The sequence below is a fragment of the Periplaneta americana genome, chromosome 14, assembly GCF_040183065.1.
Source record: "Periplaneta americana isolate PAMFEO1 chromosome 14, P.americana_PAMFEO1_priV1, whole genome shotgun sequence".
Taxonomy (NCBI): domain Eukaryota; kingdom Metazoa; phylum Arthropoda; class Insecta; order Blattodea; family Blattidae; genus Periplaneta; species Periplaneta americana.
Window position 1 is genome coordinate 119,652,075 of NC_091130.1, and position 243,793 is coordinate 119,895,867.

At 35.9% G+C, this 243,793-nt stretch overlaps 2 protein-coding genes across 2 annotated transcripts; one reads left to right on the forward strand and one right to left on the reverse strand.

The window, feature by feature from the left end:
* The first annotated feature begins 4,199 nt into the window (after positions 1 to 4,199).
* On the forward strand, positions 4,200 to 240,169 carry nonC (serine/threonine-protein kinase Smg1). The gene is made up of 54 exons (XM_069846010.1): positions 4,200 to 4,795; positions 4,893 to 4,999; positions 15,924 to 16,090; positions 18,711 to 18,840; positions 23,026 to 23,151; positions 25,788 to 26,053; positions 28,374 to 28,531; positions 30,197 to 30,348; positions 32,305 to 32,483; positions 38,055 to 38,206; positions 38,475 to 38,631; positions 44,240 to 44,411; positions 46,997 to 47,212; positions 47,376 to 47,531; positions 49,502 to 49,650; positions 50,494 to 50,717; positions 54,102 to 54,337; positions 55,810 to 55,974; positions 57,855 to 58,009; positions 58,878 to 59,067; positions 59,476 to 59,583; positions 64,484 to 64,737; positions 65,977 to 66,154; positions 68,405 to 68,808; positions 70,850 to 71,109; positions 72,739 to 73,049; positions 74,752 to 74,943; positions 77,301 to 77,625; positions 79,981 to 80,156; positions 84,417 to 84,644; positions 85,123 to 85,207; positions 87,231 to 87,546; positions 89,183 to 89,469; positions 90,601 to 90,769; positions 92,467 to 92,620; positions 92,779 to 92,898; positions 132,661 to 132,796; positions 137,487 to 137,619; positions 138,980 to 139,262; positions 140,746 to 140,889; positions 142,493 to 142,683; positions 146,870 to 147,204; positions 150,316 to 150,521; positions 152,961 to 153,146; positions 155,596 to 155,901; positions 218,698 to 218,959; positions 220,788 to 221,096; positions 223,991 to 224,313; positions 226,027 to 226,174; positions 227,802 to 227,962; positions 230,105 to 230,267; positions 232,229 to 232,492; positions 236,087 to 236,193; positions 239,328 to 240,169. The coding sequence occupies exons 1-54, from the start codon at positions 4,342 to 4,344 to the stop codon at positions 239,403 to 239,405; spliced, it is 11,013 nt and encodes a 3,670-aa protein (XP_069702111.1). The 5' UTR covers positions 4,200 to 4,341; the 3' UTR covers positions 239,406 to 240,169.
* Positions 99,027 to 128,137, reverse strand: LOC138713708 (histamine H2 receptor-like). The gene is made up of 4 exons (XM_069846009.1): positions 127,871 to 128,137; positions 112,096 to 112,749; positions 104,690 to 104,972; positions 99,027 to 102,615 (listed from the first exon to the last, which is right to left on the reverse strand). The coding sequence occupies exons 2-4, from the start codon at positions 112,494 to 112,496 to the stop codon at positions 102,289 to 102,291; spliced, it is 1,011 nt and encodes a 336-aa protein (XP_069702110.1). The 5' UTR covers positions 112,497 to 112,749; positions 127,871 to 128,137; the 3' UTR covers positions 99,027 to 102,288.
* Positions 240,170 to 243,793: the final 3,624 nt, after the last annotated feature.

Genomic DNA, 243,793 nt, shown 5'->3' on the forward strand with positions numbered 1-243,793 from the left:
AGACTGTTTCGATACTATTTCGCATTGTCTGTGATGAGGCGATAGTAACGATCCTAGTGGTTAGCAACTAACTATGGATGTATATTCCCTACGTATTGAGCTTCGTGACTGTGTGTCTAGACTGTGGTATTATGTTCTATAAAACACTTATTGCCTGTCAGTTACCTATTCGTATATCAGAAAAAAAACGTATAATCGGTGTAATATTATTTTTAAAGTTATACAAGTTATTTGCCTTTAGGCCTACTTGTTCACTTTACATCTTGTATTTCTTTTTATTTCAGGGGTAGAAAATACTGATAGTTTTTACAGGGGGTTAGATTTAATAATAATAATAATAATAATAATAATATTTATTAATACTATACACTTGAGCTACATTAGGCATTGCAGCCCGAAAGAGCAGAAGCTCGTGCTCGGGCGCAGTTCAGATCAGTTATACAAAATATATCACAAAATTACGAGAGTTCATTGAGCACAATCACATTAATAAATGGTAAAATACATACAGCATGTAATAACAGGGTCTATATATAAATAGAAAATACAGAAGTACATGAATATTAGAGTAACAATTTTAACTCAATTAGCTTAAACAATTAAATAATTAATCTGATTTGTTTCTTAAATCTATGTGTGTTAAATGTACTTAGCTCAGGGTAAGCTCTAATTAATGTATTATATATTTTGGGTCCAAAATGTCTGCAAGTTTCGATTATTTTTATTTGTAGGCCTACAATAATATCACTTTGTGTTCAATTCATTTTGAAGAGTGTAAGCCTATGTTAATGGATGCTGAAAGCAAGAAAATTCTGTGGAATGTTACACTTGGCATCCCATTACTGAGTGTATAAGTCTTGTAGGTTTCTAAAATAAAATTAATAAGCACCATATTATACAGTTACTGTATGGCATAAAAATATCAAATAAACTACATAGTATCATTTCTCTGCTGTTATATATACAGACCGATTATTTAGTCCTAACAGCTCAGCGACGCGAAAGAGGGGGAAGTAATAGGAGTAGTGGGATGAGATCCGGAGTAGAGATAAGAGCAAGCGGTCAGTAAAGAAATGCAGTACAGTTTAACTGTACTGGAAACACAACGCTATACCCCTTGCGTGACATCCGATCGCTCTGACTGCAAGCGACAGACTAACCTGAACACCCCTCGGCGTAATTTAATGGACTCTCCTGACCCAGGCACACATTGTCGGCAACTGTCAAATCTAAATAATCGTACTGTACTCTCTACATACATTTACTGTAACTTGCCTGCCGCTGGAGCGCTACTGTCGCTCCAGTTGTCAAAGCATATTTTATACTATGAGTTGCGCGACTTTATGTATGCATCACATGGTACTGTACTGTACATTGACATTCAAAGATATCTGACTCTATTAATCGATAGTCATCGATAATTTGTTGGTGTAAATGTGCGTTATAACATGAAACAGCAAGTCATACAGCATAGTATCCACTCTGTGTTGAGTCTTTGACGGTTGTCAACCCACTTGAGGTATGTGGACATAAAGGGAAGAATTGGACATTGACTGTGTGTCATTCCTGGATAGGTCAGTGGTAGAGTGTTGGCACGCTTAGCCAAAGTTCCCGGGTTCGATACTCGGTTCCCGAACAATTTATTTTTCCTTGTAATATTATCCAAGTTTAAAATATATTTCTAGAGATCTCAAACATAATTATATATGTATAAATCGCAGAAATGGCCAAATGGACTGAAGGAATTTTGGGATCACATTCTTCAATTTTTTATTCACTAATAAATATTATTTTGTTATGAAATTGTTATTATTAGCGATTTTGCCTGCTATAAAATCACTTAGTTGAAAAAGGATAACATTCCATTCTTACTAATAATAAACCAGTGAACATTGTTATTTGATACTTTGGGATTGAATACTGATTTACTTATTCCACTCACCCGCTGATTTGTGTCTTTATTTTAATTTGCTATTTTCAATTTTGATTGTGTATTGTAAATTATAATTTTGCTCTTTTAGTTTATTTTCTTTTAAGATACATTTTAAATAATTTGTACTGTGCGATTCACATTTTAAATTGCACGTAATAGACTTGTAAGTCTATCTTGTAATTACGTAGTCTTTTGCGTTGATAATAATAATAGTGCACACATAGGCGGAGAGAAAACCGTTTCCTTGAAAGGACAAAGCAAAACCATACAATCCCCATACAACGGGGTTATAAGGGACATCATTTACCTTCTCCAACCGTTATAGCTTGACCGTGGTACAGTATATCGAAATATGATCATTTAATAAAGATATTTTCGAGGGCATGTTTCTTACAGTGTTACATACATATCTTCGATGTTTCGGACCGAGTCGAATAGGGTTTGAATTGTAGGTCTACTACAAATTATAATAGAGTATAACTTAAAACAATCTCCCTCTTTTTCTCTTTCGTACAGAAACCATGCATACATCAATAAAACAATGTAATAATGCTAACAGAAATTTTTATTTGAAGTTTATCTTCCTGAAGATATCATAATATGAAACGCAAACTTTAATAATTATTTTATTTAATCCCTCTTTAAGTATGGGCAGGACTTGTAGCACGTATGGGCGTATCCAGAATTGCATATAGAGTGTTAGTTGGGAGGCCGGAGGGAAAAAGACCTTTGGGGAGGCCGAGACGTAGGTGGGAAGATAATATTAAAATGGATTTGAGGGAGGTGGGATATGATGGTAGAGACTGGATTAATCTTGCTCAGGATAGGGACCAATGGCGGACTTATGTAAGGGCGGCAATGAACCTCCGGGTTTCTTAAAAGCCAATAAGTAAGTAAGTAAGTAAGTAAGTAATCTCTCTTTAAGTTTACACATTATACCGAGATCACGTTTCTTTTTTCTGCATTGTTGTGAAGTACTATTCATATTTCTCTAGGTGGCGACCTGAACGCTGCAGACTTTTAACACACGAGTAGGCCTACATGTTACAAAAGAAACATTACAGTGCTTCCATTCCTCAAACGAGGTATAGCAATTCTTATACATTCAGAAATTTAAAATACAAGACACATGATCTGAAGACGTCATCAATTAAAGCGTAGAAACTTGATAAACAAAAGCAAAAAACATCTTTTGAATTCACTATTTTCTAACATTAAAATAGAAAAAAAAAATAGTTGAGATACGTTTGGAGGGGGCAGTGGCCCCCCACAACTCCGTCTATGAAGGCACAATGTACAACAGTTAAGGTCCACCTACAGGGTTCAATTTTTCTTTTAACTTTACGCATTCAAGGAATGTTTGTAAGATTGATATTTAATTTTAATATATATATATATATATATATATATATATATATATATATATACGTAGTGAAGATGAAATTCTAACGGCGCACCAAAATCTTCATGCATCTTAACTGAATTTGCGTTTTAATCTTGATTATTTCAATATTCATCCCAGATTACATGCATACGTGCATGTAAAATTGAATCGTGTAGATGCAGCTATAAGATGCATCTACACGGTTCAACTTTTCTTTCAACTTTACGCATTCAAGCAGTGTATGCAAGATTGATACTTAATATTAATTAATATGTATATAGTGAAGATGATGTTCAAAACGACGCACCTGAAGAGACAAAATCTTCATGCACCTTAATTTAATGTGCGTGTTAAGCTTGATTCTTTCAATATTCTTCTCAGATTGCGTGAGTACGCGCATGGAAAATTGAACCGCGTAGATTGCCGCAGATTGTGTAGATTTTGTTCTTATTTATACCACTTGCTTTGATGACGTCACAGACTGAGGGAAATTTTTCTCTTGTATCTGAAAGCAAAGGTTCGAAACCTTTGAACGAATCATCGAATTCTCTGGCTACTTGGAGCTCTGTAGTCGCAAAAGATATAAGAAATTGTGGGAGTTTCATATCTGTTTGTAGTAGACTATGGTTAAAGTACAGAGCTGTCCTGTCCTTTTTTCTTTGATTTAGTATATAATTGCCATTCTCCCAATTTATCGGCACACACAAAATTCTTACATGGCCTACATTGATATTTCTTCAATCTTTGTTTGACAGATTCAAACAACAGGTTAGCAGAGTGCTCTATAGTTGTTTATACATACTACTGCAAGAACCAATCAAATTACAAGGAGGTTATGCGTATACACTATGGTTATCCATCCCCTCCAGATCTATGTGATTATTTCATGCAATGGTGGATAGTGTGAACAAAATCTGTGGTGGTTAGCGGCGTAATTTCGAAATCTGTGGCAATGAATGTTTGTTTCATGAGGTGATCACGAAGCAGAATATGTGACTTTCTTTCGTAATGTAAGGCATAGGTAATGATAACCAATAGTTCCGCTAACAAGCTCAAAGCTTCTAAAAGCTCAAGGGACTTGGAGGACATAAGGGAAGGCGAAGGGGATACCAAGTCCAACTTGTCTGATAAATGTGAAGGAGAAAAGGATAAAGTATCTAACATATCCGGTGACAGCGCAAGTATTCGAAATCCTTTGCCTACAATTGTGATTTGTCAACGAGAGAGGCCTGACAACAGGCTAAAGTCACGCCCTCGTGTAAGAGATGAATTTCGAATGGCTCGAGGAGGTCCAATGGATAGGAGAGGTACTAGTGTTCGGAGCAGAGGTGGTGTATCGAGAAAAGTGGAAAGAGAGGGAGATTCAGGTTTACTACCACGTGGAAAATTTCAAGAATCGTTGAACAAGGGCAACTCTGACAGCGCTATTGCATCTTCCAAGTATTACAGTGATACCGAACGTAACAAGAGCAGATTGGGTATGTTTACTTATTCTTTTGTATTATTCTAGGTGTTTGATTTGTAAGTAGTTGTATGCTGATAAGTAGCTACTACCTGATTTTTTTCTTTTTGCAGAGTTTGGTTATATGGTTCCTGAAGATTCAAGGATATCTAAGCTATTGCGTCGCTTATGTAGAGAAGATGATGCAGAGAAATTCTTAGTTCTTTGCAAGCAGTTACAGGTAGGGATACCTATATTTATGCCTAGGATAGGAAAGCAAAACTGTAGTTGTTTTGATAAAATAATTTTTGTATGGATATCTTATTGATACATTATATTTTGAGACATGGGACTAGGCTATTTACTCTACCATGTAATCTCTTCTAATCCAAGTTAGGTGTTATTTTTATACATCATATGATAAATGACGATTAAATGAATTTATTATATGTTTCTTCTTGAGTTTCTTCAATTTAGCTTGCCAACATATTCAGTACCGCTTGAGCTTTTTTTTTTTATTTGTAATATAGGCCTGTATATGCGTCAGCAAAGTTGACAATATGAGTTTAATGTATTACATCCAGATGTGCTAATTCATTGTTGATAGCGGTATTACTAACGAGTGGCAATGACATTCACAATTGGCCTACGCAGTATACAGAACATTTCATTGTACTTTAGACATCTTCATTTTAAGCGTGTATTATAGTTACATGGAAGCCAATTGGGTGAAACTAGCATTGAGGTAGTTCCAGTGGTTTCAGAAGTGAAAATCGTTGAATCCATAAGGGATTTTTTTTGTGGAGATCCAGTTGATCATATAAGCAAGGCAAAACAAGAGCCTAGACTAACCAAACCTAACCTGTCACAGATTTGTATATGCAAGGTGTATAAGCGGAGTACGAAGGGAGCTACCTCAGCGCTAGTTTAGCCCGCACTTAGATTTATAAGTAGTATATTTTTTAAATAGTAGATTAGGCCTAATGATGCCTTTCGGTTTTGTAATTATTTGAAAAACATGGTAAATCTTTACAATAGTGTTACCAAAGGAAGATGGATAGCAAAAACTCCCACCAAAGATAATACAGGATAGATGGAAGATTGAGGTTTGGGTGGGGTAGTGACGTTCTTAGACAATAAATGAGTACATGCAAGACATACCAAAAGCCTAAACTAACCTAACCTCACTGATTCGACTTTACTCTGTGATCAGTAAGAAAGCGCACGGAAATGAGATGTGTGTGCTGCCCCTTCCTGCTGCCTATCCCTTCCACCTCGATGTAACATCTCACCTCTCCGCCAACACCCTCCTCACCACTTTCACAACAAATTTCCTCTCTTATTTCGGTGCGAATTTGGTATCGGCACTCAATTTTTCTTTTGTTTTCGGTACGTATTACTCGACTAGAAGCCAAGTATGTAAATATTCTTACCTTAATTTGGTAACGCAATTTTTCTTTTGTTTTCGGTACTTATTACTCGACTAGAAGCCAAGTATGTAAATATTTTTACCTTAATTTGGTAATGCAGTTGCAAAGAAATCTACCCAAAATTGAATGCAGTTAACGGAAAAACAATTAAATGCAAATTCCAGGATAATTTGTCTACAGGGAAATATTTCTAGTAGATTTCCAACAGGTCTCCTGAACATGTTGTTTTATATTCTAGACATAGAATATTATGAAATAGGCCTACTGTCATTTTTTAGAGCACCAAAATCTTATGTGTGTTATGTGTATTACTTTTCCTTCAAAGTAGCGATTAAAAAGAATACATTTCTTTGACTTTAAGAATGCAGACATAGATAAAATGATAATGTTGGTACACATACGTGGTACCTCTAAAATGTTTTTGTACCAACTTGCATCTTGTAAATTTGGCATTATTCTAACAACATTTCATTTATTCACATAATGCACACTGTATGTACAGTGATATTGATATTAAAGTTGCATCTGATTATGTATTTCATATAACTTATCTATTTCATCTGTAAAGAATTGCGTGTACACGTACCGGTAGCTGAAATTCATGACAAGAAAAAAAAAATTAACTTATTGAGAATACGTCATTGAGTTCGTAAATCATGGTAATAATCAATAGTTGAAAAACTGCATAATTTGCGAGCCTACTGTTTTATTAGATGAGCAGTAACTTACAGTAGTATAATTGTTGGTTCATTTGGACTTGCTGTTCACTTTATTTTCCAAAGCGTAGGTGCCATATTTGTGGAAAATTATGAAAATAACACCATTTATTTAAATACAATACAAAACTGTCTTGAGAATAATCCTCATATGTTCATTTGGCATATCATTGTTTCATGAAAACTAAGTTCTTTGGTGGAATGAGGTCATGGAATAGATTCACAAATATTAAAAAAGATTTACGATTTGAATTATTATTTATTTATTTGTCTGGTAGAATTAAGCCCTTCAGGCCTTACTTCCTCTCAAGCAGAACTAAAGCCTTGATTATTCTGAATTGACCCATGCGAGCACACCTCGGTGTTATAGAAACCACTCACTATCTCTCGTGTAGTCCGGATTTGTGCAAGACGGGCCTCGCACCTCACATCTGTCAGTTCAAAAAAATCAAGACTTTACTATAACAATATAAAATAGGTATAATATAATAACCTAAAATAGTTAGGCCTACAGTAAAATGATTTTACCAACAGTAATGACATGAAAAGATTCAAGTAAGCCTAATGCTTTTAACCTACAAATATAAGCTACACTAAGAAGTAGGCTAAATGATAGTATTGTACATTAAGTAGTAGTTACACACAGATAGTAAAATTAAGAGAGAGAGAGAGAGAGAGAGAGAGATATAAACGTATGAGTAGATAAATCATATTTTAAATTTCTTTTTGGCGGCAATCTGTGATAGGAAAGGGGAGGGAATTCCAAGCTTTAGTAAGGGACACTGAAAGATAAAGAGTAACCGGCATGACTCAGACGATAGTGCGTTTGTCTGCTGATTTGGAGTTGCACTTGGGCGTGGGTTCGATTCCCACTTGGCCTGATTAACTGATTGGGGTTTTCCGAGGTTTTCCCCAACTGTAAGGCAAATGTCAGGTACTTTATGGCAAATCCTCAGCCTCATCTCGCTAAATACCATCGCTATCACAATTCCATCAACACTAAATAACTTAGTAGTTGACAGGCGTTGTTAAATAACCATGTAAAAAAATAATAATAATAAAATTAGTGAGTACAGTGTAGTATTGTGTGGAGGAATTGTTAAGATAGGACATTGCTGGGAGTAGGTGTGAAAGTTGTGAAAATCAGAAAACCAGCTGAAATGATTTGATGAATATCTTGATGTATATGCAATATATTAAACAGGAGGGACAAGGAATGAAAGGTTTTTCGGTTCAGTTGAAGCCATGATAACATTTTCAGGGGCAGAGTTACATGATCAGAGTGACAAATGTTGCAGATAAAACATACACATTATGAACACTCTGGAGTCTGTAAGTGGGATTAACACTTAAGTCGTTAAATAGAGAGTTACAGTAATGCGAATGGGGCATAATTGAAGCCATTTCGGGAAGAAGAGCACATAAGACAATAGCTTTAATATCAAACCAGACAAACTTTCAATTTAGTGACATCTGTATGGAGAAAATATTTTCAAATATCTTTCCTTAGGATTTAATGTTGCCTTCCGATTCTGTGTACTGATTTCTTGGACATAACATTGGCTTAAAAATCAATTCTGTAATTCCTTACCTTGATCACTATAGAACATTCCAAAAAGCTCTTCTTGCTTACTGATAGGTATCATGAGATAGCACTGTTCTTGACAACATGTTGATACTGCTGAAAATGTTTTTTCTTTATGACAATTCCACCAATTGAAATGTAGGTCTAACTGATCTCCCATTTTCTCTTCTTTTCTTCTTTCTTGTTATTAGAATTTATCGTAAGATAAGTCTTTTTCTGCCCATTAATAGGGTAGGAATAAAACAGCTATTGCACTAACAACTACAGCCTGAACCTATTGTACTCTCGCTGTATTAGCAATGAATCTGAACAGCTGTACGCATGCAAAAAAAATGCTCTCCTGACTTCTAGCGTTGAGATAATGAAACAAAAGTTTGGTGGAATAATCTGACTAATATAGTGGTTACATTTAAACAATTTCCCGGAAAGGAGCTTATAGGACTATAGGCCCATCTTCCGGAAATCACCTCAATTAGTGTTTGCGCTAGTAGTTTGTTTTTTTAATGTAGATGGTAAGAAATTTGTTGACATGGATTGAACTGTGTAACTACACCTGATCATTATCCTTTACCCAGTATTCAGAATTTTTCCCATGTACTCCATGCAGCTATCGTATTTTCTATGCTCAATCTGAACCATGCATACCATCACGTTCCAGTTGAGGATGTGAAATCCTTAAAACTGCTTTTACAGCTTCGTTTGAATTTCTTAGGATGCCTTTTGGTCTGTGCAATGCAGTGGAAACCATGCAACACTTATGAGTGAGGTGTGAGGTTTTGTATACATCAGTGATATTCTTACTGCTTCCAAAAGTTTACAAGAACCTTGGCTATGTCTCGAAGTTTTACAACATCTGCAGAAGTAGGCTATGGCATAACAATCAACCTAACAAAATTTTGGAAAATCAAGTCTCTGGGACATTCCATATCACAGCAAGGGATGCAACCCATCCAAAAACGTAAACTTATCAAGTTAGATATAGTACCTTCGACCATACAAGAACTTCGCAAGCTTCTTGGAATAATAAATTTCTGTCGCTGTTTCTTGCCTCTTGCTGCACGTACACTGTGTTCTTTTTCGTGGCTGTACAGTTCTAGGAAATATCGTGTCAGCATATTACCACCCGCTCACCACCAGCCATAAATATCTGTCTCGACCACTGTTAGATAGTGAATTAAAAGAGCATAAATTTAAAAGGTTCCCAAAACGCGTCCTCACAAAGGGTTTGGAGCTGAAAGAAACTGAATATATGAGCTCCAAGCCTGTTGGCCACTTGTCCTACTCTGGATTACGCTGCTCCACTGAAGGAGCTCTAGAAAATTTTGAAGAGGAAAAGCCGAAAATGGACATAACCTTTTAGGTACCACATACGCTGTTTATAATCAAAGAGTATTTATAAACAATACATTTACTGAAGGATTTGCCATTAGGTTACCTGATGGATCCACCACAGAGAAATATTGGAGAGCAAGAACGCTAATGGCTTCGTTGCCAAAGCCTGGCATTAGATAACAACAACAACAACAACAACAACAATACATTTACTAAATATTCATGTTGGAGAAGTTACTGCTGAAATTTCGCGCTGGGGAACAACACTTTGAGAACTGCATGAACACGAAACTTGCATGAATTTCACCAGCAAGAGAACGTACCTTGGTGCATACCATTCTCTTGCAAACAGTGGAGAGCTGTACAGATCACTGTCTTTAGACCCGGTAATAACATCTCTCAAAAACACAAAATATTAAAAGAAATATCATGTGGACATGTTCAACAGTATTGGTTTTCTCATCTATACTGTGCAAACAATCCTCTGATAGAAGTTCTGGCTGATATGTACATCTATTATCAGGCAGTACATCTCACTTGATAATATGTGTCAGAGGAAAAACAATTGTTTGTATGCATCTGAAGTCTGACTAGTACAATATGTAGCTAGTCGGCGATGTATGCAATGGAGGGGGAAATTAACTGGCCACCCTACCCCATTATATCCTGGCCTAGTTGCCTCATAAGCAGTGCCTTCATGGTTTCACTTGCGAGGTTCAGGCCTGTCTTTGGACAGTTGACTAAACAACTGTGCAAACTGCTGATTGCTGTTGATGCATCAGACGAAGCTGTAGGAGCAGTTTTACAACAATTCTCAGAGAATCAGTGGCCACCATTAGGATTATTTGTATCGAAAAATAACATCTACAGAACAAAACTTCAGTACATATGTCGTGACTTCACCATGTTTATAGATTATTGTCCCCTTCTGTGTGCCTTTCAAAAGAAATGTGATAATTGTTTTTCTAGAGCAAGTACAACATCTTGATTATATAGCACAGTTTTCTACTGATATCAAACACATAACTGAACAGGATAATGTAGTGGCTGATGTGCCGTCTAGAATTGAAACTGAATGAAGGGGAATTATGACGTCGTCCTCAGTCCACTTCCAACTGACAAGCAAGATAGTAGTACAACAGTGTCAATGCATGTTTGGTGTTATGCTTCGAACAGAAGCGACAGGTTACCAATATAAAGTGTACACTCAGTCATTAGCCAAATACTGTACTCACTCACTATTGCTGTCATTTGAATACCATACTGTTTAACTTTAAATGAACGAGCTAAAAAGAAGGGAACACATTATTTATAAAAAAAAGTGTAAACAATAAAAGAATACATATTCTATATACATAGTTTTCAATGCTGTTTTGTCAGACGGTTCCAGGAATCCTGGCATCTTCTGTTTTGTACTAATTTGTCTGTATTAGATTGAATTGTATTGTTGATAAGACGCAATACAGACACAAGATGGTTGTCACTAATTGTTGAGTGTCTTAATTGTTTGTTTGGTTCATTGTGGAAAAGAACTATTCACATCTGTATATTGAACCAATTCTGTGTTCTGCAAAACTTTTTAAGTTAGGATAGATCATGCAATATATGAGCCATTCAGAGCAGAAGTGGTACTAGTCAAGAATGGGTAATGAGGGTTAAAATAAACATTCTGTAAAATACAGCGTAAAGTAGTAATTAATATTCAATTTATTTAAAGTATTAGTAGTCAGTGGATAGCAAGAAAGACATATTAATTGCTACTTTGCGCTCTATTTTACAGAATTTTTACTTTAAACCTCATTACCCAATTTGACTTACACCACTTTTGCTCTGAACGGCTCTCATTCTCCCTTAATAGTGTGCAGTGAAATTCCAAAATCAGTCCCAGCTCACAACAAATGTTTCACCATGTTCACTCAATGTACCCTCATGCTCAGAAGTGGCCGGAAATTGTAAACAGATCACTTGTGCTCAAAACCTAATGTTTGAGATAGAACACGCCCGTTTTTATGCTCATAAGTAAACATGACATATCCAGTGGCAGACAGTAAGCTAGTCTTTGCGTAATACCTCTTCTGTAAGACAATACATTTAATTAAAGCCATACAAAAAACAAATTAATCAAATTGAGAGACATGGAGTAATCAGTCCAGTGGCAGATACAAGTACTATTCAGCAAGATGATGGATATTAATTGTAAAAATGGCTCCAAATCTCTCACTAATTAATAGAGAACGCATTTTAAGTAAGTGGGAGGCTTATATATAGATTTGCGCACACCCTGCAAGGTTGAAGCCATATTTTAATTGATATGATATATTTATTCATCTATCATATCTGTAAGACAAACCTGTTACAATTCTGTATTACCCCAGATCTGCCTTACTTTACAATTTTAATCGCCTATGCCAAGTCTCACAACTAAAAAAAAAAAATAATAATAAAATAAACAAGAACAAAACAAAAAAAAAAACACACACACATACACACTACAAGATCAATTTAATACACCATTACTTTTAACTTTCTCTTTCCATTCCATCTTCACTATCATTAGAAATTTGCTCAATTTATTTAACTCTCTTATATTATGTAATATAATATAATTTTTATTTAGTATTCAGTCTAAATGACATCATGGTTTAAAAAACATAAACAACACTTACAAATGTAAATATTCGTTGAATGTTATAGACAACTAAAGTGCTAACGTTTTCGCCCTCAGGCATCTTTAGGCATTTGGCTCAACAATATCTTATACAAAATTTTACCATATGATGGCTGTGAAATATATATCAAACAGTTTACATCTAATATATTTACAAGTCATGTGTACAGTTCTCTTATATTAGTTATATTACATATTTTCTTATATGCTACATATCTATTCATATTCAAAAATGTATTATTTATCCACTTTTTCCTTGTATTGTCTGTTACTTGACATTCTAATAATATATGGAACGCGTCTTCTCCCATGCCGCAAAGGGGGCAGATATTCTTCTCTATGGTAGCCTCCAGTTTTTCAATTTCCATATTCCTAGTCTCCACCAAGCTAAGCACATCCTCATTTTCCTATTATTTACTCTAACATATTCTTCTTACTCAAACCAAGAAATGGATTTGGAACACCTCAAAATCTGTGCTTCATTGGCTGGTCATGATAATATCTTTGAAAAATATTGGAGTGCAAGAGGTCAAATGATATTTTGTCAAATGCCTGGCATTAGAAAACAACAACATATTCTTCTTGTTCCCATGACATTTTAATGCCCTTATAGTTACTTAATGTTCTTAATTCGTTGAAATTTCAATATAATTCCTGTGTCGTAGTTTCATTACACCTCTCTTTTGCGATTTTACAAATTACATTTAAATTCATTACTCCAATTTCATCCCTTAACCATCTTAGACCTAATCTACTCATCTTGTTCTTTAAATCTTCTAGCCAATTGGATTTCAAATTCGTGTCCTGAAGAAACTGCAAACACTTCTTTTCAATGGCGTTATCCTCCTCCTCCATAATATGACTTAAGAATTTTATTTTCCTTACTAGTATCGTTCCCATAATACTATCTACCCCCATTTCGAATCTAGCAGCTAGGTTAGAAGCATTCCACAGGATTCCTAGAAATTTCTTACAAAGTTTCTGAAGGTGGGGCAGCCATATTACAAGATCTTAGTAGAAATCATCACATAGTTATTCTAAGTATAAATCCCATTAAACCCTTCAATAAACTGACTAAGTAAATCATTACCCCAAATTTCTATATATTTTAATTGATTAATGCATGGCAAGAACAAGGCGAAGATCAGCTGAAAGACCACAGGAAACAGAATTGCAGACCAAAAACTACGACTTGTTAACAAGATGCCATGTTTGAGAAGAGCTTTAACGTCATTCTGACTTTTTCGAATAGTTAATTAATTTATTGTCACGTGACTTGAGACCTGTGACAGATTGCAATGGTCACAGGATTATTTATTAAATAGGCTACTTTATGTGTGGGCGCATTGAGAAATTAAATTACTGTTTAGTATCACATTAAATTGAAGTGCCAGGAATAAAATCTCTCTGTTGTGTTCATTTATTTTTTATCTGTGGCTTTAAAGAGGCATTCGTTCAGTTTTATTTGTTTACTTAACACACTTATCACAACATCTTTATCAGTAATAGTAGTCGTATAAATACAGTATATCTACATATGAAACTGAAATTTGATGAATTTATTATTTGTATGGTTTAAATTTTATGGTCGTACAGAAGATGTAATAAGCAAAGACTAACTCCTTTCCTACTGTCTGCCACTGGGACTTCACCGCTGTGGTTCACTCTGAAACAGTAGGCTTGGAGCACAAGTGATCTGTTTACATTTTCCGTTCAGTTCTGAGCATAAAGATACAAGGGTGTCTGAACTCGGAATTACAAATCAAATGAGTGGTTGCACAGTTCTGTAGCTGCTCTCGATGCAGAGATATTACTGACAGAGAAACTGTGTGGCATGCCTAATTTTATACATAACTTCGATGCCCTCATGTTCATAGCAAGAGGAGATGGTGTCATTGGGCGTGGTTACACAGGTTACGTTGGTTTATGACCTGACTACTAATAAGATTAGTATTCGGCTGTGACTTGTAGTGTTAGTGTACACAATCAATGATCAAGAACAGTAGCTGAGCAGCAAGCAAGTAGCAGTGGGAACAGTATGTGCAACTTTATATGAATGTGTGAAATAACTGCTCAAATCATTATCTGGATTCTAGATTTTACCCAGACAGATAAACGAATAGTGAATATATGATAAATAGGAACTAATAGACACACGTGATACATAATAAAGTTAGAAGTTCTTCTTCTTCTTCTTCTTCTGATTTCATGACTGCTGTTGTCTTCCGAAAACCAAATGCCAATCCTCCTTATCTATCCACAGCTCTGGTGTCAAATTCCTGGAAGTCATGGCAGTCTGTACCCCTTCTATCATCGTCTTTGCTGGACAACCTCTTTTCCTTCTTTCTGTCAGTATCCATTCCATGATTTGTCATGGTAGTCATTCCTTTGTCATTCTCTTTATGTCCATACCATTGTAGTCTATTCTTCTCTATAACGTCAATAATGTCTGGTTCTTCCTCTACTTTCGTAATTTCTTTTATCTGTCTATTTTTTACTCTTTCTTTTCTTGATTTCCCTGCTCATCATCTTAAAACATCCATTTCTGTAGCCATAATTTTATTTTGTTCCCTTGTAGAAATTTGCCATACATCTGCGCTATAGGTAAGAATACTTTGAATTACTGTTTTATAAATTTGCAGTTTCCTGTTTCTTGTTATATGTTTGTTCCACCAAAGAGAATTTAGAGCATTAATTGCTTTCTTTGTTTCGGAAATTCTATGTTCAATTTCTGTAAATTGAGTGCATATATTCCAAAAATTGTTAGTTTATATCCCCATATTTCCATGTCTAATTTGAAAAGTCTTTCATCAATGGCATCCCAATTTCGAATCGACTTTTTCCATTTCTTGTTTATCAAAATTGATACTCCTCTTTTCGCTCGTTCATGCTTTTCTACCCCACTATAAATGTGAATATAGTTTTCTTATGTTTCGTTTCCTTTCCCTTTCTTCTTAGGTTCTGTCAGTACAATCAAGTCCATTGCCATTATTTCTGTTTTTTTAATTATTTCTTCCATTTTATTTCTACATCCTTATATGTTCCTAGCTTCGAATCTTAAAATCCTTTTCCGTCGCGTATGCCATATCTTAATATCGGGTCTTCTGAGGCTTTGTGTTTGGTTTTTTAGCATTTTTTTTGTTTTAATGGTGAACGAGGAGGTGGTCCGATGCACCAACCCCCAACATGGAGGGCCAGGTGATTTTTAATCTAGGTTTTCTTCCTCTAACCTTTGATAAGCCAATATCAAACTACAAGGTAGTAGTGCTAGTTTTGGTCCACCTCGGGTATTTTATTTCCTTGGCACCCACCATATCTGATGAGCATTCCCCTATCCACCACCTGGGGAGGTGCCCAATGGAAGACTAGCAACTCCACACAGGAGTTAGAAGTTAATTTTAATATTCATAATATTTTTTGCTTCTTTGTTTTAGGAGTCTCTGATGGTTCCTGAAAATGGACGCTATATTCGACGATCCTTAGATCTGATTGCAGAGTCCTTGTTAGATACATTACACAGTGGACCAGGTTCAGATGCCAAATGTCAAGCAGCAAAGTGTTTAGGACGAGTTGGATATGTTTTAGAGCAAGATTTTAAAAGGTAAATGGTTTATACATAAAAACATATTAGCTTTAGATAGTGGTAAAGAAATACAGTAAAACCTCTATCATCTGTGGTAATGGAACAATTAATCGAAAAAATCGGATAATCCATACTATAAACGCTTTTAAAAAATTTAGGGCATCATACAGTTTCGTAACTTCCTTCTTGGCCTTTTGTTTCAACAAGCTAGGTAGTGGATCAGAAGTTAACTAATTTAAGTCTGGTTTTCACCGATGGGTTTTTAATGGCCAAGGAAACTCCTTATGATGGCTGTCTGTGGAAATATAAGAATAGTACAGATCTCATGTTTAGATTTACATATCTTATATATTTTATATTTGTTTTCATTAAATTTCGCACAGTTGTAATTCCTGTCTCATATTTTGATACGAGATGAACCACAGTTTACCTTTTCCAAAAATCACTCAATTACTTGCACTTCTTTTCGTAGCACAACACATTTTCTTTTGACACCTGTGGAAGACCTTTGCATAGAAGGTAGACAGTATGACCACTCGAAGAGTAGACCATACTGTGCAAGAGTAAAGGTTTAAAAAAAAGAAACAGTAAAAAAATTCGTACTAATATGATGTACAGTACTTCATATTTTTTTTTTGCAGCAAAAATAAAAAATAGCAATAGAGTGAAAGACGGTCGGATGATCCACAAATCAGTTAATAGGGTGATGGAAAATCGGGGTTCTACTGCATGATAATAATATATACAGTGCAGTCTTGTTAGTATGTTCCTAAAGGTACGGTCACACGTCGCTACTTTTGCTGCACAAATTTTGTACTGCAACTGCAAAAGTTGCGTGTCGTGTTCACATGTAAGCCAAAAGAAGCACGCTGCTTTTCTTGCTGTGCAATCCTAGTGCTGCAAAAGTTGCAACTGGAAGTTGCGAGTCTGTTCACACACATGGCGCTACTTTTGCAGCTGCAGTCTAACTGCAGGTTTCCATCTCCGTGTTGACTTTTCAATATACATTTTGTGGTTATGTTCGCATTATTATGAAAGTCATGCGGTAGCTTACTTATCTATTTGCTTTTCTCTCCTAACTAATATTCAGAAATTGGCATTTTTTTTATATAAAGCTATTAAAAACACCTATGTACTTAAATAATAACCAGCAGCATATTCACGTAATCAATGTTAACAACCCTCCTGTTTGAAACTATGCTACGGAAAAATTAAAAAATGAATTATATCATCAGAAAATATACTCAGACTGTGTTGTAGTAACTGTTACAAATCATTTATTTTCATCACATCTAACATTAAAATATATCCAAACAATAAAAGTATCATTGGCACATGTGTGGCAACACTGGTGGTCGCAACCGCTGCAAAAGTTTCAACAAAACCAATAACAAAAATGCTGTGGCTGCAATCCTGAGAACCCTATTCACACGTTGCTAATTATAAGCTGCGCGCAGGATGAAAAATAGCAGGTAGCAGATTTGGCAGCTGCTACTTTTTGGGTTGCACTGTTGTTCACACGTAGCAGTACGAGAGTTGCGCAATTTTTTTGTACTGCAGCACTGCTAAAGTAGCGATGTGTGACCACACCTATATTACCACGTTTTCCTGTATAGGAAATGTATTTATGGAAGTCCCAGCTCCATTAAATATATGTGCTAAAACTTTACTAGGTTTTCCCGTTTAGCTATAGTCCTTTGGTCCCTAGAAAAACATCTTAATGGATTTGCACTTTAATGTATAATTTAATAATATGCCATGTAATTTAATAATGTGATTTAGTTTGTATAATTTATGGTATTTGTACTAAATTCTTGTGTTAATGTAATCCTTCATGAATTATTATATTCGGAATGATTTGAGTGCTCTCTTCCACTGGAAGAAAATCTACTCCAAGCAATATACATGAAATGAAATGTAAAGGCAACTCACACGTTATCATGTAAACATTATAGTGAAATATTTAGACAATAATATGTTTATCTTGCGTACAAAGTGCATAGATTTTTGTCCTTACAGTGAAGATAATGAGATTTGAAGTGGTATAGAAGTAGAAGCAGTTTTAAACAAAATAAAAGATTAGGTGACTGACGAAAAGTCAAGTACCCACCATTAATAAAAAACAATTAAATAAAAGATTACAACATAACATTGTAAATTAAAACAACTTTGATATAGATTGAAAACAGAAATATGAACAATGTTCATGAAGTGTGTTATGTTGAATTTATATTCAACACCACTCTGATTAGTGTAATATATTAACTAGTCAGCGATGTATGCAATGGAGAGAGAAAGGAACTGATTATCTACTTCATTATCTTCTGGCTTAGTTGCCTAATGAGTGAGCCTTATTGGTATCACTTACTATTTTCAAACCTGTCCTCAGTTGACTGAACAACTACCAGAACTAAAACAATGTATGGAACTGTTTGCTATGCATAATGGAAAATATAAAACAAATACTTATTACTACATATTTCACATCAATATTAATATTATCTTTGTTTGTTGACTTTACGAAGTTCGTTATTTGGCGATTTTGTAACTTGCTGGATTGGATATTTTTAATTTCAGGAAGTACTTGATTCACATTTTATTGATATTTTGGATTAATCTTTCACATATTCAATTACAGATATATGGATTGGATTTTCTCTAAATATGCTTGTGAGAGAAATGATGAAGTAAGGCTTCTTCTAATGAAGGCAATGGCAGAAACTTTGAGGTTAGAAACAGAGATGCCAAAGCTGAAGGACTTTTCAGTTGTGAGTATTTGATGACTTCGTGTTGTTATTAAGGCTCGTCTCCACTATTAAACATTTAACAACATGTTAAATTTAACATGTATGTGGACATTTCAAGTCTCAATTGACTTAACATGTTGACTGAGTATGTTGAAGTTAACACTTTTAACATGTTGGCGTGTTTTCCAGCAGCAATGGAAAACGTGTCAAGTCAATTCATTTGCTTGTGCAGTGTTGGTACAGTTCAGCAAAGTTCATACAGTTTGCATAGCAACAACTAACTTTCGATTTTGTGGCGCGTATCTTGATCATTTTTATACTATCATTGGTCCTTGGTGTTGGCTGCAAGTTGTTCGAAGTAATGGAGTGGACAAAAGAAAATACGTTAGAATAAAATTAATGCACTGATGGAAAGATCTTGTTTGTAGGATGTGTCTGCAAAAGAATACAGAGACAAAACAAAGAAGACCAAATGTTTTAGAGACCTAGAATTATTATTTAACTGTTCTCTAGAATACAATAGAGAGTTTTCGCACTCTCGTCATACGCAAAACGTTAATACTTTGTTGACATCAGTAATGGTCGTATTTGATGATATATATTATCATTCATAAAACTTCAGAAAGAATAATTATACGATATTACCCACTCCTTTAACATCTATCATGTCATATGTCCTATGATAGTCAATCAATCACGCTGTAATTTTTTTAATTGAGGTGAAGTGGCTGCTCTTAAATTGTGTCTTTCTTTGATGTAACAGTAAGTATTTTTGCAGCACTATATTAAAATCATGTTCTGACATTCTCAAAGGTCTTGAATCTAAATCGATCTTCAACTTTAAGCTCGTTTAGAATGTCTTCTGCATAGTGTCTTTTACTAAGATATTGCTGCACCCACATCCTCATTTTCTTCCTTTTCAAGGCCTTGTAACAAGCAATAGAGGCAATTACAAAAGCCAAATCATCATCTGAGTCCATTGTCCAAGGTTTGAAAATAAGACACTACCTACATTAAAATCACATAGACTGTTTATGGTGGACTACATTTAACATGTTGTTAAATGTTTAATAGTGGAGACGAGCCTTTAGACCTATTTTGAAGCAAACATTGATAAACAAAGCACTTCATAGAAAGAATTAACCCTATATCACCACTGCATGCTCTTTTGCCTTCCTGTACTATCAGCAGGGTAGAGATAATATGCTATGGGCTATGGCAGTGGGGAATGTTCTAATTTTGATCACTAGACATTTATATTATAGTTTTTACATTTTACTCTGGTAGACTGTTTGCTGAACATCTGGAATGTTAGCAACTTTCCACGCTGCTAACCTGCATTCGAAACCAAGCGGATCCAAATGGAATTTGTGGTGGATAAAGTCTGTGGTTGGTGGTATCTTTTTTGGGGTACTCCTCTTTCCCTACTGACATCCATCATTTCTCCATGATCATGCAGTTCACCTCCCATTGTGCACTGAGGGTAACACCTATGGTGGTTAAGTTAGTGATACTCTATAAGAAAATTGATGTCTGGAAGATGATTCATGTTCACACCTGTGGAGTAATGCTCAGCGCGTCTGGCCGCAAAACCAGGTGGCCCAGGTTTGATTCCTGGTCGGGGCAAGTTACCTGTTGAGGTTTTTTCCGGGGTTTTCCCTCAACCCAATATGAGCAATTGCTGGATAACTATCAGTGCTGGATCCCGGACTCATTTCACCGGCATTATCACCTTCATCTAATTCAGACACTAAATAACCTAAGATGTTGATAAAGTGTCGTAAGATAATCTATTAAAAAAAAAGATTCATAGTTTCTCACTTTGTGTTTTGTAACAATCTAGCTTCTTTTGTATATTGCCAGTTATAATCCTTTTTGTACAGAGTTTGGCAGAAACAATAGCTGAACAGTTTTAAAATGAAAAAAAAAAAAGAAGAAGCTTCTAGTACATATTTATAATTTTGTCACATTCTTTTAAACTATAGTTCTTGGAATTTCAGAAAACTTCTTTTACTTTTGAACACAACACATTGTGCTACTATTAGCCTACTTCTTTTATTGCCTGTGGTTGCTCCCCATTTATTTTCTCTTAAATTTACTCCTTTTACTCCAAGTTTCGTGAAAATATGCTGTCTTAGACTTTCTCCTTGAGATAATACAAAGTCAGGGACTGTAAGATCTGGTGGACGAGGCAGCCATGGCATGTCTCTGAAGCAGGAAATTAGATGCCCTGGAAACATGTTCTACAGAGCTGTCGTGCAGATTCTTGCAGTGTTCATAGTCGCACTATCTTAACTGGAACCATAGATTGCCATAATCTTGAATTTCACACATATTTGGCACAAGGAAAGTTTCAACCATATTCCTGAAGCACTTGGAATTTATAGTAACGGCTACTCCAACTTAATTCTCGAAGAAATATGTCCTGATTATTTTGGTAGCTGATACAACATAATACACTGTTAATTTGGGATGATGAAGACTATGTAGACGGAGTTTGCAGGAATTGTTAGCAGTTCAGTTCCTCACATTCTGTTTATTTAGTTTCACTGAGGTTGATAGTGTGCTTGTCATTCATGAGAAGTTTGTTTATCAGTGTTAGATATTGAGTAATTAAGTACGTTAACTGGTGACAGAATTTCTGGTTGAACCACAGGTCCCGGGTTCAATGCCCTGCCTTGGAACAATTTTTCCTTTGAAATTATTGAAGTCTGCTCACAGGGAGCTTTACCTGAAAACTAGATTTGCATAATATATACGTAACTGTAGGTATGTTAAAGAAAACCACAATTCCAACTCACACAGAGTTGTATGCACTCAATGTGGGTCTCTAGCATCTCGTCAGCCCACTCTAGTTGTGTGGTTATAAGGGAAAAATTGAGACAGTGTTGGGTGGAGTTCCTGGGTAGCTCAGTCGGTAGAGTGCTGGTATGTTCAACCAGAGGTTCCGGGATCAATACCTGGCCCTGAAATAATTTTTCCTTTGCAATTATTCAAGTCTGCTTCACAGGAGCTAAGAGGGATGAAGTTACAGGAGAATGGAGAAAGTTACACAACACAGAATTGCACGCATTGTATTCTTCACCTGATATAATTAGGAACATTAAATCCAGACATTTGAGATGGGCAGGGCATGTAGCACGTATGGGCGAATCCAGAAATGCATATAAAGTGTTAGTTGGGAGGCTGGAAGGAAAAAGACCTTTGGGGAGGCCGAGATGTAGATGGGAAGATAATATTAAAATGGATTTGAGGAAGGTGGGATATGATGGTAGAGACTGGATTAATCTTGCTCAGGTTATAGGCACCAATGGCGGGCTTATGAGAGAGTGGCAATGAACCTCCGGGTTCCTTAAAAGCCAGTAAGTAAGTAATCTATCATATTTGTAAATCAATAAATCAAGTATAGTTTTGAATAATTTCAAGGGAAAAATTGTTCTGGGGCCGGGTATCGATACTGGAACCTCTGGTTGAACATACCAGCGCTCTGCCGGCTGAGATACCCAGGAACTCCACCCGACACTGTCTCAATTTTTCCCTTATATCCACACAACTCGAGTGGGCTGACAAGATGCCAGTAACCCACATCAAGTGCACACAACTCTGTGTGTCTTGGAATCGTGGTTTTCTGATAACATACCTACAGTTATATATACAGTAAATTTATGCAAATCTAGTTTTCAGGTACATCTACATCTCGGCCTCCCCAAAAATCTTTTTCCTTCCGGCCTCCCAACTAACACTGTACATGCATTTCTGGATTTGCCCATACGTGCTACATGCCCTGCCCATCTCAAACATCTGGATTTAATGTTCCTTGTTGATAGTTGTGTCTAATGTTTCAGAGATTAAATTTGAAATGGTTTTAAATTTAATTATGTTAGTTTTATTAATAGTTAATGCTAGTTTATTGGTTGTAAACCAGTCATAAATTTTAAGGAGATTTTTGCAATCATGTCATATGTCATGTACTTTAACACTAGTCCCTTCATGTGTATGTTAGCTGATGAGATGAGCTATGAAAGGGACGTGTGGAGTGTTTCAGAAACTTGGAGATCATCATTAAGATATTAAACTGACACCTCAACAGTGTTTGGTAAAATAATGAACGTAACTTAAGCTTATACGAAAATCAATATTTTCTTCTTTGGAAGTGGAGAGTTTTGTGTTTGCTATTCGTTAATGCTACTCATTGATTGTTTACAGGTGCTAATGGCTCAATTACAGACTGCATTAGAAAATACAGATCTACCAGAACTTCTTATGGGGACAGTGGACGTTATAATTTTGCTGACAGAAATTTATCCATCAACATTTACGAAGCATTTCAGGGTAAGAATATTTTCTATAATATTGATGGACATTGACTGTAATAAAGGGAAAGAAGAAACAAGCTTAAGTTGTGAAATTTTTTAGTTGATGTGTTGACAGAATTTTTTTATGCAAACAATATTGAAGTTTTATGTTTTGTGCTGTATTTGATTCCAAGTATAAGATTTTTTTTCTGGCACATATGATGTAGAGGGAAAGGAACTGCAACACATGATATAATATGTTAGACAAAAAGATTGTCCAGCTAGAATATTTCTAAGTAGAATTAAACATTTTGCATGCACAGCATTAAAAGTGCTCTTTCACAACATACATTTTCAGAATTTTAAGTAATTTTTATTCTGTTGTTAGCTGATGTGCAATTTCATGTGAACACACGTAGGACTTAATAATTCCAATGCAGGCAATCTTTTTTGCCCATCTTGGTATATTACATATTATACAGTAGTATATTTTGAACTTTACTTACACGAACTATTGTTAATAATGAATTAACTTAAGGTACAGTCACACGTCGCTACTTTTGCAATGCTGCAGTACAAAAAACTGCGCAACTCTTGTACTGCGACGTGTGAACAACGGTGCAACCCGAAAAGTAGCGACGTGTGAACAGGGTTCTCAGGGTTGCAGCCGCAGCATTTTTGATATCGGTTTTGTTGAAACTTTTGCTGCTGTTGCAACCAGTGTTACCACCCAAATGTGCCAATGATACTTTTATTGTTTGGATATATTTTAATGTTAAATGTGATGAAAATAAATTATTTGTAACAGTTATTAAATACACAACACAGTCTGAGCATAATTGCTGACGATATTCATTTTTTAAATTTTCCGTAGCGCAGTTCCAAACAGGAGGGTTGCCAACATTGATTACGTGAATATACTGTTGATTATCATTTAAGTATATAGGCGTTTTTAAAAGCTTTATAGTAAAAATAATGTCAATTTCTGAATATTAGATACGACAGAAAAGCAAATAATAGGTAAGGAAGCTTTCGCATGAGTTTCTTAATAATGCGAACATAACCACAAAATGTATATTGAGAAGTCAACACAGAGATGGAAACCTGCAGCATGACTGCGGCTGCAAAGGTAGCGCCTTGCGTGTGAACAGACTCGCAACCTCCAGTTGCAACTTTTGCAGCACTCGGGTTGCGCAGCACGAAAAGTAGCGTGCAGCGCGCTGCTTTTGGCTTACGTGTGAACACGACACGCAACTTTTGCAGCTGCAGTATAAAAGTAGCGCTGCAAAAGTAGCGACGTGTGACCTTACCTTAAGTCATAAAATATCATTACTGTCTTTACTTGCCGGTTCTTTTCTGCAGGATTAAGTGGTGTGCACGCTTTCACATGAGAGAGAAGGAGGGGGAGGGACGGAGAGAGGGAGGACCGGATAGAGAGAGGGATAGAGGGGAGGGGAAGGGACAGAGGGGGAGAAGGAGGGAGGCAGGATGGGAGCAAAAGAGATAGAGGAGGATAGGGGGAGGGGAAGAGAGAGGGAGACAGAGAAAGGGACAGAGGAGGAGGGGGAGAGGGATATAGATAGAGAAAGCGAGGGGGAGGGAGTGAGAGGTATAGAGGGGAAGGGAGATAGAGAGGGGAGGGACGGAGAGGAGGGAGAGAGAAAGTGGGTAGAGGGGGAGGGGAGGCAGGGAGAGAGAGAAATCGGGATAGGGGATGGACGGAGACAGAAAGGGGGATAGAGGGGAGGGACAAGGAGAGTTGGATAGAGGGGAGGGGAAGGGAAAGGGGGATAGGGGAGGGAGAGAGAAAGGGGGATAGAGGGGGAGAGGAAGGAGAGAGAAGGGGGATAGAGGGGAGGGGAGGGACGGGGAGAGGTCGATAGAGGGGGAGGGACGGGGAGGTTATAGAGGGGGTGGGGAGAGGGGGATAGAGTAGGATGGGCTGGGAGAGGGGAGGGACGGGGAGAGAGAGATAGATGAGGAGGGAAGAGAGAAAATAAGGGGGAGAGAGGGAGATAGGTAGGTAGATAGACAGACAAATGACATGCAGTGCCTGCATATAGGATGAGTTTAAAATATGTTCTGTTCCAGGGCAAAATTTATTTAGGCTATTTATTTATTGTTAACTGACTGTATTTGTGTTTAATTGTTTTTAATTTGCCATGAATACTTTTGTTGAAAGTTTTCTTTTTGAGCCTTTCAAAAGTGGGATGCATGGCTTATTCGAGAAAATACGGTACTTTAATAAAATTCAAATCCAAAATGAGCATTGAGACTACTTTTTCAGGTATTGTGTTAATAGAAATTAAATTGCGTTCAACATCACTAATTGAGTAAAAAATTGAACATAAATATATATAGCTTTGTATTTGAAATTTATAATATATTATTATCGACAAACACAATTGGATGTTCTAAAGTGATAAATTTGTGTTTAAAATTGTTTTATTTGGATGATGACACATTTCAGTATTACATTTTTTTACGAACTGTGTATGTGCAAAATGCACTGTTTTCGTGCAAAAGATTAATTTTTTCAAGTTATATTGGTCTGTAATTTGTAGAAAAACTAAATACATATAGTTAAATATGAAAAACAGTAAAATTCTGGATTTATATGTTAACAAAATATATTTTGTAACTTTTGTTCATGGTTTTAAATTATATTTACAGGACACAGTGGATATTTTGGTTGGATGGCATATTGACGGAAGCCAGGCCATTACAGTCACACAGTATGCATCAAACAGTTTGCAGAAGCTAACCAGGTATTGGGTTGCTGACCTACAGTTTTCACTGACACTTCTGGGTCAGTTCCTTGAAGACATGGAGGCATATGGAGAAGATCTTGTTCTTCCAACCTCTGGGCGCTCATCTCCTGCTGAGGATCCTCCTCCAACACCAGAAGACTGCATTTTGCGAATAACTTCTCTCATAAGGTGAATAGAATAAGGCAATTTACCTCCTGACATAAACGAATTGTGATTGTTGTAGAGGTGCTAGTTTAAAGGAAAATGAGTGGAACATACGTAATAATTTTTTTTAACAAGTTTACTTGTAAGAATTTTTAATTTTAATAAAACCTACAGATGACAAAATAAAAATAAATTCTAGATATTCTGGTTATAAGTTTATACCTACACAAGAAAAACACACACACACAGGTGCACGCGCACACACACACACACACACACACACACAGAATATATATAGCTCATTTTTATTATTGTAATATGTTCATTCATTTAGTGTTCTGTCCAAGGGCAGGTCTTTCACTGCAAACCCAGCTTTCTCCAGTCTTTCTTATGTCCTGCCTTCCTCTTTGTTTCCTCATACTTACTGGCTTTTAAGGAACCCTGAGCTTCGTTGCCGCCCTCACATAAGCCCACCATAGGTCCCTATCCTGAGCAAGATCAATCCAGTCTCCATCATCATATCCCACCTCCCTCAAATCCATTTTAATATTATCTTTCCATCTATGTCTCGGCCTCCCCAAAGGTCTTTTTTCCCCTCTGGCCTCCCAACTAACACTCTATATGCATTTCTGGATTCGCCCATACATGCTACATGCCCTGCCCATCTCAAATGTCTGGATTTAATGTTCCTAATTATGTCAGGTGAAGAATACATTGCGTGCAGTTCTGTGTTGTGTAACTTCTTCCATTCTCCTGTACCTTTATCCCTCTTAGCCCCAAATATTTTCCTAAGAACCTTATTCTCAAACACCCTTAACCTATGTTCCTCTCTCAAAGTGAGAGTCCAAGTTTCACAGCCATACAGAACAACCGGTAATATAACTGTTTTATAAATTCTAACTTTCAGTTTTTTTGACAGCAGACTAGATGACAAAAGCTTCTCAACCGAATAATAACAGGCATTTCCCATATTTATTCTGTGTTTAATTTCCTCCAGAGTGTCATTTATATTTGTTACTGTTGCTCCCAGGTATTTGAATTTTTCCACCTCTTCAAAAGATAAATTTCCAATTTTTATATTACTATTTCGTACAATATTCTCGTCATGAAACATAATCATATACTTAGTCTTTTCGGGATTTACTTCCAAACCTATCTCTTTAATTACTTCAAGTAAAATTCCCATGTTTCCTCATATGATCCATATATCTTAATGTCGTCTATCATTTGATATCTTCTTCTACCCGAACTCTTCTCCCATTCACCATTCCTTCCAGTGCGTCCTTCAGTAGGCAGTTTCTTCTCAACCAGTGACCCAACCAATTCCTTTTCCTCTTCCTGCTCAGTTTCAGCATCATTCTTTCTTCACCCACTCTTTTCAACACAGCTTCATTTCCTATTCTGTCTGTCCACTTCACATGTTCCATTCTTCTCCATATCCACATTTCAAATCCTTCATGCACGATTTTTGAAAGGATTATGTCTTGTTTTACAAATTCATATTTACTTCGTTTATTTGATCTTAAGCTACTGATGAATTAGAAAACATTTTTGTATTATATAGTAAAACTTCATTTATACGTTTAATGGAGGGTTTGAAGAAAAAAAACGCATAAGTGAGAAACGTACACTGAAATGACATTTGGTAGCATGTAACATGATTATTTAGAAAGAGTGAATTATTTTGGACTGCTTGCTTCTAAGGAATAAACTGTTCTCTCAGATTGTGATAATTGTTCCATAATTTGTTCATTTACATCATGGTAGCCTATGTTGCAAAATATTTCACTGTTTCTAAAATAATAACAGTGTTATTAAAAGACACAAGATTGGTGGAGGAAAGTATGGACAGCTTCAAATTTCCACGAATTTCAAAGTGGGCTGCATCTTAACAGTGAACACGTACTGTATTTTTTCTGTTCTTACATTTTCATGACAAACATAATTTCTATCAAAATTGATTTAAAACATAATGGCGTTTCGTATTTCCTAGGATTTAAAATACGATCGTACAAGTGTAAAAATGTGTTACCAAAGTAAATTAACAAGGAAGTACTGGAATTTTACCGGGACATAATGGCGTTTCGTATTTCCTAGGATTTAAAATACGATCGTACAAGTGTAAAAATGTGTTACCAAAGTAAATTAACAAGGACGTACTGGAATTTTACCGGGACTTCAGAAAAAACAACATTCAAGTATGATATGTATGAAAGAAGTTTTACTATATTAATTATATTTAGAAGACTACTAATGGGTTCAAAGGGATGATTTAGTTAGTTTACAATATAGTATTGTATATATTGGATTGTGGTTACTGATACAGATATATTTTTTTCAATAGGGTTTTCAACACAGTTACGAAAAGTCTAGGTCAACATTTAAATCCAACTGTGTCACCAACTGTTGCATGGTCCTTCATAACAGACTGCTTTTCCAAGATGCTATGTACGGTTACCAAGGCCCTAGATATTTGCATGGACGAGGATTTAATAGTAACAGGTACGTGTTAAGTTCACAATACGTCCCTTCTAATGACAACATCCAAACAGCCTGCTACTTCTGCCTTTACCATATATCAGAACGTACATCAGAAAATAATTTATACTTCATTTTGAAAAGTACGTTGTAATAAAAAAGTAAGTTTTATCCAAACAAGTTGTTTTGATTCTACATTAGATGTGCGGAGCTATTAGCCTTACATATCGTCCCTCCTCCGGCAAACTAGCGAAAGTGAAAAATAAGCGACCCTGCACTTAAGGTCAATATTGTACTAAATAATAGTGCAATATTGACCTTAAGTGCAGGGTCGCTAATTTGTCACTTTCCCTAGTTTTTCAGAGGAGGGACGACATCTTACCTTTCATTCACTGGAGATGTGTTTAGAGTCTATGTAAGATTCAACTAATTTAAGAAACCCACTATGCCTTTCTAAAACTGCAAATAATATACATATCACGTCAATTAAAAAATTTCCCTATAACACAAATTATTTAAATAAAAAAAAAAAAGTTATCTACAACAAGAACAGGGTGTTCTAGAAAAAGGTTCCAATATTTAGAGAGGAGGTAGTATTCATCAAAACAAGAAATAAAATTCCTATAAACGTGGGTCATAAAATTAATATTTTCTGAGAAATGAGCAAATGTTTACCACTACTGTAAGGGCAGCATCTGTTTCACTGTGAGTTCTTTGGCAACAAACAAATGAGGAAACAGAATGCAACCATTTGTTAGTACATTTTACGCATCATACCATTGTTTGTGTTTGTATCAAGAGGATACTAAAGTAGACGGCAGTACGTTAGAGTACTAATGTAATAGTATTACTGTACCAGTCACACTCCTGCGGTGCTGAGTGGTCAGACCTCCAGCCTGTCACACGTGTGGCCCAGGCTCAAGTCCGGGTCAGATAAATCCATAGTGACACTTATGGCAGACAAGGTTGCAGGTTGGGTTTTTCTTGGGATTCTCCCGTTTTTCCCCATGTTAGACATCTACATTATTCTGTCACCGTTTCTCCATTTCATCATCATTCCATAGCATTGCTTGGCCTAGGGACGAGGGAGGTTGCCTGCTCGAAATCTGGGTACAGACACGCTACCTCCAGACTAGCTGGCCCGTGTTCGATTCCTGGCGGAGTCAGAGATTTTCATGTAAAATATCTACCTTGGGACTAGGAGAGATGGCGGTGCGCAATTTCTAATCCCTAGATTGTGCACCAATATGCCTGGATTAAATTGAGAATTCAAATTTTGTAGTATTAATTGAAGCGTCGGCTGGAACAATGTTATAAGTTACATTTGGTAAAATTTACAGGAGCTGCAAAACTGTGTACACATACAACATTGTTCTTATAGGATAGCAAACTTTTGAGTGGACAAATTTCACGTACTGCATTGATGGACAGTTGCAAGCGAAAGAGTGTAGCAAGGTAACATGACATACAACATTATTACACGGAAACACGCCGAATGGAAATATTGTAACTTACAATGTTGTTCCAGCTGACGCTTCAATTATTGTTGAGGTTCTTTATTAAGAAAAGTATGCAGTATGGTTATTGAATTCGTAATATTAATAAAAATATTTCTTATTGTGGTTTTCACAAAGGTGTGTGAAATATATTGTGCATTATGCCTATGTAAAAATGTGTTTTTTCCGACAGCTAATGAGTGCACATGCTTGCTGCTGACACACTTGCAGTCAAAAACATCATCGGCCAATGAAATGTTATATGGACTAATAAATACACAGCTTTCACTTGTGCCACAGCTTGCAGACTTCACAATCATCTCCACGCTCAAGATGATAGCAAAGGTTGGTCTAGTAATAAGAGTAAATTACGTGTTTTAACTTTGACCTTTCACCAGTGACTTGTAACATTTGATTTTGGAGAAGCAGATACAGTAAAAAATTAGATTCTGAAATTGAAATTCTTGTTCTTCTTTCCTGATGCTGCAGTCCTCTGGAGAACCTTGACCTCTTCAATGATTTTCCACCATGCTGATCTGTCCTGTGCTATTGTCCTCCATTTGTGATATGCCATCGTCCTCAGATCCTCTTCTATACTGCCCATCTAGTTTTGGGTCTCCCTCTGCTTCTATATCCTCTAGGGTTACACTTGCCAACAGCCATTTTGCACCAGACATAAAACTAACAAATTCTTACTAATTTTGACCATCTGAATTAAAAAATAACAAGCAAAATGTTCCTTCAGTTCGGGTTTTCGAGATGCACAATATAATTCATTTTATATGCATTCTATTTTAAAAATTCACTGTTTTTCGTGTGTAACTACTTTGTTTTACAAATGTGACTATCCATTATGTGAAAACAATATTAGTATAAGTAGGCCACCATGTTAGAAGCACTTGTAGAAATGGAAATTATTTTATTCTCCTTTTACGAGTCTATTTGGAGGGGGGAAAACAGGTTCGCAGTATAAATCTGCTCGAGTTTACCTGATTTTACTTGAGATGTGCATTTCTTTCACTGTGAACTTTAATGACTGTAGTTTATATTTTGCAATAGACCACCTTGTTAAAACGATTTCTAGAAGCGGAAATTGTTTTATTTCCCTTTTCAGTTCCACTTGTAGGGAAAGAAACAGATTCGCTATATGAAATCGCTTCAGTTTACCAGGAGATTTCTGTGGTGTTAGTATTCTGTGTAAGACGTGTATTTCTTTAAAGTGTGCTTTAATGATAATATTCAAATTACGAATGGTTTATATATGCGGATTTGAAGGTTGTAGCATTATTTCTTCAAATGCAATTAGGCTACACAAAATTTTTCTGCTTTGTGTGTGAATGGGACAGTCATGCTCGAGATAAGCATTATAAAATAAAACGACAATCACTAGAGTCAGGGAAGAAAAATATTATACATCAACCCCTTGTACTTCAAAGTAAAGTAATTTCACCCCCTTCACACATTAAGTTAGGGTTAATAAAGAATTTTGTTAAAGGGATGAATCATAAAACTGAAGCATTTAAACATATCCAGGAAAAATTTCCTGCTATTAGTGACTCGAAAATAAAAGAGGGAGTTTTCAATGGACCACAAATTAGAGAAGTAATGAAGGACAATCATTTCGAATCTTTGTTGGAAGGAAAAGAGAAAGCCACCTGGATTGCATTCAAGGAGGTTGTATTAAATTTTCTGGGTAACCGTAGAAGTGAGAACTATGAAGCACTAGTGCAAAATTTATTGTATATGAAACTATGGGTTGTAACATGCACTTGAAAATTTGCTTTCTTCACTTCCATCTTGACTTTTTCCTCGAGAATTGTGACGATTTCAGAGATGAGCATGGTGAATGCTTTCATCAAGAAATTTCAACTATGGAAAAAAGATACCAAGGACATTGGAGTACCAATATGCTAGCAGACTATTGTTGAACTTTATCTCATGATTTACCTAATGCCCAGTATAGAAGAAAATGCAGAAAAAGAAAGCTGTAATCTTCTGAACAGTGAATATTTAACCTTATTGTCATTATATAAAGCAGTATTTTGAATAGATACAAATTTGAAAATTTCTCAAAAACTGAAACAAAAAACTGTTTTTTATTGCCATATTCATATTCAGGAGGCTCAAATTATATAGAAAACATGTATCACATGCCCGGTGCAAAAAAAAAAAAAAAAAAAAAAAGGTTAAAATTTTTTACACAGCGTTATCATTCATTCATTCACGTGAAATTGTCATTACATATCTGTCATGTATTTGTGATAAAGCAGTTTGTTAATGTTATGATTTTTTACTTTGCAGACAGTACGTGAGGTGAGTGCTAATCTGCCTCTGGAACTTGTACAGAAGCTCCTGGGATCTGACTCGCCTATACGAGATTTACGTTTTTCACCCTCCTTGAATATTCAGGCTGAAGTCCTCGCTGTTTACCACAGTCTTCTTAACCTAAAAAATATCCCATTATTGCAGGAAGCATACAGGTATGTTTGATCAGCTGTGGGTTCTCAATTGTTGGAAGTAATACATCAGGTGTTCAAATAAAGATTAAGGTTATTGATGTAATTTTTAATGCAATGACAGGTGCTTGACTTCATGCATTCACCCAGGATTTTTCATGTAGGAGTGACATACCGAAGCTTTAGATCTTTTTGCCACTATAGACATAGCCCTCAGTCCACCATGAGTGGCGAACTATATAACATTACGTGATGATGATCATGATTAATAAAGCAATCGTGGAATGTTGGTAGTGGAAATAGGAGTACCCTGCAAATACCTATCACTAAACATTATCTTTGTGCACTGTTAATTTAATGTTACATGTCTGATAATTGGGATTCTATGTTGTAGTGTAACCATAAGAAGTAATGCTGTTTTCATCTTTATGGTAAAAACAGTTTTTACTTAATAATTCGCCTTTATTATATATTTCAGTGCATGTTGATAATATGAAGTCAGTCAACTTTGAATGTATGGGGTGGAAGTGATGATACTATGCAGATTGGAGGGGGAAGTATGTATGTATGTATTTATTCACACTGCAAATGGGTATATACCCAGTGGCAGTGTTAACTAATTACACTCAATAATGACAGTTAATAATAAACACAACTAATAAAAGAAAACAATAATTAATAATAATAATAACAAGGAGCATCCTAAATTAAATTAAGCATGATCACTTAAAATAACGTTTAAAGTAAATCTAATTTGTATCTTAACCCTAAGTTCGAACTAAGACCTACGAGTGTGACAGGTTCATACCTGCACAAGTACCTTTCAGCACTACACTTATTTCGCTGTCAACTCACTCACTGCACTGATTCTATCCTGATTTCACTAACACTTCTAACCATTTCACTGTTCAAATACTTTGCACAGCCAATTCACTGACACAAACACACTTCACTTACACAATAGACTTCACTGACACTACACACTTCACTGACACAATACACTTCCTCACTGATAGAACACTTCAAATAACAAGATATCAATTACACCCTTTAAATAGTGTGTATAATATACTACCGTCTCTTAGTTAAATCCTTAAGTCTATTTTTAAATACATTTTTGGTTATTGGTAAAGCCTTTAGTAAGTCTGCAGGTAAAGCATTCCAGTCCCTGATAGTATGATTGAGAAAAGAAAACTTTCCAGTGTCTGTCCTCTGTGTTCTTTCCCTCAATTTATATGAGTGGTCGTTCCTTGAAGAGTAATTTGGCTGCTGCAACCTATTTTTTATTTCTCTCCAGGCAGGCCTACATTAAAATAGATAGAAAAACATTCTGTATGTGTTTTGTAATTAAGTGCATGGTTTGGCAGCAGCGTATCACTGTCTCACTTAAGGTACGGTCACATGTCGCTACTTTTGCTGCACAACTTTTGTACTGCAGCTGCAAAAGTTGTGTGTCATGTTCACACGTAAGCCAAAAGTAGCGTGCTGCACACTACTTTTTGTGCTGCACAACCCGAGCGCTGAAAAAGTTGCAACTGGAGGTTGCGAGTCTGTTCACACACAAGGCGCTACTTTTGCAGCCGCAGTCTAGCTGCAGGTTGACTTTTCAATATACATTTTGTGGTAATGTTCGCATTATTATGAAACTCTTGCCATAGCTTACTTATCTACTACTTGCTTTTCTGTCCTAACTAGTATTCAGAAATTGGCATTATTTTTACTATAAAGCTATTAAAAACGCCTATATACTTAAATGATAACCAACAGCATATTCATGTAATCAATGTTGGCAACCCTCCTGTTTGAAACTATGTTACGAAAAATTAAAAAAAGTAATATCATCAGCAAATATACTCTGACTGTGTTGTACAATTAATAACTGTTACAAATAATTTATTTTCATCACATCTAACATTAAAATATATCCAAACAAAAGTATTATTGGCACATTTGGGTGGCAACACTGGTTGCAACCACTGCAAAAGTTTCAACAAAATCGATATCAAACGGCTGCAACCCTGAGAACCCTATTCATGTATCGCTACTTATAAGCTGTGCGCAGCATGAAAAAGTAGCGGGCTGCAGGTTCGGAGCTGCTACTTTTCGGGTTGCACTGTTGTTCACACGTCGCAGTATGAGAGTTGCGCAGTTTTTTGTACTGCAGCATTGCAAAAGTAGCGACGTGTGACCGTACCTTTACGAATACACACAAACTCAGGTCTGAATACCAGCATTCCATCCTTTTGTCACTGCAGCAGGGTTGTCAGACTTTGCATTGGCAGAAAATAGCAATATGTATTAATTTTTTTGTTTGATTTGCAAGAAACTCATCTGTTTGATTGAAAAACTGCAAAGGGATAAACCATTCCTTATCAGTTCCATTAATGATGAGTACAAATCAGAATTGTATTGATAGTAGTTATCGAGAAAAACAGTGTTAACATTAATTTCTTTCTGAGAAAAGTATTCATTTGGGACTAATATGGTATTAGAGTTATTTGTTGTACTCTGTCCAAGGAATAAACTGTTACAATCTGCATAGTTCTATTACTTCCACCCTGTATAACAAATGTTTTAATATCAGGAATTGAAATGCAATGCTTAAAACTGTTATTAAAAAAGTGAGCATGTTATGTGTAATTTGACGTGGTTTGTACAGGACCCTTAATACATATGGCTGCCATAGCTTGGGATCTGTCTCCTGAGCGACAGGTCGAGCAACAGCTGGTAAAATGCTGCCTACAATGGCAGAAGCAGAAATGAATTATGAAACAAACCTTCCTTACAGTAAATGTTGAAAGTTTCGTCTTTCTGCTAGTATACAAACTTGCTATCACAAGAATGTGTTGCCTTTTATTTGTCTGAGCACATCAGCTGAAATTATTCTTGTTTTGTACTCAATATTAGTCTGGGGTTCCGTTAATGTGTTCGGATTTGTGCAAAGTACTTGTCTTTCAAACTACCCCATAAATACAGAAATTAAGAAATGAACAAAGAAAGTAAAAATGAAAGAAGAAATAGGGCAATCAGGAAATGGAGAAAGAAAGCAAAAATTAAAAAAAAGAAGAACTGGAGAAGGAAAGAAAACACGAAAAGAAAAGCTGGAATAGAAAAATGAAGAAATTAAAAAAGAAAGGAAAACTGAAAAGAGAAAAAAAGGAATAGAGCAGTCAAATCTAGAAAGGAAACATCAAAAAAGAGAAGAACAAATAGAGAAATCAAGAAATGGAGCAAAAAAGAAAAGAAGAAATCAAGAAATGTTGATAGGAGACATAAAAGAGAATAGAAAAAATGGAGAAAGAAAGAAAACGCCAAAATAAGGAATGAAATAGTGGAATAAAGAAATGGAGGAAGAACTCAAGGGGAATAGACTAGGGAAGAATGTGTAATGTGACTATGGGCCAGTGCAGTGTCATTTCCCCCAGGATGCATATGCCATATATGCGGCAGCTGTGTATTTTAATGAGACTGTATATCTGTTCAGCATCATCAGCCATGTAAACACACTGCTGTAGGTTATATTTACTTCTTTAGGCTAATTGAAATTTGAATATTTGAGTGCTGTATGAATTGCTTGCATAGGCCTATATAAATTTTCTCCACATTTATGAGAACACTGCTGTGAGTAAATTAGTATTAACAGTTTAGTGCGCCATCTATCTTCAGATTCTTGCATTACTATTATGACATTGGGGATACTGAAGCCTTTTAGTATGAATTTTTTGGGAGTATAACTGAGCCATCCTTTCACCAGTGGCAGTAAATACAGAGACATCAATTGGAGTAATAAAAATAATAATAGTAATAGTAATTATAATGATGATGATAGTATTACTATAATAATAATAATAATAATAATAATAATAATAATAATAATCCATGTGCTACTGTCCAGCAAGGGCCTAGTGCTAGTCTCACATTCCATGCTTTAACAGAGGTGAACGATCATCCAACCATATTTGAGGTAACATGTGGTTAGCATGGTGGGCACTGGTTCTATACCCTGACCTAAATTTTATGGAAAATTTCTTTCCGAGGAAGACTAAAACCAGCACTCATTCTATAATGCTAATCCAAGGCATGACACCTTAGAACATGATGCTATGGCACAGGTCATAAAGGAATATTAGTTCAGAAATTTCAGTTAAGAATATCGATGGAGAAAGAAATGTCTGGAACAAATTAATTGGGAAAGCTAAAATCCACAACATGTTGTAATGTTGAAGAAAGAAGAAATGTGTCATCTAACACAGTATAGATTATTGGTGTTCATATATATCACTGAAATTTTCTACATTTGAAATTAAATTTTTGATCATGTAGAACTCTAAGTAGAATTAATTACCTACTATATCTTCAAAATGTTACCTACAAAATTATGTGTAGTATTTTGGTGTAAGGTATGTCGTTTAACTATATCAGATGTTACCATAATCCTCAGTTTAAAAACCTTTCAGGAGAGCTGAAAAACTAATTATGTATTTTATTCTAGTTACTTATTTATCAGTAAGCCATAGGCCTATATTACACTATCAAATTTCTGTGTTAAAGAATATGATAAAATTTTTTATCAAGTATATAATGATCAAATGTAAGATTTTGAGTATGTTACACATGTCAAAGTTTTTATAATATATTTCATCACAGTTCTAATAACAGATTCACAACAGATTTGCATATTGTAACTGTAAATGCAATAATGGTTATTGCATTAATACTGAAGAAGAAATCAAAAGAAGAAACGTATTTGGTTAGAGATTCGGGTAGGGAGAAAAGATACAAAAGGAATCCACTGATAGAACTTCAGTGTGAAGATGTGAAATCCTATTTAAGAATGCATGGTGAAACATTTCATGTGACTTATAATGTGATATTAAAAGTTTTGTGGTTTTCACAGATTTTATCAAAGATATGATGATGACCATGACTTTTATCACAGAACTATGTCACAGCTAGATGTGATTAAAGATGCTATATTACACTGTAAAAGATTTTATCATATATATTTTATCAAACTTCAATGACACAGAAATTGTCATTATTAACAAAAGTCAAGATTCGGTAAAATGCTAACTCAGTATCGAGAGGGATACAGCGTTTTATCAGGGTTGAAGTGGTTCAAAGAACATACTTGTCAAGGATGAACTTGATCAAAGAATGCCCAACAATTCTAATAAGAACCAGGTTCCTCATGGTATTAACCGGCAGGAATGATCCTAGTGGAGAGACAATGAATTTGAGTTGGGAGAGTCTCACAATAATAGTGGCAGCGTGAAATTTGAACATTTCTTGGTTCCGTGATGAAAATTATAGTGAAAAGGTATCAAAATGGTGTTCCAGCACATTCCACCAGAAAAAAAAGGCATAACTCTTCAGTATACTGTCATTGTTTCTTTCCTTCTTAGAGCAGTATTAAGAATTTGAAATTTCTTAGTATAACAAATAGGAAAAACGAGGACAAGCAGTGTTGATTATGGATGTTACTTTTTTTTTCTGGTAAAAATATTAAATACCTATTTCGAAAAGCTGATGTTTTAAAATTTTGTATCCTGTACTTTTTAAAATACTGTTTTATGATGTTATAATCTTTTGCAGATATGTTCTTGGTGATTTGGAGATAGCTTATAAGATGTATGTGCCATCTATAGGTGAATTGTGCCAACAGAATCCTCATACAGATATTGTATATTCAGTGAACAATGTGGAAACAGTAATTATATTTCACCTTCGTGCTCTTGCAGACCTAGGTAAAAACTTTAGTTTCTTTCGTTTTTCATCTCGATATTGTAGTAAGAAATTTATGTATATTTATTCTTATTTTTTGTTTTTGTAGCTATTTCTTCGATATAGAGAAGGGTAGAAAATTTGTATTGTTTGCTTTGCTCTGAACAACCTTGTGTGTAATTTAATCAATTGTTCCATTTCTTTCTATATTTGTGGGCTACTCATTTCAATATGTTAATATTTCTAAACTATATTGCACTTACAGTAATACTTCTTGTTAATCATTTGCAGCTAATGCAAGTAATTCCATCATTGGAATGTGGGCATTGAAGCCAAGCATTCTAGAGTTACTGGCAGTGAAATTGCTGCCATATGATAGTGGTCTAGCACAACATTCTCCAGCTCTGCAGTATGCTGTTCTATACCTTCTTTATAGTCATTGCTCAAGGTATGCAAACATAAATATGACTTACTTTTCTTCCATGTCCGTTATTTATCTGGGCATTTACAATACAGAATGGAATGCTGAGTTTCTGACTGGAAATTTTCAAACTTTTCTTTCTCTGCTTTTACTCTCACTGTAGTTTAAAAATCTTATTAGACGTAAAATATTATATTGTAACTAATAAGGCAGAGACGAACAGTAAAGAAAGGTCAGAATTTGCGACAGTTGAGGATTTAGCAGAGATATTGGATATGTGTAAAAAAAAAAGTAGGGTTATAATCAAAAAGTGCAAGTATAGTGAAACTGGAAAAGATCGAGAAGTATAGGGGAGAGAGAAAGTGTATAAGCAGATGTGTAAAATGAAATGTAAGTATTTATAGGAAGTGAGAATAGTGACAATAGATTAGGTGTAAGCAGAATAGTTTGAAAGTGAAAGTGAGCGAAAATAGAAATGAGTGAAAATAGTGAGAAAGGGTTTAGAGAAATGAACAAGTGTCAGCATAAAATTAGTACTAACATTTGAATGTTGGAACAGTAATTGAATAAAAGGTCAAAGAACAAATAGGCAAATAATTCAATATGATAAATTATAGAGAAAAATTGAAATTGATATTTTAGTGAATAGTAGTTAGAGGAAAAGGGGGGTGTGAAAGGAGTATATAATATTAGATATATTAGGATTAATGAACAAATAGAGAATAGCAAATGAAATGTAGGGAAATACTGAAGAGGAGATTGACCAAGTAATGAAAAAAGGTACATAGCGGAATTGGGAGTATGTGTGTAGACGTGTACTGCAAATAATGTGTTATTGTAATAATATGTTAATGATGGCACTGGATACAGAAATGTGAGGTACACCGTTACATGTAAAGAAGTGCTGTGAAGAAATATATATCATATCATATCATATTGTAACTTTCTTGTTGCGTCTTCATAATTAAAACCATTTAAATAAATGTATAATATTAAAAATAAAACCAAAACAATAAATTCCTATTTTATATAAATTAATTATTATAATATAAATAACCCTATAGATGCAAAATGAGAAAGCAAAATCACAGACAAAAAGACCTGAGTTTAAGGGGGACAACAGGTGAAGTTTTGGTCATTTTCATTCAAAAATCGCATTTTAATATTCTTGTGAAAAATGAATCAGCAATCTCTTATTTATATGAGCAAGTTTCAATGTTCTCCAGCGCTCGAAAGCATAAAAATTACGCAATATATAAATGGCTGCACTCTTGAATTTTAATTCCATGCAAATTTTACAAGCTGTTTCCTCACACTTTTTTTCAGCACATTTCATCATGTTCGAAGTGTAAAGGCTCTTATAATGTTGATGCTAGGAACATGAAATTTTTACTGCATGTTCTATATACTGTGGTTAACAAAATAGTGCATGGATTTTGTGATCAAATGAATACTTTTTGAAATACAAAATGAAGTATAATTATAGTGGTAATGGAAAATTTTTATTTTTAGGTATGGTCTATTCCATATGAAATCGATCAGTAAAAAAACCTCGCATTTTTTTAATACTCTAATTTTTACCCTATTTATTCAAGATGCTGAGGAGAGTGCATTTTCAAAAATATACTATCGAAAGTCAAACGGTTTTTCGTACTGTTGAGCGACAAATTTAGCGTATTTTATAAAAACAAGCCTCTTTCAGCGCTCAGAACTCTGGAACCATTTACTGCAGAACATTGAACGGGAGCTCATTTTGAAGCTGACATTTGGTAGATTATGTTAAGAAGTAATCCTTATTTTTATTGTACACAGAGAGACAGATAATCTGATTTTACTTACTTTTAGGCTTTTTGCCCATTTGTAAAAATGTAAAAATATTGAGAAAAAACCTTGCATTATTAAGAGGGATTCGGCATTGTTTGCTTAGTGGTACGGCAATAAGTTTCGAGGGTACTAAATAAATTATATTCACACGCCTGGACTTGAACGGTGCAGTACCGCATGAACTGGCTGAGAGATGAAGATAAGCAAGCATTGGGCGTCATTTTACTCCTGTGTTATGAAAACTTGTGATAAAGCTAGTCCAGCTATGCTCTACTAGACGAAACATCACGTGTTTATGTCTTCTGTCCTTGCTTGCCTAGGCTAGCTCCCGTCTCACAGTCAGCTGGTTAGTTCACGCGCATACTATTTATTTTCTTTATTTGATATTTTCAATACTTTATCAACTGTGCACCAGTAAAAAATATGTGTTTATTTGTACTTTCAATGCGGAATCTAACCATATATTTTAAAAATATTTTTTCATGGGCAAAGGCGTCTTAATGAAGAAAAATCTAAATTTCTCCATTTCCATAAAAAGTACGAAAAATAACTTCTCAGCATCAAAATAAACCATGATTTTGATCACTGGGTGAAAGGGTTTTAGAGCCACAACAGTTTAAAGTTTCTAATTTTATGAAAATGCGATAAATTTAAATATTTTTAATTTAAATACTATGAAGTTCTGATGCCTCAAACATTGCACAAAGCATTATATCACAGTTGTCAACGGACAGAAAAAGTTTCATTGTATTTAAAAATTGCAAGGTCAATTTTCTCTATATTTCGTTCGATTTGAGATCGAATAGCCCGTCTGCAGTGGTTAGAAAAAATTGTTCTCCCTTTTGTAGTAAAGATACAGGAAAACTAATACCTAATGTTTTTTCTAAATATGCCTCTTGTCTTGCAAAAAAAATCCGAACATTTTACTGAAAAATTGAGCTACACATTTCAATTTGAAATTTGCAAATTTTTCAAAATATTTTTGTTAATAACTCAGAAACTAATTCACTCACAAAAATGAAACTTCACCACATCATTATCTATTACACCGTGATTATGTGTACAAAAAATCAGGGACATAGCTTGAAAAATGTATAAAATAGAAATTTCACCCATTGGCCATCACCCGTTATTTCTGATTGAGATTCTGCCTGATTGTACATCTATTATCAGGAAGTACATCTCACTTGACGATATGTGTCAGAGGAAAAACAATTGTTTGTATACATCTGAAGTCTGATTAGTGTAATATGTAGCTAATCGGCAATATATGCAATGGAGGGGGAAAAGAACTGACCACCTTACCCCATTATATACTGGTCTAGTTATCTCATAAGTGGTGTCATGTTGATTTATCACTTGTGAGGTTCAGACCTGTCTTCGGACAATTGACTAAACAACAAACACCTCCCTTAATGACGAGATTATTATTGATAGTTACGTTATAAATGCCTTTGATATCCACTATCTCACAGGGGAAGAGGCAAATGAGGAAAGGGCCATGGGACATTACAAAAGTGGGTGTTTATTCTGCATTTTGGTGTGAAGGAGGCAAGAAAATCTGCTGAGATAGGATCAAAAGGTGCAGGATAAATGTCAAGTTGGATGTTGTTATTTAGGATGGTTGATTACAGAAGATAGGAAAAAAGCATCTTCTAATATTGACTATGAAGCTGGGACTTCTGTCCATAATGATTGGCCACAGAGAGAGAAACAAGATATATTAATTAAGAATTCAGGAAACTTCAGCTAATATGAAGGAAACCCTTGAAACTTCACTCTCAATGAGAAACACATTTTAGGCATAAATAAATACAAAAGTTTCATCCATTCTCCAAATCCTTGTATTGGTAACAATTTTTTTTTTACTATATAACTCTTTAATTACAAAATACAGTACCTCGTAGACTATACTAAAGCCGTTTTTGTTAATCCAAAACTTCTTGGAAATCTGAAGTCTTTGCAGCTCAGTTTGTAACCTTTCATTTCAATTTACTGAAAAAACTACGAATAGCACTACTATTTGGTAGAGAGTCATTTAATCGGTGTTACCATTTAGTATATGTATGCTACCTTCTAAGTGTGTATTTCATCAAGCTGCAACAGTTAAGATTGTTTGTGTACTTTTACTGATAGGTAAAAATGCATCATCACCCTCTAATATTAATGATCAAACCTACCAGTCCAATAGCAATGAAGATGATTTGGATTAAAGCTTCGAAAAAGAATTGTATTTTCTTCCCAAACATTACGAAGTTCTTGTAGTATCAATCCACATGATATAAATGATTAAGAAACCAGTCTTTATGGTTGAAATATCTGTAATAAGAAAGTAGATTGTCAAAGAAATTTGATTAATCAAAATGACTCAAGCAGAAAAGTATGTTAAAAGAATAATGAGTCTGTGATTAGGGTGGCCAGATGTCCTCTTTTGTCCGGACATGTCCTCCTTTTTAGGCCTTTGTCCATGGTCCAGGCAGATTTTTAAAAAATCAAGAAATGTCCTCCTTTTCGTAACTTTTCTGCCTGATATTTTGAAATTATCTGATTTGACGCCTTTTTCAAGTAATTTGCCTGTAGGTGGCAGCAGCATCGACGAAATATACTCTTTGCCAACAGTCATAACTGAAAGTAATGCTTACAAAGTAATATTAAATTCACATTTTGTGTGGTCTTTTTATGTATTTCAATAGTCATTTATAGTTCACTTGGCTTTCATATGTAGTTAACTGTGAAATCATTTTATATTATTAAGTTTTATTATAAGTATCCTGTAATAGGATATATATTGACATAATTTTAAATATAATAGGCTATAGGCCTAAGCCTAAATCTAAATATATATTTTTTGTCCTCTATTATAGTTCCCTTGGCTTTCATATGTAGCTAACTATAAAACCATTATTATTAAATTTTACCATAATTATTTTGAAATATGAACATACTTTTGAGTATGATATAAGCTTAAATCTGTACTGTAAAAAAAATTAAAATTATGGTTTATTTAATGATGCTCACAACAATGAAGTTATATCAGCGTCACTGGTGTGCTGGAATTTTGTCCCTCAGGAGTTCTTTTACATGCCAGTAAATCTACCGACATCAGCCTGTCGCATTTAAACACACTTAAATGTCATCGACTTAGGCCGAGATCGAACCCTCTACCTCGAGCACAGAAGGCCAGCGCTATACCGACTACATTACCCAGACAGACTGTACTGTAATATTTTGTAAGAAAATAGATATTGCCGTAATTTATACTATAATATAGGCCTAAGCCTAAATCTGAATACATATTTTCTGTCCTCTTTTTTTCGAACAATGTCCTCCTTTTTGAAGCTTTGTGTTCTCTTTTCTATCAGTGTGAATCTGGTCACCCTATCTGTAATGAACATAGAAATGCCAGAAACATGAAACCATTGTGTGATTAAAAAAAATCTGTGAGTTTAGTTCTCTAAAAGCCAAGAAATACCTTCTTGAAATTTTGTAACCTTCTCACTTAAAGTGAACATGTGTTTATAGTCTTCATGGTTGGATATGAGCCTAGGACCTAGGAAGTGAGACAGGCTCTTAGGTTCTTATCACTAATAGAAATGAAAAGGAATGGGCTTACTAATTTTTTTTTAGTCTAAAATACACACTTGATATAGAGGATGGTCACTTTTTTATCTTTATTTTTTCTTTCTTTCAATATATAAGAGTGAAGCCCCTGGCACGAGGTAATTTTACCATTATCTTAAAATGGCATTACAATGAAGAATTATATTTTCAATATAACTATTTTATCTTTGATCTTTTGCTGCTTTTACAGGTACAACCATTTTGTCTCCAGTAGTGGTTTGGTGAGTTCCGTACATGGTAGATCAAACGTCCATGACATTCTTGGCTTACCAGCCACTCTTGGCCCCGAAGTTCCCACAACTTCTCCCACAAGTGGCCATCTCTCCATTATACTTGGATTACTGTCCAATATGCTGTTGCAGGTTTGTTATTTAAATGCTATAATATATTTGTCTTTTTTTCCCGAGCATTATTCTTAATCTTGCCGATGTTATCAATGTGATTCATCTGTTTTATCTGAGGCTTATATTGAGACTTGAAACTAATATTCCAAAATCTATCCAACGGGTTCTGCAGCATTTCCTCCACATGTGATATTTCAATTATAACACTGATACATTGCAGTAGAGTTCCTAATGCCATTCTTCGTTACATTTAAATTGGGAAAAGATCTCTGAGCTGTCTGAAGAAGCATTGGACTGGGAATTCAGCATTGGAGTCCAGTTGGGATGCTGAATCTCCCGTTTTTCATGGAAGGAACTGAATGTGTACCAGTAATTCTTAAATTCCTGCCTTTCTCCAGAAATGAAATTTAGTTACATGTTGAGGATGTGTTGTGCATGTGTTTTGGTATGTCACCAAATCATTAGCAATACAAGAGTTAAAAGTGTGTAATGAAGATGTAAATTTATCATTGGTTATACTCTAAATTAAAGCAGTCAAACTTTGTGTTTCAACATTTTTATTTTTTTCAAGATATAGAAAATTTCTACTTATTTTTAAAAGGTTCTGAATCAAAACAAAAGATAGTTGTATTTGAGTGTGTAGTCTTTGGAGATTAACATTTTTTTTAATGTTCGAAATTTAAAAAACGACGTTTTGAAGTAATTTTCAGACTAGATTTATAAAATATGAAAAAGCTTTAAAACTTCAAAGTGTTAAAATAGTTTATAAATACCTTAAATATGCCTGACTGCCATTTTGAAGTTTTTATTCCTCATTGTTAGTGATATTATTAATGTGTATGGTCTTATATATTCAGCGACACTGTCTTCTATGGTTGGGGGTATATGGGTGTAGTGATGGGGATGTCATTGTGTTGTTTATCAGGATGTCAAAGTGTGTGTATGAATTGAAATGTAATTGTGTATTAAGTATGTGTTGTTTGTGTGTTCTTGTATGTTTGTGTGTTTTGTATTGTTCTAGTACATTTGATTATTAACTTTTGGGTGCTATGTGTAATATTTTCGTGTCCATTTATTTTTTATCGTAATTAAACAGAAACATATACTGTATAACCTAACAGGCATATGTAATAACTGCTCCGATTTCTATACTGTATATGACAAACGGGCAAATTTCCAATGAGATATAGCGAACATTTTAAAGTAATATAACAATCATACAGTAAATCAAATTATGTAGAACACATCACCAACACCAACCATAATTACAGTAACATAGAAACAGAGATTGAAATATTACATATAGCACCCAAAGTCAACAATTAAACGTACTAGAACAATACGAAATGTACAGACATACAGGAACACATGCTTAATACTCAGTTAAATTTCAGTTCACACATACTCTTTGATAACATAATAAACAACATAGTGTTACCCACAACCTCCCACACCACACCCATATACTTCCCATTCATAAGAAACTTACCGAAGATAAAGGCCACTGACTATTAACCACAACTACTTCAGAACTTTCATTCAGCATATTTCAGATACATTACCTTTTTAAGTTTCAAAGTTCTATCATATCTTATATTAATGAGTTTTATATATATATATATATAAAGCGAAATGTATCACCATGGCATGGTGCATCCTCAGGTTGCGGATAGAGGAGACTATCTCCAGATATGGAGGGTAGCTGCGAATATATTGAATAAGCAGTTGTGGAAGCCGATAAGGGGTGGTCCTTCAGCTTGAGGGTTGGGCGAAGGGCTATAGACATCCAACAAGGAAAACTCAGTGTGCAGAAACCAGCAGGTGTGATGTCTCGCGCAGATGACTTATGCTCCCATTCCCAGCATGCTGTCACGCCTGCTGCATGGGGGGTAAGAGGGGTATAGCATGTGCGCCACGAGGAGTTCAAGCTGAGTTTTGCTTGTGGGATACCTGTAACAACCCATCATCGTAAAAAACAGCTTGTTACGAAACCATACAATAAGCCTCAGAATGGTACTGATTCTCTGGCACGACCATAGCAAAAGAATAAGGTTATGAGATTTGGCACTTGGAGCGTAACTAATCTTTATAGAACAGGAGGGGTAACATTAGTAGCAAGACGTAGACGGAAGGATAATATTAAAATGAATTTGAGAGAGGTGGGATATGATAATAGAGACTGGATTAATTCTGCACAGGATAGGGACCAATAGCGGGCTTATGTTATGGTGGCAATGAACCTGCAGGTTTCTTAACAGTCATTTCGAAGTAAGTATAAAGTGAAATGTAATCAAATAATGAAAAACTAGATTTGTCTAACATTTCATTCTCCTTGCCATCGCAAATGCTCTGAAAGAAATATTTTTTGTTATATGTAAATTATTTCCACTTATTTGTAAATTTTCATAACCTTCCATTTGTATTTCTTTCTTCTAATTTATAATGCTAATATTCTGTCTCCGGTAAAGTAGGGTTACATGTATTCTTGGAGTGTCAATAAATAATTATATTTTAATTTGCAACATGCATGTGTCACTTGCTTTATTGTGTATTTTATATATTAAATGCGAAAGTAAATTTATAAAAGTTTTTATGTTCAACAGGAGACCTCAAGAGAAACCAGACTGTTAGTTCTATTGTGGACACGTGAATTGCTTTTACAAGCTCAGCCATATTTGACAGTTCTTCACCATACTGCTGAATTTGAGAAGATCTTATTTGCAATAGTTGATGCTGGATTTCATCACAGTTCAGCCATTGTGTTGGGAGTTGCAGGAAATATAGAACAGTTGCTGATGGCCAAAGAGGTGCCTTGGAAAGTAAGATAATTTTGTTTTTGTACTTCCTTTCGATAGTTATAATTTTAAATTGTTTTACTAACTTTCTTGTTCACATGCTGAAAGTTTTAATGAAAGTTTGAATATATTCTTTCATTAATGTTTTATCAAATTTAAAATAAATATGTTTTGTATATGTTTAAAGGATAAACTTCTGTTCGAGATTCTAGAGCTGTGTGTTTTACATCTGAACTCTACCAATAACAGAGTTCGAGCAAAATTCAGTTATTTGCTGTCATTAATGCCGTGGTATGTTACCGTCTCAAGACTTACAAAGGCGAGTCATGCCATGGAATTGAAGGTCTGTATACACATTGTTTTACATAACTACTGTAGATTGCTTTTAGTTGTAAATATTGGTTTATATTTATGGAGGTGTGAAGATTTGTGGAAGTTGTTAATATTTTAATTGTATACAAAATTCATTAAAAAAACTTACGTTGGTTGTTAATGTTGAAGTTCTTGGAATTCTTTCACGCATTTTTTGCATCACGACTCTATTTTTTTTTGTGTGTTTACATTTTATATATTGTATCATCCTCATTATGGACCACTGCAGTGTAGGGTTACCAGATGGAATACCTGTGGCCAAGGACATCCGAGACTGAAAACTAGGACACCAAGATTAAATAATAATGTGACCAATAAGAATTGTCATAATGCATAATAAAACTATTTAATATTACTAACATATTGTTCACGTGTAATAATAGTTATAATATAAACAATGCAATTAACTTCCCAGCTCTATCCTCCAAGCTGCAAAATGAAATTGGGGTATTTACTTTTCAGTTCATTGGTGAAGCTACATTTCCGCTTCAACATCTTTAAATGTAAATACAAATAAAATTTACAGTTTAGTTAGTAGGTCTAATTCGCATATATTCCATTGTGCCGATAAGTTTGTAATTATAAAAAATAAAAATAATTACCTCCTTGCCTTTAACATGGATCAATGTTGGCTATACTATAATGAATATGCGTTCTCCACCGCATGCTGCATTACTTACAAAACAAAGGAATGTCATGCAGCGAGACTCCAGAAATCAATCAATAGCTCGTTTCGATATTTTAAACTCGCGAGATACTAGAGATCATTGCAAACATTTTGGTCTTTCAGTAACACCAACTTCTCGATCCGTAAAAAAAAACACAATTTTATCCTAGTTAAGATTATAACGATTCTTGGATGTGAGTACATTTTATAAATATGCAGTTTTAATAGATACTACGGCAATTTTGAAAGTCCTCCTGGATGTCCCCGGATATATTAAAAACTAGGACATCTGGTAACTCTACTGCAGTACTACCACTAGGAAAGAGTAAACATTTATCTCGTGTAAACAGGTAGTTTAAGAATAATGTCAGATAGAGCCTAAAAAGGAGATTAGTGCAACCAATTTATTTATTGTTCAGTTCAATTGCTTACACCTATATTGGTAGTCAGTTAATAAGCTTTTCCTCTATTTTATATGAAATAATTTTGCTGAGGTTATCTCTTTGTATAGACTTTGTCTTACTAATAAAAAAACTCTTATAGAGGTGTTTAAGTGCCTCATACTTATACATTGAATAGCTCGTTTATAAATCGTGTTAAATTCCTGATTGATAATCACTATATACGTCGTGTATAACAGTACGATTGTTATACAGTTTCGTCATAGTTTCGTCATTATTTTATTACAAAAGCCAACAGAATAATTGAGATTCTTTATTGCATCCGATAATGTGTGCTTGTGTGTTGCACTCAGTATTGCTAGTACAACTGGGCTTGATCGATTACCATGCTATATTTTGATCAAAGAGTACAGCTATATTATTCTAGTTATTCTGTGCTCTTTGATTTGTTGTTCTGTGGTTACAAGGCAACTATCATCATAAAATGACAGTCGGTATGAACAACTGTTCAAGAGACAGATATTTTTTTCTCTGTGTATAACACTTAAACACGGGAGTTTCGTATGTGTAACTACAGCTAAGGAATTCCCACATTACACACTGCTTATACATGGCTTATCGGTAATGTTTTCTGTCCCAACCCTGCATAAGTCTCTTATAAAAATTATACACAGTTTATTAGTAAGACCGTTTGTATTTACCTGTACTTTACAATGTGGCTGAATCCAAAGTAACATTTGCCTGATGTAGTTCTGTGTCTTTTAATCTAAATCAAATTGAGTTAGTGTAGGCCCTATTAATTTTTAATAAAACATAGTGTCATTACTGTATGAAATGACGTGACTACATTGCTGTGTATTCTTTATATTACAGGATAAATCACTACATGAACTCTCTGGATTCACACTGAATGTTTTACATGCTGCACAAAGACATCATTTATCAAGAGGTACTTGTGGCGATATACAACCTCAACACTTTCGCAAGTTCATGGGCTATTTATTGCAAGGTATTCAGCATAGGTGAGTGCATATGAACGTGTGAATATTTATTTTAGAGATCCATTTCATACATTGTAGTTCATTTAGCATTGTTATAGCAGTTATAGGTCTCTTAAACATAAAATGTCATAAACTCTTATTCTTTTTGCATCTTTATAACTAGAATTGGCATTTCAATTTTTCTCTTTGAATTCAATGCTAAATCAGTCATAAATTTTTCTCATTGAAATGTAAGTACATGATTTTTTGTGAGGAATCAAATTATTGTTAATAGTAAATTATAAAGTTTGAATGCAAAAGATTATATTCTGGACAATGTTAGATTATTTGCATATAAAGTTGAGTTCAGAATTATTTACTTTTTATAAGTATTGTATTTCAAAATAAATACAGTAGAGCATCGATTATCCAATCCAAAACAATTGGGGATAACCGATCATTTACGAAAATAAATTGTACCGGTGTCATAGGAGTAATATGAAACAAACACTGACATTAAACAGAAAACTTTACATCATAAAGTAGGCCTAAAGAAGAAGGGTTTTTTTTTTTTTTCTGAGATTCTTTTTTTACCACCAAATCTCTCAAACAGTGCTACCAGAAATTTGAATTTGCCGACTTGAACGCTTTCAGTTAACTGATGTTTCAGATTTTGGGTGGGGGCTTCAGAGCTGAGATTCTTTTTTTGCCACCAAATCTCACAAACAGTGCTAGCAGAAATTTGAATTTGCCGACTTGAACGCTTTCAGTTAACTGATGTTTCAGATAAATCGATGCTCTACTGTAAGTTTACAGTTGGTATGTAATGTTAGTAAGAAATAATATAGAAGAGAAAGACTTTACCATCTCTTTTGTACTTTTTAGTGACAACGATTGGTTGCAAGATATGTTCTGCAGCTGCTGGCCACTCCAACCGTCACCTCGATCACCTGATGAAGACAAGGCCATCTTTCTGTTTGGCAACTTAGCATTGGCGTCACATTTAGTTCTACTTTTATGGGCTGCATGGGAAGCAGCACAGTTTTGTGTTATGTATAAATTACGTACACCTCTTGGAAAACCTCAAGACACATTTACAAATATAGAAGGTAAGTTTATTTACTTATTTTTATGGCAAATCTTAGCAGTAATGTGCTTGAATTCAGTTTATGCAATAAATTATGCTGATGAGAGAAGAAACTAGATGGTGGAACTGTAAGAATGTAAATAGATGGGGAAGTTGGTTAGTTTGGTTTACTGGGAAAATTGCTATAGAAATGAGGTGGTAGTGTGGCGAGAAAGAAGAGCACCTTTCATTATCGAAATTCAGTACTCTCCTGAAAATTGTCAAGAGAAAAGCGTGTTTTCTGACATACAGAATGTTAAAAAAAAAAAAGTATCCAATATTTTAGGAGGTGCTAGTATGCATTAAAACAAAAAAGTAATGTCTAATAAACATGGGTCCTACAACACATACTTTCCGAGATCTGAACACTTGTTCATAGGAGGTGCTCAATGTGACGTCCATTTATGGCAGTGCATTCATCTGCCCTTCGGCATAAGAAATCACGGACTCTTTGAAATTGACCTGGTTGTTCTTGATAACCAAAAGTCTAGGGGATTTAAGTTTGGGGAACGAACAGGCCAAGGTGTGGGGCCTCCCCGATCAATTCAGTGGTCCTGAAATGTCAGCATCAGGTGTTCATGCACATTGTGGAGAAAATGTGATGGTGTGTCATTATGCATGAACCACATAAGAAAGTCATAATAATAAGCCCCAGATAATCTCTGTGATAGCACATACGGCTCTAAATCTATCGCCAGGAACGCCTGCCCATAAATTGATTGAGAATCGGTGCTGATGCCTTATTTCTTCAACTGTATGAGGATTTTCATCAGCTCACACATGTTAATTACGAAAATTCACATCATCTCTGCTGAACCCCACTCATATCCGCAACGAAACTTTTGTTTTCAGTATTCTTTGCGACATATCAGTATTCCATCAACTACGGTATGATTATCTGGTAGTCTGCTGTATTGTAGGACAGAAAAATGCATTGGACGTCACATTGAACATCTCCTATGAACAAGTGTTCAGATCTCAGAAAATATATGTTGTAGGACCCATGTTTATTAGACATTTTTTTCTTGTTTTGATGCATACTGTCACCTACTAAAGTATTGGATACTTTTTTTTAACACCCTGTATATTATTACTCAAGAACGCGACAGGTTTTCTTTAGTATTGCCAATAGAAATCCTCAATTTCTGATAAGCAAGCAGAAAAGTGCTTTTCTTTCGATACTCAGGAGGCTTTCCTCAATAGTGCTAGGAGAAAATCGCGTTTTCTGGTTTTGGGAAAGTGTTTGACAGGAGAAGTAAACAAGGCAAATCAGCTCATTGGGGAAGGTAGGTCTCGAATGTAGTCATGTCTGAATAGGGAATGTTATGATGTTATGGATGGCATTTGTCTCTCATCCATATCACTCTAGAAGTTACGTAAGGTACGGTTACACATCACTACTTTTGCAGTGCTGCAGTACAAAAAACTGCGCACATTTTGTACTGCGAAGTGTGAACAACAATGCAACCCAAAAAGTAGCGGCTGCCGAACCTGCTGCCCGCTACTTCTTCATGCTGCGTGCAGCTTAAAAGTAGCAACGTGTGAACAGGATTCTCAGGGTTGCAACTGCAGCATTTTTTATATCTGTTTTGTTGAAATTTTTGCAGCGGTTGCGACCAGTGTTGCCATCCAAATGTATCAATGATACTTTTGTTTCAATATATTTTAATGTTAGATGTGATGGAAATAAATGATTTGTAAATGTACAACACAGTCTGTGTATATTTGCTGATGATATAATTCAATTTTTTATTTTCTGTAGCGTAGTTTCAAACAGAAGGGTTGCCAACATTGATTACGTGAATATGCTGTTAGTTATCATTTAAATATATAGACTTTTTTTAATAGCTTTATAGTAAAAAATAATGCCAATTTCTGAATACTAGTTATGTCAGAAAAGAAAAAAATAGAGATAAATAAGCTATATATAACATGAGTTTCATAATCTGAAACTCTAATGCGAACATAACCACAAAATGTGTGTTGAAAAGTCAATACAGAGATGGAAAGCTGCAGCTAGACTGCGGCTGTAAAAGTAGCACCTTGTGTGTGAACAGACTCGCAACCTCCAGTTGTAACTTTTGCAGTGCTCGGGTTGCGCAGCACGAAAAGTGGCTTATGTTTAAAGGTACGGTCACACATCGCTACTTTTGTAGCGCAACTTTTATACTGCAGCTGCAAAAGTTGCATGTCATGTTCACACATAAGCCAAAAGTAGCGCGCTGCACGCTACTTTTCGTGCTGTGCAACCCGAGTGCAGCAAAAGCTGCAACTGGAGGTTGCAAGTCTGTTCACACACAAGGCGCTACTTTTGCAGCCGCAGTCATGCTGCAGGTTTCCATCTGCATGTTTACTTCTCAATATACATTTTGTGGTTATGTTCGTATTATTAAGAAACTCATGTGAAAGCTTCCTTATCTATTATTTACTTTTCTGTCGTATCTAGTATTCAGAAATTGACACTATTTTTTACTATAAGGCTTTTAAAAACGCTTATATACTTAAATGATAACCAACAGTATATTCACGTAATCAATGTTGGCAACCCTCCTGTTTGGAACTACGCTACGGAAAATTTAAAACATGAATTATATCGTCGGCAATTATGCTCAGACTGTGTTGTGTATTTAATAACTGTTACAAATAATTTATTTTCATCACATTTAATATTAAATTATATCCAAACAATATAAGTATCATTGGCACATTTGGGTGGTAACACTGGTTGCAACCGCAGCAAAAGTTTCAACAAAACCGATATCAAAAATGCTGCGGCTGCAACCCTGAGAACCCTGTTCACACGTCGCTACTTTTAAGCTGGGCGCAGCATGGAAAAGTAGCAGGCAGCAGGTTCAGCAGCTGCTACTTTTCGGGTTGCACCGTTGTTCACACGTCGCAGTACGAGAGTTGCGCAGTTTTTTGTACTGCAGTGCTGCAAAAGTTGCGACGTGTGACCGTACCTTAAACATGACACGCAACTTTTACAGCTGCAGTACAAATGTTGCGCAGCAAAAGTAGCAACGTGTGACCATACCTTTAGTAGCACTGAGGTGTGAGGTTGTGTGTCAGTGGGAATGATTCAGTTAGAGAGAGGACGAAGCACATAAGGGGAGTAGTCGATGATCAGTTCCACCTTCTCTGTTTTCGAATATAGTGAGTAGTAGGAAAGACTGATACCCAATATGTGAGGCCTGTAATTGTACGAAAATAAAGACGTGGTATTTGAGTTACATTTAGAACAGTACACTAAAATATTTTCAATATCCATGAACTTTTATCATTTCTCATAATAGCATGAATTTTCTTACATTTAACATATATATAAAATAAACAGAACTGATATTCATGAGTTGTTATTTATAAATAGGGGCAATTAAGAACTTGGCAAGAGAGATAAACCAGCATCAAGGATATGAGGATACATGCAGTCTTCCTAAGTTTAAAGAAACATCAACTACAAATGCCAGTGATAAACAGTCCACTGCTTTGTGTACCTGGGAACAGCGAAGAGTGAGATTGCTATTGGAATTCCTGGAACATTTGGAGAAAGCAATGCATAACGCAGCAGAAGGTTGTGCTACAGCTATGTTACCTCCACCCAAGGTGATAATAAATACTTTTATGTTCGATTATTCAGTGATTAATGGCCAGTTTCTCCAAGTAATGTTTAATTTGGCTTAACAAATGTTAAATTAACAGCTGATTTATTTTTAACGTTTTGTTAATATGTTTTCCATTTCTTCAACATAATCTCGTTTAAAATAATCAACACTAAACTTTAACTGTCATTAATACTATTCTAACTATTCAACAGCAGTTGGTAATGATTTTGCACATATAAGGCAATTTCTTATTGGCTGAAATTATTATTTAAATTCTGTACTGTAGAATAAGTCATGAAACATGTATAAAATTATAACCTGTTACAGTAGGCCACGATCCATATAGTACAAAGAGTTGATAAATTAATTAAAGTTGTATTGACTTCTATTGAATAATAATTATTATAAGTAAGGTTATAGTTGTAATGCTAAATATGAATTTCTGTTCAGAAAAATCTCAGCATTATGGCTACCAGATGACAATAATTACGGGAATGGGTGTGTAGTCAACTGTACACAAAACCCCGTCTAATCACTCTCTCTCTCTGCCTCAGGCCCATGTAGAATTTGTAACCTATATAATTTCGTCTTAAAGAAGCAATTGCTGCTGAAACATTATATTATTTACTTGCTGCATATTTTGAACCACAATTGACATCGGCTAGAGATGAAAAGAGCCAGTAGCATAGAATCTAGAGTTAATAATAGCTGGTGAATTGAAGCGAGTGGCCTATTTCTGTTTGTAGGTTATTCAAATCTGACTTCAATTTCTTGCCACCTTGAGATCGCACATTTTCTAAATATTAAATGGATAATAGCTCAGCATTGAAACAAGCTTCAGTATGATAATCAGTTGACTTATAAAGATTATCTTTCGTATATTAATATTCCAAAATATCTTTTAAATGATATATTATCAGTCTTACTCTAAACATTCCTTAAGGAGAGACATAACATATTAATTTCATAATTTTTGTCTGAACAGGTATGGTGTCATCCGTCATGTTTAACTGTTTGTTAAATGAGTTAACTGCCTGAAATCCTACTTTTGAAGTTAACAAACAGTTAACAATCTGTTAAGCCAAACTAGTGTTAAAGACATGAAAAAACTGTATTTAACAAACTGTTGAAGGTTTAACAGTCGTTAAGTGTTCTAACAATACTTGGAGAAACCGCCCATGAGTCTAGCACTGTGGTGCCCAAACTTTTTCAAGGCACGACCCACTTTTCAGCAAAACTGTTGTTGAAAATCATAATCAGTAAAAATGTAGTATTCTTACTGATTATTGTGTTTTTAGTGGTTGAAGTAGACAGAATGTCTCTCCTGAAAATTTTGGAAAAAATCACATATGCGGAATTAGATGTAGGCCATTGATAAAATTGGGATGAGGTTTTTGTAAATAAATACTTCCCTTCCTGTTTCTTAATATATTTTTCTGTAGATTATGGATTTAAAATTGAATAATGTTTCAGCCTGTGCGAACATTCTTCCACACAAACAAAAGCACATGCGGGGAGTGGCTGACAAGAATTCGCTCTGCTGTCATAGTTGTGGCAATTCATGCTGGACAAGCTACCACTGCAGTTCGCCATGGATACTGCATGCTACAGGATATGGCAGATGCAAGTAACACTCAGGTGAGTTTGTAGATATTATAAGACATCCAGCTAAATGCAATTTCAAGAATTAAATGCACTTTTTCATTTATTTCATTTATAAGTCATGATTGTTTAGTGAGTTGGCCTTGTTGGCGCAGTCGGTATAGTGCTGGCCTTGCATGCCTGAGGTTGCGGGTTCGATCCCGGGCCAGGTTGATAGCATTTAAGTGTGCTTAAATGCGACAGGCTTATGTCAGTAGATTTACTGGCATGTAAAAGAACTCCTGTGGGACAAAATTCCGGCACACCAGCGATGCTGATATAACCTCTGCAGTTGCGAGCGTCGTTAAATAAAACATAACATTTTAACATTTTGTTTAGCGAAGTGTTCCATTTGGTGAGTAAGATTGTGAGCTGGTAAGCAGCTTGAACATTGCCACCAATGAAGGGCACTGGATTTTTAAGGATCATAGATGGCTATCTTTGGAAGGGAAGTAAAGTTGAGATGCCTTGTATTTACCATATGTAAAAGAATCTTTTCCAGAATGAGAGGCATCAGGCATCTACTGGCAATTTGTCGCCCAAATCAATTTTAAGTGAGAGGAAATGGAAGAAGGAGTTCGAGATATAATGTTTAGTTTTTGCATAGCATTACTTTGCACAATAATTTGAGGTGCTTACGAAGGTGTAAAATATAGGTAGATTTTCTCGACCATATTGTTTAAGCTTGAAGAACATAAAAATTTCCTCCCAACTGGCATTATTTAAATGATAGTGTAAATAATTTGACTCAAATGATTAACTTTATTACATCAAAATAATTACAATTCCTGTTCTTCAAAAAAAAAAGCAAGCAGTGATGTGATAATCAGATGTAAATTTAATTTCTTAGGAGTTAATTGAAAATTTTATGTACTGTATGTACCATATAGCATCGATTATCTGAATACCGATTAACCGAAAGCATTCCAATCAGCAAATTTGAATTTGCGCTAGCACTGTTTGCAAGATTTAGTGGCATAAAATGAGTCTCAGCTCTGAAGCGAAAAAAAAAAAAAAAGTTTGTACTTCTTTTCCTAAGTTGTAGGCCTACTTTAATGGCCATTTTGAACTTGTCAAACTAGGCTAGTCCTGTGTTATTTGTAAGATGTGTGACACAAAATATGTACTGTATGTATAGTTTCGTGTTTAATATCAGTGTTTCTTTGTTTCATACTGCTCTTGTGACACCAGTACAATTTGTTTTCGTAAATGATCGGTTATCCGAACACCCCCATCCCCAATTGTTTCAGATAGTCGATGCTCTACTGTATGTATCTATTTAACCTATGCTTACCCACTTCAATTTACGTGATTCGGGTTCTGCATATTGCGAATAGATGGTAGGACTGTGATCCATTTTCTAGTTGCACACCACTTTAGTGGGCCACACTGTACATGATGTGTATCTGTGGAGAGTTATGTCGTGTACTAGGGTGAATGTATGTGTAGGTGTAATGTATGGAATGAGTGATGATTAAGATGAAGGGAGAAGGGGAAACCTGGAGCCAGCGTGTAGCCTACTCCTGTCGAATAGCACTAAGGAGGCCACCAGGTGTAATGTCCCCGTCTGATGGATGAATCACTTTCAACAGTGACATAATATGTCTTCTCTTCATACACACTGCGGAGAGATTTGGGATTTAACCCAGGCTTTTTGATGCACAATCTAGTGATTAGAAGTTGTGCACCGCCATCTCTCCTAGTCTCAAGGTAGAAATTTTACATGAAAATTTCTTATCCTCCCCCTGGGGATGGAACCTGGGCCAGTTAATCTGGAGGCAGACACACTATCACAGATATAACTCAGCAGACCTTTCTTTAAAATTGTAATGCGTTATCAAGTACATTGATATTGAAATGTTTGTATTTTTATGCAGGGTCCCGAATTTGAAAGAGCTGTGATGTACGTCTGTTGGGCATTATGTAAACTTCGTGAACCTGAAGCAATACAAGGTTTATATTCATGGTGCAAAGAAATAACTGGAAGGAAATTCAGTTGGTTAAAAGCTGCTTCTGAACAGGCACATGGGAGGTAAGTGCATTCCTTTGTATGCTAAATATTATATCAGAATTATTGTATTGTACAGTGTACTCCCAATTATCCAGGACTGGGAGAATAGGTACAAATAATCTGGAAACATGAATAATTAAAATACCCTGCTTTTATTGTAGATAATTGCCAGAGTCGTTAGTGTATTTACGTAGCTTTATATTATATTGTATTGTGTGTGCGTGCGTGCATGGTTTTAAATCAGTGGTGACCAAAGCGGGTGTCGTGATTACATCGTATAATCACAGACATTCAAACAGGTACAAGGAGTTTCCTGTACATTTCTGTGTTTTTCTTTTACGTACTGAAGGCAAGCAGTGGTGGTATTTTAAGAACATATGAAGTTGGTTACCGTGTCTTGCTTAATATGAACTCACTGTTCCGGTTTAATATTTTGGGACTATCTACATTAATTTCTTTGGCCTCTCTTAATTGCGCATTTCCAGTACTCTGATTTTCTTGATGGGATGCTTATCAGACAAAATCCTGTGTTCATGATTGATGCAATGCTCTGTTATCAGAGACTTTTTTGGTAGTTATAACCTAATGTAATGGGCATGTTCTATTCTTCGTGTTTCAATACTACGACCTGTTTGACCTATATAAACTTCTCCACATTCGAACTAAATTTAGTAGCCTTCCCCATCCTCTGCTAATAGCTTTGCCTCTGCTTTGTGTAAGAAAGAGTGTAACAGGATGTCTTGGTTTAGTGTTGAGAAAAAGTCTGGAAATAAACAGTATTTTATTTTAGATTCTGTAGTTTATTAAATTTTTTTCTATGGACATGTATTGAGCTTTACTAGTGTCTTGTACTGTTTGAAAGTAACTATATTACTTTGTAATTGTTCAGATTTGAAGCTGCAGCAGAAGATTATCGCAAAATATTGAACCAGGAGTGTGTCGGGACAACACCTCAGAATTCACCAACACACCTGGTTACAGATGAAAATGCTACATCTAGTCCTGTTAAACACCCTGGAAGAACTGAGACAGGAAAAACCGAGACAGAACAACATATATTGGGATTCATAGCAGACCAGGTAATTGTTGAGTCTTACTTACAAATGGCTTTTAAGGAACCCGCAGGTTCATTGCCGCTCTCACATAAGCCCGCCATCAGTCCCTATCCTGTGCAAGATTAATCCAGTCTCTATCATCATATCACACCTCCCTCAAATCTATTTTAATATTATCCTCCCATCTACGTCTCGGCCTTCTCAAAGGTCTTTTTCCCTCCGGTCTCCCAACTAACACTCTAAATAAATTATAATATGTTAATAAATGTATTGAGTTATAAATATATATATAACATCTTATAAGTTTTTGACTGAAAGTAAATAAATGAAATTGTGTATATCGTAAATCTGTTACGATAATTTTAAGACTTACAATTGATGATGAAGTAGATGAAGTACTAAAATTTTTTGTTTCACTTTATTTTATTTTAGCTGACAGAATGTTATAAGGCTGCGAGTAATTGGACAGATCTTCTCAAGTGGAAGGAAAAGGAATTTGAACTTTGGAAAAATCAAAATGGAGGAACACCACAGAAATATGTAAGCATTTTATTTACCATATTTGTGAATTAGGAACCTCTGTTTCCTGTTAACTTCCTTTTTATTGCAAGACAGTTCAGATTGAATAGGTAAAAGTTTCAGCCACTGGCGTGGCTCAGTCGGTTAAGGCACTTGCCTGCTGGTCTGAAGTTGCGTTTGGGTGCGGGTTCGATTCCCGCTTGGGCTGATTACCTGGTTGGGTTTTTTCCGAGGTTTTCTCCAACCGTAATGTGAATGCAAGGTAATCTATGGCGAATCCTCGGCCTCATCTCGGTATCACCAATCTCATCAACACTAAATAACCTAGTAGTTGATACAGCGTCGTTAAATAACCAACTAAAATAAAATAAATAAATAAAAGTTTTCTTATTCTTTCGTGATGGTAATATATATATTATGTAACATTTGACTTGGATCTTATATCAGAAGCCTATTCCACCATTAAACTCTGCAATTTCGCAACTTTTCACTTTTCAACTTTCGTAAAGTGAAAGTCTTTCTCTCCATCCCTAAATTAAAGGCTGCTTTGTACTTTCCGTTTCATTCTGCAGCAACTTTGCAACTCTGTTGTTGAGCTCTATTTCATAGCCAGTGAAGACAATGGATAATTATTGTCCTTAAATGAAAGAGGTAAACTTCTTGTTCTTGATTGTAGAATAGATCCAATACTTTCAAGAATATAATCTGCTTGAGTTGGCGTAATTCGAAAACATCCACAGAATTGAGACAAACTTAGGTTATGGAAATTTATCCTGTTTTTATATACCCTTTTCTTGGGTTCTTTGTCACTTGAATTGCGTAATAGTAAATCTCCTCCTCTTATATTTCTTCTCTAAATTATTCTCAATCCAAAGCAAAAATATACAGTAGCGTGCAAATTAATCCGAACAACGTAATTACTTATGCAAAAACACTCAAACGGAATAAAGAAAGGATCTAAGACATACCTCAGTAATCTATGTGGCCTCCCTTGTTCCTAATAACAGCTCTGAGACGATTTGGCATGGATTCCACTAATTTCCCACAAATACTCTTCATTTCTTCATCACGAAACCATACACCAATGAGGGCAGAAATCATCTTCTCCTTTGTAGAACAATCTATTTTTTGCATTCTTCTTTTGCAAATTGACCACAAAATGATGTCGGGTGAGTTGCCTGGCCAGGGGAGTACCTGAATATTCTTCTTGTTGAAGAATTCTGTAGTTTTTCGAGACGTATGGCATGGTGCCAGGTCTTGTTGGAACACACCTCTGCCATCCAGAAATGATTTTTGCAGCTGGGGTACGATTCTGGTTTCCAATAAGTGAATATATTTGTCAGAATTCATCATTCTCTTGATAGGTATTAATGCTCCAGGCCCTTCATGTGTAAAACAACCCCAAAACATTACTTTAGGGGGGTATTTGGGTGCTTGTTGGAGATGAGCTGCTGTTACTTTTTCGGATCCTTTCCGTATGTAAGAAACACAGTGGCCGTGGACCTCGAAATGAGACTCATCAGAAAAAAGTACATTCTTCCAGTCATTCACTGTCCAGTGTTGATGTAATTTTGCCCACATTAAGCATTTTTTGCACATAACAGGGGTTAGCAGTTGCTTCTTAATAGGCTTACGAGCCCTTCGTCCAGCTTCCAAAAGCCTACACTGCACTGTTGTGACGTGAATATTCGCCCCAGTGGTAGCCACTAACTCGCTGGTTAAGTCGACAGCAGTTAGTCTAGGATTTAATTTACTTTTCCTGACAATTAAATGATCATCTGCAGGTGAAGTCTACCTTTTCCGGCCACAGTTTCCTTTTTCTGGGGTGTGATGGATCCAGTCTCCCTGTATCGTTTTATGATCGAATTAACAGTAGCCAAACCGATGTGACATTCTGCAGCAATTTGCCTCTGTGTCATAAGAAGAATGCTCTGCTAATGTTATAATTTTAGACCATTTTCGTGGAGTTGTATCCATTTGTGAAGACGACAGAATGTACACAGGATTGCAGTATTAAGTCTTCAACACAACTGAAATGCTTATAAGTACAAAACGACAGGCAAAATGTCACAAATTATAAAAAAAATAGTGACAGACCAACAATGGAATTACACGTACTACAGATGTCAATTAAAGCGGTATGAGCAGCTGTGAGGCCAACAATGACAGAAAATGTAAAAATATGTCGTGTTCGGATTAATTTGCACGCTACTGTACTGAGTATAATGAATTTAATCTTAACCCTTTGCCAATGGTAGGAAAGTAAACTTGATGGTAGTACAGGAACACTGGGAATTTAAATGTGTGACTGAGAAAAATGCAGTAGTTTATTAAAATGGCTCTAACTCGCTTGAAAAAAAAAAATTACTAAGTTTTGAAAATTTCACGTAATACTTATTAAGCTTCGTAGAATAATATTATGAAGCTCACATTACCTTATACACTCTTTAATGTCGTTAATCAGTAACATATTGACATTGTTAACATTAATTCCCTGCATCTTGAAATAAATTTGAAATAGATTCCTTGTATAACTGCTGATTCATTGCATTCAACTTCCAACTCATGTAGAGTGAGTGCTGTGTATGTAGGTGAATATCGACATGCATATCTTTTGAGGCGCTATAATCATTTACTTTAAACAGAGTACTCTTTCAATGGCATCACATTGCAGAAGGAATATCTGTGAAATAAGAATGTGTGTGTGTGTTGTATGAATTGTAGTTTCTCTTAAGAATAAACGTATTTTGTATCAGTAAGTAGGTGAAATTTAATCAGCTAATATGTAATTAGTTTTTTCTTTGAATTTACTGTATATTCTAATCAGTTTAGTATTGAAACCAATAATTATATAGCTGAGCAAGGTCGGTACTAGTGAAAATGATTTATTCAGTGGATTTTTAAAACTCAAAAACTGGTATCTATATTTAGTGTTTACAATTTAGTTTTATTTCTTTATTTTTTGCTAACTCGCATATTGACATATAGCCATCTACATCCCTACCCACTTTTTTTTTTTTTTTTTTTTTTTTTTTTGTAAATTCTGTCCTGAGGTTGGTGCACCCATTAGATTGGATTCTGTTTGCCCCATATGATAGGATGACCTGAGTATGGAAGTAGGCAGGATGGACGATGATGATGATGATCATGATAACGAAATTAGCCCAGGTTCCAACTCCATCTGTTTCTCGCACTTTTTAAATAACTGTAAAACATAATTCTGGTCAATCTAGTAGCGTGTGGAAAACGCCATTGAAATTTACGAACACATTATTTGTTTGGCCATTTCTTTAAAATAAAAAGAGAGCCCACAATACTGGCTATGCTAACATCCAGACAAGCTCAGTGAAACATACATCACTCTTGTTTGACTCATTTTATAGCTTTGACACATTATTGGTGCCCGTAAAACATCAGGAGATTGAGACTTTTGGATTCCACTGTAGTAGCTATGTAAATATAAACATTTCAACTTTAAAATTTGGAAGCATGATATGCAACACTGAAATATTAATGCTCTTTTGTTCCCTTGTTTCTTCAAGTTTTAAAATACCTTATATGTGTGAATATTTTGCGCATATTTTTTCCGGAATTTAGCAAAGAAGAACTGGAGTGCACGCATTATTTGAAATAAGGTTGGTACCGCTTTGCCTCAAACGCGGAATCCTATTATACTGTAGCTCTGTCCAGCCTCACGCTTCTATCTGTGTGGCGTAGAGTTGGGCAACAATTATTTTTCAGAAGTCAATTCCAAGAATTCAATCCTACATTACGAATTGATTCTAACGATTCGTTCACAGCCTGCAATTCCAAAAATTCTTTTGAATCATCAACAAACGATGACGCACAGGAGACTTCTCTTTGCAAACCATGAATAGTACAGAATTGTTTTACATCTCTCGCATAAATGACATTAGAGGTGAGACATTGGATGGTCTCTTTCTGATTGGCTGAAACCATTCATTATGACCTCCATTAGTTTACAAAATTATCCAAGGTAGTGTTTCGTAATTTGTTCTTGTAGGTAGAGTCCCGGATGCTTCTACCACAGCATGTGAAGATTATGACGTGCTTCTTAAAACAGAGTTATATTTTATTTAGTTTTGGAGTACATAATTATGTAGAATTAATTTCTTGTAAATAAAACACAAATTACATCCATTTTTTTTCTCTTCTAAAATTAGGGTGTGCGGATTATTCGCATATATATATATATATATATATATATATATATTGAAGCATCCAATTCCAAAACTGTCTAAATCCATTTTTTTTTTAATTGAGATAATGGCAGTTTCATCATCTACCTAAATGTCTCTAGCAATTTTCTAATGAATGTTGTGCCTTAATTCTCTCTTTCCTTCCATAAATAAGCTTCAAATATGACGAACACTTCAAACAATTAGGAAAAAAGTTATCAGTTTTTGGCGTTTCCTGAAAATTGTTAAGAATGGATGTAGATAGTTTTGGAATTGGAGGCTTCATATATATATTATATTGTTAGCTAAGAATGAAAATCTCGTATCTCAATTTTTTCCAAAAGTTGCTTTTTTGGCTGGCTTAATCGGAAGAGAATCTCGTAACTCATCTGTAAAAAGTGTAAAAACAACTGTTTCTGTTTTTGATTTAAAAGGTAATTGGTCAGTTATGTTTAAAAAATATAAAAATGAAATCTACAGACAGTTTTTTGTTCCTCCTGTGAAGTTTGGTTTTCGTGAGATATGATGTCTTCATTCTTAGCCGATGATATTTTTAATAGCGTAGTATTTTTCTGGTTCTAACTTTATGAAGCGGTTACTAATTGCTATCTTCATTATGTCTCAACTTGGATGGTAAACATTAAATGTTTTCACGTCGTTTTGCCTATACATTATCACTTACTTCCATTACAACATATAATAAATATGATATTGTATTTCAGCTGATGAGTAGTATTAGCAGTGTGACACACGCAAAGGCATTGGCCAAATTTGAAGAAGGAGAGCTTACAGCTGTGAGTGAACTTATGAAATGGAATATACAAGGAACATCACCTACAGAACAAGCTTGGGATATTGGCAAGAACAGCAGAAAGTGTTGGAGCAGTTACAAGCTGATGGGCAAAGCATACACCATGCTTACAAGCATAGCTTTGACTGTGATCTCAGATGGTGGTAACAACGATACTGAGACTGAGTGAGTAGTTTGTTGTTAATTCTGTATGTTGACAGCAACTTCTTGGTACATGACTGTAACATTACGCTCATTCACTCTCGCTCTCTCACTGACACAGACACACACACTGTCTCTCTCTCTCTATCTCACTCACACACACACACATATGCATTCTGTATCTCAAACGGCTCCAAATGTCCTGCCATATCACCCCACGAAGTTTTTTTTACATTTTTTTTAAACACGGACACAATTAACAGGTGCTCAAAGAGCTTTAAATTTCGAGTAACTTGCCTACCTGCAGGGGTTAGCACCTTTTCAATGACATAGCTCTGAAAGGAGACTTCGGCAGACATGCATTTCCCATCTGAAATGACTCCAAATTTTCTGCCTACTACCACACAGAGTTTTTACAATCTTTTTTAAATACGATAATAGTTCCAAGACACCAAAAGGGCCTTTAAGTAATTTTCAACAATTTTAAACAGCTCTAAATGTCTTCTCCTATCACCCCACGGAGAGAGAGAGAGAGAGAGAGAGAGAGAGTGTGTGTGTGTGTGTGTGTGTGCGTGCGTGCGCGTGCTCTTTTTATTACCTAAGTTACATCAGTACAGTATCACCTAAGTTACATCAGTACATTATCCTTAAAGAGAGGACCAAGTCTACTTATAAATTCCTTTGAAGGTGTGAAATGTTGTTGCTTTTTAATGCCAGGCGTTTGACAATGAAGTCATTTGAGCTCTTGCACTCCAATATTTTCCAAAGATATTGTCATGGTCAGCCTCTGAGATGTGAAATGTGAAACCTTACTACTGACATATTTGGATGGACATTGCTTATTGTTCTTACACATTTGTAGACTATTATCTCGCCATTCTTTTAAAGTACAGACTGTGTTCAGAATTTATGAGATATTGTTGACAATTACTAATTGCAATAATGATAATATTAATTGTGCTGAAATGAGATTGTTGAAGCCTAACTAGTTGTAGAAAATGATTGCCACACTGCTTTGTTCATAATAACTCACACATCTCTACTTTTTTTTCAAACATTGTGCATCCCATTCTGATTAGTCATGAACTAACGTAACTAATGAGTAAACTATGGTTGAGCCAACACTTTCAAATGTGAAACTAGAGGTAGAAGTAATAAAATTAATTTTTTTTTCTGAATCTTGGTTTTTGGTTTCATTAGCTGCAACACTGCCTGTTATTTTGGATAACAGAAGTTAAATTATTAATATTTTTCTGCTTGCAGAAATATTGTGTGGGGTGAGAAGATACAAAATTGCTCACACATTGCACAGTGCCATCTTCAGGAAGGTCTCAGGAACACTCCATCAGAGTTCTTGCATGAAGCAGCAGTTCTTCAATATGCTGCATCAGGCCTTCAAAGTATGCTGGGAGGAAAGTTTGACTGCAATGTATTCAACACGGTAAATATAATAATTTTAAGATAACTAAACTACAGTAAAACATATATTAAACAACCACTGCTAGTTCCATGAGAAATTGGTCTTTCAGAGGGTTGGTCTCTCAATAGGGCGAATGTTTTCTACACAAATAATTGGTTAAAGCGTTTCTATGTTAATCAAATAAAAAAACACGGGGAATATTGCTAAGAATAAAAGCTTGAGATAAGAACTTTATTTCTTATTTTACGTTATTTTTACAATTTTCTTCTTTGATTCATTACATACTTCACTTCACAAAATCATAAATTGAACTCTGCTTAATATTTTTAGATTTCATTTTTACAACCTAATTTTCAAAACTATCCTTTAATATGTTAAAAAAGTTCATTTATATGTTCTCCATTCATACAGTCCTTCAGTGGTGCCAATTGTTGAATTAGCTGAATATTACCTAAGACTTCTTCTAGTAACATTTTTTCGGATTGAAATTCTCTCCTGACTTTAACCTCGTTATCAGTGAGTTGATCACCAGATTTTTCTAATAGGTAGGAAGAAGAAAAAATAAATTATTGTACTGTAATTAACAAGTAATGATTTGATTGTACAAAACGAAAAATAAAACCATCATACAGCATGAGAAATCTTTCCTTCCAAGAAACTGTTAAACAGCAGTGCAAATAACCCTTTGTCATACATCGGAAGCCGTTAGCAAACGGTCATTGTACCTTTTTTCTAGCAATACCCAATATTCCTTAAGGGATTAAGGACAGAGATGTGCATTCAACGTGAATACTTAACAACTTTGCCATACATCATTTTAATTTCTAGTACTGCGACGAATTTCTTGGAATTTATTTAGGCTACAGTAATGTAATAAAATACTAAATTGTAAATTTTAAAAATACAGTATGGTCTTTTAAAAGGGGTGAAATTAAGAAAATAGCTATTCAATCTCTGGTCGGTGGTCGGGGAGAGAGGTGGGCTCTTAAAAGGGGTGTGATTTACATTGGTTTTATGGATGTTTAATTTGGTTCTTTAAAAAATCGGTCTTTAGGAGGAGTGATCTCTCAATAGGGGTGGACTTTCTGACAGGTTTCACTGTATGTCATTGTTATGTAACAAGTGTTTCCAGATATTGAATAATTATGTATTTATGCACGTACACAACCATGCATACACACGAAAATACATGTATATACAATTTAGTGTCCAATTAGAAATAAGCAACTGAGAGAGAAAACTGAATTGGGGAAAGAAATTGGGCTCTGATGTATTAGACAAGATTTTTGTGTCATTATTAAGAGAAATTATTTAAAAGTGCTGCTGCTCCTATTGATACTTTAAAAGTCTGTCTTTTCGTTAGTTTATAAACTTTTCATGCTTTTGACCCTCTTTAAGTCATGTGATTCACTTTATGAGCAGGGCCGGATATTTATGGAAATCGCAGAATTCACGACATAATAGATATACAATAGATTTTTACTAATCTTTACGAATTAAATGATTGTGATTAATAATATGCAGCTGAAACACTCTTGAAAGTGTGTTCTGATAGCGAAATATGAACACATTCGCAAATTATTACTATTGCGTCATTTTATAGCGAATTTCATATTCTGAGTTTTTTCTGATTTTTTTTTTTTTCACTTGAATTTGTTATTATATCCAAGTAGGCTACATTACATGGTATTCCAGGTGTTCTGATTAAATTAGTGAACTCAAAAGACGGAGAATTCAACATTTCACTAATAATTTGAAAGTTCTAATTTGAGGACTGCTAGTTTTTTTTTTTTTTAATGTGTGTTAAATAGTCTCAATCCAACAAATATTGTCTGTTGGTCATACCGCACCTTTACCAGACTCCAACGAACCTTTAATGTTTATTATTTGGAAAGTAATATTCATACTGAGTTAATACTCCAATTCCAAAATAATTTTTTTTTTAATTTCTATTAATCTCCGCCAAGAGTACAAATCAATCTCCAACAATCTCCACCGACACCAGTATTAAAAAACACAAATGATAAAATTAATGTCCATAGATACATACCTGCCCCTGTTTATGAGACAAATGCCCATCTGACATTCAGGTTTGAAAGCATGTCGGAAAACACTGTTTACAGGTTTTTTCCAGGAAGCCCTTGCACATTTTTGCGAGAAGGAACATTTGCTTAATTAAGTGCCTTGTGTTAGTGTTTAAGTAAAAGTGTATATGAGAATTGTAACGGAAGCTCTTTGTATTGTTGTTAATGAATTTATATCTGCTTACAGATTGATGGTCTTGTGGATATAGGAATGATGAGTTCATCTCTTTTGACCCAAGTTCTTTGGTGGGGCAAATACTTCAACCAGGCCAGTGGCAACATACTGGGGGATGACATGCATATGCATTCTTCATGGGTGAACCAATTAATGCTAGAAGTTTCTAGAGTTGCGCGAAAGGAAGGAAATCTCGCATTAGCTCAGAAATTGTTGATTGAGTACCTTAAGTCTGAAGACGGATTATTGTGTGTTAATAATGGACATGGTTCAAAAAATAAACTGTTATTGGAAGATGTAGCACAGAGTCTGGTTGATACAGCTGTCAAAGGCAAAGAACCAGTTTTGCCCATTTCTATGGTATGGAGTGTTCAGAATGCTAGAGCACTTACAGAAGTGGCAAAGGTGCTCTACAGGTAAATGTCAGCATGAAACTTAAAATATTTGTAGTAATTTTCTTGCTATTGAAATTTTGTTTGTTTGCTTGTAACTGGACAATTTTGAATCATTAAAATTTAAGGTATGTGACTTCTGTAACTTTAAAGAAGATGTTTTATGGATCAATACATTTATAGGTTACCTGGTATGATTACATACAGTAAAATCCCTCGTAACCGGCAATACCAAAACAGCGGCACTTTTGGCTAGGCCAAAAAAAATAGTCATTCATACAAAAGAGAAGAGTCTGACAAAGAAGTGAATGGTTTTCATAGATCGCACATGCCGCATATTGTGTTTACTCTTCACACTGTTCACACATGAAAATATAGACAAAGAAAACCCGTTATGTCCCTGGAGTAGAAGGTAGCATCGGTAACCTGTTACTTGGACCTTGCAAACAATGTGAAGAGACGATATCTTTCTATTTAACAGGCTAGTTCCGGATACGAGATTTCACCAGATAATTGAATAAATACTGGTATATACAAAAAAAAAAAAAGTTCGTATTTCATGGTACCAAATGTTGAAAATGCAGCCATGTGAAGCTTATTTCTCTATCACTTGCTCATAACTAAATAAACATAAAAACTGAGTGAATTTTCTTTATTAAAACACGTCACACAACACAAATAATACACTAATTTTAGGTTAGAATATTCACTGAAATTGAAAATTGTTGTTTTCTAATGCCAGGCGTTTGACAATAAAGTCATTTGACCTCTTGCACTCCAATATTTTTCAAAGATATCATGGCCAGCCACTGAAGCACAGATTTTGAGGTGTTCCGAATCCATTTCTTGGTTTGAGTTGCACAATGGACAGTTAGGGGACTGATATATTCCAATTCTATGCAGGTGTTTGGCCAAACAGTCATGGCCTGTTGCCAATTTAAATGCAGCTACAGACGATTTGCGTGGTAAATCGGGAATTAACTGTGGATTTTGATGCAGAGAGTTCCATTTTTTCCCTTGAGATTGTGTTATCAAATTTTGTTTGTTGAAGCCTAAGTATGTAGATTTAATAAATCTTTTCACAGAGTAATACGTACATTTAGTAACAGGTCTGTAAGTAGCAGTGCTGCCCTTCTTTGCTAAAGCATCTGCATTCTCGTTTCCCAGGATTCCACAATGGGATGGTATCCATTGAAATTGAAAGTTCGTGCAAACTTCCTAATGTTGCAAAACTGACAGCCCAGACTGTGGCAGATTTAAACTTCTTTTTTGGCCTAGCTGAAAGTGCCGTTGTTTTGGTATTGCTGGTTACAAGGGATTTTACTGTAGTTAAGTAGAAGAATATTTTTAATGTGTAAATAGAATGAGTATTTTATTTCTTTAATGTGTTTAAAAATAATTAAGTGAATGGCAAACTAAATATTGTTGAAGGTAGTTTTTTAATATATTGATATCTGTCCCGGAAATTGTGAAAAAATCTGGTAACCTTATTCTATGTTTATCAGTTATGTTTGGTTTTGATTCCTTACTACCAATTTTTAGATATGTGCATATCAAAGATAAGGGAAGAAAACAGGAAATGTTGCAGAACAGCATTATTGAGAATATAAAGTTTTAATACTTGACGTTCCAGAGCACCAAATGTTTAATGTTACCTTAAACGAACATATCAACTTTTAAAATCTTTGTAAATAGTTCTGTAGTCCCAGTTTCCACCAATAGAATGCGCTGTACACCATAACAACATTAAAAATAGACGTTACCTGTTTTTTCCTCTAGCCCTTCACATAGGACTCTCGGCAATTTTTTTTCCTCATTGAAAATTCAGGGGTGGAGGGAGGAGTCTTATATGCGTGTAAATATTGTAATTGCAGTATTCAGAATTTATTTTCTTTGTGTATTTGTGTGCTCACGGGATATGTAACAGTGGTGTATTAATAGAATTCTTCACTCACTTCATAGAAAACTACTCATGTAACATTGAGCCCAATTGTAACAATAATAGGTACATACATTATAATATACATTTTCGCGTATCTAAAATTAGTTGTTTGCTTTATTACAGTATGGAGAAACACGATAGTGGAGTGCAGGTATGTGCTGTTGCAGCATTGAACCTGGCCCAGCAGATGAATGACAGAGATCAGAAACTTCATGAGAGAGGATCTAGACTGCTACTTACTTTGGCCAAATGGCTTCAACAAGAGAATCATCTGGTGTCTGAAGAAGGAGAGGATGAAAGGAGTGCTCTAGAGCGATTGTTGGCTTGGGAAAAAGCTCGCAATATAGCTGATGACCCAACTATCTATGGAATTGACATACAAAGTAAATAAAAATTTTCTTACTTCAGAATTATTTTGTGATTAGAGGATACTAAAGATTTTATTATTATTTTTGTTACCATGATTAAGTCATATCGTAAATTATACAAATCAAAATAAAGTTAAAATACTAATTTTATCTAACTAGTACTAACTTTACCAAAAACGAATGAGGCACTGGACAACAGCATGTATGTTAGTTTATCTAGTAATAATGTTTCATTTTTTAGTCTCGTTTCATTAGTATTGTGATATGAGTAGAAGTCCAAAAATTATTCAGAAATAACACATGAATTGGTTACTTGACTATTGTTTTCTGCTTACTTACAAATGGCCTATAGAGAACCTGAAGATTCATTGCCGGCATCACATAAGCCTGCCATCTGTTCCTATCCTGAGCAAGATTAATCCAGTCCCTACCATCATATCCCAACTCCCTCAAATCCATTTTAATATTATCCTCCCATCTACGTCTCAGCCTCTCCAAAGGTCTTTTTCCCTCAGGTCTCCCAGCTAACACTCTATATGCATTTCTAGATTCATCCATACGTGCTACATGCCCTGCCCATCTCGAAAGTCTGGATTTAATGTTTCTAATTATATTAGGTGAAGAATACAATATGTGCAGTTCTGCATTGTGTAACTTTCTCCATTCTCCTGTAACTTCATCTTAGTCCCGAGTATTTTCCTAAGCATCTTATTCTCGAACACCATTAACCTCTGTTCCTCTCTCAAAGTGAGAGTCAAAGTTTCAGAACCATACAGAATATCTGTTTTATAAATTCTAACTTTCAGATTTTTAGAAAGCAGACTAGAAGGCGAAAGCTTCTCAACCAAATAATAATGGGCATTTCCTATATTTATTCTGTGTTTAATTTTCTCTCGAGTGTTGTTTATATTTTGTTACTCTTGCTCCAAGATATTTGAATTTTTCCACCTCTTCAAAGGATAAATATCCAATTTTTATATTTCTGTTTCGTAATATGTTCTGGTCACGAGACATAATCATATACTTTGTCTTTCCGGGATTTACTTCCAAACCTATCTCCTTACTTGCTTCAAGTAAAATTCCCATGTTTCACATCATCCGCATAAACAAGTAGCTGATGTAACTTGTTCAATTTCAAACCCTCTCTGTTTTGCTGGACTTTTCTAATGGCATATTCTACAGCAAAGTTAAAAAAGTAAAGATGATAGTGCATCGCCTTGCTTTAGCCCGCAGTGAATTGGAAAAGCATCAGACAGAAACTGGCCTATAAGGACTCTTCTGTGTGTTTCACCGAGTCACATTTTAATTAATCGAACTAGTTTCTTGGGAATACCGAATTCAATAAGAATATTATATAAAACTTCTCTCTTAACCGAGTCATACGTAGATTCATCTCGTCATAGAGGCCATATTTCTTGTCCTTCTATTATCAAATGATTGATATTAAGCATGTGAATGTCTATATTAAGAGTTAAACTCAGAATTGGAATAGCTCAAAGGGGCCAATCCTTAAATCATTATAATGGATTCAGAGCTGATTATGTACGATATGAAAGGGAACAAATTTATTTTTTTTGTGAATACAATGTGCATTGTAATACATTAGAGAATAAGAGTGGTTTTATAATTTTATTTTCTCCATAGGTTGCAATGCAACTACTCATAATGGAATTCGTGTGATACCTGCCACGGATGCTGTGATTGGTAGATTACTTCAGCTGGGAGTGTCACGGTGTCCCACTCTTGCGAAAGCATGGAGTCAGTTTGCATCCTGGTGCTATCGGTGGGGTCGTAGAGTTGTGGATGCTGCCTGTGAGGCAGGTGGACAACTGTCAGAGGTGGACAGAGCTGCAGTACAACAACTTATGCCTCCTGGAATGACAGCAGATGATTTAGATAAAGTCTATTTTGTTCTGAGTCAAACTCGGACTCTTGCTGATGAAGAGGACATCGAAGTAAGTCTTAATGTAAATGCAAATATTTTAATGCATTGCTCTGATTTCGATTTGTATTTTATAAATTAAACAAGAATGAAGTGATGGTTGCTGGACTTGAGTTGGGTTGTCAGATTTCATGGTATGGCAAAATACGAGGCGTGTTCTTAAAGTAAGTTCCATTTTCAGTTATAGCCGTCGCATCGCTGCAATCGTTATTTTGCGCATGCGTGTTTTCTTCTTCATTCCTCAGGCAAGCTGTGCATGCAGTTTCAGAGGTTCAGTCCATGTGTGTGGTTAGTTGTTATCAATTGAAATGTTTAAAGTGATCGAGCACCCTGCTGACTGTGAGATGTGATCTGTTATCCGTTTCTTGAATGCGAGAAACATCAAACCAGCTGACTTCGTCAACTTTGTGAGGTGTATGGTGATGATGCCATTAGTGATGGAATGGTCAGGAGATGGGTTAGGAAGTTCAATGAGGACTGCATCTCTGTGCATGATGAGCAGTGTACCAGTCGGCCATCTTTGATCAATGACGAGTTGGTGCGTGCTGTCGAAAAAATCCATGAGGACAGGAACAAATTGACCATCCCCCCTACAGCCCGGATTTGGCTCCGAGTGGCTCTCTTCTTGCACCTCAAGAAGTTCCTCGGTGGTCAACTTTTGATGGCGACGACACCCAAAATCTCATCTCGTAATTTGGCTGGGAACAAATTGACCATCCCCCACTACAGCCCAGATTTGGCTCCGAGTGACTTTCATTTCTTCCTGCACCTCAAGAAGTTCCTCGGTGGTCAACGTTTTGATGGCGACGAAGTGAAAACAGCAGTGCGGGAGTGGTTTGCATCGCAGGCGGGCGAATTCTACAATGAGGGGATAGAAAGACTTGTGCCATGACTCGATAAATGCCTCAATAATGGTGGAGATTATGTTGAGAAGTAATTGAAGTGTGGGGAATACAATGCAACAAAAATGGTTTGTAAATGTCTTCCCGTTTACTTACTACAGCCTTTTGGAACTTACTTTAAGAACACGCCTCGTATATAACCACTTTAGGCCAGTATTAAAAGTAGTCTAACGTAAGTATTTATTTAAGTGTAAAGATGTTTTAATTCACATTTTGCTAGTGTGACATCACTAAATTTGACTTTTAATGAAATTCATATTATATGATCAGATGTAATATATACAGGTGTTTCATAATTCCTATTTTAAACTTCTAACTTCTAGGGGTTGTAGAGGGGACTAAGATAAAATTTTGATTGGGAACCCATGTCCGAAAATGTATCGTTTCAATGCAAAATAAGTTTGAAGATTGATTCGGTTTAAAATCTCCTGCTTCACGGTACGCAAACAAAATGGGCTGAGAGCAACTTCTGCAGTCCCCTATCGTCTGTCTCGTCCTGTATTGCTCAATGACTGAATCACAACTGATGTGAAAGCTGACTCCGTAGAACTGATTTTAAACAGAAGACTTGATATCAGGGGACTGCAGAAGTCGCCCTCAGCCCATTTTGTTTGTGGGAGATTTTAAACCGAATCAATTTTCAAACTTATTTTGCATCGAAACGATACATTTCTGGACATGGGTTACCAATCAAAACTTTATGTACTTACTCCCCTCTACAGCCCCTAGAAGTTTGTAATAGGTATTCTGAAACATCCTGTATACATACAACGTTAAAATTTTGATTGCTTATAATCTTGCGTTCTTTTAAAGGCAGAAGATATCAACACCTCAGAGATGATTGAAAATCAATTGCAGAATATCCATGCACTTAATGGAGCAAGTAGTGAGCAGTTGTCTCGCCTAGTTGAAATATGGCGCAATGCTCAGAAACGCATTTACAGTTACTACGAACTTTCTGCTGTTGCTTATTTCAAGTATCTGGAGTTATGTGGAGATAAGGAGGTATGTTGTTCTAACATTTAAAATATTGCACTTTCCCACTCAAAGTGGTTTCTTCCTGCTCCTTTCCTCTCCTTTCCCCTACTTCCCTCTCTCTTCCTCTCTCCTCTCCCCTACTTCCCTCCTCTTTTCTCCTCTCCACCACACCTCACTCACCACCACTGCACCTCATTCCAATTCACTCCACCCCATCCCACTCTGTTCCACTCTCCTCTCTCCCCACATCTTTTCTCTCTTCTCCTCGCTCTTCCTGTCGTCTCTCTTTTCTTTTCCCATTTCTCCTTTCCTTTTTCTTTCCTTTCTGTCTTTTATCGTCCACTTTCCCCTTTCTTATCTCTTCTCACTCTCCTGTTGTTCACTTCCTCCGTATTTACTTTCATTTCTTCTTCCTTTCTCAGTCTGTTATAATTTGAACATATTAGAAGTACACTGACAGTAAGAGCTATTTTTATTGCTGTTATTATTATTATTATTATTATTATTATTATTATTATTATTATTATTATTATTATTATTATTATTTTATAAGAAAGTAAGTTTTATACTGTTGACAACTATACCTATGGATTATATTTATTATTTATTTAATCTGGTGGAGTTCAGGCAATCAGGCCTTCTCCACCACCAGAACAGAACCAACAGAATAAAAATAGGCATATACAAAAAACATATGTAAAGAAGAAGTAAATAAGAAATAGAAATAAAATCACAAATGCAAAAACATAACATCACAGTGGGTACAAAAATACTAATGTAATATATTGATTACCTAATACAGCGGTCTCAAACATGAGCTAACCAGGCAGACCTCGCTCCTTCCGGAATAACACTGCCCTCACTAGGGCAGCTAGATAAGCTTTTGGGTATGGTCGTGACAGTGACGTCAAACACCGCGCAATATAAACAGATCTACTCGTTCACTTACAATTACACATAGCTTTCCGTTAGCGTCTGTAGAGAAATGGCTCTGTCTAAAGTGGCTAGGAAATCTGAAAACTATGCGTTACTAGAAAGTTTGGAAAAAGATTATTTGTTTACAGAGCGTGGAACTAATAAGGTTGAGATAAAGGAATTTTTAGACAGTCTTTAAGCACCCAGTACCAGAGCTTATTGATGAGGAATGAATACAAGATTTAGTCTTTCTTAGTCATATCACTACATCTTAGTCAAAAGCCTACAAGGGAAAGATAGCTTAATAACTGATATGTATGATAAAATCAAATATTTTATCATGAGGTTCATGTTATTGGAAGCCCATCTGAAACTCAGGAACGTTAAAGGGTTATCTGATTTAACAGAACAGCAACATCTTAGATACAGTGAAATTTTGAAAGATCTTGGATATCATTTGAGCATAGATTCAAGGAGTTCCATCTTTCTAAAAAGGATTTTGAATTGTTTAAAACTCCATTTTCGGTTATGTATAATGTGTATAGGTTATGTACAGTGTATATGTATTTGTGTTCATTTATACAATTTTGTATAGTTGATTAGCTTCCATCATTTTTAATATTTTGCACTTTTAATTTTAATTTTGAGGCTCTTTAACATGAATGTTACAATGTACAAGTAAGTTATTTATCATTCCCAAATATGAATGAATACACATACAGTATATGGAACATATCCATTCAGAAAGCTTACTTTCATTTTCCTTACGCAGAGACCACTCACAGTGTTACACGCTACGGATTATGTACATGCCTAACGTGAGATATAATACGTTAATAACATGTTATGAATCAAAGGTGATGTGGGTGTACGTCTTATCACAGAAGCGTTACATCAGCGCTCTCAAGATTACATTATTCTACAATCGGGTTACATCGGTTCGCAATGACTAACGATGCTTTTCCCAGTGCAGTTTTAACCTTGAGACCACTGACCTAATTAGTGTTTGAAGAAAATTATTAAATATCTAAAAATAAGTAATTGCTTTGTTAAAACGTTTGCTTCTTTAGGCGAATTTGTTTTAAGGTTGTATTGCAGTTATAAATATTTGCTTCTGGTAAATTGATAAATTATGGGAAGAATTGTTTGTTGAGCTATAATAAGAAATATTCTCACTATCTTCTTTGCAGTCACATCAATCTGTCTTCTAATTGAATATCCTTTACATACATTGCCATTTTGTACTATATAAGCAATTAATTTTTTGCTGATAAAAGTAGTAAAATATATTTTTGTTCGTTTGAAGAAGTTGTACTTGTTTTATATAATGAATTAATGATAATCTGATTAAAATTGAACTAATCTACGTTCTCGAAATGGTCACATGTAAAACTTAATATCTCCTAAATGCATCCATTAATTTCCAAGATTAAATACTTAGGTATGTATATTGTTTGAATTGATTTTAGAGTGTAAGTGGTGGAGTGGAGAATAGTTGCACAACTATCACAGCTACCTTGCGTGTCCTTCGGCTGATAGTTAAACATGCACTGGAGCTGCAGTCAGTGTTGGAATCTGGTCTTACTGCCACACCTACTCGACCATGGAAAGGCATCATTCCACAGCTGTTTTCTCGGCTCAGTCATCCAGAACCGTATGTGAGACGGTGTGTATCAGAATTGCTGTGTCGTGTTGCTGAGGATGCACCCCATCTTATTACATTCCCTGCAGTGGTTGGAGCTGCTGCTGGTGGAGCAAGACTCCGGGATATGACAATGGGAACATCAACATCACGTAAGTTACATTAAGACGACATAGTCTTAAGTAACAATAAGAAGTGTTTACAAAACAACCTTCGTATCTTTTTCTGTAAGGACTTATTAAGTTATGCTAGGTGGTATAGTGGCTACCATGTTTACCTCTGGATTTGTGTTATGGGTTCAAACCCCGCCAAGAATGTTTCATTGAGCTTGTAGTGTATACAATATCCTTACAACATTCAACTGATTAATTACTTAAGCAAAATTCTTAACAGCTTTTGTATTGTCCATTTCCAGTTCCTTCTTTCAAAAAGGATGTGTCCCAAAAGTGCCCTCTAGTTACAAAAGTAGAAACAGTGTGAAAATTCCTCTGCTTCTTAATACCACCTTACATATATGCATATAACTTCTTTAACCAGCGCGGGCAGGTGGGCAGGAACACGCAAACTACTGGGTGTTCAGTTCAAAGTGTGTCATGGCTCGCTGTTTGCCGTCATGTGGCTAGTCGATGAGCCTAGAGAATTCAATCTTCCTACACTTCCGCAGAGATGTATTACTTATCTGCCAGAGAAGTTGCCTAGCAAGTATGGCGTTCATTCAGAAGAGTACTTACCGATATGTACAGTAACACCAGTAGTGGCAGGAATGTGAACTGTTTCGAAACATGTACTGTGGTGAGTTTTTTCTTACTGTCGGGATATGGGGAGAGGTTTAAGACGATTACTTACGTATTTGTTGACATTAACTTCGACGGTCAACATGGACACAGAGCATTTGATTTGTATTGTGGAATGTTGCCGTACGCAACCGATGATAACAAATACCCTGCGTATGACTTGCCTGCGCAAAACACAGTTCGAAAGAGGTTATGGTAGCACACAGACCGTACAGACCGTCATCTGTTGCTACAATGTTCAAGTTATACCGTACACGTTCTCAAGTTCAGATTGAACGCCTTGATTAATAGGCAACTTCTCTGACACAAAAGCTGAAACTCGCTTCAAATCGTTGACTCATCAACAGTGACGTCATGACACACTTTGAAATGAACACCCAGTACACTATAGACAAGTGATGAAGAAATAATTCCACTTTTGTTTTAAGTGTTTTGACAAACAGTCATACCCTGTGAGTAATTGAAAGGATTCCACTGCACTTTCTGGTAGATACTCAGGAATTATATTTATTGCATATTGACACACTCCCATCTTTTATTTGAAATTTCGTGGAAATGGTGTGATGATATATCTTGATATTTTGAATTGATTAACTTTTAACTGTTGAAAATGATAAAGCTGATATGGGGTTTTGTAAGATGTACTTCCCTTCTTAACAAGATGGTCAGCAGCTTCATTACAAGATAATTCATAGTGTGCCATTACCCACTGAAAGACTGGAATTTTGTTAAGCTTCATCAGATAGTGTATAATTTTTCAACAGTCGGGTTTTTTTTTTTTGTACTGCGAAATGTAGTATACAAAATAAATTTGAAAAGAAAGTATTTTTCTCAACAGGCCCATATAGCCATATTTCGAACAGGCAGACAATAGTATCATTATTATTAACATTTTTCGAAAAATTCGTCTCTTCTTTTCATTTGAACCTCTAATGTTTTGACAATAAATTTTAGGGTGATTGCTTGATTTAACACTGTCAAGGTTAGTGGTAACATAAAACGGCATCTTTGTTCATTTCACCTGGTTCACTTGAAGTAGAAGCAAAATATTGCTCAAGTTCTAGTTTTCCATAAAAGGATGCAATGAGATATTCAACTGACCAAACGCCATTATTATTTATTAGGAAATCTTTTTCCTCAGCTGAGATGTGGAATGGAGAATAAGGCTGATATTTAATTTTTAATTTGATAATTACAGAAGGCCTTGAATTAAGTTATTTTGTTAAAAAAATTTCCTTCGTAGTGTTACCATCAACTTTTCTTTGGGACTGAATTGTGAAACAAATGAATTCATTCTTCAATTTTTCTGCCACCATGTTAAGAGAACTTAGTACTCCCATATGATACTTACACTGCCTTTTTCACTTCTTTGCAACAATTTGAAATCCTTCATAATTGATGTGTTCTGAAGGAGTTATGACCTCATCTGCCTTGTCATGCATTGCTGGAATATTCGTAACAGATGCTGACTAGTCAGTATTATTCGATTTTCTGACTGTATTGTTTCTTCTCCTTGAGTATATTTCACTGTTGACCTACTTTAGGTTAATTTTGTTGAAAGACAATAAAATTATTACCTTTCATCAAAATTTCGGCCATTTGCATTTTTAGGGCTGCATTATCATATTTTAATTGTTTATTTCCTTCTGTAATGATGCTGATGATACTCCAATCACTTTTTATTACTGATTTCATAATTAATTGGTACCCTAGGACTATTCAGCACATGTCTGTCCCAACCTTCGGCAGAAGAGGATATGGTGGATGGAGATGATGAAGAAGAAGAAGATGAAGAGGAGGATGAAGAAGAATGTGCTAGTGAGGAAGAAAACCAAGTGTCTGTTTTAAAGAACTGTTTCTTAGCTATGGTCGATACTTTATCAAAACAGGTATGTTTTAAATATCATTCTAACATAGTATTTAAATAATCATGTAAAAGGTTTAATCATATTTTCTTATGGAAACTAACGTGAAGTATGGTCAGTATGGAGGAAGTATTGAGAGATGCTCACAAAAATTTACTTACAATATATCTGCCACTTCAAATCCAGTTGTTGGTGAATATTCATGTGTATTCAGTAATTTCTATTTTTCATGTCCCGTCTGCGACATCAATTTTTTATTTTGCATTGAACTGAATGTGTGTTTCCTTCCAAATTTTTAGTTGAAGTAAGTCCTTTCAATTTTTTTTTTTCTGATGACATTTATTATTCAGTTTCTGATTATTTTAAGCATTATAGTAAAACTCCATTTTAACGTTCCTGTTTTTAAGGAATAATCTGTTAAATCCCAGCCAAATTACCACAAGAGTAATATAATTATTTCCCGCTTTTAAGGAAAATCCTGCTGCAAAGGAATTTTTCAAAGTTACTTTTGTTCAGATCAAATTTCTGCATATTTAAAGTAAAAAAACTAAATTCTCTCCGTCATTTATTATCATAATACACTGCTGTCTTAAATTGACTGAGCATATTGGGAATAGTTGACACCTGTGGAGTAATGGTTAGTGCGTCTGGCCACAAAATCAGGTGGCCCAAGTTCGATATCCGGTTGGGGGAAGTTACCTGGTTGAGGTTTTTTTCCAGGGTTTTCCCCTCAATCCAATACGAACAAATGCAGGGTAACTTTCGGTGTTGGACCCCGGACTCATTTCACCGGCATTATCACCTTCATCTCATTCAGACGCTAAATAACCTAAGATGTTGATAAAGCATTGTAAAATAACCTATTAAAATAAAATATTGAGAATTCATCATTGGCTTTCCCAAAACGTGTTATGAAATGTTTCATATAAAACTTGAAAAGGAAGCAAAAACGAGCAAAACTGTATTAAACTTTTTTGTTTGAAATATCTGAAAGAATAACCGCCTTAAATTAATAACATTACTTACAGTTCACACTGTATAATATATAACTTCTATTCTCTTTAAAAGGCATACCAGTAATACCGGACTTTCAGTGTTTTTGTCACACTCTGTATACCTGAATAGTTCCCCCTCCCTCCTTAAAACACGAGTAATAATATTAATTAATTTATTGAAATTTATGTGTAACATGTTATAACAAAACTAAAAATTATAATTAATTCCATACAATGCTATTACAGAAAAATACAGATTGTAAATGTCATTGATTGCCTAAACATTTAAAGTATTAGTATATATATTCTAAACAGAGGGAGCATATTTTTGCTATGTAAGTTTGTATTTTTATTATATCTGGACACCAGGGGAAGAGATTGAGGAATTGGTTGTAGATGTGACTTTTCATACCTTTTATGGGAACATGTTAGCCAGTATTGTTAAAAATTACTTACAGATTATATTTTCTTTAAAAAAACTTCGAAACTTACTTACTACTTACTTACTGGCTTTTAAGGAACCCAGAGGTTCATTGCCGCCCTCACATAAGCCCACCATTGGTCCCTATCCTGTGCAAGATTAATCCAATCTCTATCATCATATCCCACTTCCCTCAAATCCATTTTAATATTATCTTCCCATCTACGTCACAGCCTCCCCAAAGATCTTTTTCCCTCCGGCCTCCCAACTAACACTCTATATGCATTTCTGGATTCGCCCATAGGTGCTACATGCCTTGTCCATCTCAAACGTCTGGATTTAAAAAAAAAACTTCGGAACAGAAAAAGTATATCTAGATACTTTTATTGGTAATATAAAACGTGATCCTAACAAATGACAAATTCCTTTCATAATTATTGAGTCATTGTACGGGAATCTGTATGTGAATTTGCATTGTTTGCTTTATAATGTTATGAGCCAGTCCATCATTGTGGTGGAATTCCAAAGTATGACATAGTTCTATTACAAATGAAGTATTAAAAGTGAGCCACTTGTTGTAAAAGAATACATTATGAATCATACTACTATATACCCAACATTTCATTTGCTTGGTTATAAGAGAAACCAGTACATTTATGAAGATACCTGGATCATTAAAAATAATTAGTGGCAACAATGTTTGTATGTGGCGCTATCAGTGGTAAATGATGCAAGCTGATAACAATGAGAAAGAAGAGCATCTGATGTGTGTTATGTGTGAGTTTGAAGGCAATAATCTCATAAGATATTTGTAGTCTGTTATCTGTAGTGCTCTGAAATGTTTAGCAAATACGAACATAGAGTCCACACCTGTGGAGTAACGGTTAGCGCATCCAGCCGCGAAACCAGGTGGCCCGGGTTTGATTCCCATTCGGGGCAAGTTACCTGCTTGAGGTTTTTTCCAAGGTTTTCCTTCAACCCAACATGAGCAAATGCTGGGTAACTTTCGGTGTTGGACCCTAGACTCATTTCACCGGCATTATCAACTTCATCTCATTCACGCTAAATAACCTAAGCTGTTGATAAAGTGTTGTTTAATAACCTACTAAAATAAAAATAAAATAAACGAACATAGATGCTTCATTGAAATTCAAATTGCAAGAGGCAAGAATGCTAGACAATGCCATACAGCATTACTGGAAGCTTGTGGTAGAGAGATTTCACCATATAGTACTGTGGCTAGGTGGGAGCATGCATTTTGCAGCAGAAGGGAAGATGTTCATAAAAAGCATGGAGCTGGCAGACCATAAGCAGCAAGTGAATGTTATAAGAGTGCTGCTGGAAGAACACCGTTGTTGGTTATGATTTTGACGGAATCCTTCTCACTCATTCAGTTCCTGCTGGAAGTCGTGTGAATGGTGCATAGTACAGTTCCTTTCTGAAACACCATTTACAACCAGCGGTGTGCTGTAAACATCCAAATCTCCTGAATTCTCATCCTATTGTGCTACATGATGGTGTTCACTCTCACATAGCAGCCCCTGTTGTTAATTTACTTCGCAGATGGAATTAGGAAGTTCTGGAGCTTCCTCCATACTTACCAGATACGAGTCCATGTGATATTGACCTTTTCCCGAAAATGGAATTACCACTTGGAGGAGTTCGTTTTAGAACTAGACAGGCAATTATAGCAGCAGTAGAGCAGTCTGTTCAAAGATTAATACAACAAGACGCTGTGAATGGCATCCATTGTCTCCCTGAGGTGTGGAGGCGGGTTCTTCATGTTGGAGGAGATTACTTCTGAGCACTGCAACAATGTGACTGTTCCAAAAATGTTTTCTTTGTTGTTAATTCAAATGTTCCCACTAATTATTGAATGACCCATGTAGAAATTAATTCGAAACTTCACCAAGATTTTTTATATTTGAAACAATCACTTCTGTTAATTTAATTTTGATTTAATATACTCGTATTGTTGAATTTAACAAAAGTAGTTTTCTTAAAGAAAGTTACATTTGTTATATTTTAATTTATACCATTCTCATTGGACCATATTTCGATAGGCATCTGGTCTCACTAGTAATATGTAATATCTCTTCTTGTACAGAAGACTTGAAAACTTCAGTACATAACAGACAGTCTGAACATATGTTGTATAGAATCATCATTGAAAATAATAAGTAGGAGAGGCAATATACTACAAGGTGAAAGGACCTGAAAGCTTATTAAAAAGCCTTATAGAGGACTTGTTTGCCAGTATTACTAAGAAATGATTTATGGGTTATATTTCCTTTAAAGACAAGAATATTGCTGTCACAGTTTTAATATTATTATACTCCTGAAGTGTAATGTACTAGCAGTAGTATGACATTAATGCCTTTATATCATATACTTTGACAGTTATACTGTTATATTTTTATATGATTTTATCGTGCAATGAGAAATTGTGGTGTATAGCTCGTGCGGAACCTGGTGAAGCTTGGAGGGAGAGAGCAGTAGTGTGGTGTGGCGCCGGATACCGGCCAATGTTACAGTGACGAGATGCAAGCAAGACTGAACAAGCGTTACCCTCTCCACTTCTAACCGCCCATTGAACTGGTTTTGCCATCAAGGTCAAGCTTCACCAGGTTCCGTTCGAGCTATATATTCTTGATTCTCCATTCGTATTTCACTTGCATGATAGAAAGTGTCCACAGTACAATTTTTATGCAAAGAGTCAAGAGTGTAAGGATTGTCTCCATGTTGGATGTTTCTTGATTTGCTCTGTGCATCGTCTTAATGGCTTTCTTTCCTGTTCATGAGCTGGGTATTCCAGAAGAATGTACAGGATTGTATGCGATACATTATGAGTGTCTTCTTTGTTTATAGGCACCAGAAGCCATCTCACAAGTGCAATTATTGGTACAAGAATTGCGTAGGATTACATTATTGTGGGATGAACTGTGGTTGGGAACGCTGGTACAGCATCATGCAGAAATATCAAGACGTATGCAACAATTGGAGCTTGAAGTTTTGAGAGTAGAAGATAACACTTCTCTTACAAGTACAGAAAAAGACAAGTTAATTGCTGAGAAACATCGCATTATACTGAAACCAGTAAGTTATTCATTGTTTATGTTATGCTTATTTGTCTAATATAATTTTCCAGTTCTGCTGGAATAAATTTAAATCTGCTTAATAGTATATGAGTTATGCACCATGGGAAAGAGACTGACAGCTTGACAGTAATATCTTAGTTATGAATGAATTACTTGTTTCTGAAGGCAGTTAAATGAAATAATAAAATAAGGAGAAACTCGTCACCCAGTTTGAGCCTTGACTTAAGATTATTCTAAACAAATATGAAAAATATTTTTTACTACAGTACTTGCTTCTCCTTCATTCTCCCTTTATTCACTGACCTATGCCAAGAAGAAATAGAGCTGTTATTTTTATACCATTGGCAATAACATAATAAGGGTTCTCATTCTAAATTCAAGCTGTTAGTCAATACAGTATAAACATACTCTAATTGCTATTTATGTCAGGACTATGTATTTCATGTGTTTTCTAAACAATTACTTTTCATTTTCAGTTGGTTTTTATTCTGGAGCAGTTGCATGCTATAACGTCAGTAACTCCAGAAACACCTCATGAAAAATGGTTCCAAGAAAAGTTTGGTAAGTCATTGTAAAATTAACTATCTTATCAGTGAACATAATCATGAAATTGTACTATTTATTTATTTATTTATTTACTTATTTACCTACTTATTTATTTATTTACTTATTTACTTATTTATTTATTTCCTTAGTTACTTACTTGCTTAGTTACTTATTTACTTATCTCTGTCTGTCTATCTATCTATCTATCTCTCTCTATCTTATCTATCTGTCTGTCTATCTATCTATCTATCTATCTATCTATCTATCTATCTATTTATTTATTTATTTATTTAAAGGTCTATAATAATGTTTTATAAATCTAGGTTTTAATAAATTAATAAAATATATTGCAGTATCAATGATTTCTATAAATACAGTATTAATAAATTAATAAATCCTCTGTTGTTTTTCGTGCAAGCATTAGAGTTACAGATCTAGCAGATCTTGGTTCTATTCCCTGCAGAGAGATGAAAATTTATCAACTTGTGACTGAGTCTTTTGTGTGTCTCTTGACTTGTGTTGTGTTAAGCATTAGTCTTATGTCATCACAAGAGTGAGAATGGAGGAGATAATACAGATATTACTGTAATAATACATCTTTCTGTCCAGGAATTGAGCTTCTGTCTCGTAGCTTAGTAGTAAAGACTCTGTGTGTATGGGTGGAAGGAAAGATAGGTAGATAGTTTTAGTAGTGGATGACGTCTGGAATCCCATTTTGTATTAGGAATACCGAAAACATTTTTCATTAAAAAATTATGCCTTTTCATATAATTACTCTACACCATATAGTCAGTGCAATACAGTGGAATGTCAATTAAATCGTATCATTATTACGTCAACAAAACTGTTTATTAAAACAATGATAATTAAATCATGTAGGCTTAAGTTATAGCTACAGTACATTCTGAAAATAAAATTTAGCCATGTATAAACATCTTACTTTGAATAGAATTATGTATCACCAGAAATATCGTTTAACACTGTTAGGGACCTTATTTACTTCACGAGAATATTTGTAGCAAGTGATAAATGCAGATATAAGGGAGAAAAACGGGAGATATGTGTTTCTGCTTATGGAAAGACTTGCAGTTCCAGTTAAAGTTTTTAAAACATTAGAAATTTAGACAGTCATAACATCACTTACTTCATTAGTGATAACTAGGGCTCTGAAGTTGATGAAGTATCATCTTTTTCTGAGACATCACAGATAATACAGGATGCAATATTTGTTGTTAAAGGAATAAGGAATAATTGGATAAATCGTAAAACAGCGAACGCCAAGTAGGGGAAGTTATCCTCACCCTCGCCGCTCAGCACCTCGCTCACCTGCTCTCTCTCTCTCTCTCTCCCCCCTCTCCCCCCCTCTCTCTCTCTCTCTCTTTACTGTATCTCTCTACTATCTGCCTCGCTTCAGTGGATCACTGCTTACCGCCTCACACGTATTTCATATTTTACAACACAACACAATACAACCAAATTAATGTGCATTAGACAACAACCACATACGTACTAAAACATATCCAATGACACACATTGCATTTCTGCAATACGTTATGGCAGTTCCCTTGAACATAAATAGATTCATTTTCCCTTCTACCACCAACTCGTCTCAGTAGCCGAAAGGTCTAAAGCGTCTGTGCGTTTCGTTAGGAAGATCAACGGATCGAATACTACTCTCTGCAAAGTTATAAGAAAAAAAAAAAGAGAGAGAGACATGAAGCAAGGAAGAGAGGAGAGGCTGGAGAGGGAAACAGGACGAAGTTCCTCTTTTGCTTCGTAGATGCCGCATTCACTCTTTTTGTTCCACTTTCCTCCACTAGATGTCACCCCACCCTAAACCCCTATTTCCACTCTTTCCCGCTAGAGTGTGTGGTGAGCTTGTAGGGGAAAAGTGGAAAGGGGTTGTGGGTGGAGCTTAGCGTTCACTGTTTTACTATTTGCCCGAATAATTTTGCTGACGTGTTTTAGTTTATTTCTTACATAATATGAAGTGTATAATGAATTTACGTCTTTGTTTTAAATGTTAATATTTTTGTAGGAGACTTCATCACTGATGCACTGCAGAAACTGAAAACTTCATGGAATCCCCGCCGACCGCAGGAATCATGGCAGCCACTGAAACAGTTGCAGTCACGTCTGCAACAGAGAGCACAAAAGCGTGCAGCATATACAATTCACATGTCAGATGTAAGCCCTGCTTTGGCCGGTCTAAAGAATTCACTGATTGCCATGCCTGGAGTGGCTTCAAGTTCTGGAACCATAATCACAGTATCTGCTGTGGACAACAACATTGCTATACTGCCAACCAAGACAAAACCCAAGAAGCTTGTTTTCCACGGTTCAGATGGACAGTTGTAAGTTGTATTACTATATGTAAAGTTAATAGTTTTCAAAATACTTATACTATGATATGATACTATTCACACGTTACGTGACCAAAAACTGCTCCTTTCTTCTCTTATTCATAATCTGTATCCTCTCATTTCCATTCATTTCTTCTACTCATCACTTTCTATATTTCCTATGTACCTATCATCCACCTGTAAGTCGGTCTCAGTAGAGTAGTTGGTATAGCGCTGGCCTTCTATGCTCGAAGTTGCGGGTTCGATCCTGGCCCAGGTCGATGGTATTTAAGTGTGTTTAAATGCGACAGGCTCATGTCAGTAGATTTACTGGCATGTAAAAGAACTCCTGTGGGACAAAATTCCGGCACACCGTCGACGCTGATATAACCTCTGCAGTTGCGAGCGTCGTTAAATAAACCATAATTTAAATTTTTTCTACCTCTATACTATCATTCTACTCCCTTTTATTTTCTACTTCTCAACGATTTTATCTCCTATCTCTTTCATTCTCCATTTAATTCTTTCTCCCTTTTCTATTCTATTCCTATCATTTTACAATTACTAACTCTTCACTATTTTGCTCTTTCAGTATATTTCAGTTTATTCTGTTATTTCCTCGTCCCCCCCCCCCCCGAGCCTATTTTTTTTAATTGCTTATTATTTAACGATTCTGTATCAACTACGAGATTACTTAGCGTCGATGAGATTGGTGATAGCGAGATGAGGCCGAGGATTCGCCATAGATTACCTGGCATTTATTTTAGGTTGGGAAAACCTCGGAAAAAACCCAACCAGATAATCAGCCCAAGCGGGGATCAAACCCGCGCCCACTTCAGACTGGCAAGCAAGCGCCTTAACCGACTGAGCCACACTGGTGGGTTTCCCCTTTATTCCTTGCTTTCTAATATCTACCACACTAGTCCACACCTGTGGAGTAACGGTTAGCGCGTCCGGTGCTGGACCCCGGACTCATTTCACCGGCATTATCACCATCTCATACAGATGCTAAATAACCTAAGATTTTGATAAAGCGGCATAAAATAACCTACTAAAATAAAATAAAAAAAATCTACCACACTATGTTCTTTTCACATTTACTCTCTCATTATACTCAATCCTTTCTCTTTTCAATTTCTTACTTCTTCATCACTTGCACAACATTTTCTTAAATTGTATATTGGCTTTCCCTTACTACTACACATCTGCTTCTCACTATCTAATCGTTTCTCATTGTCTATATTTCTCCTTCTTGTCAACATCCATCCACTATCAGCATACAGCGTGGTCTATCCAAGGTCATGCCTTCTCTGTTTTTCTCTAAGTTTGTAATGAACTGTAAATCTCACATGATAATGCAATGAATGCCATTGGTTACTCGAGAGTGGGAGTCGTGACATGAGCTATGTGCTGTTTGCAAGTCACGAGCTGAAGGAGATGGAAGTGTCTCGCAAACGACCAGCTCAAAGGAGAGAGTCGTTCAAAAGAGTCGGTTCATTCGCGAATTACCCTTCATTAATACATACATACACAGTAAATAGAAATAGTTTGAATTCTAGTAATTTTTGTTATGTCATAGGTTGTTTTATTAACTTATAAAGGAGTCGTTTTATCGCAGTTTACTTAAAACGAGTAATTTTTTTTCTAGATACACATACCTATTCAAAGGGTTGGAAGATCTTCATCTAGATGAACGCATCATGCAGTTTCTTAGCATAGCCAACACAATGATGCGCCGCAGCAGTTTGGCATCAGATTCAGTGTATAGAGCTCGCCATTATTCTGTGATACCTCTCGGACCTCGCAGTGGACTTATAAGCTGGGTAGATGGTGTTACTCCCCTGTTTGGTTTGTACAAAAGATGGCAACAGAGAGAAACAGCAACTGTGTCTCTCCGAGGGGGTCAGTCATCAACTAGTCTACAGTCAGGAAATGGTGAGCAATAGCAAATAAAACTGTCTAATTTTGTAATGACGTACATTCACATTGTTGGAAGTTTACATACAGTCTAAAGGCACGGTCACACGTCGCTACTTTTGCTGCACAACTTTTGTACTGCAGCTGCAAAAGTTGCATGTCGTCTTCACACGTAAGCCAAAAGTAGCGCGCTGCACGCGACTTTTCATGCTGCGCAACCTGAGCGCTGCAAAAGTTGCAACTGGAGGTTGCAAGTCTGTTCACACACAAGGCGCTACTTTTGCAGCCACAGTCTTGCTGCAGGTTTCCATCTCCGTGTTGACTTCTCAATATACATTTTCTGGTTATGTTCGCATTATTAATAAACTCTTGCGAAAGCTTACTTATCTATTATTTGCTTATCTTTCCTAACTAGTATTCAGAAGTTGGCATTATTTTTACTATAAAGCTTTTAAAAACACCAATATACTTAAATGATAACCAACAGCATGTTTACATAATCAATGTTGGCAACCCTCCTGTTTGAAACTACGCTATGGAAAATTAAAAAAATGAATTATATGCTCAGACTGTATTGTTCATTTAGTACCTGTTACAAATAATTTATTTTCATCACATCTAACATTAAAATATATCCAAACAATAAAAGTATCATTGGCACATTTGGGTGGCAACACTGGTCGCAACTGCAGCAAAAGTTTCAACAAAACCGATATTAAAAATCTGCAGCTGCAACCCTGAGAACCCTATTCACACATCGCTACATTTAAGCTGCGCGCAGCATGAAAAAGTAGCAAGTAGCAGGTTCGGCAGCCGCTACTTTTCGGGTTGCACCGTTGTTCACATGTCGCAGTACGAGAGTTGCGCAGTTTTTTGTACTGCAGCGCTGCAAAAGTAGCTACGTGTGACCATACTTAATACATACACTTGTTTCACCATTTAAATTACTGTCCGGACTAGATAACCAGCAAGCTGAATCCCATAATTCATTATCAGTATCAAGCTGGTACGTTTCAATCTGATTCAAGAATATCCCCCCCCCCTTTCCATGTTATATATGCGCTGGTAGCTTACTAGTTAACTGGCCAGGACAGTACTTGCCATCACATATCAATGGGAAAGTTTATTGACTATTATTGTTGTTTTTAGGCCCTGGACAGGTTATGCGTCCCTCAGAACTGTTTTACAGTAAATTGACACCCTTGTTGAAGGAAAGAGGGGTTACTAATTTGGACAACCGCAAAGAGTGGCCATTGCCAATCCTTCGACAAGTACTCACTGAATTAATGGAAGAAACTCCAAAAGATCTCCTTGCAAAGTAAGTTACATATTCTTTTTCAGTGAAAATTACTGTCATTGTTTTATTGTTTTCAAATGAGATGTAAGGTTTCCCTTCTGGGAAATGTTTTCGTTCATATTTTTAAAGAGAGCCTGCAGCTATTGGCTTGCTATAAATCAATAATGCCATGCTGTGATTTATTACCTACGTATATACAAATAAATTATTTTGTAAGAGTATTTTGTTGTTTAAAACGTAACAAATACCGTATTTTCTCGAATATTTCGCGCACATTTTTCCCAAAATATACAAGTAAAAAATAAGTGTGTGGAGCTTATTCGAAATGAAGTTGGTAACACTGCCCGATTTTCCTCCCACGCAATTCCTAAGGTGGTATAGTGCAAGCCGTTATCTTCCCGTGCAGGTGTTTCAATTGTTAACTTTGTTAAATGGCATTTGGATTAGCAGTACGTGTGTCAGAATCAAGTTCAAGTGTGATAAGTTATTAGTTTGAGCGTCGTATATTTTCTGTTCTGAAAATGAGTACCACTATAAGATTGTGATTCTTTACTTGGAGCGAAAAACTTAAAATTATGAAAGATGCAGAGGAACATGGAAATCGTGACGCATGCTATTAATGATGCAGACAGATATCATGTAAAAATCTGATTATGCAAGACAACTGACGTGTGCAGTGCATGCGTGCACATAAGATGGGTTTGAAATGTGTTCTGTTCCTGGATAAAATTAATTTATTTATTGTTAACTGAACTCTATTTGTGTTTAGTTTTTTCTAATTTGTCGTGAATACATTTGTTGATTTTTTTTTCTTTTCTTTCTTTCTGCCCCTCCCCTCTTTTTGAAAGTGGGGTGTGTGGCTTATTCGAGGGTGCAGGGTATTGAAGAAAATATATTTAATTTCTTTCAAAACAGAGATTTTTTATTTGTATAATTGGAAATGCTGTGAGAGTGGTAATTCTACATTCATGCTTAATATTGTTTGCCTATACTTAGAGGAAGTACAGAATTCTGCAGGTATAGTCGCGACGCTGTTATTTCTGGCGTGACTCCGCCTCTTTGCTTACGTCTTAGGAAGTGAAGGCTCTATAAAGTTTAGGTAGGTAGTATCGTTCGCTATTTTTGTTCTTTCGTTCCCAAGCTACCATACGAGGAATCTATTTGCCACACTGTTAAACATTATCATGTCGTAGCTCCTATGATAAAATAAATCAAATGCACTGTAATTCAGCAAATAATTGAGCGGCAAATAACGTCTTTGTGTGCTTTCTGCGAACGCCAACGAAAGAGCCAAAATGGCGGGCGATTGTATTAAGTATTTATCGAGCCTTAAGAAATGAATAACGTCTTCATAAGCGAATCACAAGACGCACACGTTTAAATGTAGCCGACCTGCAACGCGATTGGCTGCCGGAAATAAGAGCGACGGGACTATAGTATAAGATTTTAAGTATGGCTAGTAGCTTGGTCTCAAAATACTGGAAAGCTCGTCTGCTAATGGCTTTATCACTAAATGCAGTGCATTAGAAACCAACCAACAAAGTTCTGTTTTCATGGTAGCAAGAGTGATGTCAGAGTAAACCTCTCATGTCAGAACGTTACAATTATTCTCTCTTGTACTTCGAACATAGACGTTTCACGTCAAAAATATAATTGTGATGGTTATAAAGATTTGTAGTCTCAGTCTGTAATTCTAATTTAACTTTTTATTTTTTCAGAGAACTGTGGTGTCACAGTGTGAATGCTGGTAGTTGGTGGCAGACAACAAGAACATACTCATACTCAATTGCGGTGATGTCTATAATTGGATATATCATTGGACTTGGAGATCGACATTTGGACAACGTGTTGGTTGATTTGTCAACAGGAGAAGTATGTACACAGTTCAGTCATATCTTTGCTGCTGCTATTAATGTTGTTGTTGTTATTATTATTATTATTATTATTATTATTATTATTATTATTATTATTATTATTATTATTATTATTAAATTTGCAGTTATTAATTATGTGTAACTTTCACTTTTAAGGTTGTTCACATAGACTACAATGTATGTTTTGAGAAGGGGAAAACTTTGAGAGTGCCAGAGAAGGTTCCTTTCCGCATGACACCCAACATACGCACTGCTCTTGGGGTTACTGGTGTAGAGGTAAGTTATTATTTTCGTTGTTGTGTTATTTGTTTTCTGTTTATAACTCAGTTTTTACCAGTTTTCAAAAGTAATGTTAATAATGTCATTCAACTGCTTTTAGAGTCGAATTCATAGTCGTCACTTATAAAATGAGGAAACACTTAAGTAATGAGCGTTTTCTTAACACTTATTTTAGATCGTATTGCAGAGATGCTACTTTTCCATATGCACTGAGCATTCCCTTGACATAGAAAGAAAGATGACAATGTGGCTAGACATGAGGTCTTTCGCACATTCAATTGTTTTTCACTGCCTTCAAATTGTTAAATCGGCATTATTATCATTGAAAAATACAGAAGTAAATACTATAGAGCTCAAAATTATACACAATGTTGAGAAAACATTTTACAGAAGAAGAAAGAAGTGAGCTAAGAGAACTAGTTATGAGATATAAATCTGCATAAACCAACTACAAAATAATAATAAAACCAGAATAGCTTTATGTGTTGCCAAAAATAGGTTATTATTACATTATTATCAGTTACTGCTGTGTTATCAGCCTACACAAACCTACCTGAAATAATGCTGTAGCATAAAATCTCAAATCAACCAGTATTTTCAGCAGTGGTGAAATTGGTAAGCCTCTCATGGTTGTATTGTGATTTTCAATGAGAGGCACCAAAATATCCACAACAGTGTTCTTGTTGAAACGGTATCTCCTCTTAAATTGTTGGTCATTGTACATCTCTATAGACTTTTCCATGTCTCTGTATCTTTTATTTTACCGAAACACATTTTCATTTTAATTATAGAACTCCATAAATTCATCAAAATCATAATCATCATCCATAGTATACCGACTCAGCTGATTACAATGCATATGAGGAAACACTTGAGTAAGCTGACAAGCTACCTTATTTGAATAAGTGTTCACTTTTGTGGGATTTATGAATTGGAAATTATTATAAGCAATTGTTTAAGGTCCCGCGCCATGGCGTCGTGGTCTAAGGCATCCCACCTAGGACTCGCATTATGGAATGCGCGCTGGTTCGAGTCCTCATGGGGAAAGAAATTTTCTCATGAAATTTCGGCCAGTGTATGGGACTGGTGCCCACCCAGCATCGTGATGCACTTGGGGAGCTACGATAGGTAGCGAAATTCGGTTGCGAATACCAGCTATAACGGTTGGGGGGATCACACGATACCTCCATTCTGGTTGGATGATCTCCACCTCTGCTTCGTCATGTGGGCGTGAGGCCAGCAGCCGGCTGGTCGGTCTAGGCCCTTCATAGGCTGTAGCGCCATGGATTAATTGTTTAAGGGTTTCCTTACGACAAGTGTTGACTATGAATTCGGCCCCTGGTATTTATTTTATCGTGTTTGTAATTCTTTCTCACATGCAAAATCTTCCAATAAGGTTGAATACTTATAAAGTCTCCAGAAATGTCACTAGAGGTCTGCACAGGCCAAAATTCTCAGAACCGATCCAGCCCGATCTGAACCAGACCCAAACCCGACTCAGAACCCAAGATTAGCTTATAATTATCACTCAAAGACTAGCAGATAAAGCAGAGACCATAGGCATCAGGAACAGCTGCAAGATATCACTCCAGTTGGAGCATAAAAAAGTATATAATTCGCGGAAAAGAAAATTATTTGTGTTTCTTTAAGGCCTGAGCCTGGCATGAACCCAACAAGTGTAAGTGAATTTGAACCTGCGTCCGGCCCACGGGCCTGTACAGAGCTGTCTGACAGGCTAGCTGTTTGTAACAATTCAAGCAGTAGGTTTTTACCTGACGACGAAGAGAGAGCCACTCTTCGAAATGTTGTGCTACAATTTTTTTTAAATTAGCAATTGAAAAAGTCCAAACAATTCAACCATTGAACTATTCACCGTTGCTCTCCCCCCCCTCCCCCTCATTCAGATCAATATCTTCCATATAGGTTTGCTTCTCTTAGATGACACTTCACAGTATTGAGAGAAATTTCAGTGCCATGACTTGTGTTGAATTCTGCCTGAAGTTCAGTGCTGTGAGCTTCCTGTTTCTTTTGCTGCATGATATCACTGATTGATATCATTCCAAAAATGATCCTCCATACATTCTTAAATTAATTCCATGGAACTACTCTGCAGTACACACAAGGATCACCTTCAAATTTATACAGATGGATCTCTAAATCCTAATAATGGGACATCAGGAGCAGGATATTATATTCCAAAATATCAAAAAAGTTATTTCATACCATGTTCATCCTCCTCCAGTCTTGACACTGAATTGCTAGCTATTGATGCTGCTCTTCAGTGTGTTACTCAAATTTCTGAAAACTCTATTTGCATACTTACCGACTCCAAGGGGGCTATATTTAATATAATTAAATATGTACCAAACCTATACGCACATAGAATTATTCCAATTCGGAAACAACTAAGTAAACTAAAAGAACTCCAAAAGGAAATAACATTTCAATGGATACCTAGTCATTGTGGTATACCTGGAAACGAGAAAGTCTTTAATATTGCAAAACAGGCAACATATTTGCAACCAAGACCTCGTCAAGTGATATCTCTATCCAATGCTTTTGCTTCAGTAAAGTCTCATTTTACAAACCTTTGGATCAACAATTGGCTCTCTTCTGACAAAGGAAAAATTTTACAGTCTGTACAAAAGAGACCAAATGACCTGGAAATGTACAAAAACTTGCCTAGACATGTTCAAACATTTTAACAAGAGCCAGAGCAGGTCACATTGTCACTCAGTTGTACCTACACCGATTTCACATTTCTGATAATCCTACTTGTCTTTGGTGTAATAATCATGATGAAGATCTGGAACACATTCTTCTATACTGTCCATCCATAAACCACAAAAGAAGTAAATTAAAATCATCAGTACTAGTTGCAGAAGACACAGTCCTGTAGTATATATTGACTACACCCCACCTCTGGCTACTAGCAACAGGCATCTATAATGAACACCGATCAAAATACCCCTCATTTCTCGTGAAAAACAACAACTGAATAGACTAAAGTGGACTATAGTGGACTTTATGTTGTCAGCAAACAGCTGGATACATTAAGAAGATTGATTGATCACTGATTGATCTTCATTTTTGGGTGTGGTACGAGGTCTCCCACTTCAATCTCTGAACTGTATCATGAACAATGGAGAGCGAAATTTTTAGCCTTTCTACAATAGTCCTATTTGTATAGCTTTCATTATGAAGTTTATTCACTGCTGAATGTTCTTCTGCACTTACAGTACATTCATGTCCCATTCCTTTATTAATGCAAGGAGAAAAAATAAATTAAATGATTTGAAAAGAAATGTGCACCACATAATTCACCAGTGATAAACACATAAAATATTGTAAAGTACATTGAAAAACTTACTTTGTTACTAGAATTCACTGATATTGTAATAATATAGATGCTCTTTTGGCCTCCAATTGTTTATTTACTGTTAATGTTAGTATAACTGTGCACACGATCGAAATATATGAACAAAGCATAGCAACTGTAAGACAGTGTTTCACCTTTGTGAGTGGAATGAGTCAGAACCAATGATAAGATCCATGCCAACATATACACAATAAGGTTTCACAATGTTTGTAAATCGTGCTAGTCACGTAGATAGAGTCCCACAGTATCACAGTATGATCATAAAATAACCAAATATCTTGGTGTCCAGAAACTTTTGGCCAGCAGTATATCCCAGATGTTCCTGAACTATTTCTTAAGCCCAGCATTCCGTCCTTCTGGAAGGCGGTCAGGATAATCTGGGATATATAGTCAACTCCGGTTTTAGTGAACCTCTGTGGAGCAGAATATTTCGTTCACGATATCCGAGGTTCACTAAAACCGAGGCGTCTGTTTTTATACTACAGATGTTGCTATTATCATCATCATCGTCCTTGCAGATATTAGGCCTAGTGGCCTGTTACGGTCTCCATCCATCTTTTCAGGGGGCGTCCCAAAGATCGTCTTCCATGTGGTATATAGCGGAAAATTTGTCTTGGGAGTCTGGAACAGTCCATTCTATTGACATGGTTAAGCCATTTTTGTCTATAGTGGTTGAGATGTTCATAAATAGGTGTAATTTTCAATTCTTTTGTAATTAGTTCTTTCCTTTTGTGATCAAGCAAGCTGTAGCCAGCAGTCCTCCTTAGAAATCTCATTTCCGCAGTTGTTAGGTGTTGAACATCTGAGTTTCGGACAGTCTAGGCCTCACTACCATACATGAGGACAGGTCTTGCTAGAACTTTATATGCTTTTAACCTGGTATGTTTTTGGGTTTTCGTGGTTGTGAAAACCTGGTTGATGGTTCTTAAGACTCCATCAAAATGTTTAATATTTTCAGACATATCAGTAACAGGTAAATATGTCAAATTATAACCTAAATATTTAAATGAGTTTACCTGTTCTAACGTATGGGTTCCAATGCAAATTTTACTCCTAACTGGCTGTTTACCTTGGGATGCCGTAATTTTTGTTTTGTTTGGGGAAATTTTTTTATATTGAAATATTGTGCTATTATATTCAGGTGATGTATTGAGTATTGCAGCTCATCTTCATTTGTAGCAAAAAGAACCTGATCGTCTGCATATAATAATGCAGTTGCTATACATACAGTATTAATGTCTGTTTAGGCCAGACCATGTTCAATATTAGTACTAATGTTCACTGTATTTTCCAACTTCCAACACTTTACGCCTCGACATTCTGATGTTCGAAACTTGAATCTGATTTGGCCATATAGGTAGTAGGCACTGACCGATTTCGCACCTCTTCCCACTAGAGTATGCTACTGTGTACTCGGTCTTAGAATTCCCCCGGGTTCGCTTTTACAAAGATGTGGGAGGAAGGGTTGAGGACCATTATACTGTAATCCTTGTATTTACTCTTTGGTCATCACTCTACTCCCTTTTACAAAAGAAAACACTTTCTCTTCCTATTCTTCTAATAATCTCTTTTAAAGGAGTCAGAACGAATCCTTCCTTTATCTGTCACTGCGTATACTATTCTCTTTAACATGTTTCAAGCTGTTTAGGAAGCTGAACAAATCCTTTGTCTTTCAATGCACTTAAGGAGTAGAAGGTTTGAGATTTTGTTCTGAACATATTCTTGGAAGTTTATACGAGAAAGGGTTTCCTAAATTACCATTTTGGCCATTTTAAAATTACATTTTCTTGGGGAAGTTCTAGTTTTAGGTTCACTATAACCGAAGTGAGGGTTCACTATAAACGGAAATTTTAATGTATGTGGGTCGGGACCAACGATTTAGAATAATGATAATAATAATTATTATTGTTGTGGTGGTAATGATATGATGTAAAATAATACATGAACTTCGTTCTTCTGTGCTTTATTTACCAATACCAATATTATCAATATGAATTTAATTTCCAGAATCACATACATGTATTCACATAAAATACTGTAATTGATTATTTACAAGCAAAAACATATAATTTACACATTGTTCAGATATTTTCGTTTAATCATGTTCCTGATTTAAATGTGCTTGTTTTAAATACATTTCCTAGTGTTCATGGGTGCATTTTGTAAAGTATGCAAGGAGGAAACTTAGAAATATTCTCGAGTTAGGCCAAACATGTGTTAGTATTACATTGTTACAGTATTTCTATATGTAGGTAACTAGAGTTCGTCTCATTTCGTTTTCATTAAATAAACTCCAGCAGCATAATTCATAAATCAGTCGGAATTGGACTTGCATTCACACAGTATTAAATTATTAAGCTACAAATGAGAATCTTCATGGAGATCCACTCACAGATTGCATAGAAATGGAGAGTGAACCTTTTGACTTTTTTTTTCTATTAGGTGACCTTGCGAGTTGAAAATTACTTTGGTTTGACAAATATAATGTTGCTTTGTATAAACTATTATGTATATAAGACAACTACTGCCCTTGTGTAAACGAATGCACAGTTAATCGTGATTGGTTGCCTGTCTAATCTCAACTGTCACTGTGTCGGGTGCTTGTAGACAAATGATTTTAGTAGAATTTTTACCTCTTGTGTGAATTTTATCAGACTAATACACTAAACATGTCACCTATAGGCAGTCCAATGTAGAACTGTCATATGATTTGATTAAAGAGGAAATGTATAATAGCGTATTTGGCTTTTGGGGGGGGGGGGGTGAACTAATTTCACTGTTGTTGGAGTTGAATGTGGTAATAATTATTTTGGACAGATAATTTTTCACAATCCTTTAGTGAATCCATTATAAATCATTTGATCACAACGTGTGATAGCCAAATCAGCTGACTTCGAAGGAAATAACCACAAAAGTACAACATGAATATAAGTTGACCAAACATGAAGTAACACAGAAAAATACTAAATGCTACTACTGATGAAAATAAACTATAAGAAAATTGCAGAATTATAAAATAAACTTAGATAAAATACATTCAGAATTTTCTCTTTCATTCCAAATAGAGATGTGTAATGGCAAAAAAACTGGACCAACCCTTGTAGCTAATTTCAGAGCCTTGTTCACTCCAGAGCGTCGGTGCATATTCCTTGGACCTGAAACCACCTGTGCAGTTGAACAACAGCCATGCGGCTGGTTACTGTTCTCGTCTTCATTGAATGGCTCAGGTGCTTGGGGCACGCCGCTATCGTCCAAATGGACGCAGGTTCGATTCCCGTGGCAGGCAATTTTTTTTTAAGTATACGACAGTAATATTCATTGTCACAGCTCGTGGACCTAATTTCATTTTAGTAAAACAAATGTGGATTATTATTTGGCCTAAAAAAAATATTTATTTGGAAGATGTATCTGGTCTTCCGCTAACAAAACAAAAAATGTATTTAAAAAAAAATTACAAAAAATAATTAAATTAAATTAAATAGGCTATTGAACTACTAATATTTTGTCCAGTAGCCTTCAGCTTCTCTGACAGCTTCTGCTCACCTAGACATGGAATCGACGAGCCTCCGAAAATAGTCAAGATCCTGGGCAATATCCTCCCAAGCATCAGAGCTCGTCACGATTCCGAGGTGGTCTGTCTGCAATCAGTTTGCGCATTCTTCCTTTTAGTTTGGCCCACGCATTTTCGATAACGTTCATATCAGGTGAAAGGGGAGGCAGAGCAATCTCTTCAATCTCTGGCCTCTCCGACAACCATCTCTCAACACCTATCGATTTGTGTACTGCATAATTATCCTGCAGGAACAATAATGGTCCATCTGGATAATGTTCATGGGCGGAAGGGTAAAACACGTGCTGCAAAATATGAATATACTGATCCGTGCGCAGAGTCCCATCTATCCACTGTAACATTCCTGCTCCGTCTCGAGACATCCACCCCCAGAACTTGACGCTAATGCGCCCCTGCTTTGGGTTTGGAGCCACATAAGCACGACTGTGCCATCAGCCAGCCTCGTGATAGACACGAACAGGTCCTGCATAACTAGTCGAGATCTGGTATTCGTCAGTGAAGATGACTCTTCCCCAATCGAATCCATCTAGACTGTTAGCATATGCCAGGCGGTCTATGGTTTACTGTTCTATAAGAGTTTGTTTACGAGCAGCCCTATAGTTCCTAATACCCGCAGCCTTAAGGCGATTGCCAACCATCTTACAGTCTCTAGGGAATCGAGAGGCAGTTTGTAATTGACTTGCTGACATAAACGGATTATGTTCACGAATTCAGAGCAATGCCCTGTCCTCTCTTCCCGTTGAAATTCTCGGATGCCCAGATCCACGGCTCTTTCAACCCTCCCAGTTTCTAGGTATCGACGAGCCGACCTCTTCGCAGTAGTTTTGCCATTCCTAGCCTATCTGCAGCCTGAGATATGGAATATCCGTCATTTAGCAGAGCTGTCAGTCTGATATGTGTTTCTCTAGCAGTGGCCATTTTGAGGAGAATCTATTCATAGCATTCTGTATCGACTACAAATTTGTGATAAGGTGCAACATATAACGTGATTTAGGAGCGAGTTTCTCTATCCAGTGATACTTAAATTAAATTAAGAGATGTAATTGTAATGTTTGTTTTCACAAGTGATGCAAATTACGTGAAATTAGTTCTAAATTAAAGCTACTCGTAGAATGTAGTCTCCTTTTAAATCACTTGTTGTATGACAGACTCTCAAGGAACGTTGGTTCTCAAGTGATTCCATAGCACAGTTACAGCATGATAGATTGGTAACCAAGACTTTCATGGTTCGAATCCTGCCTGGAAAGGAAACTTTTTTTTGCAAGTCTAGTCTTTCAGGTAAGGCTCCCTGTAAAGCAGATTTGAACAATTTTGCCCTTGAAATTATTCAAACTTTTTTTTGTTCCTTATTCAAATTTATTCCCAATACTTCTCGATTGCAGCGATATTTTACTACTTAATTAACTTATTATTCCCAGAACATGAATTTTACCAGCTTATTTTCTAATGGCTTTCGAAATGGGCTACATCAGCAGTTGAAACTACAACAATTTCAATAGATTACTCGCTATCTTGTGAATGTGTGCATGGCATGCGCAGTGCTCATTTCAGGGACTTTGATTATTCCTTCAGTCCAGTTTTTTTTGCCACTATATTTTGCAGAAATTTGTATAAAAAAATACTAGTTACAGTATATTTTATTTACTGTGATGAAATGCATAATGTTTCTAATTTATGTTTCAAATTTTACCTTAGTTCGACGATTATTTTGATACATTACACTTCAAATATGAGAAAAGAAACTGACAACCCTACCCCTTATGTTCTGGTTTAATTGCCTTATTAGTGTTTCCTTACAGGTGTTACTTATGAGGTTTCAACCAGTCTTTGGACTGTTGACTAAACATACATCTTCATATTGCATCACAAAGTTGATAAATTATGTAACTAAGGCACAAATAAACAATTATTCAATAATATAGATAGCATTGTGAGCTTTTCATACAATGAGTCGTGAAACTTAAGGATATTTCTTTTTAAAGATTCATATCACACTGTTAATTAGTATTACTGTAATAAGATGTCACTAGTTTGACAGAAGTAATTATTAAGTACAATGTCTCGCACCATGAGTGATGCAATTCAGACATTAGTTATTTCCTCTATAAATTTTCACAAACAGGTTCCTTTAAGCAGACATAACTTACGAGGCTTACATATTACTATTTATGATATGAGGTAAATTTCACAGTAATTTACTTTAGAGTTGTATAAAACATGCATGTTGATATACTTTTTACTTCGTTGTGTAATGATTAATAAACATTCACTGATCATTTAATTAAAAATATTTTGCAGAGCCTACCCTCTGCACAATTCACTTACTCTCTCACCTTAATCGAAGAGTAGATTTCAATTGAAAATGCACTTGATAGTTCAGTGGAAATATAACTATTTATGGAATGAAAACTACTCAGTCTATTATGGCACAGTACAGTCATTCTAGAGATGTTTGGTGTTCATAACTGTCAATACTCGTTCCAACTGTCTGGAGAGAAACTTTATTGGCAAGAAAGAATGATGGTGTTGGAGGTATTCTGTTTGGTGAACGACAATGTAGAAGTCTTTTAATGGCTTCACGAAACTCTGGATTTTTCCATGCATAAATTATCGGATTCATGCAGGAATTGGCCATTGCCATTGAGAATGCTGCTTTATAGCCAATACCAGTTTCACTGCTGCAAATTCCAGATATTATTGTGCATGCAACAATCATGTATGGGAGCCAGCACACAGAGAAACTGCCTAACACCATTAAAACCACCTGTAAAACAGAAAATATGATAAGTTAGGGAGTAAAATTTGTATTTATAGGTTAGGGAATAACATTTGTATGCATATGTCATAGCTTTCTTACTCCATTTTACGAAGTATAAAAAAAGAATTCGGGCACTAAAAATAGTGAAGTCTATCTAATATATCTTTTTGACATTTTACATTTACATATTTGTACATCTCAGAAAAGGTTGAAAAGAAACTGCAAATCCTGAAAAGGTTAGCTGGTGCTAAATGGGGCTGCTCAAGGAGAGTCCTTAATACAACATACAAAATGTATATTAAACCAAATCTCTTGTACTGTTCTGAAGCATTAATAACAGCAGCAAATGCTAACATCAATAAACTTGAACAACTACAAAATCAGGCTCTTAGTCTAATCACTGGAGCAGTTAAGTCCACACCTGTTGATGCCATGCTTGCCTTAACGTGGATCCCATCAATAACAACAAAAATAGAAGAACAAGCACTGCTCCAACATGAGAAAATGTTACGACTGCCAAACTCTAAATGGACAGAAAAGAACCTCCCTTCTTCAATCCTTAAAACTCATAGTAGTTTCCTAGAAAAGGTAACACAGATTAAATCCAAATTGAACATTCCTAACACCAGAGAAAATTTACTCATAAGAGAAAATCCATTGGAATTATTGCAACCTACCTTCAGTTTGGAATTAACAGAGGAAATAAGTAAATCAGACACACCAAAAGAAATACAAAAACTTCTAGCACTGGAAACGATCAATACTAGATACCCTACAGAAGAATGGCTACACATATATACCGATGGATCCACCACAGAAAACCTTACTGGAGCTGAAGTTACATGTACACATTTTTCCTTTTATCATTCTGTTGGCAGAGACACGACAAATTATGATGGTGAAATAGAGGCTATACGCATTGCTCTCCGACAATTTTATTATTAAATCTTCCCTTAAATAAATATAACAAGACAGTAATTCTTTCAGATTCTAAAGCTGCAATTCAGGGAATATGTTCAAATGCTACAAAGAAGTCAACAAAAATAAGAGAATGCTACAAAATGTTAACACAACTCCAAAAAGTTAATAAGATTGTCCATCTCCAATGGATTCGAGCACACTGTGGAGTCATGGGGATTGAAACCGCAGACACACTTGCAAAGAAAGGCACAACAATAAAACAAAAGTCTAAATTTAATTTCTCATATTCCTCAATAAAACGCTTGATCACTACAAAATTTTCTCATTCATACCTACAAGAAATAGAATCAAATGCTAAAGACAAAAAATGGATTACACTACTTTCCAACCCAGATATAATCCCCCAGAGACCAAGGAAAACAGCAGTTGCAGCCTTCAGACTATTGACAAATCATGACTGTCTAGCAAGTCATCTCTGCAGAATAGGTATCTCAGCTTCAGCAATATGTGTCCTGTATAACGATCCAGCAGAAATGAATGAAGACCACTTGAAGACCTGTGAAGCATTAAGATCAGAAGAAACTACAGTTCAAAAGTATTGGAAAGCACGACTGCTAATGGCTTCATTGCCAGATGCAAGGCACTAGACAATAACAACAACATTTACATATTTGTAATTTTAATGATAGGAGATAACTTTATAGGAAACTACGTTATTTTTTGGAGGGGAGGAGGAAGAGGAAGCAGTGTCGTTCTGTAAGAAACTTACAAGCTGAATGTTATAAGTGGGAGGGGAAAGAATCAATAAAATTACATTTTGATATCTGCATAATGTAAGTAAATGTTATTTACAACTTAGAATCGAGCTGCAGAGAAGGCATTTGGTGCTCAAGGGAGAAACAAAAGTGCCTGATATTGGATACCAACCAGCTACGGTGTGATAAATATGTTTAAAAGTTAATGTGATAGAAAGAGACAGGGAAAGAGGGGAAATAAGTTTGAATCACATATTTGACATTATGTTCTGTGGGTAATAATTGAAATTGAATTTAAAAAAATACTCGTAGTTTGTAAATGATGGAAAATATAGTTATGTGTACAATAGTAAGATGATGTAAAATAAGATTGTATTCACTTACATTTATAATTCATATATTACCTGAATTGATTTCCAATCTGAAGGCCCTCCCCCATGAAGGAAATTAGTTTCTCTTAATCTCCGTGCTTGATTCAATGCTTCTCGCCATATCTTCCAATAAATGGCAAACATAGTGACCCAAAGTAAGAGGAATAGTGGTAGAATAACAAGAACAAAATAATTTGGTGCCATGACTTGTTCTATTTCACATTTGTCGTTTGTTTGCCAATTATTCCAGTAGATAGGCATTGTGGACAGCATTAGGGCTCCACACCAACCTGCAGCTACCATTATTACTGCCACCCTACAACATAGAAATAAGATAATATTACTTACAAATGGCTTTTGAGGAACCCACAGGTTCATTGTCACCCTCACATAAGCCTGCTATCGGTCCCTATCCTGTGCAAGATTAACCCAGTCTCTATCATCATATTCCACCTCCCTCAAATCTATTTTAATATTATCCTCCCATCTACGTCTTGGCCTCCCCAAAGGTCTTTTTCCTTTGCTGTGTTCGTGCCTGAGAATCAGTCTCATTCCGAGGCTTATTGTATGGATTCGTAACAAGATGTTTTTTACGGTGATGGGTTGTTCACCCTTCGCCCAAACCCCAAGCGGGAGGACCACCCCTCCTCATCGGCTGTCTACGACTGCTTATTCAATATATTCACAGCTACCCCCCATATCTGGAGGCCGTCTCCTCTGTCCGCAACCTGAGGACACGCTATGCCTTAGTGATAGAGACCCACAATACATGGAAGATATTAAAGTTTTTTTTTTTTTCTATCAGTGAAAGGGAAAGTGCGTGTACATTCGAGAAAAAAAATGATTGATATGTATGGGTTAAACATTTCGTCAAAAGACTTCCTTGTTCAAGTGTAATTGTATCTCCTGTTTCTGGCATCCCTCAGACACAAAACTCAGAAAAGTGGTTTATGCCAACTAAGCTGAGTTCATTGCCTTTGATATGCATATCATTGGAAGCAAATAATATATCTGATACCTATTCAGATGAACATTCTGTATTGAGAGATAAACATTCATATACGAGTCATTCTCAGATTACAATAGCTTGGATGGTATAGCAGATGGCTACTTGTAGTTAGTTTTATTTCAACTGAAACATTATGTAGATATCTCAGAATTAAATGATGTCATTGATAGTAGCTGTTTAGTTTCTGTCATGTGAGACATCTAATAGAGCTAAATTAATAGTGAAAGGAAACATCAGTTTACTGTATCTCAAGTTCACACATTTATCAATTTAAGATGGGTCATGTTTTTGTTTTGCTGGTGTATATACTTAGATTATTTTGTTATGTATATTTTATTTATTTTTATGTGCAGCTTTGTTATTTTGTCGACTGTGATAGTTATTGCTTAAGTACAGTTACATCTAATTACAGTATACATTTAATTTTGCTAGATTCCTTAAAATACTTATCGTCATCATCAGGGTGCGAATTAACGGGTGGGGATGGGGGATTTTCCCCCTATTGGAAAGTTATCCCCTCTCATAAATTCATATTAACATCCCTGCCAGGGATAACTTCTATCCCCCTCACAGAATATAATTGCTTTAAACGGGTATACTTTATGAAGTACAGTCTGATCCATTTGGGTATGGATAATATTAATTTATTATTATAAAGCTATTAGTTGGGAGGCCGGAGGGAAAAAGACCTTTGGGAGGCTGAGACATAGATGGGAGGATAATATTAAAATGGATTTGAGGGAGGTGGGATATGATGATAGAGACTGGATTGGTCTTGCTCAGGATAGGGACCTATGGTGGGCTTATGTGAGGGCGGCAATGAACCTCCGGGTTCCTTAAAAGCCAGTAAGTAAGTAAAGCTATTATAATAGTAGGAAAAATTTCTTGCTGGTTAAGTTATATATTATGATTAAAAGATGGGAGTTTCAATATATGACAGTCAACAATGCATAATCTGAAAGGACAAATGAAAATCGTAGATGATTAAAATGGCTACTACAAATCAACAGTAGGCATAATGTGTTCTTTGGTATGCTAAATTTGAGAGTGTTAAAAGTGTTCAAAGGGAATTTCGACGTGAGTATTGTATGCGTAATGTACCTAAATACGATTCCATAATATTGGTCCAACATTTTTAGAAATAGTTTCTGTTTAAAAAAAAACATGCATGAGGTCGCAGGCGAAACCCAGACTACATCCACGCTAGTAGTAGTACACATAATATTATTATCGTTTAGTACATAAACAACCTATGTCTCATCATCATCGTTGTTATTATTTGGCACTACACCACATATATAATAAAACTACTACCTCTTACTTACTTATGGCTTTTAGAGAATCTGAGAATCTGGAGGTTCATTTCACATAAGCCCGCCATCCGTCCCTATCCTAAACAAGATTAATCCAATCTCTACCATCATATCCCAACTCCCTCAAATTCATTTTAATATTATCCTCCCATCTATGTCTCAGCCTCTCCCAAGGTCTTTTTCCTTCCGGCTTCCCATCTAACACTATATCCATTTCTGGATTCGCTCATACATGCTACACGCCCTGTCCATATCAAACATCTGGATTTAATGTTCCGAATTATGTTAGGTGAACAATACAATGTGTGCAGTTCTGCGTTGTGTAACTTTCTCCATTCTCCTGTAACTTCATCCCTCTTAGCCCCAAATATTCTCCTAAGCACCTTATTCTCAAACACCCTTAACCTCTGTTCATCTCTCAAAGTGAGAATCAGTTTCACAACCATATAGAACAACCAGTGATATAACTGTTTTATAAATTCTAACTTAAAGCTTTTTTGAGAGCAGACTGGATGACAAAAGCTTCTCAACCGAATAATAACAGGCATTTCCCATATTTATTCTGCATTTAATGTTCTCCCAAGTGTCATTTATATGTTTTGTTACTGTTGCTCCCAGATATTTGAATTTTTCCACCTCTTCAAAGGGTAAATTACCAATTTTTATATTTTCAAAACTACTTCCTCTATCATATCATAATTTGGAATTTAAAAAAAGTTTTGGTGGAGAAAACTTCTGAGATTAAATGTATGACCATGTTGTGTAATACTATAGCATTAACTAGGGTTGCCAACCCTCCCTTATTTTCTGGGATCTCCCGTATTTGCCCCTAATTTTTAACAGACTCCTGGCTTTCATATTATTCTTCTCTTCGGTCATTTTCTCTGTTACTTTTTCATAATATAATTTTCGTAGTCTAAACATTTGATTTTGCCTTCAATGATAATGATTTACATGATAAATTTTGTTGTTCAAGGCAGAGATTTAAATGTGCAGTCTTTGTAGAAGGTAATGCTTGCCAGAAATGGGTTTTAGTGCTCATCTGCTTAAAATCAAACCATGTTAATATTATAAATTTGGGAAAAAGTTTTATTCTAAGCTTACCAAGTAATCAATCAATCATTCAATCTTCTTAATGTATCCAGCTGTTTGCTGACAACATAAAGTCCACTGTAGTCTATTCAGTTGTTTTTTACGAGAAATGAGAACAGGAGCTCGACACAAGTAATCCAATGAGAGATGCAAACTGTAGTCTAATTCAACTACTATGTGAGACAAAATCTGTCTCAAAATACTCTTAATTTAAGCCTAGCTGCCGAAGTACAGAATAAAGTTGTTTTTTAGTAACCGAACGGAATAATTTGTCAATTTTATATGTGAAATTTTGTCGATTTCTTAGTCTCCCGTATTTTCTTCAAAAAAAAAAGTTGACAACCCTAGGATTAACAGACTGGACTATATCAAAACACAAAGGCTGCTGCCTGTGTATTTTTGTGGGAGTCTGGTAAACGTTTATTTCTTATTGAAGTAAATTTTTTATATTGAATGTGCTTGCATACACAAACTAATCTGCCATTCTGCTAGCAGTGCAGGAAAATGTTTGCTTATGTCACACGTACAGAAACGAATCGAACATGCACCATCATCCGACTCGGGACTTGGATGTAGCTAATGTAATTTAATGAAATTATTTTTTTACAAGAGCACTTCTTTATGTTACACCGAACTAAAAATTGATACAATTTCTTCAGAGAGAGAGGAATCAGTTCATATGTTTATTTAACTGCTTTCTGTGGGAAAGTCTATCAAATACCGATATATCTATTTTTGCCCCTGATAAATATCAATATAAAATATGGTGCATGTATAGTTACGCAAATTGTACTCTCAGTTATAATATGAACTTTTGTTGGAATGTCTATCGTAAGTCGTGTCAAGCTTATGCACTTTGAAACTGAAGATTTTTACAGAAATGCGATAAATTTAACGCAGTTAAAGGAGAAACCTAATGGGCTTAAATGAGAACAGATTTCACACAATAAAGTATCTCTTATCTCTCTATATATTTTTTCGAGGAGTTACACAGTTGTAAGGTTTTGTGCTGTTCGATTTCAAATGGAATGTCTCATCTACAAGTCAAATTATTTTGGAATGAGCACATAAAATATAATATTTTTTAGTAAAAATTAATAGGTATTTATTTAAAATCAAGAACACAAAATGGCAATAACTCGAAATCAGCTTAAAATTATTTTTTATTTAATTGTTTTATATGAAATGAAATAAATGAAATGTGTAGCCCAGTTTGTTTTCAGAGCGTTTTATTACCATTAAATTATTATAAGCAGACTTATTTCTACTTTTTATTGTAACATTTTAAGTCCAAAGAACCTCTAGGCCCAGCTAAGAAGTCTCACTCTTAGTGAACAGTATTACAGCATTAAAGGATTTATATCCCTTGTCATCAACTGTTAGGGAACCAAACAAAAGATTAATATATTTTATCATTCACGTCACTTTTAATTGTCGATTTCGGTAGGTAGAAAAAATATTAGGAAAGATTACTACATACATAGATATATGTACTTTTGTGAAAAGTTAATTATGCACATATTTAAAACGTATAATTTATAAAATGAAGGCACATGTCTTAATTTTGCGATTGTAAAGAGTGTCTTTTGTATGCAATTCAGAAAACGAAAGTACATATTTTTATTTGGGTCTATACACTAGATGCTCACTAATCCAGCCCTCGGTAATCCGACCTCCTCCTACTGTAATAGTTTTCTGAGAAATTTGCACTTGTGCCATGTGTTATACTTGTATGCATATACATTTGCCGGCCACATGTGGAATATTTTAGTTTCGATTTATAAGTGCAAGTGGAGTGGTTGGCGCAACTAATAACATTATATTTAATGAAATTTTTAAGCACTCTCAGTAATCTGGCACCCCTTTGTGCAACAAGAGCCTATTGTATTAAATTATTTCAAGAAAATAAACTTCATTAACAGATGAGATAGTAAGTCATATTTGTAATGTAGTTACGAAACTTAAGGGTTAGGTACAGCTTAAGACTTCAAAAAAAAGAATCGAATTTTTTCAAAATATTTTTTGTTTAATGTACAATTTATTCTAGCATATTTTACTGAAAAAAAAGTCAATATCTGCAACAGTTTTTTAGTTACGATTTATAAGACAGGAAGCTGCAGCCTCAGCCCTTCCTGACAGTGAACAGTGCCATGCCCACTTTCTTATACCAGCTGATGGGAAAGAGTTTGAAGATTCAAATTTCTTATACTGATAACCATCTTTGTAACAGCTGCTTGTTTGTAAACACAAGAACGTGATTTTTGGTTTCAAGAAATTACAGCTTATATAAGAAATGTTTAATGCTCATTTCCCACAAATGACATTTTCAAGAACCTTTTCCCTGATAACTCAACAACTATTCAGCATTCTATGATGGAATTTTTTGTGTGTATTTATGTATGTCATATCTATTAAATGATGCAAAATGACTTCTCTATTTTTGATAGATTTTGTGATAAAAACTAAAATCGTTAAAAAAGAACGGTAAAATATGAGTATATTTGCTTACACACAAAAAAATATATATTATTTATTAAAGAATTTAATTGAAAGTGTATGATATTGCAAACATGAGTTTCAGCAATAAAATAAAAGAGAGACAACATGAAAAAGTTGAAAAGTGACTGAGTTAAAGAGAAATGCTTCATCACTGCACAGTGAACTGCCATCATTTTGGATTTTGAAAAAAATATATAAATAAATTTGTTTATATTGTAAAAACATTTTTTTTTTCATATAGCAGAAGGACAAATTACAGTAATAGAGGAAAGAAATGTTGAATATTTTCAAAATTTACTGACGTAAACTGTACCTAACTCCTTAAATGGAATTGTGAAATACCTAAAACATATGAGAAAGTATGTGTCACCTTTGTGGCACCCATTGTTTTTGGAATTAGGCCTATTTATACACAAACACACACTACAAAGTTAAGTCTGTACAGAGAGTTCCTATGCAGTCTGATCCCAAGTACAGTGAAACCCCGATAATACACGCCCGTTTGTTATGCTATCCCGCATTATACACTCTTTTCGTCCGGTCCCTTGACATCCCTATATAAAACCATGTAAAATCCACCACTTAATATGCTGATCATCCCATTTAATACACTCTTTCATGTGTTGAAAATTCTAAAATATAGTACTTTAAAGGATACTGAGAAAATTTTCTTGGACTTCTACATTTACTGCTAGCACCCGCATATTTAAGGATTTGTAGAAATCTTTGTTTGGTGAATACAATCTTGAGTACCTGCAAGACTACTGTATTTAGAGCCTATCCTTCTTGCTGGCAGTTTTAAATCGCATTGTCAATGAAGACTTGAAGAGGAAGTGGAAGCTGTAGACATTCCAAATCCTCTCGCAACGAAACCCTTGCCACGGTATATGTGATTCGTAGATTCGTTAATGTTTCTAGTAGTCAAATTACTGATGTCACTTCCGATTTAAATCGTGTGGAAAATGCAATTTATTCATAGTACTGGATCAAGTGCAAGACAGAAAACGATTTTTTACTTTTTTAATAAAGGGGCACTTTAATTGATAAGACAGTGTATTTATTCTGACATTTTATGAAAGGAAAGAAAATAAAATAACCTTTTATCTTGCATAATTACAGTATTTAATCCTTAAATTTCTTCAACAAATGCTTATGCTGATTCATACCTTTGTGTCAAAATTTTAAAAATCCAAAAATGACCCACTCTCGCTAATACGCAGACTCGTGTAATACGCTACTTTTATGCGGTCCCTTGAAGAGCATCTTACCGAGGTTTCACTGTAGTAATGTTCCATCAGCTTAGTGATGGTGTGCGGAGCACCTCTCCTTAGAAGCTAAAGTGGTAAAGGGTGGACTGGAACCTGTCTGCATAGGAAAGCATGCATGGACTTATCTGTACACCAACGTACAATCACTTGCTGCACACCAACAGATTTTGTTAGGTAGAGTTGGAGTGGTGCTGATTTGCATAGGAAGTCTCTGTATTTAAAGTTCTAGCATTAATTACTTTATTTTATAATACTTACTTATTTGTAATTAATCTGCAGTAATGTAGAGGATGAACTATTGATATATATCTGTCGATAGCAATTATGATTAAGTTACACATAGAAGCCGTGCATCCTAGAACGAGCAGCACAAATCGTAGAATACAAGTCTGTTTATCTGTTCCAAGTGTGTCAGAAAGGTAAAAGGCCATATGATATGGCAATGTGAGGCCAACAAATAAATCGGAAATTGCTAAACTCAAAACAAAATGATTTGACATAACATTAGAAAGACGTCTGCTGCATCGAATTGCTAAGATGGTCAGTGTGTTCCCAATCAAGATGATAATCAGCAGAGTACCGTCCAATATACTCCATAAAGTATACAAATCAAATTGTTCATCTATATATGCACGAGTGCTGTTATTTCCACAGATCATATTGCTGTATCATTTATCATTAATTACACATTCAAAAAACATCCCATGTGTGTAGCATTTCTGTGAACTAGTAATTCTTCATTCCTGCGAATACCCCACTTATAAAAATATGCGTTCCACATTACAGATGTCTATTTCGATCTGCAGTTCTTGTAATTGTCTGAAATTGGCTACAGCTTTTGAAGGAAAATGCACAGCTGTTTACTTCTCTTTTTATTTTAACTGTTCTTCTATTCTTCATATTCTGCATCACCTGCAACAAAAGTTAACAAATAATTCTTTGTACTTTGTGCTTGCTTTTCTTCTACATTGTGTTTCCTACCACTTTTGCAAGAAGTAAAAGTGGACGTGTACTTGATACATGTATAAAAAGCCTTGGAGAGGTTTATGAATACAGTGTGTCTTTTCTTTGGCTGCTAGCCAAATTTACAAACTGCTTGTTCTGTTTGGTCAGACTCTATAATATTTACTCTAAAGTCTAAAAGAAAGCTTTACTTGGATAGTATTGTATTGTATTTATTAACATTCCATGGTATTCATACATTGCTTACAGCTAGAATATGGAACAAGTCAAAAAACTTAATACTATTATAAAGTCTTAATTTATAGTCACAATCTAGATGAAATATATACGGACGAGATTTACAATATAGTCTAATAGTACAACACATAGTTTTAGTATCAATTTCATGAAGTGTTATTGAATGTCATGAATTCACCTAAAGAATAGAAAGCTTGAGAAATTAGGTACTTCTTTAATTTGGCCCCAAATAATCTTATGTTTTGAGTTTCATTTTTTATATCAATAAGGAGGCTATTAAAAATTTTTACTGCCATATAACGCACTCCTTTTTGATAGCACGATAGGCTTGCCAATGGAGTATGAGTCATTTTTTTGACGTGTATTTATTCTATGAACTTGAATTAGTTACGAAGTTTTCACGATTACATACGAGAAAGATTATTAATGAAAAGAATAGTCCTACATGATTCCCTAGATTTGGCACCTACTATTATTCTAATTACTCTTTTTTGTAATAGAAATATATTGTTACTATCTGTGGAATTTCCCCAGAATATTATTCCAAAACTCATTACTGAATGGAAGTATGCAAAGTATATTGTTTTTAAGGTATTGATATTTACTATCTTTTGCATATATCTAATAGCAAAACAAGCTGAATTTAGTTTGGGGGTAATTTCTTTAATATGATTTTTCGAATTTAACACATTATCGATTTTTAAGCCAAGAAATTTGGTTGTTGTTGTTTCTAATAGGGATCTATTAATTATTGCGCTAGAAATTTGCGAGGTTGAATTTGGACAGGATTTAAATTGAATTATGTTAGTTTTGTAACAATTTAATGCCAATTTATTGACTTAGTCTTCTGAAGGCGAGAGTTATCATGAAGATTTTGTTATTTTGTGAACTGTGAAGAAAGTAACCCATTTTCAGTTCTTATAACTGTAAACATTTTTATTGTGTATGCTATTCCATACGAAATTACTATAGATTAAAACACTTGAATTGAAGTTTCGAGAATGTTTTCACACTTTAAATTTACCATTTGTAAATGCAGTTCACAAGACAAGTGTCACAATATGCTAAATATATTATGCATAAGGAATGTAAGAGGAAATGTCAACTTACACAATGTTCAATTTCGTAAAGACTGTTTTTCTAGTGCTTTAACATTGAACTATGCTTGTAATAGAACATAAATCAATAAATATATGTCAGAAATTAATTTTAAGAAGTTATATAATGTGTATTAACATATTATAAACTCATTGTTAGGCATGTCATTAAAATGTATTCCCAAATGTATATAAAGAAATTGAACTTACGTAAGATGTGCTGTCTGAAGTTCTGTACAAAAACTAAACATACATGAATTGACAACTCATCAATAGAGGTTAATTGAAGTGACAGCAATCTATACTTTGTATAGGTTTAAAATTTTTGGCCTTTACAGAAATAACATTTTTGCTCGTATTAGCATTCCTTATAAACAGGGAAAGGAAGTTCATGCCCTAAAAAGTGAAGAATGTGTATGCATTTATGTCGTAAAATAGATAAATATGCTACAAAATATGCATTACCAGTCTGAGATTATTTTAACAGAATAATAAGGTATAGGTAACTTACGTTTAGTCTATGGATTTTGAAGTGCTTGCCTCATTGCTGAATGCTCCATTTATGTTGTTACAGTTCACAACTAAGCAGTGACGTATGTTTTCTGTTATCATTCTTCGCCTGTTGTCTCTCAGCATAGCTTTGTAGTGCGAAAAACTTTGTTCTACATCACAAGAAGTAAGAGGGACTTGCACAAAAGCTGTGAGGTGTTCTATAGAAAATTTTGTTGGTTTTTGGGGTGTTTTTCCTTCGAGAATATCTTGAATTTCTTTAAGTTGATAATAACCAGGGTTTTTTGGAAAGAATATTTGCTGTTTTCTCGTTCACTTTATCTCCTACATTTTCGGGAACTGATGTTAAACTGGATATTGTTCTATCGAAATCTGCTAAAGACTGCAATAAAGGAATACGAATTGCTAACTTGAGAGGCTCCCTATGAGGGCGTCATCATTACGTTCAAAATTCATACACGTACATAATATGCACTTTCCCTGCATAAATGTTAAAATATGATGCTTTTATAAATAAAGGCAAACTATGCACTTTTATGCACAATCATTGTATTCAGAAATTTGTGATTCATGTAGATAATCTTTCAGCATATTCACACAACAATAGAGAACAAATATGCAAATGCATGAACTGCCTTTCCCTCTTATAAACCTCGAACTGTTTTGTGAGATGTATCCAGTATTCATGTATGAGAAACAAGACAAGTACAAGCAATGATTTAGAAATCTGTTGCATTTCTTATGTACAATATTTCAGTTTAAGTTTCTTGTGATGTACTGTATTTAAAATTAAAACCTTCTAGAAGGTAAATATTTAGTTGCAAAACAGAAAACCTTACTTGGAATGTAATTAACTGTTTCCATGTTGCTTACCCATAAATTTTCGATATGTTATTGCCATTTCAATATATCACTTCATTAACAGATAAGAGATTGCATTGCATATTTATATACGAAATGTAACATAAAATTAGTTTCAGTGATAAATATAATCCAGGAAATAGTTATTGATAGGCTTGTCACCTGATCTCATTATTTCACGCCAGATAACTTTTCCCTGATCTCTCACATATGTCTGTTTTATGGTGATGTTATCTTAGTACTGGAATATTATAGGCTTTGCGTAAGGTTACCTTAAAACCACTGTCTCCTCCTCTCACTCTGACTATTGAAAATTTCATCAATTTTAATTGCTGTGACGCACAAGGGAAGTTCCTAAAAACCGCCACTCAACTCCACTTCACTCATTCTCTCTCTCCCATTCCTCTCTATCTCTCTTCCTCCCTTCACTCCTGTTACCCTCCCCCCCTTAATACTCTTACATAGTGTTTGCTCTGTGGATCTTCCCCTGCTTTCTCTTGAGAGAGAGACAGGTGTTTTGCACCAGTTGTTTACATAGCAAATGTAAATGCTGTGGTGGATAAAGATACTAAGAGAAATAAATGAGGAAAGATGATACTGGTACGGTTCAGTGGATTTGTGAAAATAAATCAATACTGAAGCACTGCTGATATTACTAAAAATATATATCATAAACTCAATTGTATTAGGCCAGGATAAATCATAGGTTTTGATGGGGATACACATTTTCAGCGTTTTTGTTACCAAGTCAACAAATTAGTTTTTAGAATTCCCGTTGATCTGTCTGTTCATGAACGATATTTTTACAAGAACTTCTGGATTTGTGTTCATGTGTTCATATTGAATATATATTAGTTAGATTAAACCTATATACTCCTAGAAAGTAATAATAATAATAATAGTTTTATTTTCCCTGGCAGAGTTAAGGCCATCAGGCCTTCTCTTCCATTCAACCAGGATCAAATCACATACAGAAAAATACATACCGGTATACAAATATTAACTTAAAAATAATAATAAACATAATTAAGTTAAAAAGAGAGATTGAATACATATACACAATCAGTATTAACTTTAAAATAAAAATAATAAAAAAAAGAGACTGAATACATAATCACAAACAGGAAAATACATTCTAGTATACAGTATTAACTAAAAAAAAAAATAAAATAATTAATACATATGAATATAATCTCACAACTAAAGGAATAGTAGAATTAGTATGATCAGCACAGCATGTGTTACATTGAGACAATGACAGTTACCTAGATATAAGTGTTAATGGAAAAATAAAGCAATGACTGTGTAAAAAATAATCATGATAGTAAATTCCAGCGGCAGCGAATTCCATGAGCGGGCCATGGCTATTGAGAAAGAACTTGAGTACAGAGATGTCTGATGACGTGGTATTGATAGCAACAGATTTTGCTGTGAACGTGTATTTTGATTATGATGTGAAGCTAGGAGAGTAAACCGAGAGGCAAGGTAGTTGGGACATATGTACATAAAACATCTAGGAACACTACTTTATGTAACAAATTTTAAGAAAATAGTAGAAAGTAGCATAATATACGATTTATTTACTCTTTAAAAGTAAATCCATGGCGCTACAGCCCATGAAGGGCCAAGACCGACCAGCTGGCTGCTGGCCTCACGTCCACATACTGAAGCAGAGGTGGACGATCATCCAATCAGAATGGAGGTATCGTGTGGTTAGCACAATGATCCCCCCAGCCATTATAGCTGGTTTGCGAAACCAGATTTTTGCTATCTATTGTAGCTCCCCAAATGCATCACGATGCTGGGTGGGCACTGGTCCCATACACTGGCCGAAATTTCATGAGAAAATTTCTTCCCCCATGGGGATTCAAACCAGCGCACATTCTGTAACGCGAGTCCTAGGCAGGATACCTTAGACCACGATGCCAAGGTGCGGGTAGTTTTTATAAATAAAGAAATAGGTTTTTTTATCATTTATCCAGAATTGCTATGCTTCTTGCCAGCTTTAGTTTTATATTAGATTTGATTGAGTAACAATTTCAATACAGTAGAACCCCGATTATCCGTCACTCTATTAACCGATTGACGGATTATCCAACTGTCCTCGCTTTTTTTTTTTTTTTTTTTCTACAGAAACATATGAAGTACTACTTTACATTACATTAGTACGTATTTTTTCTAGAGAGTGTTATTACATGCCTTTTCACTTACACAGTATGGTCTACTCAACTTCTGTATAAAATGTACTCCAAAATGTAAACAGAAAACGTGTTGTGCTAAGTATCGAAAAAAGTGCAAATAATTGAGTAGTTTGGAGAAAGAGAAACTGTGACACATCTCACATCAGAATACGAGATCAGTGTTACAATTATGCGCGATTTAATAAAAAATCAAGGATGAATTGTAGAAAGTATGTAAATCTACAACATGAGACCTCTATCTTTCTGCTGACAGCCATTACATGGAGTTTTCTTGCCCCTTAAAAAGCAGTCGTTGACAACCAAACTTCAATGAGCGAACTTCTGATCCACTACCTTGCAAGTTGAACACAAGATCACGAAGAAAATTACGAAAGTACAAGTACTATTCAGTTAATTTACGAAAATACTTTATGATACGGATTATCCGATTTTTCGATTAACCGTTCACTTCACACCCTTCATTACCACGGATAATAGAGGTTCCACTGTATATGATGCTTTATGACAAAAAGAAACTTATTTCTTTACACTTATTAGGTACTATAGTTTAGGAAGTATGAAATAATGGCGGAAAGCAAATTAATAACGTGTTAAATAGTTGTTAGAAATAACATCTATCTGTAAAGGAGATTATAAGTTCAATTTAGTATAATTTGTTAAATGACTGTAATTTAGTTTGCCTTATTTATGCCCCTCTTATTTTATATCTCCCATTTTGATCTACTATATATCACTAATGTGAGTTGATATAAGACTTCACATGAAGGATGTTGCACACAGTTCTGTAATGCTATGGATCTTTGACATTTCTAACTTCTATATTTTTACACCAATTAATCTGAAACTTCTACCACATATTTCTTATAATGTGGACATGCAATACACAAATTTTCACTTAGTTTACTTACAATTAAATTTTTTTTTAATACCGAATTATAATTGTCCCAATTTTCAAATTTTACATAATTTTTCTTTAAATTTATATTTAATTTTTTCCTGATGTATGTAAAATATGACACATGCTTTTCATATTTTTCTAATTACTTTTTGAGAAAAAAAATATTTACCCTTTTAGGTCTTAATTTGTAAATTTTTATAACTTATCACATGGTGATTTGAATACTTTCAATAGCATAAGAAAACACGTGTCTGTTTACTTTGCTTGCATGCTTTTGTGGACTTCTGTGCAAATTTCACTGAGATTGGAGAGAAAAACTGCAGTCATTAGAGCATTTTGAATGTTACAAAATGTTGAAAATTGAAAAATCGAGAAAGTGAGTATTAAGGTACAGCATGTATATGATATATACTATCAGTACCCTTCCTTCTTAGACAGATCTACCACACACATTTTTCTTCAACATAACAGTGCGAAATATGAACCGAATGAAAAGTAAAATTAATTGAAATGAAGAACAAAGTCTGTCAGAATGACAGCTGAGTGTCAGTTTAAAAGGACTGCAGCTCCACGGACGCTCTCGTCCTTTCTAATTCTTCCTGAGGGGTTTTAAATTGTCATAGGGCCAAAATAAGCAAAGATTTAGAAAACTGAATCATTGTTTTATTTTTTAGACTTAAAAACAAAATTTCCATTATTTAATGATTCTTTCGTTATTTTCACCGATCCATAGCCTTAATATGAGTTTTCGTGAATTTAGTAACATTATGTTGTATCTGTTTTATGAAGTTTTAATAAATAAGCCAAAGACTAAATGCATTACAAAGTGTCTGTCTAAAATTGTAATGCATAGCAACAGTTAAATTTATAATTTCAAGAGAAAACACGCTCTTACCTACTCAGTACCCAGGAACTTCACCCGACACCATCTCAATTTTTTCCTTTATGTCCAAATAACTTGAGTGGGTTGACAAGATACCAGAAACCCACGTCAAATACACACAAACTCTGTGAGACTTGAAATTGTGACTTTCTTTGAACTTACCTACAGTAACATAGGTACATTAACAGAAAGCCACAATTTCAAGTCACACAGAGTTTGTGTGTACTTGATGTGTGTTTCTGGCATCTTGTCAGCCCACTCGAGTTATGTGGGCATAAAGGGAAAAATTGAGATGATGTCGGGTGAAGTTCATGGGTAGCTCAGTTGGTAAGAGCATTGGTGCATTCAGTCAAAAGTCCCAGGATCGACATCCAGCCCCAGAACAATTTTTCTCTTGAAATTATTGAAGTCTGCTTCACAGGGAGTTTTACCTGAAAGCTAGATTATCAGTTAAATTTATACTCCCAAAAATTTTAATAGAGTATACATAATATGTTTTTTGTAACAAACAATTTAGACGCTGGGTGCAATAACGGCTTAACTCTACTTGAGTCGTTATTCCGGCAATGGCATTTTCATAATCTTCCATGTCTTCTCTATCGACTGTAAAAGTTGTATTTAATTTCTTTAACTCTGAATGACAGGAGAGTTCGTTATGTGAAGTGCTGTGCTAAGTCGAAAGGTTCAAAATTTGCAGTACAAACATATGTTACACTCACGTTTTATACATCAGGATCTGTGGTAGTGTCATATATGTACAATACCGCATTCCAGCCATTCAGTTTTTCAGTAGACCATAATATATCACCAAAGGAAGAACTTAATCTAAGAAATCCCCCTCGTCCTAGCTTAAAATTATCGAAGAAAAATTATATTATTTCATTATTGAAATTCTTAAAACTAGAAAATACATGTTCTCTTCAAAATATTTTTGATTCTGAACCAGTACTGAATGAAAATTATCCTGGAAGTTAAATCAGTGATCATCAATAGAATATTTGACACTATAGTAGAGGAGTTTTCATATGTAGCATAGTTTCAGAATTGATTTTCTTAATACATCTTCTATTGTTCTTACTAGAAATTTAAAACAAACGTTATTTTGTTTGTACAGTATATTTTCATAAAAATGTAAAAGCTTATCAGCTAAATTTTTATTGTGTATTATTTTGATAAGTCGAAGTCTTAATGTACTATTATTTTTTATTATTCATTCAGTAGAGTTCGTGTATGTTAGTGAAATAACACTTTTTCCACTGGTTTTAATGTCTAGGTACTCTAATAAAATTAAAAAGTCTCAGACTTTCTATGCAATAATGACTTCAGTTTTCCATATTTTATTTACAAAATAATATTTTAAAATGGGTTATATTTAAATTATAACTGATATTGGATTTGAATATTATAAAAAAACCAATGATGCGAGTATATGTACTATTAAAATTTCTACATTGTTCTAAAACTTTGACATCATTTTTCTCAAAACATGGGTTTTCAACTTAAGTTGTTATTGCATCCAGCACCTCAATTCAGATTCTTTAAACCGTAATTGGAAACATGATTACGAAGTGCATCATTACATCATTAAAATAACATAATTTAAATTTGTTTATAATAATTATGAATACCTAGTCTTATTATAATTCAATTTTATTACAAACTAGCTGTATCTGTGCGCTCCGCTGCACTTGTTAGAAATAAATATAAAGTAATTACATAATTAAAATAGGACATTTGATCCAGGGAACATTGGTGTTTGATAGAAGGATAAATCGTTTAATATGTCACTTAATTTAAATTGTATTTAAATAATTAAAATGCGATCATTTTGCTCCAGAGACCACTCATTTAGTGCAATGATAATTCCTTTAACATGTTTCTTAATTGTTATTACATGCAAATAATTAAAATATGATCATTTGGTTCAGAGAACATCCGTTTTTGGTGCAATTTGGTCCCATAAAAATTTTGCTTGAAATTAAACGTATCAGAAATCATTTTTAAAGAAACTTTTGTTATGTAACATTTTTCACAAAAATCAATAATAAGCGAAATATTTTGGTTTACTTAATTCAGGCCCCCTTATAACCTCCCTTTTAAATAAAGTATTTTGAATGCCTAAAATCTAACTTACAACGAACTTAATTTGTATTCCAATTTTCATCGAAATCCGTTCAGCCATTATCGCGTGAAAAGGTAACAAACATCCAGACAGACAGACAGACAGACATACAAACAAAAATTTCAAAAAAGCGATTTTCGATTTCAGGATGGTTAATTATACATGTTAGGACCAATTATTTTTGGAAAAGCGAAAATTACCAGAGAAATTTCGGCTACAGATTTATTATTAGTATAGATAGTGAATGTTATATAAATAAAATTATTTATGGTTCAAAAGTAAATTTTGAAATAAAACTGTAACCATTAATTCATAACTTTTTTATGTTTTTATGGTTTTAAGTGGAGTACATTTCAGTGAGTTCATTTTCTCCTTGTTGTATACTCAATACATGTTCTGTTTATTTAACTCGGTGTTTTGTAATGAAAAAAAAAAAACACAACTTAGCCTTTATTTTATGTGTGTGTGCGTGCGTTCATGCATGCATTATTTTCCCCCTGTTAGGTTACCAAACAATTTAATAGGTATTAATGGTGAATTTATTGAACTGTATAAGAGCAAACACCTGATTCTCGGGAATAAATTATGACTCATGTTTTCCCTGGCTTTACTGGTGCGTGGGCTGGGTGGAAATTATAACCTTTGAATGTGTGCTATAGACTGGTATCAAGAGGTGTGGCTGGTAAACATGGGTCAGGGATTAAAATCGTGACAGCTACTGCGTTGTTTTACCTCAGTACTACGTCAGAGTGGATAGTTTGTTGTGGGCTTGTCACTTTGATGTATAAATTTAGAAAAAGATTAAAATCGTTCGTTTGAATTCAATAGCCAATACTTCAGTCACTAATTGATTAGCAAAACAATTAATTTTATTAGCCTACTATGATGATACGTTCCACTCTTATCTATAGTAAACAGTAGGTGTACCTTTCGAGAACTTTGAATAAATTAAGGTAACAAAATTGTGTGAAGATGTAATCCATTTTGCAGATGTGGGAACAAGGGAAAGCTCTGTATCCTTTAATTATGTGGTTATTTGATCACTTTAATCAATATTATTTCGTTGTACGAAGTCAACAACTAGTTTAATGAATTCCTGTATTACTCCTATCTACCGCCCTCCCTCTCCCCCTTTCCTCGTCTCCCTCCCTGTTCTCTCTCTCTCTCTCTCTCTCTCTCTCTCTCTCTCTCTCTCTGCGTGGTGTTACACTTGCTTCCTGGTGCAGAGCACACAACTGGCTTTCATACCAAGCTTAACCTGTCAAGAATATAATAATCATGCTATTATTGTATTTCTTAACATTTTACCTAGCTGTTTCATTGTCTTTATTTAAGTAGTACAGTGAAACCTGTTCAAGATGGAAGTGACATGGTCCTATTTTTTTTTCTTTTTTCCTTTATGGACAGCTTTTCGTATTATTCGGGTGTGACATGAAAATGGAATACTGGTATTTTATCATTCGTATACATGAAAAACAAAATGACATGCCCAAACTGCAAGAAGTACAAAATATTCTGTTTAATAGTACTCACGTTAAATCAGCTTTCTGTTGCTTATTCCGTTGGTGAGATTAGTAAATCTCATTCAATTTAATATCTAACACTATACTATAATACTGGATTAATCTTGCTCAGGATAGGAACCAATGGCGGGCTTATGTGAGAGCGGCAATGAACCTCCGGGTTCCTTAAAAGCCAGTAAGTAAGGAGCCATCCATTAGAAGCCTTGAATTCTGGCTTATCTGATTTCTTTCCCAGTTCAATAGCTTGCTTTGCAGAATAGATCCAGAAATTGGCATGTTCTTTGAAAGGTCATGAAGAACTCACTTCCACAACAGTTCATTTATTTCCACATAAACAGTTCCTTTCTGGTTTCTTTTATGTCACCAATATTGGCTGCAAGCCACTCACTCATTATGATCTTTATCTTTAAAATGTCACACCTGAGTTTTCCACAACTGAACTTCAACATAATTTCACATACATTTCGTTTCTAATTTTCCTTTAACTCGATAACTATATCAGTGTGAAGCATTGAAAATCTGTGAAGGGACTCATCTGCCTAGTCAACAGGGTAATACAATTTATGACTGACAGGCCAACACACCCTCGTACCCTCTAAAATTTTGCAAAGAAAACTTGTTTTTATCGTAGTAACCTACATATTTCGTATATTCCTTGAAATTACACGCTGTTTCAAAATATAGTTACAAAATATACGTAGTCTATCCAAAATATTATTTCCGTTTTGAACAGTAGCAGGCAGTTTCCCGTTTATTCAGGAAAAAATACATATAATACATACGAATTTCGCCGGGACTAATAAATTGTTCCGAAATAGACAGTATTCCGGATTATTCAGGTTCCGATTTGAACAAGTTTCACTGTATATAGAAAATAAAGTTTTATTTGTAATCTGTGCTATGTTGGTGTATATTAGCGTTTTTCTTTTCATTGGTCTCTTAAAGCTGTTATGATGTACGCAACTAAGGTTCTAAATGGCACTTGCATTCTAGATGTGTTCCTGACTATACATGGAGTAAATAAATATTTCTAAGCTGTGAATCGTATATGCATTGCAATATTAAAAATTATTCTATTAGTGGTAACTAAATAGATTGAACTGCAATATAATAATTGACTTGTATATTTAATAACGACATTACTTCATGATAGATTCTAGAAATATGTTAGAATTACAGACGAAAAAGTTACATGAGACTCCTTAGTTTGTCGTCCCATAAATGTCTTGAGTACTGAGATTCAAACATCTTTGATTTTTCTAGATAATTTAAAATTAATGTGAAGTCCGTTGTGTTTGAAGTGATATCCCAATTAATGATTTTTTCTTACAATTATAGAATAGCTAATAACAAGAGAAATGTATTATTAGTTATTATGGAAAATCCAGTCATTGATACCTCTTTGTGCTTTAATTCGAATGCTTCTTAAGTTTTTGATGAATGGTTAATTGTTCGGTGCATGGTTGGGTTGATTGAGTTGATTAGGTTTAATGTGGTTCGTTGGATTTTAACGGGCAAGAAATGGTAAATTTGACTTTGAATGATTTTATTCAGGGACATGGTTGTCTTATATCCTTCAAATCTACAATATGGGACTCCCAATTTACTTCCCTTACAATACAAGCCATACTAAGGATTCTATTGCCCTAGGTCAGATTTGAAATAAGTAGTGGCAAGTATAGTAACCAATTGACCACCAAGAACGACTTATTCATTATTCAATTCCTGTAGATATTTCTTTAATTTGTGTGAACTGAAGTAATTATATCAATTCGAATGAGATAACAAAAACCAATTTTTATATTTCCATTTCGTACTATGTTCTGGTTATGAGACATAATCATATACTTTGTCTTTTCGGGATTTACTTTCAAACCTCTCTACTTGCTTCAAGTAAAATTCCCGTGTTTTCCCTAATAGTTTGTGGATTTTCTCCTAACATATCCACGTCATCTGCATAGACAAGCAGCTGATATAACCCATTCAGTTCCAAACTCTGTCAACCTACTTAATTGTGTTTTTTCCAATTCTGAAATAAATGTGTTTACATAGTAAATATCAATTTTTTCATTACTTTACCTTATTGAATTTGTAGTTTACATTTACAAGAAATGGCCTTTCATTCTGCCTCGCTTAGAGAAAAATTGACGTCACTAGATCTGTACTAAATCAGAGCAGTGATGCCTTTTGCAGATACTATTGCCTGCTGGCTTTATTAAAAGTTGCATATTACAGCGGTAAATAAGATGTAATGTTCTCATAGAGCTGTATGTCACCTAAAGTCGGTAGTAAATGGCCACCCTGATTTAATACAATTACGGAAACTAATATGATCCTATTTTAATTTCTAAATTATCATAGAAAATTGCAGAGCATGATAGTATTCTTAATATTTGCACTGTTATAATACAATATTATTACAAGTAGGCCTACATAAAATATATTTAAAAAAAAATGTAATTTAATCTTTCACATCTATGGTCTAAAACTGGGCTGTCCAAAGATGGCTCATAAAGCCTTTTCTTGCGGCCCTGTGAGCTCTTATTTTATGGCTCTAAGATAAAGTAAACGAAAATTTTTGTTTCAAAATGAAATTTAAACTGAAAGTGTTCGACTAATTTAATATTGTGGTCTCTTACTAGAGAATTTACAGTTTTACTTCGTTTAATAATTACAACGCGCGTCTGCAATAATAGACTCAATGTTCCTACACTATAATGTGAGCGTACACGCAACAGTGGTTTTATTTTTGTGAATACAGTTGCGTGCAAAAACATCTTACAAGATTAAGGTTCAGAATAATATACGAGCGTCCATTACAGTTTTCCCAAAAGTTAAGCTTTGAAATTATTCTGTTGAACAGCATTACAAGTTGTAGTTTCAGTAATTGAGGGATGACCTATGTGCCCTTCTTCCGGCAGATCTCTCAATTTCACTGTGATTGTCAGAGACATGAAATACAGATGTTGAAATTGTAAGCTTTCAGAAGCTGTTAATGTTTTGTTTAATGTAGTGCGAAGTTTCAATATTAGTTGCATGAGTTGGAAGGAACGTAATATTGAAAATGAAAATAGATGTCACATAGAATAACTACTCTATGTATGTTATTTTTTTTAAATACAAATTTTTTCTATGGTATATAAAACAATAATTTCTTCACTGCAACTTCATAAGGAAAATAACATTCACTTTATGGATGCGGCCCTTCATGTAGTTGGTAAACACATTTTATGGCTCTCAAGACTATGTTTGTGATAATTTGGACACCAAGGATCTTATTATATGACTCAAAATTATTTTCGAGTATAAAGTATTTTTAACATAATGTTCATACAGTATTAGGTATAGTTCTTTCTTAACACTTTTTTTTTTTTTCTAATTTTTATTTTAGGAGATATAATGCAATTTATACTTACTTACATGCAAAATTCCATACAGTATTGATCTGTAGATCAAAGAATTAAAGGGAGTTGAATTACCGCACTTTTAATACACTAAACGCTACGAAAAAAGTCTACAGTTTTCACAAATTGTCGTAATCTGACTTCAACTTATTGTAAATTGTTTTTATCATCGTCATCATCATCTAATTTAATAATAAGCATTGTCACCGCACTTAAAACATACACGTGCAAATATTAATTTCATTACAGTTGCGTGGTGTTCAGTATACCTACACTGTAATCCATACACTGGCTCTAAACACACAGTATTGCAATTTTAAACTGATTACACCTTTGTGAGCAGGAGGATTTCAGGTGGGAAAGAGTAGATTGTGCTTTATGATCGTTTTCCCCTTCCCACCTCGCATCGTGCACCTGCTGATATTAAACACTTCACTAGCCTTTATTACAAATTGATTTATTAAAGAGATGGAGCATGTGTTATCACATGATCACAGTTCGTGATGTATGTGTGGCTGTAAATATTTTCTACAAGATTAAGTTGTACTAAGGTGTAAAGGAATACTTCATTAGCTTTCATAAGTATATACACACTGTAATATAATTAGGCCTATGTGCAACAGTTTTTATAATTTTGATGTCATTAAAGATGTAAATTGTTCTGTTCGGGTTTATCATACGTAGAAATAAAATAAATTAGCGTTGTAATAATGAAGTTATTTACCCTGACTGTGGTGCATTTAAACATATTACATATTATTAATAATTAATGCGTAAATGAACGTGATCAAGAAATTCTTGGCTTTTTATGATAAAAACAAATATTACCGGTAACACGCGATTAAGTAAAATAATAATACCGGTAGTAATTTCAACATGATTATGTTACATTTCACTATTCGTAAATATTAACGACTTATAGGCACGTATTTTAGAATTAAAGATATATTATAACATTGAAAGATCGACAATAAAACTTGTGTGCAAGAAATGTTCGATGGAACACATTTTGAAATGTTTACTATTACTTTCTTCCGCTAGGATGTTTATCAAATTTAGTACCGGTAGTTGGAAAGTAGATTTCATTGTTAATAAAGTCACTTCAAAATATTTGTTTTTCCTTGCATATTATAGTATTATAAATGTTTGCTTTCCCGATATATTTCGTGTGTAATGGTTCTGTAAATCATAAATATACGATACATTTCACGTATTATTAATTTGTTTTAATTTCTTGTGAGAATTGAGACATTTTAAAATATAATAGACATTGTCAGTTTTGTTAAGAAAGGTACACGTTTCCTTAATAGTGATTATCATAGTACATTACTTACCTTTTGTAATATTAGACTAAAAATGAGAACACGTTTATGCTATAAATAATTTCATGTCTTCATGGTGTTCATGTGAGTATGATAGTTGGTGAAGATGATACTATGATGGCCACTTCAATTACTTAAAGCATTCTGCATTTCAGTCTGGACTGAAATAACCTGCACAATGAACTATGTGTTAAACAAGTCACAATCAGCACTAAACTCACAGCACATGTCCTTGCTAACTCTCCAAGGAACATCATTTTATTTCAAATCATTCACATAAGATCTACAGTCTGTTGTTGAACTCTTGAGAATTGAACCTTAAGGATGATATTGCAGCTTATCCAAGGTTAGCAAGTCATGTATTTAGCTACAGGTACCTCTAACATGACCAAGTGATTTGTTTAACTCTAGAACTCTATGTGTATTCTTTCCATGTGTTTTTATTGGTTCCAGCAATAATAAATGTAATGGATGTCTGTTAAGTGTAAAAATGAGGAATGTAGTTGGCTTGTAGCCAATAAAACTGTTTATATTTTCATTGGCATCTTTCATAGGATCAAAGAGTCTTTACTTTGTCATGAACTTTCTCTGTCTAGATATTAATATGCATAATAGTGTAAAAAATTAATTACAATTCTATTATGATGTATGAATTTACATTCATGAATATAATTTGACATATAGTTTTCTTCAAACTATTATTTCTATTGCACTTGTATGATACATATTTAGGACAATATTTAAGCTCTTTGTTTCTATGATTTCGCGTTTTACTTGTGTAAGGCAAGAATATGAACATTTCTTGAGGGACAATTATTAGTTTAATTGTATCAGTATATAAAAAAATTAAAATTTTATTTCAAATATTGATGTACTCCATGCGTTTGTGTGTGTACATCACGCACAACTCTTTTCTACTACTTCCTGAATTGTGCCTTAGCATAATCGCATAATGAGTTTTTTTTTTTTTTGTTACAGTTGTTACAAATAAAGACTTTAACCCCTTTGAACTATCATAAATATTATTTCACTTCGTAACTTCTTGGACGAATATTTCTAAGTAATTAAATTAGTAAGCTGAAAATGGACATAAAGAAAAATAGTTATAGAAAAGGACATAAAAAAGTAACTGACTCTTTTAAAGCATTTTAAGTGGCACCAGACACATTTAAGTCCATTCAAATCGGTAATACGGATTGTCCGTTTTTTGTATTCACTATTCACTATGCTGCAACCATTAAGACATAATCAAGGTTGCACTGAATATCTATTTGAGTTCAGTTTTAATAATTGTATTACCGGTATGTAGTCTGATATGTTATGAGATCCTGCATATTTTTCCTTTTCCATGACAAAACAAGACTTAGATGTTAGAACTCGTTTCTGGTCCTTCAGTGCTGTTTCTTCCTAAAAATTGTAACATTATTTATTTCATTTCATTAATGCTATCTGCGTGAAACGGAATAAGTCTTACAATTTGTAATTGTACATTAGATTTAGAGAAGTATGTTTTCTGTCATAACTTTACAACACTCTCACTCTACCCCATTTCCTTCTGAACGTCTTCTGCTAGGAAAAAGGACTATCCCCACCCCTAACTGTTCCTTCCTGTCGGTTTATTTGTGTCGCGCAAACAAGTGCCATCAATTTGGAGCTGTTCTGTAATGTTGCTTAAGCATGAAAGGTTCATGTTGTTCTGGGCGGCTAAAAAGCCACGCCCTTTATGAACTAAGTAACATGAAAATGCTCTGTGGTGGCTGAATGGTCAGACCTTCAGACTGTCACGCAGGCGGCCTGGGTTCGATTCCCGGTCAGGTCTGGAATTTTTTCATTAAAAAAAATCCATAGCGACACTTGTGGTGGACAAGGTCGCAGTTGGGGTTTTTCTCGGGGTTCTCCAGTTTTTCCCTATATTGGGTATTTACATCATTGCGTCACCATTTCTCCATTTCATTATTATCATTCTGTAGCATTCCCCAAATGCCGGCCGGCGATGCTTGGAGGGGTTGGCCTAGAGACGAGTGGGGTTGCCTGCTCGAAACCTGGACTAGAGAACCTTAGTGTGATTGGCTGGTGTGGGTTTGGGAATGCGTCACCATAGGGCTAGCGCAATAGATCTGAACAAGGTCGCAGTGCAGGGCCCCCCTCCTTTAAATTCAATTCAATTCAGCATGAAAATGAGCATAGTAAACCAAGTGAAATGCAAAAGTCCAAGCTCGACATTGTAAATAACAGCAATCCCATTTCTCTCACTCCAATGAATCAGTCAGCTGGAAGGCAGGTAGATAAGCACGGAAGGAAAGTTAGGGAATATATTTATGTGGTAATGTCATGTCCACTTCCTGTATGATGCCAGAAAGCTGAGTGACGTATCCAGTTTCCATTGGCTGAGGAATCCAGAGAGTGGATGGGAGTTAAAAAATATACATTACAGAGCTATCAGAAGTTGCTTGCTTGCTTGCTTGCTTGCTTGCTTGCTTGCTTGCTTGCTTGCGGGAGTAATAGTATCCTTTAATTTCCATTCACTTATTGTCACTAATGTTTTCGACGTGTTAATAACCTGTCTAGTGAATGCTTAGCTGAATGATGTTTATCATAATCAGCATCACAGTCATAAAGGTCACATTCCTTCTGATCGTCTTCTCCCGAGTAACCGACAGTAGTTACGTTTTTCCACAGTTTTAGATACAACTGGGCAACAATAATACACTATAGTACCAGTATGTAAGTTGCAATTTACACAAGCTGCTTGAAATGTCCTCCTTCAGTTGTGTTATGCTGCTAGCACATCAAGTGTAGTACATGGAACCACAAGACATTCCAATATGTCTCCCATCAATTTCTCCCATAACTGTTAGGCCTGGTGCACACAGAATCAGACACAACCCAATGCGACATTTTGTCTGATGGTACTTGTCTCCCATTGATTTCTTGTGATATGGTGAATACAGAATTAGATGTGACACAACGGTCACAAGCAGACACGAGGAGACACAAAGAGACAACATCGAATGACTTCTTGAAGTTTGTCGCGAGGAAACTCTGATAGCTGCAGTCTACTGCACATGCATTAGTAGTGGCTGTGATTGCACGCTTTCACTATCTACGAATACAGTGAAACCTCGAGAGTACATGCCCATTTGTTATGCTATCCCACATTATACGCTCTTTTCGTCCAGTTCCTTGACATCCCTATATAAAACCATGTAAAATCCACCACTTAATACACTCATCATGCCGTTTAATACATTCTTTCATCTGCTGGAAATTCTAAAATATCATACTTTAAAGGATACTGAGAAAATTTTCCTGGACTCCTATTTTTATCGCTAGCACCCGCATATTCAATGATCTGTAGGAGTCTTTGTTTGGTGAATGCAGTAGAATGGAATGTGACGCTTGAATACCTGCAAGACTACTGTATTCAGAGCCTGTCCTTCTTGCTGGCAGTTTTAAATCGCACTGTCGACTAGACGAAGAGGAAGTGAAAGCGGTAGACATTCCAAATCCTTTTTGCAACGAAGCCCTTGCTCTGTGATATCTGTGCTCCTTAATGTTTCTAGTAGTCAAATTACTGATGTCACTTCCGATTTAAATCGTGTGAAAAATGCAATTATTCATTGTACTGGATCAAGTGCTAGATAGAAAACAATTTTTTACTTTTCTAATAAAGGGACACTTTAATTGATAAGACAGTGTATTTGTTCCGACATTTTCTGAAAGGAAAAAATAAATAAAATAACCTTCTATCCTGCATAATTACATTAATTCTTAAATTTCTTCAACAAATTAATGTTTATGCTAATTCATACCTTTGTGTTAAAATTTTTTAAATCCAAAAATGACCCACTCTCGCTAATGTGCATCCCATTTAATATGCTATTTTTATGCTGTCCCTTGAAGAGCATCTTACCGAGGTTTCACTGTACTATTGTTATGTAGTGGACATTATTCATAATGGAGCTTGATGCAGATAAATTAGTTGTTTTAGTATAGGAAAGATACATTCTATACAATCTTTGAAATAATATCACGATAGTAATGTGGTTTCTAAAAATATCTGAGAAATTGCAAATGAGATGAAAGCACCACATGAATAATAAATTAATAATAATTTGTAGTAGTCTATTTCTCTGCTCTATACTATCACTCCTTATTGATTTAATATATTATTTTTCTTTATTGTGAGTCGTGAAGTAGTCATAAACAAACAAAATGACGTTTGTGCACTATATTAGTGGTATTTAATTTTAAGACTCTTTCAGTCGTTTAGATTTTTAGGCATAAGCATTCTTAGAAAATAATAACCAAATATAATAGAATTTCTCATATAGACAGTCCTCTTTCATTGACGCTATTTTCTAGTCTAGGCCAGTTTTCCAAACCCACATAGCCAGCAAATCAGTTGTCACGAGCAGACCGTGTGAAGATGTCGCGGGGCGTTGTAAAGCAAAATGTCACATCACGCCGCGCCGCATCACATCTGATTCTGTGTGCACCCGGCCTTAGACTTCAGACATAGATATATAGGGTGAAATGTAGTTTAACCTAAACTACATTATCCTGAAGTGTTTCACATTCCTCCAGGGACGTCCATGACCATCCATGACTTAAGTGCTTCTATAGTAGTTATCTCTGCCCTCAGATAGGAAGAAGAAGAAGCAGATTTACGCTTTATAAGATAGATGTAATATGTTTATGCCTTAGTTATTAATAATTTTCAGTGAAATGTATTGAAGCCTATTGTTTAGAAATTGTTTAGTATAGGTATGAACTTACAATTGATTCATTCATTCTTTCAGGGAATTTTCCGTCTAGCATGTGAGCATGTATTGAAAGTGATGAAAAAAGGACGCGAAACCCTACTAACTCTATTGGAAGCATTTGTGTATGATCCATTGATAGACTGGACACCAGGGAATGAGGCTGGATACACAGGTACGAACAACCTGATGCTTATATTATTAATAGAATTCCATTGCAGAAGAGTATTGAGTACCTCAATCTTTTGCATTGAAAAAGTTATTCGAAGTAGCATCACTGTAGTGATTGTTATGTCACACATAGCATGTTCGTTACCCAAAAGTATTTGATGAAATGTAACTTCAACAGGTGTTAAATTACATTGCATTTTGTATGACATAGTTTAGTACTGTTTCACGTAAGTTAATGGAATTATATTTTGGTCATTCCATTGTTACGGATGTGACAAATATTTAGTTATATTGACTAAAAGACTTAAGGTTATGTAAATTTCTAATCTTGTAAGCAGTTAAAAAGCTATGGTATATACCTTTATACTAAAAGCCAGGTTATGAACCGACTAAACCGGAAGCAATGTTCTGTTGCTCTCTTTCTGAGCTCTGTTGCCACATACTGGCGCGAAATTCAAAGCGTGTACAGCGTTTGTCACCGATATGTTTAAAATAACTACTGTATATAGTTCTCGATAACACTATCAACAATATTAGTAATTAAAATTGCTGTTTTTAAGAAAGCACTAGCCAATGATGCTGGTATGAAATGCGACTCGTAATGCACGTGGTACTGCAAATGAACTGGGAAGTTTGGCTACACTGTCTCCGTGATTCCATTGCCAGATTTTCGTTAGCAGACGACATTTTCACGCGAGGTCCAGTGAAAAGCTCCATTCTTCTTTTCTCCTCCAACCCCCCACACTCAACGTGTCATCACTGCACAGGCTACCCCTCTAACCCGCACGTTCCTCTCGTCCTCCCAACTACTTCATGTTAAGTTAGTTCATAACCTGGCTTTTAGTATAGTTACCTAGTTGATGATCCATAATTATGAAAACCATAACTTTTCTCTAAGAAAAGGGGGAGGGGGAAACTATATGTTACGGATGTGACAAATTTTTCCATTGGCATTGCGTATTTATGTCGTTCATTCAGTAATTTTGCTAATTGGTAAGTTCTGAAACAGTAGTTTTTTTTTTTTTTTTTTTTTGTAAGATTTTTAGAACAAGATTACTTCTTTTAAAACTTGAATTTGTGTTTGACCAAGGACAGACAGGATATTTATAAAATGTTACGGGTGTTACAAAATAGTTAAAATCTGAAATTTCAATTATTTTATTATTATTTTCTCCAAACATCTGAAAATACAACTAATTAAAGATATAAAGGAAACAAATTCAATCACAAAGTTTTACTGTTTTATTTTATTGTTAAAATTAATCATTTTGAAACAAAAACAAATTGTCCACGCTTATTTATAACTCTTGGATGTTTCAATCATTTAACTGTGACAGAAGCTTTCTCCATAGATACATCTTCTTTCTTTGACCAGTTTCATGAACTCCCACTATAGCGAACATAGTAAACAAAACCACTATTGAAATCATCAATCAATTAACAAAGTTTTAACTGTGCCCTTTATGTTAACGTGTAGATTTTTATGATTTTTATTGTCTCCTGAACTATGTTGCGCATTTTTTTATAGAAAATATTTTTTTTAGATACAAGACCAGTTGACACCCGGAATGACCCATACATTTTTTTTAACATCATTTATATGAGAATGTACGTTCTTAAAATATTGATATCAATGTGAAGTGCAGTGTTGCCAAACTGTTTTTGATCAGTTCTGCTAGATGACATTTGAAATCCCCTGATTCTGTTAAAAATGAGGTAGATTTCTTTCTGTGACTGACAATTGAAATTAATAGTTCATCTTTAAATACTAATTACCCAATTTGAATTCTTTGTATTCAAGTACACATGGTTTTTCTGTCGTACATACTCGTGGAATAGTGACATATGCAAGGTGGGAAGTATCAGTGGTTCACAGATTTCTCTCTCAAGTTGCATGCAGCAGTCACATGACAGTTAAATGTACCATTTCCACAGACACTTTGCAGAAACTGATTTGTATATGTACATAAAATTGGCGCAAATTAATTCTATCACAGAGACCTCCTTTTTTCTTCATATGTAAGGATTGGGTTTTTAACCCTTTCTGAAGTCAGATTTAAGATGAACTGTTGTCTCTGTTTTTGACTCCCTTGTATTCCCATTTTCCATTATGTACAATTAAATGCTTGCAATGGGAGATAATTCGGGGACTTCCTCTCAGCGGCGGCTCCTGCATATTTCTTAAGAGGAGGAAAGAAGTTAACAGCGCAAAATGACACCTTCTTGAGAGAAACAAGCTACAAATTAGCCTACATGCATACATGTAACACCAGGTAGTGTTAGGATTAGCCTTATCTTTCATATAGCAATTATCTGTTCTTGTAAACTGAGTTTCCTAAATTGTCCAAATATGTTTTCACTTCCATTCATTGGTGGATAATTGCACAAATTAACAATTACAAGGAAATTCACAAACTCGCAGCATTTTTAGCGCACACTACAGCATCACATGTGTTGGTAGAGACCAACTACTAACATATAACCAGAACCGTTTTATGGAAGTGGGAATGAGAAATCTGTTAGGAAAGCGAGAATACTGCACCCACTCACATGGTCTGTGTTGTCACATGTACATTTTACAAGTTCAGTATCACATACTTTTGAAGAATGTCAGTTCTTGTAAAGTTATACTACCATTATTGCTCAAAGCTGCAGATGGCCGATTAATTTTCTGTGTTAAAAATAATGTAGTTTGGAGTACTTTCAATTTCAAATATATTTGTACAAAACTGATAACATGGCTGTTGTCCTATCTAGTAGACAATGAATGGAAGTGAATTTCAGGGGCCGAAAAGATCTGCGATACTAACATAGAACTACTTCCTCTTTGTTTTATATAAATCTGACTTCAACTTTCAGATATCCTCGAAAGTTTCAAACCGTGAGTGGTAGCTTATATAAAATGCAATGAATAATATATTTTGATTTATGATTTTAAAAAAGTTTATATGGTGTCATAGCTTTGCGTCAAAACTGTTTTTATTGTGCCTCCTCCTAGATGTGTTGTAGTCTGGTTGAATGCAGCATCGTTAGAGGGCAGCGGTAGCGAGTTTGCGGTTTGCTGCAGGACCAGTTGGTTTCTATTTCCCGCCCATGCGCTTATTCAGAGGAGGATCTCCTCCCTAACTGTTCATTTACTTGCTTTAAAACTCTGCTTCTTTCTCTGGCCGCTAGTGCACTGTTGTCTATGTGTGTTAACTGCAGGAAAGGAGGAAAGGATTTGCTTTCCTCCACACAAACAATCTCGCATCTTTCTCACAGTTTTCTAGCGGCACATGAGCACGCGCCGTTTAAAACTTGATCAACCGAGGTTTTCTTATAGCTGTGAACTTAAAAATTATCGAATCTTCTTCGAATTTCAAGGCATATATTTCATTTGATATTTACTTTCGAAAGAAGAAAAATGTGAGGAGGACGTTCCTCCCTTCCCTCCCCCGAGAAACCGCCACTGCTTCCTCTGCATATGATGGTACCATTTTTTCTGATAATCTCTAGTTTCCTCTACCAGACTTGTTTTTATCTCTAATTCTCTTCTGTCATATAATTATTTTTAAGCTTATCTTTTAAATGTACTCCCAGCAGAGACCTTAAAATTCTTATTTCCATTACTTCCATATGTATTTTGTCTAGTTTTCTCATCACCCATGTCTCACTCAGAGTATAACAGGGTTTGTTTAAGTATAATGTGAGACTTTCATTGTGATCAATGTGGTGCGAGGTTTTTTTTGGACATGTTCACCATGTCTTAGAATAGACATTCAGCATTTCGGAGCTACATGTCTTGCAGAATAGCTTTTGGTAAAGGATCAGACTGATAGATTTCCCTGTTCCTCTATCTCTGTCTTCCCTGATGATAGAGCCAACATGTTTCTCCAAAATGTTGGATGTCTGTAGTACATCTAGGACACTATGCAAATACCCAAAACAATGATGAATTCAGGAATGATCTCCCACCAGGGGATTTCAGACCTTTTTAACTAATTTCAAATTGATATGATTTTTCAGTAACTAAAATACAGTCAACTCTGGTTATAGTGAACCTGTGCTGACCAAGATATTTCGTTCACTAACTTATATCGAGGTTCACTAAAACCGAAGTGTCTGTTTTTATATTACGACGTTGCTATACATACAGATTTAATGTTTCTGGCAATAAATGAAAAATAAATAAATAAACCTTTAATTGAGAGGGCTGGAAAATGATATAACTAAATTAATATTGGTACTGTACTGTGTATTTAGCCTTGGAATTAACTGGGTTCACTTTTACAAGGAAGGTTGAGAACCATTATACAGTAATCCTTCTTGTACATCTTCTGCTAACCTCTTATAAGGGAGTCAGAAATAATTCTTCCTTTATCCGTCATTGCATACACTGTTCTCTTTAACATGTTTTAAGCTGTCCAGAAAGCTGATCAAATTCTTTCTTTATCTTTCAATGTACTTAAGGAGTAGCATATTCTTGGAAGTTTATATGAAAAAAAAATTTCGTAAATTATCATTTTGGTAATTTTTAAATTACATTTTCTTGTAAGTTTTAGTTTTTAGATTCACTATAACAAAAATTAGTTGTCCCTACTCATAGATGGAGGTTCTTGGGTGAATGATACAAAGTCAAGGGTTATTTATTTACTGTCAGTGTAAATTTTGGGAAGCATTTCATTCATAATGTGTTGTAATGATTTATTATTCAGGTGCAGTGTATGGAGGTGGACAGGCCATTGCTATGGAAACAAAGCAGAGTCGGAAAGAGTTAGAACGAGAAGTTACATTGGGGATGTTTTGTGTACGTGTTGCAGAAATGAAAGCTGATTGGCTAAGCAACAGGTATGTGCTCTTCGTATAAACTCTCTGTCAGTGATTTCTGTTCATAAACAGTGCAGAAATTGGAAAAAATGAAACTGATGCTGGAGACAGAAAATTTGTCATTATTCATTGCAGAAAATGAAGTGAAATGAGAAAATGTATACTTACTTACTTACTGGCTTTTAAGGAACCTGGAGGTTCATTGCCGCCCTCACATAAGCCCGTCATTGGTCCCTATCCTGAGCAAGATTAATCCATTCTCTATCATCATATCTCAACTCCCTCAAATCCATTTTAATATTATCTTCCCATCTACGTCTCGCACTCCCTAAAGGTCTTTTTCCCTGTGGCCTCCCAACTAACACTCTATATGCATTTCTGGATTCGCCCATACGTGCTACATGCCCTGCCCATCTCAAACGTCTGGATTTAATGTTCCTAATTACGTCAGGCGAAGAATACAATGCGTGCAGTTCTGTGTTGTGTAACTTTCTCCATTCTCCTGTAACTTCATCCCTCTTAGCCCCAAATACTTTCCTAAGCACCTTATTCTCAAACATCCTTAACCTATGTTCCTCTCTCAAAGTGAGAGTCCAAGTTTCACAACCATAAAGAACAACCGGTAATATAACTGTTTTATAAATTCTAACTTTCAGATTTTTTGACAGCAGACTGGATGATAAAAGCTTCTCAACCGAATAATAACAGGCATTTCCCATATTTATTCTGTGTTTAATTTCCTCCCGAGTATCATTTATATTTGTTACTGTTGCTCCAAGATATTTGAACTTCTCCACCTCTTCAAAAGATAATTTCCAATTTTTATATTTCCATTTCGTACAAGATTCCCTTCACGAGACATAATCATATACTTTGTCTTTTGGGGATTTACTTCCAGATCTATTGCTTTACTGGCTTCAAGTAAAATTCCCATGTTTTCCATAATCGTTTGTGGATTTTTTCCTAACATATTCACGTCATCCGCATAGACAAGCAGCTGATGTAACCCGTTCAGTTCCAAGTCCTCTCTGTTATCCTGGACTTTCCTAATGGCATACTCAAGAGCAAAGTTAAAAAGTAAAGGTGATGCTGCATCTCCTTGCTTTAGCCTACAGTGAATTGGAAACGCATCTGACAGAAACTGACCTATACCAACTCTGCTGTACGTTTCACTGAGACACATTTTAATTAATCGAACTAGTTTCTTGAGAATACCAAATTCAATAAGAATATCATATAAAACTTCTCTCTTAACCGAGTCATATGCCTTTTTGAAATCTATGAATAACTGAAAATGTGTATTGTTACTTATATATTAGATTTGTAATTTACTTGCCCAACCCTGCTTGTAGCTTAATTCCACAATTGAACTCTGTAACAGGGATGAACTTCTAGATGCAGTATTGGAACTGGTGTCAAGACTAAACCATTGGCTAGAAGTTCAGGGTCGCATGAAAGTGGCTGAAGAATCACTACAAGATTGTCATCAGCAGATGGCTCTGGTGAAGGAGGCAGAGGCACATGGCCCATCTGCACAGCATCCTCTTTATACATTGGCTACAAGATATGCCAAACATCGTCGTGCACGCGATGCACAAGAAAAGGCCTCTATAGCTTTAAGAGAAAAAATTGAAGATTGCGAGAAACACTTAAATCTTCATAAGGTAATAGAAAATTGATTATGGTTTCTCAAATTTATTTTTGAGTTCATGGAGCTTGTTTTTGTCTTCTGCTAATACATTAATTTAAACTTTATCATACTGCAAAGCATTGTAAAACTTTTTTCCTTCAGTATTATTTTTTTTCTTTTTTTTATGTGCTTTATGATTCATATGATATATTTCTTCCTTATTGGATTTATCCTCTTTCTTTGGTGTATGTGTATGCATGTACACGTCAGTGATTTCAATTTTCTAGCATTTTCACCCTACAAATATCTAACAAGAAATTCAAAATTTCAGTAGCTGTTCAAAAATAAAATTTGCAGTTTCATTTCCTTTACAGTTCAGAGGCATATTGTGAATAGTACAAGGCTATTCATAAGTCCGTGAAACATTAAAAAAATTCGTAACTACTAAACAGTACATAACAGTTAACGAAAATTTTTACACTAAAATAAAGAGGAACTCTCCAAGTTTTGTTACATACCTTGCAAATTCCCAATGTGTCCACCCTTCCTGATACAGCAGATATCGATGCGGTAATCCATATTTTCCCATACATGCTCCAACATGTCATGGATGACCATAGCCATGACAGCTGTAATCTGATGGCAAAGTTCCTGAAGATTAGTGGGGAGCGGGTGCACATAGACATTGTCCTTCACAAATCCCCACAGGAAAAGTCACACGGAGTTAAATCCGGTGACCGTGGTGGCCACTTCATTAACGCGTCATCTTCCGATCTATTTCTGTGGTAAATGTTTATTGAAGTAGTCTCGCACGTCATCGTGATAGTGATAAGGACATCCATCTTGCTGAAAGATGTAATCACTGCTGTTTTCATTCAGCTGAGACATCAGCCAGGTTTCTAGCAATTCCAAGTAAACCATTCCATTAACGCTGGGTTCCACAAAGAAAAATGGGCCATACACTTTCTTTTTCGAAATGTCACAGAAGACGTTCTTGGCGAGGAGCGATGCAAATACACCCTTCGTCATGGAATTTACAAACCAGTGCTTGATACTGTTGAACACAGGTGGTACCTTTTGAAATTGCGCTCGAAAACGTCTCTGCACAGTCACAACTGATGAGGTTCGTGCATAGTATTCCAATACACGAAAAAGATTGCTCACGTTTAGTAAATGCCATTTTCCTATTATTGATAACTACTGCCACCTAGCAATAAATCATGGCAACTAAGCATAGGCTTTCGTTATAAAAATAACTTTGAGCATTTCTCTTTCTATTGACAGAACAATTACTATGATCTGTCACGTAGTTAATTTTTTATTAAACTTTAAAATGTTTCACAGGCTTATGAATAATCCCGTATAATTTTTACATTGTAAGACTTTATTATAATTTTATCTATAACAGTAAGTTTATTCTTAAATTTAGAAGAAAGTTTGTGTGGAGTACTTAGGTGTACTCGTTGCTTTTTCTTATGGTTATGTACAGAATTTCTAAAACAAATTAATCTGAACAGGTTGCTTTGGCATCTGTGAGGGGACCACAATTAGCCCAGTGGGTGACAGAATTAAACTTCCCATTGGACAAGGAGAGTCACATGGTATTTGACTTGGTGAAAGAATTTCTACAGAATGCTGGTCAAGGACAAATGATCCTTCAGGTGAGACAAGAACATATTTTCCAGTCATTCAAAAATGTTACTACTTTTCACATTCAGTAGCAGTTACAAATATATTGTACATTTGAGTTGTCATTGATCTGCTAGCTGCATGATGGTGAGTGTTTAACCAAGTAATATGTCACCCAAAATGCTGTAGATCACTCTGTATATATTATATACTTACTTAATCAATCTCTCACTCACTCACTCACTCACCGACTCACTCACTTACTTACTTATTGGCTTTTAAGGACCCTAGAGGTTCATTGTTGCCCTCACATAAGCCCGTCATTAATCCCTATCCTGAGCAAGATCAATCTAGTCTCTATCATCATCATCCCACCTCCCTCAAATCCATTTTAATATTATCTCCTCATCTATGTCTTGGTCTCCCCAAAGGTCTTTTTCCCTCCGGCCTCCCAACTAACACTCTATATGCATTTCTGGATTCGCCCATATGTGCTACTTGCCCTGCCCATCTCAAACGTCTGGATTTAATGTTCCTAATTATGTCAGGTGAAGAATACAATGCGTGCAGTTCTGTGTTGTGTAACTTTCTCCATTCTCCTGTAACTTCATCCCTCTTAGTCCCAAATATTTTCCAAAGCACTTTATTCTCAAACACCCTTAACCTATGTTCCTCTCTCAAAGTGAGAGTCCAGGTTTCACAACCATAAAGAACAACCGGTAATATAACTGTTTTATAAATTCTAACTTTCAGATTTTTTTGACAACAGACTGGATGATAAAGCTTCTCAACCAAATAATAACAGGCATTTCCCATATTTATTCTGTGTTTAATTTCCTCCCGAGTATCATTTATATTTGTTACTGTTGCTCACAGGTATTTCAATTTTTCCACCTCTTCAAAAGATAAATTTCCAATTTTTATATTTCCACTTCGTAGAATATTCTGGTCACGAGACATAATCATATACTTTGTCTTTTCGGGATTTACTTCCAAACCTATCTCTTTACTTGCTTCAAGTAAAATTCCCGTATTTTCCTTAATCGTTTGTGGATTTTCTCCTAACATATTCACGTCATCTGCATAGACAAGAAGCTGATGTAACCCGTTGAATTCCAAACCCTCTCTGTTATCCTGGACTTTCCTAATGGCATACTTTAGAGCAAAGTTAACAAGTAAAGGTGATAGTGCATCTTCTTGCTTTAGCCCACAGTGAATTGGAAACGCATCTGACAGAAACTGACCTATACGGACTCCGCTGTACTTTTCACTGAGACACATTTTAATTAATCGAACTAGTTTCTTGGGAGTACATATTATATAGTTATATGATGTAATTATTCATATGTAATTTATCTGTGATAATAAAAATTATTAGATATTGTATTAAGTACATATTATATAGTTAATAAAATACAATATGTAATCATTTTTATTAACACAAACTACATAAACACAATTACTCATAGCCATATTGACTTATAGAGTGGTTTTTATTTAATTTTGGTGTTTTTGGAAATTTAGAAAAAATCACAGCACAGTTCTCATATTACATTGTAAACATGTGAAGATTTACTCTTGACTGATTGCAGATGGTAGGTAGAAATTCTGACGTTTGTGTGTAATTTTTTACAGTGTGAGCAGTCTGAATCCGAGCTGGGCCAACTAGCACAACAGCAGATGTTGCTGGTACATAGCTGTTTGGATCTGTTGAGTCAGTATGGAACAGTGGCAAGTCTGTATCCTGCATCATATCTGAACTCCCATCGTTCAGTGTGCTATCGGCGTTGGGCTCAACACCTATTAAATAATATGTCTGTGAAGAGGTAAGCTTTTGAGAATGTTGTAAGTGAACTTATTATTATTTTCATATCAGAAGATCTAAAGTTAATCTTAGACAAATTCTTCTCTTCATCTTTATAATAATAATAATAATAATAATAATAATAATAATAATAATAATAATAATAATAATAATGATTTATTTAACCTGGCAGAGTTAAGGTCATACGGCCTTCTCTAACACTCAACCAGAGTAAAAACTGTGTTACAAAAACACTATAAATTTACAAAGTACACTACAATTTTACACACAAAACTGAATAAGATAATAATAATAAAATGTAAACAACAAGTAAGAAGAAATCAGACATAATATATAACATAGAAAAAGAAAGAAAAAAGCATAATAAAATGTGAACAGCAGGTCAAAATAAATGAGACATACAAAGTATAAAAAAATAAGACAATTATTGATAATAATAATAATAATAATGATTATGATAAAAAATAAGAATAGTAATAATAATAATGATGATGATGATAATAATAATAATAATAATAATAATAATAATAATAGGCCTAATAGTAATAATAATACTAATAGTAGTAATAAAATAGTGCAGTACAAACATAAAATAAATACAATATTTTTAATACACACAGTAAGGAAAATTATGATTATATATAGCTCAACTTATCACATACCATTATCGGAAAATATGAAGACAAAAATATAAAATAAATTAAATATCACTAGAACATAAAAAAAAAAGTGAATACGTGGAAACATGCAATACAACACTTGTCATAATAGTAAGTTAGTTTGACAACTCGTCATAAGATAATTTTAGTTTCGGATACAATTGTGAAATATAAGAGAATTTCTTTCATAAGTCGAAAATATGATTTTCTTCCATCCCTTATGCTGTCAAGTGTTGTGGTAACTTTGGTCTATCCATCTCTGCCACTCTTGTCTATTACTACAAATGTGATTTTCGTGTTTTTAAAATACCTGGTAGTCTATCTTCCATGAGAACATCATACTCTTTAAATTCTTTTCATGCACCACTTGATGTTACATCTGTGAGCAGTTTAATAAAAGACGAAAATAAAGTGTATAATGTATATAAATTTACAACATGAGACTCCTACTATATCTATCTTTTCACGATTGAGGGGCTGGGGCTTAAAACATGGTACCTGATATTTTGGTCACAATTGAGATACGTAGTGTATAATATGGTGTCTTATATTATGTGTCTAATGCAGTAGTTGGTTTTCCAACATCTCAACAGATGACAGAAGTATACAGATTCTACTTTCCTGATAACTATACAAACTGTTGCATGTATAAATGTTTACCTACCTAATGACTTCAAAACACTAAAACATCACTTACCGTGTTTTAGTCCCGAACCCCACAAATAGCAATCACAAGGAGTTTCTTTGGCCTATAAAAACTCATCCTTGATAACAGAATTTAAATTAGTGAACTTCTAATCCACTACCTTACCTAGCATGTTAAACACAAGACCACAGAGAAAATTACGAAACTCTAAGAATTATGTATACTTATTTCTTTTTTTAATCTTTTATATACAGATTATCCTATTACAGTAGAGCATCGATTATCTGAAACAATTGGGGATAAATGATTTTTCGGATAACTGATCATTTACGAAAACAAATTGTACCAGTGTCATAGGAGCAGTATGAAACAAAGAAACACTGATATTAAACACAAAACTGTACATACAGTATATATTTTGTATCATACGTCTTAGAAATAACACAGTGAACTGACTAGCCTAGTTTGACAAGTTCAAAATGGTCAAGAAAGTAGGCCTACAGTTTAGGAAAAGAAGTAAAAAAAAAATATATATATATACACATATATGGTCTAGTGGTCAGAGCTTCTGGCTATAGTTCATGAGGTCCCGGTTAGAGCACAGGAATTTTTCCTTAAAGGGGATTATTCCTGTGTTCGTCCATGGTCTGGAATTTAGGTTAAGTTTAGATTTAAGACCTCTCCTGGCACTACATTATCATAATCATCCTATCACATCATCAGGGTAATGTAACTCCGCCTTCCAGGCCCCCAACCTCAGAAGTGGGTTACAATTAAGCCACAGCCAGGAGAGAGGACCAGAAATGTCGAAAAGACAACCTGGTGGCATTGGATAAAAATATACATATAATATACTTACTTACTGGCTTTTAAGGAACCCGGAGGTTCATTGCCGCCCTCACATAAGCCCACCATTGGTCCCTATCCTGAGCAAGATTAATCCAGTCTCTATCATCATATCCCACCTCCCTCAAATCCATTTCTCTTCTGTAGGGGCGTGAGCATTTATAACTACGATATCGCACCATCTACCCTTAAGTACTAAATACGATAACCTGTCACTGATAAATTCGACCTTTTTTACTGCTGATTTTATTCTTTTATGTACAAAGAATCCTGTTCCTAATTGGTGATTAATGTTTCCTTCCCCATAATACAACAAGTAATCGTCTATTTGTGATATGCCATTCCCATCTAACCTAACCTCTTGTACTCCCACGAAGTCTATTCTATATCTAGCTAGTTCTTTTGCTACTAATGTTACCCCTCCTGTTCTATAAAGACTAGTTACGTTCCATGTACCAAATCTTATAACCTTATTCCTTTGCTGTGGTCGTGCCGGAGAATCAGTCCCATTCCGAAGCTTATTGTTAGGTTTCGTAACAAGCTGTTTTTTACGGTGATGGGTTGTTAGCCTTTCGCCCAACCCCCAAGCTGGAGGACCACCCGTTATCGGCTGTCCACGACTGCTTATTCAATATATTCGCAGCTACCCTCCATATCTGGAGGCCGTCTCCTCTATCCGCAACCTGAGGACGCGCCATGCCGTGGTGATAGGGACCCACAATACATGGACAAATATATATATATATATTTTTTTTTTTTTTTGCTTCAGAGCTGAGACTCGGTTTTTTTTTTTTTTTTTTTTCCTTTCTTTCTTTCCCCCCCTACATGATGCGCACGTAAATTTGAATTTGCCAACTGGAACGCTTTCAGTTAAGGGGAGAGGATGGTATTTTTTAAAACTTTTTTCCTATTTGGTGTAAAATATTAATTTTTTGTATGTAGAGAGCTGATAGCTGTGGCAACTTAACCAAATAAAAATATTTTGAAAAAAAATTATTTGGGGGTCCAAATTTGAAAAAATATACCCAATGCAGGATTGTACTAAAACCGATATATCTAAACCATTTTTAAAGATAATTTCAAACAGTTTTTTGCAATGTATTTGCAAAAGCATGTTCTACAAGCTATCTAACAGAATTTTGATATTAGTCCCTACGTTTGTAAAATAAACAATTAAAATTTAATAACAATTTCCTGATTTCCTTTCTTGCAAACAAACGGACGTATTTTTTAAATGAAATCAATTAACAAAATTCTGTTATAGAGAAAAGTTTCCTAATAGTCTAAAGAATGTGTGTTCTAAATTTCATGCATGTATATTTAATAGTTCAGAAATTATTTCCATTTTTGTCTGGAATGTAGCAAAAAAAATGAAGTTACTGGAAACCGATAAAAGTGGGCGTGTGATTTAAAAATCCATAGCGCAGGAAGTTTAAAAATGACGTCTCAACATCCGATAAGGGCACAAATACCCACAAAATGTTATGCAATGCATTCCACATATATCAAAGGGTATTTTAAAGAAGAAAAAAATTTTTTTTGAAAATTTTATTTACCGGAAACAACAATAAAAGTGGGCGAATGATTTAAAAATCCATAACGCAGGAAGTTTAAAAATGGCGACTCAACATCTGATAAGGGCATAAATACCCACAAAATGTTATGCTATGCATTCCACACATATCACAGAGTATTTTAAGGATTTTTTAAAATTTATTCATTTTTCACCAAAAAATACCATCCTCTCCCCTTAACCAGTGTTTCGGTTGATAGGTATTCAGATAATCAATGCACTACTGTATTTCCATTAACTGTTCAGACTACCACCTTCCTTCATTACCACAGATAATAGAGGTTCTACTGTATATGCATCATGTCATATTAACAATTTTGTTTCAGTTCTGTATTGAAAATAATTTACATGCACATTTTGTTGTTTAGTAGACTGTTTCTCATTTACAACTTCGACTAATGATGAGTTCTTCTTTGCCTTCAGTATGCCGTGTGTAATAAACATAAATTCATTTTGTTTACAGTTGCCATGATGTTTTGACACAGTTTCAAGCTCTCTTCTCCCCCGAGGCAATAAGTAACAAACCACTTCGTCAGCAAGTTCTGTCATTTTCATACCAACTCCAAGCCTCTCTAGCTGAAGCAAATGCACGTTTGAAGAAGAGTTACGAACGTCTGGCAGCTGAAGGACTACCTGAAGCAGCAGTCCAATTAGAAACTGCTTACAGCGAGGCTCGTGCAGGAATAAATGTTTTCCTGAGGGGAGAGAAAGGAGCAGCAATTGCCCTGGAATGTGTTAATATAACAGCACTCTGTGCTCTCAATAAGCGTTACCTTATGATGGAAGCTGCTGCCTTAAGTAAGTATAACAAAATTAACTAACACAGTAAAACCCCAATAAGACGCTGTTCATGGGACCGTGTATAAACCACGTATTAACTGGGACCGTGTATTAACCGGTATCGCGTATTAGGCGGGTATACTAATTTTGACTTACTGTAGGCTATATACAGTATTGAAATACAGTGAAACCTCTCCTTACGGACACCCCCAAGATATGGACACTCCTCATATACGGACAGATTTTTATGTCCAACTGAAATAATAATATAGAAATAATGATAAATTTAACTCTCGTTTACGGACACTCTCAGACATGGACACGGACAATTGTGTCGTTGTTGTTGTTGTTTTCTAATGCCAGGCGTTTGACAGTAAAATCATTTGACCTCTTGCACTCCAATATTTTTCAAAGATATTATCATGACCAGCCACTGAAGCACAGATTTTGAGGTGTTCCGAATCCATTTCTTGGTTTGAGTTGCACAATGGGCAGTTAGGTGACTGATATATTCCAATTCTATGCAGGTGTTTGGCCAAACAATCATGGCCTGTTGCCAATCTAAATGCAGCTACAGACGATTTTCGTGGTAAATCGGGAATTAACTGTGGATTTTGATGCAGAGTTCCATTTTTTCCCTTGGGATTGAGTTATCAAATTTTGTTTGTTGAAGTCTAAGTATGTAGATTTAATAAATCTTTTCACAGAGTAATACATAGATTTAGTAACAGGTCTGTAAGTTGCAGTGCTGCCCTTCTTTGCTAAAAAAGCATCCGCATTCTCATTTCCCAGGATTCCACAATGGGATGGTATTCATTGGAATACAATTCTTTTATTGAGTGATAATAATTGAGAGAGCATTTTAGTTATTTCTGCTGTTTGAGATGAAGGTGTGTGTTTAGAGATGATTGATAGAATAGCTGCTTTGGAGTCTGACAATATAACTGCATTCCTAAATTTATTGATGTGGCATAGAAGATTCCTGAGACATTCATTTATTGCAATGATTTCACCATCAAAACTTGTTGTTCCATATCCAAGAGATCTATAAAGTGAGAAGAGACAGCATGTAACACCTGCACCGGCACCTTGTTCTCTGGAGATCAAGGATCCTTTGGTGTATAAATGAAGCCAGTTTTGTGGAGGGTACCTAATATTAATTGTCTCTAAAGACAATTGTTTCAGCATTTCAGTGTTTACTTCTGATTTCAGTATTTTTTCTGTTAAATTTAGATTATATTCTATATTTAATAGAGTTAAAGGGTTTGGTTTAATTTGTAAGTTTTCTTTTAAATTCGGGATATTGATTTTCTGTTTTAATTCTTGAACAATGGATATGAAACTTTTTTGAGTTTTCAATCTACAGAGAGGACTGTATGAATGCCAATTGTTACCTGGTAATCTGATAAGTTTTTCATATTGAATCAACACGGACAATTGTTTCACAGTCCTAAAGCTTGCTTTACCTTCTGACAGCGGACAGAACTTGGATTTCAAGACCTAATGTGTTACAAAAATGGAAAATTAATTTTGACAACTGTACAGAAATTTCTTAACATGAAAGAAGACAATAAGGGTATTGTAGGCTACCACTAGCCCAGCCGGCTACCCCTTCTTAGCTGGAAGCGAGTGGATAAACAAGTTACAAAATTTAACCTGTCTGATGGGTCCAACGTTTCCGCGATCATGAAATTGTATTCAACACATGATAGAGTTAGTAGGATTTTTCTCTTCACTTCAATCAGTTGTACTGTTTCGAGAGACATGGCACCTGAACATAAAGGTTAAGTTGAAAATTGTAAATTATAATACTGCTTAACTGTAAACCTAAAATAAAATTGCATGGCACAGTACTGTATTTTCCTTTTTCGGTCTTATCTACTGTAGTTCAAAGTTGCAAAGAATTTACTGTAGTATACTATATTTAGAATTAAACTACAGTAATACATTTCATTTAAAGCGTGAAGGGATACAAAATGCATATTACAAATTTACTGTGAAATTGAGGAGCCTCCCTCCCAATAAAGGACACCTCCCAGATGCGGACAGATTGTTACATCCCTTCGATATCCGTAAATGAGAGGTTTCACTGTACATGATTCATGAAGGGTAATACAGTATTACTCCATTATGTAATTACTGTACTGTACATCAAAGACATTTACAATATGTACTGTACTTAATTCTTTCGAAAAAGGTGATTTATAGTTTTTTGCCGTGTGCGTGTTCTCCAAGTCCTCATGTTTACCACACTTCACTTTCCTACGTTTACATCCTCTGATATCGCAGCTGCAGTGATTGAGTCGCGATTTCTTATTATCGTCTTTAATGTCGATGATGGAATTCCTAATGAATCATAGAGTTCTTTCTCATTAAGAGGACTGTTTTCATCGTATTTTCGTAAGATTTCCAATATTCCCAACACAGAAAGCGCTTTTTGTTTAACACTCATTGTAATCACATTCACAAACACTTAAATACACTAAAGGACAACAAACTGACCAACAAAAATTTCCAGAATTTTATTATGGCCAAGTAAGGAATGTTGTTTGAGAAAGAGGGTTAGAAAGAGGGTAGGGTATTGTAACTGTATAGGCTTTAAGTGCGCAGGTAAAGAGTTGAGTAAGAGAGCGTAACAAGAGGGTGCATATTGCACTGTACAGTATGAAGGATTAAGTGCACAGGTATAGGGTCGAATACCAGTACTTTTCAGGTTAATGACACCATGAGTTCAATGGCTAAAATGTTTCATTGCTGAAAAATACATCGAAAATATTTCACAAAAATAGCGTATTATGTGGGACTAGAGCACAACAAACGGGGTATTTTATAAAGGCGTTATATATGAAATGTGCTGGGATCGGACAAAAAAATCATAATAAGCAGGTGCGTCTTATCTAGGTTTTACTGTATTACTTTTTGTGATTTTTAATATTCTGTTATTTCTAATGCAGTAACTTTTTACATTAACAAAGACACGAAGAGAAGAAAGATAAAGAAAAGTTTCAATTTGTGTGCCACATTTGAATATATAGTATCTAAAGTGACTGTGAGGTTATGTTAGATAAAATTTTATTACTGATTTGGTAATTTTTACATGAACTCAATATAACCGTGAAATTTCTTTAGGTGCTGGAGATTGTCTTGTGGACCTGACATCAAGAGAAGGAGATTGGTTCTTGGATGAAATGTACCTTGTGAGCACATTAGTAACAGAACTTGCAAGTCTTTTGCCATCTCATCATCAACTGGATACCACTAATAGCTCTGACACTAGGGTGGAATTGGTATTGCAGTGTCTAAAATCTGCACACAGTATCTACAAAGGCCTCCAGGTATTATTGCATAAAATTCTAAAAAAAAAATTATGTGTTAAGGGAAGTACAGTAAAATCCCTCGTGACCGGCACCCAAATAACCGGCAATACCAAAAAACGGCACTTTTGGCTGGGCCAAAAAAAAAAATGTTTAAATCTGCCACATTCCCACAGTCTGGGCCGTCAGTTTTGCCACATGAGGAAGTTCGCACGAATTTTCATTTTCAGTGAATATTCGAACCTAAAATTAGCGTAGGCTATTATTTGTGTTGTGTGATGTGTTTTATTAAAGAAAATTCACACAGTTTTTATGTTTATTTAATTATGTTTGGGCTGCCAGTGTTGCCACATTAGGAAGTTCGCACAAACTTTCTTTTCAGTAAATATTCGAACTTAAAATTGGTGTATTATTTGTGTTGTGTGATGTGTTTTAATAAAGAAAATCCACACAGCTTTTATGTTTATTTAATTATGTTCGGGTCGTCAGTGTTGCCACATTAGGAAGTTCGCACAAACTTTAATTTTCAGTGAATATTCGAACCTAAAATTAGTGTATTATTTTTGTTGTGTGATGTGTTTTATTTAATAAGGACAATCCACACAGTTTTTATGTTTATTCAGTTATGAGCAAGGTGATAGAGAAATAAGCTTCACATGGCTGCAATTTCAACATATGGCACCATGAAATAACTTTTTTGGTATATACCGATATTTATTCAATTATCTGGCAAAATCTCATATCCAGAACTAGTCTGGTCCCTTTGGTGCAGGATAAGAGGGATTCTGCTGTACTTGGAAAGCATACTTAAAAGAATGTAGGATTAAAGATGAAAGTGTAGATAAAACAGCGACTTAAGGAGAATGAGAGCTAACAAAATACCATGTAACACAAAAGTCACCTTCCAAAAGGAGAAAACAGGATTATTTTGAAATGACAAATGTAGGCATACTAAATTATTTTCTTTGGAACAAATTTCTTATTGGTAATAATCACATTTTACCATGAAATACCACATAGCACAATATTAGAGAGTTTTCACACCCTACTGGTTCACTAAACAGTTAATGCTATGTTGACGTCATTGTCTTTAATCATGAAGTAGGACATAGTAAACAATAATACTATAGTTAGTGTTTTGTTTCATTTATTGCTTGGAGTTATTGAGAAGTTGAAGGAGAGATTATAATCTTTAATAATTATTATTTTGAGTTGTAATTGACTGAAAGTTGAAGAGATCATGTTGACTCCTGAAACAACTAAGTAAACTAAAAAAACTCCAAAAGGAAATAACATTTCAATGGATGTCTATTCTTTGTGGTATACTGGAAATGAGAAAGTCGATAACAATGCAAAACAGGCAACAGATTTGCAACCAAGACCTCGTCAAGTGATATCTCTATCCAATGCTTTTGCTTCAGTAAAGTCTCATTTTACAAACCTTTGGATCAACAATTGGCTCTCTTCTGACAAAGGAAAAATTTTACAGTCCATACAAAAGAAACCAAATGACCTGGAAATGTACAAAAGCTCGCCCAGACACATTCAAACATAATCATAATCATCCTATCACATCATCGGGGTAATGTAACTCCGCCTTCCAGGCGCCCCAACCTCAGTAGTGGGTTACAACTAAGCCATGGCCAGGAGAGAAGACCAGAAATGTCGAAAAGACAACCTGGTGGCATTGGATTAAAAAAAAAAAACATTTTTAACAAGAGCCAGAACAGGTCACATTGTCACTCAATTGTACCTACTCCGATTTCACATTTCTGATAATCCTACTTGTCTGTGGTGTAATAATCATGATGTAGATCTGGAACACATTCTTCTATACTGTCCATCCATAAACCACAAAAGAAGTAAATTAAAATCATCAGTACCCGTTGCAGAAGACACAGCCCTCACCCCAACTCTGACTACTAGCAACAGGCATCTATAATGAACACCGATCAAAATACCCCTCATTTCTCATGAAAAACAAAAACTGAATAGTCTATAGTGGACTTTATGTTGTCAGCAAACACTGGATACATTAAGAAGATTGATAGATAGATGTTGACTCCTGAATAGTGAGTGGAGTAGTACTGCTTTGTGGGGACTATCCACTTGGATCCACCAGGATTCACACCCTGGTTAGTAGCATTGAAAGCTGATACACTATACTCTTCTTTATGCAACTTAGTTCATGGGAGTTGTGACAATACAAGTCATTTGGTCTTAAGCATCGTTGCCTAGTTGTAATTTTGAGACTTAATAATTGCTGTGACTTACAGTAAGTTAAATAATACGTGCACCATGACAAAATATTGTAGTCATGAAGAAGATGAGACATACGTACTAATTCATTTGACTTGATGAAGAGACAATGATCAGGGCTCTGAAACTGTCAGTCGAGCATGTAAGAATAAACATAAGGTGTGTGTAAGTAAACAATCAAAATACTTATATCTTTTCTAGGAATTGAACTTCAACTTCCATACCATTATTCTTCCTGAAGCGCTGAAAACCATCCAGACAGAAGAACCAACAGTATTGGCCATGGTCAATGAATTGGACGATATCATTGCTGGGGTGGGTTGTCCTCTAGAAGATCTTCTTGCTCAATTGGAAATGCATCTTCGTTACATTATTATGGAAATGGATGTAAGTTTTATGATTTTTTAGATCTAACTTAATATAAATTACTGGTCATACTTTATCTCCTAAGATAAAAAATGAATAATTGCTGAAGTGGGAAAATCAGTTATCTCCTAGGTCAGTGGTTCCCAAAGTGTGTTCTGCGGATCCCTGGGAATCCACGAACACTTACCAATAATACCCATAATAAATTTAAAGACTACTATGACATTCTTTTCATCTTTCTCAATTTCAAAGTATGTCATGCTAGTGTTTAATCAGCGTAGATGTTGAATAATTTCGAGGGAAAAATTGTTCCGGAGCCGGGCATCGAACCCGGGACCTTTGGTTTAACATACCATCACTCTACCAACTGAGCTACCCGGGAACTCTACCAGACACCGATCCAATTTTTGCCTCTATATCCACAGGCAACCAACATTGAGTGCACACTAACTCCGTGTGACTTAAGTCACATGGAGTTAGTGTCCACACTCAATGTTGATTGCTTGACGGTGTCAGCCCACTTTGAGGTCTGTGGATATAGAGGGAAAAATTGGATCGGTGTCTGGTAGAGTTCCCTGGTAGCTCAGTTGGTAGAGCGTTGGTATGTTAAACCAAAGGTCCCGGGTTCGATGCCCGGCCCCGGAACAATTTTTCCCTCGAAATTATTCAAATCAACTTTACAGGGAGTTATACCTGAAAGCTTGATTTGCATAATACACGTCACTGTTCGTTAACAGAAAACCACAATTTAAGTCACACAAAGTTAGTGTGCACTCAATGTTGGTTACTTAACGGTTGTCGGCCCACTTTGAGGTCTGTGGATATAGAGGGAAAAATTGGATCGGTGTCTGGTAGAGTTCCCAGGTAGCTCATTTGGTAGAGCATTGGTATGTTAAACCAAAGGTCCCGGGTTCGATGCCCGGCCCCGGAACAATTTTTCCCTCGAAATTATTCAAATCAACTTTACAGGGAGTTATATCTGAAAGCTTGATTTGCATAATACACGTCACTGTTCGTTAACAGAAAACCACAATTTAAGTCACACGGAGTTAGTGTGCACTCAATGTTGGTTACTTAATGGTTGTCGGCCCACTTTGAGGTCTGTGGATATAGAGGGAAAAATTGGATCAGTGTCTGGTAGAGTTCCCGGATAGCTCAGTTGGTAGAGCATTGATATGTTAAACCAAAGGTCCCGGGTTCGATGCCCAGCCCCGGAATAATTTTTCCCTCGAGGTTATTCAAATCAACTTTACAGGGAGTTATGCCTGAAAGCTTGATTTGCAGCGTAGATGTTATTTATGTACTAGAAATATTTTAATTACATTTCAAAACTCACGGTTAACTCGAAAACCTTAAGCAATGAAAATATTTTGAAAACAAATTTGAAATCAGAACCATGATTTCTATGAGAATCCGCAGTCCTAACAGACAAAAGTTGTCACTCTGCATACGAAAGTCTGCCAGGCTAAAAAGAAGCATTAAAACTTGCCGTAACTCTCAAACCAGTAAAGATTTTGAATAGCAGCCTCTTTTAAAAGTAATTTCCATTCTTTATAAACATTTCTCTCGCTTTGACGCCCTATCTAACTTGAAAAATAAAAAAGTTTGTTGCTTATCATGTCAATGTCTATTTTGGGCGGCACACTTCGAAGATAATGTTTTTTTTTTTTCTCTTTCCAAAAATGATTTTGATTTAGAATTTTTTTCTATGCTTTCCATAGACATTTATCCATGAATCCTAAAAGTTACAGCGAAATTGATGACTCTCATAGGAACTATGACATTTAATGTTTAATAGTTTGGCAAATAGCATCCTCGTGTGCTTTCTGTGAATGCCAGTGAAAGAACCAGAATGGCAGGCGATTATATTCGGTATTTATTGAGGCTTAGGAAGTGCATAACATCATCAGCAGTGAATGACAAGATGCACATGTTTAAATGTAGCCGACCTGTGACGTGATTGGCTGCTGGAAATAAGAGCGACGGGACCATAATTTCGTTCATTGTTGTGCACACGTTCTGCTTCTGCTAATTTAAATTTAATTTGAAGATCCGTGAATCTTTTTTCATGTCGAAAGGGATCCACAGTCAAAAAAGTTTGGGAACCACTGTTCTAGGTGATAGGCATCATCTGCTCGTCTATACTCACTAATTATTTTTCAACTGATATTATAAAATTGGAAATATTATGTAGGTACTTGTCTGGAAGTATATAAAAATATTAGAGCTTTATGGAACATGAATTGCTGAAAACTTTATCGTTTAGCAATAGGTAAGACCTCAATCCATTCTTTGGATGAATGGATTTTTTTTTTATTTGTATCTTTCCTTGGCTTCTGTAATTTTCTTGTGCTTCATGTACTTTCGTCCATTTCATAATTCTTAATTTTATAAGAAAATGCTCCTGAAAGTAATACAGATATCATTGAAATTATGTATTATTTGCAACAAATTCCTTTGTTATTTTCAGTCACCTCACCATAATGCCCGGAACATGGTAGCTGAAATACGGAGGAGATTTGAAGTTCTTCTGCTGCGGCCTGCAGAGCTGTCTGCAGATGAAGTTGAAGAGCAGTGTGCAGATGTCATTGTAAATGGTGGTGCTGGCAGCAGTGATGATGTTCTGACCCCCGGTCAGATGCTTTTGATGGGATTCAATGGCTTGTTTGAAAAACTGCAATTGGAAGGAAATGCGCTAATTGCAGCACTTGATACATTGGACACACCACACTGCTGGAAGAAAGTGGATCAAGTATGGGAAGCAAAGGCTATGGCGGTAAGTACTGATCACATTTTCAAATCTGTTCCATTAACCATTTTCAGACATTACCACTGATCTTTGTTCCTACCACATGTATGTCAAATGCTTTGCATGAGACTTATCAACATGGAAGTTTTGAATGAAGCTCGTCTCTGATATTGTGGATTGCACAATGACATCTATTTTTTCTGAAGCTTCATCAGAAACATGACCATAGCAAATACATAATAAATATAATATGACGACATTATTAAGTACTAAAATACGGTATTATAAGGATTATTAAGAAACATATACAAGTCTATTATGGTTCAATAGGAATTAATCTTACTAAAGTATTAATATGCTTATTTTATAATAGTCTAAGATAAACTTCCAACACATGATCTCAGCTACTCCTCTTTGGGTGACAGTCTTTTTAGCATTTTCGAATTAACCTTTTACAAGTTTCATAATGCGTTGATATTTTCGGTTCCGTTGTTCAGTTCTTAAGTTACCTAAAATAGAAAGATAAACGCAAGTGAAGACTTAAATCTAAAATGTGTTTTCAAATTATGAAGAAAACTGTCACAACTAAAGAAAAAAAGTATTCAATGAAACTTATTAGTACAATCCACCTTTGCAACAATAACGATACAAAAGAAAAATAGACACACTGGGTGTCAGTATTTACACTAAAAATTCAAAGGAAACTGGCATAAACTTAATATAAATCATTCGTAATAATAAGAAAATACTAAAATATTAATCTTATCTGATCAGCTATAATGGCACAACATTAAAAGTGTAATTTTTCTGTACACAGTTGTTTCGGCTGAGCAGTCACTTTTTGAATTGTGACTGTTCTGATGATAAACTGATTAATGTTACGGGTCAACACACATGATGCAACTGAATTGTGACTTTTTCTAGATGCATTAGTAAGGAGATTAACTCGACATAAAATCGACACAACTGCTCTCTCTCAGCTGTTTTAGTGGCTGTTTTTTAGATGAAAGATTCCATTGTATCCTGTTTAATCCTAGAATAAACCAAAAATTATTATTTTTTTTTAGTTGTGCTATTTTTCTAGAGTACCGTCCATCGATACATGACTGTCGTTAATTGTATTGAATTTCTTCTGGAAAATAATACTCAAAAGCTGTTGTTTAAAATTGTGCATATCCACAAAACAAACTCAGAATTCGCCGTACAACATTGGATTTAAGTTTACAATTCAACTAGGTTCATATTGAATGAAACACGTGTTTCATTGATAGCTTATGTGAGGAACGAAGCATTTTGTTCAAGTCTGGGTATGATTATTATTATGAATGACCCATGTATGAATGTAACTTATACATGCCTCATAGAATTCTTTATAGACTTTCAGATTGGTCAGCCATTGAACTTGAGACCTCCCGAATGCGAGTCTCAAACTTTACCAACTGAGCCAACTCGCTCGGTTCAAATATGACTGTTGTTGTCTAGTGCCTTGCATCTGGCAATGAAGCCATTAGCAGTCAAATACGACTTCAATTCAGGAAAAATATAAATAACTTAACGGACAGAAAAGACAATACTGTAGTCATCTTGTTTTCAGATGTCCAAGAATTGATTGATACTGAACATCTGCAAATTCGCATAATTCTTTAAGATCTCCAGTCCACAGGAACTGAATAGATATCAGAATACCAAAAATAATCTTGTAGACAATTACTTCTACAACTGGTAACAAGTTATTTGCACTTTGAATGTTGTGTAGGATATGCCCAACACAACTCAGTTCTAAAATGTTTATAGTCAACTCCGGTTATAGTGAACCTCTGCGGACCAGCACATTTCGTTCACTATATCCGAGGTTCACTAAAACCTAGGTGTCTGTTTTTATACTACTGATGTTGCTATACATACAGTATTAATGCCTGTTTGGAACAGACCACGTTCAATATCAGTACTAATGTTCTCTGTATCTTCCAACTTAAAACACTTAAATGCTTTGACATCCTGATGTTCACAGTTCGAAACTTGAATCTAATCTAGCCATGTAGGTAGTAGGCACTGTCCGATTTCGCCGGCTTTGGAATTTCCCCTGGTTCACTTTTACAAAGATGCGGAAGGAAGAGTTGATGACCATTATGCTGTAATCCTTGTATTTACCCTTTGGTCATCACACTACCCCTTTTTAGAAAATAAAACAATTTCTCTTCCTATTCTTCTAATAACCTCTTTTAAAGGAGTCATACTAAATCTTCCTTTATCCCTCACTGCATACACTATTCTCTTTAACATGTTTCAAGCTGTCCAGGAAGCTGAAAAAATCCTTTATCTTTCAATGCACTTAAGGAGTAGAAGGTTTTAGATTTTGTTCTGAACATTTATAGTAAAAAGGGTTTCCTAAATTACCATTTTGGCCATTTTAAAATTACATTTTCTTGGTGAAGTTACAGTTTTAGGTTCACTATAACCGAAGTGAGGGTTCACTATAAACGGATATGTGAATGTACTTTTTTGATGTATACGGGTCAGGACCAACAATTTAGGTTCATTATAGCCGAATGTTCACTATAAGCGAGTTCACTATATCCAGAGCTGACTGTATTTAAATTCAACTTTATTTTTCTGAAAACATTATTGTTGCCACCTCGATTAATTCTACCAAAATTTGTGTTCGTATTATCGGCAGAAAGGGTTATGATCTTTATCTGTTAATTTGTATTTGTTGAGAACTTCCAAAATTACATGTGTGAGAATATTCTAAGTTTCCCCTTTCACATTACTGAAGTCCATTATTTTCGTCATTATACTTACACTAGTGACTTGTGCAGCAAATGCTTCAAACTAAGTAAATTAGACATTCAAATAAAAAGTTTTCAGATTTATTTTCAATAAAGAATACCAGACATTTTGAAACTTATTTTCTTCCATAATAATGAAACATACTCCCTCTGAATGTTTTTTTCTTATGCCAAATACTTCTTCTTGAACCTATCCACCAGGTTTTGAGTTTCAACGCGAAAATGCAAGTAACGATGTCAGAACGATCAGTGGGTTTTTCATGTGGGACTAAATAATAGCTAATTCAGGTCATTGTGAATTGTACGCGAAAGTTAAAAAATGTCAGGTTTACTATGCTTTCGAACAATAAACATAGCATCTTGGTATACCTGCTGCATGGAGAGCTTGAAATGTATACGGTAAAATCTTTTCATCCTGTTAAGAGATCTTGCTGAAATGATCGGGAGACTACAACATTTTCTACGTCTCTTATTTTATCAGTAAGTAATACCTTTTGGTTTTTCCTTAGGAACTGTAATTTTTGCGCTCTCTCGAGCCAATACTGAAGAGAATGACGCATATAAATATCTACACCACACCGCCATTAAGTATATGAAAAAGACCCAACCCCACTTGATTAATAACTATAAAAATATTTCATTTTTAATATCAATATTATTATCTTACGTAAGTTTTGTAGTTATATACTACATAGCCGCCACTCAGTAAATTATAGAAATGAAGATCTAATTTCATATATTCTCTACCTCTACTTAATCCACACCTGTAGAGTAATTGTCAGCGCGTCTGGCCGCGAAACCAGGTGGCCCGGGTTCGATTCCCGGTCGAGGCAAGTTACCTGGTTGAGGTTTTTTCCGGGGTTTTCCCTCAACCCAATATGAGCAAATGCTGGGTAACTTTCGGTGCTGGACCCCGGACTCATTTCACCGGCATTATCACCTTCATCTCATTCAGACGCTAAATAACCAAAGATGTTGATAAAGCATCGTAAAATAACCTACTAATATACTAATACATCTACTTATATAATAACCCCAAAAGTTTCACTTTCATATCATCAACATAGCATTAATGTGTATAATTAACAAAAAATAGTCGCATCATGGCATTAACTATAATAATATTTAATTTCTAATGGTAATAATGTCATCAAACCATCTCAAATTTTGTAGATTTTAATATCCAATACACAGCTGTACTCATAAAATTACACATCGCGGAATCAGAACTGTAAATTATTTTTAGTAAGCCTTGAAGTTTTTAATAAGCAATTGAATTTGAGCTCTAAATATGTCAGCAATCCTGCAGGTCATGGCCTTCGTGTAATAGTCTATTGTTTATTGTAGGCTAGTGTGTGTTTTGTTTTATTCTGAAATAATGCAATTAGTTCTCAAAACTGACGAAAGATGGATTTTGGAAAATATGAAAATTATGTAGGAAAACTAACGCTTCACTGAAAGTTACTATTTTTCTGAAAAACTTTGGGTTCTAAGCTTCAAAATAACGGTTCATTTATTAAAATCCGTTCAGCCATTTTCCCATAATTTCCATTACCAGTTCAAATTATATATATCGATGTGGCAGAAAGTAACGTAACTGTACTTTTGTACTCCTGTGATTCGAAGTATCAAATCATTAAAGACGCAAATCACACTTTTTCTAACTTTTGAACAATTTCCTGCATGGCATATGGCGCTAAGACATTTATAAACATTATCCCTTGTTTTCTGACGAGCACATGAGAATTTCTTTTGGCAAACTGTTCTGGAAAAAAAAAAAAATCTGAAATCTTTCGGGAACAGGATCATTTTAATACAACATTTAGAACTGTGGAAAACTGGACATTTTGCGTTCGGCCGATACTTCTTCCAAACAATACATTCGACCGGAAATCCGAACTATTCAGCTCAAAACCAGACAGTTGGCAACCTTACAGATGACTTTGATATAATGTGTTTTGTGTATGGGTTATTGTTAGCTATTTTTATTGTCCTTGGAGACAACTCATTGGGCAAAATTAGTTTTACATTCTTATAGAAAATACGAAGAGAAATTATTATAATGTTTAAAACAATAGATTCCTTGATTTAAACAAACAAAGTAGAACCCTTGATTTAAACAAAATATTCATTTCCAGCACACTTAATACCGAAGAAACTGTTTTCGGAATGTCATGTACAGAGATTTCTCCTAACAATAAGTAGATGTATTTTATGCATATGAAGTGCGTTTGAAAAGTTCGTGGCCTGACACATAGATAGCATTGAAAATGTGCCGCCAATGTTAGCGGTCATTTTACATTAGTTCAAACACGAAAAGTCATAATTTTCTGTTGACTACATTTAGTGTAATTTAATTTTGAAGTTAGTGCACTGAGCAGATTGGCAAAAATGGAAAATATTGCACTTCATGCTGTCATTAAATATTTCGTGAAAAAGGAAATGAGTCCAACAGAAATTAAAACAGACATGGATGCTACACAGGGTGGGGGGGGGGGATCCGCACCAGCAATTCCGACTATTTGAACATATTTGAGAGTGTGTGGATGATATCCCCACAGTGGACGTTCAGTATCAGCAAAAAGTGAATAAATCTTAGAAAAAAATCCACAATATGATGTTGAATAACCATCGACTGAAAGTTCGGGAAATTAGCGAGGTTATGCGTATCTCAACTGAACAGGTGTGCCACATCTTAGTGTCTTGGTATGCCCAAGGCTTCCGCAGATGGGTTCCATTTTAGGCAAGCTATTTTATTTGCTGTCCGGATTAAGCAAAATTCGCATTATCGGGTTCAGATTAACGAGATTTTACTGCATCCACTCTTGTCCCGTGGTCACTTCGATTAATTATATAATCACATCAAGAATAGAAACCTATTTTCTGGATAGTAGTAAAGAAAGAAAATATCAAATTTTAAAAGCAATTAATGTATATTCCCCATTATTAGTTTTAATTTCAAGCAGATTAAATATAATTGTTGATCATTGATAATAATCAATCATGCTGTTTCTACCAGTAATTTAACATAGGAGCCACCAGCATAGATCAGTTGACTAAGGCGCTTGCCTGCCAATCCGGAGTTGCGCTCGGGAATGGGTTCGATCCCCGCTTGGGCTGATTAATTGGTATCAACTGCTAGGTTATTTAGCATCAATGGAAGTTTGATAGCGAGATGGTATTTGGCGAGATGAGGCCGAGGATTCACCATACATTACCTGAATTCGACTTATAGTTGGGAAAAACCTCAGAAAAAACCTATTTCTGCAGCATGTATTTCGGGTGATGGAGAGCCGAGTTTGTCAGGCATGTAGCAGTGGCGGCTTCTCAAGGGGGTTGCAGGTTTGTACACCCCCCAGTAATGTTGCTAATCTCCCGACTTTATTACTACTAAAAATATAATTTTATTTTACAATTTTCATTCATGACTATCTGCAGCTGGCATCTTGTTTTGTACATCTGCAGGAGTCTCCGAGCCTCTTGGTTTGCAGAGATGTTGAAAACCTATGGAAGGTAGTTTATAGAGATGTTCGGCTAGTGCGGGGACGGGGGGTTAGAGGCGTGGTCTACTGCTTTCCTCATTGAGAACGGTTTGTCGCACTCCCTGACATGGACACCAACATTAATGCAGAAGAAACTAAATTCACTGGGAAAGTATCTGTTTCAACTAGACATTTGTCCGAAGTAATAAGCATGAAAAATGTATTCATTCAGCTTGTGCAACGAACAGTCGCATATTTCGCATATTACTTTCTCAATCTACATGCAGACAACCGGCACAATACATAAAGGAGCTTGCATTTTGCTTTAAAGTTCTAAGAGTTGTTGTTCTGACAATAAGTGCTGCTGCTATCTCCCGACAGCCTACGAAAGCTGCATTTGAATTTTATGAACGAAAACGTTGAACTTGGTACTTGGTAGCATTCTGATGACGATTCTGTGCTCAAATGTTTTTCATGAGAATAAATCGCAATATAGAGAACTTAGAAACTCCGCACACGACCCCTTCCACTTCTGGATTTTCTGTATAAATAGGTATGCTTGTATTTAGAAATTTTACTTATTAATTGCATATAAATTAGCTTTATATGTATACGCTCTCAGGTATACACGGTTTTAAACTTTAAAGTAAAGTATGTTTAACTCCTCTTCAATATCCATTGTGCACCACCATATTTTCAAACCACCAGCCGCCACTGGCACGTAGTAATAATTATATTGTATTGTTTTATATATTATGTATATTAGGTGTGTGTAGGGTTGTCATAAAATATTTCTCTTCCACAAAACCCTACATCCTTAAACAGAGAGAGTGGATATGACCATGACCTAAACATGTTACAAAAAAGAAAAATTAAGCAATGAAATATCTTTATTAATAAATCTAAAAGTTAATATATTTTAAGATCTAACACACTCTATTAAACTTTTTCTATATTTGTTTTATGCCCCAGAAGAGAGAAGTAAAATTTTGTGCCATCTCCAGAAGCTCAGAATATTGCTCTTCTTATGTAGGCTACAGTTTTCAAAAAAGGCTACCCACTTTTCATGTGCCGATGAAGTATCAAAATTAGCATCTGGCATTGTCTGTTTGGCATGTTGCTTTAAACTGTGTGTCTTCGTTTTATTGATCGAAATTCTTGTGTGTAATTGTCTTTAAAATTGATCTGCTTTAAAGCCGAAGCCATTGTCTCTTGTTAATAGTTAATAGGTTTTAATAAACATAAAATGTACCAGAAATCAAAATAGATACAATCCGTACTGCACATGAAACGCACTGACGAACGTAAACCAACACGTGAAGTGAATCAGAAGAAAAGATTAAATATAATCGGGAGAGAAATCAGAATTTAATTCTCTGCTGTCTTATCGTACAGTAAGAGAACAACGAGAAAGAGGTGGTCGGAGTTTGAATTTATTTTAATATTTTTCATAATACATCTTTGAGGAAAATCTAGTCAAATTCGGATTTTTAAAGATATTTATTTAACTGGCTGGAACAATTTTTCCGCTCTTAAATCCAAGACAATCCCTCTCTTCTGTGACATATGGCAACCTTAGGTGTATGCCTTTTAAATGTATTATAGACGTGTTTTGTTGTTGTAAACGGAGTTTCAATTCTCTTTGTACTGTTCTTTTAGGACATTTCAGTTAATCTGGCGTTTGATTAATTCGGATAATTTATTCCCCAATTAATCTGAATTTACTAGGTTTTACTGTAGGCTATATGTTAAAAAATAAAACTCATATTGCTGTAAATATGGTAAAGGGACAATAACAAATTTAATGTTTTCTGTTGTGTATTAATGCCTTTTCCCAGGATTTGTAATTTGTTGATCGGGTTCAATATATTGGTTAACAAAAGAAAAGGTACAATTTTCTGTAAGATTTGGTACAATTTAATTTTGATCAACACTGTCAGTATCCTTAATGCGACGTTGTTTAGAAGGAGAAAACATGAAGGTAGCCTATTTTTTTAAGTTGATAATATGATAATTTTTTTTTATAAACTATTATTAATACCTTTTAATATTTCTACAAATTTCAAGTACCGATATTCGTTGGTTGGTCGGTTATTTAATTACGCTGTATCAACTACTAGGTTATTTAACGTCTATGGGTTTGGTGATAGTGAGATGGTATTTGGCGAGATGAGACCGAAGATTCGCCTTAGATTACCGGACATTCGCCTTACGGTTGGGGAAAACATCGGAAAAAACCCAAGCGAGAATCGAACCCACGCCTGAACGCAAGGCAAGCGCCTCAGCCGACCGAGTTATGCTGGTGGCTACCGATTTTCATAAATTGCAAAATAGTATTAGAAGCTGTTCCATAATACAATATCCCCCCTCCCACTCTCTTTGAAAATTTAAATCGTCTAATTTCTAAATTAAGTTAATCTTACTTCTAATTATTACAAAACTACTGTTGTTCGTAATGTACAAAAGGAAAATTTGCTTTTATTTTGTTGAACAGTAAACAGTTTCGTTTTGTACTACGTCTTTTGAAAGATAGTTCATGAAAAGTTGAAAATATAAATACCACTGATAGCAAGATGAAGAATTGAGTGATTCAAAATGCCTTAAACTTACAAGAAGAAAATGTGTATTTCGTAGTTAAGTCAAGAGACTTAACACTTAAGAATTTTTGTTCTTATACTTTTTTTTATTATATCCTTAACGTTTCATAAGTTAATGGCGGATATGTTCGAATGTCTTGTAAGATTTGCTTATTTCCTAAAACCAGTGTACAAAGAAGTATCTCTACTGTTTTGATTTACAAGCCTTGACAACGGCTTCGTAAGGCCGTATTATTATATAGCCCTTGAAACAAAGTGTATTGAACTCACAAAGGAGGTAGGGGAGAATTAAATGATGATGAATTAAGTGATAGACATTGTAGGTTTGTATGGCAGCGTAATTGTAGGCCTATATTAACGATGCAGTTACAGTCCTCAACTGGATAAAGGAGATGGGTGTCTGTATAGTACAAGAGCACTTGATATAATGTTGCTTTCTGGAACAAACCATATAGAATTGATATGATTTTTATTGGTTTATTATACGACGCTTTATCAACTGCGATGATTATTACTGTCTGAGTGAAATAAAGGTGGTAATGTCAACGAAATAAGCCCAGGGTCCAGCGACGAAAGTTACCCAGTATTTGCTCGTGTTCGGTTGAGGGAAAATTCCGGAAAAACCGCAACCAGGTAACTTGTAGCCAGGATTTGAATCCGGGTTCGCTCGTTTCACGATCAGGCATGCTAACCGTTTGTCCACAGCGGTGTACTATATACAGGGACATCATTTTAGTTTTACTAACATTTTTAATATTAACCTGGCTATACCTTTAGAGAACCGGAAACACAGATTGCTACCCCCTTCCACGACTGTAGTTCGATGATACCGGCCTAAAACACAAACAAATCACTCTACTAGATATAGGAGGGAAGAAAAGTAGTTCATCCATTTACGTAAACTAGGAAATATCGCGATTTTGAGTTCGATAATTTTCATTAGGTTTTTGTTTAATCTTAATACAGTACTGTATTAAGAGTAAGTGTTTTTACTTACGAACTGAGTTAGCCATGCGAACGTATTCATTATGCAGTGTATATTATACTGTCTACAGCACATTAGCGTACAATATAGAGAATGAAGTTAAATTGAAAAATAATCATAATATGGATATTTAAACATATTTTTAAAATGGTGGCCGTTCATTTCGATACAGGTTTCAGTTCTTTTGTGCATATTATCGCACTATAGACTATTGCATCTAATTCCAATTGCCAGTTTCGTCCTTCGTACTAGTAACTCATGTTGAAATAATTTTGTACCTAGTCTATAAAAGAGTACCTTACGTACTGTAAATTCAATCTTCACTTCTGCCCGACCCGCACAGATAAAATTACTCAGACATGCTATCTACTGTCCGTCCAAGTGATTATGCCGCAGGATCGTAGAAAGGAGGGAAATCACGTGACAGCTAATTACTTAACGAGGCCCTTTTATTTAAGTTATTTTAAACAGTTGTATAATATTACGTAAACGTCCAATTCCTAGCAGAAATTAATGTTTTCAGAAAAGAGCTAAGACAGCCCTGCTTTTACAGAGGGGCGAACAGAAGCAGGTGGAGGAAATAGAGATGCGACGTAGGCAAACGGACAGTACCTGTGCGAAAATATGATTCAATATTGAAAGCTCTTTCGTCACTGGAAAACGCGAACATATTTCTGGAACGTATATACTCACTAACTCAGTGCTGTTTACTATATGCGGTCTTGGATCTGTGTGCAGAGGACAGTTGGAACTTCATTAGTAGAAGGAGTGGGAGTGAAGTACATTCAAAAACTCAGGTACAATAAAAATTGAAGTAAAAATAAAATGATGTCCCTGTATAACTAATACGTTAGAAATTTTGCGGCCTATTTTAATAATAATTGTACAGGATGTAAGGGGTATAAGTGTCATTCTTTTCACAGTCTTCGGGGACGATCTACAGGATCAGAAAGTTTTCATACGACATAGGGTCAAAACTTTATAGTTTTCCCAGAAAAATAATATTTCTTCTCTTATTTTATTTGCGTTATACTGCTTATATCGTTAGTAAAATTACGAAAACAATTACATTAGTAGATGTATCTAGCAAAGAGTTAATATTAGTTTAAATACATATTTGTGTGTTCTATTACGTTTTCGTGAAATTAACTAATAATGCATGCTTAAATTTGTTAATATTCTGGCGTGAGAGACGTGGCAACATGTTCAGCAGGATTCATGCAGCTGCACAGACGTATAGGTTAGCTCAATTCAAGCTCCTTGTCGTTAGGTCTCCTGCCGAGCGGGAGGCAGTTCAGTGCAGCTATTCTATAAACAACTTGCAATGTCATTCACAGTTCAGGAATGTCATGATATATAATTAATTTATGGAAAAGGACGTCGTAATTCAAGTGCGGCAAGAAGAATTTACCGTCAACGTTTTCCGCAAAGAGGGTTACCGATACCTACTCGGCGAACTTTTGTAGGAGTTTCTCAACGATTATTAGAAACTGGGAGTCTTTTACCTCATTTCGAAAATTCGAACAACCAGAAATTTCTTTAAAATTATACTGTTTTACGTAAACGGGAGAGATTAAAATTTTGCATTAGGAAAAAAGTTCGTGTGATTTTGTGCAGTAAACCATTGTTTATTTTTTAGATGTACAATAAAAAATGGAGGAATATTGTTAAATAAAATGGAAATTTACCGTAATGTTCTATTAATGAGATTGAAAGTTTGTATTTGCTGCTCGTTTTATGTAAACAACAGTATTGTCATGGACCGCCCATGCATTAGAACAGAGCATCTGTTTTGTATCGGTATGTCTGTACCCAATTGAGCTGTTCTGTGTACTTGTAAACCCTTTCCTCTCCACCAGCAACGTTGCCAAACGTCTAATATTGTAAACTTCAATAATTAGTTAAATATTGCAATTAGAAAAATAATTGTGGGGACATTTTTTCTTCTTTATGACATGAATAATCATCAGTTAAAATAGTGGCACTTCCCTTACACCCTGTACATTCAATTGACCCAACTAAAAACCAGAAAAGTTTGGTAATAATAGGAGTGTATCGTGCTCCAGTAAGAAATTTTGAAACCTTTTTCTTTAGAAAGTAATTCAAAGCTTTTCTTTAGACCCATGCGACCTTATAATCTGTGAAGATGTAAAATAATATAGATTTACAGAATGTAGGCTACACGCCGTAAGTGAGATTATAATTTTATCAGCTTTTATATGATACGTGCAGTGAACTTTTCGACAAGGATAGACGAGAGTTCTCGACTGCAGTCGATATATTTTTATACATAATGATAGATTAGTCTCTATTGCTGCAAAGGCTGTGACGTATGGACTTTGAGATCATGACACACAAGTATTTAAGAAGTACTAATGTGAATAAACTTCAACGGATGTAAATAATGGAAATACGATTATTGGATGTTTTTCCAGTCTCTTGAAAACAAGTTGCAAATTTCAGTCAATATTGCAGCTTATCTTTTACAAACTTCAAATTAGCTTTGAAGTATTCTTTCCCAAAAAAATGCGAAAGAGATAATGTGTAAAAACGACAGTATTACTCAAGGAATAAGACGATACGGTAAAGTTCTGAATAAAATTACAAGAACAGCTGCAAAGAAACATTACGAACATCAAAATAATTACATTTTATAAAAGCTAAATTAAAACTTGGAACATAATTCAATGACAATAAAAACATGCAAAGTCTCGAGTCGTTGATCTTGAATACTGGGTGTTCATTTCAAAGTGTGTCATGACGTCACTGTTGTTGGGTCACCGATTTGAAGCGAGTTTCAGTTTATATGTTAGAGAAGTTGCCTATTATTTAAGGCGTTCTTCAATCTGAACTTGAGAACGTGTACGGTATAACTTGAACGTCGTAGCAACAGATGGCGGTCTGTACGGTCTGTGTGCTACCATAACCTCTTTCGAACTGTGTTTTGCGCCGGCAAGTCGTACGCAGGGTATTTGTTATCATCGGTTGCGTACGGTAACATTTCACAACACAAATCAAACGCCGTACTTGCTAGCCAATTTCTCTGCCTCTTAGATTATACACCTGAGCTGCGGAAGTGTAGGAAGATTGAATTCTCTAGACTCATCAGCTAGCCACATGACGGCATACAGCGAGCCAAGACACATTTTGAACTGAACACCCAGTATATAGACAACCCGCGCTGAACATATAGTCCGGGTCAGCTTACTTCATACCCTAACAGTGAAACCTAACCATTTTTTCCCCATTACTACATATGCTAGTGGATTGTGGTGATTTTCTAGTTTGCGGGTTGAATTTTCTTTTGCCAACTTCGTTTCGAATTTCGATACTGACATATACTACAAATGGTAGTGATTTTGTAACTGATATGTTGGCAGCTGAGACAAATATCGACAATATTTGTCGGTACTGGAGTTCCATGAAATTAAAATTGTACTAGATTTCTGAGTCGGTTACTGGAAGCTAATGAAAGTTGAACATACTAATAATGAATTAATATCAATATTAATACATAATAGTTATTTTATGTGTTGCGTTGTGGTTATAATTCAAGACTATATTCAGGTAAGTTTTCGGAGTTAGTACTAATAATTTCATGTGGTCAAACAAAATGCGTTTTTAGGTTAGGTCTCGTGAGTGAATTGTTTAATCAAACCAATGAATTTCGTACTGCCAGACAAAATACTAGACATGTTGATCCCTTTCTCGTATAGCTTGGCTACGAAAATGTTACAAATTATTTAATTATTTAGAATAACCTTCCAACATAAAGTACGGTAAGTAAATAAGTCATTTAGTACGTAGGATCGTGTGATATCTGGTAACAGTTGGCAACACTGATAAGACGGCAATATTTGCTGTTTAGGAACTGTTCTTATGTGACCCTCACTATACCTGGTATAGGAGTGCGTGCGCTTCGCAACCAGGCAGTCCGAGGTTAGATTCCTCGTGTGGACAGTGGAAGAAATTTATCTTCCATCCACGTGCTGGGTGTTTGTCCGCTGTCTTGTGATTGTCCTGTGATTTCTCAGCGGAGGCCTTGAGTCATGCCGATTCCATGACCAGAGAGCCGCATTTTTATAAGTCGAATAAAAGTGAGGTTAACAGAGTAAGAAGGAAAGAAAGATATAAACAGTTCCCTCATTCCATTTTACCTGTACTTCTGTTAGGACAAGCAATAGATATTTTGTTAGGCTTTTTCCATTCCTCAGCTGTTTACTTCTAATTCTCTTTCCTCTCGATAGAGGGGGGAAAACATTTAGCCGGTTGTGATGCTACCCTGACAGATGGTCGGCCTGTCACGGAAGGTGAGAAGGTAACAACGAAATTAAATAAATATATATTAAACATTTACATGAAGTGGCCTTAGTAACTGTATATCTGTTTCATTGTGTCGGAATTTCAGACTACTCCTAATACAGAGATAGAGGACTTTTCCTCTGTGAGTCAGTCGATAAAACAACCATTAATAGATCGTGTTGAAAATTCTGTGAAGCCATAGCCGAATAATGTACAGTAATGGCAAAAAAAACCGGACCGACCCTTCTAGCTGATATGAAGCCTTGTTCACTCCAGAGCACGATAGACTGGTAACTAAGGCTTTCGTGGTTCGAATCCTGCCTGGGAAGGAAACTTTTTTTTTTGTTCCTTATTCAAATTTATTCCCAATACTTCTCGATTACAGCGATATTTTACTACTTAATTAACTTATTATTCCCAAAACATGAATTTTACCAGAAATCGAAAAGTATTGGGAATAAGTTTGAATAAGGAACAAAAAAAAAGTTTCCTTCCCAGCCAGGATTCGAACCACGAAAATCTTAGTTACCAGTCTGTGGTGCTCTGGAGTGAACAAGGCTCTGAAATCAGCTACAAGGGCCGGTCTATTTTTTTGTCACTACTGTACATACTCACCGGAAATAATAAATAAATTATATCTATCTTATACAGTACCTTCATCCAACAACAGTAAAAGATACATTATTTTAAAGAACACACGTAATAAACTCGTGTATAAATGACTTGAATTGTGCTACATTTTCGCATAACATTTTATTCAGGCGCTGGCAGAACCTGTGTATAAAGAGACTGCACGATCATATTTATAAATTGTTATTTATATGTAGGCCTATTCTTCATTATGGCATACTTTTTTCAGATTTGTGGGGAGGGGGGGGGTTTCTCAATACGAGCTTTAGCTTCTGGCTGAGGTATATAATATGAAAAATTGAACATTTACGTCAAAAGTCATGCAACCTAAAATTTCAATTGGATACTAACCTGTGAATAGGAATTATTCGAAGATGAAACATGCCATAAGATTTACAATGAATTCATGTCTGTCTGCAGTTACACATTCCTGACATCCTGTAATGAAATTCGCATTCGCAAAAATTCTTCACCTATAATTCTTCTAATTTCTATCCTCCTATTTCCTTTAAATACATTCCTCTATGGTGTGCAAGTTATTCTTGTAGACTTCATTTTTTAGTGTTTTCCGCAGAAATAATAGCATATGGTAAGGTCTGGGGAACGTGTAGACCATAACTCTGTAGTAATGATGTTATCAAAAAGCTCGTTATTAATTCCAAAGAATACCTGGCACTGTATGCTGTTGCATAATGTTGGTGAAAATGTGCACTTTGTCCTTCGATGTCGGATATCTATACAAAAAATAGTACGAGTGTTTGTGTTTTCGGTACCTATACCTGGTAAGGTTTATGTTGTCTCAGTAGCAATAAAACCAAGTCCCTTCAAATGAGGGTGAAGATTATAGGAGGGTTGTAAATTTTCAGGATTTCTTTCAAAATCTTATTGTACAGGCTACCGGAACTCAGTTTCTTGAAAGACAAGCTCAGTGACGGAACTACACAGTACGAAGAGAGATATTTTGTTATTTTATTTTGTGCTACAGAATGTATACAGCTCGTCCAAGTCAAGTCTGCGATGGGGATATCGGGATGGAATGTAGAGGCAAAACACTGTTGCCACATAGGTCACTTGACGCTCAGATTTCAACGTGTGCACATCGTTTAAAATACACTACGGAGCGCACGCATTTGTTGTCCTTGTCTTCAGATAAAGGCAACAGTTACGCTGCCTCCCCCCTCATGCAACATTCTCTCCTACGCCCACGCTTGCCAATCAGAACGCCAAACCTCACTGTCAAGCAGAAGTAGAAGTACAGTCTATTTCAAAGCGTCTTAAATTGTTACCGCTCTATGAACTGAAGCGCAATAGGAAAACTTTGCTGTCATATGAGACTGTACTGGTCTCCTCTCGTTACCGCCTCCTTTCCCTACAGAACTGTCTCCAACTTCCCCTCTCGGCTTGCAGACTTAACTTGGTCGAGCTGTAGACTGGTCCCTTCCGCCACTGGATGGATGGACGGCACCGCTCCACTTCCCCATTACCATAACAATACAGACGAAGTAAGACATATCTCCTTTCTCTCTCTTTTCACAGTGAGACAAGATACATCACACAGCCTTCGCCTCTCTGCATTAAAAAAAATATATACCTTATTATTCTACTCACAATTAACAGGACACCTAAGTCGGTTTTTTCATTATGCAGCGTATTCTCTGGTTCAATGGCTGTTGTTCTGTGAAATAACATGATATGTTTCATCTGGGAAAATAGTGTAACGACAACACCATTATCAATGTTTTGAAAATTCCAGTTACAGAAATACACTCGACGTAGGCTATGCGGTTGTAATGCTTGCACTCTGCAAGTTTTAAATTAATATTAAAGCTTAATATCTATATGCAGTATACAACAGTGTTGTTCTTACAGTACTATTTTCAAAATAAAACGGTAATTTATCTTATGAAAAAATATAATTTAATTTATTTTCATGTGAGAGAACTATTACACATGGACTTTGGAATATATTGAAGTCAAAAAATAAAATATAAACTTCTGAATACATTAAACAAAACAAAATAAACAAAAACATGTCCAATTTCTATGCAACAGTCATGTTTGTACACTTTAATTGTTTACACTTTTGAAAAACAATATCTTGTAGTATAACCTTTCGACTTTATTACTGCTTGGCATCTCCTTCTCATTCATTTTACCAAGTTTTTGCACTATTCTGGTTTGATTTTAGCCAATTTTTCTCTCACTGCACGTTTGAAATCCTCTATGGTTGTCAACTTCTGCTATCTCACACTTATTTTCAAAATTTCCAACAAATGTTCGATGGGATTTAAGTCTGGTGATTGAGGTGTTCGCAGTTGTTGGGATATATTCCATATGAGTCAAGCCTTATTGATTTGAGCAGTACGGCTATGTCATTGTCTTGTTGGAACATATACATAAGTGGCATCCCTATTTTTTGTGCACTCTAACTAACATTTGACCTTAAAATGTTATTGTACACGTATTTATTCATAATCCCATCTTTTGATTCAACATTTCTCACACCATTTGCAGACATACAGTCCCACAATAGCATGCATCCACCACCGTGTTTCATTCTAGGTAATGTGTTGTATATGTCGATATGTGTTGGGCTTTCTACATATTCTATTAATGCCATCGCAACCATAAAGGTTTATCTCCATCTCATCTGACAAAATCACCCTGTTCCAAAATTCCTCATCCTTACCAAAATTTTTTTTATCGAAGTGTAATCTTCGAGCTGGATTTGTCTCACTAATATACGGCCTCTTTCGTGTCTTCTGCCATGGTAATAATTTTTCCACAACACACGCCGGATAGTTTGATTACTGATCTTCGTGTTTGAAGACTCTTCAATCATGACTCGAATTTGTGGAACACTTATTCTTGGATTTTTGACAACTTGATTAAGTATGAATCTCTCGTCACGTGCATTTAGCAATTTTTGCTTGGTTTTTCGTGTCAAGTTATTCCAAGTTCCATGATTTCGAAATTTTTCTACAATGTGTTGTACTGTAGAATATGTTTTGTACACCACTTTACCTCTTTTCCTATACAAATAGTCCTTCAGAGCCAGGCGAGCAATAACTTTATTTAAATTGGAACTGAGCTCCTTACGACGCTCCATTGCACAGACTAACAGCAAGTGACCTTCAATGAAACACAACCCTGTGCACACTGCATGTTTGTTTACTATGCATCTATACGTAACTACCCTCTGTCCATGGAGTAATTGTACAGGGACATCATTTTATTTTTACATTTCTAATCTTAACCTGACTATACCTTTGGATCAACGATTAAGAACCGGAAACACCGTTTGCTACCTCCTTCCACGAATGGAGTTCGATGATACTGGCGTAATATACAAACAAATCACTTTACTAGGTATAGGAGGGAAGAAAAGTAGTTAATCCATTTACGTAAACTAGATAATATCGCGATTTTGAGTTTGATAACTTTCATTATGATTTTGTTTAATCAAAATACAGTACAGTATTAACAATGAGTGTTTTTACTCACGAACTGAGCTTTCCATGCGGACGTATTCATTATGCAGTGTATATTATACTGTCTACAGCACATTAGCTTAGAATATAGAGAATTAAGTTAAATTGAAAAAATAATTATAATATGGATATTTAAACACAGTTTTTGAAAATGATGGCCGTTCATTTCGATACAGGCTTCAGTTCTTTAGTGCATATTATCGCACTATAGACTATTGTATGTAATTTCAATTACCAGGTTCGTACTTCGTATCAGTAACTCATGTTGAAATAATTCTGTACCTACTCTATAAAAGAGACCTTACGTACTGTAAATTCAATCTTCACTTCTGCCCGATCCGAAAAGATAAAATTACTCAGACATGCTATCTACTGTCCGTCCAAGTGGTTACGTCGCAGCGTCGTAGAAAGGGAGGAAATCACGTGACAGCTAATTACTTAACGAGATCCTTTTATTTAAGTTATTTTAAACAATTGTATGGGTATAATATTACGTAGACGTCCAATTCCTAACAGAAATTAATGTTCTCAGAAAAGAGCTAAGACAGCCCAGCCACTAGCATTTACAGACAGGCGAATAGAAGCAGGTGGGGGAAACCGGGATGCGACGTAGGCAAATGGAAAATGATGCAATATTGAAAGCTCTTTCGTCACTGGAAAACGCGAACATATTTTTGGAACGTACTGTTTACTATGACCGTAAGGCTACTGTGACTGTATATACGGCCTTGCTTGCGATTAAAAATTGAAGTAAAAATAAAATGATGTCCCTGTACAAACAACAGTGTTACATTAATTTCACGGAATGTGTAGTTTTAAATATTTAGGTAAGTAACAGGTATATGTAAATTAATTTTATTGATATCACTGTGTTCGTGTTTAACTCATGAAACATAATGAATTTAGTTTTATTGATATATTTTGAATTTTAAAGTCATTTCAAAGGTTAGTTTAATAATATATGAGGTGTACAAATAATACTGTTATACACTGTAGGTTTGAGAATTTCGAGAAGCTCATTTCCTGTGCAAGACAACGTAGAGATTTCTTTGGCGAATGTTTTAATATTTCTCCAGTTTTATCGAATTTTTCTTCTGTTATCAAACAACAATTTCGTTTGAGAAATCTACCGTATAGTGATCTTGTTTCCCCAAATCTAAGAACAAGTCTTCATATGGCATTTCTACGTGGAACTTGCTAACGAGGAAATTTACCTAAAAGGCGCTGCTTTCCTTCATGAGTTCGTTATCACTTGTCACATAAGTGTTATAATATATACACATGCAGCCGTGCGTATGAAAATTATCGATCGTCAGAACGGCTTTTTGACGATAAATACGAGTTTTGCTTATTTTTAGTGACAGTTTAAAGCTGAAAATAACGTACCATATTATAAAACCATTGATATTGTTACCTACAGTTAAATATTGAAACTAGCATATTGCCTATATTATTTAAATTGGCGTACCAAAAAAAACTCAGTCGGCCTCGGTAGCGTAGTCGGTATAGCGCTGGCTGGTGTGCTTAAATGCGACAGGCTCATGTCAATAGATTTACTGGCACGTAAAAGAACTCCTACGGGACAAAATTCCGGCACATAGCGACGCTGATATAACCTCTGCAGTTGCGAGCATTGTTAAATAAACCATAATTAAAATTTAATTAAACAAAAACTTCGATCACTGGAAATTATTAACCGAGTATTCAAATCCTCCTTGATCTGCTGTAGAAAGACCACAAGAATATTGTTGTCTACAACACCTTGGCAGAACGAAGCTGTTAAAGGCATCGAAATCGTAGACCAAGCCAAAGTGCTTTAGAAAAGAATCAGAGCCAGTGAATGAAATATTTAAGAATGACTGCTAAATATACAGGGACATCGTTTTATTTTTACTAACATTTCTAATATTCACCTGGCTATACCTTTGGATTAACGGTTGAGAACCGGAAACACCGTTTGCAACCCCTTTTACGACTGGAGTTCGATGATACTGGCGTAAAATACAAACAAATCATTTTACTAGGTATAGGAGGGAAGAAAAGTAGTTCATCCATTTTCGTAAACTAGGAAATATCGCAATTTTGAGTTTGATAATTTTCATTAAGTTTTTTTTTTAATCAAAGTACAGTGCTGTATTAACAATAAATGTTTTTACTCACGAATTGAGCTATCCATTCGGACGTATTCATTGTGCAGTGTATATTATACTGTCTACAGCACATTAGCTTAGAATATAGAGAATTAAGTTAAATTGAAAAATAATCATAATATGGATATTTAAACACATTTTTTAAAATGGTGGCCGTTCATTTCGATACAGGCTTCAGTTCTTTAGTGCATATTATCGCACTATGGACTATTGTATCTAATTGCAATTACCAGTTTCGTCCTTCATATTAGTAACTCATGTTGAAATAATTCTGTACCTGCTCTATAAAAGAGTACCTTACGTACTGTGAATTCAATCTTCACTTCTGCCCGATCCGAAAAGATAAAATTACTCAGACATGTTATCTACTGTTCGTCCAAGTGGTTTTGTCGCAGGGTCGTAGAAAGGGGGAAAATCACGTGACAGTTAATTACTTAACCAAGCCCTTTTATTTAAGTTTTTTAAACAGTTGTACAATTGTATAATATTACGTAGACGTCCAATTTTCCTAACAGAAATTGATGTTTTCAGAAAAGAACTAAGACAGCCCAGCCACTATAGCCTTTGCAGAGGGACGAGCAGAAGCGGGTGAGGGAATCTGGGATGCGACGTAGGCAAACGGACGACAGTACCTGTGCGAAAATATGTTTCAGTATTGAATGTTCTTTCGTCTCTGGAAAACGCGAACGTATTTCTTGAACGTAACCGTAGTTGATAGCCGAACTTTTATTGGACTCCTGATCCACTACTTAGCACGTTAAACACAAGACCACGAAGGAAATTACGAAATTGTAGGCCAAAATATTATGCACCTAATTTATGAAAATCTTCTATGGTACTGATTATCCGATTTTTTCGATTAATCGTTCAGTCCACCCCTTCATTACCACGGATAATAGAGATTCTACTGTAATAATAATAATAATAATAATAATCTATACTAATAATAAATCTGTAGCCGAAATTTTTCTGGTAATTTTCGATTTTCCAAAAATAATTGATCCTACCATATATAATTAACCACCCTGAAACCGAAAATCGCTTTTTTTTTTAATTTTTGTTTGTCTGTCTGTCTGTCTGTCTGTCTGTATGTTTGTTACCTTTTCACGCGATAATGGCTGAACGGATTTCGATGAAAATTGGAATATAAATTAAGTTCGTTGTAACTTAGATTTTAGGCTATATGGCATTCAAAATACATTATTTAAAAGGGGGGTTATAAGGGGGCCTGAATTAAATAAATCGAAATATCTCGCTTATTATTGATTTTTATTAAAAATGTTACATAACAAAAGTTTCTTTAAAAATAATTTGCGATAAGTTTTATTCCTTGAAAAATTTTTATAGCACTGATATTTAATGAGATAAATGAGTTTTAAAATTAAAATAACTGCCATCTAAGGCCGTGTAATGAATTAAAAACAAATGGCTTCGTCTATAAGGGGCCTTGGACAGCAACAATCGAAAACTATGAAAGGTAGCCTACAGAGAATGTTTCTGTGTTTGTATGAAGTAATATCGGAAGCTAAATTAACCGATTTGTATAATTAATTATTATTTCACCATTGGAAAGTGTAGTTTCTCTAGATGGACATAATGCTATACTGTTATTACAGTAACTTCTGATATAATATAATACAATATGTAATATTATATAATATAATTTAAGTTATTTGAAGGGTTCAGAACCATAGTGGGCCAAGCGCCATTTACTGAATACGTAGAAAACAAGGGTTAAAATTAAGTTATTAGCATAATTCAATGGAAACCTATAACAAGTAAAATAAAATATACACATTAAATCTAAATGATATCAATCTTCATTAAACTATGGTTGCATGTAATAAAAATAATTAAGAAACATGTTAAAGGAATTGTCATTGCACCAAATGAGTGTCTCTGGACCAAAATGATCGCATTTTAATTATTTGGATCCAATTTAAATTAAGTAACATATTAAACGATTTATCCTTCTATCAAACAAGAATGTTCCCTGGATCAAATGTCCTATTTTAATTATGTAATTACTTTATATTTATTTCTAACGGGTGCAGCGGAGCGCACGGGTACGACTAGTAATAATAATAATAATAATAATGAAATAGGACCCATATTCCACACCAGTTAACTATATTACATTAGAAATGTTATAATGAATTTAATGTAGGCTAATAATGATAATGATGTCGGTAGAGCTTACCCTTTAAATCACAATGTTTGGAGTGACACGTGGTATAATGGCGTTTTATATTGTTTTTGAAAAACCACGTAAAACTGTGCGGCAAATGAGGCATTTAATGTTTCCTCCATACTCAGAAATAAAAATTTCTCCTCGCATTGGGAATGGAAATTTCTTTTCTTCGCAATCAACACGGAATAACACGACTTCGATGCAGACATTTCGAAGATACAAACGCCACTGATAACCATCATTCCACTGCCCCACTGCCATCCAGGGGGTAATGGAAAGAGTTGAGGGAGGAAACATTACTTCTTATAGTACTCAGTGCTCGCAACTCACACTTGCATCATAACTCTCTAAATTGTCACGCTTGGTTTAATGGGCAGTATTTTGATTCAATATGATGTTAACGCGTTTAATCGTCTCTTTTGAAGATATCATGTTAGGAAAAAATATTCTTGAGAAACAACTATTTCCTTCTAAGAGTGACCTCGTATAAAAGTTATCTGTAAGAGATAACATGCAGTCGTGTTTTTATTTGTATAGCTGCACCATTCCATGGTGAGAACTGTATCGCGTTGTACTTCAAGCACAGCTGTAATCGTCTTAGCTCAAACTCCTCCCCTCTACCATGGTCACTGGTCGGACCGCGTGTACTTTTACGTCAGTATAGCCGAAGTCAGCTGTTGTGTACGTGTTTGTGTTGTTTGCTATGAAACCGCGAGGATCAAACGCTGCTGTGGGAGGGAATGGCGCGACGCCCAAATCGTTGGAGACATTGTGCGTACAGGCGTACTTGCGAGTCTTGGAACGGGCGTGTTCGGTGACCGGGTACGTGACCGGTTCGCGTCCGGAACAGTTACACTTCGAATGCACAGCTTCCATTCCTTGGTTCCTGAGACAGCGTCTTCTCGAAGAACTTCTCAAAACAGGACGTCTCTACAATACTCTGCAACTCTTCGTCCTCGAAGTGCTCTTAGCTCCGGATGTGCGTCGGCTAGCAATCCGTCATGTTCGACGTTGGTACCGCAATCGCTTCTTAGAGCTGATAGCTTCAGGACGTGCCTCAGGACTCAGGGTCCTGCTCCTTGAAGACATTACTTGGCTTACTGGCAGTCCTGTAGCTTCGGCGCCCTTGTCTTCAGCTTTACATGCCCTGCCACGATTGAGACAAGTCTCCCTAAGATTTGTATGTGATGATGGAATCCTGGAAAGTCTTGGATCTTCATGTCCGCATCTCGAAGAAGTGGACTCCGGTGGTTCTGTTGGAGTTTCGGATGTAGGAGTGCGTAGGCTGTGTATTAGAGGAAGTTACGGTGTTACCAGCGCCATCGCTGGAGATGATAAAGTGTCGGAAGAAGGCTGTTTGACTTTTTTAGGGCGTGCGTTGCGTAGTATTTTTCTCGATTGGTTCTTAGAAGATGCATTAGACGAGCAAACGTCTTTACCCAACTGGTGGCGATCCAGTGTCATCCGACGTGCAAGAAAAAACCCCTGTTGTAATACTTTGAGGATTGTGAATCTTACGTCAACTAGAGTCACTCGTCGTGGGGTGGAGCTCTTACACACTTGTGCGTCTCATGTGAAAGTAATTATTTCTTGACCTCGATTGTGTTCAGACGTGAATAGTGTTAACATGCAAGTCGAATGTCATAATATGGCGTACTGTATATTCAATATTCTTCGGATAAAGTGCATTTTCTTCCCATGCGGCAAAGTAATGAAGTGCTTGGATGTTAAATGTGATACTTATTAACCGTTGCAATAACGTGATGTTCAGAGTAAATTCATTTGCAACGTGAACGTTTTATTACCATAACGTTCTAGTGCAGTGTGGATACAAATATCTGATTGACGGTGAAAAGAAATCACGATTAATCTCCTCTTAAATTGAGTGCGTGGGTTAAATGCAGTCTTGTGTACTAGATTTTAGAAAAACATAACGCTGATAGTATTGGTTACAGATTTCTTACCAACGTTGATTATTAACTTTCTATTATGACTAAAATGTAACTCATAAAGTGAATTTCATGAAAACACTTTCTAACAGTGTTCTAATGGCTTATTTTTTCATCTGTAGCGTGATGGAATCGGTAAAAAATATATTGTGTTATAAATATATTACCGCGAAGTGAAGGAATATTTAATTTAATATAAACTAGTGTAGATACAATATCTTACGGTAGATAAAAATGTATTTTTACACTTTTGTAATTTATTTACATAAATCGCAGGGATGTGGTTGAAAATTGTTTTATTAGACAAACTACAAGTTAATACTGTGTATACCCACCTCATTCTAGTGCCGAGGTCATGGAAAGCATGGGGCTCTACCTCCATGCCCCCCAAGTGCCTTCATGGCATGTTACGGGGATACCTTTACCTTTTTTTACCCACTAAAATACAGGGTGATTCAGTGACTATATTACAAACTCTTGGGTATGATAGAGGAGATAATTATGAACAACTTTCATAATAGGAATCTATGTTCGGAAACGTTCTGTTTGGTAATTACAAACCTAGAAATGTTAGTCAGTGTAAGGTGCTAGAATCGAACTCAAGACCATCTTTTTGAAGTTTGGTTGCAGACGACCGCTCCTGCAAACGTTGGTGATTTCTCATAAACATAGTATAAACTAGTTAGTAAATGATATTTTGACTGATTAAATCGTGCAACTTTCCTTGCAACTTGCTGATATGCATGTCATTTATGGAAGAGCAAAAGTCAATGCAAAGAAGTTGTAAAGTTTAATCAGTCAAAATACAGTTTACGATGCCAATTAGCGTATACCATGTTTATGAGAAATCACTAACGTTTGCAGGAACATATACTTTGCAACCAACTTCAAAAGGATGACCTCCAGTTCGATTCTAGCTCGTTACACTGACTAACATATCTAGATTTGTAACTACCAAAAGGAATGCTTTCGGATATAGGTTCCTATATGGAAGTTGTTCATAATTGTATCCTCCATCATTCCTAAGAGTTTGTAACATAGTCACTGAATCACTCTCTCCAGCTGATACTTTCTACCATTCTTTAGATAGTGTACTCTCTATGTGAATTGTTGTTTTAGTTAATATTGTCCAAAGACAGGTTTGAACCTCATAAGTGATACCAATAAGAGATCACTCATGAGGGAACTAGACCAGGAGATAATGGGGTTGGGTGGCCAGTCCCTTTCCCCCCTCCATTGCATACAAACAATTGTTCTTTCTCTGACATATTGTCAAGTGAGTTGTACTGCCTGATATTTTTATTTTTATATTTGCTTCCTCAAATTTGGAGGTTGCCCGTAGACCAGCGATGTCAGACAGGGACTAAACGGAGCGCTCCACTAGACTGGTTGCGTGCTCCAGTGTTTCCACAGACATAAGCAAGTTCAAGCTCCGATCTAGCTCCACAACCGGTATTGGAGCTTACAACTCTGACACTACTGCCGTAGACAAAGCATACAGATGATAATAATAATAATAATAATAATAATAATAATAATAATAATAATAATAAATTTGTATAATGCGTTAAATACAATGTTCAGTTAAAGACCATTAAAGTTTACAACAGTGAAAAATCCTGAAAAGTTCAATAATTAAGGTAAATAATAACATTGGTTTTTTAAAATTTGTAAGGAACCCCTGATAGTGGCAATAAGTTTAGTTATAAGTTAATATGAAATTGTAGATGTATAAATGCTCTGCTTTTCTTGATGGACTTCTAAATGCTGGGACTGATGGCTTTCAAACCTGATGGTTGGTTCGATAATATAACCTTTGCTTTTGTTTTTAAAGGCAATTATATCGATTGCATATCAGCCAGAACCTCAATCAGAGGAATTACTATGTGGATTAATTGGATTTTTTAAATTTCTTGCCATGATTATAAATGACTGTAGAGGAATGATAGTCTTGTATCCGGTCATTGAATAGAATTATTTCTTCTTTATGATGGCGGTAAGTTTTAAGTCACTATGCCACTGAAAATAGTGGGACGCATTTAAATCCTTTTTCAGTTTACAGGTTTGATAAACCACTGAGAAACACCTCAATTTTGAATGCAAATTTCAGCGTCAAAATAGGCCTATTTAATTCTTGCATAATGGAAAATTAAAAACAAGCAGAACTGAGTACGTTCATTGTGGAAAAAATAGCGAATAAATAGTAGTAGTAGAATTTGTTTCAGTTGTTGCATTACGTCCCGCTCACTAGCATGAAGAAATATGTTATGACGTAGTCAACTATAATTTTGACGATGACATTGAAACGCATAATGCGTATGTTTTTACAAACAAGATGCACTGCAAATAAACCGTATCGAAGATATATCATTCGTGTTGGGATATGATTGTAGAGTCTGGATTAATCTTGCTCAGGATAGTGACCGATGGCGGGCTTATGTAAGGGCGGCAATGAACCTCCGGGTTCCTTAAAAGCCGTAAGTTAAGAGCTGGCGTATTCGTTGATAGAATAATAGAGCTTACTCTTCTTAAAAAAATGATTGCTCTCGAAATAGAACAAATGCACGTATTACAATAAATTAGGTATGCTTGTCAGACGTGCCAGGTGTGCACAATAAAATTAAATAAAATTCTTTCAGTTTCATGTACAGTCAACTCCGGATATAGTGAACCTCTGCGGACTTGCATATTTCGTTCACTATATCCGAAGTCTCTCTCCCCTAACCTTAAATGACAGAAATGAATGAAATTGTGAACAAGAAAATAAAATATTTCATTTTTGTGGAATGCATTACACTGTATACTGTTACTCACAGTTGATTTACTTAAACTATGCTGTCGACCCACGTCCGCTTGCGAAAGACCACGTTCAGTGTCATTTATAACATTCGTCTTATCTTCCAAAGAAAACACTTTACGCTTAGACATTTATATACAGTACATTCACTGTTGGAACACTAGGGGCCGATTGTATAAACCATTTAATCTTAGGTCGGAGGTTAATTGACCCTCGTTCTAGCTGAACTTGGAATTTTGTGTTGTATAAAGTCTAATCTGAGATTAATTTGTCTTAAACTAAAGTCAACTTTGACTGAAGAAATTTCTCCGATTAAGTTAGATGATCGAAGTTCAGTTATTTCTTTTCTGTTTGAAGTATACGAGTGGCAGATTGTGTAAAAAGAATAACCGTTATTATTAATATTAATAGATATGGTAGATACATACATACATATATATATATTTTTTTTCAATTTCTTGCCCTAATATACAAACATTCTTTTATTTTATAAGGCTTTATCGTGTTCGGCAGTATCAAATAACATAACCTGTAATTATATTATGTTTATAACAACCATTAATTATTCATGGATATGAGGGTACATTCATAAATTTTCAATTAACTTTATTACTAAACGAAAATTGTCGTTTTATAAAGCTTTATTATGTTTAGCAGTATCTAACACCATAACATAATTTCGAGAACAGTCAACCTTCTTCTTATTGTCCGCCATTATTTACAATGCACAAAACAAACCAGTGTCTCCAATAGAGTGTGCGGAAAGTCGCCAAAAAGTAGTTGGAAAGTCGCTAGATTTTTTATTATCAACAAATAAAGATTAAATTTTGTCACTATGGGGTGCTAAAAAGGTCGCTAAATACCTATTTAAGCAATATAAAAGTTAAAAGAAATTGTCGTCGAGAAAGAGTTAAAGTCGCTAAATTGGCAACACTGAACAATCCTGTACAACATGGCCCGCGCATCACATACTTCTCCTGTTTATGCGATGTTGCCAAGTCCTTTTCATGTGAACTTAGATTGCATTTGAACCTAGGTAATTTGATCGCAGAAAAGTTTTATACAATATAAGAAGTGTCTGAACTCGGTTCACTTTCCGATCTTCGATCAAAATTGATCTTTAGTCAGGAAGTTTTATACAATTGGGCCCTCAGGTAGAAATGACAAACGCTGTTATGGTGTAACTGTGTACTCAGCCTTCGAATTTCCCGGGCCACTTAATGAAAACTGGGAGAAGGTTGATGGAGTTTGAAAGTCATCAGAATCTTACCTTCATTTATGCTCTGGACATCTAATGTCCGTCCCCTTTTAATAAAAGAAGGCCATTTCATTTTCCGTTGTTTCGATGCTATCAGTCATAATGGAAATGTTTCTGAGAACAAAAGGCAACCCTTTGACTGTGAAGGATTAGAAATAACAGTAGAGTAGAGTGCCTGAGAACAGAATGTCAACCCTTCGACGGTGGAGTGAGGCAAGGTCGTCACGTGTTTCCTGAATTTACAGTACAGCTCGTTGTCTAGGAATCACTAATCCTACCTTTGTCCTTTGACTAAACGAGTAAGGAACTTATAGAATGTTGTTCTCAACACATTCTTTCAATTTTATGTAAGATGATCTGACTTCAAATAAGAATTTGCCAGTATACAAGAGGTTCGTTCCAACAAGTGGTTCATGGATCAGTTCGTGTACGGTTCCTGTACCATCTTATGCGCATGCGCTAGTTGAGCAGCTGCTATGGGATTGAAACTGGACTGGACGCTGTTGGAACGCTTTCGCGGATCGTTATGTACTAAATCCAGAGATGCTATAACTGTGATCATCTTTGCTAAGAACGGGATGCTTAATTATTATCGTTTCGCAGCTAATTCTAATTACAGAAAATAGAATTTCGATCATTTTCTATAAAAAGATGACAAAAATATGGAAGGCAAGAATTCCGATAATTCAACGTCGTGTACTGGGGGACTCTCATCTAAAAATAGTTATTTTTTTTAATTATTAATGTATGTACGTTATTTATTATATTTTTAATCAAAGCTGCATGTTGAAATTGTAATTAACTGTTTCAATACCCAAATAATTTCCATTCCCTTTCTTTTTGGCGAAAATTTAAATTAAATCTCTAGTTTTATTATTCGTCTGCACTGTCACTTTTCATCTTTAACCTCAATGATGTGAACAGTCGATCATGTCTTTCTTCAGTATCCAGGAGACGTTGGTGAGCTTATACGCATGCGCGTCTTGCGTACTCTTCCGTACATGCCTCAATCCACGGACTATTTTTGACCGTTCCGAACCCGTGCCAAAAGCTTGTTGGAACGCCCGACTGCAGTACATGGTTCCTGTTCAGGACTGGTTCGGATTGTGTTGGAACGCTTTTTTTGTACTGCGCATGCTCACGATGGTTACGGACGGTTCCTGACTGTCGTTGGAACGAACCTAAGGTTCACTATAATCGAAGCGAGGGTTGACTATAAACGGAAATATTTTATTTACTTATTTCTATTTATTTAATGCAGGGCTGTAGAGTTTATCTTTATGCGTGATAATGGCAACATGCAATAGTGTGAGATAAGTAAACAAATAAACAGTGAAAAGAGTACAAAAGTAGTTCATCTCAGCAAGAATGATGGAATTTGGATGGCCATCATCTTCTCTCTTGCTTCCCAATACTTCTCTACCAGTGTTGTGAAGGACATATTGGGACAATCCATTAGATGGTCTGAGTCCATTACGATGTCCTGGTTGCAGAGTGGGCAGTAAACCAATGCGGCATAGATGTTTACCCAAGCAATCATGTCCAGTTGCTAATCGGAATTTGGCAACGGCTTCTCTCCTTGGCCAATCTGCTACCGAAGTTACATTGTCTTTCCATTCAGAGGTGCTTATGTTATCTTGCAAAGATTTTTTGTAAGTTTCCTTTACCTTCTGTCGTATATAATTCTGTTTATTAAATTACATTACTCACACAACAATAAAATGTTCAGCAATATTTCTTTCACTACAGAAATGACCATGAAAATTAAATGTGTTCGAGCTGGAATATAAAGTTAGTTACAAAAATATAACTATGTTTAATGACATACAACTTTTATTTGTATTTTGACATCAAAATTGCATCAGCAGTTACACTTAAAAATTGAGAATGGGCTACAATACATACACACATTCTTTTCATAAAGTCCTTGGGTCCTTATTCTAGCAAGTTATCAGATTATCCTGACTTTTCTTTATTTTGTATTATTCATGTTTTTAATATGTATTGCAAATTAAATGTTGCTTTATAATGTCAATTATGTTTCACTTACAAGAAATCACCTTGGACATTACTGTGTAAAACCTTCTATCATCTGTATAAAGACATCTCTCCCCTCCATTCTTAGCATTTTTATGTAAAATTTTATAATGTTGTAGTTAAGTCCTACCACCTAGGATAGTTGATGCTCGACTGTAGAGTACTTCACAAACATAGGGCAGGATTTTAGTGCTTTTTTTTTTTGCAAGAGAATCAGCTATTTCATTCCCAGGGATACCACAATGGGATGGTATCCTCTGCAGGACCACTTTTTTATTTTGCTCAGTAAGGTTCGTAATTATTTTCCTGCATTCATGTATATCAGGACAAGGTGGAAATATTAATGTACTTTTTTTAATGTATGCGGGTCGGGACCGACGATTTAGGTTCACTATAACCGAGTTCACTATATCCAGAGTTAACTATGTTTATCGAAAAAAGGAAGGAACATCTGTCTGCTGTAGCGCATCTCTCACAATAACGAGTGTGTCAAGTAATCAAACCAAATACTCTTCCATGGATGTAGCCTATAGACGTACATTATACTGTATGAGAAAGGACCGGTATAAGCCAATGTTTATCTCATAGGCTATACTCTGTCTGTCTGAATTATACTAATTATACTACATGAAATTGTGTCACTTGTTAGCAACCGTAAATGAAACCACCACATGCTTTGATGTTGAGTATGGATTTGGGACAGAGAATACTGTTGTAAATGTTTCATAACAGTTTAGCGAATTCATTAAGCACCGTTTAACACGGTCAGATAATTTGTACAAACTCGCCTGTGTGAATACCCAGTCTTAAGACCTCGATTTTGCCTACTTGAAATCTTGTCTGAAAACGAACAGATAAAGTATGTGCAAACTGCACTGCCTAACGGCGTGCGACACTCTTTAGCCATCCAGGCAAAATGACTTGCAGTAGATCTATCCTTATGCAAACCACAGTGATTTCCTGATGCTTCGTTTTTCGGCTCGAATAGCCTACTGGCTTGAAAATTTTCTCCATAATTTTAGACAGCCTAAGACCGAGAGATCTATGACCAATAAGGAAAGATGGCTCCTTCCATGATTTCTGGACTGGAATTACTATGGCGGAACCAGAAATTATTACTACGTTTTCATGGAGTATTCAAATCGAGCTGAATACATTTTCCGTACTGAATACGATCCCTGTTTTCTTGCAATTTTCGATATGTATTGAAAACGATCTGAGTACGGAAGCTGAAGTTTCGAAAGTAGTTATGTTGATTAACATGTCATCGACATATTAGCGTATTGGTCACTCTGTAGGCATTAACTATAAACAATGTTGCGTTTTCCAAATGAGACGCATGGAAACTTAATATTCTGGCTGTTAATGAATAATGGTAATATTGACTTTTAGGAAAACACGAAATATTATGTTTTACAACACTCTTTTTCAACATAATATATATATATATATATATATATATATATATATATATATATATATATATATATATTGCCCTCGCTGTTGGTAAAACAGCTGACACATCAAATAAATGACGATCGATCACGATCTTAACGTATTGAGATCGTATTGAATGCTATACCCGTTTTCATGGAACTCAATTCGAATTGAATACGATCCGATCCCACTTTTTAGGTGTGTCGACCTTGAGACTTAGATCGAATTGAATCCCTGTTTTCATGAAGATTTCAATACTGTTAGTGTATTCAGATCGATCTAAATACTCCATGAAAACGAAGTAGATATTTTGATTAAAATTATCGTACGAAAATTCAAAACAAATTCAACAATTACGCTATTTAATATTTCCATGACAAAACCTTTAATTTCAATTACGCACGTGATGTTACGTTTGTGTTCGCTTTACACGGCCGCAATTTGAATTGATAACATGTTAATTTGCTAAAATAAAATTGAAGTAATGTTGAGCGTATTAAATTCTTAATGTTGTAACATAATGCATATTAAATTATTATCTTCCGGGATTTTGATTAGAAAGAGTGGACCAATGCCATAAAGATGTCCACAAACATTGAAGCAGTACGATCGGTGCCAGGTCGTTCCTTTCAAGATCAAAAGTGTCGTCATCCAGGATGCAGCGAAGTAGAAACCCTTGGACATGTTTTGGGTTATTGCCCTAAAGGAGAACTACTGAGGAACAATCGCCACCATAAAGTGAGAAGCTCCATCGCAACCACTCTTCGGAAGGCAAAGTGGGAGGTTTACGAAGAAGTGCACTGCTTGGCTGAGAATGGGTCAACGAGAAGAGCAGACATTATAGCCATCGATCGCCGGAATCAAACAAGCCTCATTCTTGACCCCACTGTCCGTTTTGAGAAGGATGATCAACAAGCCAATAACGTTAACGATGAAAAGAAGTCTATTTAGAACCCATGTATTCCTCACTTCAGTGAGAGATACAAAATGAATATTAATACATGGGAAGTGAAAGGATTTCTTTTTGGCCGGTCGAGGTGGGTTCCTCCAAGTGGTGACCGGGGGGTGCAATGGTGGCTCTCGTGCTCTTCTTTTCGGCCATTTTTCGTCCTATCACCAACCACTCCTCTTCGTTCTCTCTTCTTTTTCATCACTATTTCTCTCTGCCGGCCGCCATTGCATGCGGAACGCCCACCACATCATCACAGCCATTTTCACCTCTCCATCCCCGCTGTTTTTGTTCTTGCCACGTCCGCCACCATGACGGGATTTGTTAACAATGCCTGATGAGGCTTTATTCTTCTTCCCCTTCTAGTTCTTATATCTATTATTAGGTTAAGTTTCTTAGGTTTATAACTCCCGTCTCACCAGCGGGGATCTTTCCTATCTCCGTGGTCCTGTCCCACGGTTTCGAGCGCGACTTCCAACTTGTGTGGCCCGACAGGGCGCCCAGCAACGAAGCAATAGTGGACCCTTCATACTGCCCCTATATGCAAGTCTAGGTGCGGAGCCCGGACCAGTAGTCATGTACACTCACGTGGAGCCCCAATGGGGGCCCGGAGCGACTTAAACGTCCCGGTGACCGATTCTGCTCGCTGGGGCGGATATGTCGCTCCGACGTGTTACCGCTGACGTATGGGTGTCGCAGTGTAATCAACCACAAGTCCCCTGAAGCTGCGTGCGGTCTCGGATTGCTCCGGCTTTGGGAGGGTCGGTCGGAGTTAGCCGCAGTAGTCTGGCACTTGTATTCAGTGTAGAGTGGGGAGCCACGGGCGGTTATTCCCGTGGTAGGGGCATAAAGCTGCGACACGCCTCTGGTGTAAGACTTGCCATTAGGTGTGTAATGACCAGTTTGAAGGGTAACTTGCGTGAAGTGGGTTGCTTGGGATCGGGCTGTGGGGGGGTCCCCACGGCCGGCACAGACCGAGAAGACTTTTTTGGTGTCTTTTTCTTCCGCCCCCCCGGTGGCAGGCTGACGCCGACGGTTCCGTAGGGGGGGCCAGTTTCAAAATGGCTTCTACGCGCTCTTCTTCTCCTCCTTCAGTAAAAGCTAATAAGAAACATAAGACAGGAGAAAGTACGACTGGTGGTCATATGACGAAAATTGCTATGGAATTGGACCCTGAGAAAGTTACTGTAAAAGTGCCGCCTCCAAAGTTTATCAGTATGACATTGGACGGAACGGAAAAAACTATGAAAGACATTAGTCCATTCTACGTGAGACGTGCGCTCGATGGACTCGTTGGAAAGGTCAGAAATGCAACTCGACTCCGCAACGGTAGTCTCCTCGTTGAGACTGCATCTGCTAAACAGAGTGAGACGCTGTTGAAAGCAAAGTTGCTGGGGTCATACCCCATCAGAGTTGAACGACACTCCTCGCTTAACATCACGCGAGGAGTTGTGCATACAGATTCTCTAGATGGTCTATCAGATGAAGAGATCCAATTAGAGCTGGCGGAACAGTCCGTGTCCAAGGCTTACCGTTTAATACGGAAGCGGGACGGACGGACTGAACCCCTGAGCACAGTCTTTCTGACCTTTGAAACGTCTCTCTTGCCAGAATATATCTTTGTTGGGTATGAGCGTGTCCCTGTGCGTGCGTATGTGCCGAACCCAATGCGGTGCTTTAGGTGCCAACGGTTCGGACATACGCAAAAACGTTGCACAAACAATATCATCTGTGCAAAGTGCGGAGGTGCAGACCATGGGGATCCCCCATGTACTGGCGCCGAGCACTGTGTGAATTGTTCTGGGGACCATGCTTCAAATTCTAAAAACTGCCCAAAGTATATGCTGGAAAAGACGATTCAAGAGCTTCGAGTCCGGGAAAATATTAGCTTCTTTGAGGCACGTAAGCGTATTTTAGATAAAGAAAAGAAGGCAACTGAAAAGTCCTATGCGTCTGTACTGCAAAGAGCAACAGAGGGAATCGATGCCACGACACAAACGCCACCTCTTACGAACATACCTGGGAAGCGAATTGAGATCGCAACCCAGACATATGTAGACGCCGCTACTCAGACTGCTGAGTCAGACGACACTTGTGGACTTGACATCAGGCCTTACATCCCTAAGAAAATTATTGCTATGACAGCAGAGAAGGATTGTAGGCCTAGTAGAACACCAGAACGTCGCACTCCTAGTTCGGGTGGCAGGTCGAGATCACGTTCTCGATCACGTCCTCGATCAAGATCGCGATCAGGAGTGCGACGAACTGCAAGTGAGTCGCCGGAGTCGAAGACAAAGCAGTCGCAGGCAAAAGCATCTTCCCATAGAAAGGAAAAGAAGAGAAGATCCCCTGTTAAGCCACCAACATGATATAGCTCCTCTTGATGACTGATATTGTACAGTGGAATGTGAACGGTGTACGCAGCAGATATACAGAACTACAGCAATTGATCTATCATGAAAACCCTGCTATTTTATGTCTCCAGGAGACACACCTTCGGCCCGAAAACTCCCTAAGTATCTCGGGATACTACGTTCACCGGTACGATCACCTTGCCGGTATTCGTGCCAACGGAGGTTGTGCTCTCCTATTCCGCCAAAGTATCTTTTCCTCTGTTATCAACATCAACAGCCCACATCAATGCATAGCGGCTCGAGTCACTCTACCTTCCATTCAGTTCTCAATAGTCTCTGTATATATACCCCCAGACACACCTTTCACAGTGCATGACATTGAAGACATTTTCTCGCAGGTACCTGCTCCATATTTGGTAGTGGGGGATTTTAATGCATCCCACCACTCATGGGGCTCAAATTCCGATGATGACAGAGGAAATAAAATAGCAGAGGTATGTACCCGTCTAAATCTTGTTACCCTGAATTCAGGGGAAGCAACACATCTCTCCTTAGCTTACGGTACATACTCCATGATAGATATCTCCATTTGTAGCCCAGTTTTGTCCACGCATTTCGAGTGGTCTGTGATTCACGACCTACATGGTAGTGACCACTATCCCATTCGAATGCGTATGTCCGCTTTACGTCCGGCGGAATCTCGATCTGCAAACTGGGTTCTTAAAAAGGCGGACTGGGTCGGATTTTCGGAGTCCATATCATTCGATGAGAACGGACATGAAAATGTGGACTCCGTAGTAGACCATTTCTCAAATGTGGTTATAAAGTCAGCGGAATTATCTATCCCCCGGTCGTCCTGCAGGCCAAAACGCTTCTCTGTCCCCTGGTGGACGGATGCCTGCAGAGATGCAATCCGTGACCGCAAACGTGCTTTACGCCAATTTGAGCGCCATCCGACCCAAGAATATTTTGTCCAGTTTAAACGTCTTCGAGCCAAAGCTCGTCGCATTGTGTGCGATGCTAAGAAGACGTCCTGGACAAATTACGTCAGTTCATTGAAACACAACGTCCCAGCTAACACCATATGGGACAAAGTCCGTCGAATAATGGGGAAACGTAGTTCTGTAATTCCGGGCCTTCTAAACAATGGAGTAACGACCACCAGTCCAATAGACATTGCTGAAATATTTGCTACCACATTTTCACAAATAAGCAGCTCAAATAATTACGACCCGGAATTTCTGAAAATCAAAGATATTGCAGAAAAACGAAACCTAAATTTTCAATCTGACAACACTGAAGACTACAATGCACCGTTCACATCCGAGGAGCTGGAGGCGGCACTAGACACATCCCCTGACACCTCCCCTGGCCCTGATAACATCCATAACCGCATGCTTCGTCATCTTCCACCAGCTGGAAAATCCTTTCTTCTGTCAATGTACAATAGAATCTGGACTGAGGGTGTATTTCCATCTGCTTGGCGTTCTGCCATTGTAATTCCAGTCCAGAAACCGGGAAAGGACCCTTCTTTACCTGGCAATTACAGGCCAATCTGTCTCACCAGCTGTGTGTGCAAGGTTATGGAAAAGATGATAAGCAAACGCCTGATGTGGGTACTCGAATCGGGAAACCGATTATCTAACATCCAATGTGGTTTTCGCAAGCGCAGATCCGCCGCAGACCATCTTGTTCGGCTGGAGACCGCCATTAGAGATGCTTTCCTCAAGAAGGAACATCTTGTGGCGGTCTTCTTTGATCTAGAAAAGGCTTACGATACCACGTGGCGTTTTGGAATTCTGCAAACCCTGTATGACTGGGGACTTCGTGGCAGTCTGCCAACGTTTATTGAGACGTTCATGGCAGAGCGGTATTTCCGAGTTCGAGTAGGCACCACACTTTCTAACGAACATCTCCAAGAAAATGGCGTTCCGCAGGGGTCTGTATTAAGTGTTCTTCTTTTCTGCATTGCGATCAATGGCATTGCCCACTGTGTAGGTAACCGAGTATCTTCTCTCTTGTACGTTGATGACTTCAGTCTATATTACAGTTCCCGATACCTCCCATCTATCGGTCGACAGTTGCAACTGGTCATCAATGTGCTATCGGAGTGGTCTCTTCGCAATGGCTTTAAATTCTCCACTCAAAAGACGCAGTGTGTCCACTTCTACAACCAACGTGGACTCCATCCACATCCTGACCTGCGTCTTAATGGAGTGGAATTGCAATATACAGACACTGCGAGGTTTTTGGGCCTTATCTTTGATTATAAATTAACGTGGGAGGCGCATATCCGTGATTTGAGAAGGCGTTGTGAAAAATCTTTAAAAATTTTACGCCTTTTGTCAGGGGTTCGCTGGGGTGCAGACCGCATAGTGCTTTTACGTCTATATCGTTCTCTTATCCGTTCAAAGCTAGATTATGGCTGTTTTATCTATGGCTCAGCAAATAAATCTAAGCTACGTTTCTTAGACACTATCCATCATCATGGGATACGACTCGCTACAGGTGCCTTCCGAACGAGTCGGATAGCGAGCCTGTATTGTGAAGCGGGGGAACCATCACTGTATCGGGGACGTAATGTCCTGTTGTGCTCATATGCGGTTAAACTCCGCTCGCAGCCTGAGCACAATTCTTTCGACTCTTTCCATCATTCGTCTCTTTACGGCGGATACAGTGAAAATCCACGGAGACCTCGTCCAGCAGGTGTGCGATTCCGTGAACTGCTCTCTGAGCTCGACGTCGATCTACCATCCGTCCGCACACTAGAATACACCACCACTCCACCGTGGATTATGCGACGCCCCATGTTTGATGTAAGCCTGAGCCAAAGTTTTAAGAATTTTACACCAGCTTTTGTTTATAGACTTGGTTTTAGTGAACTTTTATCCCGATATCCAAATTATTCTTTAGTTTATACTGACGGATCCCGAGTAAATGATTGTGTTGGTTGCTCCTTCGTTGCAAATGGACAGATATTTAAATATAAACTGAGCGAATATACCAGTGTTTTTACTGCAGAATTATATGCTTTTTACAGAGTTTTATTGTTTTTAATTCGAGAACCTCGGGGCAGATACCTAATCTGCTCCGACTCTTTAAGTGCCATTCAGTCTTTGCAGTGTCTCTATTCAGAGGATCCCCTTGTGTTAAGAACTCAGCAGCTGTTCCACACACTCTTAAGCTCTGATTGCGAGATTGGAGTAGTGTGGATTCCTGGCCATGTCGGAATTCGTGGGAATGAGGCCGCAGATGCTGCAGCCAAAGATGGTGCCACGAATGGCACTGTGGTATATTGGCGCGAGAGGTGGCAAGACTTACAAAATTATTTGAAATGTAGAATATGGTGGCAATGGGAAGGAGAATGGTCTGCACAAGAGGAAAACAAATTACGAAGAATAAAGAATACTGTTCGAGTTTGGGATTCGTCCACAAGAGCGTCACGACACGAAGAAGTTTTACTCACCCGGTTGAGGATTGGCCACTGTTATCTGACACACGGCCATCTGCTACGTGGCGAGCTTCAGCCGGAGTGTGATCTATGCCATGTTCCACTTACAGTGGAACATTTTTTATTACATTGTAGAAAATATGACCGTGTCCGTCGGCAATATGGAATTCGGCCGACTCTTCGTGACGCTCTTGGAAATGATTTTAATTGTACAAATGCAGTCCTGAGATTTTTATCGAGTACTGGACTTGACAGGGTGATTTAGTTTTTGACCCGTTTTAATTATCCTCCGGACCCTTTACATCCGGAGGTTACACTTGTTATTTAGTATATAAGTTTTTTAACAAACTTGACATTCGGACCTTTTACATCCGAGTATTTTAGAAATACGCCAGATAATTTATTTATGGTAGCATTTGTATTGTTATTTTATCTCTTTTTAAATATTAGTTAAGGTCAGATTTTTATAATGTTTTATGCATCACCCTGTTGAAACTGCATTTGTGTACCTCGTTTTAATCGTGACAACGTTTTTTAGTTCTTTAAGCATTCTGATTATTGTATAGTTTCTGTTTAAAGAATTTTAGACAAGGGCGCAAATAGCCATAGATGCTGACGCGCCCTTTTTAAACCCCACTAACTAACTAACTTTCTTTTTGGCGCTAGGGGAACTTCATTTAAGTTAACCAAAACCATTCTCCTTTCTCTTAAATTTTCTAATGATGACATTAACAAAATTTGTCTAATGGTATTGAGAGATTCATTATCCATTTTACACAATCACTTCTATAATACTATGTAATTTGTTTTTTCATTTCATCTCATTACTCTTCAATGTATTTTCATCTCAAGTTTCTCCGAAATCAAATTGTACTTTATTTTTAAATTTATCATTGTTCCGTATTCTCTCCCCAATCATATTATATTTTTCATTTAACCTCTGCTTTGTATTCTGGATCCTAGTGGTCAGCCGTAGATTTCGGCCAGATGTCCCAAATTGTGGAATTTGTTGTTTTGTTGTTGTAACACATCTTCCCAGATCATATACAGCCTCAGCCTTATTAATAGTCAAATCAAATTTCATAAGATCGTAACTATTTGCCAGACAATAAAACGAGTCTTTGTTCCGCGATGTGAAAATCTAGGTCGTCAAAATGCGAAGTACGAGTATGTTTTGCTATGTACAGATACGTAATTAAAATTTGAAGCGAGTCCACCTGTATGTAGACAACAATAATTTCGCACGACTGTCTACAAGTAGCATATATATTATACAGGGACTCTTATTTACTGCACATGCGCAGTGTTTTATAAGCGAAACTTAAACAGTCAGGAAGCTCCAAATTTTATTTCCGTATCTGTGCATATATTAACAAACTAATGTGTACTCGGATAACAAATGATGACGTAAATAGGTAAAAAATGTATTTTTATTATCAGGAACATTTTTGCGAGATTATTTATCATAAACGACATAAATAATAAAATACGTAACCCCTGATAGTATTACCATTATCTATAATACTTTGTTTTAGAGTTTATATCTGCACTGCCTGGGAAAAGTGACATAAGTCAATTTCCACAAACCTTTTTTGATAATTTGACAACTTACACTGGTTTATGTCGATTTGATTTTTTTCTGTATAAATTATTGTAATGGGAGAAATATTTATGTCTCTTTTTCCAAGCGAGCAGATGTTCCGTAAGTTGTCAATAAATTATCAAAAAAGGTTTGTGGAAACTGACTTATGTCACTTTTCCCAAGCACTGCAGATATATCATCAAGGTACACGAGGGACCTGCTGATATGTAACCACACTATATCTAACATTTGGTCAAGTAACGATGTTTTAAAATTAAAACAAAGTAACAGTCTGGGGTGAATGGTTTAGCAGACTGTATACCTACTGCTTGTCAAAAGGGGTGGACTTCTGTTGCGTAGTTAATAACTAATAATGGAAATTATCCACCATAGCAAATAAGAATCTGTTTTTCCGATATTTTCTTATAAACCGTGCCATGTAAATGACACGCACATTTATAGACCCATTACAGTGCACTTATTGTTACTTAGTTACCATTACAGTGTAGTTTTGCGAAGGCTTTGGAATAATATTGCTTTAAATTGCCAATGCAAAATACATTGTATTTGCAATTTTAAAAATATGATCGTGCAATAAAAATGTACAATACATGTTTGTGAAGTGCACTACAGAATATTAGAAATTGAAAAACTCGCTCTGCTCGTTTTTTTCCCCCCTCAAATGTTTCCTGGATTTTGTAAAAAGCACTTCCCAACCTTCTATCGCAATACACTAATACAATACAGTTGTTGTTGTTTATTTGACTGTCCGAAGACTGATTTGAACCTCATAAGTAACACTAATCCCCCATTTCAGTTTGGTTGATAGACTTTCCCTTCTACTCACACTCTTTACCATCCGTGAAGGGGAAGATGCTACTGTCTATCTTACTAACGTTCGACTAATTGACTTTGAACATAGTGAAAATTCTTATTATTGAAAATGTTTACCGGTAATCTACATTTCGAAAATCTATACTAAGCGTTTGTATTTCATTTTATTGTTGTTTATATCAACTGGCACATTAAAAAGCTACCGACAGCAGGAGATAAATGTTTTCTTCACCGCTAGTTGCTACTCTACAGCATAAACGACGGAACAATCTGCATTGTGTCACTCCCCCCTGACTTCATAATACAAACGAGCATCCCTTAATTTAATTAATTATTAGTTGAAAATGTTGTAAAAAGACACTAAAATATACTGAAACATGTAATTGTCAAACATCTGCGTCACTGTATCTTATATCCATTTATGTACTTTATTTAATATTTTATTTTCTTGTGTGTACAACTTGGGGGGTGCAGGTATAAGAGGTAACAGCAACCGGTCTGTTATACTTACGGATTCAGGGCAAGTAGAATGGGAAAGAAATGCCTTCGCATCCTCTCAACTTGTATGAAATGTCGTTTAATAGGCATCACCCATGAGGCAACTAGGCCAGGAGATAATGGGGTAGGGTGGCCAGTTTCTTTCTCCCTCCAATATAATACATTTTTTATTTTAGTGGATTATTTTATGACGCTTTATCAACAGCTTAGGTTATTTAGCGTCTGAATGAGATGAAGGTGATAATGCCGGTGAAATGAGTCCGGGGTCCAGCACCGAAAGTTACCCAGCATTTGCTCATATTGGTCTGAGGGAAAACCCAGGAAAAAACCTCAACCAGGTACCTTGCCCCGACCGGGAATTGAACCCGGGCCACCTGGTGTCGCGGCTAGACGCGCTAACCGTTACTCCACAGGTGTGGACAATATAATACAGTATGGTTATAATTTAATAATGTATGAAATATACACAGAGGATTATTACAATATTGGATTGTCTCATAAGCTCGTTCTCTTGTATCGTTTATATTCCGCCTGAAGACACTCTACCCCCTGTACAGCCTAGTTGTCATAGTTGCCGAAGTACCCCTGCGACATAGGGTTCTACAACCAGACCCGTTATTGGATTGTGATTGACGTTGGATGCAGCAGCGTGGAATTGCGAGTGTTTACAAAAATAAAATGGGAGGTAAAAAGGATCATTTTCGGCATCTTAAGCTGTTTTATTATCGTAAGGGTAAAACCGCCTCACAAACCCGACGGGAAATTTTTGTGCTGTTTATGGAGAAGATGCAGTGACGAATCGAGCGTATCAAAAGTGGTTTACTCGATTTCGAGCTGGAGAAGTGTCCCTAAAAGACAAGCCTCGCACTGGAAGGCCTGTGGTTACAGACGTGCAAAACATAAAATATATTGTTTCAAACAGTGCACTGATGACAATTCGAGAGATGGTACTGAAGCTGAACTTACCTCATGCTAGTGTAGCCAGGCACTTAAACTTGGTTAAGTACCTAAATCTTCGCGACATGTGGGTTCCGCACCAACAGAGTGAAGAAAATTTAATTCAATGCGTTTCCATCTGCCACTCCTTAATAAGACGCAATAAAAATGACTCTTTTCTGAAACGGCTGTTGATAGAAGATGAAATTGGATTGTGTACGACAACGTCCGAAAGAGAAAATCATGACGCAAGAAAGGGGGCCACCTCTATCAGTTTCTAAACTAGAGCTTCATCCAAGGAAGGTTATGCCACAGTATAAGAAGAATCAATAGGGACAACTCTTGTCGGCACCTTTGATGTTGTTGGTACTAAATTCAAGCTCAGTAAGGTCTAGTTCTCAATGGAACCAACTATGTCGCTAGTATCAAACCACTATCAAAATATTAGTAAAATAGTTATTTATTTATTTTATTGGTCAGTAATACGAATAATCTTGCATCTATATTATCTATCATTAATATTATGTCGCTAGCAAGTCAAAATACTTATATCCATTGTTGACGTTCATGTTCGCATTTCACCGCAACGGACGCCATGATGTATTATGTTGTACTTGGATCGATTTTACCAACATAAACCTCAAACAGTGACTTTGTCATCTGACACACGGCCATCTCCTACGTGGCGAACCTCAGCCGGAGTGCGATATGTGCCATGTTCCACTTACGGTGGAACACTTTTTATTGCGTTGCAGGAAATATGACCATGCACGGAGGCAATATGGAATTCGGCCGACATTACGTGACGCTCTTGGAAATGATTTTAATTGTACAAATGCAGTTCTGAGATTTTTTTATCAAATATAGGTTTGGATAAGGTGATTTAGTTTTTTATTGATCCGTTTTACTTATCCTCCGGACCCTTTACATCCGGAGGTTACATTTGTTGTTTTATATTTGATTTTACATTGTTGACATTTCGGACTTTATACATCCGAATATTTTATAAAATTTTATGGTTTTAAAATATAATTCACAGGTTATCTCTGGTGGCCTTAGTTTTATTGTTTTATTTGTTCGTCTTGAATACCACCTAGTGTGGTAGAATTGCTCACTTTTATGATTCTGTAGAAATCACCTTATGTCTACTGCATTTGTGTGCCTCGTTTTATCGTGACAACGCTTTTTAGTTCTTTTAGCACTCTGATTATTATATTATTTATGTCTTTGTTATATTAAGAATTTTTAGATAAGGGCGCAAATAGCCATAGTAGCTGACGCGCCCTTCTTAAACCCTACTACTACTCAGTGACTTGAACGTTAGTGTCAATTAGTGAATATTTTCATGGTGATTGCATACGGAAGTAATTATTATTATGGTTAGATTGCCATTCCTTTGCCTCATGTCTTTAAGATTATTAAAAGATGAGTAATGAATGTTTTCAGTTAATATTAAATTATGCCAGACCTGTCGTAGATGGAGATCCATCTGGTGGAGGTTCCAGATAATACACTCGGTTTCGTGACATGCGCACTCAGAATTTGTTCCCACGAAATGGCTTAGGTGTCTTTACTGTATGTTCTCTATACTGTGGTTATGCTATGCATTTGGTGGAATTGGAAAGGAATTCTGTATTACGAATTTCTTCCTACTGGTGAGACCATCAATTTAGAGGGATACTGTTCTCAATTGTATCGTCTGAAGATAGCCATTGAAGAGAAAAGACCGGAATTGGCCAGCAGTGGTGGAGTCTTCCTTCATCACGACAATGCCAGACCACATACTGTACTTCTATAGTGACCCGTCAAAGTTGCAGAATTTCGAGTGGGATGTGTTAGCCCATCCTCCCTATTCTCCTGACATTGCCCCTTCCGACTTTTATCTATTCAGATCCCTGCAGAATTTCCTTAATGGCAAATGCCTCACTTCCTTGGAGGACTACAGACTCAACTTGGTAGAGTTCATCAACCAGATTTTGGAAGAATAGAATTTATAAACTTCCAGAGAAATGACATATATTGTTGATAATGGTCGATACTGTACAAAATAAAGTTTGTTTACAAAACTGCCTTCTTTGCTTTGAATGCTTAATATTTTGTAAATCCATATCGCACCCGAGATTGTTCGGCAACTTCTCTGTCGTAGCTGTGCTGGGGGTGTGCATTGCTGTCAGGCGTTTTTAGTGGTTGAAACTTGGCGAAGACGCGGATTCATAAGACAAGACGATTTTTACACAGTACTGTGAAATGTCAAAATTCATCAACAGAATAGGAAGTGTGAAATATTAAGTTTTTTTTTTTTTAATGCAGGGTTTGATTATGATCTTTGATGTCCTGAGGAAGATTATTAAATACATCTATTGTCATGTAACGTACTCCCTTTGATAAATTTGATAATGGTAAATGAAAATCATTCTTTCTACGGGTATTTATGTTATATATGGCTGAATTAGTTGGAAAATTGTATTTATTGCATAAGAGGTCTGAAGTCTAATTATTTATTGTAATATGTTACTGGTCAGCGATGTATGCAATGGAGGGGGAAAAACTGGCAATCCTACCATATTATCTCCTGACTTAGTTGCCTCATGAGTAATGCCTTATTGGTGTCACTTATGAGCAGGTTTAGGATCCGAGACAACTTAAGAATGAAATGAAGTTACAGTGCAACGGAGTACAGATAGAGTGAGGTGGCGCGTTGAGGTTTGTTTGCCTGTGCATTAGTGTACCATCCGATTCGTGATCAGAGGTAGGTACAGTATTCTTCCGTCTCTCCCTACGAAACGAACTCAGGCCATCACAATGCATTTTCAGTTCATAGTGAACAATTTTTTCGAACTAGTTGCATGTATGTATATGGTTGTTCATTGTAACGCTAACGCCTTCAACGTTTCCGAGGGACATGAAAACTTGTGAGGTATGTAGCCTACTTCATTTCCCACCATCACTAGATTATACTGTTAACAATAGAATATAGCGAAGCACATTGGCGTCGTTGTTTACATTCACAAAATGTCTGTAGGCCTATACTATATAGTCCGGGTCAGCTTACTTAATACCCTAAGGGTGAAACCTAACCATTTTTCCCCCCCCATTACTCTGTATGCTAGTGGATTATGGTGATTTTCTAGTTTGCAGGTTCAGTTTTCTTTTGCCAACTTCGTTTCGAATTTCGATACTGATAAATACTACAAAAGGTAGTGATTTTGTAACTGGTATGTTGGCAGCTGAGACAAATATCGATAATATTTGTCTGTACTGGAATTCCATGAAATTAAAATTATACTAGATTTCTGAGCCGGTTACTGGAAGCTAAAGAAATTTGAATATACTAATAATTAATTAATATCAGTATTAATATTAATACATAATAGTTATTTTATGTGTTGCGCTGTAGTTATAATTCAAGACTATAGTCGGGTAAGTTTTCGGACTTAGTACTAATAATTTCATGTGGTCAAACAAAATACATTTTTAGGTTAGGTCTCGTGAGTCAATTGTTTAGTCAAACCAATGAATTTCGTAGTGCTAGACAAAATACTTGATATGTTGATTCCTTTCTCATATAGTTTGCCTACGAAAATATGTTACAAATTATTGAATTATTTAGAATAACCTTCCAGCATAAAGTATGGTAAGTAATAAGTCATTTAGTATGTAGGATCGTGTGATATCTGGTAACAGTTGGCAACATTGACAAGACGGCAATATTTACTGTTTAGGAACTGTTCTTATGTGACCCTCACTATATGTTCAAGGAACTCTGTAGTCAAGTTGTCTGTACATTGGTTAGTAAAGTGTCCCGGATCTTAAGCCTGCTTATGAGGTTCAAACCTGTCTTCGGACAGTTGACTAAACAACAACATAAGGGGAAGTTTGCTAAAGAGTAGGCCTATATGTACTGATTTGTTAAAATCAGAATGTATAATTAAAAAATGATGTACACGATTCTCCAGGCTTTGCTCCAAATATTATTCTACTGTTCTAATAGATCAAGTGTTATAACTAATCTCTAACAAAGATATATTCAGAGGGTACAACGAGTTAGGGTAAATTAGGTGCAAAATAAACATCCTTTCCCTAGTCGTGTGAACCAGGCCCTGTCCGAAGTGGAGTTAGACAAATTCACGCTGCAGAATGGTAATTTTTTGTGTCTAAGGCTGTACGTGGCAACGCAGTAACATTCGAATGAATCGTAATCGCTAGAAGGTCGCCGTCATCCACCTGCTGTTTACGAATCCTTGTTCACTCACATACTTGCTTATTTGCATCAAATGTTGTTTACAACTGCGATTCTAAGTTTATCTACAATACGTAACATACAGTTCACGACGCCAAACTTCACCTGTTTACAAATTTAAACTCTGCTAGAATAAAGATGGTCTACGGAGAAAGGTACGTGACGCGTGGCCTTAACGCATCGTGGAATCTGTCATAGTTCAGAATTGTATATGAGTGCCCTATCTTGTCTTGTCTTGACAAGTCTGGCGTCGTACTGACCCTGTCGTGGGAGCTATGCCGTGTACCCTTGTTCACCCTTCTGAAAACTGTTGTCAGGTCTCGACGTACAGATACGGACATAGAACAAGACTCTTTGAAGGGGCAGAGAAGTTAGCTAAAAAAGATGGAGGAGGAAAGGAAATAATAATAATAATAATAATAATAATAATAATAATAATAATAATAATAATAATAATAATAAATGTATTTATTCTGGTGGTGTTAAGGCCATCAGGCCTTCTCTTCCACGCCACCAGAAATGTAAACATAGAGCGTAAAAACAAATTAAAAACATAAATTCAAACAACGTTTACAATGACAGTAACACAAAAACGATAATACAAAATCATTATACATTTTAAAATGATATACTATTAAACAAAACTTAAGATCTATATTCATATTATTAATCTAAATAACTAAGAGAAGGCCTCATGGCCTTAACTCTGCCAAGCAAAATAAACCTACTACTACTACTACTACTACTACTACTACTACTACTACTACTACTACTACTACTACTACTACTACTACTACTACTACTAAAAAACTAGAGTCCACACCTGTGGAGTAACGGTTAGGCGTCTGGCCGCGAAACCAGGTGGCCCGGGTTCGATTCCCGGTCGGGGCAAGTTACCTGGTTGAGGTTTTTTCCGGGGTTTTTCCTCAACCCAATATGAGCAAGTGCTGGGTAACTTTCGGTGCTGGACCCCGGACTCATTTCACCGGCATTATCAACTTCATTTCATTCTGATGCTTAACCTGAGATGTTGATACAGCGTCGTAAACTAACCTACTAAAAATCAGGAGAGGCAGAGAAAGTGAAATATTTATTTAATCTGTTTTCCAGTCCTGGAAAATAGGTATTGGTAACGCATTCACCAAATCGGTACTGCGTAGGCTGCCTCTCCTGATGAGCCAATATATTCCGAAACATTGAATGCTTCTTCACCAATAACACGGTGCAGAAACCCAAAAATCTCGCATCATGTTGTAGGTAAGAGTTCTTATTGGAACCTATACAACGCACTTCAAATATACTATGCAAGGTCATGAGCTCAGAGAACTGATAATAAAATTGTCACATGCTTAGTTGCTTACAAACAAAAAAACTTCTGTCACAGAAATTTGATAAAATATACATGATAAACATTTTACAGTGTAATGTAGCATCTTTTATCACATCCAGCTGTGACATAGTTCCGTGATAAAAGTTATTGTCATCATCATACCTTTGATAAAATCTGTAACTGAGACGAAAGAAAATGGCGGACATTAAGTAGCCCTACACATGATCTATGAAAACCACGAAACTTTTAATATCACGTTATGGGTCATATGAAATATTTCATCATCCACCGGTCGAGGTGGGTTCCTCCAAGTGGTGACCGGGGGGTGCAATGGTGGCTCTCGTGCTCTTCTTTTCGGCCATTTTTCGTCCTATCACCATCCACTCCTCTTCGTTCTCTCTTCTTTTTCATCACTATTTCTCTCTGCCGGCCGCCATTGCATGCGGAACGCCCACCACATCATCACAGCCATTTTCACCTCTCCATCCCCGCTGTTTTTGTTCTTGCCACGTCCGCCACCATGACGGGATTTGTTAACAATGCCTGATGAGGCTTTATTCTTCTTCCCCTTCTAGTTCTTATATCTATTATTAGGTTAAGTTTCTTAGGTTTATAACTCCCGTCTCACCAGCGGGGATCTTTCCTATCTCCGTGGTCCTGTCCCACGGTTTCGAGCGCGACTTCCAACTTGTGTGGCCCGACAGGGCGCCCAGCAACGAAGCAATAGTGGACCCTTCATACTGCCCCTATATGCAAGTCTAGGTGCGGAGCCCGGACCAGTAGTCATGTACACTCACGTAGAACCCCAATGGGGGTCCGGAGCGACTTAAACGTCCCGGTGACCGACTCTGCTCGCCGGGGCGGATATATCGCTCCGACGTGTTACCGCTGACGTATGGGTGTCGCAGTGTAATCAACCACAAGTCCCCTGAAGCTGCGTGCGGTCTCGGATTGCTCCGGCTTTGGGAGGGTCGGTCGGAGTTAGCCGCAGTAGTCTGGCACTTGTATTCGGTGTAGAGTGGGGAGCCACGGGCGGTTATTCCCGTGGTAGGGGCATAAAACTGCGACACGCCTCTGGTGTAAGACTTGCCATTAGGTGTGTAATGACCAGTTTGAAGGGTAACTTGCGTGAAGTGGGTTGCTTGGGATCGGGCTGTGGGGGGGTCCCCACGGCCGGCACAGACCGCGAAGAATTTTTAGGTGTCTTTTTCTTTCGCCCCCCCGGTGGCAGGCTGACGCCGACAGTTCCGTAGGGGGGGGGCAGTTCAAAATGGCCTCTTCGCGCTCCTCTTCTCCTCCCTCAGAAAAAAATAATAAAAAACAGAAGACAGGAATTGGTACGACTGGTGGTCAAATTTTGACGAAAATTGCTATGGACTTGGACCCTGAGAAAGTAACTGTCAAAGTGCCGCCTCCGAAGTTTATCAGTATTACCTTGGACGGAACAGAAAAGACAATGAAAAACATTAGTCCATTTTACGTGAGACGCGCACTCGACGGACTCGTTGGGAAGGTCAAAAATGCAACTCGCCTACGCAACGGTAGTCTCCTCGTCGAGACGGTATCTCCAAAACAGAGTGAGACGTTGTTGAAAGCGAAGTTGCTAGGGTCTTACCCTATTAAAGTCGAACGGCACTCCTCGCTAAACACCACGCGGGGTGTAGTGCATACGGATTCTCTGGACGGTATGTCTGATGAAGAGATCCAACTAGAACTGGCGGAACAGTCTGTGTCCAAGGCTTACCGTTTATTACGTAAGCGGGACGGACAGACTATTCCGCTGAGCACTGTCTTTTTGACCTTCGAAAAGCCTGTCCTACCAGAGTACATCCTTGTCGGGTACGAGCGTGTCCCAGTTCGTGCGTATGTGCCGAACCCAATGCGGTGCTTTAGGTGCCAACGGTTCGGACATACGCAAAAACGTTGCACAAACAACATCGTATGTGCAAGGTGCGGCGGTTCTGACCATGGGGAATCCCCGTGTGCCAGCGCCGAGCACTGTGTGAATTGTGCTGGGGACCACGCCTCCAATTCTAAAAATTGCCCGAAGTATATGGTAGAGAAGGATATCCAAGAACTGAGAGTCCGAGAAAATATTACGTTTTTCGAGGCGCGTAAGCGTATTTTAGATCAACAGAAAAAGGCGACGGAAAAGTCCTATGCAGCAGTTTTGCAAAAGGCAACACAAGCAATAGATGTATTTACGCAAACGCCACCTCTTGTTAGTATACCTGGGAAGCGTATTGAAAGCGCAACCCAGACGTATGTAGATGTTGCCACTCAGACTGCTGAGTCAGACGACTCGTGTGGCCTTGACATAAGGCCTTATATTCCAAAAAAGATTATTACCGTGGCGACAGAGAAAGACTCTACGCCTGGTAGATCGCCGCGACGTCGCGCTCCCTGTTCTGGTGACGGGTCGAGATCACGGTCTCGATCAAGATCACGATCGGGCGTGCGGCGATCTGCGAGCGAATCCCCACGGTCGAAGACCAAGCAGTCTCAGTCAACGGCACGAAATCCTAGAAAAGATAAGAAGAGAAAATCACCCGTGAAGCCACCATGATAATTTAGATCCACATAATGACTGATATCATACAATGGAATGTGAACGGTGTACGCAGCAGATATGCAGAACTACAGCAATTGATCTATCGTGAGAACCCTGCTATTTTATGTCTACAGGAGACACACCTCCGACCTGAACATTCCCTGAAAATCTCGGGATACAATGTTTACCGGTATGACCATCTTGCCGGTATTCGTGCTAACGGAGGTTGTGCCCTCCTTCTCCGCCAGAATATCTTTTGCTCTGTTCTAAACATTAACAGTCCTCATCAATGCCTAGCTGCCAGAGTAACCTTACCTACCATACAGTTTTCAATAGTCTCCGTTTATATGCCCCCAGATACACCCTTTACAGTACTTGAAATTCAACATATTCTTTCACAGGTACCTGCACCATATCTCTTGGTGGGGGATTTCAATGCATCCCACCACTCTTGGGGCTCAAATTCTGATGACGACAGAGGAAATAAAATAGCAGAGGTATGTACCCGTCTAAATCTTGTTACCCTGAATTCAGGGGAAGCAACACACCTTTCCTTGGCTTATGGTACATACTCCATGATAGATATCTCCATTTGTAGCCCAGTTTTGTCCACGCATTTCGAATGGTCTGTGATTCACGACCTACATGGTAGTGACCACTACCCCATCCGAATGCGTATGTCCGCTTTACGTCCTGCGGAATCTCGATCTCCAAACTGGGTTATTAAAAAGGCGGACTGGGTCGGATTTTCGGAGTCCATATCATTCGAAGATAACGGACATGAAAGTGTGGACTCCGTAGTAGACCATTTCTCAAATATGGTTATCAAGTCAGCGGAATTATCTATCCCCCGGTCGTCCTGCAGGCCAAAACGCTTCTCTGTCCCCTGGTGGTCGGATGCCTGCAGAGATGCAATCCGAGACCGCCGATGTGCCTTACGCCAATTTGAGCGCCATCCGACCCAAGAAAATTTTGTCCAGTTTAAACGTCTTCGAGCAAAAGCTCGTCGCACTGTATGCGATGCTAAGAAGACGTCCTGGACAAACTACGTCAATTCAATGAAAAGGAATGTCCCATCTAACATCGTATGGGACAAAGTCCGCCGAATAATGGGGAAACGTAGTTCTGTAATTCCGGGAATAATAAGCAATGGATTAACGACCACCAGTCCAATAGAAATTGCAGAAATATTCGCTACCTCTTTCGCACAGATTAGCAGCTCAAATAATTATGACCCGGAATTTCTGAAAATCAAAGATACTGCGGAAAAACGAAACCTCAATTTTATATCAGATAATACAGAGTACTACAATACACCGTTCACATCCGAGGAGCTGGAGGCGGCCCTAAGCACATCCCCTGACACCTCCCCTGGTCCTGATAACATCCATAACCAAATGCTTCGCCATCTTCCGCCTGATGGAAAATCCTTTCTTCTGGCAATGTATAACAGAATCTGGACTAAGGGAGTGTTCCCATCTGCTTGGCGTTCCGCCATTATAATCCCCGTCCAGAAACCAGGAAAGGATCCTTCTTTGTCTGGAAGCTACAGACCAATTTCTCTCACCAGCTGCGTATGCAAGGTTATGGAAAGAATGATAAGCAAACGCCTGATGTGGGTACTCGAATCGGAAAACCGATTATCTAACATCCAATGTGGTTTTCGTAAGCACAGATCCGCCGTAGACCATCTTGTTCGGTTAGAGACCGCCATTAGAGATGCTTTCCTCAAGAAGGAACATCTTGTGGCGGTCTTCTTTGATCTAGAAAAGGCTTACGATACCACATGGCGGTATGGCATTCTGCAAACTCTGCATGACTGGGGACTTCGTGGTAGTCTACCAACGTTTATTGCGAAGTTCATGGCAGAGCGGTATTTCCGAGTTCGAGTAGGCACCACACTTTCTAACGAACACCTCCAAGAAAACGGCGTTCCGCAGGGTTCTGTATTAAGCGTTCTTCTTTTCTGCATTGCGATCAATGGAATTGCCCACTGTGTGGGTAACCGAGTATCTTCTCTGTTGTACGTTGATGACTTCAGTTTATATTACAGCTCCCGATATCTTCCGTCCATCGGTCGACATTTGCAGCTGGTCATCAACGTACTATCAGAATGGGCTGTTCGCAATGGCTTTAAATTCTCCACTCAGAAGACGCAGTGTGTCCACTTTTACAACCAACGTGGACTACATCCACATCCCGAATTGCGTCTGAATGGAGTGGAATTGCAATATACAGACACTGCGAGATTCTTGGGCCTTATCTTTGATTATAAGTTAACGTGGGAGGCGCATATACGTGATTTGAGAAGGCGTTGCGAGAAATCCTTAAACATCTTACGCCTTTTGTCAGGGGTCCGATGGGGTGCAGACCGTACAGTGCTTTTACGCCTTTACCGAGCTCTTATTCGATCAAAGCTGGATTATGGGTGTTTTATTTATGGCTCAGCAAATAACTCTAAATTACGTCTTTTAGATACTGTACATCACCATGGGATACGACTCGCTACAGGGGCCTTCCGAACCAGTCGGATAGCGAGCCTGTATTGTGAAGCAGGAGAACCATCACTGTATCGGCGACGTCATATTTTGTTGTGCTCATATGCTGTTAAGCTCCGCTCGCAGCCTGAGCACATCTCTTACGACTCTTTCCATCATTCGTCTCTTTACGGCCGATACAGTGAAAATCCACGGAGACCTCGTCCAGCAGGTGTGCGCTTTCGTGAACTGCTCTCTGAGCTGGATATACATCTACCATCAGTCCGCACACTGGAGTATACCACCACTCCTCCGTGGATTATGCGACGTCCCATGTTTGATATAAGTCTGAGCCGCTGTTTTAAGAATTTTACACCAGCTTTTGTTTATAGACTTCGTTTTAATGAACTTTTATCCCGATATCCAAATTATTCATTAATTTTTACTGACGGATCCCGGATAAATGATTGTGTTGGTTGTTCCTTCGTTACAAATGGAGAGATATTTAAATACAGACTAAGCCAATATACTAGTGTTTTTACTGCTGAACTCTATGCTTTTTACAGAGTTTTATTGTTTTTAATCAGGCAACCTCGGGGCAGATTCCTTATCTGTTCCGACTCTTTAAGTGCCATCCAGTCCTTGCAGTCTTTTAATTGTGATGATCCGCTTGTCTTAAGAACTCAACAGCTGTTCCATACTCTCCTTTGCTCTGATTATGAGATTGGAGTAGTGTGGATTCCTGGCCATGCAGGGATTGCAGGAAATGAGGCCGCGGATGCTGCAGCCAGGGCTGGCGCACTGGATGGCTCTCTGGTATATTGGCGCGAGAGGTGGCAGGACATTCGAAACTACTTGAAATCTAAAATTTGGTGGCAATGGGAAGGAGAATGGTCTGCACAAGAGGGAAACAGATTACGAAATATAAAGAATACTGTTAGAGTTTGGGATTCGTCTACAAGAGCGTCGCGACACGAGGAGGTTTTACTCACCCGGTTGAGGATTGGCCATTGTCATCTGACACACGGCCATCTCCTACGTGGCGAACCTCAGCCGGAGTGCGATATGTGCCATGTTCCACTTACGGTGGAACACGTTTTATTGCGTTGCAGGAAATATGACCATGCACGGAGGCAATATGGAATTCGGCCGACATTACGTGACGCTCTTGGAAATGATTTTAATTGTGCAAATGCAGTTCTGAGATTTTTATCAAATACAGGTTTGGATAAGGTGATTTAGTTTTTTATTGATCCGTTTTTACTCATCTTCCGGACCCTTTACATCCGGAGGTTACATTTGTTGTTTTATATTTGATTTTACATTGCTGACACTTCGGACTTTATACATCCGAATATTTTATAAAATTTTATGGTTTTAAAATATGATTGACAAGTTATCCTCGGTGGCCTTAGTTTTATTGTTTTATTTGTTCGTCTTGAATACCACCTAGTGTGGTAGAATTGCTCACTTTTATGATTCTGTAGAAATCACCTTATGTATACTGCATTTGTGTGCCTCGTTTTATCGTGACAACGCTTTTTAGTTCTTTTAGCACTCTGATTATTATATTATTTATGTATTTGTTACATTAAGAATTTTAGATAAGGGCGCAAATAGCCATAGTAGCTGACGCGCCCTTCTTAAACCCTACTACTACTACTACTACTACTATTCATCATCCATTCTTAAAAACTTAGTACATTTCACATCGTCACAATGAAGTTATCTCAGTAGAATTTGATGGATTGCTTTTGTGTTATTTCCCCCTACCCGAATCTCAAACAAAATATGTTTTTTCTTTGATTTCTTCTTTAGTATTAACGCAATAACCATTACTGCATTTACAGTTGCAAGTTGCAACATGCATAGGACCGTTGTGGATCCATTATTAGAACTGTGATTTAAAATATGATAAAAGCTTTGACATAATGTAATATACCGGTACTCAAAACATTTGATTATATAATTGATAAAAAATTTTATCATATTTTGTGACACAGAAATTTGATAGTGTAATATACTCGTAGTCCTAACATAGGAACAAAGACTATTGAGACGAATTAGGCCTACAGGTTTTTAATGAATCAGAATAACATTCTTGTATTTTAAGCGTGGTATATAACAAGGGAGAACAAATACCGAGCCCCAGGTCAACACACCTCGGCGCACAGTGAGCTAAAAGAGCATTCTGTGGCGCCAAAAATAAACAAGTTTTCTGGAATGGCAGTTAGAATAAACTGTTTATTTAAAGGGTAAAGCAACTTTAGTAAACATCTCTATTATGTAGTGGTAGCATTATATTAAAGAGATTCTGGGTTCGATTTTCGATATCTGTATTGAGCAGGGTTGCCAGATTCTCTCATCAGGAATCCAGGACATGTGATAATACTTTAACGTGACTACACAATTTGTAATAGAACTGATTATATTCGTTTTATGTATTTCGACTAATTATATAGGGCGCAATCTATTAATTTTGTTACATTTTAGCTACATTATGAAGTTTTCTTAGAATTATTGACAAAGTCAGAAAAATGTCATATTACAGCCTGACCTATAGAGAAAAATGAATGATACAGGGTTTAAATCCTATCAGTAATAAATCAACTTTCAAAGAGAGTAACGAATAAAGATCCTATATAATACATAATACATACAATAGTATTATCGTTTTTATTTTAATAGTTCAGATGGACAGGGCATGTAGCATGTATGGGTGAATCCAAAAATGCATATATAGAGTGTTAGTTGGGAGACCGGAGGGAAAAAGACCTTTGGGGAGGTCGAGACGTAGATGGGAGGATAATATTAAAATGGATTTGAGGGATGTAGGATATGATGATAGAGACTGGATTAATCTTACTCAGGATAGGGACCAATGGCGGGCTTATGTGAGGGCGGCAATGAATCTGCAGGTTCCCTAAAAGCCATTTGTAAGTAAGTAAGTAATAAGCCGATAGGAGGAGCCAGGCGGCATTAACGACGACTTTGAACATAGATTGGACAGAGTCTTTAAAAAAGGAATAAGGATTTTTAAAAATAATTTTATAGAAATGAGCAAAAATTGTATTTTTCCAATTTGTTTGACATCCCGAGACAAAATCTCAATCCAGGACACAGGACACAGGACACACCATTAAAATCCAGAACAATCCTGGAAAATCCAGGACTTCTGGCAATCCTGATATTAAGAGTTTCATCTCATCCCACTTATAATTGTGTATCCTTTGTATTGTACAAAATTTAACTTCAGCTATATAAGAAGAACACTTTCTAAAACAAAATAAAAATCAAACGAATTAACTCAGCGCCATTATTATTAACCAAGGCACAATAAACTGCTCTAGTATCCTGGCACAAAGACAAGAGAAAGGGTTAATCTAACAGAAGAAATTATTGCTAAAATACTAAAGATAAAAACTTCGGTATAAATCTAGCAACTTTTCAGAAACGGATTTGGTGAGATAAAACATACTGTTAGTTTACTTTTTAAACTGTGAGCTTGTCGGAGGATGAGTATAGGGAAGTTCTGTGATGAGGAATGGAAAGGAGAGATTGATGCTGATTTCGTGAAGTAGTAAGGAACTGAAAATGTAAAGAGAAGTAATTTGGAGAAGAGTTGTGTATTTATATGATGATGTGCAGTCTCTGCTATCCAGCAGCTTAGGTTTGAGTTTATTTCTAGCAAGAGTACTTCTGGGAAAACGTTCTAACATTGTATTTTGTTACATATTTTCCTAAAATTTTTGGGTCTGCCCTTGCCAAATGAAATTGTGCTACTATCTAGAGCTTCAGAGGGGGAAAAAAAACTTCATTTATGTTTTGTTGGTGTTTTGCGAAAATAATTTTCACCTGTATTGACCCAACTTGGAACTTTACACTGTGACTGTGGCGATTCATATGATGATTCATATGACTGATATAAATAAAACCTCCTCTCACACCCATTGCTGAAGTGAGAGATCTGTTATGTTACGAATACATTAACATAAGAAAACAGATCTTTTTGCGGTTCACTGCACTGAATCATCAAAATCTGACAGTATCAATAATCAGATATTGATTCACATGGGGAAAAAGAATGTAATCAATTTTGCCCACTCTCAGCCTTTGCCCTAATAAAAGCTTGATCCATAATATTGCAATTAGAATCTCAAGTTGCATTATGTAGATTGACAGGAATATAAGCAACTGCGTAGGAGGCAATTTATGTATTGTTGAAAGACTACATACAAACATAGGTTTAATTCTGGCATTGTTCATAATCTTATTTATGAATCAGTTCAAATCTGTTGCCTCTTTCTAACTTCAGGAGAATTCATTTTCATCTAATTTGGTTTATGGCATTGATACTTTCGTTGATTTTTAACTATTTATGACACACTGAAAAAATCAATTATAAATCAGGTTTGAAGTTTAGTTTTTACTGGAGTGAGGAAATACATAAAGGAAAATCATAACATTTCATTGTGTAGATAATGTGAAATATTGTAAAAAAAAAAAACTCTCTAATTTGAAAAGACAAATTGAAATGAAATAATTAAATATTATTGTCAAAAGATATAAAAGAATATACATAAAGCAAAACACTTAGTTGTGTAGATAATGTAAATATATTATAAATACAGCTCTCTAATTTGAAAATTATTTTGAATAAATTTTATTCAGTTTCCTCCAAGTGAAGGCTGCCTAGAAGACAAAGCTTACCATAAAATTGTTGTTTTTTTTTTTTTTTAGTAAATGGTGGGTAAACAATTATAATGGAAAAAAAAAGAAAACAATGGAAAAGGAAAAGAAAAAGAAATAACACAATTATAAAAAATTGAAAACGACTAGACAAAACATTAATTCCAGAAGAAACATAAAATTTCCTATTGAAATGAAGTGATAAAATATTCTTGTCAATCCCACTGGGACAGTGATTCTTAAACTTTTTTTGATTGGACTACTTTGAAAATGTGGTGAAAACTATGGGCCCCTCTCTAGAAAAATATCAAAAAGTGATTTTTTTTAGATACACTTCTGCTTTTTTATGTTAAACTGTATTAGTGAATGTACATGTTAATTTTTATGTGACTTTCATGGGCCCCTGAAGACCATCCATGGACCCCAGATTAAGACCCGCTGAACTAGGAGATTAGCAACTGAATGGCCCCCACTGAATTCCTCTTGCCATATTAAGAGCAATGCCTGCCCAATACTAGCCCACTGAACCCAGAGCATGCCCGATTCCTGCCTGCATGACGCCTACGCTCTAATTTATTATATTAATTTAACTTTCAGGTACTGAATGTAATTTAGTAAATAGCCTCTTGAATTAATTTATGTTCACAAGAAAAAAATTCTGTCTAAATTAAGAAATATTAAATATCAATACTAAATTAAAAAAATTAGGTAAGAAACTAGCTTGACCTTTGAATTCAACCACAGACTTTGTAATGACTGCTCTCTTGTTTCTTGGAGCAAGTTATTTGATACCTCAAATAGGTTATTAGCACTCTTTGTGACCAGTGCCTCATTAGCCACTTCTTCGGGGCATCTATTGTATTCCATAGACCTTACATCAGCATTACAGTTTTGAGATATGAAAAAAAAAAAGTTAAAAATTATACAAAAGTGTATAATATATTTTATGCTCGACCATGCCTTAATGTAGTAATTATACACCTGGTAGCAGCCCTTTAATAGACATCATTAAAGTACACCTATTCATTAAAGTTCAGGTGTTCCACCAATCAGAAAACACCATTATAGCAATATGAAAGTGCAAGTATCGGTTATTCTCGGATATGCAATCGAAAGACAACTAGCGAAACGTCACAGAGGCTGGAAATCCAACACTGTCGCAGAAGGTTATGTTCTGTTACTATAATAATTAGCGTTAATTGTTAATTGTAAATAATATTCGAATAAATTCAATTTGTCATCTCGTTTTTCAATGTCTAAATCAATTTCAAGGTTATATCAAGATTAATGTTTATTTTACTCTCTAGATTATATCAAGGTCAATGACATTTGTTTCTCGGAAAAAATCAATACTTTCGCGTCTGCGCACATCTCACAATTTACGAGATATTGCATAAGGTCAGTTCCGCTCCCCAGTCAGATAAGAATAATATGAATACTTATGAATAATTTCAAGTTAGAAATATGGTCGAGCATAAAAAGTCGTATGAAACTTGCTTATAATGGTAATTAAGATGCTCGTATGAAAATTATGAAACTCGCTTGTGCTCGTTTCATAAAAATACAGGCGTCTTAATTACTACCATTATAGGCTCGTTGCATAATGTACTATTAAGCAGATTAATTCAATTTACAAGCATAACAGTTCATCAGTTGCGTGAAAGGCATGAATATGGAGAAATTTTGTTAATTCTGTTCGAAAACTTTTTCCCTTGGTTCTCCAATGCTTTATCATAATTAGGTAGGCCTAATGTATAGAAAGACTGTAATAGGTGAATAGTGAACTGCTTTTTTAATAACAGCCGAGACCAACAGAGGAAGATTTACATATTGTATTTATGTTCTGATTAGTACTAAAAGTATCTTAATTTTTAACAGAAAATATCATCAGGGAAAGAATGTACTCGCAAAGTAAAATCAAGATTTCAAAATGTTGGAAAACATTTTTATGTGGTGTCCTTTTATGCACACCCGTTTTCCTTCTTAGGGCTTTATTTCGTAAAACAAAATGTCTATGCTCGTAGCTTGAGATAAGTTAGCCAGAATATGATTATAGAATGAAAGTATGCAGAGTTTGCCAATTTAAGGATGTTTCTGTCGCCAAGAGAAGATAAGGATCTTAATGATCGCAGACAGAGTTCATCTTAGGAGTAATATATTCTGTGTCCGTTTTCCAGTTCAAGTAATTATTCATTTCCAAACCAAGAACCTTTGTGCTTATAATTCCATTGCGATCGGTAACATTCAGTCTACTTTTGTAGGAAAACTGAATACAATTATGTGCATAAAATTTGATTACACTGTTTTTATAAACATTAAGTGCTAGTTTATTTACATCAAACCAATCGTCCATTAGCTTGAACACTTTATTAGAAGTGTTTATAAAGTTATCGTCCTGTTTACTTGAGATAATCACAATCACACTTGCATCATCTGCAGATGAGATTATTCAGGATAAATGTTATTTATGGTTGAGACTAAATCATTAATATAAACTATAAAACAATAATGGGCTTGAAATGTATCCATGAGGACCTCCATGTTTAATATTCCTAAGTTCTGAATGAGTAACTTTGTGACTGTTTAAAATGGAACTCTCTGCATCATAATCCACAGTTAATTCCCGATTTACCACGAAAATCGTCTATAGCTGCATTTAGATTGGCAACAGGTCGTGATTGTTTGGCCAAACACCTGCATAGAATTGGAATATATCAGTCCCCTAACTGCTCATTGTGCAACTCAAACCAAGAAATGGATTCGGAACACCTCAAAATCTGTGCTTCAGTGGCCGACCATGATAATATCTTTGAAAAATATTGGAGTGCAAGAGGTCAAATGATTTTATTGTCAAACGCCTGGCATTAGAAAACAACAACACAACAACATATTTGTACTTTTTTCTGTTTCATAAGTAAAATGTAAACCAGACTAAGAGTCGTCTTTAATACCATAAAACTTTAATTTGTTTATCAATGTATTGTGATTACAGTCAAATGCTCTAACCAAATCACAAAATATCCTATGTAATTTCCAATTTAAGGAGTTAGGTACAGCTTACAGCAGTAAAATTTTGGAAATATTCAACATTTTTTTCTCCATTGCTGTATCTTGTACAATAATGAAAATTGGTATGTTTAAAACACTGTCCTTCTGCTATATGAACAAAAAAAAAATACGGTTAAAAGAATATATTTACATTTCCCCCTCCATCCCAAAATTCTGTTCACTATGCAGTGATGATGGGTTTCCCATATAACTCAAAAACTATCCAACATTCTGTGATGAAATTTTTTGTGTGTATTTATACATGTAATATCTACAATATGATGCAAAATCACTCCTCTACCTTTGGTAAATTGTCTGATAAAAATTAAATTCATTTAAAAAATGGTTAAATATCAGTATTTTCTTCTAACACAAAATAAAAGAAATATTATTTCTTAAGGAATGCAGTTGAAAGAGCATGATATTGTAAATATGAGTTTCAGCAATAAAATAAAAGAGAGAGAACATGAAAAAGTTAACAAGTTTATGAGTTATGAGGGAAATGCTTCATTACTGCACAGTGGAACTGTCATCATTTTTAATTTTGAAAAAAAGTATAAATATTTTTTTTAAATCGTAAAAATATTTTTTTTTCATATAGCGGAAGGACAGTGTTTCACACAGGCCAATTTTCATTATTTTACAAGATACAGTAAAGGAGGAAAAAAATGTTGAATATTTCCAAAAATTTTACTACTGTAAGCTGTACCTAATTCAATGCTTCATCTAAAGATGCTTGCTCTGTTGAATTTTGTTTTCTAAACCCAACTGCTCTAAAACTATAGTCCCGTCGCTCTAATTTCCGGCAGCCAATCGTGTTGCAGGTCGCCTACATTTAAACGTGTGCGTCTTGTGATTCGCTGATTCATTTCTTAAGGCTCGATAAATACTTAATATAATCGCCCGCCATTTTAGCTCTTTCGTTGGCGTTCGCAGAAAGCACACGAAGACATTATTTGCCGCTGAATTATTTGCTGAATTACATTGCGTTTGATTTATTATCATAGGAGCTACGACATGATAATGTTTAACAGTGTGGCAAATAGATTCCTCGTATGGTAGTTCGGTAACGTAAGAACAAAAATGGCGAACGATACTACCTACCTAGACTTTATAGAGCCTTCACTTTCTAAGACATAAGCAAAGAGGCGGAGTCACGCCGGAAATAACAGCGTCGGGACTATAATGTATTATTGGATTCCAAATAATAATATATTATATGTAGCTTTTTCAAACACTTTCGAAAATGTTGTTAATATTTATATGAATCTGTAATTAGCATTAGTAGATTGATCTTTCTCTCCCCACACCCTTTCTTATATATTGGTTTCACTGTTGAGTATTCAAGTGTTTCCGGAAAAAGATAAAATTGTTAAAATAATTAGGGATAATATCCTAAAAGGAGCAAAGAAATTTAAGAAGACACAAAAAAAAAAGAGAAAGGCACTCATACTCTGTTTATAAAAAAAAAAAAAAGCTACTACATTTTCGCCATATAAAGAAAATGGATGAGTGTGCAGAAAATAACCTGAAGATGCTTAAAATAATGGAAAAATACATTTGTGTCATAATTTTTTAGTTGACCTTCCTTCCTTCCTTCCACCTGTTGTATGAAATATAAATTAATAAATAAAATAAATAAATATTTTATAAATAAAGATAGTATAAAATTTATATTTCACACAAGTAGAAGGAAGGAAGGTCAACTAAAAATTATAACACAACTATAAATAGTCTTGTTAAAATGTGATTCTATTTATATTTTGACTGTTTTGTGTGATAATTTCAGGCACCAGTGTTCAATGATGCTACACGTGCAGTGCTGGAAGACATCTTCTTGCTGAAACGACTCACAACAATGCAGGAATTCTTTTCGTTGTGCGGACAAGTTGCTCATGGTGTGACTCCAATACATGATGATGATCATTTAAATAAACCTATCAGACGATTCACAGCTGATTATGTGAGTCGTCAGCTCCTTGGAGTCACGTCACAAACACTGGCATTGGCCTTGTGCCTTCTATTACACAGGATTGGTGTAAATGTGACAGGTAGGTTAGTTCCTTGTGCATACAGTATGTCCCAGAATAAAGTATATCGAAACTAAATAACAAAAACAGACACCTTTGATTTAAATCTCATGCTTTCAGAAGGTGACTAACCTTTATGCGGTATGGAAATGCACCCAATTAATGGATCATTCGTTCTCTTCAGATTTAATTCCTTGGTGATCCATCACTGGCTTTTCTTAGGAGAATTCACAATTTTGTTAAACACCATACCCATATGTGCATTGTCTATAGCTGTTTTTCTCCTCCCACTTTTTCCTTTGCATTGACACAAAATTGAGATAGTTCACCTGAATTTGCTCACCAAGAGTAATATTGCCTGCTTTGATGGTCTGTCTTTATGAAAATCCTCTTGATAAAGTTCACATACCGCTTTCACATTAGTTCCACTGCGTATGAACGAAAACAACACTCTATGAGGAATTATTTTTCTTGGATACTGAGTATCATTTTGATTGTTTCTTTCACAGCCTTTAGCAGCAACTGAAGTAACAATTAACAATGCCGTCAATAATTTTTTCTCACTGAACTGAGAATGCAACATAAACTTCGGTACTGTATATACTATACCTTATTCTGGGCCATATTGTAATTTGCCTTTTTTTTTGTTACATGAATTTGTTTCATAATTATTAGAAGAATAGATTAAATTTACGAATTCAGAGCAGGTCTTTGTTTTCTTTAATAATGGCACACCATTCTTGAGTTTGTCATTTAATTCATTTAATTTTTTTGAAAATAGATAATAGAATATGAGTAGGCTATTGGCAAAAGCAGCTATATCCAAAACTTAAAAAAAAAAAAGAAAAAAAAAGAATAGATTTTGGTACCCCTAGATTCCTTTCCTCCTTGATTACGAATTGAACATTTTAAACATATGAAACAACTGTTATCAATCACATAAAATCTAGGAAGAAAAGTGGATCAAATTGCAAGAGAAGTTAAATCCGTACTATGGTTAATTGCAATTGAAGTTATATCCATCAGTCAGATTTATAATTGCAAAAACAGCTGAATTATAATGGCAAAATGGAACTTCAAGTTGCAAAAGCAGCTACACCCTTATTCTATAACCATCAGGGAAATTTATTTTCATTTGTAATAAAATTTTTTGGCATTTATAAATACGAGAGTAGGAAAAAATAATACATTAACAACACTGGAAAACAGCTGTATATTATTAATATAATAGTTTTGTATCAACAGGTTCGAGTTTATTAATTTATTGTATCTGCCTTTTCAAAGATCAGCTGTTGCTTCTCTGTACATTTCATACTTCGCTAAATTATCAGTTTTACTTTCAGAATACGATGAATGAAGATATTAAGGATAATAAAATTCTTCAAACTGTAACTTTATGTATAATTCATTAGCCTAATCTAAGATTTAAATGTTTGGAACTGTACAGAAAATAAAAATTACAGACACTTGTTCCAAAGTCAGCTAAATTCTTTGTTCAGCCGCAAAACCAGTCAAGTACATTTTATTTTAATAAATATAAATTATATTTCTCGTTCCATATTATACAGGTTTTGTTAACTAAAAAAAGATTGTTTTGATAGTTTGAATGACAAAAACGATAAAAGTTTTTTTGCTCTAGCCAAAAAAGATTTCAAGTGAATATAACGACTCTTGCCAATGGGTTATTCATATGAAACACGAATATTGAACATTAATTTCATTAAAAATTGAAGATTTCTTATTTTAATAAAATAGTTATTTGCAATGGCTAACTTTATTCAATATTAACCTTTCGGAAACCTTCCCCCCCCCCCTCATTCTACTCTAATTGCCTTTTTCTTTTTTGCAGTGGAGGTTGAGCAAAGAGATATTGGAGCTGAGAACAAGGTGTCTCTAGAAGAGTTGTGTCGAAAAGCAGTGGATTTGTGTATGAAAAGTAATCATTTCTCTGGAGGAACATTGGCCCAAGCATCTGGTCTCACCAGCACCCTCGAGGCTACATGGAGACGAAGAGAGGTCGCACGGCATCTTCAACAGCAGGTTGAAGCCCAGAGGTCTACCCTACAACGTTTACAACTCCAGTTAACAGCACACAGCTGGTTGCATGAGGACATACTCATGTTGCAAGGTGCTCCTTTAAATGCTCTGGCACCAATCAGTAAGTACTACACTATGCTTTTGATACTCAATACATGTTTAATTGGCTAAGCTTAAGCTGCCTTTTTCGTTCTAAATTATGAAATTAAGAAATCTTTGTCGTGTTATATCAGGACATCATTTTATTTTTACTAACATTTCTAATAGTAACCTGGCTATACCTTTGGATTAACGGTTGAGAACTGGAAACACTGTTTGTTACCCCTTTCCGCTACCGGAGTTTGATGATACTGGCGTAAAATACAAACAAATCACTTTACTAGGTATAGAAAGGAAGAAAATTAGTTCATTCATTTATGTAAACTAGGAAATACCACGATTTTGAGTTCGATAATTTCATTAAGTTTTTCTTTAATCAAAATACAGTACAGTATTAACAATAAGTGTTTTTACTCACGAATTGAGCTATCCATGCGGACGTATTCATTATGTAGTGTATAGTGTACTATCTACAGCACATTAGCATACCATATAGAGAGTGAATTTAAATTGAAAAATAATCATAATATGGATATTTAAACACATTTTTTAAAATGGTGAACGTTCATTTCGATAGAGGCTTCAGTTCTTTTGTGCATATATCTCACTTTAGACAATTATACCAGTTTGCAATTTCGTCCTTCATATCTGTTGAAATAATTCTGTACCTACTCTATAAAAGAGTACCTTATGTACTGTAAATTCAATCTTCATTTCTACCCGATCCGAAAAGATAAAATTACTCAGATATGCTATCTACTGCCCATCCAAATGGTTATGTTGCAGGGTCATAGAAAGGGGAGAGATCACGAGACAGTTAATTACTTAATGAGGCCTTTTTATTTAAGTTATTTTAAACAGTTGTACAATATTACGTAGAAGTCCAATCCCTAACAGAAAATGTTTTCAGAAAAGAGGTAAGACAGTCCATCCACTAATCTTTACAGAGGGGCGAGCAGAAGCAGGTGAGGGAAACTGGGATGTGACATAAGCAAACAGATGCACAGTATCTGTGCGAAGATCTGATTCAATATTGAAAGCTCTTTCTTCACTGGGAAACGCAACCATATTTCTGGATTGTACTATACTCACTAACTCAATACTGTTTACTATGACCATAAGGCGACTTTGACTATATATGCGGCCTTGGTTCTGTGTGGAATTTGGACTTCATTAATAGAAGGGATGGGAGTGAAATACATTAAAAAACTCAGTGCAATAAAAATTGAAGTAAAAATAAAATGGTGTCCCTATACTATAGTTAGATCGCGAAGGCCTGCTGTGTTTACCTCCTCCAGATGTGAGAGTCCAAAATGGAGCCATGTTACTCCATTGCATAGCAAGGCCTAGGCCAATAAATAGGCTGGAAGACAGCATATGGTTATGCATGTATGGCAGCGACATCAGTTTTTCTGTTGATATAAGACAGGATATTATGATTTCTGTTCAAAATGTTACGGAAGAAAGAGAGAATTAACCATTTTCCAGCTGAGAGTGTGGGTTGGTTTATAAAACTAACTATAGTACTGGAGTTAAGGATTTGTAGCATAAAATCTAAGGCTAGAATCTAACCCCTGCAGTGACTGAGTGGTCATATCTTCAATAATCCGGGTTCGAGTCCTGGTTAGGCCTGGAATTTTTCATTGAAAAATCCATAGTGACACTGTGGCGGACAAGGTCACAGTTGGGATTTTTCTCTGAGTTCTCTCATTTCCCCATATTAGGATCTACATCATTCCATTAACATTCTCCATTTCGTCGTAATGCCAGCTGGTGACGCATGGAGGGGACTGGTTTAGGGAAAAGTAGGGTTACCTGCTTGAAACCTGGGTATGCAGCTAACCTTAGTGTAGTCAGCCAATATGGGTTTGGGAAGGTGCCCAGCATCAGAGTGAGCACAATAGATCTTAAAAGGTCGCAGTGCTGGGTCATAGTGCCCTCCTCCCGAAATTCTCTATCCTTCTATATACAGTCAATTCTGGATATAGTGAACATTCGGCTATAGTGAACCTAAATTGTTGGTCCCGACCCGCATATATTATAAGTCACATTAATATCTCCATTTATAGTGAACCCTCACTTCGCTTATAGTGAACCTAAAACTAGAACTTTCCCGAAAAAATGTAATTTTAAAATGATCAAAAGGAAGGAAACCCTTCCTCCTATAAACTTTCAAGAATATGTTCAGCACAAAATCTCAAACCTTCTACTCATTACGTGCATTGAAAGACAAAGGATTTGTTCAGCTTCCTGGACAGCTTAAAACATGTTAAAGAGAATAGTGTACGCAGTGAGAGATAAAGGAAGGATTGAAGGATTAGTTCTGACTTCTTTAAAAGAGGTTATTCGAAGAATAGGAAGAGAAAGTGTTTTCTTTTGTAGAAGGGAGTAGAGTAATGACAAAGGGTAAATACAAGAAGGATTACAGTATAATGGTCCTCAGCCCTTCCTCCCGCATCTTTGTAAAAGTGAACCCGGGGGAATTCCGAGGCCTAGTAGGCATACCTCTAGTGGGAAGAGGTGCGAAATCGGTCAGTGCCTACTACCTACATGGTCAGATTAGATTCAAATTTCGAACTGTGAACATCAGAATGTCGAAGCATAAAGTGTTTAAGTTGGAAGATAAAGCGAACATTATTACTGATATTTAACGTGGTCTGTCCCAAGTGGACATTAATATTGTATGTACAGCAACGTCAATAGTATAAAAACACACACTTTGGTTTTAGTGAATCTCAGATATAGTGAACGAAGTATGCTAGTTCGCAGAGGTTCACTATAACCGAAGTTGACTGTATTGTGCTACAGTTTTCCACCTTGTGCTTAGGAAAACTTCTGCTCTGAAAGCTAGTCTGCTCTGTTGTGTACTGAGTAAAAAGAAAATTGCATATGAAAAATGTTTGCACTTGTTTTCAGGTCGTCCAACTTTCATGATGGAGCTCCGTAAAACCTCATCTGCTCTGTTGGCTTTGCAACCGCGCCTCAGTGAAGCACGTGAACAACAGAGTGCTCTGGTGGCCAGTGTAGAGCAGCGTTTGAAATGGGCAGCAGGAGCGAATCCTGCACTGAGTGAAGTAATGGCAGCCTTTGAGTCAGCTGTGAGCACCAGATCTGAAAGACTGAACCTAGAACAGAGACTGTCTACTCTTGTGGGGAACACATGCAATGCTCTTCTGCATCATGAAGCCTTGAGGACCAGAACATCCGAGGGAGTGGCAAATGACACTGCTTTCCTTCAGGTTTGTAATGCAGTATAAACTCCATTGTAATCATTAAAATAATGTGTAAGAAAAATTCGAAAACATTAAAACTCAGTGGTTCAGTGGCTACGATGTTCACTATTATGGTCTGTCCAAAACAACTTTCGACCTGACATATGGCGCCTTTAGCATGTTACCATGGCAACCATTCAAATCAACCAATGACGAGAGACGTGTAACCATGGTAACGAGACAGTGTTGCCGTGTCTATGTTCACAAGTTGCACGTGAATACCACGGCCTAGTGGTGAATACAGTGCCCGGAATGACTTTGAATTGGCTGGTTAGCACGTGCTTTATGTGAATTAAAAATATCATTTAGTTGTATTGTTTTAGTGTATTGATAATTATTGTGTTTAAATTATATTACACGTATTATCATCGTTGCCATTGGTGGAGTGTGTGGCTAGTATGTGTTTTCTAGTTTCTGCGAGAGTTTCTAAACAGGTGACTTGTGCAATGTCGGAAGGAAGGAAAGACAGGCGGAGAACAAAGAATATTACCCCGTTAAGGAGTCAAGCGTGAGAGATGGTGTGTTATGTAAGAGAGTATTTTGAGAGGGAAAAAAATAATGGCAGGCCTCTCTTACCTTCGGCGCAGGTCGTAATGAGAACTGCTGCTTGTGTTGAAATTAATAAGAGCACTGTTATCGATATTGGAAAAGAAAAAGACCGTGCATATTTTTAATCATGAATATTTTTATAGTTTACAATTTTTTCAACGCCTTTCCAACAATATTACATAAAATAATACAGACACTCATAAAAGTATAGGCTTTGTATTAAATTCATACCTGTTTTTACAGCTTACAGTCCTTTCGATGCTTATAGACTAATAAAAGTAATGTACACAAATTTTAATGCCTAGTGTTCAACAAATTGGTTAGAAATGTGTGTGTTCATGTCAGCCATTCATTACTGCACTCTATCTGCAGCGCGCTCGCTTACATGAAAGATGGGCAACATGACAACACTGCTCCACCTTCTCTGTAAACTGTCAAGTCAGAAGTAGTTTTGGTCAAGGTATAGGTCATTCACCTATGTAGAGTCTTCAAATAGACTTTCATCTACGATTATGCGACACGTGTGGCAGCTGGAAGCATGCTGTTTGCCAGCAGAGTCGGATATTCAAGATTGCTCATACAAATTACAATTACAGTAACTGCCTATCTTTGTTATAGAAGATGTTGGAAATGATGTCCTTTTGATGCCACACATCTCACATCTTTTAAGAAAAATTTGCATTAACACGCATTTGTTCTTCTGAAAGTTTTATTATAATTATTTTCTAATAAAATAGAGATTGACGGAATTTGAACTATAAATGTAAATACATATTCTCTGTCCTCTTTTTTCGGACAATGTCCTCCTTTTTTAAGCTTTGTGTCCTCTTTTTCGTCGATGTGAATCTGATCACCCTATGCACACATATGTTGAAGTATGTTTTCTCCAAGCTTGTGTTTATAATTTACCTGTTCTAGTCAACAGAGGTTGGTGCAAGTGATTAAATTATTTGCTGCAGTACAGTACATACAGATGGTTTCTAATTCCCAGTGAGAGATTAGTGGCATGGATTAACAAATCAATAAATTACTAATAATAGTTCCTTGACACAGAACACGTTGTCTCATTGTGATGGTGGTAGTGCTGCTGTTGTGATAAGACTTATAGTAGTGATACTTTTCTTCACGTAGTTGGTGGATCAGTGCGAGAAGAGTTGTGTATTGGCAGCAGGATGTGAGCACACTGTTACACCAGCAGAAGAAAGCCTGGTTCAGCTTCTGGCTCCAGAGGGACCCATTGACCACAACTGGATACATAATGCAGAGATGCTCATTTCAGGTCAGCTATCTAATATTCTGCGATTTAGTTTTTATCCTTACAATTCAGACGAAACTTTTGACGGTTGAAACCAACATAGACTTCACTTTTGACTGTTATACAGTTTATAAACCTTTTTTTCTGTTAATCAGCGAGATTTTATTACCAGGTTAAGTTCAAAAGTCAATAGTGACAATTTGCAGCTATTGCGAATGTGTTCACTGTGGATGGCTGAAAAAATGTTAAGATAAAGTGAAGACCCAGTAGCGCCAACTTACATGGACCCATGGACCCAGAATTTATAATTACCGGTATCTTACTGGTAAATCAAACTCAGTCTTGCGAAGTAGTGGCTTACTTACAGCAAGTAACCACTATTATATCACAATCATCCAATTTAAATAAAACCTCATTTTCTGTGATTCTTCTCTGCGAACAATATGTTTTTTTCTAGATCATATAATATTGTTATATCTTTAAAATGCAGTAAAATTGTTTGTCCTAATTCATTATAACAGTGTAAAAACACATGAAATTAATAGTACATTATGCAACGAGCCTATAATGTTAGTAATTAAGACGCGAGTATGATTGTTTATGAAACGAGTGCAAGTGAGTTTCATAATTTTCATACGAGCGTCTTAATTACCATTATCGGCAAGTTTCATACGACTTTTTATGCTCGACCATATTTCTAACTTGAAATTATTCAGAAGTATTCATTTTATTCGTATCTGACTGAAGAGTGGAAGTGACCTTGTGCATAGCTCGTAAATTGTGAGATGTGCGCAGACGCGAAAGTATTGATTTTTTCTGAGGAACAATAATGTCATTGACATTGATATAATCTAGAGAATAACATGAACTAATTTTGATATAACCTGGAAATTGATTTAGAATTGAAAAACGAGATGACAAATTCAATTTATTTGAATATTATTTACAATTAACGCTAATTATTATAGTAACAGAACATAACCTTCTGCGACAGTATTGGATTTCCAGCCTGCGTGACGTTTCCCTCGTTGTCTTTTGATTGCATATCCGAGAATAATCTAAAACTGAACTTTAATGAATAGGTGTACTTTAATGACATGCATTAAAGGACTGCTACCAGGTGTATAATTACTACATTTCGGCATGGTCGAGCATAAAATCTATTAAAAACTAGTTAAATTTCCTCTGGTGATTAGACATGTTTCAAAGCCTGTGCTCCATCAGTAGTGTGCCTCAAGGTTAGGTAGGTAGACATACGTAAATATCGTACATTAAACTTGGTATGTTGTTGGCTTGACCACAGCAGTCGGTATTGAACAATCTGAAATTTAACTGTTTCCATATAGTGCCAGGTTGAATTTATTTATATCTGATGTGAAACATTCAGAAGAAAAAGGTATACTGAAGGGAGGGAGAATATGTAAGACCTGTATGCCTATACAGTGTTTACATTTTATTTAGAACATATTACTGCCAGTTACATTTGTCGTCATAATAGAAATTTTAACAAGCTGTTACTGTTCTCTTTCAACTTCCAAAATGGTTAATCCTGGAATATAATTTTATTGTACTCATGTTTAATTTGAGTCATTAAGTACCGGTAATATAGAGTAATCCTACTCAATATGTTAATTCTGTATTTTCTTTTCAGATACTGTAAAATCACTACAGCAACAAATGGTAGGATTGCAGGAGTCGTTATTTGTTGCCCAGGATTGTCTGAAAAATCAAGTAGTAACTGTAAGGAATCGTCTCTCTGCTCATCATAAACTAATGTCTGATGTGCGAAACTTACTTAAATCAATGGTGAAGGTTGGTATTTTCTATTTTGACATTTCATATTAAGTCTCTCAACATATAATAATGCGTCACCGTGTTTGATGTCACATAAGTAGATTTTATATGTCATTTGACAAAGTATGTTTTTTCTGTGTGATAAAACATAAAAATAAAGGCGTCAAATTTAATTTATCTGAACTCTATGTTCGTAACTACGAAATTATGTAAATATCTCGAAATTTCAAGAATTATTTTGGCACGTAAATCTTAGTGTTATCATGTGAAGAATTTAATGGATATAAAACATTATTTCAACAATAAAAGCATAACATTATTCAAATGAAAATATTAGATCCAGTAATGTGAATGTACATGTATTTTCGAACATACCCTGTACATTTCGTTATAAATTACTCATCATCATTATCATTGTCATCGTGTTCTCCTTTCAGAAAGTTGATTCCAAACATGCCTCCAACTGTCTGTATAGTTCATCCAATTCATATCCCTGTTTCTATAGGCTTCTCTTAATTTGGTCTGTTTAGCTTTCCCATGGTCTTTCTCAACCTTAGATTTAGCACTCTTTTTGGTAATCTTGTATTTTCCATTCTTCTTGTGTGTCAGAACCATTTGAGCTTATTGTTTCCGAAGTTTGTTATTAATTTTCTATATTTTGAGAGCCCTTGATGTTGTTACTCATTCAGTTATATTCTTGTTTTTTGTAATATTCCATGCAAAACGTTAACCTCTTAAATCTGGAGTCTGCTTAGACATATTTTATGTATGTTTATGTTTCTGAAGTATAGGTTAATACACATGTAAAATAATATGTTTTGTACATTGCTATCTTGTTCTAAATCAGTTGTTTAAATTTGTATACATTTGAACTTTTCTTTTCTTTTGTGAATTTCGTTCTGAATTTTTTTATTTGAATTTATTTCTGGCCCTAAATACCACTCATAGTGGACCATACTTTTATTTTCACACTTTATAGATCACTTGGATATGAAACAACAAGTTTTGATGGAGAAATCATTGCAATAAGTGAAAGTCTCAGGAATCTTCTATGCCACATCAATAAATTTAAGAATGCAGTTATATTGTCAGACTCCAAAGCAGCTATTCTATCAATAGTCTCTAAACACACACCTTCATCTCAAACAGCAGAAATAACTAAAATGCTCTCTCAATTAATATCACTCAATAAAAGAATTGTATTCCAATGGATACCATCCCATTGTGGAATCCTGGGAAATGAGAATGTGGATGCTTTAGCAAAGAAGGGCAGCACTGCTACTTACAGACCTGTTACTAAATCTACGTATTACTCTGTGAAAATATTTATTAAATCTGCTTACTTAGACTTCAACAAACAAAATTTGATAACACAATCTCGAGGGAAAAATGGAACTCTCTGCATCATAATCCACAGTTAATTCCCGATTTACCACGAAAATCGTCTGCAGCTGCATTCAGATTGGCCAAACACCTGCATAGAATTGGAATATATCAGTCCCCTAACTGCCCATTGTGCAACTCAAACCAAGAAATGGATTCGGAACACCTCAAAATCTGTGCTTCAGTGGCTGGCCATGATAATATCTTTGAAAAATATTGGAGTGCAAGAGGTCAAATGACTTTATTGTCAAACGCCTGGCATTAGAAAACAACAACAACAAAACTTTTATTTTCACATCATGCACACCCTCTTTCATGAATTATTTTGGTTTTGTGGCTCTAGTCCCTGTTATTTTAGATATTTGAATATCCATGGAGATGAAACTAAACCTTGTATGAAAACAGAAGATTAGGGTCAATTTTGCCATCGTGCATTCCATTTAAAACGTCCTCTGATATCTGTACCTGATTACTGGACTGCCAGGTCATAGTTCTTACACTCCTGTAAATTTAAAAGGTTTTAATTTCAATAGCTTTGTACTGTTCCACATACAACTTTTTAAGGCACACGCTTTTCCATTTGTCTGTAACTTCCTGTAACCCAGAAATTCTTTACAAGGTCATCTATCATTGAAGTTAGGATGTTGACACCAAGCAGTGTTGCCTTGTTTACTCACGGTTAAAACACTTCCTTAGTAAATGCATACACAACGCAAAATTGATATATTTCAATCTTGTCATTGTTTGACTACTATTTTGTTTTTGTTCCTCTTGCAGCTGGAAGACTGTAGATTGGTTGGGCTGCAGGATTACGTGATGAATTACCGCACATATTCTGAACAATTCTCAGCATTGATTCGTGAACTCATGTCAGATGAATTGGACGTGGATCGTATCCATAAGGCAATGGATCAGTTGGAACACCTAAAAGAGAAGACAAGTGAGTAATGGGAAATTATCCCTTAACGTTTATTTTCCATTTTATTCTATAAGGAAATGGAAGAGTTATTTCTCAACATTTGTGATAATTTTCATATATGTGATTTGCTGTATGTATTATGAAGTGAGTTTTTAAATTGTAATTATTAAGATTATTATTTTCATTACTTCTGTATACTCTAGTTCTATATACACGTTACTGACACAGCGGGAAAAGCATGGAGAGCGTTACACTTTGTGATGAAGGTACTAAAAAAAAGACTCTGCATATAAGTCACTAGTTCGTCCAGTAACGGAATATGGTGCTCCATGTTGGGATCCTTACAGATTAGATCATATTAAGACATTGGAAAAGATTCAAAACGGGCTCTCAAACGTTGTCGTAATAATTCAACATTAAAATGGGACACACTCACAGACCGGAGAACGCGAATTCGATTATGCGCAATGTACAAAATATACAGAGGTGAGCCTGCCTGGAAAAAAATAAAAAATAGGTTGCAGCCGCCAAATTACTCTTCAAGGAACAAACACTCATATAAATTGAGGGAAAGGAGACAGAGGACGGATACTGGAAAGTTTTCTTTTCTCAATCGTACTATCAGGGACTGGAATGCTTTACCTCCAGACTTACTAAAGGCTGTACCAATAACCAAAAATATATTTAAAAATAGGCGTAAGGCCTTTACTAATATATAAGGTAGTATATTATACACACTACTTAAAGGGTGTAATTGATGTTTTGTTATTTGAAGTGTTGTATCAGTGAAGAAGTGTTTTGTGTCAGTGAAGTGTGTTGTGTAAGTGAAGTGTGTTTGTGTCAATGAAGTTTTATAGTTTATAGTGGTAGTGCAAAGTACAGTACAATTATTTAGTCCTGACAGTCGCTGGAGATGTGTGCCTGGGTCAGGCAAGTCCATTTAGTTACGCCAAGGGGTGTTTGGGTTAGTCACTCGCTTGCTTCAGAGCAGTCGGATGTCATACATGCAGTAGAGCGGTATGTTTCTAGTACAATTAAGCTGTACTGCATTCCGTTACCTACCGCTGCACCTTATCTCTACTCCGAGCTCTTCCCACTACTCCTATTACTTCCCCTCTTTGACATCGCTGAGCTGTCAGGACTAAATGATCGTTCTGTATTTGAATAGCAAAATGTTTTTGAAGTGTTAGTGAAATCAGGATAGTATCAGTGAAATGTGTCGCAGTTCCAGTGTAGTGAGTGAGTTGACAGTAAAATGAGTGTAGTGCTGAAAGGTACCAAAGCCAAAGATAAAAAATGGAGCATTTTAATAAAAAAAAACAGAAGTTCTTCCAGAAATCCCACGTAAATCTGCAGTAGCAAAATTCAGACTGCTTACAGAACACGATTATTTGGCCAAACACTTGAATAAAATAGGAATTTACACAAATCCAAATTGCCCTCTGTGCAACAAAGAAGAAGAAATGACTGAAGATCATCTCATAACCTGTGAAGTTCTACCTGATGGATCCACCACAGAGAAATATTGGAGAGCAAGAACGCTAATGGCTTCGTTGCCAAAGCCCGGCATTAGATAACAACAACAACAACATGTATGAACATATACTCGTGGGTTTTAGTTCGAACTTAGGGTTAAGATACAAATTAGGTTTACATTATATATTATTTTAAATGATTATGCTTCATTTAATTTGGGATGCTCATTATTATTATCATTATTATTATTATTATTAATTATTAGTATTATTATTATTAATTGTATTTTTTAATTAATTGTATTTAATATTAATTGTCATTATTGAGTGTAATTAGTTACCACTGTCACCAGGTATTTACCCATTTGCAGTGTGAATAAATACACATACATACATATTATATAGAATTTTTCCGCGTGGAATAACAGAAGATAATTCACATTTTCAATTTGTTAAAGATATCTTGTAGATAGTGCACGGGTTAATCAGTTATTTATTTGTATTCAGATTCAATTTACGAGGAACTGGTAATGTTTGCGAAACAACAAGAGGCTGAGCAACAGGAACAAGGACCTCTGTCTTGCAATCGCTCCACAGCAGGAGATGAATCGCTGGTCTCTGGAGGAGTGGGGGGCCGATCCAAAAGACCACCTTTGCTGCGGCAAGACAGTGTGTGTCTTTCTCCTAGGAAGGGCGTGCCAATACCCACAACATCAGTTGCTCCTGCTGTGACGATCAACAAGCCAAGTAGAGATCCACACACGGGAAAAGGTAGATATGGTAGCATTTTCTTTTGTGATGTAATAAAAGGGATCGGAAGTTAAGGCATTAAAAAATTATGTTTTAGGCTCCTAAAAAGGTGCTAAAAATGGTATTTTAGGCTCCAAAAAAGACACTAAAACTTGTATTCCGGGCACCTAAAAGGCACTAAAAATAAAAATTTAGGGAAAATTAACCACTGAAAATTTATTCCATGCACAATAATTAGCCCAGATGCAAAACCAGCTGTCAAAAAAATGAAAAATGAGATAAGGGTAACCATGGTTTCAGTTCGTCATTAGCTATGTAATAAGCCATACATTCGGTTACAAATCCAACTTTAATCCCTTTAAATCTAGTAAATAAAATTGCATACTGTTGCAAGACTTGCTAAGTGTGGAGAGCGTAAGGATGCAATACCTGCTAACTGCACAATGCCATGTTTACTTTTGCAAAACCTGCTAAATGTCACTGTTACAACATGGCCATATTGAGAGTTACGGATGCAAAAGCTGCTATTTCGATCTCCATAAGGATTACATTGAGCATACTAAAATAGCGAATAATATATTATTAGACGCTGATAATAAAGCTACTTTTTGCTCATATAATTAAATTGACTATACTGCTGCATTTAAGACATCAGCTGAGAGTTTCTGCCCGCGCTTTATCAGGGACTTCTAACCTTTTATGTTAAGTGTGTTGAAGTCTTGAAGTGGTTACTGTGATTATCTTGCAGTTTTTTCGACTTTTGCCGAAATGAGTGTGGATGGATATGGTGTATCCTGTTTCAATAACTCTGTTAGTGTTGAGGGAGAAGATACAGATGATGAAGAGAATGGTACCAGTGAAAAGGCGAATCCAAAAGTTTGAACAAAAAAGGTAAACATTTCCAAAAGGACTACATTCCAATGGGTGTTATCCTTAAAGAAGCAAACATCAGGGACATTGAAAGACTTCTGGAATTGCACTTCGGGTAGGACTGGTTTCGGAATGCAAACCTGACCTTCTACACCGAAATGTTCAACCAGCAGCAAGACCTTGCTGTTGCAGACCTGAGTGAAGATGAGGATGAACATAAAGGATGTAGTGGACTTCGAACTCATGGATGAGGAAGAACCAACATTTTGTAAAGTGTTATATTACATTGATGTTTGTAGAAATTGCAACACCGAGAAGGATACATGTGACTGAAATGAAATTGATTTCACAGTTTAGATACATGACAATACACAGAGGATTAGAATTACAGAACTGTACCTGATCTGTGACCGTGAGATTTCAGTATGGAGTGGAGCCTCCATACGCTGCAATCAGAGCTTCTAAGCGTCGTGGTATGGAATCAAAGAATTCCTGGATATGTTCCTGGGGAATCTCCCTCCACGCAGTTTGTATGCGAGTCCACAAAGCATCAAGAGTGGGACCATGACGAACAAGTTGCCGACCAGCCATAACCCAGACATGTTCGATGGGCGAAATGTCTGGCGAACGTACACGCCAGGAAAGCAGTGATACCCGTCGTTCTTCGAAGAAGACTTGCACAATCCTCGCCACATGTGGCCGGACATTGTCCTGCTGAAATATGGCATGTGGAGTTGCCTGAGGGAGGGGCAGTACCTCGGACTCTAAGACCTCTCTAATGTAGCGGTTGAAGTTCAGATTGTCCTGAATACGTAGGAAGCGAGATCACATATTGTATCACACCAGGAACTTGTCCGCAATGCCTCTCAACAATGCAGGCTCTCAGACTGCGTTCACCACGGTAGCGCTTAACACGTATGTGACCATCACTGTAGGACAAGTTGAAGCGGGACTCGTACGAACACACTACATTTGGTACTCTGTTTTACACATTTCCTGAGTTTGGGGTCGTTCGGGCCATTCTTTCTGGGTGTTGCACTTTTCACAAACAGTAGTACATAAGGAAACCTTCAAATTATAACATTAGTATTCTATTCTCCTTTTTTACTTTTTTTATAGTACAATATCTGTGTGTTTAATAATATTTAGGTATGTAACGAAAATGAGAATGTTCTCTTCTACCGTCAGTTTGTTTCCAAGTTAGTCTTGTCAGATAAACTGTTAACATTGATCAAATACCAGGTTTTGCAAACTAATGTATCGTTAATATGGCTACCTATAGAGTTGCAAAACCTGCTATTTGCAAATTAATATACAATATAACTAATTACCTATTAATCATATATTTCTGAGCTGTAGGAAGACAGACTAAATATTTTTTCCCCATTATTTAAACTAGAAATCATGCCTCTAGCATCTGTGGGTAAGTTTTTACACAATTTTCCTCATTTGCCCAAATTCGTCTAACTTGCAAATAGCTGGTTTTGCAAATTGGCTACTCATATGATGTTTTAATTAAATGCCAGTATTTGCTTTTTTTGTTCATTATGTCTACACAGCAAATTAACATAACACTGCATGACCACTTAAAAAATGAGATAAGTGGTATTTGTCCTACAGAATGTCTATGTTCATAATTTGAATGACAGTACAAAACAAGCAACTTTTCAAGATTAAAACATTCGTTCTTGTGACATCTATTGGACAAAATCTGTTTATATGCCGAAAAGGATCTCTCAACATGCACTGAAGTGACTGAAACATGCTTATACAGTACCATCCTGGCTACATTAAACCCCTCAGAAAGCTCACCATCGGCCCCACTTAGAACTTTATACACAGAATTAATGGTTTCATATCCAGGATTTCTTGAAATAGCACTTTATAGCTTCTCATATATTTGAGCATCATACTTGCCAGGATCTACACATAATCTGTTCTTTTCATTCAAAAACAGGGACATGGATTCACAAAGTGACAGACTCTTTAAGTTCTTTTTCTTGAAACACGCAGTGAGCTTCTTTGATTGACAGAGAATCATTCTCTGAAAATTCCTTAACAATTAGTGCTATTTGTTCAAAGTTATTCGCATAGCAACCACGTCCCTCCACCTCGTAACAATAGTCTCAGAGGGTAGGGGAGTGTCAGGTAACTTCTCTTTAAATACAAAGATAATCCTAGCTAGACTGTGTGCTTCAAGCAGATGCGTCGTCTATGTTATGCAGGAGAAGGGTAGATAATAAAGTAAACTGTTATCTGAACTCAAGTCGATATGAACGATGGGACTAGTTACATAGAGGGGTCTGAAGAATTCCATCACAATAGGGTGTCCGAAATCTTTGTATACTATAAGAACTATCAGTTTTTTTCAGTTTCAAGCAAAAAAATTAATAATGAGTGCTGTTAACTATATATACCTATACAAAAAAGGGGACAAAAAGAACAAATAAAAACAAAAAAAAGGCACAAACTGTAAAAAAGGCAAATATAGGCAATATAAAACTTCACCACAACATTTGATTTTTTGTGATTCGTATACATAAATTAACAGCCTTAAAATACGTACATTCAAACAAAATAGGCATTTTCCTTAACTTCCGATCCCTAGTAATAAATTATAAAATATTTTTACCAGACTATTTTTTAAACATTCTAATCATATCAACATCAGAGATATCGAAACTTGTACAAAAAAAAAAGTATATTTGACATCTTAATGAGAGCTTTAAATTTTATTGTTCATAGCTGTGCAAGAGAGGAATGCGTATGCGTTAGGAGTTTGGCGGAGAGTAAGAATGAAGTTGGAAGGGCGGGATCCTGATCCTGGTCGTAGAGCCACAGTACAGGAACAGGTGAGTTAAGATTCTCATGATATGCTACATAGTTAAAGTGCAATATTAAAATAATAGCTGTCTCTAAATTTTTAGGTACATTCGTCCTTACATATTATATAGGACTATATAGTTCAACTTCCTTAGTGTGAATAGCTACAGACTTTGAGATCTGCTAGTTTCACAAAACTCAATGAAATATACATTTTCTTAAAAGTGGTCAGTAATTGGGTACTTAACAGTAGAAAAGTGCAAAGTGCCAAATTTATGAACAGTATTTTACTAATAAATAACTTTTGCTTGTAGTTTTTTTCTAGATGGACAAGAGTTTTAAAATGTGAAAACAGTGTTAAAATATTCACATTCTTAATTCACTTGCAACATACATTTTTTCACTTCAGAATTCGCAATATTTACTGTGAAGTCAATGACTGCTATAAACTCAACTTCTTTGTGTCAGGCATATAATTTACGTATCTGTCTGTAAAGGAAAGGATGCTTTCACAGATATACCGTGCGTTTTTTTTTAAAGCGCTTCAGTAAAGCGCTTCATGCCTTTGCTGCAGCAAAATGAGGGTCGAAAAAAAACGTAAGTAGGTCAAATGACTGCAAAATGGTGGACAATTAATATTGGCTTCTATTTCTGCCGTAATAAATTTAACCCTAAAAGAACCGAACATGCTAAATAATTTCGACTTCTATGATTATGACATTGGATTATTATTACTAGACGATTTTGACAATAATAAACGTTACAAAAGACCAAAACACACATTCCGCCATGATGGATCGTGCAGCAAACTCGTGAAGCGAAGTTTTGATTTGCTGCAAGCTTGCTACAGCGCTGCTGCAGCGACGGTGAAGCAAATGTAATAAAAGAACGGTCTTGCTGCAGCGCTTTACGTCTTGCTTAAAAAAAAACACACGGATACCTGTACGCACTGTAAGGCACTGCATTAAAGAAAGAAGCCATGCCTTTGTTGCTCTGTTATTTTAAACATACGAATCAATTTTCTTAATGTATCCAGCTGTTTGTTGACAACATAAAATCCACTATCGTCCACTGTAGTCTATTCAGTTGTTGTTTTTCATGAGGAATGAGGGGTATTTTGATCGGTGTTCATTATAGATACCTGTTGCTAGTAGCCAGAGTTGGGGTGTAGTCAATATATACTGCAGGGCTGTGTCTTCTGCAACTGGTACCAATGATTTTAATTTACTTCTTTTGTGGTTTATGGATGGACAGTATAGAAGAATGTGTTCCAGATCTTCATCATGATTATTACACCACAGACAAGTAGGATTATCAGAAATGTGAAATCGGTGTAGGTACAATTGAGTGACAAGGGAAAAAATGGAACTCTCTGCATCAAAATCCACAGTTAATTCCCGATTTACCACGAAAATCGTCTGTAGCTGCATTTAGATTGGCAACAGGCCATGATTGTTTCGCTAAACACCTGCATAGAATTGGAATATATCAGTCCCCTAACTGCCCATTGTGCAACTCGGACCAAGAAATGGATTCGGAACACCTCAAAATCTGTGCTTCATTGGCTGGTCATGATAATATCTTTGAAAAATATTGGAGTGCAAGAGGTCAAATGACTTTATTATCAAACGCCTGGCATTAGAAAAGAACAACAACAATTGAGTGACAATGTGACCTGTTCTGGCTCTTGTTAAACATGTTTGAACATGTCTGGGCAAGTTTTTGTACATTTCCAGGTCATTTGGTTTGTTTTGTACAGACTGTAAAATATTTCCTTTGTCAGAAGAGAGCCAATTGTTGATCCATAGGTTTGTAAAATGAGACTTTACTGAAGCAAAAGCATTGGACAGAGATATCACTTGAAGAGGTCTTGGTTGCAAATATGTTGCCTATGTGGGTACTCACCTTGTCGTGGTGAGGGAGCTTAAACTTGCTGTGTAAGCTAACAAGTAACAAAGAGGTACCCACATAAGCTGCATTACCATCAACGCAGTCCCACTGTATTTTTCACTGTTTATATTCATGGAGTCCCTCAGTGTAAAATTCTCCGGAGGTAAAATAGTCCCTAAATCGGATCTCCGGGTAGAGACTGCACTGAGAGATGCCAAGAATCGTACTAAAGTACTTATTTGGAACACCAAAAGTTACACCGTCCAATCAATCAGAGCCAAATTTAATATTGAAAAGAACCATATAATGAGACAAAGAGGCAAATATAATACCAAAAGGATTGAAGTATGGTGTCAGTCCAATGCAGAAGCAAAATTCCTTCTCTGTAATATAAAAAATGAGGCTAAAAAGAATAAACTCCATGTCTCATTGGGTAGTACATTTAAAGACCGAGAATTAAAACGAAAAGGCAACATTAACGAAACAGATATAGACACTCTAAAAATTTTACAATGGAACTCTAGGTGTTTAAGAAACAGAATGGATTTATTAAAGTAAGAAGTTCAGGACAAAAAGCCTTCTATAATATGTATACAAGAATCTTTTCAGATTGCTGATATTTTAAAATTTTACAAATTTGCTGACTACAAAATTTTTAATGTGTTTCTTGAAGATAGAGGGGGTGGAGGTGTTGTTACCATGATCCACAACTCCATTCATGGAATTGAATCTAAACAACAATTTAAAGGCCAAATTGAATAGATTAGGACAAAATTATGACTTCAAAATAATATTTCATTTTCACTTGTCAATGTATATATACCTCCAGGCCTAAACCTAGTAATGGATGATATAGAACAATTTAAACATACGAAGAAAAAAGACAAACTAAACATATCTCAAATTTTAGACCTTTCCATTACTAGTATGGCGCTTAACCAAAAGCTACCTGACAGAAGTAAGCAAAGGTAGGTTATTAACAAAAGAAGTGGCAGATCATAACTTTCACTGCTAATAACCTGGTATTGTTTGTAAAATTTGAGTTTGCCATATTTCGTTTTACGTGATTATCTTCCATCTGAAACGGAATTATTGCTCCTCATTGCAAAAGATGAAACATGTAATACTCATAATCAAACATGTAATACTTATAAATATACAAATTCCAGTATTAATGTACCAAAGTGTTATTATGTGTTATTCATTGGAGAAATTAATACCTTATGATCATTCTGATATTTTTTCTGTTTATTTAATTGCTTTATTCACACAGGTGGAATATGTTATCCGAGAAGCAATGAGTCTCGACAACTTGGCTTTGTTATACGAGGGTTGGACGCCATGGGTATGAAGAGACTCAGCTGGAAATGGATCAAGTATTTGGTTTAAGTTCTGGGCAAAAAAAGTCTCGTCGTTCATCGTGACGCAAAAACGACGTCCCCAGCTCACAGGGCAGAATGAGCAGGAGATCAGATGCATACATCAGTCTCTCTCCGCACGTGTACATGACGTGTGGGTGTCCAGATAAAAAAAGAAATAAATAAAAAGCAAAGCCAAATGTAAAGCTTGTCATCTGATCGCCAAAGCTTTATGGCCAAGTAAGCAAGTGGTACCTGCAAGCTTGGTTTCCAAGCGATCATTGCTAACTGCTGGCCTGCACCAACAGATTGTTGGTTGCCAATGTGGATTAAACAGACAGCCATGATCACAATCATTTCGCAAGCAACACACATTAATAATGAGAACTTCCCTTTCTTCTGCCTAATCTCTCTTGGCACTTACAAATTCTGATATGAATTTACTCTGTCTTATAAATGACAATGATGCAAGACTAAAATTGCACTTAGAGGTTTGGCTAATTTGCATTTACTTTATTATAAATACATTTTATTCAATTAATGAAATTTGTATACATCGAAGCATTCAAAGAATTGGTCTCATAATAAAATTATTGTATTGAATCTTTCCAAGTATTCAGAAAGCCACTATGTACATTTCAGTTCAGTGAACACTCGTATCGTCTTCCCCTTCCCTCCCTCCCTCCCTACCCCCCACTAAATTTCTCGGAATCTTAATTTACCAATGTGCTGTATTTGTTTCATTTGCATATAGTCACTTCCAAAAGAAAAGAAAAAGGTTATTTTTTAGGATGTATCCTAGTAGAAACTGTGCTATAAATTTAAACAGTTTCATTGTTTTACATTTTAATTTAATATCAGTTGAAAGTCAGTATTGCTTTTTAAAATGCACGGTTAAAAAATGTACAGATTCAAAAACAAAATTTGAGCCACCTGAAATTTTTTTCTGGGTCTGTACAAAAATATCCCATACAAAAATGTTTATTGTTTTCGTTGGTTCTCTTTTTAAAATGTAAGCTATAAACTGTGTAAAATAATGCCTTCAAACAACCATTTTTATAGGATGAGGGAGAATTCTAAACATAACTTCTTTTGAATGCAGTTGTGTTCAAATTGCGAGATTATAAAAAAAAGTATATAATTTGATTTAATTCATATAAATTGATTATTCTATTAAAAGAAATTATAAGTATCACATGAGTTCGTAAAATGTAGATTGTTATAAATGTAATACTTAGGAATTTTATGACAATATTTATATTCTTATTTTCAACAAACAATAAAATTTTCATCCAGAAGTGTGAAGATAGAAAAATACATTTTTGTTATTACAGTAACCTGGAAGAAAGTGGATTCCACACATTGTAACACTTGACACTTGTCTAGAGTAAGAGTGGAAACACATCAGAAGGGTTATGTGGTTTAAAAATCATCTTTATTCCATTGTGGAATTTATATTAGCAAATTCTTTATTCTCTTTTGAAATTGTTTGGATATGTGACCTATGACAGGACCCATAAAAGACTTTACAAAATTATGATGTTTAAACTGTTCTTTTTCGTTTTTCTTTCATTCCCCAATGTATTGTAGTTTGCATGAAGTACTGAGACAAATATTCATTTTGTAATATCTTCCATATGATTTTTTAATTCTTACGTGGGTTCAGTTAGGTTCCAGTAATTAGTATTAAGTCTTTAATGAGTTAAAATTCTTCAGATATACATTAGAACTATACAAATAAAAATTATTACATTTCCCCGTAGAATTACAGTATAATATTTTTCGCAAGTTCGTGTTTGAAGATGTTATGTCGTGATTTTTTTTTACAATAAGTGCATTAAATGCTTGCTTTGCCATTTTAGAAGACAGGAGTTTCTGAATTTGTGTTCTAGCCCTAATTTCCATTAAGGGATTAGACGTCTTACAAACAGTGTACATTGATATGTCTCTAATCTTCATCATAGGTATATGGGCAAAATATCTTACGTTCGTTTATTAAGCAAGTACTAAAATAAAGAACAAGTTTGTGCCTGTGAAGAAAGTAAATAAAGAGAGATTTGGTATGTAGAGAGGGTATGTGTTGCTGCATTGTGGTCACTGGAAGGGCACCACCAATGTTAATGGAGGGCAACAGTGCCCACAAACGTCCTTGTGTATTGTAATATTTCAGTTGGGTTTAGTGATAATCACACATATCTGACATTTCATATTGCATAAGATTCCCAGCAAGTGTGTGTGTATCTCTCCTCGTATTGTCATTATCTGTATAATTTGGTGGTAGTAGGTATGATAACGACTTCACTGAACGGATTTTCGTTTTGAGTTCACATATATGAGGAATTTAATTTCAGAGATGCCAGGTAATAGCACACAACTAAATTTTACTTCTTGTGGTCTTGGGTTTAAATCTGAAGTTTAATATCAGCTCTGTAATGATTTATGAGTTTTTTAGGGTAAATTTTTGTATGCTTAATAAAATTGTTAATATTTAAAAACATTATTTATGTGTAGTACTTATTCATCAGAAATTATAGTTCATTAAACATGTAGCCTATAGATGTTAGGAAACTGCTATTCATACAGAATCTCACTGTGGTGTACAAGGTAGAAGGTGTTCAGTGACAGTAACTTCAGGATAAATCCTTAAGAAACGAGAAACAGAAATTTTCTTCACCATTTTCCGTCATTTCTTTTTTATTTAGCGGCAAATCAACTTTGTTTCTAGAATGTCCGCCGAGCACAGAGCGTCTGCCTCCAGACTAGCCGGTCCAGGTTAGAGTCCAAGCAGGGTCAGAAATTTTCATGTAAAATTTCTACCTCAGGACCGCAAGAGGTGGCGGTGCACTAGATTGTGCACCAATATGCCCGGGTTAAATCCCAAATCTCTCCGCAGTGCATATGAAGAGAAGGCATATGTCACTGTTGATAGTGATTCATCCATCGGATGGGGACGTTAAGTCTAGTGGCCTCAATAATGCTATTTGACAAGAGTACGCTATGTGCCAGCACCAGGTTTCCCCTTCTCCCTTCCTCATCTTCATCATTATCTCGACCCATTCCCTACACTACTCGAACATTTACACATACACTCACCCATAGTACATGACATAACTCTTCACAGATACACATCATGTATAGCATGGCTCACCGAAGTGGTGTACAAATTGAAAATGGGTCACAGTCCTGCCATCTAGCCGCAATATGCGGACAAATCACGCAAGTGAAGTGGGTAGGCATTAGACACACACACACTTTGTTTCTAGAAAAAATTGCAACAACTCAGTAAATTCACTAGCACTTGGCAACATATGGAAACACCCCATCTTCACAACAGTGAGAATGGTTACATAGTCAGAATCAACATCAGACCTGTTTCATGAGGTGACTGCCCTTGGTGAGTAACCATCATGAAACATATTTCATTTTTACATGGTTTTTGGTAGCTATTTTACGTTTGTGCGTTAAATAATTTACGAACTTTTTTGTGAACCATGATGTAAAATAATAACGATAAGAAAAAGGTGTAGGGTTATAATGTGAATGTGTAAGTTCAGGAGTGAGTTTTAAATAAAAAAAATCTAAGTTAATTAAAAATTTGTCTAACATCATCCTCATGCTGCATTGGATTCAATCAATGAAACAAGTTATTTTTTTTTTTTGGTTGGAACAGGAGTAAAATTTAGGCCAAATGCGGAGCTAAAATTACTTTTATGGAGAGTTAAAATTCACTTTTCCACTAAAAACATAATATAAGTTCTAAGAATCTTTCAGTTTATTGAGAACGTTTTTCAGATTACAAAAAATACTCAGTTACATTAATGAGTAGACAAGTTTCAAATAAAAATCAGCAAAGGTTACAGTTCATATTCCAGTTAACGCAAAACGCAGCAGAAAGAATGGAATCTATGTATAGTTGTTCTAAATACATTCTTTACAGTAATGACCTTGTTAAATCATAAAATAGCATCAGATTAAGATCAAAATTTGTACTACTTTTCGATTGTTATTGTTTCTAGTATTACTAATTACCATTTATTAAATTCTGAAAATTAATAGTTTTGTTAAGCTTTACTTTAACAAATACGTCAGCTACATTAAACTTACATTTTAAAAAATGAAATAAATAATTATAAATGCAGCATAATTTTACAAAAAAATGCTAAAATCGTAACCTCTGTCCTCCGGTGCTTTGTGTAGCATGTGTCTACATTTCGGGGACAGCATTGCCAAACATCCATTACTTAATAGTATATTTTGCAATGAACCTATAATGGTAGTAATTAAGACGCGAATATTTTCATAATTTGCATACAAGCATCTTACATAATTACCAATATAATCAAGATGCATGCTACTGTTTTTGTTTGACCATAATTAAATG

Coding starts and splice junctions, on each gene's coding strand:
- nonC (XM_069846010.1), top strand. CDS start 4,342: ATGATAACCAATAGTTCCGCTAACAAGCTCAAAGCTTCTAAAAGCTCA. Junction 5,000..15,923: donor TTCTTTGCAAGCAGTTACAG/GTAGGGATACCT, acceptor TCTTTGTTTTAG/GAGTCTCTGATGGTTCCTGA. Junction 28,532..30,196: donor CGAGGATTTAATAGTAACAG/GTACGTGTTAAG, acceptor TTTTTCCGACAG/CTAATGAGTGCACATGCTTG.
- LOC138713708 (XM_069846009.1), bottom strand. CDS start 112,496: ATGATCTGTGGAAATAACAGCACTCGTGCATATATAGATGAACAATTT. Junction 104,973..112,095: donor TGCAGATTAATTACAAATAA/GTAAGTATTATA, acceptor TCTATGTTGTAG/GGTGGCAGTAATAATGGTAG. Junction 102,616..104,689: donor CAGATTGGAAATCAATTCAG/GTAATATATGAA, acceptor TCTGTTTTACAG/GTGGTTTTAATGGTGTTAGG.